Raw genomic sequence first — 243,793 nt, forward strand, 5'->3', positions numbered from 1 at the left:
CATCCTATTTATTGGTGTCTCACCAAGACAGGCAAACCACAAAAGAAGACAAGGGAAAAGCAGAAAACCAGCTCTTCCCATGAAGGGCAAGGGATCAGGGAAGCCCCTGCAATTGTGATAGCAGGAACTGTGTGTCCAAGCTCCTGGTCTGTCCCACTTCATAGTGTAGAAAACCAAAATCCCTCAATCCAATATACAAACAAGGAAGTCTCCGACACAAAGTCACCCATCCAAGGCATAATTGGATTCCTCATGAGAGTGCACCACCCAGATAATACAATCATTCAAGGGTGTGGGGAAAAGCTTAGTCCCAAAACCAAACCCCAGGCTACAACGACCTGGCCTGCTCACAGCCTGTCCCCCACACCCAATATAAGTCACAAGCGAGCAAACATATATATCACATTTACAAACTTATTTGACCAACAATGTCCCTTTTTCCGCTAGTGATCTTTATAACTGGAAGAATCAGAACTCATCTTTCTCTCAGAACCCACATGGTCTAATTTCTCTCTTGGAGTCTATTTTCTCTACCCACCAGCCCACTTGGGATGATTGTCAGCAACTCCTCCAGACCCTCTTTACGTCAGAGGAACGGGAGCGCATGCGTGGACATGGGCGAAGGCTGGTCTTAGGAGCGGACGGCAGGCCTTCCCATGACCCTGAGCGCCTCGAGGCCGTGTTCCCGTTGACTTGCCCAAAGTGGGACCCCAACACTGATCAAGGTCAGGAGGCTCTCGACCGGTATTGCCAGACTCTTATGGGGGCGCTCCGCGCGGCCACACGGAACCCACCAATATATCTAAGGTAACTGAGTTAACGCAGGGACCAAACGAGTCCCCAGCGGTGTTTCTAGGACGCCTCCAGGGGGCCTATAGGCTGTACACTCCTATAGACCCAGAGACAATTGAGAACAGACCAGCAATTAACATTGCTTTCATCTCTCAGTCGCCCGATATTAGAAAGAAGTTACAGAAATTCGAAGGCTTTGAGGGAAAAATTTTGCTGACAGAACTGGTAGAGGTTGCACAGAAAGTGTTCAACAACAGGAAGGATCCAAGAGATCTGAACAGAAAAATGGCCCAAGTCCTCCTAGCTACGAACAAAGGGAAGGGGGGCCAATGCCAGCAAGGACGATTCAAAGGAAAGAGACCTTACAAAGGCAAACCACGGCATAGAAGGCCACCATTAGGAAATGATCAGTGTGCATACTGCAAGAAGGAAGGTCATTGGAAAAAGGCTTGCCCCAAATTAAAGAATCCAGATACGGTATTAGCAGCTAAAACAGACTGAAGAGGCCAGGGCTCCATTTTGGGCCCCCAGGAGCCCAGGGTTACTCTGCAAGTCGGGGGCAAACCTATAGATCTTTTAGTGGACACTGGGGCCACTTTCTCAGTTCTTAAACAAGCAGAAGGACCAACTTCAAAAGAGAAGATCCCAATTCAAGGGACAACTGGAAAAACTAAATCCAATCCCTGGACCCAGGCTTGGATTACAAATCTCGCTGCTGGGACTGTAACTCACTCCTTCTTAGTAATGTCTGAATGCCCATACTCTCTGTTAGGCAGAGATCTGCTCAGCAAATTACAGGCTACAATTTCATTTGAAAGAGAAATGCCAAAAGTAGACTTTGCCACAAGACCCCCCACTGTTCTAGTGACTTGCCCACTCAGTGAAGAATATCTGTTAACTGAGGACAATAGAGAAGAGAATCATCAAGAAAAGTCAGATTTCCTGGCCACGTTACAAAAAGAGATCCCAGGGGTTTGGGCCAAAAATAATCCCCCTGGGTTAGCCTCATACCGAGCCCCCTCTTAATACAGCTTCTTAGCACAGCCACACCGATCAGGGTAAAACAATACCCTATGAGTCAGAAAGTCAGGGGAGGCATTGCTGTTCACATCAAAAGACTAAGAGAGGCCGGTATTTTAGTCCCATTCCACTCTCTGTGGAATACTCCCTTGCTCCCTGTGCAGAAGCCGGGAACTGAGGACTTTAGGCAGTTAATAAGAGGGTAGAGACCATCCATCCAACGGGCCCGAATCCATACACCCTCTTGAGCTTACTGCCACCAGACCGACAAGTTTATACTGTCCTTGATCTAAAGGATACATTCTTCTCCCTGCCCCTGGAGTTAGCCTATATTTGCTTTTGAATGGACAGACCCAGAGAAAGGGGAGTCAGGACATTTAACTTGGACTCGGTTGCCACAGGGGTTCAAAAATTCTCCTACCTTATTTGATGGAGCCCTAAGCCAAGATTTAGCCAGTTCTGAGGAGAACACCCTGAGGTCACCTTGCTCCAATACGGAGATGATCTCATAGCTGCAGAGACACAGGAAGAATGTCAAGTGGCCACCTAGGACTTCCTAGAAACCCTAGACAAGTTCAGCTACTGAGTCTCTGCTAAGAAGGCTCAGCTCTGCACTCCTAAGGCCACTTACCTAGGTTATGAACTGAACAGGGGGAAAAGGACTCTTTCTAATAGCTGTATCCAGGCTATATTGAAAATCCCGCTTCCTCAGACAGAGGATAGTAAGGGAGTTTTTAGAGGCAGTAGGGTACTGCCGGCTGTGGATTCTCAGGTTTGCAGAAATAGCAAAACCCCTGCACTCCTGTATCAGAGGAAAAGGAGAGACTTTAAATTGGACTGAAACTGAAACTAAGGTGTTTGAGAAGCTAAAAGCGGCCCTAGTCAATGCCCCCGCACTCGCCCTCCCTGATCTCACCAAACCATTTCAACTGCATGTGACTGAGACTAGGGGCATTGCAGAGGGTACTAACTCAATTTCTAGGACCATGCAAGAGACCTGTAGCCTATCTCTCCAAAAGACTTGATCCAGTAGCTGCGGGGTGGCCAAACTGCTTGAAGGCCATAGCTGCCACTGCTGTGGTAATTAAAGAAGCCTCTAAGCTGACTCTAGGGCAAGGTTTACAGGTAATCACCCCACATCAAGTAGAAACCCTCCTGCAGAGTCCTCCAGAGCAATGACTCTCCAACGCCCGGGTCATCCAGTACCAGGTGCTTCTACTGGACCCTCTTAGAGTAAGCTTCTCAAAAACGATGGCGCTAAATCCAGCTACCCTGCTCCTGGATGATGATCCTGAGCAACCGCTACATGACTGCACCAAAACCCTGTCTGCACTCACGAACCTTCGAGGGGACCTGACAGACTAGCCGCTCCCAGATCCGGACAAAACGCTGTACACGGATGGCAGCAGCTTCACGATCGACAGAGTATGGTACGCAGGAGCGGGGGTTTGACTCCTGACAAGGTAATATGGGCCCAGGCGTTAGGGCATGGGACATCGGCTCAGAAAGCAGAACTTATTGCGCTTACCCAGGCTCTCCGGTGGGCAAAAGGAAAAACTGTGAACATTTACACTGATAGTAGGTATGCCTTTGCTACTGTCCATGTGCATGGGGCTATCTACCAGGAGCGGGGACTTTAAACCTCGGGAGGATAAGAAATTAAAAACACACAGGAGATACTTTCTCTTCTCTCTGCCCTTTGACTGCCAAAAGCAGTTGCTGTCATTCATTGTAAGGGCCATCAATCTGCCACCACCCCAGAGGCCCAAGGAAATAAGTTTGCCAATACCATGGCAAAAGATCAAAAACCAGTGGGGCCCTTACAGATTCTACCAGTTCTCCCAGCTCGAGTTTTAGGCTCGTCACCAATATATACAGAAGAGGAAATTACATTAGGACAAAAGCTTAGAGCTCTAGAAATCCAACAGGGCTGGGAAGAACTATTGGCCTCTAGACTGTTCCTCCCCGAGGCAATAGGGAGGGAACTTGTTGAACAGATTCATCAGACTACACATCTCAGGGGAACAAAATTAGCCCAGTTGCTTAAAAAGGATTACTATGTTCCTAAGCTTTTTCAGGTAGCAAGGAATGTAGCAAGAAGATGCCAATCATGCGCTCAAGTGAATCCGGGAAAGAGTGATGCAACTGTCCAAGGATCCAGGTTAAGAGGCCAAAACCCCGGAGAACATTGGGAAAAAGATTTTACAGAATTACCTCCTGGACCAGGAGGATACCGATATCTACTTGTCTACATTGACACAGTCTCCAGATGGGCTGAGGCACACCCTACCACAGGGGTTCCCAAACCATGGCCCACAGGCCGCATGCAGCCCCCTGAGGCCATTTATCCGGCCCCGCCGCACTTCCGGAAGGGGCACCTCTTTCATTGGTGGTCAGTGAGAGCAGCATAATTCCCATTGAAATACTGGTCGGTTTGTTGATTTAAATTTACTTGTTCTTTATTTTAAATATTGTATTTGTTCCCATTTTGTTTTTTTACTTTAAAATAAGATCTGTGCAGTGTGCATAGGGATTTATTCATATTTTTTTTTATAGTCCGGCCCTCCAATGGTCTGAGGGACAGTGAACTGGCCCCCTGTGTAAAAAGTTTGGGAACCTCTGCCCTACCAGATCTGAGACAGCACTAGTTGTAGTCAAAAAGTTAGTCTCTGAAATTGTCCCTAGGTTTGGCCTACCTATTACCATGGGGGTCCGATAATGGCCCGGCATTCATTGCCCAAGTAACCCAAGGTTTAGCTAAAGCCCTGGAAATCAATTGTAAACTCCACTGTGCATATAGACCTCAGAGTTCAGGACAGGTAGAAAGAATGAATAGAACTTTAAAGGAAACTTTGACTAAACTGAAATTAGAGACTGGCGAAAATTGAGTAAGTCTCCTTCCATTTGCCCTTCTCAGAGCCCGATGTCCTCCCTATGTTAAAGGCTTAACTCCATTTGAAATAATGTTTGGCCGACCTTCGCCTCTACACCCCAAGCTCGGAGAAGAGGCTCTTACTTCTGTTACTAAAGTCCCTTTGGGCACTACAATTGAGCTCCAGGCTTAACCACCAACTGGTTCGAGAAGCCCATCACTCCCCATCCAAACAAGAAGTTGGTCAACCTCTATTTGATCCAGGGGACCTAGTATGGATCAAGAAGCATGACCTGCCTCTTTAGAGGCCAAGTGGATGGGACCTTTCACTGTTGTCCTCAGCACTCCCAGGGCCGTAAAGGTAGCGGGTAAATGTTTTTGGATCCACCACACGCAGGTCAAGCGAGCTGATCCAGTTGAAGAAGAGGAAAAAATGGATGATCCAAAGCACTGAGGACCCTCTAAAGCTCAAATTGTTCAAGCAAGTTCCCTGATCTTCACTTGGTTCCTAATAACTGTAAATGGAAACCTTCATACACCTGCCAACTTCACTTGGCAACTCACTAGGACTCTAGATGGAGAAATCATTGGTCAAATAAGTACCCCTGGGCCTCCGAAATTTGAGGTCGACCTCTGCCATCTATTGGGAAAAGACAGGCTTAACGTTAACATTGATGATATTGCCAAACCAGAAGGGATTAATCCCCAAAAAACACAGTACGGGGTATGGGGAATTATTGGTTGTGGTAAATTAAAATTAGAACAACAATTATGGAGATCTCAACATTATGCTTGTCCATCTTCTTCCCCACCCCACTGTGGCACAGCTAAGCAAGATTATTTTTGCAAATCATGGGGATGTGAGATTTTAACCCCATGGAAGAACACAGATCCCCTACTTAAATTTGAAAAAGTTATTGGTGCAAATGCCCCTACTCAGAATTGTCAAATTGGGGATTGCAACCCAGCAATACTCACACCTAAGAATTACAAAAGTGACCTCTGGGAAGGAGGAAAAACATGGGGCCTTAGATGGTAAATTCACGGACCTGACCCTGGAATCCTGTTCACTATTCATAAGAGACTTCTCCCCCGGGTTAGAAACCCAGTTGGGCCATCATCACATGATCTAGAGTATAAACTGCCCCTCAAGCCAAAACCTGAGGCCCCAACTAGGAGCTCCATCCAGGAAAAGGATCCTACTCCTTCTTCCCAGGGAAGATCTTCAACACCAATCCCCAGAGATCAATCAGGCAACCCCATAGGAGAGACTTTGCCCTATTGGCAAATTTTTAATGCCTTACAGATAATGTTCACTTTCTTTTTTTTTTTTTTTTTTTTTTTTTTCATTTTTCTGAAGCTGGAAACAGGGAGAGACAGTCAGACAGACTCCCGCATGCGCCCGACCGGGATCCACCCGGCACGCCCACCAGGGGGCGATGCTCTGCCCACCAGGGGGCGATGCTCTACCCATCCTGGGCGTCGCCATATTGCGACCAGAGCCACTCTAGCGCCTGAGGCAGAGGCCACAGAGCCATCCCCAGCGCCCGGGCCATCTTTGCTCCAATGGAGCCTTGGCTGCGGGAGGGGAAGAGAGAGACAGAGAGGAAAGCGCGGCGGAGGGGTGGAGAAGCAAATGGGCGCTTCTCCTGTGTGCCCTGGCCGGGAATCGAACCCGGGTCCTCCGCACGCTAGGCCGACGCTCTACCGCTGAGCCAACCGGCTGTTCACTTTCTTAAATCATACTGCCCCCAACCTTACTGAAGATTGTTGGCTGTGCTTAAACCCAGAGCCACCAATTATATAGGAATAGGTGCTAACCGAATTGTTGGAAGAAGGAAAGAGGAAATTTAAAATACCAGTTCTACAGACCTACAAGGAGCCTGCACATGGGGCCATACCCCCAGGTTAACTCTTGGAGACCTTCAAAGACAAGGAAGTTGTTTTATGTCTGACACCTTTTTGTTGCAAGACTCTCCTTACTGGGATTTATGCACCTTCATAATCAAAGTAAAGGGAATACAAGGAAATGATGAGTCCACTAAAAATGACTATTTCCTAATAGCACCTAAAGGAACTTGGTTTGCTTGTACTATAGGAATTACCACTTGTTTGTCCCTTTCTGCCTTTGACCTTGAATCTCAATTGTGTATACTAACTCACGTTTTCCCACAGTTATACTACTATTCTGGGGAAGGGAAAGGGAGAACCTAGGACTAGAAGAATTAGGGCGAGTCAAACAAGCACCCATATTAGTTCCTGTGCTTATTGGTCTTGGAATAGCAGGAGCGGCTGCCACTGGAACGGCGGCCCTAAAATAGGGCACCAAAGTTACAGAGAATTAAATGCTCAGATAGACCTACATTAAAGGATATAGAAGACAATATTGGAAGACTTGAAGATTCTTTAAGCTCCTTAGCTGAAGTAGCTCTGCAAAACAGAAGGGGGTTAGACCTTTTATTCCTTAAACAAGGACTATGTCTAGCCTTAGGGGAAACTTGTTGTTTTTATACCGACCACTCTGGAGTAATCAGAGAAAGTCTCAGCCAGCTTCAAAAGAGGCTCCAAGATAGGGAAGCTAAAAGAAGAAAGAAATTGGTATGAAAACTTACTCTCTTCTACCCCATGGTTAACCACCTTATTAACAGCCCTAGAGGGACCTTCAGTTTTACTTTTAATTGAGTTCACTATAGGACCTTGCTTAATCAACTGCATCACCAAATATATACAGCAGCAAGTACAAGCTGTTAAGCTTTTAGTCCTTAGAAGCCAGTATCAACCCATCTACAATGAGGAAACAATGATTTGATTCCCCAAATAAAACCAGTGGGGAATGTGATAGGGGCCTAGTGTTGTGTATGAGACCTCAGTATTGTGTATAGAGAGTTAGACATAAAAAGGAATTTTATGCATGCTTTTGGTAGCTTAGAGTAGAAAGTCCCCAATAGTCTGTACAAGGAAGTTAACATTGAATGGAGCTTGCCTGTGGCAATAGCTTAGAGTAGAAAAATTTTATAAGCCCAACTAGTTAGATATCTTGACTTAAATCTTGCCTACAGAAGCAAGATGTAGTTTTATGCTTTTAGCCTTGTAGCAATTATAGGAAGAACTGTAATCAGCTTGAGAACAAAGAATGCTTTCTACCGAAATGTCAAGAATGTGCATACCTGTTGTAATAGCTATGACTTTGTGGTTTATCCCCTTAAATACTGCTCTCCCTAGGCTCGGGGCTGTTAGCTGTTTTCCTGTGTGGATTCTCAGCTAGCACTCCCCAGCAGGCTAATAAAGGCTTTTTAAATTTATAATCAATTTGGGCTCCAATCAATAATTACTTGCATTTGGTCCATAACATTGAAGACAATGATTCGTCATCAGACACAGATGACAAGTTAATGGCTAGGAATTTTGACAGTGATAAGGAGTTATATGAATTTTATGATGAATAAAACTTGAATTCGGCCTTGGCCGGTTGGCTCAGTGGTAGAGCATCGGCCTGGCGTGCGGAAGTCCCGGGTTCGATTCCCAGCCAGGGCACACAGGAGAAGCGCCCATCTGCTTCTCCACCCCTCCCCCTCTCCTTCCTCTCTGTCTCTCTCTTCCCCTCCCGCAGCAAGGCTCCATTGGAGCAAAGATGGCCCGGGCGCTGGGGAGGCTCCTCGGCCTCTGCCTCAGGAGCTAGAGCGGCTCTGGTCGCGACAGAGCGACGCCCCGGAGGGGCAGAGCATCACCCTCTGGTGGGCAGAGCGTCGCCCCCTGGTGGGCGTGCCGGGTGGATCCCGGTCGGGCGCATGCGGGAGTCTGTCTGACTGTCTCTCCCCGTTTCCAGCTTCAGAAAAATACAAAACAAACAAACAAACAAAACTTGAATTCAATAACTTTATGCAATACATTTTTTTTCAAATTTCAGGCCCCAAAATTAAGGTGCATCTTATGTATGGGAGTGTCTTATACACGAGAAATACAGTACTTAACACCAGCAATCAGTTCACCTTAAGTAAAGGAGATTGCTCTTAACAACCTGGGTGGGCCTGAGCTAATCAGTCAAATGCCTTAAGAGGAAAAACAGGTTTTCTGGAGAAGAAATTCTGTCTCAAGATTGCAATATCAACTCCTGGTTAGTTTCCAGCCCGCAGGTCTGCTCTACAGATTTCAGACTTGCTATTCTTCATAAATGCATGAGTCAATTTCTTAGAAACAAAAATCTTCCAGAAGTAAGTTTTGAGGACAGACTGTGGAGAAAAGTCTCTGTACTAATGGTGTATTGGGAAAGGATAGGCTTCCTGGTCTAGATGGAAAAAACATCAAGAAGCCCTTTGAATATTTTCAGATTTTAATGTCCAAAGGAATGCTTTAAGAAGCCCTTTGAATATTTTCAAAATATTGTATCTCTTGTGAGATATACAAGAATATATCTCATAACAGAAAAATACTTTTTACCAAATATGACATAGGCAATGAGAATATAATAGGAACCCAGATGGTTTGCTCCAAAACCCTGGATCTGAAAATCCCTTACAGGGCTGACTGGAGTCACCAAATCTCATTCAGAAGACAGACTTACCCTGGCCAGGTGGCTCAGTGGATAAAGTGTCATCCTTGTGCGCCAAAGTTGCCTGTTCAATTCCTGGTTAGGGCACATACAAGAGTCAATTGATGGGTGCACAGCTGAAAGAAACAACTAAGGTGGAATGAGTTGATGCTTCTCTCTCTCTCTCCCCCTGATTCAAATCAATGGAAGAAAAAAAAGCCCACATAGGAGAATGGACAAACTATACAACAAAATACTAATCAGTTATGAAAAGGAACAAACCAGCAATACATGCAACAGCATGGGTGAATCTCAGATTGAGTAAAATAAGCAGACCAAAAGAGTACACCTTGTGATTCTATTCATATGAAGTTCAGGAATGGGAAAAAAAATCTATGAGGAAAACCCCCAGAATGGTTGTTTTTGGGAATTGGGGATTTACTGGGAAGGGTATGAAGGTTTCTGAATAGACGGAGCTTTGGATCACAAAAGCATAGAATAATACACTTAAGACCTGCATTCACTATGCAAACTTTACCAAAGAAGCAAACAAATATTGCCCTCTGTGTTTGAAATAGTCTATAATAAAATGTGGGGGTGAATCTGAGTTGAAATTTTGCTAATTCAACTATCAAAGAGGACTTGCAGTGCAAAACCAACCTGCAAGCAAACTTTGGCCCTTTGAAGGGGGCTGTGACCAGGAGCTGAAATAGGGGCTGTCTCATTCAAGTCCCAGTCCTAAACGACTTGAGCTGGTAAGTGCAGAAAATCTCGTTTTCCTGAGTTCCAGTACCTTCAGATCTCCTCTTCCTTGCAGGCATCCTTAAGGGTTGGCCTTGTTGTGTGCTAGGGCCGAGGGGTAAAGGAGAAACCACCTAAAATGCATCTTCTAATAAGAAAGTTTCATATTTCCTTTAGTGACAGCAGTTATTTGAAATATTGCACAACATGTTCTCTTGTTCCAAGAATAAAGAGGTTTAACAGAAATGAAATGTAACAACAGAAACACTTTTTGGTCCTCATGAGGTCTTCTGGGCAACAGAAAGGAAAGGGGCAGATAATTAGAAATGGTCACTAATGCAAGTTCACCTTTGTCACAGGAATAGCACTTCATGTTGACTTTTAGGGTTTCTTTCTTCTGTCTTTGGCCAGTTTCCACCCACTTCATGAGCAGTATCTTTTCATTGAGAATTTATAATTCTGTCTCAGGTATTCATTCAATTATGTATTTCTTTTTTTCTCCCAAATGGAACATCCTTCATTACAAAGTTCAATCTTCTAAAGATCATTACTTTTCTGAACCCTTTCAGCAGCTGGCCAGCAAATCTTCCCCTTACAGTCATGCTGCTTATAACTAGGTCATTCGCTATAGTTTTTAGTTTATGAACTACTGTATAAAAAAATCTTGTAATGGGACACCTGTTAACGAGTTTGCTTACTACATCTCTGAACTACTGATATTACTTTCAATGAATTTTATTACTTTTTTTTTTTTTTTTTTTTTTTTTAGTGCAGGCATGTATGCCACAAAAGAACAAGAGAAGCATCAACTTGCAGTTGGGTCACTTTAGTTGTTCATTGATTGTTTCTCGGACATGCCTTGATTTGAGTTGGGGGGGCCTCAAGCCAGCAACCATGGAATCATGTCATCCCACGCTCAAGCCGGTGACCCAATGTCCCAGGCCAATGTTCTATCAGCTGCGCCACCACTGGTCAGGCATATAACATATGTATTTAATAAGTCTTTAGTTCTTAAAATAGAACAGTATCACGTAGATCTAATCTTTTTTTTTAAGGGAGAGACAAGATGAGAAACATCAACTCATAGTTGCATCACTTTAGTTGTTCATGGATTGCTTTCTCATAGGTGCCTTGACTGGGGGGCTCCTGCTGAGCCAGTGACCTTTGGGCTCAAACTGGCGACCCTGTACTCAAGCTGACCTTGTAGTTTCAAACCTGGGTCCTCAGGGTCCCAGGTCGACCCTCTCTCTATCCACTATGCCACCGCTTGGTCAGGCAGATCTAATCTATAACTTTATTTTCTTTAACCTCATACACATTGATTTCTTATAATTTGCTTGTTTTTGTTTTGCTTCATTTAGCCTGGAGATAGGAAATAAACTGTTATTTTTCTTCCTTACAAGCACCCTAACTCAGTGTATTTACCTTAGTAGCTTTGGGATCATCTGGAATGCTCGTTGAAAAGGTCTTATACAGGTACTGATGACATTCTGAGAAACAAGCCTGTTAGGACATGGGTATGTTATGTAATTTCAATCTCAGAGAAATGTAAAATGTGCTAACCTGAATATTTAGAACACATGTCCATGTTTTATTTACATGTTTGCTTCAAATTATCTTCAATTTATAGTCAATTTGACTGTTTCATAAGTCAATCTAGAAAAAGGGAGAATTTGACTCTGTCTTGAATGAACAAACTAGGCATCATGAGAGAAAGGCTGATGGCTTCTCGACAGTGGTCTTTGAAATTTCGTAATTCTTGGCTCATTTTGTTTTTCTTTCTACATTTTTAAAGTTGACTGTGGAGATATATTGCCATAAGTCTGAAATTTTATGTGAGGTGTTGAAAGAATAACACGAGGCCAGCACTTATGAACTAGTGTAACTTATTAAAAATAATTCCATTTATTAAATACATGAAAAGTTAAATAAAATCAAATGGTTTCAAAGTCTAAGTCAAAACTAAAAAGTCCCTTGCTCTGTCTCTCCCTAACCTTGCACTTGATCATTTGGTTGAGTATATATTTATCAGTTGAAAATAACTTTCTTTTCAGAATTTAAGGCATGATTTTATTCCCTCTCTTCTTCCAGGCATCTCAAATTTGGTGGGTCCAAAATCAAACCCCATCAGAAAACCCCATTACCTCCAACTTCAAAATATATCCTGAATTGTAATTTTTTCACTATACTCAACCCTCTGGTTTGTTACCATCATCCCTCACCTGAACTTCTAATTCAGGGGTCTCAAACTCGCGGCCCGCCCACCAATTTTGTGCGGCCGCTGACTGGCCCGCAGACTAATCCACGAAGTTTGATTAGTCTGCGGGCCGCACAAAATTGGTGGGCGGGCCGCGAGTTTGAGACCCCTGTTTGGTCTGCCTCTGAATTTTTTTAAATTGCAAAATACTCAACAAACCATGTATAGCTTTATACTTTCTACTCCATAAAAAGTATGAAGATCTTACATACATAAACACATGGGATTGCTTTAGGTGTTGAGAACTCACTGGTCCTCTGCAGGCCAGTAGCTTCTTACTGCAAACACCCAGGGCTCTATCAAGCAGCTTAAGTATGCTCACCCTACATACCACGGCGCAGGGAATTGACGACCCTGGGAATAACTCCAAACAGTAAGTCAGGATAAACACTTGTTTTCTTCCGCTTCATTTCCCAGATATCTCAGCAGTGTTGAGCTTATGACCCAACGGGTACCTGCTCACTGACCTTGAATTGGCTTTCCTTCCCCACTTCACTTTTCCACACACCAATTGGTGCTTTCATTTAAATTCTAGTCCTGGGATCTGCTTTTGTAATCTACGACAGTAATGTGTGCATTTTCCTATCTCTGGCCTTCCAGGTTGTTTTTAGTTTTTCATTACAAACAGGCTGCAACACATTTCTAAAAATCTCTTGGTATAAATGTACAAGTTTTTTTCTTGATATTTATCCATAAGTGGAACTGATCGGTCAAAGGGTATGTGCATCTTCGTTTCTAATTAATACTGTATTTAAAAGGCTAGGTGTCAAGTATTGGTGAAATGTTAAATCTGGTGCGTGTGGATGGAATGGTGCCTTTCTCGTTTTAATTCCCGTTCGGAACCCAGTTACCAATGGAATGTGTGTCCGTGCATGCATCTATGTACAGCATTTGCATTTCCTTCTTCAAATGGCTGCTTTCTTCTTATCTGAGTTCTAAAAATTTTGGATATAATAGTTTTCTGATTATATTCCTTACAGTGAGCTCCTTTGGTTTCTTGTGATTTGTAAGTCTTATGAATTTCTGTCATGTGATGTTTTTTTCTCTATGGAAGATTTTTAGGAAATTTGTTTTTACTCCTGATATTCTGTATCCTAATTTTACTACTGAACATAACGGGCTCAGCTTATTGCCTTAATTTTTCATGAAAAAAAAAGCACACAATATTTCAAAAAATCTATCACAATAGACATGCCTAGTGTATAAGATAACACACCCAACTGTGATACTGTCAAGAGTTTATAGTATAATTCTCCCTAAATTAAAATGGTGCAACAAATACTCTTGGGTCCATCTCTTTCTTCAGAATTTCTGGGAAGTGAAAGTTTTGGGTCCAAACCCAGGTTATTTTGAATTTTAATCGATATTTCTAACTTATACCCTAAAAAGGTTGTACTCATTTACAAGGCAGAAATTGCTATTTCTTTCGATACCTAAAAATCCAAATATTTGCTAACATGATGGGCAAAACACGTTAAATTTTCATTTTTTAATTATATAAAGTTTATTTTCTAACTTACTAATCCTGTTTTCCAGCAATGTCCGTTCTCTTTAAATTTGTCATATGCTTGTTATTAGACTTTTTTTTTTTTTTTAAAGAGCAGCCTATTCTTGCAACATCCCATGAAATCTCACCCAATATGAGAACAGTTTTTACAGGTCTTGAACCTCTTTTCATCATCAAAAAAGTAGTCTCCTATCTGCCTCTTTACCATCCCACTGGGATATACTGCAATTCTCAACTTACTGATTCCTTGAGTGAACAGAACTTTTTCAGAATTGTGATACGCAGAGTGATTCAGCGTCCTTTCCCTATTTTGATCTTTCTTTTAGTATCTGCATTCTGACTTTTCTGTTTATTATCCCTTTCTGAAATATGGACAAATTTCTCTAGTTCCTATCTCTACAGGTCTGGGTTTCAATTCATCCTATCAGGGGACTCTCCCCTGTGGTATCTGGGTAGTATGTTGCCAACCCTAGGCAGGTGCTGGGGACCTCATCCTGGCCCTCGGACAGTTATAGCAAGAAATGTTTCGGCCCTGGCTGGTTGGCTCAGTGGTAGAGTGTCGGCCTGGCGTGCAGAAGTCCTGGGTTCGATTTCAGGCCAGGGCACACAGGAGAAGCGCCCATCTGCTTCTCCACCCCTCCCCCTCTCCTTCCTCTCCCGCAGCCGAGGCTCCACTGGAGCAAAGATGGCCCGGGAGCTGGGGATGGCTCCTCGGCCTCTGCCCCAAGTGCTACAGTGGCTCTGGTCGCGACAGAGCGACGCCCCGGAGGGGCAGAGCATCGCCCCCTGGTGGGCGTGCTGGGTGGATCCCGGTCTGGCGCATGCGGAGTCTGTCTGACTGTCTTTCCCGTTTCTGGCTTCAGAAAAAGTACAGAAAAAAAAAAGAAAGAAAGAAATGTTTCACAAATGGCATCTGATACACAGCAGAGTTAAGATTAATCTTAACCAATCTATTTAAGATTAAGACTAATTAATAAAAATACATTGGTTGAAATAATTATCTATAGATGTAGAATCAACAGAAGTCTCTTTTCTTTCTAATCTTTTATTTTTTACAGATTTTATTTATTCATTTTAGAGAAAGAAGGGGGAGAAAGAGAGAGAGAAAGAGAGAGAGAGGGAAAGTGGGGAGTAGTAGAAAGCATCAACTCCCACATGTGCCTTGACCAGGCAAGCCCAGGGCTTTGAACCTGCGACCTCAGCATTCCAGGTTGACGCTTTATCCACTGCGCTTCCACAGGTCAGGCTTTTTCCCCCCTAATCTTAAATACCTAATTGGTGGGATGGGAAACAACTTGAAATGAACCAGAAAATGTCTTCACATTACTCCTTCTTTTCATATACTTCAAATTTGTACTTAATGCCTTTCTCCTCCTGAACATCAGAAGGAACCCCCGGGTATCTGTAAAAGAAATACATATGTAACCAAATAATGTATCAATTAAAAAGAAAGCATCCCTGACTCTCATCCAAAACATGTAAGTCACTGTTAAGTTGGGCGATGATGCAAATACATAACATATGCAAATGAAACACAAATTTCAAATTGTATATAAAGTTAGAAAACAAAGTGTTATTTCTCTTCTCTCTTTCCTTCTAATGTCTAATTCTTTTCCCCAACGCTAACTGCTGCCAGCAGTTTCTTTTATTTTCCCATTCAATCACCTAGATCAGTGGTCCCCAACCTTTTTTGGGCCACGGACCAGTTTAGTGTCAGAAAATATTTTCACGGACCAGCCTTAAGGGTGGGATGGATAAATGTATCACGTGACCAAGACAAGCGTCAAGAGTGAGTCTTAGACGGATGTAACAGAGGGAATCTGGTCATTTAAAAAAAATAAAACATCGTTCAGACTTAAATATAAATAAAACGGAAATAATGTAAGTTATTTATTCTTTCTCCCTCAGACTGGTACCAAACGGCCCACGGACTGGTACTGGTCCGTGGCCCGGGGGTTGGGGACCACTGACCTAGATAATGCAACATTTCTTGAGAATATTCTTCAAGTCTTTCACGTGGTATCAAATTTCTAGTGTGAGCAAAAGAAAAACAAAATGCAACCTTTAGCTTTTTACAGTAGAACTGAAGTTATGTGCCCTTAATGGGATATTATTCAGCCTTAAAAAAGAAAAGAAATCCTATAGTATGCAACATGGATGAACTTGGAGACATCATGCTAAGTGAAATAAGCCAGTCATAGAAGGACAAATACCGCATGGTTCTACTTATATGAGGAATCTAAAATAGTCAAAGTCAGAAACAGCAGAAGGATGGCTGACAGGGGTTGGGGGAAAGGGGAAACCGAGTTGATGTACCAAGAGTAGAAAGTTTCAGTTCTAGATGACTAAGCTCTAGAAATCGTGCAACATTGTGCCTATAGTTAACAATACTGTATTGTAGACTGTAAAATTTGTTGAAAGTAGGTATGATGTTGTGTCTTTACAATACAAGTGTTTTTTCACTGGAAAAAACTCAATCACCAACAGAAAAACAAAACCCAGGTCTTTTACTGAAGCCCGATCTGACCCACATCTTGGTGCACTTCCCCAATATTGTGTGGGCTGCACCCCACCATGTCCAGGTGGGGGCCAGAAACACCTGCTAATAGGACTCCTATTAGACTTTAGTTCTGCTGTATGACACCTATCAGTAAAGTCTTCATCCTTATAAAGAAGTTAGCACTATGAGCACATACATTAATGTGCTCTACAAATGTTATCCATTAATATTAGTTTATTTTGTTCCCCTTGTAGGCAGGGGTAATACAATATAAAATTGAAATCTCTTATGACATCAAACACAATATTGAGTAATAAGAGATATTATTTTTTGACTAATTATAATATTCTGTAAAAAATTACATATATGAAATAATAGCATAATGTGCAAGGAAAAGGGTATTTTTTCTTGAATAATTTATATTTCAGAGGAAGAAGCTATGTTTCTATTTACTAACCATTTTCTGAGTGTTTGTTTTAGCAGTATAGAAATTACTTTAGTAGAACAACTTTTAACCATAAATTTGAGAAACAGGAAGGGAGAGAAAGAAGGAGAAGAAGAGGGAAGAGGGGGGGGGGAGAGACAGACAGAGAGAGAAAGAGAGAGAGAGAGAGAGAGAGAGAGAGAGAGAGAGAAGCATCAACTCGTTCCACTTAGTTCTGTACCCATGAACTGCTTCTCATATGTGCCCTGACTGGGGCTTGAACCACTGGCCCTGAGATTGAGCCTCTGACCTTGGTGCTACAAGCCACTGGCCAGAAATAACCCATGATTTTAATATATTTGGAATAAGTTCCCAAAAGCAACATGTACATCTTTTTGTGTGTAAAATTCTCAAGACTATCAAGACCATCAGTTAATAAGATAAAAGCAAAGTATCAAAGTTATATTGTATCTTAAACAATAAATAATAACTTAAAAATTACTACTGGATATGGTCACTAGTCATGGTATTAATTGCAATCTTCTCTGTAAAACTAAAATTTAATTATGTTTAAGATTTTACTTTCTACAATATTCATATATTCAGTCTGTTTTCATGATCACATAATCACAATTCCATTTTTTTTGAAGAGCAAATTGCCTAAGAGCCACGTTTGAACTCTGAATTTAAGTCTAATAGATTTGCCTGACTTGTGGTGGCGCAGTGGATAAAGCGTCGACCTGGAAATGCTGAGGTTGCCGGTTCGAAACCCTGGGCTTGCCTGGTCAAGGCATATATGGGAGTTGATGCTTCCAGCTCCTCCCCCTCTTCTCTCTCTCTGTCTCTCTTCTCTCTCTCTCTCTCTCTCTCTCTCTCTGTCTTTCCCTCTCCTCTCTAAAAATGAATAAAAAAAAACTGAATAGAGAGGAAAAGAAAAAAAAAAAAAAAAAAAAAATAAGTCTAATAGATTTGAAGGAAAAACTTACTTGTTATGAACCACCCAGATAGAGACTCCCCTTAAGAATCTTCAAGCATTTCAGAAGTCAATGAATAAAAGAAACATTAAGATCTGAATTGACAAAGTATCATGAGAATAATCCTGAGGTGATGGAAAGTCTAAGGAAGAGGTAAATACAGTTCTTGAAACAATTACTGATAAGAGACAAAGCATAGCTAAAGTAAAATGAAGACTCTCTAGGAACCATTAGCTCAGAAGGAGAAAGATGTACAAATGAGTAGACAAATGAGGGTCCTGCTGGACAGTCAGGAAGTAATGAGAACTGAAGAGGAAACATCAGCCCATCTAAAACATACTTCAAGTAGCCCACTGATAAGGTCCCAGCTCTGGAGCCAACTACTGCCGCAAAGGCCTGCTCTGCCTGACCTGTGCTGGTGCAGTTGATAAAGTGTTGACCTGGAGTGCTGAGGTCGCGGGTTTGAAACCCAGGCTTGCTAGGTGAAGGCACCTGAGAAGCAAGTACTACCAGGTGATGCGTCCCGCTGCACTCGCCCTCCCCCTGCCTTTCTCTCCTCTTTCTAAAAGCAATAAACAAAATCTTAAAAAAAAAAAAAAAAAAGCCCATTTCTAGAATTTATTTTCTTTGCATGATTACACGAAAAGTGAATAACTAGAGAAAGAAGCCTCTTTGGGGTTCATTAAACAGAAAACTATTGGCATAAAATATCTGGGACTGCTGGTTTTGTTGGAGCCTAGTGTGAACTAGTCTGAGAGAGGAAGGTTTCCTCCAGGAAAGATGAAAGAGGGCAGAACTTTAGAGAACAGGCCAGCATGGTGCTGTCAAAAGAATGTATAATCGCCCACAGTGGTAATGGTGGTGGAGGTGGGCAGGCAGGCACAAAGTAAAACCATGTTACTTTGTTAAAATTAACTTCTGCTTTTGAGTTTCCACCATTTGTGGCTTCATCTGCGGTCTAAATTTCTTCTCTTCATTCTTCACAATAGTCCTCTTTCATCTTTATTTCATTATACTAGTGCTTTTATTACCAGAAAGTATGGTGTTAATAAAAGACGTGTTTGAACTGAAACCTAGGAAAGCACAGGAGGCCTACTGATGGGGATGACGGGGTTAAGCTAAGTGGTAGCTGTGGGGAAGAGAGAGGAGGCAGAGAAGGATCCGAGTTCATTTCTGGACAGCAGGGAACAACTCTAAGTTCCCCGATGCACAGCTATTTGGAGAGAAAACAGCTTAAGAATTGAGCAATGTTACAGACCTCCAGGGAGAAGTATATTCTCTTTGTCTTCAGGTTTCCTTTTTCTCTACTTCATGAAAGATGACCTACTTAGATCTGTTCCTTACACTATACATAAACTATAATGGACCCCAGACTTACAGAGTTAAAACTAAACATAGCAAATCTGTGAGCTCGGCTTAGGCAATGGTGTTTTTTTTTTAGATTTTTATAAAAAATTTATTTTAGAGAGAAAAGATAGAGAAAGAGTAAAGGGGGAGGAGCAGGAAGCATCAACTCCAATATGTGCCTTGACTGGGCAAGCCCAGGGTTTTGAACCAGAGACCTCAGTGTTCCAGGTCGACACTTTATCCACTGTGCCACCACAGGCCAGGCAGGCAATGGTTTCTTAGATACCGTACCACAAGGACAAGTGACCAAAGAATAAATAGAAAATTCAGACATCAAAATGAAAAACCTTTGTGCTACAAATGATACCATTAAGAAAGTGAAAGAAAATGTAGATTAAAAATATATATATATATAACAAAGACAATTCAAATAATGGGAGAAAATTTGTGAATCAAGTACTGATATATACAGAGGTAGGCAAAAGTAAGTATATAGTTGTTCATATGGAAAATAATACAATAAACTGTTTCACATACAACGATAAACCTACTTTTGCCCACCCTTATATTACAACATGGATGAACATGAAAATGGTATGCTAAGTGAAACTAGCCAATTCCATAGGCATCTCTATAGAGACAGAAAATAGATATATGGTTCCAAGGGCTAGAAGGGCAGGGGAATAATAAATGATGCTAATGAGTACATGGTTTGTTTTTTGGTGGGGCGGTGATAAAAATGTTCTGAATTTAGGTTGTGGTGATGGTTGCACAACTGTGAATATACTACAACCTTTGAATTATATACTTTCCATGGGTAATTGTTATGATGTGTGAATCATTTCTCACTAAAGAAGTTGACATTTTTATTTCTAAGAGTCAGAGAGCCAGAATGGTGTTTATGTTTTCAAGGGTCCTAAAGGGCACAGCTTTGAAAGAGGGGTTTCGTTGAGAACAATAGGACTTGGAAAGGTATTTAATATGAAGCTGATTTCTGATTCACACAGTACTCTATTCTTTTGTTAGTAGCAATGAGAAAGAAAGGAGAGACAACAGAGATCAATATTCACCTAATGTGACAATCAGCAACCTAAGCAGTATAAGAAAATATATAAGGTATAGCAAAGAAACACATATTTTTATATAAATATATATGAAATCAGTAAGTCTAAGTTTTCTAACTAGTCTTCTTTGGAAACTATAAGCAAAAGCCTGAACTTGAGCTATTTAGAGCTAGTTAGAGATCACACATTTGATTTGATTCAAGACTACTACCTATTTATAAATTATTATTCTAAAGCCATCCACTTATTCAGACCTGGCTCTGAATGTTTTTTTTTTAGGAGGTATTTACAAAAACACAGAAAATAATGACTGGATCCAACTGAGAATATTTGCAAGAATGTGTTAAAAACTAGTCAAAAGTGTTGATATAATTAATCTTAAAGCTGAAAAGTACTTTTAAACTAAAATGCTGTGAGTTTTCAAAGCCAGGCAGTTCCATGCTAAAATCAAATCTACATAGAACAGCAAGTGTAACCTCTTCCTCCTTCTCCACCACTGCTAAGCCCCTTCACCTTTCACCTGAACTACTGCAGCTAACTGGCTTCCCAGCTTCACTCCTGTCCGCCCCCGCCCCCCCCCCCCCCCCCCCCCAGTACATCCTCCATAAACAGCTAGAACAACACCACTCAATTCAGAACCCTCTAAGCCTGCATTTGGCTTGATCCCTTTGGGTCTTTGCACTGCTCCCAATGCCCTTAGTGGCTCCGAAGGTTCAGGGAACACACCAAGCTTGTTCCCATCGGGTCTCTGCACTGGCTACTTCTGGTTCCTGGAATGCTCTTCTCTGCCCTTTGCAGGGCTGGCTTGTCCTTTAGACACCAGTGTAGACACCACTCTTCAGACTATACAGTCTGTACCACGTCAAAGGATTTTAATTCTCCACAGCAACTCTTCCGACGTTTGCCTGTTGTTTGCCACCCCCCCCCCCCCCCCACCCATAAAAATGTAGTATCCTAGAGAGGAGTGAACAGCATTTATTTTGGTAAACACTCTTTCCCCAACGCCAAGTCAGTGTTTGATGCTAAACACAGATCTCACAGAATGAACTAAGGACTACTCTAGATTTTAGTAAAATCATTAAAACTCAAACATTCCCAAGTCTGTTAAAGCAGACTTCCAAAAATGTCTATAGTATTTGTCTATAAAACATAGTAGCACTCCAAATTCAATCTGTAGAGACATATTCTTTCCTATAATTCTTTAGCTGGAAATCCAAAAGTGCTTTAGACTAATTAGTAACATTTTACTTACTCTGGGAGAAGTTTATATTTCTTCAAATCAATTTCTGGAAAAAAAGTGTCACTTTCAAATTCCTGCATGATCCTTGTCACAAATAATCTATGGTGGCCTGGCTTGTTCATGGCTTCCTTTGAAGTAAAACAAAGTCATCATCAGTTTCCTTATTTATGTATGTCAAAAGAAAGGGAAAATCAAGATTTTTGTTTAAATATATAGTCAAGTTTGTGCTAGGTATTAATGACACGCTATATAACTTGTTACACCTCTAAAGAATGTTATTTAAATATCCTATTCTTTACTTTGGTGCCCGGCAAAGTATGACTTATTGATGTTGTGAACAGGACTAATCATTATCAAGAACTCTGAGAGTGAGTTAAAATATGTTCTGGCCTCTAGTTTGCTTATATGAACTCTTTAATTTAAACATTCAGTTTTATCTTTTTTATTTGGTGGTTGCTTAGGAACTAAGAACCCTGAGTTATCCAGCCTGACTTGTGGTGGCACAGTGGATGAGGGTCCGACCTGGAATGCTCAGATGGCCTGTCCAAGGCCTGGGGCTTGCCTGCTCAAAGCTCATAGGAGAAGCACTAGGAGTTGATGCTTCCTGCTTAAAGTTCTGGTATTAGGGGTTGTGGTATGCCCCTAGAAAGAGGGTTGGGGTAGGAATGTTTGTTACGATGATGTTGGCGTACTCTGCTAGGAGAAACAGTGCACATGGGCCTCCTGCATGCTCAGTGTTGACGCCAGACACCAGATCTGATTCTCCTTCTGTTAAGTCGAAGGATGCACGGCTGGTCTCGTCTCGGCTAGGGCTGAAATAAATCAATCACCTGCTTCCACCTTTCTCTTTCTCTCTCTTCTCTCTAGAATCAATAAATAAAACCTTAGGAAAAAAACCCCCTGAATTATCTAGTAACTGGCTATATAAAACTTTATATATGTATATGTCCATACATAAGATAGTATAATTTTATGACATTTTGACTAATGAAAACCTTATGGGCATACTTAAGTACATTTACACAAAATTTAATAATAATGCTTCCATTTCCCAGGAGTTAGTTACAATGCTAGCAGATAATTTATTCTGCTTCTTGTTGCTAATGATTGTACCTGACCTCATATGGTTGATGACTTTTCTAACTATTGCCTATAAAACTGATAAAAAAACATAAGCCCTAGCTGCAGCTCCAAGAAAGCAGTAACTCTTGATTGAAAAAGAAAAAACCCACACACACATGCATACATATAATTTCAAGTGTTTGTTAGCTTTAAAATTCCAAATAAGGGCACAGAACAAATTTTACTTTTTATTTCCAATATTACAGCTTATAGTATTACATCATTTATTCTCTTGCCCCATACATAAGAATATTCTACCAATTCTTGCTGCACTAACAATTAGGAAAAATGAATAGAACCACAGCAGCATCTGAAAGTCTGCATCAAAGTTAATGCTGTGTTGCAAATCTTTTCTGTAAAGGGTCAGACAGTAAATATTTTAGGCTTTGTGGGCCATATGGTTTCTCTAAACTTTTAGACAAAAGCAGCCACAGACAATACGAAACCATGGCTGTGGCTGTGTCGCAGTGAAACTGTATTTACAAAAACAGGCTGGGAAGCCCTGTCTGGCCCATGAGGAGAGAAGCCTAAAAGTTCTACAAGCTATTGTGATGTGAAGTAGGTGGATAATGCAAAATCATAACCTGGAGGTCCACTGATTATTTACAACCTATAGATATATCCAATTACGTAAATGAATTTAATTTTAAGTATTTATATTGTTTAAAAGGTTAAAGAAACAGGAATTTAAAAAATATAATTTTTGTAATCCCACCTAAGACTCTGGTATATTTCTTCTTTCTCAAGTAATTTTAGTGTACAGATGTTACCACAAGCCCCTAAATGGTAGGGGCTGATATTTTTTCCTCCCCATAAATGTTTATCTTTCATGAGGATTTTAGAAGAATAAGGAAATTCCTTTTATTATCCTCAAAGTGTTTGAAAGCTGGAAGTCATTTGGTGTCAAAAATAAGGAATATTTTCTTTTACCTACTGTTTTCCTTTATGCTATAAAATAATACAATACTTTCCCCACACCCTCTTGTTGAGGCCAAGTTTTCTGCTTTAGCCAATTCACACACATCTGGTTAGTGCACACCACCAGAGAGCCCCACCACTTTCTCAGTGAGAGGGTTACCACTCCTGGAAGACAAGGGGATGACTCAGTGTAGCAGAGCACATTGGGAAAGGAAAAACAGTGCAGTCCACTTTCTCAGTGAGAGGGTTACCACTCCTGGAAGACAAGGGGATGACTCAGTGTAGCAGAGCACATTGGGAAAGGAAAACAGTGCAGTCCACTTTCTCAGTGAGAAGGTTACCACTCCTGGAAGACAAGGGGATGACTCAGTGTAGCAGAGCACATTGGGAAAGGAAAACAGTGCAGTCCAAATACGATTCTAATGGAAGGAGTAGGATGTTTTTAAATTGAAAACATCAACTATTTTGAATTGGAAATAAAATGGTAGAGTTAAAACTTATTTTTACATAATTATTTAGTTTGCATGAACTATCAAAAAACAAAGAATTCAAATTAACAATAAGTCTAACATCCAGTAGGAATAATGTGCTTCCTTCGCTCATGACTTAAAAGGTGCAGATGGCAGGGAAGCTCAGAGAAAGTAGAGGAGCGCACCTCCGAGTTTACAGATAACTTTACTCACCTTGTAAACAGAATTGCCTCCCACTATCCAAACCATGTCCACTTTATTTGTTAATTCTGATTCCTCAATAAGTTTCAGAGCATCGTCCAGACTTCTGGCAAGAAAATGAGCTCCTTTTGGAAGTTCCCTGAGGTTAAGAGAAAGAATTACATATAATTTCTATGTAAGCCATTCACATTAGTCAAATAATCTGTATTGAAATCAATAATTATAAACCATTATCATCATAAATATGAATCCTTTCAACAAGAAAAAATGTAACCTCAGTATGGCCTATGACCAATAATTTAACCTACATTTGTATATGGTCCCACAATGAATCAAATAAAAGTACTCTGATGATATCTCGAGATATTTACTGGGAAAATGTCAGAACAGTAGTTGTGTCGGGAGGGATGGAGTGAAGGTGCACTAGCAAAGGGCCAAAGGAAACTTTCTGAGGGTTATGGTAATGTTCTATATACTTAGCAAATGCATACTTAAGATCTGTATATTTCATTGTATGTAATATTTCTCCAAAAGGAAAAAACTTCAAAGAAATACTGAACTCTAGTTAACAATGTATATACTTAAGTATTTAGGAGAAAACATATTAATGCCTGCAACTTACTTTGAAATGCATAAAAAGAATAAGATGGATGGATGATAAAACAAGCCTAGTAAAATGTTAATGGCAGAATCTGTGTGGTGGGTATACAAGTATTTACTGTAAAGTTTTTTACATTTGAAAGTTTCATAATAAAATGTTGGAAAATATGCTTGAATGACTAGTTTGAAGATATTCAAACTGTTAATATGTGGTGAGTGAGGAAAGGAATTTCATGTTTCAAATATAGAAATGGATAAAGTATTAAAAAAGGAGCATGTTGCCTGACCTGTGGTGGCGCAGTGAATAAAGTGTTGACCTGGAAATGCTTAGGTCGCCGGTTCAAAACCCTGGGCTTGCCTGGTCAAGGCACATATGGGAGTTGATGCTTCCAGCTCCTCCCCCCTTCTCTCTCTCTGTCTCTCCTCTCTAAAATGAATAAAAAAAATTTTTTTAAAAAGGAGCATGTTATTACTTTTGTAATTAAAAATCCAAAAAGGGAAAAGCTAATAATTCATTTCAGGGTGTTCATTTAGTAGCTGTCTCTTTCAAGCTCCACAACTGTTTTTTTGGGGGGAACGGAGGATTACAATTCCCTTTATAAATGAAAGGTATGCAGAATTGGCTTCAGTCTTTTGGCTGTTTCCTCCCTCACCTCCTTGATATACATTGTACTTCTCTGTCATCTCTAATGGAGTTAAGATAGCACAAAGACTATATACTTTGACTAAGGCTGGTAAAAGATGTGGAGGCCAGGGTGAGGTTAAATGAGCCAGGGGACCCTCAAAGAAACCAGGGCAGCTGCAGTGACTGGGCTGGACTAGGGAGGACTGAATCCAGAAGAAACAGATTGGGAGCTGGGGGAGAAGACAGACTAGTTAATGAACAGTGTCTAAAATAACTGACACAGAATCAGGTGGTTTTAGTCACTGAGGGTGTTGAAGTCAGGACTGATGACAGGAGATAGGGCAGAATGGAAAATGGTGATTTGGGAACACATGAAAACTGGAAGAGGTATCCTAGAATCACAGCAAAATGACTTACAAGGTGGTAAAAAGGTTGGTGTGGACTTCAAAGAAAGGGGCAATCAGTTCCAAAAGATGGCAGTGGCAAACACAGAAATGTGAAAAGAACACGAAGTAAAAAAGACCATGTAGTAGAGACGTGTGGAGGATGCTAGATGGGAAAGAGGTGTTGCATCATTTGGGCAGGGTGCTGAGGTGAAGACTCCTTGGAGTAGGATCCCTTAGCCGAGTCCTGAAGGAGAAAAACGTGCAAAACACAGAAGTGACAGATATTATTGAGGCTTATGCTAAAGTTACTAAGCTTATTTAATACAAGAAAGCTCCAAGGAGCCTGACTAGGCGGTGGTGTGGTGGATAGAGTGTCAACCTAGGACGCAGAAGACTCTGAGGTCGCCGGCTTGAGCAAGGGGTCATTGGCTCAGCTGGAGCCCCTGAGTCAAGGCACATGTGAGAAAGCAATCAATGAAGACCTAAGGTGCCGCAATGAAGAATTGATGCTTCTCATCTCCCTTCCTGTCTGTCCCTCTCTTGCTAAAAAAAAAAAAAAAAAAAAAAGACAAAAACAAACAAAAAACAGGCTCCAAGGAAATTAAGGATAGAAGAAAAATAATCTGTGGTAAGATTTGAAATAGTAAAGGGTAAGACAACAGAGCAAGGTCCCAAAGACAGAAAAAAATGAAATTGAGAATAAAGCAGTGGGATCGGAGATAGAGGACTGATTTAGATGGAATGGGTTTTGTCTGAAGATTGAGGGAAAGAAGAACAAAATGATTTGTAAAGGAGAAAATGATGACATCATGAATTCATTCACAGTGCTCTCATCAATATTGACATTTTCTTAGAAGCTAAAAGTAAGGTAATGTTTGCGTAAGTAGTGAGGGAACTTCAGTATTTGGCTGAAGTATTTGGGGGAGTAGGACCTGGTATCTGTAGGTGCCTTCTGTGCACCAGAAATTTATACCATAAAATTCAATCAACAGTCAAAATCATCCTAAAACATCATTAACCCCATTTAGTAGCCTAAAGCCAAAGCTGACAGGAGCCAGAGCAGAAGCCAGGGCTGTAACCAAGCCTTGGGTGGTGGGGAGGGGACTGTGGCTTTGAGACAAGGACATTTTTTTTTAATTTTTTATTTTTTTTGTATTTTTCTGAAGGTGGAAACGGGGAGAAACAGTCAGACAGACTCCTGCATGCGCCCGACCGGGACGCCCACCAGGGGGCGATGCTCTGCCCCTCCGGGGCATCGCTTTGCTGCGACCAGAGCCATTCTAGCGCCTGGGGCAGAGGCCAAGGAGCCATCCCCAGCGCCCGGGCCATCTTTGCTCCAATGGAGCCTTGCTGCGGGAGGGGAAGAGAGAGACAGAGAGGAAGGAGAGGGGGAGGGATGGAGAAGCAGATGGGCACTTCTCCTGTGTGCCCTGGCCGGGAATCGAACCCAGGACCTCTGCACGCCAGGCCGACGCTCTACCACTGAGCCAACCGGCCAGGGTCTTTTTAATTTTTTTAAATTAATTTTATTTATTCATTTTTAGAGGGGAGAGAGAGAGGGAAAGGGAGAGAAACAGAGAGAAGGAGGAGCTGGAAGCATCAACTCCCACATGCGCCTTGACCAGGCAAGCCCAGGGTTTCGAACCGGCGACCTCAGCATTTCCAGGTCGACGCTTTATCCACTGCGCCACCACAGGTCAGGCTGAGACAAGGACATTTTTAAACACAGGGGAAATATGATAATGAGACCACAGAAGTTATTACACCATGAAGTGTTAGATAATTTCTGGAGTGAAGACAATTTATAACATCTTATTTCATGGAGGAAATTTTGGGTTTTCTGAAGATGCTGGAAAGCTACAGCATTGCACTAGTTCCTTAATTTAATTTTTGGTTCCAAAAACCTTAAAAAGATATAGAAATCACATACTATACAATTTGCCCTTGGAATATGTACAACTGTGCAACTATCATTACCATCTACTTTTGGAACATGGCCATCACCCCGAACCCTGCGCCCATTCTGTTATTCCCCACTCCCACCTGTCTCTGCGGATTTGCCTATTGTGACATTTCATATAAATGGAATCATGTGATGTGTCTGGCTTTTTTCAATTAGCGTACAGTTTTCTCTTTTGTTTTTTGGATTTCTTTTTATTTATTCATTTTAGAGAGAGGGAGAGAAGGGGCGGAGCAGGAATCATCCACTCCCATAAGTGCCTTGACGAGATGAGCCTGGGGTTTCAATCTGGCGACCTGTGCCACCATAAGTCAGACTTAGCGTACTGTTTTCCAAGCTCATCTATGTTGTAGCATATATTGGTACTTCATTCCCTTTTATTATGGAATAAATATTCTGTTGTATGGTATAGCATGCTTTGTTCGGCAGCTGACAAACACGTGGGATGCCTCCAATTTTTAGATGTTATGAACGATGCTGCTATAAACATTTGTGTACAAGTTTTTGTGTGGTCTGATGTTTTCATTTCTCTTGGGTATATACCAAAGAGTAGAATTGCTGTTTAACCTTTTGAGAAAGTGCCAATCTGTATTGTAAACCTGGCTATATAGCATTTCTTTCTTTAGTATATGTGCTGCTGAAGTGAGCACTATAGCATTTCTTTTCAAGCTACAACTTGATAGTCTAGAAAGCCATGGGAAACCATTTTCTCCTATAATTTATTAAGGAAATAGTTACCCAAGATAACTTGTAAGGGGCAGAAAATTTTGGGATTATCTTGAGGACTCAGTTTCTTCTCACATGAGGAGAGGGTGGTAGTGAAAGATTGTCTCTGAAGACTTGCAGAAGAAGCAACAGTGACTTACATGTGTAAGTCTCTTCCCTTTTTTTTCAGGACCTAGCAGTGCCTGGTACACAGCAGGTGCTCAGGCTCTGTGTGGAACTGACCAGTTACTGATCAGGGAAGCAGAGGAAGGCTAAGAAATAAACTCTAAAGTTTCCCCCTGATAACCCTATTTCCTTGGCATGATTGATAATAAAGATATTAAATTTTCTCTCTACTTATAAATAAAAAGTGAATTACACCAACAAATGTTACATACAAATATATAATTATCAACCAAACTGAATTACAATACTTCACAGAAAGGTCATAAAGAAGAAATTGGACTCATCATTTGAGGGGATTTGCTGGCTCAACTGAGTATCTCTCCCACCGAGATTTCTTTATGTCTGCTTTAGCTCAAGCTAGCCATAAACTTGAGTAGTATTCAAGAATGTTATTAGAGTTTCTGGAAATGGCAATACAGTCTGAATTTGGATTCCACCAAATAATGTGATAATAAGAATATCTTAGCAACCAGGAGAAATAGAACAGTATAAAGATTGAGGCAGAAGGCAAGATGCATATCAACATATTTCCTATCACCCAAAGACAATCAATGCAAATATTCTGCTACATTTTCCTCCAGACTTCCACCTATACCCCTGATGGCGAACCTTTCTACAAAAACTGCAAAAGTGGGCGATTTTTATAAAAAGGTTCGTCATCATGGATCTAGACTATTCCAGGAGGGATCTGGGGAAAATCTATAAAGCCTGAATCCCTTTAGCCTATAGTTGTGTAATGTTTTTTCCTTCCTATATTATGATGTTTGATGTGTTCACTTGGCTAGGCTATAGTCCTCAGTTATGCAGACACTAATTGAGGTATTGCTGTGAAGGTGGTTTATTATGATTAAAGTTGATAACCGGATGACTTTAATCTGGTGGGCCAGATTACATCAGTTGAAAGGCCTCAAAAACAGATGAGGCTTCCCTGAAGAAATTTCACCTGCAGACATCAGCTTCAGTCCTTGAGTTCCAGCCCCTCTTTCTGATGGCGTGCCCTACAAATTTCGGACTTGCCAAGCCAGTCCTCACAATTGTGTAATCCATTCCTTGTAAGATATTTTTCATGATCACGTTTTTTTTTTTTAACATTAGCAGTCTAAGAAACAGTCTAAGAAACATGCTAATCCCACACTTCTCCTTAATGTCTAATTCAAGCCAACCACCCCCCAAACCTGTGAGGTTCAGAAAATTATTTTAGTGGGTTAGGACTGATGTAAACAAAAAATATAGAAATCAGTATGTCACATGTCGAGTATATAGAAGCTATGGTGAAGGTAAAAGCACTTAAGTTGACTTCATGGGTAGTTTTAATGCTATTAACTCCACCTCTTTCCTGTCCCTTCCACCCTCCTCCTAGTTCATTTCTAGGCACCAGGAATTATGTTAGCTTGGAGGATGGAAACATCCCTAGCAGAGGCCAACTGGACATACACTCTTCTCCTAGGAGCTGTAGGATCATTTCAGTACTGTGAAACTTTTTATCTGCAGACAGAGTAAAGAACAGAAGTACAAAATACTATTAGAGTGTTGTAGTAAACTAGGAATAATAGGGTAAAAGATTATGACCAGTTTTTTGTCCATCTTAGAATTTACTTAAGAATTTAGGGTTGGGACCAGAGATATGATAGCAACCTAATTTTGGCAAGTCTCAAAACATAAGTATTTTGATTTTATGTGCAATTGAGAAGTTATTAATTTACATCATATAACTGATATTTTTTTTCTTTATTCATTTTTAGAGAGGAGAGAGAGAGAGACAAGAGAGAGAAGGGGGGAGGAGCTGGAAGCATCAACTCCCATATGTGCCTTGACCAGGCAAGCCCAGGGTTTTGAACCGGCGACCTCAGCATTTCCAGGTCGACGCGTTATCCACTGCGCCACCACAGGTCCATATAACTGATATTTGACCCTACTGAATTGAATTGAATACTGATTCAAGGAAACCTGCAATTGTCACTATAGTGAGATTTAATGTAACCTTTTAAGGTGATGAAATCACTCACTTAAGTAGCAGAATAAGTTATTGTCATGTGGCATAAATAATTGCTATTCATTTTCTACCATCACTTATGTGATATTAAGCAGCTTCATCAATAGCTGCATGCATAGTATTTTATTTTGTCATATGCTGACATCCAACATAAGAAACGGGGCATAATTTTCTTGTGGAAAATTCATGTCACAGTACAATACTCACTTGAGTTCTCTACTGAGAACTAAATTAATCCTGTCCTTTAAAGGTCGACTCTTCTCGGGAATAGAGAACCAGGTCTTCCGACCCATAATCACCAAGTTCTGTTTACCTATAAAGTCACATGGGAAGAATAGATATATTTGTGAATATATATATATTTATATATTTGTATGCATATATAATTATCAAATTGACATCAAATGGATGTCCTTTAAAAAAATTAAAAATTTTAATGGCTTTACCAAAATTTCCCACTTATGATCGATTACCCAAATATAGTTAATTATTTTTTCTCTTGACTTCATCCAACTTATATGCAATAATAGTTTTAATTAACTGCAGTCATGTATAATATAGTAGTGAAAAGCAAAGATCCTGAGTCAAAGCGCTCAAGTTGAATATATCATTATTTACTAAGCAAGTCATGTTAATCTGTGCCTTACCCTTAGCTATAGAAAGAAATAACATACAAGGTGGTGCAAAAGGAGGTTTACAGTTGTTTGTATGGAAAAATAATACAATACAATAATTCAAGAATAAACTGTAAACCTACTTTTGCCTTATGCTGTTGTCCCCTCTCTTGTGGGGACTTGGAACAATGTTTGACATCTAAAAAGTAGTTGTAAATTTATCATCCAGGCTCATACTGTGATAAGGTGCCAAAGAATTGCAAAAATTGTTAACATTAGTATTTTATAAGGAAGAGTCAGGCTCTCTTCCCCTTCCTCTCTGAAAAGAAAAAAAAACACCCAGAAAAGAGATTAAAGGGGCAAAAGTTAGTAACTAATTATAGTTCTCTGTAAGGACTGAGGCCACTATTTGCTAGACAACAAAGAAGATAAAACTTATCTGAAACTTTCCTCTTCCCCATCCTAAGATCCTTTAGGAGACAATGTTTACATACCTTAATTAAAATTCCTATATTGATTCTAACTCTTCCTCCCCTCCTGGAGTCCTGAGTGAGGTCTACTAGACAAAGGGATCACGAGCCCTCTTCCCTTGCTTGAAAAACCTGCATTCTGTAACATTTTATATGCTTTCTAATAATCATCCTTTTGAAATTCTTTATATGTATAAAACTTGCAAACTAAAGCAAGCAGGGACTACTAAACTAGCCTCAACAATTTTAGCAAAGGTAATTTCATTTAGCTTTTCTCCTTATCCTAAGCTAAACATTTTGTAGCAACAGGGATGGGGGTAGACAGTAGAAGATTTGGGAATGTCTTTGCTGGGTATGTAAAATAATTATCACTACTGTGTTATCTTGTGGTCTTGATGTGTAAGAATGCTTTTTCCTTTTAATAGATCCTATGATAGATGTTGTAAGCCTGTTAGTAATTGACTATTGTACCATGCTCCCTCCTTACCCACCCCAACCAGTACTTGATTTTGTATAAAAGAAGGTTCAGAACTGTAAGAGAGTCTACATGATTTGGGACCGTGCCCCATGTAGTTAGCTAGCGGACTAATTAATAAACTCAAATTTCTTCTGTAACCTGCCTGGTGTCTCTATGTAACCCATGGACTGCAGTACTTTATAAACTGAAGTCCTGAGAGTTCATCCTTGATGCTTTCCTGGCATCACCTTTAACTTCTTGTTCTCCAAATTGATTACCTATCTTCGAACCTTTCTTTGGACTTTTATCCTCTCCGTTGCCATTCAGGCCTTATCGTTTCCAGAGCCAGCCTATACCTAGCTGCCAATTCTGCCCAGTACCTTAATTCTGTACGCGCACCCCCATACAATTTCAAAGAACGTTAAAAAAAAAAGTTTAGTAACCACTGGGAACTGCATACAGATCAATGGTAAGATAGCCGGACCCTGTTTACCATGGAAAACTACATTTAAGTAAAATTTGCACTGGTAAGCTTACTCAAGCAAGAGCCTTTGGGACACTCAATCACTCAAAAATCCCCATTACCTTCTGCTGAAGAGGTTGTGGTCATTCTTTGGAAATACTTGAATTCATTCCTACAGGTTAGAGAGACACAGCGTTACTCAGAACACTTTCCCGTGGGCTCAAGCTCTACCGCACCTGACACGCGGTGCGCGGGGATAATGCCTGCGGGTCTGCAGGAGCGGGACGGAGATCAGTAGTAACTTGGCCTCCCAGGTCCCGAAGCGGAAGAACGAACAGGCCCAGCTCCTGGCACCTTAGGTCGAAAGTCCAACCCCAGTGCCCCCGGGTCGCGGTGCCTCGATCCAGGGTAGCTTGCGCTAGCCTCGGTCCCCGCACACCAACCCGTCCCAGCCCCGCAGATACCTGAGCGGGGGCCAAGGCAGGTCTCCGTTCTTGCCAATGCCCATGTTCTGGGACACAGCGACGATGCAGTTCAGCGAACGAACCATTCCGGAGACACTGAGCACCTGGAAGCTCGTCAACCACCCCGGAACTCATCGCTGAGCTTGGCGCCAAAGCGTGGCACCCCGCCTCCTCGATTCCATTGGTGAGTGCGAGAGCCCCGCCCCCGCCCAGCCACCCCGCCCCTCGCCTTCATTGGTACGTGCGAGAGCCCCGCCCCCTGCCCCCATTGGTGCGCGCGAGAGCCCCGCCCCCGCCCCAGCCTCCCTGCCCCCTCGCCTCCATTGGTGCGCACGAGAGCCCCGCCCCCGCCCCGGCGTAGCCTCCCTGCCCCCTCGCCTCCATTGGTGCGCACGAGAGTCCCGCCCCCGCCCCGGCGTAGCCACCCTGCCCCCTCGCCGCCATTGGTGCGCGCGAGAGCCCCGCCCCCGCCCCGGCGCACGGCTGGGTCGCGACGGGCTCGCCCTCGCAGGTGCCCGGGAACGCGCGCTCGGCTGGGGTGCTCCTCGGGCTGTCACTCCCCGCCCTGCCATGTCTCTCCGAAAGCCAGCTTCTGGCGGCGGGGCTGGCGCATCCCCTGCAAGGCAAGCGGTTTTGAGCAGATTCTTCCAGTCTGCGGGAAGCCTGAAATCCACCTCCTCCCCCACCGGCGTGGCGGAGAGGCCCGGACCTGACTCCGACTCGGTAGCGCCTCCAGCGTCCACTTTGCAGCCCCAGTTGCCGCAACACGTGGTGGGTTTGGTCTAAGACTGGGCGGGGTCAGCAGGGGGGGCGGGGCAAGACCAGCAGGGGCGGGGCCTGTGGGTGTGGCGGGGTGGAGGCGCGTCAATCAGGGAGATTTCGGTGCGGGAGGAAAAGGGACAGTATTGAGCAGGTATAGGTGGGAAAAGCCGGGCCATCGTTCATCCTAAGTAATACTAGTTCAAGGATTGTAGTTTCATCTTGGGGTCACAACAGACTTGAGGCCGTTGAGGCTTGTTAGTGGCAGATCAGAGACAGTAACTAAGGTCTCTTGACTTCCATTCTGTTGCGGGTAAGGGCCTGTGGGCAAAGGATACATCTTTTTTTTTTTTTTTTTTTTTACAGAGGCAGAGTTAGACAGGGACAGACAGACAGGAACGGAGAGAGATGAGAAGCATCAATCATCAGTTTCTCGTTGCGCGTTGTGACTTCTTAGTTGTTCATTGATTGCTTTCTTACATGTGCCTTGGCCGTGGGCCTTCAGCAGACCGAGTAACCCCCTGCTGGAGCCAGGGACCTTGGGTCCAAGCTGGTGAGCTCTTTGCTCAAGCCAGATGAGCCCGCGCTCAAGCTGGTGAGCTTGGGGTCTCGAACCTGGGTCCTTCTGCATCCCAGTCCGGCACTCTATCCACTGCGCCACCACCTGGTCAGGCAGGATACATCTTTTAGCTTTTCTTTATCCTCTCTTTTTTGGTCCCTGGATTGAAGGTTGAAGAGGAGCTTTATTTATCTTACTTATATGCTTACATGGGTTTTGTTCGGTGCCACCCTTCCACTGAATCAAAGAAGTAGAGTTTGCTTGTTTGTTTTTTACTGGGGGGGGGAGTTGTGGGGGTGGTGGGGGTGCTGCCATAGGGAAAGCCTAAGGGTGAGCCCTTACTGGAGTCCCTGGTAGAGTATTTCTCAGACTGGGATGTTGAAGGGGATTGAGACTGGCTTCCAGCCACCCTCTTAAGTTTTAATGAGGGTGACAGTTGGGCTGCTTCAGAATCTTGTTCCCTTAATTTATTTTTTCCATAGAGTGATTGGACCTCCCCTGTTTTTGTTTTTTGATAAAGGCTACATTTTTATGAATTCACAAGATTTACCCACCATTTAGAAAGTATTTGGCGAAAGAGTTAAGTTTTTGACAGGCTTCCTGCCAACAAATGTCCATCATCTTGTGGCTTCTTCAGCGGTGAACATAAAACATAAATTACAATTCACGTTTTACAAATGATACTGTTCTTTTATTGTCAATCTAATTTCATCTTTTCTAAATAATTTTTTTTTCTCTGAAAGATACTGTATTTAACATATGTAAGTAGAGTAATTCTAGTTACATAATTTGGGATAGGTGAAGGCTGATTGAGTAAAGAAAGGTAGCAAGCAGCCTTGGTTCTATTTATCTGAGGAAGGCTTGAGATGCTGAGACACCATGACCTGTCAGTCTCTTCTTTGTCTTGGATGATGGTGAAAACATTCAGCCAGAGGTGGGATTGAAACCTGTCGCACTGGTTCTGCAGAATTGATACCTGTGTTTGGTTGAGTTGGTGAACCGGTTGTTAAAATGGCACTTGTAATCAGGGTTCTCTCTAAGGTGGGTGCCTGGGCAACCGCCCAATGTGGAAATCACAAATTTACATTCCTTACTCATTCTTTTTTTTTTTTTTTGTATTTTTCTGAAGCTGGAAACAGGGAGAGACAGTCAGACAGACTCCCGCATGCGCCCGACCGGGATCCACCCGGCACGCCCACCAGGGGGCGATGCTCTGCCCATCCTGGGCGTCGCCATATTGCGACCAGAGCCACTCTAGCGCCTGAGGCAGAGGCCAAGGAGCCATCCCCAGCGCCCGGGCCATCCTTGCTCCAATGGAGCCTTGGCTGCGGGAGGGGAAGAGAGAGACAGAGAGGAAAGTGCGGCGGAGGGGTGGAGAAGCAAATGGGCGCTTCTCCTATGTGCCCTGGCCGGGAATCGAACCCTGGTCCTCCGCACGCTAGGCCGACGCTCCACCGCTGAGCCAACCGGCCAGGGCTACTCATTCTTTTTTAACATTCATCTGCGCAACAGCGTATTCTAAGTGCCCATAGTAATGTTCGTTCCATCCATAGGTGAAAAAAATTTGACAGAACTATGCTTGTAATATTTATTCATTTCATAAAACTCTTTGATGAAATACTGCATTTTAATTCCCTCATGTTTGTTACTTCAGTACTTCAGTAAAGAAACGTATAACGTAAAGAGAAAAAGTATCAAACAACCAGGGGGTGACAAGCTGTCATAGGAAATATCTTAAATAACAATTTTATTGTTTTTTGTCAGGTATAATTTAATATTTTTTTCATTAATATTTTAAAACTCTTATAACATAGTCTAGTTTGTATAGCTCTTTTATTGTTCTTATTTAAGTATTAAATGCATAAAATAATAAACCACCTTTCAGTATATTGTTTCTTCATACTTCAAATAGTCGTTAGGACAGAGAACCGGTTGTTAAATTATTTGAATCCCAGCACTGCAGTCACCTCTGAGTCTTTTCAGAGCTCAAAGTAGGTGATTCTGGGAAGGAAGGATGGCAAGGACCTTGCTGTCATTCAGACGTAAAATTATTTCTCATACATCATGTTGTGAGATTAGAGATAACATACCATTTTTTAACTTTCCTGACATAGGTTGCAGAAGTTGACAGAAGTAAAAAAAGAACACTAGAGAATGATGGGCCTGTTAAAAAGAAAGCAAGGATAGTCCAAGAAAAGGAAGTTCAAAGTCATTCAGTATTGTCGGGGAACCCTGGTGAGTTCTGTGCAATGATTTTCATTCTCATCAGTCATGGCTCTGATATTCTTGCATCAACTAGGGCAGTGGTCCCCAGCCTTTTTTGGGCCACGGACCGGTTTAATGTCAGAAAATATTTTCACGGATCGGCCTTTAGAGTGGGATGGATAAATGTATCACGTGACCGAGACAAGTGTTAAAAGTGAGTCTTAGACGGATGTAACAGAGGGAATCTGATCATTTTTTAAAAAATAAAACATCCTTCAGACTTAAATATAAATAAAACAGAAATAATTCTTTCTCTGCGGACCGGTACCGGTCTGTGGCCCGGGGGTTGGGGACCACTGAACGAGAGGGCAGAGGAGACCATTTGGAGAGTTGTGCTATTTTTTTCCTTTATGGAGAAAGGTCTCCATTGTGCTTGAGTAGAGTGGCCTCACCATAAGTGGTGGTGATGTGTGTAGGGAGGTTGGAGGAGTAGAGGTAAGAGCTGGAGTTCTGCAGTTTGGCTGTAGTTCCCTTCAGCTAATTTTTGTTCTGATTATAAAAGTAAAACATGTTGTTAAAAAGATTAACACAGAAATGTAGAAGGTAGACAGTGAAAGCCCCCATAGTATCTCCCTTTCAGTGATGCTTACTGCTAATTTTTAGGGGTGCTGTATTTTCTTTCAGGTTTTTCTATTTATACACATAGACCCACACATTAGTTAATAATATTTTATAAGTTGTTTTACACTCTTTATGCTAATTTGCTGTCTTTTTCCACTTAGCAGAACACGTCAGGACAGGTAGTTCTCCCCTGTCCTTTTTAAAACATAAAGTTGTTTTTTCTATATGTGAAAAGATTTGGCTAAAACTACCGTTCCTGAGGTCCTAGACCAGTGGTTCTCAACCTTTCTAATGCCGTGACCCCGCAATACAGTTCCTCATGTTGTGGTGACCCCAAACCAAAAAATAATTTTGGTGGCTACTTCAGAACTGTAATTTTGCTACAGTTATGATTCGGAATGTAAATACCTGATATGCATTATGTATTTTCCGATGGCTTTAGGCGACCCCGCTGGGGTCGCGACCCACAGGTTGAGAACCGCTGTCCTAGATCTTTCTAGGTGGTGTTGCATAAATAAGTGGTTGAGTAGATTTTTCTCTGGTTTTTGGCTTCAATTTGCAATAAGGGAATACAGAAAAACTTCTTTCTTTATTATCCCCATTCTTGAACTGACATATGCCTTTTTGAAGTGACAACAGCTCAGGAATGAAGCTTTGTGGCAGGCAGACTCATCCTTGGCAGTGGCGGGTGTCGAGTAGTAGGGTAGAGAAGAAGGATAAGGAGGAGGGCATGAAAGTAAGCCATCAGAGGGTCTCACCACACACACACCAAGTCCTTGTCCCTTGGTCCACACCGCTGCAGATCCAGTCAACTGAACTCTCAGCTTGTGGAAATAAGGCCATAAACATGGAAATTTTTGAACAATACATAATGGGGAAAAAAGAGGAACATTTACCAGCCAGAAGAATTGTTGGCTAATTCACCTCAAGTTATTTTTTTTTCAGTTACAGTTGACATTCAATTTTATTTTATATTTTGTGTGTACAGCATAGTGATTAGAAATTTATATAATTTGTGATGTGATCCCCCTGAGAAGTCTAGTATCCCTGGCACTATATATAGTTATTATAATATTTTTTTCCCCCTTCTTTTTCCAAGTGAGAGGAGGGGAGATAGAGAGACAGACTTCTGCATGTGCCCTGGCTAGGATCCATCTGGCAACCCTGTTTGGGGCTGATGCTCTGCCCATCTGGGGCCATGCTACCAGCCAAGCTATTTTTAGCACCTGAGGCAGAGGCTTCATGGAGCCATCTTCTGTGCCTGGGGTTGATGTGCTCAAACCAGTTGAGCAATGGCTGCAGGAGGGAAAGAGAGAGAGTAAAAGAATAGGGGGAGGGAGAGGGGTGGAAAAGCAGATGGTCGCTATTCCTGTGTGCCCTAACCAGGAGTTGAACCCGGGACATCCACATGCTGTACTGACACTCTACCACTAAGCCAACTGGCCAGGGCCAGTTATTACAATATTGTTGACTTTATTCCCTATGCTGTATTCTACATCTCCAGTACCTCGTTTTTTATTTTCTTTTTTCTTTTCTTTTTTTTTGGCAAGTGAGAGAAATAGAGATGAGAAGCATCAGCTTGTAGTTGTGCCACTTTAGTTGTTCATTGATTGCTTCTCATATGTGCCTTGACCAAGTGAGAGTTGGTGTGGGGGGCTCAAGCCAGTGACCTTTGGGCTTAAGCCAGTGACCATGGAACCATGTTGATGGTCCCACACTCAAGCTAGCAACCCTGCACTCAAGCTGGTGAGCCTATGCTCAAGCCTGTGAACTCGAGGTTTCGAACCTGGGACCTCAGTGTCCCAGATTGATGCAGGCTATGCAGCTCTGCCCACTGCACCACCACTGGTCAGGCTCACCTCAGGCTTTCAGTACATTCATTTTAGATATTGTTTTTTTTTTCCAGAATTTGGTCCCCATACCTATCCTGGGAAATATTCTTGTTTCCTTAGGAAGGAACCCTTGTATAATATACAAATATAAACTTTTAAAGAGTGATTCAAGTATGTATTTTGAATTCTAGCTTTAAGATTAATAGGAGGTAAGATTAAGTATATATCTGAGAAGAGGTTTAAATAGAAATATGAAAAGTTTTAAACTTTTAGAAATGAACAAAACACAACACTTGTCCTCAGAGTGTTTTTGCTTAAAATGTAAGGTAAGAGACCCTGGCTGGTTGGCTCAGTGGTAGAGCGTTGGCCTGGTGTGCAGGAGTCCCAGGTTCGATTCCCTGCCAGGGCACACAGGAAAAGCGCCCATCTGCTTTTCCACCCCTCCCCATCTCCTTACTCTCTGTCTCTCTCTTCCCTTCTCGCAGCCAAGGCTCCACTGGAGCAAAGTTGGCCAGGGCGCTGAGGATGGCTCTGTGGCCTCTGCCTCAGGCGCTAGAGTGGCTCTGGTTGCAACAGAGTGACACCCCAGATGGGCAGAGCATCGCCCCCTGGTGGGCATGCCGGGTGGATCCCGGTCGGGTGCATGCGGGAGTCTGTCTGACTGCCTCCCCGTTTCCAGCTTCAGAAAAATACAAAAAAAAAAAAAAAAAAAAAAAGTAAGGTAAGAGCCATCCTACTTTCCTTATATATAATACCTAAATAGTACATACAGGCAGTCCCTGGGTTACAAGGAGGTTATGTAGGTTTGTTCTTATGTTGAATTTATATGTAAATTGGAACAGGTAGATTTACCTATTGAATACATCTTAGACAGATGTTTGTCTTAACATAGTATTTATTTTTACTTTTCTGTGCTATAAATACTTAAACATTTTCAAACCTACAGAACCTATCTTGTTCATAACCCGGGAACTTCCTGTATTACTCTAAAGGGTAAAATACTATTTTCTGGCATAGAGCAGATTAGTAGTAAATGATCATTTGCCTTCTTCTGGGGATTGATTGCATATAGGTAACTGGTAATTGGCAGACTGATAAGTGCTATAGAGCAGTGTTTTTCAACTAGTGTGCCGTGACACACTAGTGTGCCGTGAGACATGGTCAGGTGTGTCGTGGGGAAATTAAACATGGGTCCCCAAATTACGGCCCATGTGCCGGATACGGCCCGTGGAGGCTATTTATCTGGCCTGTCGCCAGCCACCTCCATCCAAATATAAACATTCCCCTCACAATCCCTCCAGCTATCAGCGACAGGAAGAGTGGAGGCACAGGGAATGCTCACTAACCAATCACCTTCTAGGATTCATCCCGACCACTAGAGATGAACCAATAGTAGGCCGCCTCTCATCTACACCCAGAAAGGTCCCCGCGCGGGCTGCCGCACACTTGTCATTGTGTGGCCGCAGCGAGTAGTTGAAGCTGCTACTCCTCCCCATGGTCCCGATTTCTAATCCTGGTCAGGACTGGAGGTAAATGTTGCCACCACTAGATGAAGCCTCAGCCTCAGCTGGTTATGTCTATCCTGATGGTATATATAGATATTTGACCTTTTTCTTTTTAAAAGAGGCCCCCACAGAGGGTGATATACAATGCATCACAATGCATCACAATGTTATCTATATTGTCTATGGCCTCCTGAAGGGTCATCTTCTTAAAGAGCTCAAATCTCTATATACACCATCAAAACAGACAGAACCAAGGCCCCTGCATCCAGCTGACCATGGGATTTGAACCCACAACCTCAGGGAGAACTCTAGTATTTATCAGAATCCTTACCTAGAAAGCAAACTTCTCAATCGGACAGTAGAGATGCTCTGAGGACTTATAATGTTACACAAGTACCCAACATTTTCTAAAATTGATTTTGTCCAGTCTCTATATAGAGAGAGTATTTGCCAAATTGATTTGAACCCACAACCTTGATGAAAGCTCCAGTATCTATTAGCAGGACTGTATATATGAGGTTACATGGGACTGTATATATGAGGGATGTTACATGGGACTGTATATATGAGGAGGTTATCCTTTTTTATTTAACTTTTTTTAAATAAATGTAATTTTTTAAACTTTAAATAAATTCTAACAGAGTGTCATTTTGTGTCATTTTGGTAGGTGGTGTGCCCCAGGATTTTGTAAATGTAAAAAATGTGCCGCGGCTCAAAAAAGGTTGAAAATCACTGCTATAGAGAGATACGATCTTGTGACAGGAACACAGAGAAAGAAAAGATGAGTTTGGTGGGGAATCAGCAGAGCCTTTCGTGGGAAAGGTAGCTTTGAGATGGCCCTTGGTGAATGAGTACAGTTTTGACATGTGTTACCTGGGGGCAAGGCCACACCAGGGAGAAAGAATGGCAGGGGCAAAGCTGTGGAGGCAGGAAAGCAGGTGTGTCTGCAGTAGTGGTCTGTTTTCCTCGGTGCACTCCTGGTGTTAGTATCTTTAGGTCTTCCCAGTTGGGTCTCTCCCGCTTCTGCCTTAGGAGAGAGCTCTGTTCTGAAAAGAAGCTCTCAGCCGAGGCTGTGTTTCTCCCCATGCAGAAAGAACAATAAGATTATTTCCATCTGTATCCTTTTGGCTTAGGCACAGTGCTGCATCTCAACTGTGTCTGTTTTGCCTTTTCCAGAGAAATCTCCAGTCTTCTGCTGATGTGGAGGAAGGACAGCTGCTCTTGAATTTGGAGTAGGATAGAGGATTAGGGATCAAATTACTTAGAACCAATCCTCTACTTTAGAACCTCCCTGTATTCCATTTTTAGTGCTACTGGTGCCCTAATTCCTGAGCCTTTGAAGCATTTTGTGTTGTAAATATAAGACTGGTTCTTGGTTTTCTTCACTCTGATTTAGGATTCAGCTTTCAGGTGTGCTACATTGGTTGTCACTCTTTCATTTTTCCTTCTAGTCTCAGATATTTGCAGTTCGCACATCTTTTCTTTCTGTACTTATGGGCTTATAGCTTTAAAAAAAAAGCAAACCCTGTAGTTTCTAATGGGGGTTTAGGACCAAGTAAAATTGTAAATTAGATGTATGTCTCATATGTCTTAAGTATGGCATCTTTACCCTTAACCCAAGTTTATTTATTTCCTTAACATATTTTAGCTAGAATCATTGTTTTAGTATGAAACTCCTTTTCAAAAATCCTGTGCTGGTTATGAATTGACATAATGAGACAAAATACTACTGTTATATTTGTTTCTGATTTGCTAAGAGCCAAGGAAATGTCTGAGGACCAGGAGTGTTTTAAAGTCTCTGGAAAGACTCAAAGAATTCTGCTGCGATTCCGCTCTTCCTCAAAACAGAGTCCAGAGAGAGCCTCTTCAGGAGAAATTTGCAGTTCTGCCGAAATGTACTGATTTTGATGCTATCAGCCTTTTGCATGCAAAGAATGCAGTTTCTTCCAAAGATTCCAAATCTCAAACTGGTCAAAAGGTATGTATGTAACATTATATAGATGAATACCCGATTACTAGAAGAGTAGGTTCTGAAGTGCCGTTAGGTTTTGTGGGTCCACTTAGGGCATTGTACCCAAACTTGGATGATCATCTGAATTAGTTGAGCTTTTGCTTTTATTTTATTTTATTTTATTTTGAAATCCCTGGAGATTCTGACTTACTATGTATTAAGGAGGGATGAATCAGTTTATATTAAAACAAAGCAAAAGCCTCAGGTGATTCTGATGTATGGCATCAGAATCAGGGGCCATTCATTGACTTGGGGGGATTCTTTGTTGATAGTACAGCACAGTTTCTTATAATCCTCCTTATAGTTTCTGTGATTAGCCTGGATAGTCACAATTGGCAACTTAGATATTTTGAGGTTTTCAGTTGAAGGCGTGGGTGATATAAAGTAAATTTAAAGGTAAAATAACTGAATACAGGTCCATCTACTGTTTTATAATTTATTCATGTTTTTTTGTTTGTTTGTTTGTTTTTTTCTGAAGCTGGAAACGGGGAGAGACAGTCAGACAGACTCCCGCATGCGCCCCACCGGGATCCACCCGGCACGCCCACCAGGGGCAACGCTCTGCCTACCAGGGGGCGATGCTCTGCCCCTCCGGGGCGTCGCTCTGTTGCGACCAGAGCCACTCTAGCCCCTGGGGCAGAGGCCAAGGAGCCATCCCCAGCGCCCGGGCCATCTTTGCTCCAATGGAGCCTTGGCTGCGGGAGGGGAAGAGAGAGACAGAGAGGAAGGAGGGGTGGGGGTGGAGAAGCAAATGGGCACTTCTCCTGTGTGCCCTGGCCGGTAATCGACCCCGGGTCCCCCGCACGCCAGGCCGACGCTCTACCGCTGAGCCAACCAGCCAGGGCCTAATTTATTCATGTTTTTTATCATTGCAAAGTCACGGAATTTAATTCTTACTCCATCTTTGAAATCTACAATTTAGAATAGTAGTATTCAGCCCATTTTGAATTAGAATCACTGGAGAACTTAAAAATATAATGATAGCAAACACTTTTCCTTAGAATTATATAATTGGTTTTCAATAAGAACTGGACATGGATATTGTTTAAAAGCTTTCATTTTAATGTGTAGTCATGGTTGAGAACCACTGAATTAGAGAAGTAGTCTTTATATATCTTTTGAATGATTTAAATCTAATGAAAGCTATAGATTCTTCCCTCAGAAAAATACCAAGCTAAGATCCATTGACTTACCATAGATCATCAGGAAAATAAAAGGTATTTTTGCTCTTATTTTTAATCTCTTTCAATACTTAAAAGCAGTTAATCAGTCTGTAGTGGTCATAAAATATAGAGGTCAAAAAGTTTGTCTATTAAAGCTCATAATTTATTAATTGGAGAATTTACTCTAGGGCCTCACAAGAGCCTGTTTACTATTGCTTTTTGCATAGAATGACCAACTTGGCATTTCCAATTCATAGAAAATTAGGAGTAACCAGTTAAAAGGGATACTGAAAGTAGTATATGGATATTATTATGAGTGATAACTAAATATATGATGGCATGGGAGGACACAGACAAATGGCAAAAAGCTGCTGCGAACCAGCGTGGCTAGTAATTGTTTAGGGCCTGAGTGATAACCGTGCAGTATGAAGAAATAGACTCAAAGAGAAAAAGGATGGGATCAGTAGGTCTCTGCACAGCTCATAGCTTGCAAGAGCAAAAACCAGAACCCCCAGTCTACTTTATTATATAGTGCAGAGCCATATACAAATAAGGAAGTCTGATACAAAGTCACACATCTGAGGCATAAATGGGAATCCTCATAAGAGTGCATCCCCCCCCCCCCCCAGGGTGTGGGGAACATTTTAGTCTTAGAAGGCTGTGGGAAAGATCTTAGTCTTCGAAGGGTGTGGGGAAGAGCTTAGTCTTAAACTAAGCCCTAGGCCAGGGGTCCCCAAACTACAGCCCGCGGCCGCATGTGGCCCCCTGAGGCCATTTATCCGGCCCCGCCACACTTCGGAAGGGGCACCTCTTTCATTGGTGGTCAGCAAGAGGAGCATAGTTCCCATTGAAATACTGGTCAGTTTGTTGATTTAAATTTACTTGTTCTTTATTTTAAATATTGTATTTGTTCCCGTTTTGTTTTTTTACTTTAAAAAAAGATATGTACAGTGTGCATAGGGATTTGTTCATAGTTTTTTTTATAGTCTGGCCCTCCAACGATCTGAGGGACAGTGAACTGGCCCCCTGTGAAAAAAGATTGGGGACCCCTGCCCTAGGCTATAAGGACTTTGTTAGCTTACAGCCTGTCTCCAGGAAAAGCTACGGAATAAATTTTACTGCCCAGTTGTCTGGGATCCGTAGTGTGGGGTTGACAACCCATAGGTTTTCATAGCTCCTGAAATTTTCATTTTATTAATCTGATCATCCTGAGTTGTCAAGACAAAGTTTAATTGAGTTCAGAATGTTTTCTCTGGGACTATGGAAGAGTACAGTATATCTGAGAAATATTTTTCCCCAAGTGGTAAAAAAAAAAGTTTAATACTCAAGTATTCAAATTGACTTATCTATGCATAAAACTTTTTTCCTGGGTGCCTATTCTCATTCCATATATGAATAAGGACTTTATAGTAAGGACTTTTTATTTCTAGGCAATTTATTTTTTGAGGTATTAAGTTTTTCAATATGTAGTATTCCTGGAGTTTACATAAAAGTCAGGGACTGGAATGCTGAGGTCCCCAGTCGGAGGCCCTGTGCTTTCCCGGTCAAGGCTCATGCAACAAGCAACCAATGAATGACTAAAGTCAATCAACCTGAGTTGATAATTCTCACTCCTCCTACCTCTCCTCTCTCTGTAAAATCAATTAAAAAAAAAAGAAAATGAAGTAGAAAATATCCATCAAAATTAAAGGCACATGCTTTGTCTATGACTATGTGATATGTTAACCCACACCTCTCCACACCTAACTGCTGTGTTTTATTTTGTTTTTTAATTTTTAGTGAGAGGAAGGGAGGCAGAGAAACAAACTCTTGTATGTGTCCTGACCGGGATCCACCCAGCATGCGCACTAAGGGGTGGAGCCACTGCTCTGTTGCTCAGCAACGGAGCCATTTTTTTTTTTTTTTTTAAAAGCATCTGAGGTCGAGCCTGACCTGTGGTGGCGCAGTGGATAAAGCATCGACCTGGAAATACTGAGGTCACCAGTTCAAAACCCTGGGCTTGCCTGGTCAAGGCACATATGGGAGTTGATACTTCCAGCTCCTCCCCCCTTCTCTCTCTCTGTCTCTCTCTCCTCTCTCTGCCTCTCTCTCTCCCTCTCTCTCTCCTCTCTAAAAATGAATAAATAAAAAATAAAATTTAAAAGCATCTGAGGTCGAGGCCTCAGGAGCCCTGCTCAGCGCCCGAGGCTAACTTGCTGGAACCAATCCAGCCATGGCTACAGGAGGAGAAGAGAGAGGGTGGGGAAGGGTGGAGAAGCAGATGATCAATTCTCTTATGTACCCTGACCAGGAATCAACCTGGGTCATCCACATACGGGGCAGATGCTCTACTACTGAGCCAACCGGCCAGGGCCTGTTGCTGATCTTTAAAAGTTTGCTAGGCTATACTTTCAGATAAATTGTTTCTCTACCTGCTGTCCCAGCCAAGCTAAAATTTTAAAACATTTAGCAAAAATAAAGTACATGTTTTCTTGGATCGGAGCTCTGTCTCTGGGCTACATAGGGTATTTCTCTGTCTGTTCTTCCTCTGTTGGTCCTTGGTTTTTCAGGCTATATTTTTAATTCCAGGGGTAGCTGGTAAATTTTTTTGGATGTTGGCAGTGACACAATGACAATTAATTAGAACTTGGCTATATTCTACAAATGTGTCTCTTTTTACCTTTTGTATAAATAAGGCTCATAAGCAAGGAATTTGCTCCAAGCTGTGAATTGGAATTAATTATGGTTTTCATACAGGAAAGTAAGGATAGCAGGAATACTAATGTTGAAAACGTAACCTTGCGATTTATGTTTTCCAAAAGTTTCTTTATTTTATTTTATTTATTCCATGAAGTATACTAGTAATTAAAGCCCTAAAATCCCTAAATTACTGTCACCCCAAAAATTTTAATTAAAATTCTTTAAATTTCTTTTATTTTTTATTTTATTTTATTTTTTATTTTTTTGTATTTTTCTGAAGTTGGAAACGGGGAGGCAGTCAGACAGACTCCTGAATGCGCCTGACTGGGATCCACCCGGCATGCCCACCAGGTGGCGATGCTCTGCCCATCTGGGGTGTTGCTCTGTTGCAACCAGAGCCATTCTAGCGCCTGAGGCAGAGGCCACAGAGCCATTCTCAGTGCCCGGGCAAACTTTGCTCCAATGGAGCCTCGGCTGTGGGAGGGGAAGAGAGAGACAAAGAGGAAGGAGAGGGGGAGGGGTGGAGAAACAGATGGGCCCTTTTCCTGTGTGCCCTGGCCGGGAATTGAACCCAGGACTACTGCACGCCAGGCCAACGCTCTACCACTGAGCCAACCGGCCAGGGCCAAAATTCTTTAAATTTCAACACTATTTCTTAAAAAGTTCTAATTGTGGTTCTTTCTTGGGTTACTTATAGAATATACTTTCTTGTAGACTGTTCTTGGAAATGTCAAATATTGCAATTTTAGGGTTCGCATGCTGATTGAAGGGACACCTAGAAGTAGTTTAGGATTCTGCCTTACAGCTAGAGACAGATTTACACCTGCTGACTGTGCCTTACACACCTGGAATAAACAATAAAGAAAAATGTTAATTACAATAGGTTTAATGAAATTAAGTGTAAAAAGTATACAAAACATGATAATGTTTAGACTTTCAAAATTTGCTTTAATAATTACATAGTAGTTTAGTTTGGCTCATAATTTTTTTTTTTCTTACAGGGACAGAGAGAGAGTCAGAGAGAGGGATAGATAGGGCCAGACAGACAGGAACGGAGAGAGATGAGAAGCATCAATCATCAAGTTTCTCGTTGCGACACCTTAGTTGTTCATTGATTGCTTTCTCATATGTGCCTTGACCGTGGCCTTCAGCAGATGGAGTGACCCCTTGCTCAGGGGCCTTAGGTCCGAGCTGGTGAGCTTTTTTTTTTTTTTTGCTCAACCCAGATGGGCTCATGCTCAAGCTGGCGACCTCGGGGTCTTGATCCTGGGTCCTCCGCATCCCAGTCCGATACTCTATCCACTGCGCCACTGCCTGGTCAGGCTCATAATTTTTTTTTGTTTTTTACTTTGAAAAAAATTTAAACTTACAAAAAATTTTGCCTTAATATACTGTGTACTCTTCAGATTCACCAGTTGTTAGTTTCGTATCCAAGTCACATTCTCTGTCTCTGGGAACTAATGTTATGGTGTAAGGCCAGTAGTTATGGCTGATGTGGCCATTCACATGAAGGTTCTCATTGGATTCGGACAGACGGTAAAGAAACAGTGGGGCCAAAAATGGTGGGCCATTCCTTTATTAAAGTCTTGCACTGGCCGTTGAGCAAACACTCAAAACAAACACTTCCCTTTCACTCAGGGCTCCCAAGGCCCTGACACATTATCCGGTTCCACAACTGGGAGAATCTTTTCTGGTTCCTCCTAGAATCAAAGGCTCCACCAGTCTCAGCAGAGCTCACAAAGCCCCTCAGCTCTGAGTCCCCATCTGCACGTCTTCTTTCTCTGCACAAACTGGCTTCTTCTTCAACACTCTGCATTCTCTCTGCTCTCACTCTGCAAACATGGCTTCTTTCTTCTCTCTCCTTTTAAAACTTTCTGGTGCAAAAACCTCTCCAGCAAACATTAGCAAAACAATAGCCCTTCCCAAGCAGGGAGTTAATTTACAATTTCACAGACCACATATACCTGGTGCTGCCCAGCCCCCAATGCAAACTATAAGTGAGCAAACAAAAAAAATCATATTTTACAAACTTACTTGACCAACATATGGTTAGAACTTTTTCAACTATAAAAGTCTCTTGGTTGCCAGGACAAGACACCTCTAATCTTTGCCATTTTGGATCACCACAGGGGAGTTATCAAAACTTACAGAAAATTTCTGATTCTAAACCACCTAACAAAAGGACCAAAAGCGTCTACACGCCACTAGAATTACAGTACATAGAAATGAAGCAGCAGCAGAAAGATGCAATTCTGTGTGTGGAGTGTGGATATAAGTATAGATTTTTTGGGGAAGATGCAGAGGTAAGTTGTTTTTTCCCCACTTTCATGTTTTTCTTGTTCAACTTTAACTATTTTCCATAGTTTTGTTTCATTTTCTGACCTTATGAAGAAGTGAATGTAATTGATTGTCCTATAAAAATGCTGTCATTTAAAGTAAAACATATAAATAAACAAAGACAAACCTGGTGAGAGCTAGACTTGTGGGGAAGGAGGTGAGGGGTTCCTACTGGAATATTGGTGCTTGTCCTCCATGGGGCCAGCTCAGTGCCTTTCATCCACTGAAAGCTGATTGGATGAATCAGATAGTTAGGGAACCATAGTCATGTGAATTATGTTTCCTAATGAAGACTCTAGCCGGAAAAAATTTTGAGTTGTAAATTCCTTTGTTTACCCTTAATTTATGAATTTTACAGCCAGGAACATTATTGAGTCTCAATGGAAAAGCCTGTTAATTCTATCAACCCCTACAGAAGGTGTTTGAAGTCTTACTTTAGTCATTTTGCTATCTCAGTTTGGGTTAGGTTTGTATTTAATTTTGAGTATGTGATTTAGGCCTAAATTAAGATGAGAGTAAATTTGCATTTCAAGGGCAAGCTTAGGGAATTGCTTGGTTGGAGTCCTGGGTGCTTTTGATAATTCCATAGTTTTAGGCCTGGTTGGGTTTTATTTATACCATCAGACAATGACAGGGAGGCACTTCTGCTTACTCCTGGATGGGAAGTGAGGATGTGGCAAACTTTTTCTTCCAGTTTCCTAAATTTTGTTTTGGCAGGAAAGTGAAGTTCCCTAGTTCAGTTGGTATTATGCTGTGTTCTGTGTTGGGAAGTTAGACTTTGAAAAAGTGAACATGTTCCCTGCAGACAGGAACAAATATGTAGTTGTCGTTCTGTAAATGAAGGGGTGAAAGGAAGTAGGTCAAATGATAGGTCTAGCCTGGACCACAGTAAAGGCTGATGTTCCCTACCCTACAGTGATGAACTAGTGCAGTTCAGAAATGGATGGGACAGGGAAATGAGAATGTTGGAATCAGAGTTCCACAGCTCTAGTGGGCAGTCTCTGAGCATGGTGCTTAAGAAAGCTGGGACTCATGTGCTGTTGCCTGGTTCTGCATTTCTATCACTCAAGCATCAATTAGCTAACCAGAGGGGGGTTCTATTCTCACTTCCTCAAAGATGCCAGTGTAGCTTTACAATTTATGTTTACATACCCTTTCATAGTATCTCCTAATGTTCAGTTATTTGCATGTGCTGTGACATCAAATTCGTACTCCATTACAGTTTCCTATTCTAATTCCATTTAAAGCTCAGCACTTGAAAGTTTTTTTTTTCTCTCTCAGAGAGAGTCAGAGAGAGGGATAGACAGGGACAGACAGACAGGAAGGAGAGAGATGAGAAGCATCAATCATCAGTTTTTCGTTGCGACACTTTAGTTGTTCATTGATTGCTTTCTCATATGTGCCTTGACCGTGGGCCTTCAGCAGACCGAGTAACCCCTTGCTCAAGCCAGCAACCTTGGGTCCAATCTGGTGAGCTTTTGCTCAAACCAGATGAGCCCGCGCTCAAGCTGATGACCTTGGAGTCTCAAACCTGGGTCCTCTGCATCCCAGTCCGACGATCTACTCACTGCGCCACCACGTGGTCAGACACTCAGCACTTGAAAGTTTTGATGGAGCTGAAGACGTAGACAAAGACTTGTCATAATCTTCTGAGTCATTTATAGATATAAATGTTGACTCTGAGGTTAGGCCATGGGAACTGCCAAAGCTACTAGATTAAACTGTAGGCTTCTACACGGGGAACAACTTTTAAACTTTTTATTGATATACCACACAGAGAAGGGCACAACTCCTACATGTATACCTTGATAGATTTTTTTTTTTTTTTGACAGAACTGAAGAAGCAGTCAGATAGACTCCCGCATGTGCCTGGCTGGGATCCACCCGGCACGCCCACCAGGGGGCGATGCTCTGCCCATCTGGGCTGTTGCTCTGTTGCGGGCTGGAGCCATTCTAGCACCTAAGGCCGAGGCCGTGGAGCCATCCTCAGTGCCTGGGCCAACTTTGCTCCAATGGAGCCTTGCTGCCAGGGGAAGAGAGAGATAGAGAGAAAGGAGAGGGGGAGGGGTGGAGAAGTAGATGGGTGCCTCCTGTATGCCCTGGCCAGGAATTGAACCCGGGACTTCCGCACACTGGGCCAACACTCTACTGCTGAGCCAACTGGCCAGGTCCACCCTGATGGATTTTTAACAAAGTGAACAAATATCACACAGGGAAACTTGACATATAAAATGATTGATATTCTCTTTTTCAATCTTTTAGATTGCAGCCCAGGAGCTCAATATTTACTGCCATCTAGATCACAACTTCATGACAGCAAGCATACCTACTCACAGGCTGTTTGTTCACTTACGCCGCCTTGTGGCAAAGGGATATAAGGTCAGCTTTGGCTTCAACGTGGGAAAAGGGATCCAATTCTCTTCCAGAGTGAAAATGTGTTTTATAAGGTGGCAGGCTCTCATTCGTTTTGGAATTTGACATTTTGGGTAAATGAAAGTGTGTCATAATTATTAGCATTATATCTTCATAAGTTTTAACATGTTAGATATTTAGAGTAAGTTAAACTGTGGTAAATGTTTCAGAATTAACCTTTTAAAATCTCAAAACCTGTTTTAAAAATTTTTCACCATGTTTGATATTTAATATTCCCTGTTTCTGTTGAAGGTAGGAGTTGTGAAGCAAACCGAAACAGCAGCATTGAAGGCGATTGGGGAGAACAGAAGTTCACTCTTTTCCCGGAAATTGACTGCTCTTTATACAAAATCTACACTCATTGGAGAAGATATCCTTTCTGAAAGAAGGTTTTCTTTTAATTTTAGAGATCTCTGCTTTAAGTAACATTTTTAAAGAAACTTTTCTTTGAAAGGGTATCTTTTTTGGTGAGATTAGGCGGCATGGTTACTTTGACCTTTAATTAGTGTGCTACTGAAGAGCTGTGGGTTGGTCATGATTGGGAAAACAAACATTTTTTTTCAAATATCATAGTAAAAGGAGAGTTTATCGTAGTTTAGGTGCAAGGAAATGGACAACCTGGTAACAGATGATAGCAGGTTAGCAACCGATTTGCAATCACGTTGTTCCTAGACCTGCATGGCAGTGGTCAGGTGCTTAGGCCTGTGAGCTCCTCCAGATCTTCCTGAGGTAAGACCTAAAAAAGAACTTACTGGCTTTTAATTGAGAAAAGAAACTGCAAAGTCAACAGAGTTGCCTGCTTATAAAGCAGAGGCTATCTTCATTAACTGTTAGAGTCATAAAAATTCTATTAGTTTTGACAGTGGATAATAGGTGAAGCCTTCTCTCTTTGTAAGAATCCCTAGTGTGTACAGTGATTGCCCCAAAATTTATGGTGCTTTATAAATTTAATGAGTTGCATGAAGCAAAATGATTTTAACAGCAAAGTCATAAAATTGTCAGTTTTTAAAAACCAAATAATTATGTAAAATACGAGATAAGGCTGTATTTTAAAATGTGTACTATGGGATGGAGTCAGGTCTCAGAATAAAAGAATAGAGGAATAAGGTCTTTTTTTTTAATGTTTTTTTTTTATTTATTCATTTTTAGAGAGGAGAGAGAGCGGGAGAGAAACAGAGAGGGAGAGAGAGGAGAGAGAGAGACAGAGAGAGAGAAGGGGGAGGAGCTGGAAGCATCAACTCCCATATGTGCCTTGACCAGGCAAGCCCAGGGTTTCGAACTGGCGACCTCAGCATTTCCAGGTCAACGCTTTATCCACTGTGCCACCACAGCTCAGGCGAGGAATAAGGTCTTAAATGATACTGTGTAAAGTAATATCTGTTACACTTGATTACAAATCTAGTCATTTAGAGACCTGCTTAGCTTCTACCTAAATTGTGAAGACTGTTTTATAAATGTCATGAATAGGGAATGGTTATCACTCAGAATGGACCCCTAATCATTCCAGTTCTATCTCATTCTAAGCTGATCAGGCTTTAAGACTCTGGTCGTTTTATTGTTTCTTCTACTTGAACTTGAGTCTCGTAAGTGGAGCTTACTCCCCAAGGAGTACCCTTCCCTGCTTCTCTTTTGCTACTGCTGTAGTTCTTACCTGCTGATCCCAAATTGGATGTTCCCAGACTGACATTGTCTAAAATCATCATTTGTCCCTGAGAATTTAATTAATGAGCTCAACACCCCAGGGTGTGTTCACACACAGATGTAGGTTTCTGTTTTCTTTTTTGGTTTTCTTGTCTCTTGTCATTAAAAAATTCTCTTGCTATTTCTGAGAGCTGTTAGGCACTTTAAAGGAGGAAAGTATTTTTTCTCTTTTAGTATTCATGCTTTGGCTTATGGACTTACATCAGGGGATTGTTAGGATTCAAGTCTCAGCATCATCCAGGTAAACAAGAGGGTTAATATTCAGGCTTCTACAAGGTCTGAGGGACGCCTAGGTCCTTTGGAAGTGAAGAAGATAATAGTTGTCTGTCCTCATGAGCTTTATATCATAAGGCATTTAACCAACATCAGAGTAAATCAGAAAAATGAATGCTGTATGGAAGATTTTTACACAGATAAAAATGCCTGGAACACAAACCATTAACTTAAAGGAGAAAACAGTTAATATTAATGGGAATGTAGCATATATTTTTCTTTAATAGTCATTACATGTGAATCCTTTAGCCCAGCTGGATGATGCTATAAATATCGATGAGATAATGACTGATACTTCTACCAGCTTTCTTCTGTGTATCTGTGAAGATAAGGAAAATGTTAAGGACAAAAAAAAGGGGAACATTTTCATTGGCATTGTGGTAAGTACTTTGTAGGTGAAGAAGAAGTGATAGATGTTTATGAGATCTTAAAATAGGAGCAGTCACATATGGTTTATTATGAGGATATCTGACAAAGTTTGCTTTCAAGTAATTGTACTTAAAAAAATGTCTTCCTTATAATTGTATCTGTTAAATCAGTAGTTAGAATTTTCTCATATGGCTACTTGGCACTCTGTGCCAAGGAAGGGTCTAGATGCTTTCTGTTCATGTGTTCTAGGAGTTTAGTGTTGAAGACAGACACAGTCTTAAGCATGGATGTGAACAATAGGCAGATAGCTGAATACAACATGAAACTCACACATGCATGGATAGCAAAGGGTCTTACAGATTTCCTCTGGGGGTTTGAATGAAACACAAATGATACGGGATTGTTGTGTTCATGTTTGGAAGAAGGGATAGATATGGGAGGGGAAATGATAGTTGGCCAATACAAAACTACACATTTAATTAATATTATGAATATTTACAGTCTTCCAGATAAATGTAATCTGTGAATCATAGTTTTATTGATCTTGCCTTCAGGCATTTGTGAGTAAATTTGCCTGTTTATGGACCTACCTGGGCTCTGCTAAAAATCTTAGACTTTTTAGAGCCCTTTGGAACTGTTAGACTTTCTTATTCTGTTGTAGGTTAAGCAAAAGTAGAACTCGTTGCCTAAGTAATAACTAATTCTCTTTTTTAACTTTACAGTTAGCTGCAAAATCAACAAAAATTCGTACAAACCGAATGTCTCCAAAGTAACTTTTAATACCTTATTCTGGCTGCATAATTGTGCTGACTTGACATTTGCTTACCCAATAGCGTTTCTCTAGGGCAGTGGTTCTCAAACTTTTTGAAGTCGGAGAGCATTTAAAATCCTACAAATAATTGTAGGTACACTATATACAGATTTCTGAGAAATATGTTATAATAATTAAGTCAGATATTAAAGAAAAAAATATAAAGTCCAAGCGTGCTTTTATGGTAATTAAACAAAATAAATACGACAAAATTAAATTTATTCTGACATTAAAAAATATTTTTATGTTACATATTTTGAGTTATGCTTTTTAGAATTCATAAAAAAGGGGTTAAGCCTGACCTGTGGTGGCGCAGTGGATAAAGCGTCAACCTGGAAACACTGAGGTCGCTGGTTCAAAACCCTGGGCTTGCCTGGTCAAGGCACATATGGGAGTTGATGCTTTCTGCTCCTCCCCCTCCTCCCCCTCCTCTCTCTCTCTCTCTCTCTCTCCCCCCTCTCTATAATGAATAAATAAAATCTTTTAAAAAAAGGGGTTAAAATAAAAAAACGACAAAAATGTTATCTTTTTATATATATAGATACATTCTTAGTAAGATTTAGTAAATTCGACAGATCCTGGCACAAATGTGTTAAGTTTTTTTCATTCTTGTGTTTATGAGAAACATGAGCCTGATGTGTCCTAGCGATTTCTTCAATGTTTGGGCATATATTTGAAAGACAAACTCTTACTTCCTCGTCAATACATTGAAGAATTCCTCTCTTTTTATTCTTGTGTTGAGGGTAGAAAATTCTAATTCACATAAATAGGATGTTGAGAATTATAGTAAAATGTACAAAGCTTTTTTAGATATTGTCACATATTATTCTTTTATAGAAATCAAAAGGCTTCAAGAGACAATTCCTTATGTTTAATCATCAATCCAAAACCCCCACCATACATATCATCTTAACTTTATACCAAACAAAGGATAGAAGAAACTTGCCTCCAGTCTTTCCGGGGAATATGGGGGGTAGTGTAAACAATCCAGCACCACAGTTTACCAGCCTTTTGCAACCTAATCAGGAAAGTGAGGTGGGGGGTTGGGCAGACTGTCAGCTTACAGCCAATTCCTCACACCTCTGTCCCCTAAAAATCTAAACTCCAAAAACCATGTTGGTTTATTGGTCCCCTACAGGCACATATTTCTCTGGAATGCCATAGGGCAGTGGTCCCCAAACTTTTCTGGGCCACGGACTGGTTTAATGTTAGAAAATATTTTCACGGACTGGCCTTTAGGGTGGGACGGATAAAAGTATCACGTGACCGAGACAAGAGTCAAGAGTGAGTCTTAGAAGAATGTAACAGAGGGAATCTGGTCATTTTTTTAAAATAAAACATCGTTCAGACTTAAATATAAATAAAACGGAAATAATGTAAGTTATTTATTTTTTCTCTGTGGACCGGTACCGAATGGCCCAGGAACTGGTACTGGTCCGCGGCCCGGGGGTTGGGGACCACTGCCATAGGGCACACCTGGACATCTTCTAGGGTACACCAGTGTGCCCTGGCACATACTTTGAGAACCACTGCTCTAGGGAGTTAGCATTATTATTAGGTGACTGACTTATTTTTTATCCTTGAAAAACACTTTTTTTCTTAGCCACAGGCAGTTGGATCTACTTACAAACAGTAAGTTTGCTTTTTGGAATTAACATATATAATGTGCCACTTTATCTTTACCTGAAACTCAGTCTAAAGAACACAATTAATAGTGTACAACTTGGTGCTTTTTGAAATACTCCCTGGTCCACTGCCAAAGCAAACTATAGTGTATAAACTAGGATGCAAGAAAAGTGAGAAATGATAATTTGCCTCTCAAGTGTTTTCTTGGTACCTGTTCTTGACTTCATTGACCCCTTTTGGGTTGATGATACCAGAGCTCTGGATTTAGGCTGCACTTCTTTTCTGAATTTCAGGCTCCTTCATACAAATCTCTATTGGACAAGGCACTCAGAATTTGCCCCAATTTCTCAAACTCAGAGCGGCTGCAATGGAACTCTTCTTCCTTTGCTTGCAATACTGTTGTTGTTGGGTTTGTCCCATTGTAATGAGTGTCACACATTCCCCCATCACTACCTAAGAATTATCTTTTGGTTACTGATAGTCTGAAACAAAAGGATTTGCTATTGTAGGACCACCGCAATCAGGAGCTCCACCTTCAATCTGGGCAATGTAATTGTACACATTCCTCAGTGTCACATATCACAGACTAATAGATACTGCATGTGTTATAGACTATTTCTCTGATTTAAAAAAGCAGGCCTGACCTGTGGTGGCGCAGTGGATAAAGCGTCGACCTGGAACGCTGAGGTCACCTGTTCGAAACCCTGCACTTGTCTGGTCAAGGCTCATATGGGAGTTGATGCTTCCTGCTCCTCCCTTCTTTCTCTCTCTCACTCTCTCTCCTCTCTAAAATGAATAAATAAATTAAAATCTTAAAAAAAAAAGCAAAGGGGTACTTATGTGGCTGATAAATTTGTTACTGAACTTTTATAAATGGCTTTTATAAATGTTTGGTTGTAGATTGGGAGATAAACTTGTATCTGTATACTAATGTACTTGAGCCCAGCATCTAAGCATTGGAGGAAGGCCTTTGAGCTAGAATTAGGGAGGTTGCTTTAACCAATAATGAAGGATTTAAAAAAATATTATTTTTGAGAGAGACCAGAAGAGAGAGGGTGAGAGAAGGTAAGAAGCATCAACTCGTAGTTGCTTTCACTTTAGTTGTACATTGAGCTTCTTGTACTATAGTCTTGACTGGCCATGCCAGTGTCCCCTTGCTCAGGCCAACGACCTTTCATTAGTACAATCACCCCCAACTCTAGCTGAAGCCAGTGACCATGTACTGACGAGCCCAACTCAGAGCCAGCAACCTTGGGGTTCCAGGTTGGCTTTATCTACTGAGCCACCACTGGTCAGGCCCAAAATGAAGAATTTTTAAAAACTATAAAATATTCAAAAGAAAAAAAAATGTATAATACAGAATGCATACTGGCAGTGTGACGTGCAATAACCGCTTAGGCCAGACAAGAGCACACAGCCTACAGAAGGCTCCTTCCCCCAGGGGTAGCTGATATTCAGACTTCTGTGATAATAATTTTGCTTTTAGTTCCAATTTTACCACCTTAAACTATATGTAAGTGTAAACATTTTGTGTGTATTTGGGGGGACTTGCTGCCTTTGTTAAAAGTACTATTTGTATATGAGATTTATTTACTTATGTTACTGTAGTTCTTCCATTGTCAGTTGCTATATTTATTTCATTTTATGATCCACAGTTTATTCATTCTTATGTTGATGTACATGTGGGCTCAGCTCCTTCCAGTTTTTGGTTGTACAAAGAACACTGCTTTAAACCTTTTTATATATATATATATATATATATATATGTGTCTGAGCTTCTCAAGAGTAGATACCTAGGGGAGGGATTGCTGAGTTATGAAGATGGGCTCTTTTTAACTTTCCTAGATAATGCCAGGCTGTTTTCTGAAGAGGCTGTGTAGTTGACTTTCCATCAGCCACATATGAGTGTAGGGATTGATATTTTTCCTCCTGTTGGCTAATACAGTCTGTTAATTATTCCCACACATTTCTTCAGTATCTGTAGTGGATAAGTGTGTGGCCTGTGGAGTCAGACTGTGTGAATTTTGCCACTTTATCACCCTGTGATCTTGGGTAAATTACTTAAAAACTTTCTTTGCCTCTTTTAAACTATGATCTTTCCCAGTTTATCTTTGCTATTATTGGCTTGGGGTGATAGGGGATGGCTTTTAGTTATGATGGTTATTCCCTGGATAGACTGTTACTTGGGGTTCATTCAGAGTGTGTTATATTTGATTTTTGTGCAAAAGTTTTACTTCTTATTTATTAATTTTGTGTGATTGAATAGTAATTTACTACTAGTCTATGGCCAGGTTACTAGGAACATATCACTTAGCTACTTTCAGTGATGACCACTGCTGTTTGTACTGTTCTTTAGAGTTTACGAAGTGTTTGTGTTTGTTGTCTGATTTGAATGTTTCAGTAATCCTAGGAGGGAAGTAGGCTGGTTTAGTTCCATTTAGAGAGGAGGAGACTGCAGGTTTGGTCACTTGTCACAGTCACTCTGTCAGGTTTGTTAGATCAAGGGGGAGTTGGACTCGGCATTGCTCTAAAATCCGTCTAACATAGTTTGGATATTGGTGAATCTGGCTTTTTATTAAGAGTCTTGCAAAGCAGACAAATTTTAAGCACTTTAGAAATAGAGTACATACTAGTGAGTGTGTCCTCTTTGCTATTTCTGTGCTTATTTGTGCAAAAATATGTTTTCTGTGACAATATGTTTTATTTGTTCTCAGGGAGTGCAGCCGGCCACAGGTGAGGTTGTGTTTGATGGTTTCCAGGACTCAGCTGCCCGGGCAGAGCTAGAAACACGGCTACTGAGCTTGCAGCCGGTGGAGCTGCTGCTTCCCTCATGCTTGTCGGAGCAAACCGAGGCGCTTGTCCACAGAGCCACCACTGCTAGGTAAGTGGGCACGTCCCTGGCAGGGTAATGCAGGGTCTTGAACTCCGGCTTCAAGTGGTTAAAAAGTTTTACTTACAAAAGTATTTCAACAGTAGTAGTGGAAATTTCAAAAAAGAAAAACAGAATTACCTGAACTATTAGCTTAATGTAGGACTTTAGAAGTTGATTCCGTTGAAAGAGGTATAATGATATTCTTTGGTAATTGATCTTCAGTTTCTGGTGATAACTTAGAGTTCATTTCTTAGAAAGTTTATATAATTTTGAAAATGCTTTATCTGTGCTATAAGTTTCAATTTGTGGCCATGTCCATGTTCACACCTGTTCTTTCTGAGGCAGTGTGGTAGGCACTGTGGCATACAGAGGAAGAAGGTATGGTTGTGGTCTATGGTACAGTTTATCATGCAACAGAAGTAGCCACACCTAACTAGATTCACAAAGCATGATGTATTACGGGACAAACGTGAAGATTCTGTACTGTCACCAGGAGGGGTGTGGTAGGAGAAGAGCCTGGAAGGGCTGGGGCTCCAGGGCAGAGGACTTGTGTGTTAAAGAATTTGAACTTTAGATTGTGAAGGAGAGTCAATAAAGATTTTTAATTAGTAGGTTGACAAATCAGTTAGAAAATCGAACTACTTGAGTAAGTTGAGTTCCATATACAATATTTCTTTGTTCTTTGTGTTAAGAATGTGTCTTTCTCATTTGACTTGAACATCTTTCAAAGTAGCTTTTATAATATATTTTTCTGATTATAATACTAATCCATGTTTATTTAGGAAAAGTTTGGAGTTAGAAAAAAAAAAGTCAAATACTACAGCCTTGAGATAATTACTCTTAAACATTTTGGAGTATTATTTTTATGTATGTATATTGCCTTTTTTTTGTTTGTTTAGGAACTTGAATTTATGTTTTGAATTAGTTTTGTATCTGGTTATTTTTTTACTTAAAGATTTCCATATAATTTTTACTTTACTATGGAAAATTTCAAACATATACAAAATTATACAGAATAGTGTAGTAAACCCGCATTAATCTATCAACCAGCAGCTTTAACATTTCTCAACTCAGCCAATCCTACTTCATTCATACCTCTACTCCCTCCTTCCTTGAGTTATTTATTTGAATCAAGTTCTAGAGAACATCATTTTATCTGCCAAAATTTTAGTGGATAGGTGTTGTTGTGAGTCGGGGGCGCAGAGAGAAAGATCAGCGGATGAAATCATCAAGGACTAACAGGACCACCGCTCGCTCAGGCAAATGGCCACGAGTTCACACTGTGTCCTACTTTTATTCACAAGACTTCAAAAAGCTTGTTTACTGAGAAATTGGCATAACATCAAGCATAACTTTTACTTAAAGATCCATGGAGTACACCTGCATGATAGCTTAATAACAATATAATACCAAAAGGCATTAATTGCGGCCCTGGCCGGTTGGCTCAGCGGTGGAGCGTCGGCCTGGCGTGCGGGGGACCTGGGTTCGTTTCCCGGCCGGGGCACACGGGAGAGGTGCCCATTTGCTTCTCCACCCCCCCTCCTTCCTCTCTGTCTCTCTCTTCCCCTCCCGCAGCCAAGGCTCCATTGGAGCGGGAATGGCCCGGGCGCTGGGGATGGCTCCTTGGCCTCTGCCCAGGCGCTAGAATGGCTCTGGTCGCAGCGGGGCCATGCCCCGGAGGGGCGGAGCGTCGCCCCCTGGTGGGCGGAGCGTCACCCCTGGTGGGCGTGCCAGGTGGATCCCGGTAGGGCGCATGTGGGAGTCTGTCTGGCTGTCTCTCCCCGTTTCCAGCTTAAAAAAAAAAAAGGGAAAAAAAAATAAAAAAAATAAAAAGGCATTAATTGCTATTGCTTCTATGGTTCCCACAACATTCCTCTCTTTATCTCAAAGGAACACCTTGAAAGGAACAGAAATCTTATGAGAATGTTTTACTGAGAAAAGCCTAGCAACTGCCTTCAGTCACATAGACCTGTTTCAGGGACCCGCCTTCAAGTCACAAAACAATTCTCTTGGCAAAACATTCTTTTCTTGGCTGTGTTCCCATCCAAGGCCATGCAATCGGTTATTCCACCACAGATAGGCATGAAAACCAAATGACTACATAACATTGTTAATATTATAAAATATTATAATTTATCCATTCTGCTTTTGTTACGTTGTATTTATTTTTTTCAGTATTACAAATATTGCTATGATGAATATCCATGCATAGAAATATATATATACATTTCTGATTATTTCCTTAAGCTAAATTCCTAAAAGTGGAATTACTAGGTTAGAGGATATAAATATTTATAAAGCCCCTGATTGCTTGCTAGAATTAGTAACATCAAGTTATACTTCTACCACTGTGGTATAGGAGAGTTGGTTGAACTCTTGCTAACATTGGGGGTGATCATTTAAATAATCTCTGCCAATCTAATAGGTGAAATATTCCACATCAAGTTCCCTTATTTTTGTTCTTAATCCTTTTCTGATTGAGTTCAAACTTAACGATTTATAAGTCAGACAGTAGACTTGTAAGGGATATTGCTTTCAAAAAGCTAGAAAAAATAAAATCTCTAAAAAAATTTTAAAGATAGTCTTCTAGAACTTTATTTCCAGTATTTTATGTCTTTAATTTTGTTCATTTTTCTTTATAACTGAATGTACATTTGATTAACTTAAATATACGGTTGACCCTTGAACAATTTGGGGATTAGGGTCATTGACACCCCCACCACACAGTTGAAAATCTGTGTATCACATTTGACTCCCCCCAAAAGTAACAAGTCAGTTAAGGTTTTGTAATTTAGGGATGGACTCCACAGAGTTGTGAAAAACTCTACATGTTTGAGTCCCTTATATGAAATGGTGCAGAGTAATGCATGTAGTCGGCCCTCTGTATCCTTAGGTTCCAACCTTGGATTGAAAATCTTGTTTTCAGTCCTCAGGTGATTGAATCCATGGATGTGAAACCCGTGGATATGGAGGCCAACTGTATTTTTTGAAAAAAACATCTGCATATATACAGTGTGTCTGTAAAGTCATGGTGCACTTTTGACCGGTCACAGGAAAGCAACAAAAGACGACAGAAATGTGAAATCTGCACCAAATAAAAGGAAAACTCTCCCAGTTTCATACCTATTCAGTGCAGTTCAATGTGGGCTCACGCACAGATTTTTAGGGCTCCTTAGGTAGCTATCCTGTATAGCCTCTACAGACTCGTCACTGACTGATGGCCTACCAGAACTGGGTTTCTCCACCAAACTGCCAGTTTCCTTCAGCTGCTTATCCCACCAAGTAATGTTATTCTTATGTGGTGGCACTTCATTATAAATGCGCCGATATTCATGTTGCACTTTGGTCACGGATTCGAATTTAGCGAGCCACAGAACACACTGAACTTTCCTCTGTACTGTCCACATCTTGACCGGCATGCCGAGGGCTGCTCTGCTGTATACACGGTGTTTCGTCATCATCTGCGCATGAGCACATGCTGCCACATCATCCTACAGAAACTGGGAGGGTTTTCCTTTTATTTGGTGCAGATTTCACATTTCTGTCATCTTTTGTTGCTTTCCTGTGACCGGTCAAAAGTGCACCATGACTTTACGGACACACACTGTATATTGGGAACCTGTGCAGTTCACACCTGTGTTGTAATTGAGACTAAAATCTATCAGTTGAATCAACACTTTCATTTCTAATTTCTACTTATTTTTTATAAAGCCATAATGGCAAAATTTAGTAAAATAACAAAGCATTCCACAAAGACATTGCCAAAACTGAATTATTGTCTGGCAGATAGCATTGCCTGGTGATATTTCTAAATGTTTATTCATCAAATGAGTTTAAAACCCATTTGGCACACCAAAGGCAGTTTGGGTGCCATATGTGGGTTTTCCAAATTCCATGACTGCCTTTGTCTTGTTTTAATCAATGTTTCTCTGGTTATTATTGAGAGTATGTAATTTTTCCTGTGTTTAGTGATATGTAATTTTTATTTTATTTGTATATAAGACAAAAGTTCACCCACATTTCTGTGCATTGTCTAAAGCTAATCTCTATTTATAGACAGAACAGAGCAGTGGAGATTCAAAAGTCGCGTGGTCAAACAGATGGCTCCTGTTACATAGGCTTTGGGCTGGAGAATTGGCTCTTACCCTTAGTGACTTTGGCTGAATTACTCAACTCTGTTGTCCTTCAATTTCCTTTTCTTTAAAATAAAGATAATAAGAGTGCTTTACCTCATAGAATTGTGAGGATTAATTATATTAATACAGGTAAAGTGCCAGTATCGAAAGCTCTCAGTGGTGGAAGCTACTCTTCTTCTCAGCCACTATTTCTTTTAATATTGAGTCTCCCCCATTCTCTTCTGGAACTTCTACCAGAAGTATGTCGAGCCTTCTTATTCTTCTCTTTGTCATAGCCTTTATGGTGTCTTCTCTCATCTTAGCTTTTCTCATATTGTTTTGGCCCTTGGGGATTTTCTTTTTTAAATTTTTTAGTCTCTTTAAAAAACATTTTTGGTTATATTTTAATTCACTATTTCTATGTTGTTTTTAGTAGACTTGGCCCAATTAATTCCTCCATGCATTTGCATTCCATTATTTTTATACTTAGGTCTCTTGGCATTCTGAAAATACTTCAATAATCATCTTTTTTATTTTTATCAATTTATCTTTCCTTTAAATTTTAATTTAATTTTAGCTTCAGCTTTTAATTCACTTTTTCTATTTTGATTTATGGTGTGAGGTGTGGTCCTACCTTAATTATCCCCCTAAATGCAAGTGAGTCCATTTTAGCATCTATAAAATTTAGTCATTATCAACCTGAAATTGCAGCCACTCTTTTTTCCCAGGAGTAATTGGCAATAAACATTTATTTAATATCTTAAAAATATACAGGGTACATGTTCATTTTTTGATTTAGTCTTAAAATATTTTTTAAGAAAACCTATCATGTTAAAGCTACCTACTGTTTTTTTTTTTTTGTTTTGTTTTTTAAAGGGTTGGACCAGATAGTCCTTTTTTTTATTTTTTATTTTTCTGAAGCTGGAAACGGGGAGAGACAGTCAGACAGACACCCGCATGCACCTGACCTGGATCCACCCAGCACGCCCACCAGAGACGACGCTCTGCCCCTCCGGGGCATCGCTCTGTTGCGACCAGAGCCACTCTAGCGCCTGGGGCAGAGGCCAAGGAGCCATCCCCAGCGCCCGGGCCATCTTTGCTCCAATGGAGCCTCGGCTGCGGGAGGGGAAGAGAGAGACAGAGAGGAAGGAGAGGGGTAGGGGTGGAGAAGCAGATGGGCGCTTCTCCTGTGTGCCCTGGCCGGGAATCGAACCCGGGACCCCTGCACGCCAGGCTGACGCTCTACCACTGAGCCAACCGGCCAGGGCTTTTTTGTTTTTTTTTTACAGGGACAGAGAGAGTCAGAGAGAGGGATAGACAGGAACAGACAGACAGGAACAGAGAGAGAGATGAGAAGCATCAATCATCAGTTTTTTGCTGTGACACCTTAGTTGTTCATTGATCACTCTCTCATATGTGCCCTGACCATAGGCTTTCAGCAGACTGAGTAACCCCTTGCTCGAGCCAGCGACCTTGGGTCCAAGCTGATGAGCTTCTGCTCCAAAAGATGAGCCTGCGCTCAAGTTGACGACCTCGAGGTCTCAAACCTGGGTCCTCCGCATCCCAGTCTGACACTCTATCTACTGTGCCACCGCCTGGTCAGGCGCTACCTACTGTTTTGAGTAGATGTACATAGTGAGTAACAGGAAACACCCTCAAATTAATTTTTTTTTTTTTTTTTACAGAGAGAGAGAGTCAGAGAGAGGGATAGATAGGGACAGACAGACAGGAACGGAGAGAGATGAGAAGCATCAATCATCAGTTTTTCATTGTGACACCTTAGTTGTTCATTGATTGCTTTCTCATATGTGCCTTGACCGCGGGGCTACAGCAGACTGAGTGACCTCTTGCTCAAGCCAGCAACCTTGGGTCCAAGCTGGTGAGCTTTGCTCAAACCAGATGAGCCTGTGCTCAAGCTGGTGACCTCGGGGTCTCGAACATGGGTCCTTCACATCCCGGTCCGATGCTCTATCCACTGCGCCACCGCCTGGTCAGGCTCAAATTAATTTCTAGCACTACATTTTTACTATAAAACAAAATGATTTCCAAACCATGAATGATTATTTTTGAGTACTTTCAACACAATGACACATCAGCATGACCAATCCTTTTTTCATTGGATCTGTTAATAGAATATTGTGACTAGTTGTTTTTTTTGAGTAACTGGGGGTTAACCTGAAACCTATTATTTTTCAAAATTTATGGTTGAAAATCTTATAAGTTCAATTTCCTGTCTTAGTGAAGTACAGTTTAGCAAGTTACATTAGTGAACGAAATTTATATGTATATTTGAAGATTGAAGATATTACTAGGTCTTAGAGTCATTTTTCCAACTCTCATTGGCATCAGCCCAGACTAATGATGTGGTTCTAAAAGGCTTACAGAATTGTATTTAACCCATAGTGAATTCACAATACACTAGAAATGCTGTAGCAAAAGAAAAAGAAAGAAAGAAACTAGAACATGGTTCTCTTTTTATACATCTCTTTCCACAAAGATGAAATTCAGAAAAACTTTGGTAAATTAAGGGTCTTAGTTAAAGAAAGTTGCATTAATCATTTGGATACATGTTTGAAGATTACTAGAATATGATTTAAACTACATTAAATAAAATTTTATTTCAAATGATGCTGCAAACTTCTTAAACATTCCAGTAAGCCTTTTTTCTTACCAAAAGACCTTTAAGATTGTTCACTAATTATCATTTTTGTTTTATTGAGCCTAAAATGCAATGATTTTCATATTTCCAAATATGCCTTTAATAAAGTGCTTACAAGATTTGCACAGGAGAAAACTAGTTATTTGGGCAGTGATGTTAACTTTTTTTAAGTTTCCTGATTTTATTATCTGCCCCCATATTGTTCAGAATCAGTCCAATTCTTGCTCTAATTTAAGAGAAGCTGTCATTTGTTAAAGTGATTCTTTTTTGTTTGTTTTTTATTGTTTTAATTTATGTATTTACATGGATTCAAGTGTCCCACTGAATATAATTCCCTCACCCCCCACCCCTGTGTCCCTTTCTATATTCCCTTTGCTCCCCTCCCCATAACTCCCTCCCCCTTCCCTCTAGGATTTACTGTCATATTATCTATATTTCTGTGTTATGTATATATAGTTTCACTAATCCCTTCATCTTCTCTGATCCCATCCCTTCAACCTCCTTCCCTCTGACAGCTGTCCCTCTGTTCCCTGTGACCCTGCCTCTGCCTCTATTCCATTCCTCAGTTCACTGTGTTCATTAGATTCCACATATAAGTGAGATCATACGATATTTCTCTTTCTCTGCCTGCTTATTTCACTTAGCATAATAATCTCCAGGTCCATCCATGCCATCACAAATGGTAAGATTTCCTTCTTTTTCATAGCCTTTTAGTATTCCATTGTGTATATGTACCATGCTTTTTAATCTACTTATCCACTGATGGACACTTGGGCTGTTTTCAGACCTTGGTTATTGTAAACAATGCTGCAATAAACATGGGGGTGCATATCTTCTTTAGAATCATTGATTTGGTATTCATAGGATATATTCCTAAAAGATATATTCATAGGATATATTCATAGGATATATTCCTAAAAAGATGGCTGGGTCAAAAAGCATTTCTATTTTTAATTTTTTGAGGAAACCCCATACAGTTCTCCACAGGGTCTGCACCAGTCTGCATTCCCACCAGCAGTGCAGGAGGGCTCCCTTTTCTCCACACCCTTGCCAGCACTTACTGTGTGTTGATCTGTTAAAAGAGTGCCGTTCTGACTAGTGTGAGGTAGTATTTCATTGTGGTTTTAATTTGCATTTCTCTAATGATTAGTGACGTTGAACATTTTTTTATTTTATTTATTTATTTATTTATTTATTCATTTTTAGAGAGGAGAGAGAGAGGCAGAGAGAGAGACAGAGAGAGAGAGAGAGTAGGGGGGAGGAGCTGGAAGCATCAACTCCCATATGTGCCTTGACAGGCAAGCCCAGGGTTTCAAACTGGCGACCTCAGCATTTCCAGGTCGACACTTTATCCACTGCGCCACCACAGGTCAGGCTGAACATTTTTTTATATGTCTATTGGCCATCTGTATGTTCTCTTTGGGAAAGTGTGTATTCAGTTCTTTAGCCCATTTTTTTTTTTTTTTTTTGTATTTTTCTGAAGCTGGAAACGGGGAGAGACAGTCAGACAGACTCCCGCACGCGCCCTACCGGGATCCACCCGGCACGCCCACCAGGGGGCAATGCTCTGCCCACCAGGGGGGCGACGCTCTGCCCCTCCAGGGTGTCGCTCTGTTGTGACCAGAGCCACTTCACCGCCTGGGGCAGAGGCCAAGGAGCCATCCCCAGCGCCCAGGCCATCTTTGCTCCAATGGAGCCTCCCTGCGGGAGGGGGAGAGAGAGACAGAGAAGAAGGAGAGGGGGGAGGGGTGGAGAAGCAGATGGACGCTTCTCCTGTGTGCCCTGGCTGGGAATTGAACCCCGGACTTCTGCACGCCAGGCCGATGCTCTACACTGAGCCAACCGGCCAGGGCCCTTTAGCCCATTTTTTATTGGATTGTTTACCTTCCTGGTGTTGAGTTTCAGAGTTCTTTATAAATTTTTGTTATTAAACCCTTATCAGATGTATTGACAAATATGTTCTCCCATTGTGTGGTTTGTCTTTTCGTTTTATTCATGGTGTCTTTTGCTTTTGCAAAAGCTTTTTAGTTTGATATAGTCCCATTTATTTATCTTGTCCTTTATTTCACTTGCTCGTGGAGATAAATTGGCAAAAATATTGCTATGAGAGATATCAGAGAGTTTTATGCATAAGTTTTCTTCCAAGATGTTTTAAAAACCAAAAGAAAAAAAAATCAGCAACAGGGATAGGCATGGTTTTAATTAGTAAGTATGAACAACATACCTTGCCAAAATTCTGTTCCATATTTACTACCAGTGAACAATATAGCATCGAATTTTTGAGGAGAAATGTTGTTTTGTTTTGGGTAGTATCTTATTGTCCATTTTATTTTTATTTTTTTTTATTTTATTTTTTTATTTTTTATTTTATTTTTTTTCATTTTTCTGAAGCTGGAAACAGGGAGAGACAGTCAGACAGACTCCCGCATGCGCCCGACGGGGATCCACCCGGCACGCCCACCAGGGGCGATGCTCTGCCCACCAGGGGGCGATGCTCTGCCCATCCTGGGCGTCGCCATGTTGCAACCAGAGCCACTCTAGCGCCTGGGGCAGAGGCCATAGAGCCATCCCCAGCGCCCGGGCCATCTTTGCTCCAATGGAGCCTTGGCTGCGGGAGGGGAAGAGAGAGACAGAGAGGGAAAGCGCGGCGGAGGGGTGGAGAAGCAAATGGGCGCTTCTCCTGTGTGCCCTGGCCGGGAATCGAACCCGGGTCCTCCGCACGCTAGGCCGACACTCTACCGCTGAGCCAACCGGCCAGGGCTTTATTGTCCATTTTAAATAGTGATAGGTAGATGCTTATGTCTCAGATTTAGAATCCCTTTTTTTTTTTTTTGTAAACCTGAAGGTACAAATAGTACTTTTTGTTATTGGTTGATAATTTATTGATATTGAAGAGCTAATTAAACTGTGTGAAAAAAAGACAGAAGAGTGGCTTGGATTTTTAAAATATACATTTTAAAATACATATTTACTGTATTTCCTTATGTATAAGACACACCTTAATTTTGGGGCCTGAAATTTGAAAAAAATGTATTACATAAAGTTATTGAATTCAAGTTTTATTTATCATAAAATTCATACAGCTCCTCATCTGCATGAAAAAGTGGAATTGCTGCAAGTAAAAAATATCTACAACCACTGTATCAGATGAACCCAGTCTTTAGACCCCAAATTTTTCGAAAAAGGATGTGTCTTATACATGGGGAAATAGAGTATATTTTTTGGTATTAAAATTTTTTTATTGATTTTAGTGCAGAAGGTAGGGAGATAGAAACATGGATCTGTTTCTATATGTGGTATTTTTTTTTGTGACAGAGACAGAGAGAGTCAGAGGGACAGATAAGTGATAGCCAGGCTTAGGAAGGGAGAGAGATGAGAAACATCAATTCTTCGTGTGGCATGAAGTTGTTCATTGATTGCTTTCTAATATGTGCCTTGACTGGGGGGCCACAGCAGAGTGAGTGACCCCTTGCTCAAGCCAGTGACCTTGGACTCAAGCCAGTGACCTTGGGCTTCCAGCCAGCAACCACAGGGTCATGTCTATGACCCCACGCTCAAGCCAGTGACTCCACGCTCAAGCTGGTGAATCCACAGTCAAGCCAGATGAGCCTGTGCTCAAGCCGGTGACCTTGGGGTTTCGAACCTGGGTTCTCTGCTTCCCAGTCCGATGCTCTATCCACTGTACCACTGCCTGGTCAGGCCTGTATGTGGTATTCTTAACTTTGGCCACAAGAGGTCTTCAAAGGATCTTGTATGTGTATTCTGTGGATTACAATTTAAAGGCTACTGAAACCTAACATTTACTTTTATTTCTTAAAGTGCAGACTTATTCACTTTGTGTCATATGGTAATTTAGAATAACTATTACCAAAGGTTGTACTTTATTAAAATTTTTATTTCTAATTAATGGTATACTATCAATTTTTCTTAGGTTATCTTTATTTAAATCCATTTGTAAGATTTCAGCTTGAATCTTAGGAAATCAATCTTTAATTTTAGCTTCCAGCTTTTAATTCACCTTTGTGAATTAAAATGGAGAGTGACCCATCTTCACGCCATTTCCAGGCCTCAGATTCATCACCTGTACTGTTGTTACCCTTTCTGTTTTGAGAAGATATATAGAGAAACATACAGAGGAAATGTGGTCCGATCCCCGACCCATGCTAGCAGAGACCCCTTTAAAAAGATCATTAAGGTGATGTTATGGATAATTCTGCTTTTCTTTTCTGAAGTTTCCACTACTACTTTTAAAATATTTTTGTAAGTAAAAACCTTTTAACAACTTTAATAAGTAGTTTTGGAATTAAATCTTAAGTTTCAGAATGCTGTCATGATGATTAAGTCATACTACCTCTTTGTGAGGTTTCTTCTTCCTTGCTTATTACAAAGAAAAATTAAATTAAGTATTAAAGTTAAAAGTCAAAATTACTTGAAAGAAACTTGATACCAAGTGAACTTCAGAGAGCCCAGGGAAGGGCATGCATCACTTGCAAATCCTGTTTTGAAAGAGGAGTGGCCCAGGCGCAGGGTGGTTTGTCAGTGGGTTGTACAGGTAGAGTGAGTTACACTTGATTTATTGCCCTGATAGAATTCTAGGTGCTTCACAGATAAACATTTTTTTCTTTCATAGTTAAATATACTTCTCACAAAAATTAGGGGTATTTCAAAATGAATATGAAGTGATAAAAAAGAAGCATTTGATTTTTTTTTATTAAACAAGAACATCAGAAAAGCACATGACAAGTCAAGAAAGTTCAATTATGCAAATGAGATTAAAAACCAACTTTTAGTTCATTGATGAAAATGCACTGTACAAAAGGCTGAAAGTACTGGAGTATCTGCACGTCCTTTGATCCCCTAGTTTTTGTGAGCAGTGTATTTACTTAAGGTGTACTAAATACATGCAACTAGTGACTCAAACCTGTGATTTCATCAATTTGTATGCCATACAAAGAACCTTAGGTTGATATTTGAGTTAAAAAATATGGGTTAATTTGACAAAAACTAGCAGGGTAATAATGTGCTTGTGGATGTGGCGACAGTTTGAAGGTGGCAGCAATGACCTACGTTAGGGAAATGTGTTGGAATGCATGGTAGAGGCAATATATGTCACATTTATCTTTTTGTCATTTTGATTCTCTATGTGCATTTGAGATAAGTTCAGTATAAATAGGACCATTATTTAAATGAAAAAAAAAAACACAAACAAACCTAGACCAGAGTTTTAGAGAAATACAAGTGATGAGTTTGAGGCCTGGAAATGGCTGGAAGATGGGTCACTTTCTGTTTTTCATAATAGCTCACATTTCTAATTAAGGTATTTTATGCTTCCTTCAAGTTTATTTTATTAATTTAGATTTCTAGCAGTAAATTTTAATTGATTATTCTTTTCTTATCCTTTAAAATATCTGTATTAATGGATGCTTCCAGTAGATTCTCAACTTATTGGTATAGCCTCTTGAGTTGCACATCATTATGCATTCATTCATTCATTCTTAAAACAGTTATGGGGTGCTTACAGTATGCCAATTTCATTAGTAGATGATGGAGATATAAAAATGAATAAGATCCCTGCCTTCCAGGTTCTTACCGCCTAAAGCAGGCGTCCCCAAACTACTGCCTGCGGGCCTCATGCGGCCCCCTGAGGCCATTTATCCGGCCCCCGCCACACTTCCAGAAGGGGTACCTCTTTCATTGGTGGCCAGTGAGAGGAGCACTGTATGTAGCAGCCCTCCAACGGTCTGAGGGACAGTGAACTGGCCCCCGGTGTAAAACGTTTGAGGACCCCTGGAAGGGATGGTAGTCCTGGAAATAAGCCATTACAAGGGAAGTGCCAGTGGTTAAGGTCTTATGGAATAACCGGTAGCATTAGAACATCAACCTTTGCCTGGACGAGTTATGCCAGGCTTCCAGGAAGAGAATGCCAGAACTGAGGCTTGAAGAATAACAGCTAGGCAGGTGGAGGTGAGAGTATGGTTTTCCTAGGAAGTAGAAACTAGTTTGGTGGGCTGTTCTGCCAGAGTAAGTGTGGTTGCCTGAGGGAGGACAGGTGTGGGGTTTGGAGAGAAAAGCGATGTAAAGTGAAAGTGAAGGAGAATCAAAGGAAAAACAGAGGATAGAAAGCTATATTAAGGAACGGTTGAATAAAAAGTTTCCTGTGAAAAAGACTGAGAAAGAATGGCTGGTGGTGGAAGCCATCTTACAATGATCTTTCGTGTCCTCAGTGCCTGTCATAGTAGCTCACATATAGTAAGCACTTGGTAAATGCTTGATGAATGAATGACTAAACGAGTGACTTTTGGAATAAGGAGAATAATGGTATTTCCTATTTGTTTTTCTTCATAAAAAGTGATTTGGGTTTTATAAACATAGAGATTGTTATAGTAGCTGGAAAGTCATACATATAACATATATGATGATAATGTATATTTAAATGGTATGGGCATAGCCAACTCAGACTTCTTTTGGGAAGACCATATTAATTTCTATAATTTTTTCCTCATTGTTTTTATTCTTTAAAAAAAATAATGCTTCTTTAAAATTAGTTTGTTTAAACATCCTAACATTTCAACGGACATTTCTTTACAGTGAAAATTAATGGAATCTGCACTGTTAAGTTATCCTGGACAAGGAGTTAGGTAACTATTTTAAGGATTGGTATTGATGGTAACAAGTTCCCAGCCCCATCTCTGGCACTGCACTTCACACCTTTTCTGGTGTAGTGCTCACTAGGAAATCTTTTTTTCTTTCCAGTCTGTCTTTCTCATCTTCCTCATTCCTTATTTTTAGAGTAGAAAATACAGTTTACTGCTGTATCATTCTATTTCATTATGTCTTTTGCACAATACTTTTATTTTACCATTCAGAAAATTTAGAATTAAAAAAATAGATTGTGGTAATAGAAATGGCAGCACATTAAGTAGTAGAGATAAATCGCAACATTGTAGGAAAATATCTCTAGGAAAACGTTTAAAGAAAAGGTCATCTTAATAATAAAAATCTGTTTCATATGATTTCCTTTTAAATAAGTACAGTGTGTCCGTAAAGTCATGGTGCACTTTTGACTGGTCACAGGAAAGCAACAAAAGATGATAGAAACGTGAAATCTGCATCAAATAAAAGGAAAACTCTCCCAGTTTCATACCTATTCAGTGCAGTTCAATGTGGGCTCATGCACAGATGTTTTAGGGCTCCTTAGGTAGCTATCCCGTATAGCCTCTACAGACTCATCACTGACTGATGGCCTACCAGAACGGGGTTTCTCCACCAAACTGCCGGTTTCCTTCAACTGCTTATCCCACCGAGTAATGTTATTCCTATGTGGTGGTGCTTCGTTATAAACGTGCCAATATTCACGTTGCACTTTGGTCACGGATTCGAAATTAGCGAGCCACAGAACACACTGAACTTTCCTCTGTACTGTCCACATCTCGACTGGCATGGCCGTGGGCTGCTCCGCTGTATACACGGTGTTATGTCATCATCTGCGCATGCGCACATGCTGCCACATCATCCTACAGAAACTGGGAGGGTTTTCCTTTTATTTGGTGCAGATTTCACATTTTTGTCGTCTTTTGTTGCTTTCCTGTGACCGGTCAAAAGTGCATCATGACTTTACGGACACACTGTACTTATTTAAAAGGATATGAAGATTATCCAGGTGAGCCTAACTAATCATGAGTCTTTTCAATGTGGAAGAGGAGTAAGAGGAGGCCAGAATGATGCAGTGATGCAGTTTCTGACCCATCAGCACTGGCTGTGATGATGGAGGAAGAAGCATGAGCCAAGAAATGTAGACTGCCTTTAGAAACTGAAAGGCAAGGGACCAGATTCCCCATAAGAGCCTCTAGAAAGGAACACAGTCTTGCTGACATCTTGAGTTTAGCCTGGTGAGATCAGTGTTGGAATTCTGATCTAAAGAACTATAAGATAATAAAGGTGTGTTGTTTTAAGCCACTAAGTTTATAGTAATTTGTGACAGACGCAAAGAAAGGGATACACTATCAATATGTGTGAGTATTGGGGCATGGTGTAAAATGTTTTATCTTAAGGTGGATTGTGGCTTTAAAGAACTTTTTGTTAATCAGTAGCTGTTTACTGGAATTAGGTCAGACCACTGCCTCTCTCCCTTGGATGCCCAGGTTCTTCTGCCTCATTTTTCACAGTAGCTGAAAATTGACAGGTGTTTAATACTATTTAAGTAGACATTACTTACTTTGCAAATAGGAATGTACATACTAGTTGTGGTTCTAACTGAAATATTGGGGTTTGGACGTACTTGATAAAGTGATTACTGCCCCTTTTAAGTCTGAGCAATTTCCAGTTGCCAAGTCAGGGTATCATTTACGTACGAATTACCTTATAGGCAAGTATACTTTGTAGTCTTTTTATGTAACTCTTAAACCCCGCATATCACAAAGTTTACTTGTGGGTGATTAAATTGAGTAAGACAAGAGATTGCCCACCCATACAGAATAAAATCCCATTTCTTCTCTTGCCAGAGAACAGTGGGAACAGCCTGGCCTGCAGGGTGATTGTCTGATTCTGCCTCCTTCCCACCTTATTGCTGCAGAGAGACACAGGCTTAGCCTCTCATCACATGCTGTCATTTTCCTGGGGCTGCAGAGGAAAGGGCTTCCTTGGAGTACTAAGGCTCTGTGCTTCAAGGAGAGAAGCTTCCATCTTGCTTCCTGCTTTCATATTTCCTCCCACTTGATCTTTTATTCCTTACTAACAATGCATAAGTTTTACTTCAGGGACATGTGTGTTTTATTCACTCATGCCATTATCTTATATACTTAAATATTACCTATGTCAAAGTGCTGATATATTACAATGCTCTGTAAACACATAGATACAATGATTTTTAAAAATATATTTTTTCTGTCCTTTCCCAATATCTTAGTCTTTTTTTTAAAATTATTTTTATTTATTCATTTTAGAGAAGAGAGACAGAGAGAGAGATAGATAGAGAGAGAAGGGGGGGCAGAAAGCATCAACTCCCATATGTGCCTTGACCGGCAAGCCCAGGGTTTCGAACTGGTTACCCCCGCGTTCCAGGTCGATGCTTGATCCACTACGCCACCACAGGTCAGGCTATAATGATTTTTTTTTTTAAAGTACAATTCTAAGTTAAATATTGGCTCCATGTAGAAAATAGTGCTGAAATTCAGTAGTTCAAAGATGTGAAACATGGTTTATGTTGCGTGTTCTCCAGGTGCTTAGTGAGCATGGCGTTGCTTTCTAGAACTCTTCTTTGTGGCTTAGGGAATCTATATGATTTTGCCACTTTTGGTCTTAGAGGTTCTAGGCATGCTGGTTGCTCTTAAGTGGTCACAGGTACTTTTTGTCTGATAAGCTATTCTTGCCATATAAAAATCAGACTTTTGACACAAGATAAGGATGTGGCAATTTTGTTTTGCAGGGAGATTTTTACTTGTGGACTTTTTGGTATTTTCAATTCTAATTTGATTTGATGTATTCAAATACAAGTTATGCAAAAGGTTTAAAATGACCTATTTCACAAAAGGTTGACTTGCAAGCCTGCCCCTGTGTAAAGTGTCATACCCAAGGCCACAGGGACGGCCCAGTGTCTCCCACCTGGTTTCTTGTCCTTCGCTTTGGGCTCCAGCTGAACCAGACCAGTTGCCATGCTCTGCAGATGCCATGCACAGGAGAGAGGGCACAGCCATGGACTAAACACGGAGTCTGGGGCCAGATAGCCTGTGTAGAACCTCCGCTTCCTCGCTTATTAGCTGCGGCTAATTAGCCACCTCTCGGGGGCTCAGTTTGCTTACTCAAAAAGAGGTGTATCACAATAGAACTATCTCATAGCGTTATACTGAGGATTAAATTAACTAATACATGTAATAGGCTGAGAGCAGTGCCTGGAACATAATAAGTGTCCAGTAAACGTTAGGTCTTGTTTTTTATTCACCATTTATTTTCCCACAATTCTTAAGCTGTTTTTATATTGTGTGGTGTGTTTTCCTCACATCTAACTATTAAGATATTCTATACTTAACAACCTTATTCTATTATGAAGCTGCCCTGCAGGTCTTAGCTGTGGCTCTAATGTCTGTATGTTGGAATCACCTGTGGATATTAAATACTGATGCCTGCATTTTTGTTCTGTGCTAGAGCTGACTTGTAGTGGCTTATGAGGATGGAATTTTCTGTCAGGTTACTAAAGCATTAGTTGTTTAAAATCAGCCTTGACGAGTGGCGCGGTGGATGGAGCATCATCTCGGAGTGCCCAGGTCACTGTTTTCATCCCAAGGTTGCTGCCTTGACCCCCAGGGCACTGATTTGAGCTCTGGTCAGGGCATGTATGAGAAGTAATCAGTGGGTGCACAACTAAGTGGAACAATGAGTTTATGCTTCTCCCCCACATTTCTCTCTTTCAAAATAAAATAAAATAAAATAAAATAATCAGCCATGATCAGAGTCTTTACACCCTTGACATTGGCAGATACTACCTCAGCATTTTTCACAATCCTCCTGGTATTCTGCTGATTTGTTTATAAGCACCTCCAAATATTTGCTGAGACTTAGTATATAGTATATTAGTATGCTATGACTGCTGTAACAAAGTAGCATAGATGAGGTGGCTTAAAAAACAGGTATTTAATGTTTCACAGTTCTGGAGACTACAAGTCCAAAGTTACGGTGTCGGTAGCGTTGGTTTCTTTTAAAGGCAGTGTGGGAAATATCTGTTCCAGGCCTTTCTCCGTGACTCATAGATAGCTGTTATCTTCCTATGTCTCTTCATATCGTTTTTCTTCTATGTGTATCTCTGTGTCCAAATTTCAACTATGTATAAGGGCAGTAGTTGTTCAGGAATGGGGCTCACCCTTATCACCTCACTTTAATTTGATTACATCTGTAAAGACCATATCATCAAATATGGTCACATTCTAATGTACTAGGGGTTAGGACTTCCACATATGAATTTTTGGAGGACATAATTCAACCCATTTCAACACAATGAAATTTTTTTTTATTTGTCACTATAGTACTTGGGCAGTGAAAATTTGTTGAATTGAGAAGGAGCACCAGTTAGCTAGTGTGTTGTGTATTTTTAAAAAATTCATTGTACTGTGAATTTCAGATAGTTTTTAAAAATTTTTATTTAATTAATTGTGTTTACGTAGATTCTAGGGTCACCCCAAGTGCATCCTCCCTCCCCCATATTTCCCTCAACACCTCCCTTGCCCCCCTTCCTAAAGCACCCTCTCCCCTCCCTTTAGGTTTATCCCATCCTGTCATCCCCTTTCCCTCTGTCCTCTTTTCCTCTAGTCCCTTTGATCCCTCCTCTGTCTCCATTCCGTTCCTCAGTTCTTATTGTTCCTTGGATTCCTCAGATAAGTGAGATCATATGATATTTTTCTTTCTCTACTTGGTTTATTTCACTTAACATAATAGTTTCCATGTCCACCCATGTTGTAACAAAAGGTAAGATTTCCTTCTTTTTTATGGCCTCATAGTATTCCATTGTATGTATCTACCATAGCTTTTTTTTTTTTTTTTAAAGTTTTTTTTTAAAGACTTTATTTATTCATTTTAGACAGGAGAGAGAGAGAGAGAGAGAGAGAGAGAGAGAGAGAGAGAGAAGGGAGGAGCAGGAAGCATCAATTCCCATATGTGCCTTGACGAGGCAAGCCCAGGGTTTTGAACCGGCAACCTCAGCATTCCAGGTCGATGCTTTATCCACTGCGCCACCACAGGTCAGGCTACCATAGCTTTTTAATCCACTTGTCCACTGACAAACACTTGGATTGTTTCCAGATCTTCGCTATTGTGAACAATGCTGCCATAAACGTGGGGGTGCATTTCTTTTTTTCAGTCCGTGATATGGTGTTCTTGGGATATATTCCTAAAAGTGGGATGGCTGGGTCAAAAGGCAGATCCATTTTTAATTCTCTGAGGAATCTCCATACTGTTTTCCACAGTGGCTGCAGAAGTCTGCATTCCCACCAGCAGTGCAGGAGGGTTCACCTTTCTCCACATCCTGCCAGCACCTATTGTGTGTTCTTTTGTTAATGAGCGCCATTCTGACTGGTGTGACGTGGTATCTCATTGTGGTTTTAATTTGCATTTCTCTAATGGTTAGTGATGTTGAATATTTTTTTATCTGTCTATTGGCCATATGTATGTCCTCTTTGGAGAAGTGTCTATCCATTTCTTTTGCCCATTTTTTGATTGGATTGTTTGTCTTCCTGGTGTTGAGTTTTACAAGTTCTTTGTAAATTTTGGTTTTTAACCCTTTATCAGACATATTGTCGAATATGTTCTCCCATTGTGTGGTTTGTCTTTTTTATTCTGTTCATATTGTCTTTAGCTGTACAAAAGCTTTTTAGTTTGATATAGTCCCATTTGTTTATCCTGTCTTTTATTTCACTTGCCTGTGGAGACAAATTGGCAAATATATTGCTGCGAGAGATGTCGGTGAGCTTACTGCCTGTGTTTTCTTCTAAGATGCTTATGGTTTCAACGACTTACATTTAAGTCTTTTATCCATTTTGAGTTTATTTTTGTGAATGGTGTAAGTTGGTGGTCTAAGTTTCATTTTTTTGCAGGTAGCTGTCCAGTTTTGCCAACACCATTTGTTGAAGAGGCTGTCTTTACTCCAATATATGCTCTTACCTCCTTTGTCAAATATCAATTTTCTATAAAGGTGTGGATTTATTTCTGGGTTCTCTGTTCTGTTCCATTGACTATATGCCTGTTCTTTTGCCAGTACCAGGCTGTTTTGAGTACAGTGGCCCTGTAGTATTACTTGATATTAGGAAGTGTGATACCTCCCATTTTGTTCTTCTTTTTCAAGATTGCTGAAGCTATTCATGTTCTTTTTTGGTTTCATATAAATTTTTGGAATATGTGTTCTACATCTTTGAAGTATGTCATTGGTATTTTAATTGGTATTGCATTGAATTTATAAATTGCTTTGGGTAATATAGACATTTTAATGATAATTATTCTTCCTAACCATGAACACGATATATGCTTCCACTTGTTTGTATCTTCCTTGATTTCTTTTATTAATGTTTTATAATTTTCTGAGTACAAGTCTTTAACCTCCTTGGTTAAATTTACTCCTAGGTATTTTATTTATTTATTTATTTGCAATAGTGAAGGGGATTGATTCCTTAATTTCTCTTTCTGACAGTTCATTGTTGGTGTATAAAAATGCCTCTGATTTCTGTGTATTAATTTTATACCCTGCCACTTTGCTGATTTCATTTATTAGGTCGAGTAGTTTATTAACTGAGACTTTAGGATTTTCTATATACAGTATCATATCATTTGCAAATAATGATAGTTTTATTTCTTCTTTTTTAGTCTGGATACCTTTTATTTCTTCTTCTTGTTTGATCGCTGTAGCTAGGACTTCCAATACTATGTTGAATAAGAGTGGTGAAAGGGGGCACTCTGTGTTGTTCCTGATCTTAAGGGGATTGCTTTTAATTTTTGCCCATTGATTAAGATATTGGCAATGGGTTTGTCATAGATGGCTTTTATCATGTTGAGGTATGTTTCCTGTATTTCCACTTTGCTGAGAGTTTTGATCATAAATGGGTGCTGGATTTTATCAAATGCTTTTTCTGCATCTATTGAAATTATCATGTGGCTTTTCTTCTTCTTTTTGTTTATGTGATGAATCACCTTGATTGATTTACGAATATTGTACCATCCTTGCCTCCCCAGAATGAATCCCACTTGATCATGGTATATGATTTTTTTCATGTATTGCTGGATTCGGTTTGCTAATATTTTGTTGAGGATTTTAGCAACTAAGTTCATCAGGGATATTGGCCTATAAGAATTCTTTGTGTTGTCTTTGCCTGGTTTTGGAATCAGAATTATGCTCGCTTCATAAAAGGGACTTGGAAGTCTTCCTTCTTCTTGAATTTTTTGAAATAGCTTGAGAAGGATAGGAGTTAGTTCTTCTTTGAATATTTGGTAGAATTCCCCTATGAAGCCATTCAGCCCAGGCCTTTTGTTTTTTTGGATTTTTTTTCTTTCTTTTTTTACAGAGACACAGAGAGCAGAGAAAGGGATAGATAGGGACAGGCAGACAGGAACAGAGAGAGATGAAAAATATCAATCATCAGTTTTTTATTGCGGCACCTTAGGTGTTCATTGATTGCTTTCTCATATGTGCCTTGACTGTGGGCTTCAGCAGACTGAGTAAGCCCTTGCTCAAGCCAGAGACCTTGGGTCCAAGCTGGCGAGCATTGCTTAAACCAGATGAGCCTGTGCTCAAGCTGGTGACCTTGGGGTCTTGAACCTGGGTCCTCCACATCCCAGTCCATCGCTCTCTCCACTACACCACCACCTGGTCAGGCTTAGGAGTGTTTTTATAACTGTTTCGTTCTCATTTGTTATAATTGGTCTGTTTAGGTTTTCTGATTCTTCCAGATTGACTTTTGAAAGATTTTTTTTTTTTTTTCAGAGAGAGAGAGGGATAGACAGGGACAGACAGACAGGAACGGAGAGAGATGAGAAGCATCAATCATTAGTTTTTCATTGCACGTTGCAACACCTTAGTTGTTCATTGATTGCTTTCTCACATGTTCCTTCAGCAGACCGAGTAACCCCTTGCTGGAGCCAGCAACCTTGGGTTCAAGCTGGTGGGCTTTTTGCTCAAACCAGATGAGCTTGTGCTCAATCTGATGACCTCGGGGTCTCGAACCTGGGTCCTCTGCATCCCAGTCCAATGCTCTATCCACTGCGCCACCACCTGGTCAGGCATATCTTCCTGTTGGATTGCTCCCATTGTCATTATTTAGTGGCCTTCTTTATCTCTAACTATGGTCTTTGTTTTAAAGTCAATTTTGTCTGATATAAGTATTGCTACCCCACCTTTTTTTTCATTTCCGTTTGCATGAAATATTTTTTTCCATCCTTTTACCTTCAGTCTATGTGCATCTTTTGTTTTAAGGTGTGTCTCTTATAGACAGCAGATGTATGGGTCCTGTTTTCTTTTCTTTTTTTTTTATTGAACTCAAGTTTTATTCATCATAAAATTCAATGACTCATCACTGTCAAAACTCTTATCTATTAGTTTGTCCTCATCTGTGTCTAATGATGAATCACTGTCGTCATATATTGCCTCATCCTTAGTTCCATCTATGGCATTTGAAATGCCACACTTCTTAAATGACTTGACAACAATCTGAATCTTGATATTATCCCAGGATCTTTTCACCCAGGTACAAACTTCTATAGTTGGTTTCTTCACTCTTCCTCCTGGTGTCAAATTATCCCCAGAAGGCTTCATCCATTGGTTCCATTTGTCTCTCATGGCAGCTTTGAAGGGTTTGTTAATGCTGATATCAAGTGGGAGGAGCTGGTATGTTAAGCCTCCAGATATGATGGCAAATTTTGTTTTTTTCTCTGCAGCAATCTTCTTTGTGTTTTTCGTTGTGTGTGCCCTGAACTGATCAAGCACCAATAGAGCAGGTTTGCATAAGAGCCAACCTGGTCTCCTCCAAACTTTCTCAAACCAGATCTTCATTCCACCCTGATCCATCCAACCCTTGTCATGAATGTGGACAATCACTCCTCGAGGAATGTCTTCTTTTGTGGGTCCTGTTTTCTTATTCATGCAGCTACCCTATGGATCATTTAATCCATTTACATTAAAGGTTATTAAGATGTAGTTGTTTATTGCCATTTTATTCTTTTAAGCTGTATTCCTCTTTTGCTCTATTCTTTCTTCCTTTGTTCTGTTTACAACAGGCCCTTTAACATTTCCTGCACCATTGGTTTGGTTGTAATGAATTCCTTGAGTTTTTTTTTTTTTTTTTTTTTTTTTTGTCTAGGAAGCTTTTAATTTCTCCTTCAATTTTAAATAATAGCCTTGCTGGATAAAGTAGTCTTGGTTGTAGGCTCTTGTTCTGCATTACTTTGAATATTTTTTGCCATTCCCTTCTGGCCTCAAGTGTTTCTTTTGAGAAGTCAGATGTCATCCTTATGGGGGCTCCTTTGTAGGTGATAGCCTTTTTTTCTTTAGCAGCTTTTAATATTTTCTCTTTATCACTTAGCTTTGGTATTTTAATTATGATGTATTTTGGTGTAGGTTTCTTTGGGTTTCTCTTTAATGGAGTTCTCTATGCTTCTTGAACTTGTGAGACCCTTCCTTGCATCAATTTAGGGAAGTTTTCAGATATTTGATTGAATAAAGTTTTTATCCCTTGTTTTTTCTCTTCTTCTTCAGAAACCCATATAATGCAGATGTTGTTTTTCTTCATGTTGTCAGAGAGCTCTCGTAGAATTTCCTTAGAATTTTTGAGTCTTTTCTTTTTTCTGCTTTGCTTCCATGCTATTGTTTATCTTGTCCTCTAACTCACTGACTTGATCCTCAGCTTCATCCATCCTGCTTTAATTTCTTCCAGTGTGGTCTTCATTTCTGATGTTGTATTTGTCATCTCTGACTGATATTATTTTAATATTTTAGTATCCTTTTTTATACTTACTATCTCTTTATTTAGGTGTTTGTAATGACCATTTATTGTTGTTCTAAGATCCCTAAGCATCCTAACAATCATTATTTTAAACTCTGCATCCGGTAGTTTGGTTATTACCATATCACTTAGTTCATTTTCTGGAGATTTCTCTTTTGGTTTCATTTGAATTGCACTTCTCTGTCTTATCATTATGTCTGTGTGTTTGGTGTGTTGTTTGTAGAGCTGGTTGAGTCTAGGCTTGGTGTTTTTTGCCTCCAATTTTAAGTTGTGTTATTTCTAGGTCTTCCTTGGTTGGCATAAGCTGTTCTTTGTAATCCACTGTCAGATTTGGCTTTTCTAGTAGAGCCTCTATCTATTTGAATTCCTATGTCCTGATTTTGAGGCAGATTTTTTTATCTCTTGCCGAATTGTCCAAATTGTTGAATTTTGCAACTGGGAGGTGTCTGCCAGAGAACTGTTCAGACCTCACAGGAAGACCTAGAGCCCTGAAATGTCACCAGTGGCGCCTCTCCTCGATATTCAAGTGAGGCCAGGCAGCTCAGCAGAGAGTCCATCCGATTCAGGGTGTCTCTATCTGGTGACACAAGATACTGGATCCCGGATGAGCCCCCAAATGTTATAAAGTACTGCACCCCAGATTCTGAAAGGCATCATGTTCATCGAGTCCACGTAGAGACACCCAGTCCAGATAAATTTTGAAGAGTTTTATTAAAGGAGGAAATTTTAATATGCCAGCCGCAAATGGCTGATATGGGGTATCTGCAGACCCAAATCGTGCCCAGATAGTCAGTTTTTGTTTTTTCTTGTTGAAGCAGTTTTTTCTTGGGATAATATTAAGGTTTGTATTTATCGAAAAAAATATGAAGAATATGAAGAAGAGTGATTTTTTTAGGTTGTGTGAGGCAGGCATGAATTTGTAAATGAACTCAAAAGGCATACATGATCTGAGTGCCTTGATTTAGTGTCTGTTACTTAGAAAATGCTTTTAATCATGCATGAGAAGATGTTTGAGATGTATTTCTACTGACCTGAGAATATTTTAATGCTGACTGTCACCTTCATGACTACATAAGTTTTTGGCATTCTCAGAAAATTAGTGTTTATTCTGTTTTTTTCTCAAAGGCAAATATAGTATTCGGTAATAATTTTGTGATTGTGCAATGGGAAAAAAATTTTTACAGAAAGCATAAATTATTTTTTACAATTTACCTTGTATTAGGATGATTGTAACATATGAAATATAATTTTAACTATTTAAGCTATGGTAATCTCAAATCATGTAAGTATGTAATGTACTTTTTTAGCGGGAAGAGAGAGAGAGAGAGAGACAGGAAGGAAGAGAGAAGAGAAGCAACAACTAATAGTCGTGTCACTTTAGTTGTTCATTGATTGCTTCTCATATGTGCCTTGATGGGGGGGAGGCTCCAGTCAAGCCAGTGACCCCTTGCTCAAGCTAGTGACCTTGGGCTTCAAGCCAGTGACCTTTGGGCTCAAGCCAGTGACCATGGGGTCATGTTAATGATCCCACGCTTAAGCCAGTGACCTTGAGCTCAAGCTGATAAGCCCATGCTCAAGCTGCTGACCTAGGGGTTTCAAACCTGGGACGGATGCTCTATTCACTGTGCCACTACCAGTCAGGCGCAATGTACTTTTCTAAAAATTTTTTTATTTTTAAATTTTTTTAGATGATTAATTTTAATGGGTGACATTGATCAATTAGAGTACATAGATTCAAAGAGAACATCTCCAGATCATTTTGACATTCGATTATGTTGTATACCCATCACCTAAAGTCAAATTGTCTTCTGTCACCTTTTATTTGGTTTTCTTTATGCCACCCCCCTCCCCCCACCCCTTCTTTCACCTCCCTTCCCCTCTCCCTGGTAACCACCACACTCTTGTCCATGTCCCTGAGTCTCAATTTTGTGTCCCACATATGTATGGAATCATACAGTTCTTAGTTTTTTCTGATTTATTTATTTCACTCAGTATAATGTTATCAAGGTCCATCCATGTTGTCATATATGATCCTATGTTATCATTTCTTATGGCTGAGTAGTATTCCATAGTATATATGTATCACATCTTCTTTATCCAATCATCTATTGAAGGGCTTTTTGGTTGTTTCCATGTCTTGGCCACTGTGAACAGTGCTGCGATGAACATGGTGCTGCGTGTGTCTTTATGTACCAATATTTTTGTTTGGGGAGTATATACCCAGTAGAGGAATTGCTGCATCATATGTTAGATCTAGTCTTAATTTTTTGAGGAGCCACCATACTTTCTTCCATAATGATTATACTACTTTACATTCCCACCAACAGTGAATGAGGTTTCCTTTTTCTCCACAGCCTCTCCAACACTTGTTATTACCTGTCTTGATGATAATAGCTAATCTAACAGGTATGAGGTGGTATCTCATTGTAGTTTTGATTTGCATTTCTTTAGTAGCTAGTGAAGATGAGCATCTTTTCATATATCTGTTGGCCATTTGTATTTCTTCCCGGGAGAAGTGTCTGTTCATGTCCTCTTCCCATTTTTTTATTGGATTGTTTGCTTGTTTGTTGTTGAGTTTTGTGAGTTCTTTGTATATTTTGGATATTAGGCCCTTATCTGAGCTGTTTATCTTTGCTTTCACTTCCCTTGCCTTTGGAGTCAAATTCATAAAATGTTCTTTATGGCCAAGGTTTATGAGTTTAGTACTTATATTTTCTTCTATGTAATTAATTGTTTCAGGTCTTATATTTAGGTCTTTGATCCATTTTGAATTAATTTTGGTACATGGAGAGAAACTTAGTCGAGTTTCATTCTTTTGCATGTAGCTTTCCAGTTTTCCCAGCACCATTTATTGAAGAGGCTCTCTTTTCTTCATTGTGTGTTTCTGGCTCCTTTATCAAAGATGATTTGAACATATATATGTGGTTTTATTTCTGGGCTCTCTATTCTGTTCCATTGGTCTGAGTGTCTATTTTTCTGCCAGTACCAAGCTCTTTTGATTATTGTGGCTCTTTAATACATTTTGAAGTCAGGTATTGTAATGCCCCCAGCTTCATTCTTTTTCCTTAGATTACTTTGGCTATTCAGGGTTTTTGTAGTTCCATATAAACCTGATGATTTTTTGTTTCATTTCTTTAAAAAATGACCTTGGAATTTTGATGAGAATTGCATTAAATTTGTATATTGCTTTGGGTTATATGGTCATTTGATTATATTTGTTCTTTCTATGCAAGAACAAGGAATATTTTTCCATTTTATTGTATTTTTTTCGATTTCTCTTAACAATGCTTTGTAGTTTTCATTATATAGGTCCTTACATTCTTTATGTTTATTCCTAGGTATTTTATTTTTTTTTGTTGCAGCCGTAAAAGGGATTATTTTTTTTAGTTCATTTTTGAAGTTTTATTGTTGGTGTATAGGAAGGCAATAGACTTCTTTATATTAATTTTGTATCCTGCGATCTTACTGTATTGGTTTATTGTTTCTAATAGTCTTTTTGTGGAGTCTTTAGGGTTTTCGATATACAGGATTATATCATCTGCAAAAAGTGAAACCTTTACTTCTTCTTTCCCAATATAAATACCTTTTATTTCTTTCTCTTGTCTGATTGCTCTGGCTAGAACTTCTAGCACTACATTGAATAAGAGTGGAGAGAGTGGGCAGCCTTATCTTATTCCTAATTTTAGAGGAAAAATTTTCAGTTTTTTGCCATTTAATATGATATTAGCTGATGGTTTGTGATAAATGGCCTTTATTATTTTGAGATATTTTCATTTTGTACCCATTTTGTTGAGTGTTTTAAACATAAAATGATGTTGCATTTTATGGAATGCCTTTTCTGCATCTATTGATAGGATCTATGGTTTTTGTTCTTTGTTTTTTTGATGTGGTGTATTGCATTGACTGTTTTATGTATGTTGAACCATCCTTGTGTTTCTGGGATGAATCCTACTTGATCATGATAAATTATTTTTTTTAATATGTTGTTGTATTGATTTGCTAGTATTTTGTTTAGTATTTTAGCATCTGTATTCATTAGAAATATTGTTCTGTAGTTTTCTTTTTTTTTTTTGTCCTTACCAGGTTTTGGTATGAGGGTTATGTTGGCCTCGTAAAATGTGTTTGACAGTATTGCTACTTCTTCAATTTTTTGGAAGGCTTTGAGTAGAATAGGAACCAAATCTTTTACTGTTTGGTAAAATTTACTAATATAGCCATTTGGCCCTGGACTTCTATTTTTTGGGAGGTTTTGGTAGTTGTTTCTATTTCCTCCCTGCTTATGGGTCTATTTAGGCTTTCTGCTTCTTTGTCACTCAGTCTAGGAAGATTGAATTGTTCAAGAATTTATCCATTTCTCCTAGATTGTTAAATTTGGTGGCATATAGTTTTTTATAGTATTTTGTGATAATTCTTTGTATATCTATGATATCTGTGGTGATTTCTTCTCTTTCATTTTGGATATTGTTAATATGAGTCCTTTCTCTTTTTTCCTTAGTGAGTGTTGTGTTGCCAAGGGTTTGTCAATTTTGTTGATCTTTCCAAAGAACCAGCTCCTTGTCTTATTGATTTTTTTCTATAGTTTTTCTGTTATCTATTTCATTTATTTCTTCTCTGATTTTTATTATTTCCTTTCTTCTGCTGTTTTTGGGTTCTCATCGATTATTTGTTTGAATATGTTCTTCATTCCATTTTCTCTCTCTTCTCCTTCTGATATACCCATTATTCTTATGTTGCTCTTTCTGATGGAGTCAGACAATTCCTGTAGGGCTTTCTCATTTTTTCAAATTTGTGAGTCTCTCTTCTCTTCTCTTTGTAGTATCTCTAGTTGCCTGTCTTCTATGTCACTAATTCTCTACTCTGTCTGGTCTGTTCTATTAGGTAAGCTTGTTACCTCGTTTTTCAGTTCATGTATTGTGTTTTTCATCTCTGTTTGGTTCCTTTTTATAGTTTCAATTTTCTTGGTGAGCTATTCTTTTTGTTCATTAAATTGTTTTTTGAGCTCTCTGAATTGCCTTTTAATGCTTTCTTGTATTTCTCTGAGTATTTTTAGGACTTCAATTTTTAATTCTGTCATTTAACTCCAAGGATTCCAAGCAATTGAAATTTTTTTTAGAGATTTTTTATCATCTGTCTGAACTACACCTCTGTGTTTTGTATCCATGATATTTGATTTTTTTCCCTTAATGACATATGTGAGTAGTATTGTTAATAACACTAATAAAAGATAATTTAAAAAATAAAATTAAAATTAAAAAAAATGAAAATTCTATGAGAACGAAAACTACAGAGTACAAGGAGCAGGAACTGAGGAAAAATGACAAAAGAGATAAAAAATGAAGTAAAAAACATGCAAAATGCCACAAAAAATATGAATTTAAAATATAATACTTTGTTGATAAATGACAATCAAATGAGAGAAAAAGAAAAGAAAAAAAGAGAAAAACAACAGTAAAGATTTTTGAAATGAAACCCTCATAAAAAAACAAGAATTAAAAATTTAACAAGTGTGGATAATGAAGTTTATAAGGAAAAGGAAAGAATAAAAAGGAAAGAAGATAAAATGACCGAAGTGGAAAGAAAGTAGTTATAAAAATGTAATTCTTTTTGGTTTTTGGTTTTTTTTCTTCTTCTTTTTGTGTTTTTCTGAAGCTGGAAACGGGGAGAGACAGTCAGACAGACTCCCGCATGCGCCCGACCGGGATCCACCCGGCACGCCCACCAGGGGGCGACGCTCTGTCCACCAGGGGGTGATACTCTGCTTCTCTGGGGCGTTGCTCTGTTGCGACCAGAGCCTCTCTAGCGCCTGGGGCAGAGGCCAAGGAGCCATCCCCAGTGCCCAGCCCATCCTTGCTCCAATGGAGCCTCGCTGTGGGAGGGGAAGAGAGAGACAGAGAGGAAGGAGAGGGAGAGGAGTGGAGAAGCAGATGGGCGCTCTTCCTATGTGCCCTGGCCGGGAATCGAACCCGGGACTGGTGCACGCTAGGCCGACCCTCTACCACTGAGCCAACTGGCCAGGGCCTTTTTTTTGGTTTTGAGATATAGCTTCTTGCTTTTTTTCAGCTGGTGGTGCTGTACTACAGGTTTTGCCCCTGTGGGGCCCTTGAATAGAGATTTACTGTTGTGTTGCTATGGCCATGATGTAGGCTGGGCCTCAGTCCTGTTGGTAGGTGGGGCTTATTAGGGTTTGCAGGCTCTGACAATGGGAGTCTCAGTTAGTTTTCCAGGTGTCTCTCCCCACATCTCTCCCTCCTGAGCTAGCAGCCTGGGGACTTAGCTGTCAGGTTCCCCCCAGCCACTGCTTGCAGAGCAAGAGGTTCTAAGAGCAATCAGGTCCTTCCTTCAGCACCATTCAAAGCACCATTTTTGAGTAAGGCTGTGCCACCCAGGTCTACCAGCGAGAACATGCGGGGCTGGGAGCTGATTGCAGATTAGGCTTCTTTCTAAGGGTTCCTAGGCATGTCTAGTAAGCCTCAGCACTCCGTGGGTCTAATCTCCACAGGCTTCTCCCTTGTGCCCTGTTTGGTGCCCTGCAGCAAGCCACATGTGCACCCAGCCCCCACGACTTATGGAGTGCACAAGGAGGCTTGCACCTGCCCACGTAGGCACACAGCACCTGTGATCTCAGTCAGAGCCGGGAATACAGGCTTTGAAGCCTGTATTGGCCTCATGGAGGTGCCCGCCCGGACAGGTCAAGGCCTGGGGATCCTGGCCCTTGCATACTTCCTGTGCTGATGGTCGTGAAGCTGGGAATGTACAAAGACGTTGACAACAGCCCACGCAGGTGTTTATTGCTGATAATCTCAGCTAAGTCCTCTAGCCTGTGCACACACGCTCATGCCAGAGGTGCTAGGTGTAGACACTTGCACATCGCCCGCGATCATGGAACCAGCATGGAACCAGGAGCATACAAAGCTTGGTCAGAGCCTGTCGCCGTGCTCGCCCCACGTCGGCAATCTCAGGCAGAGCTAGTGTGGTCTTTCTTCTGCTTGATCATCCGCTCCAGCCCTGCTTCTTCCCTCTGCCTCCGCCCTTCTGCTTTGCTCGGCTCCAGACAAAAGCAGCCCTTGCTCAGATCAGTGAGGAAAGTGAAACACTCCATTCTCCATCTTATGTCCATCAGAGTGGATTATATATTCAGCCACCATTTCGCCCAATCATACCTTTGTCTGGTGTGTGTATACTTCAGGTGTTCCTGAGATTTTTTTCCTCTGTCTTTAATTGTTGAATTTGTTGAAATATCAAGGGGAGATATCGGGAGCACTGCTGATAGCACCATGTCTCTGACATTACTCTGCAATGTACTTTTTGAAGTTAAACATTTTTCTGCAAATGAGATATATTTTCCTGCACCATCGGTTTTTGCTGAAAAAATTTTGGAATAAAATCTTACTTCCCAAAATGTATTTGGAATACTCATTTGCACAGGAATTTTTTAGTCTAATTGTTCAGAAATCTTTTTAATAGAAAATTTTCAGCTGTAAGTTATATGGCAGGTATCAAAAGGTTTACTTTTCATTAACTTTAATCAAGTATTATTTACATGCAATAAAATTTGCACATTTTCTGTGGATAAGTCATTTGATTCTGACAAATATATATTAGTATTGTCACCCCTTGCCAATTAAGAACATGTCCATTTTTCCAGAAAGTTTTCTGTGACTCTATAGTCATTTTAGCCCCACCTCCACTGCCTACACCAAATTCTGATCTGATTATTTACTTTAGGATATTTTAGACTCTTTTAGAATTTCACATAACAGACTCATTACAGTATGTAATCTTTAATGTCCAGCTCCTTTTGGCATGGTGCCTACAAAGTTCACTATGCTGTTGAGTAGTAGGTCAGTAGTCTGCTCCTTTCTATTGTTGAGTAGTATTGCACTGTGTGGGTATACCAAAATTCGTTCATCCATTCACTTATTGAACATTTGGGTTTTTGGCTATTTTTAGTAAAGTTGCTCAGAACATTTGTGTGCTAGTCTTTTTATGGTCATATGTTTTTATTTGGGGAAAATAGGAGTGGATTTCTGGGCTACATGGGTAAGTATATATCTAACTTTGTAAGAATGGACTAAATGAAGTTTCTCTAAAGCAGTGCTTCAATTATACACTCCCACCAGTAGGATAGGAGAGTTGTAGTTGCTCTATGTCTTTGCTAACTCTTGGTATTGTCAGTCTTCAATTTTAGCCATTATAGTGAGTGTGAAGTGGTGTCTTTTTTTGGCTTTAATATACCTTTTCTGATAACCAGTGATATATTTATGTGCTTATTGGTTATTCCTCTATCTTCTTTTGTCCATTTTAAAAAGTTGGGTTGCTTGCGTGATTATTGGGCTGTAAGAATTCTTTCTAGATTCTGAATAAAAATCCACTGTCAGATATATGTATTGTGAATATTTTCTTCCACTCTGTGACTTGACTTTTAATATTCTTTTTATTTTATTTATTGATTTTAGCGAGAAGGGAAGAGAGAGAGAGAGAGACAGGACCATCGAGCTGTTCCTGTGTGTGCCCTGACCAGAGATCAAACAGGCAACCTTTGTGCTTCTAGAAGATGCTCTAACCAACTAAGCTGTCCAGTCAGGGCAACTTTTAATATTACTATTTTTGATGACCCCGAAAGGACAGAGATTTTAATTTTGATGGAAATCAAATTTATCAATTATATTATGGCTAGTGCTTTTTGTGTCCTAAGAAATCTTTGCCTACTTCAAGATCATGAAGATTTTCTCTTATGTTTTACTCTAGAACAGTGGTCAGCAAACTCATTAGTCAACAGAGCAAAATATCAACAGTACAATAATTGGAATTTCTTTTGAGAGCCGAATTTTTAAACTTAAACTATATAGGTAGATACATTCCTTATTGAGGTAGTGCCTGCACATGGTATTTTGTGGAAGAGCCACACTCAAGGGGCCAAAGAGCTGCATGTGGCTCGTGAGCCGCAGTTTGCCGACCAGGGATCTAAAAATTTTATAGTTTTAGCTTTTAGTTTTATCTGTTCAATATTTTGATTTAGTTTGGGGGCATGGTATGAGAGTAGGTGTTGAAGTTTTTTTTTCTTCGTAGTATATAGGACTAACCTTCCTGTATCTTTTGTTTTCTCATATTTGAAGACTATTATTTAAGTGACCTTTGAGTAACTTCCTCTCTTTCTACTTGTGAAATGAAAATGCTTTGTGTCTAATATTTAAGGTCATTTCAAGCATCAGAAGTGGGTGAGGTGGTATTTTTGGGAGGGGCTGTGGTTTCTGAAATCACGCATTAGATTTTCCTCACTTTGCTCTGTTAGAGACACACTTTGGTAACTACTGAGAATATTCATTATTGATATCTTGTTTATTGGTGCTCATCCACCCAGGTACTTTTATTCTAAAGCTCTCTCCCCATTTTCTCTTTTTTCTTGAACACATGACTACTCATATCTTACTCTACAGTAGCAGTAATAATATTAATAATAATAGCAGCAATAGCTAACACTCTGTATTTGGCACTATTCTAAGAGCTTTATATATATTGACTGATTTAATCTTAATAAACACCCTGTGAGGGATCTACTGTGTTTTTGATTCAGATTTTATAGATGAGGAAACTGAGGCAGAGATGTTAAGTCTAGGGTTATACAGCCAGTAAATGGCAGGACTCTGAAGCATGTGCTTGTAACCACCACGTTATACAGCTTCTCAGGAAAAACACACGAAGCAACCATTCCCTTCCTTCTCAGAAGGAGTCATGTTTTATAGCATAGTTGACATTTTGGTTAATATTTCATGAATTTTTTATTTCTTTATAGAGCATATTATAGTTTGTGTTTCTATCTCTGGCAGTCAAGTTTCTGGCAAAAACATATGTGCTAAGATAAAGTGGCTTTATTTCTAAAGGTATTACTTTGCAAACCACAGTCCCATGTGTCCAGGAGAAAGCACAGGCTGTCCTAGCGTGTGGTCTTCCTTCTGGGAAAGCATCTTGGAGGTGAGCCCGGCCCACTTGTTAAATAAAAAGTACACATAGGGCTGGGTAGGTGGGTGGCAACAAGACCCAGGGTTGTGACGGGCTGAAACATTAAGGAAGGATGTAGGTTTAAAAACCTGTTACAAGGGAATACATCTTTAGAGATTTCCAGGATTGAGGAAGAAGAGCTGGGAGGTCATGACTACTGGCCGACATAAATGGCCTCTTTAGGTCCATGGGCTTTCTGCCTCCATTTCCTCTCCAATCATGTTTTCTTTTCCATTTGAGCATTTTTAGTATTCCTAACCTCACTGCAGATGGGAATACTTTTCTTCTAGGTTTGCTAACAGATTAGAATTTAACAAAAATTTTATTTATTGATTTTAGAGAGAGAGGCAGGGAGAGAGAAAGAGACAGAAACATCAGTCTTTGTATGTGCCTTGACTGGGGAACGAACTGGCAACCTCTGTTTATCGGGCTGAAGCTATAACCCACAGTGCTATCCTGCCAGGGCCGGAGTAGATGGAGCTTTACCTTAAAAGAGGAGAAAAAGAATAGTAGCCAAAAGTTTAGGAAAAGCTAGAGAAAGGTTTAGAAAGATATAACTGACCCAGTATAGACTTTTTAATATTAATATAGTAGCTCCCATCTCTGAGTCTTTTGAGCAGCCTTACTGTTATGCATGCTTGATTAAACCCTGGGCCCCAGGACTCTGTCGTAGGCTCCATGGAGTCTACACACCGAGTGAGGATTTCTCAGTCATCCCTCTCTATTCTCAATAGATCTGTCCTCCAGGGGTAGGTCCTTGTGTGTTTAGCTCTTTTTATCTTTTTTTTTTGTGTGTGTGTGTGTGTGTGTGTGTGTGTGTATTTTTCTGAAGCTGGAAACGGGGAGGCAGTCAGACAGACCACCGCATGCGCCCGACCGGGATCCACCTGGCACGCCCACCAGGGGGCGATGCTCTGCCCCTCCGGGGCGTCGCTCTGCCGCGACCAGAGCCACTCTAGCGCCTGGGGCAGAGGCCAAGGAGCCATCCCCAGCGCCCGGGCCATCTTTGCTCCAATGGAGCCTCAGCTGCGGGAGGGGAAGAGAGAGACAGAGAGGAGGGAGGGGGGCGGGTGGAGAAGCAAATGGGCGCTTCTCCTATGTGCCCTGGCCGGGAATTGAACCCGGGTCCCCCGCACGCCAGACCGACGCTCTACCGCTGAGCCAACCGGCCAGGGCCCATTTCTTTCTTTGAACATCAAAAGACCGCCTTTTCTTTTTAAAATTAACATACTTCCTAGTGAGTCCTCATTGAGTATTTTAAAGGTGCAATGAACATGTTGGCTCAGGTAACATAGAATCCAGTATGGCTGGATTTAGGGGCTCTTCTTTGTTTCTCTTCCTTGGATTTGTCTTCCTTTCTTGTTCCACAAGGTGTCAGGATGGCTCCAGGCACTCCGTTCCCTGGACATCTGTCCTCCCCTGTTCAAGTACAGGAAAGTGGATGAATGTCTCCTGGGAGGTCCTGCATAAGTCTTGTCATTCATTCTTTCTTTTTCTTTCTCTTGTTCTTTTTAATGAAGAATTTTAATTTTTGAATAAGTAGTATATTCATATGGTTCAAAAATCTAAAAGTATTTTAAAGGGCATAGGGGAAAGTTTTTACCCATTGTGCCCTTTTTTATCAGAAAGTACCTCTCTTTGTCTTGTTTAATGCTTTTTGTTCTGAATTATTATCTTGTGTGATAATAAAATTTGTCTCATGCTTTCTTTTTATGTATTTGCATTGGCCTAGAATATTCATCTGGGCAATTTTTTTATAAGCCATTCTTTTATTTTTAACTTTTTGGAATTTCTTTTAAGTTGTGTTCTTTTTTGTAGCATAGAGGGGTTTTTCCCTCTTTGTAAACTAATCTGAGATTTTCTTTTTTATTTTTAATTTTAAAATTTTTTATTAAGTGACAAGCAGGAGGCAGAGAGACAGATTCCCACATGCACCCCAACTGGGATCCACCAGGCAAGCTCCCTGTGGGGTGATGCTCTGCCTGTCTGGGGCCATTGCTTGGCAACTGAGCTACTTTAGTGCCTGAGGCGAGGCCATGGAGACATTCTCAGTGCCCAGGGCCAACACAACCGAGCCATGGCTGTGGAAGGGGAAGAGATAGGGGGAGGAGTGGAGAAGCAGACAGTCACTTCTTTTTTTCTTTCTTTCTTTTTTTTTACAGAGACAGAGAGACAGACAGGAACAGAGAGAGATGAGAAGCATCAATCATCATTTTTTCGTTGCGACACCTTAGTTGTTCATTGATTGCTTTCTCATATGTGCCTTGACCGTGGGCCGTCAGCAGACCAAGTGACCTCTTGCTCAAGCCAGCGACCTTGGGTTCAAGCTGGTGAGCTTTGCTCAAACCAGATGAGCCTGTGCTCAAGCTGGCGACCTTGGGGTCTCGAACCTGGGTCCTTTAGCATCCCAGTCTGACGCCCTATCCACTGTGCAACCACCTGGTCAGGCTGGTCACTTCTTCTGTGTGCCCTGAACAAGTATCGAACCCAGGACATCCACACACCAGGCCAACGCTTTATCACTGAGCCAAAAGGCCAGGGCTGACGTTTATTTTCTTTTAATAGGATGTTTGACAAATTTACATTTGTCAATATAGCAGATGTATTTGATACTAGCTTGTCCTTATCATTTTATTTTCTATTTTTATATCTTTTAAAGACTCTTTCACTATGTTGCAGTCAATTTTTCTTGCTGGTTTTTGGAAGTTATTCTGATATCTTTGTTCTAATGGTTGTCTTTATAATTATCATTTCACATAAAGCCTTTTGTCTTCTAAGAAAGTGATGAGCCTGACCAGGCGGTGGCACAGTGGATAGAGTGTTGGACTGGGACACTGAGGACCAGGTTTGAAACCCTGAGGTCACTGGCTTGAGTGCGGGCTCATCTGACTTGAGCACGGGCACAGCATCTTGAGCTTGGGATTGCCGGCTTGATTGTGGGATTATAGACATTACCCCATGGTCTCTGGCTTGAGCCCAAGAGAGTTGAGCCCAAGGGCTTGAGCCCACTTGCTCTGCTGTAGCCCCCCCTCCCAGTCAAGGCACATATGAAAAAGCAATCAATGAACAACTAAGGTGCCGCAACAAAGAATTGATGCTTCTCATCTATTCCCCTTCCTGTCTGTCTGTCCCTATCTGTCCCTCTCTCTCTCTGTCAAAAAAAAAAAAAAGACAAAGTGGTAATAGTTCTTTGCTATAAGCAGTGATAAAATAAATTTCATACTAATTCTAAAATGAGACACTGTAACTATGTTACATAGTCTTTCTTATTTAGTCTAGAATTCGATTGCATTCTGTCCTCAGAGGAGAGAGTTAATCATTCAGCCAAGAAGCTTTGAACTCATTAGTCCTATTATTATCAGTAAGTATGTCAGAGGAGGCCTTGTGAATTTTCCTAGAGTATATTGTCAGCCTTTAAAAAGGCTCTTTTTGTCTATAAAAAGTTATAGTTTCTAAAGTCAGCATAGATCATAAAATTGGGAAGCTGCCATTTGTTTGGTCACAATTGGACATTAGTTTAAAATCTTTGTGGGTGGTCTGTTATTCAACACCAGAGAGTCACCAAGTTGACGTTAAAAGATATTATTGGGTCTGAAGTATCCCCCCTTTTTAGTGTGAGCTTTATTTTTGTTGAGAGTTTTATAACCATTTAATTTTTCAGAAACAATAAATTTGGCAACAGAGAGTCATGTCACATATGAAAAGAATTTTTCAAAATTAGAAAGCTTAGTATAACACAGTCCAGCTTGGCCTACCCCGTGTGGTGACTGACACTCATATCCTGATGCTGGTCTTCTCATCTGTGCAGAAGGGGAGTCACCACCCTGGCCCAGGGAGGAGCAGACAGACTGAGGGTCGGAAGCGGAAGGTGTTTTTATAATATTTTAGACCCAGGTCAATTATATGACCATAGTTGCCTTTTAAATTTTTTTTGGTGAAAAAATATTTACTGCCATTCTCTAATAGAGCAGCTGAAACCTAGATTATCATTGGAGAAGATACACATTTCTACTTTGTATTCTGTCCTAGGATGGCTGCCAATATTATTTGTGTAGATTAGTGTTTTCAGATTGCAGTCTGCAGTCTGCCCCGCAAACCCTGCTAGAAATAAAATTCTCCCTTTCTCTTATCTTTCTGCTGAGTTCAGATTGAATGCAGTTGAAATGGTGCTGGAATTGGTGCTCTGTGTGTTGCATGTGATTCTGATGTAGGTATTCCACAAACTACAGTTTGAGGAAATCAAGATTGACAGTTCCTGGTTTAATGTAGAAATTTACTAAAATCTGGTGTGACATAATTCTAGTTGGATATTACCCATTATGTATACACGTGTTTAAACTTCCCTCAATTTAAGAAATCTAGGAAAACACTTACAGGAGATATATATATATATATATATATATTATTTATTTATTTATTTTGTATTTTTACGAAGCTGGAAACGGGGAGGCAGTCAGACAGACTCCCGCATGCGCCGACCGGGATCCACCCTGCATGCCCACCAGGGGGCGATGCTCTGCCCATCTTGGGGCATCGCTCTGCCGCAATCTGAGCCATTCTAGCGCCTGAGGCAGAGGCCACAGAGCCATCCTCAGCGCCCGGGCAAACTTTGCTCCAGTGGAGCCTCGGCTGCGGGAGGGGAAGAGAGAGACAGAGAGGAAGGAGAGGGGGAGGGGTTGAGAAGCAGATGGGCACTTCTCCTGTATGTCCTGGCCGGGAATCGAACCTGGGACTCCTGCACGCCAGGCCGACACTCTACCACTGAGCCAACGGGCCAGGGCCAAGATATTTTTAACTCCAACTGGTCTGTGAAAAAATTTTGAATGAGGATATTTAGTATACACATTGCAGAAGGATGAATTTAACACTGTTGTAATATTTCCATGAAAGCCTAAAGGATAACTGACAAGTTCATTTTTACCAGATTTAATGGGTTTCTAAATCCTTATCTGCTTATCAAACAAAACGTTAAGTAGAACAGTAATTAAGTTACCAGCTGCCTCTTGTGTTCACTCAGGGAACTTGCACAGAAACACTGTGGAGCTCATGTAAGGTCATTCACTACTCTTTGAGTTGCTAAATAATAACTTTGCTGTAGGCTTCTCAAAATCCAGGTATTAAGGGAGTCTGCAGGAAGATAAAAATTGATTAGAGATTTGCAGTAGTTAGTCTGACACTCTCTCCAGTGGATTAAGGTGGAAAAATCCTTCTTCAGTACCACAGATGGGACAAAATCCTCCCTTTTAGACTTCTTCCTGAACGCGCTTATGCCTGCCTAGTCTCGTCATAGAACAGAAGCAGCCTTTGGAGCTGGGCATGCTGGCACTTGTTTCCTAGAAAACAAGTAAAACACTGAGAAATCAAGTTTGTAACTTTATGTGAGCAACACAGAACATGATGACAAGGATATTATATCCCAGGAAAGCAAGAATCATTCAGCATCAGAAATATGAATAATATATTTAAGAAATTAAGTGAGAGAAACCACATAATAATTTTAACATGTATAGACAGAACATTAGGTAAGATTCAATGATCCTTTATGCTAAAATATTATTTTTTGCCCTAACTGGGAAGCTTACCAAACTTTAGTCCAGGGGTCTCAAACTCAACTCAGTATGTGGGCCGCAGAGCAAGATTACAGCCGTTTGGCGGGCCGCACTAGGTCTACAAAAGGCAACTGTTACGCAACACTTTCAGTTTCACAAAACAACCAGAAACTGTAGTTCGTGGATTAGTCTGTGGGCCGCACAAAATTGTTCGGCGGGCCACATGCGGCCGCGAGTTTGAGACCTCTGCTTTAGTCTAATATAAGTCATTTATTCCAAAACATATAGCAAACGTTATACTTAGCAGTTGTAACTTTAGAAGCATTCCCATGGGTGTTAGTAAGAAGGCAAAGGATGCCTGTTAGCATTATGTTTGTTCAACACAGCCCTGAATGTCTTAGCCAGGAGGGGAATGAGGTAGGAAAAAGAAAGGAAGAATAAAAATGGTAAAGGAGATTTTTCCCGATGATAACAATACATACAGCAATACAAAAAAAAGAAAATCAGTTAGTGTTCAGCATAGTTACTACATATAAAAAATGACAGGCTGGTTGGCTCAGCGGTAGAGCATCGGCCCAGTGTGTGGAAGTCCTGGGTTTGATTCCCAGCCAGGGCACACAGAAGAAGTGCCCACCTGCTTTTCTACCCTTCCCCCTCTATTTTCTCTCTATCCCTCCCACAGCCAAGGCTCCACTGGAGCAAAGTTTCCCGGGCGCTGAGGGTGGCTCCTTGGCCTCCATCTCAGGCGCTAGAATGGCTCCGGCCACAATGGAGCAATGGCCCAGATGGGCAGGGCATTGCCCCCTGGTGGGCATGCCGGGTGGATCCTGGTCAGGCACATGCAGGAGTCTGTCTCTCTGCTTCCCCACTTCTCACTTCAGAACCACCCCCCCAAAAAGAAAAATAATTGACAGGTTAATTGTACACCAATGATAACACCTTAATAAATACAATAGAAGAAAACTGTCCCTTTACATTAGTATTAATCTATAATACAGGAGTTTATAAAAGTAAGTTTACAGTTATGAATATGCAAAACAGTTTATTCTTGTATTACTACTTGTTTATTAATTATTGCATTATTATTATTAACCTATTTTTGCCCACCTCGGTATGTCTGTGAGCACAACCAGTTATATAAAACATGGAGATTATAGAACATTATCACTAGATATAAAAAACATGAATAAAGAAATTATGCTTTCTTTAACAGTGGGATGTTATGCTTCTGTAATGTTTTATTATTTTTAGTTGAAAAATGTTTTATTTATTTATTTATTTATTTTTTATATATATATATTTTTTAATATATTTTTTAAATTTCTTATTTATTCATTTTAGAGAGGAGGGGGGGGAGAGAGAGAGAGAGAGAGAGAGAGAGAGAGAAGGGGAAGGAGCAGGAAACATCAACTCCCATATGTGCCTTGACCAGGCAAGCCAGGGTTTTGAACCGGCAACCTCAGTATTTCCAGGTTGACGCTTTATCCACTGCGCCACCACAGGTCAGACTAGTTGAAAAATGTTTTAAAGAAACGTGACAAGCCTGACCAGGCGGTGGCGCAGTGGATAGAGCGTTGGATGCTGAGGACCCAGGTTCGAGATCCCGAGGTCACCAGCTTGAGTGTGGGCTCATCTGGTTTGAGCAAAAGCTCACCAACTTGGACCCAGGGTCACTGGCTTGAGCAAGGGGTTACTCGGTCTGCTGTAGCCCCACGGTCAAGGCACATATGAGAAAGCAATCAATGACCAACTAAGGTGTCGCAATGCGCAACGAAAACTAATGATTGATGCTTCTCATCTCTCCGTTCCTGTCTGTCTGTCCCTGTCTATCCCTCTCTCTGACTCTCTCTCTGTCTCTGTTAAAAAAAAAAAGAAAAAGACAACAGAAACGTAACAAAATGTTAATGCCAAGTGAATATCCAATAATAAAGAAATATGAAGTAATTTTTAGCTATTAAAGAGGAGTTGTAGTTAGGTTACCTTATGGAGGGATTTTCAAGAGTTATTGCTTAGTGAATAAAACAAGATTTAGAAAAGTTTGTATAAAGTGATTCTATTTTTATAAAACAGTGACCTGTGTGAGTATATATGCATGTATATGATACACTTGAATATGAACATGAGGATTCCTTCTAGGCTGTTAGAATGGGTTGGGAGTGAGGCGGTAACGGAAAGAGAGGAGGAGGAGGAGGGGTGGGTTGCCAAGCAAAACAAAATCAGGAAAGTGCACTGCCCACTCTTGATGATACAGTGTGCCTTTATGCTAACATAGTTATATATGTAGATGTATGTATATGTGTGTATGTATATGTGTGTGTGTGTGTGTATTTGTAAAAGTTTTTTTTTTATTTTTTATTTTTTTAGTTTATTTATTCATTTTTAGAGAGAAGAGAGAGGGAGAGAGAGAGAGAGAGGAGAGAGAGACAGGGGGGAGGAGCTGGAAGCATCAACTCCCATATGTGCCTTGACCAGGCAAGCCCAGGGTTTTGAACCGGCGACCTCAGCATTTCCAGGTTGATGCTTTATCCACTGCGCCACCACAGGTCAGGCCATGTAAAAGTTTAAAAAGACTATGGAACCACTTTAAATAAAGAGTGAGAATTGATTTAAGGGAAATTGCTGTATTTGACTAGAGACTGTGGTAGAGATGGAGTTCGCAGAGTGCCAGCCAGACTTCAGAGAAAGGGACTTGACGCTGTGTCTGTTGCTAGAGGATTCAAACAGATGATGCAATTAAATTATGGTAATGCTTTTCCGTTGTCCTCCCTTTTGTATTTATGAAAGTAATTGATCTTAATTACAGCGAGTTTTTGATAACAACAATATATAAAGTACTCACAATGTGCTAGGTGATATAAAATACCAGTAAGTAGCAAAAGTAATAATTGTATTTTATGAAATGGAACTTTTTGACACAGAAATTTTAGAACTTTCTTTCTTTTTTTTTTTTTTTTCAACTTTAGAGAGAGTAAGGAATAAGTCTTTATTTTTTTTTGGTCAGGCCAAGGCCTGAATACAGCCAGTTCAAGATTAGGGAGAATTATCTTTGAAATTTTTATTTTTTTCTTTCAGTGTGCGGGATGACAGAATTCGAGTAGAAAGAATGGATAACATGTATTTTGAATACAGCCATGCTTTCCAGGTGATTACAGAGTTTTATGCAAAAGATGTAGTTGACACCAAAGGTAAATATTATATACACCTTAGACATATGTCCTAAAATTTAACTGAGTTGAGGTTTGGATAAAGGTGCTAGTTTGACTTTCAACTTAGTAAAAACTAAGTAGTTCCCAGTCCATGACTGGAAGAAGCAGAGGGGAGACTTTATTTTCTTGCACTCATCAGAAACACCACTGTAGTTCTTCTGTGGCAGTTATGATCATTTAGTAATTTGATGTTTTTGACATATTAATTGGAAAGTAAGGAGTTACTTATTGACCAGGTTCAATTAGTTCATTATCTTCCTTGCAATTTTATGGAATGTTTGGATAAATCTCTTGATGAAGGGTAGCATTTCTAAAGGTTGATTACCAGAATTTAAATACCAGAATATAACGACAGGGTCTTAGTATGTCAGGAAACCATTATTTGTCTGATTCTCACTTGTTCAGCCAGGTGTCAGCGCTCGCCTTGGTCTCTACCCCTCATGCCTGGCAGTCCAGCTTGGGTTAAGGTCCATTTTTATCCCTTATCACATGCTGCAGAGCTTTCACCATTAGACCGTAGAGGAACCATTCTTTCCCAGCTCCCACCTAGTCATCATTGTCAGGCTAGCATTTCTCTCCCTATCCTTTTTAATCTCATGGTGCATTGCCAAATTGAATCGAGTGTCTGAATGTGTAACTCACTGAGGACGCCAGTCTGCAATATCAGCAAGGGATCATCATCTCAGCTCAACTAAAGACTAAGTCACAAGAGTACCATAAGCCACTCTTGACATCAGATCACTTGGATGTAGGACAGAAAACTTACTTGCTGGTAGGGCACATGTTATCCTCAGAGGGAGCAGTGCTCCGCGGCCTGTAGCAGTTCACAGAGCCATTGGTGCTTCGGTTTCCCCTCTGCTAGCGATAACTCAGCTACAGGAAAGGAGACTCTCCTTAGACGGGTCAGGGTCTGCCTGGCTCAGAAGCCCCTTGTCCTGCAGGAACCTAGTTCCCTTGCTGGACTTTCTACAAAGGATTCGCCACATTCCGGAAGAGTCATGGTGCTCTCAGGGAAGGCCAGGCTTCTGAAGTCAGGTATTTATATTAATTCCTCTTGGGTCAGGTGTACTGTACTGATGTCAGGTCATTTTTATCATATGCAGTGCTACTTCATAACGCAGACTGGCATGTCATCTTGATCAGGTTTCCTGGGAAACAGTGATAGAAAGTTAAAAGAAGATGAAATTCTCAGAAGAGGTGGAAAGGATTTTAACCCTTTATTTACACCTTATTTTTATACAAAGCTATAGTTGAATTCATAAGATATTTTGTATTACCAATTTGTAGAGGCTATTTTGTAATATTATTTCTAAAAATAATAATGACAATTGCAAAAAAGTCAAAACATAGTTATGCATAAAGAAAAAAGTAAAAGTTCCCCCTCAAATCCTCATGCATCTTTTAATGTATAAATCCACATATATACACATAAACATACATACATAATTGTGTATATTTGTTTAATATAAATTGAATTTATTCTTTCAACTAATTTTTATTGAATGCCGATTATGTGAGGCATGTGCATGTAATAGGATTAAAACAGACCAGAAATTCTTGCCCTTGTGGAGTTTACATTCTAAAGGGAGGGGATATTCAATAAAATGTTAGTGTGTTTGAAGTTGGTAAGTGCTATGAAGAAAGTAAGGCAGGGAAGAGGGTGAACCTTTATTTATTTATTTTTCTAAAAATTACCTTGACATTCAATATTGTATTAGTTTCAGGTGTCAGACATTTATATAACTTATGAAGTGATCGCCCCTCCCCCCATCTCTGTTACCCACCTGACACCATATATGGTCATTACAGTTTTGCTGAGTTTATTCCTTAAGTTGTACTTTACATCCCCATGACTTTTTTTGTCACTGCCCGTGTGTCCCTCTCAATCCCTGAGGGTGAGCCTTTAAACAGGGTGGTGAAGGAAGGCTTCACTGAGGAAATGCCCTCGAACAAAGACGTGAACAGAGATCGAAGGAGTTAGGGGGAGAGCCTGATGGACATGTGGAGGGACAGAGTTGCAGGTGGAGACAGCAGTAAGCACATGTTGTGAGTGCTGGTGTGTCTAAGGGGCAGCGAGGAGCTGGGTGCTGGAACAGAGTGACTAAGGGGAGCTCAGGTGCGAAAGGAGGTGTGAGGCCAGCTGTGCAGGTGTTGATGGACTTCAGGACTTGAGCTTTTCTTATCAGTGAGTTGAGGGATGTTGGACGATTTTAAGCAAAGTAGTCTAATGACTTGATGTGCATTTTTGAAAGGATTCCCTCACCTGTTCTGTTAAGAATGCCCTATAGGCACAGGGAGGAAGCTGAGAGATCAGATGGAAAGCTGTTGCAATATTCCTGTAGAGAGATGAGAATAGTCATACATAATACCTTTATTTTCTCGCTTAGCAGTAAATTGTCAACAGTTTTACCTATCAGTACAGATAATGGTAAGTCATTCCTATAGATAGGTGTATAACATCGGGGCTTACCACAGTTTACTTAACTGTTAGTCTAGTGACATTCAGTCAACTTGTCTCTAGTTTTTTACTATTACAAAAGATTTTTCAGTTCAATTCCGTGTTTTTACGTCTTTGACATGCATTTTGGAGTTCTACTTGTTCAAAGGAGATGGGCATTTATTTTTTTTATTTTTTTATTTTATTATTATTATTTTTTACAGAGACAGAGAGAGAGATTGACAGGGACAGACAGACAGGAACGGAGAGATGAGAAGCATCAATCATTAGTTTTTCATTGCGCATTGCGACACCTTAGTTGTTCATTGATTGCTTTCTCATATGTGCCTTGACTGTGGGGCTACAGCAGACCGAGTAACCCCTTATTTGAGCCAGCGACCTTGGGTCCAAGCTGGTGAACTTTTGCTCAAACCAGATGAGTCTGCGCTCAAGCTGGTGACCTCGGGGTCTCGAACCTGGGTCCTCGCCATCGCAGTCTGACGCCCTATCCACTGCGCTACCACCTGGTCAGGCGGAGATGGGCATTTTATATTATGAAGAAGTTGCTCTCTTGCTTGTTACAAAAAGTTTAATTCCACCATCAGACAATGAACTTTTTCCCATTCCCTGGGAATTTTGGAATCATCTACATTTTTCCAGAGGGCAGTTTTAGGAGATAATGTCACAACTATTCTTTCAATATCCATAAGCTAAATTTTATTTAACTTAAGTTTTGTTTTTAATATTGGTAAATAATAATTCTAATAAAGGTGCATATTTTGTTTTTAGGTCCTCAAAGTTTTTCTGGTGTCATTAACTTGGAGAAGCCTGTGATTTGCTCTTTGGCTGCTATAATAAAATACCTCAGAGAATTTAACTTGGAAAAGGTACTTTCAAAACCCAAGTAAGTGATTTCTCAAAAATGAAAAAGGGATGGGCTTATATTAACAATATCTCTTGAGTTTGCTAAGTATTATAGGCAGACAAGTTTACTTGCTATTGATAGAACACTCCATTCAAGGGCAAGGATGAACTTTGTGGTATTTTTGCTGAAGAATATTAAAAATATTCATTGACATCAAAATATTGATAGAATCTTTAAGAATCCCATCAGTTTGTATTCATTATAGCTGTTTAATGTAGTATAGTTTTGATTACAAAATATTGCTTTATTCTGAAGCATAGTTAATTGGCAAGTAGTAATAAGAAGTGGAATTAAGAAGTGGTATTAAAGCATTCATAAAATTTTACTGCCATTCTTTTTTTTTTGTTTGTTTGTTTGTTTTGTTTTTTTGGGGGGAGGGTTGCATTGAGTCCTTAATTCTTTTTATTTATTTATTTATTTATTTTAGAGAGGAGAGAGAGACAGAGAGGGAGAGAGAGAGGAGAGAGAGACACAGAGAGAAGGTGGGGAGGAGCTGGAAGCATCAACTCCCATATGTGCCTTGACCAGGCAAGCCCAGGGTTTCGAACCGGCGACCTCAGCATTTCCAGGTCGATGCTTTATCCACTGCGCCACCACAGGTCAGGCCTTTACTGCCATTCTTATTCTTGGTTTCAGTTCTTATTCCATAGGTCATAAAGTTGGAGGCTTAAAGGACAGCTTCTAACATAGACAGCTTTTTATTTTGTTAATTTTTATTTTTATTGAATTTAGAGAGAGAGGGAGGGAGAGAGAGAGGAAGAAAGAGAGAGGGAGAGAAAGGGACATCAGTCTGCTCCTGTATGTGCCCTGATCGGGGATTGATCTGACAACCTCTGTGCTTTGGGATGATGCTCTAACTGAGCTATCTGGCCAAGGCGACATAACAACTTTTTAAAGGAAGGATTAACTTTGTAGAGTAGATAGATTTAAAAGCTGGGAAGTAACATTCTAGGAAAATAATAGTTTAAAAACCAGTCGAATAAATAAAATAGGGGGATAATTTTCTAGCCTTTCTATATTCCACCTTCACCAGCCCCTTGTCTTTGGCTCTTAAGGAGTTACCCTCCACCATGTTGACCCGGATGAGTAAACTGCTTTCTGCTCTGCAGGGTTGGCGGGCAGACAGAGCTATTTTCCTTAGTAAAACGGCTGAATATGAATTGAGGAACAGAGAGATGGTGCTGGCTGGAGGGTGTTGAAGAGAGTGGAAGAAAGGCAGGTCCCTTGGGAATCTGTTTGTAATGTCTTTTTTTTTTTTTTTTTGGTTCTAGAATGTGGTGTTTAGGATAGAACAGAATATTTCTCTGCAAGTAGTTTTGTCCTGTTTGAAAGCAGCCTAAATGCCCATCAGTAGGAGAGTGGGTTCATTGTTTTATATTCATGCAGTGTAAGGTTATACAGCAGTGAAAATGAATGGAGTGGAATTACATGTATCAATATTAAAAAAAGTTCATTAGCATTATATTGAGCTGAAAATCAGACTGCTGAAGGACACACAATACATATCATTCTGTGAAGTTAGGAAAATGTGGAACAATAGTGTATATTACTTAAGAATATGTAAATATATTGAGAAGTTATAAAGACATGCGTGGAAATGAGCAACAGTGAATTCAGAGGAGTGGGTGAAGGGTAAACCTCAGAGGTTGGTGGGAAAATGACACAGGGAAGGTTTGCTTTTTTTTTTTTCCCAGAGAGAGAGAGACAGACCGATAGATAGACAGGAAGGGAGAGAGATGGGAAACTTCGACTCAATAGTTGTGGCACTTTAGTTGTTCATTGATTGCTTCTCATACATGCCTTGACCAGGGTGGCTCCAGCTGAGCCAGTGACCCCTTGCTCAAGCCAGCGACCTTGGGCTCGAGCTGGTGACCATGGAGTCATGTCTGTGATCCCATGCTCAAAATGGTGATCCCACGGTCAAGTTGGTGACCTCATACTTAAGTCGAATGAGCTTGTGCTCAAGCTGGTTTTTGAACTTGGGTCCTCTGTGTCCCACTGCACCACCACCTGGTCAGGCTTGATGGCTATTTTTTCACGTGGATACTATATTAATCTGTACATATTTTAATAAGGCTGAAATGTTTTATTAAAAAAGGTAGCAGCCTGGCCTTATACCTCATAATTCCACTCAATATCCAACAATAAGAAACATTGTAGTGATCTCTCTGTATGGTTGATTGTGTTGAATCCCTGTGAAGAAAGGATGACAAGCTATCTACCACTTGACTTGTTCCTGATAGGGGAGCCTCTAATTAAGTGAAGTAGAACTAGTGATTAACAGCTTGCCCATTACCAGTTGGGTACTGAAAATATCATGGGGAACACTTTGTAAAGTATATGATTGTCTAACCACTGTGCTGAACACCTGAAACTAATACAAAATAATATTGAATGTAAACTGTAGTTGAAAATATTCAAAACATTAAAAAATAAATTAAAGCAAAAAAAGAAAAAAGATTTTTTTTTTTGTGGGGGGAGATTTGTTTCTGTCCCTACACCACTCAGCTGTGAAGTATTAACATTAAGATAAGAAAACTGACTTTTTCCAAAATCATGCTCTTATGTGATTAGAAGTAGGTGAATTTGAATCTGAAAACATTATTGTGTTTGCCTTATATGTAATTCAAGGTAAAAATAATACTAAACTCTAAAACATAGAATATTTATTTGTACTGAAATTAGAATAGCTTATTTTAAAATGGCCTAACTTGATAAATTGAGTGTAGTTGAATTTATATTTGGTAGTAGTATGGAGGAGTGGTCAGCGAACTGGGTCTGCTGGTGACTTAGTATGTATCTGATCTGCCTGTTGCGTAACCCCCCTCCTCTCATTTTTGTAGAGCCAGGCAGAAATGATATAAAGAGGTCCAGATGTTAGGCTCTCACATTGTAGATCATCTAACATATGCCCAGCACCTAATAGGCAGTCAGTAAATATAGGATTAATGAAAAAGAGAGAAGGAAGGAAGTTCTTCATCCTGTGTGCATGGAATTGATTAGAAATTGTAAGAATGTCCTTCAGAGTCAAGATTAATGAATAAAGATTGTGATTAAACTGGTATTATTTTTTTCTTGAAAATGATATGTGAGTGATGATGTTTTATGGGTGTCTTGTGATTTGACTCGGAATATAGTTCTGCAAGTGTAATTCCACAGTTCTTATATCTTGGAAAAAGGACATAGCTTCTCAAAGTGATTGCTTTGGAAAACATGAATGTTCTCCTTCTGTATTTAAAATTCAGTTGTATTGCTTTAAAAGTTCAGCAGCATAAGGTATGATTATATGTACTTCAGGGGCTATGTGATAGGGGGAAAATTTAGTTGTGTTGTTTTGCAAATGATTTCATAAAAGTTGCTGCATATTTCATAAAAAACTTGATATATGTTTATCTAAAAGGTCTTTGTGCCTTTACGAAGATTGTTGGAGGAAAACAGACTATTTTAAGAATTGTTCTTAAGGACAAAGTAAGTGAGGTTTTATTAGATAGGGCACGTTTTGCTTTGTATCCTCTCATGGTAATGAATCAGAGCTGAGTGAATATATGCTGAGTCCTGTGAATCCTCCTAGTAAATCCTCCTAGTAAATCACCTGGCAGTCATTGTGGTGACCCATTATATACTTTTCTATTTTCCTCTCTAAGATGCTATTGGAAACATTTAGGAATGCAAAGGTAGTCTTTTTTTTTTCCTTTTAGGTAGAGGAGGGGAGATAGTGAGGCAGACTGCCTCATGTGCCCTGACTTAGAATCCACCTGGCAACTCTATCTAGGGCTGATGCTCGACCACTGAGCTATTTTTAGTGCCTGAGGCAGACCAGTTGAGCTCTGCACAGTACTCGGGGCCATGCTTGAACCAGTGAAGCCACTGGCTGCAGGAGGGGAGGAGGGAGAGAAGGGGGAGAGAGATGAGGAGAGAAGCAGATAATCACTTCTCCTGTGTGCCCTGACCAGAAATCAAACCTGGGGCATCCATATGCCGGGCTGATGATCTGTCCACTGAACCACTGGCCAGGGCTGCAAAGATACTCATTTTTGAAAATGACAAATCAAGTAAAAGTGAATCTAAAATAAAACTAGAGTTTTGTATATAACAATATATAATAATTAAAATTTAAAATAATTTTATAAAATTAAATTTAAAAATTAAATAATAAAATTAAATAATTTTATAAAATTAAATTAACCAACAAAATATTAGGCAAATGGTAAATGACCTCAGAAAACTGTACATAGAAAACTTTCCCACTATTGATTTCATATGTAACATGATAGATTTTTTTTTGTCTTTGTTTCCATTTTTAAATAATATTTGAATAGGATCTTTGAAAGGAGTTGATCTTTCAGATAAGGTCTGTACCTTTACTGCCTCTAATTCAGAGAGATGGTCATTCTTTCTTTTTTGTTTCTTCTTTTTCTTTTTTTAAGTAGTTTAGGAATGATATAGTGTCTTAAATTCCTTTGGCAAGTTAGTAGCAAGTATATTTCCTCCCATTTTAAAACTTGAGGAAACAAAAGCATTGTTTGTAATTTTGTTGTCTTAAATATTAATGAAATATTTTCCCCATAATTCTCATCATATTTCTATCTAGATTCACACAGTGTGAATTCTGTCGAGGCATTGTTTATGCGGTTCATTTTAAAGCACATGAAATTTAGCTTCTTCCAGAAGGATAAGTAATTCAGAATTGTTTGAGTATTTCAGATCAGTGATCATATACTGTTGAATTGCTAAGGGTGCTAGCACATTCACCCTTTAGTTCAAAAATTTATACAATTTCCAGTCTGACCTGTGGTGGCATAGTGGAACATTCGAAACCCTGGGCTTGCCAGGTCAAGGCACATAAGGGAATTGATGCTTACTGCATCAATTTCCCTTCTCTCTCTCTAAAAACAAATAAATAAAATCTGAAAAGAAAAGAATGTATACAATTTCCAATAGGAGTGACAGAAGGAAATGTCTTTTGTATTTGGATGGAAGAGTCCTGTCTACAGAACATATTATCAACCAACTTTTTTTTTTTTTTTTTTTTTTTTTGTATTTTTCTGAAGCTGGAAATGGGGAGAGACAGTCAGACAGACTCCCGCATGCGCCCGACCGGGATCCACCCAGCACGCCCACCAGGGGCGATGCTCTGCCCACCAGGGGGCGATGCTCTGCCCCTCTGGGGCGTCGCTCTGCTGTGACCAGAGCCACTCTAGCGCCTAGGGCAGCGGCCAAGGAGCCATCCCCAGCGCCCGGGCCATCTTTGCTCCAATGGAGCCTTGGCTGCGGGAGGGGAAGAGAGAGACAGAGAAGAAAGGAGGGGGGGAGGTGGAGAAGCAAATGGGCGCTTCTCCTATGTGCCCTGGCCGGGAATCGAACCCGGGTCCCCCGCACGCCAGGCCGACGCTCTACCGCTGAGCCAACCGGCCAGGGCCTCAACCAACTTTTGAGAAACCTAACAGCAAAACTGTTCTTATAATTGCTTGTTAATTACTATTCCATAGGGAAAAGTCTAATTTAATGTTGTCCAATGGTTGATCTTTTATTAAAATCAATGCAGATGTCAGTTTAAAGAAACTCTACACTTCTCCCAGCATATACTTTGTTCAGTAATGGCAAAAACTAAAACTGATACAAATAAAAAAACCATATACGCATCTCATGAGTACTCCTTAATGAGAAAAGAACCTATACAGGAATATCTCTGTAATATTATTGTGAGTTCAATTCCGGACTACTGCAATAAAGTAAGGATCATTATAAAGTGAGCTGTAATCATTTTGCTGGTGGAAAGTCGTGCCATCTATTTGTAATACACTATATGAAAGTCTGAAATGCAGTAAAAGGATTTAACTTAAGCCAATTTGGTTGTTCACAGTTACTGGGTTCTTTTTGGTATTGTAGATAATGGGTACCCCAGTAATTCTATGTAGGTGAGAGCTCTTAGCCTTCTCCCCAACCCTCCCTTTACCAGGTTTTATGATATGTATGTTAGTTCAAACAATGTTCTGTAGCAATACAATGTTTAGACCAGGCACAAAAGCAGTCATGTAAACTCTTTTATAAGCTTCTTGAAATACTAATTCTGGGTTTTCTTTTTTTAATTGATTTTAATTTGTTGTGTTTACATAGTTACAAGTGTACCCCCGAATATATCTCCCTCACCCGTGTTCTCCTTGATACCCTCTTTGCCCCTTCCCTCTATGATTTACTATCCTGTCATCTATCTCTCAGTGTTATGTGTATATACTTTCACTAATGTCTTTCCTTTCTTTTATCCCCTCCACTCATCCCCTTTCCCTCAGCCCGCTTTCCGTCTGGACTCTCTGACCCCTTCTCTGCCTCTCTTCCATTCCTCAGTTTACATTGTTCATTGGATTCCTCATGTGAGTGAGGTCATATGATATTTTTCTTTCTCTGCCTGACTTATTTCACTTAGTATAATAGACTCCAGGTCCATCCATGTTGTTGCAAAGGGTAAGATTTCCTTCTTTTTCACAACTGTGTAGTATTCCATTGTGTATATGAACCACTGCTTTTTAATCCACTCGTCCACTGACAGACACTAGGGCTGTTTCCAGATATTGGCTATTGTAAACAATGCTGCAATAAACGTAGGGGTGCATATCTTCTTTTGAATCAGTGATTTGGTATTCTTAAAATATAATTCTAAAAGTGGGATAGCTGGGTGAAAGGGCAGTTCCATTTTTAATTTTTTGAGGAAACTCCATACTGTTTTCCACAGTGGCTGCACCAGTCTGCATTCCCACCAGCAGTGCAGGAGGGTTCCCTTTTCTCTACACTCTCGCCAAGCACTTATTCTGTGTTGTTTTGTTGATGAGTGCCATTCTGACTGGTGTGAGGTGGTATCTCATTGTGGTTTTAGTTTGCATTTCTCTAATGATTAGTTATTTTGAACATTTTTTCATATGCCCATTGGCCATCTGTATGTCCTCTTTGGAGAAGTGTCTATTCAGTTCTTTTGCCCAATTTTTGATTGGATATTTTACTTTCCTTGTGTTGAGTTTTACAAGTTCTTTGTAGATTTTGGTTATTAACTCCTTATTGGACGTGTTGGTGAATATGTTCTCCCATTGTGTGGTTTGTCTTTTTATTTTGTTCATGTTGTCTTTTGCTGTGCAAAAGCTTTTTAGTTTGATATTTCAAACTATAGTCCCATTAGTTCATCCTGTCCTTTTATTTCACTTGCACATGGAGTTAGATCAGTAAATATATTGCTTCGAGAGATGTCAGAGAGCTTACTGCCTATGTTTTCTTCCAAGATGATCATGGTTTCATGGCTTACATTCAAGTCTTCTATCCATTTTGAATTTATTTTTGTGAATGGTGTAAGTTGGTGGTCTAGTTTCATTATTTTACATGTATTTGTCCAATTTTCCCAACACCATTTGTTAAATAGACTGTCTTTAATCCATTGTATGCTCTTACCTCCTTTGTCAAATATCAATTGTCCATAAAGGTGTGGGTTTATTTCTGGGTTCTCTGTTCTGTTCAGTTGATCTGTCTGCCTGTTCTTATGGCAGTACCAGGCTGTTTTGAGTACAATGGCCTTGTAGTATAACTTGATATCAGGAAGTGTGATACCACCACTTTATTCTTCTTTTTTAAGATTGCTGAGGCTCTTCGTGGTTTTTTTTGTTCCATATAAATATTTTGAATATTTGTTCTATATCTTTGAAGTATGAGATTGATAATTTAATAGGAATTGCATTGAATATTATTTTGGGTAGTATAGACATTTTAATGATATTTATTCTTCCTAACCATGAACACGGACGGTATGTGCTTCCATTTGTTTGTACCTTCCTTGATTTCTTTTATCAGTGTTTTATATAGTTTTTTGAGTTACAGGTCTTTAACTTCCTTGGTTAAATTTACAGAATTCTAGGTACTTTATTTTTGTTGTTGCAGTAGTGAAGGGGATTGTTTCCTTAATTTCTCTTTCTGACAGTTCATTGTTGGTGTATACAAAGGCCACTGATTTCTGAGTATTGATTTTATATCCTGCCACCTTGCTGAATTCATTTATCAGGTCCAGTAGTTTTTTGACTGAGACTTTAGGATTTTCTATGTACAGTATCAGGTCATCAGCAAATAATGAAAGTTTTACTTCTTCTTTTCCAATTTGGATGCCTTTTATTTCTTCTTGTCTGATTGCTGTAGCTAGGACTTCCAGAACTATGTTAAATAAGAGTGGTGAAAGGGGGCACCCCGGTCTTGTTCCTGATCTTAAGCGGATTGCTTATAATTTTTGCCCATTGATTATGATGTTGGCTGTGGGTTTGTCATAGATGGCCTTTATCATGTTGAGGTATGTTCCCTGTATTCCCACTTTGCTGAGAGTTTTAATTATAAATGGGTGCTGTATTTTATCAAATGCTTTTTCTGCATCTATTGAAATTATCATGTGGTTTTTATCCTTTTTGTTTATGTGATGAATCATGTTGTGATTTGCGAATACTGTACCAGCCTTGCCTCCCCGGAATAAATCCCACTTGATCATGTTGTATGATTTTTTCATATATTGTTGGATTCAATTTGCTAATATTTTGTTGAGAAGTTTAGCATCTAAGTTCATCAGGGATTATTGGCCTATAGTTTTCTTTCTTTGTGTAGTGTCTTTGCCTTGTTTTAGAATGAGGATTATGTTTGCCTCATAAACGGAGTTTGGAAGTTTTCCCTCCTCTTGAAGTTTTTGAAATAGCTTGGGAAGGATAGGAGTTAGTTCTTCTTTGAATATTTGGTAGAATTCACTTGTGAAGCCATCAGGCACAGAACTTTGGTTTGTTGGGAGTTTCTTGATAACTGTTTCAGTCTTTTTTGGTGTAATCGGTCTGTTTAGGTTTTCTGATTCTTCCAGATTGATTTTTGAATGATTATATGTTTCAAGGAATTTGTCCATTTCACATAGGTTGTCAAATTTGTTGGTATACACTTCTTCATAATATTTTCTTACAGTACTTTGTATTTCTGCTGTGTCAGTTGTTACTTCTCCACTTTCATTTCTAATTTTATTTGTTTGAGCTCTCTCTCTTTTTTTTCTTGGTGAATTTGGTTAAAGGTTCATCAATTTTGTTTTGGGTTTTTTTTGCCTCTATGTCATTTATTTCCACTCTGAATTTATTTTTTCCTTTCTTCAACTTCCTCTGGGATTTACTTGCTGTTTTTTTCTAGTTCTTTTATGTGAGGTTTTTTTTTTTGTTTGTTTTTAACAGAGACAGAGAGAGAGTCAGAGAGAGGGATAGATAGGGACAGACAGACAGGAACGGAGAGAGATAAGAAGCATCAATCATCAGTTTTTCATTGTGACACCTTGGTTGTTCATTGATTGCTTTCTCATATGTACCTTGACCGCGGGCCTTCAGCAGACCGAGTAACCCTTTGCTCGAGCCAGTGACCTTGGGTCCAAGCTGGTGAGCTTTGCTCAAACCAGATGAGCCCGCGCTCAAGCTGGCAACCTTGGGGTCTCGAACTTGGGTCTTCTGCATCCCAGTTCGACGTTCTATCCACTGCGCCACCGCCTGGTCAGGCTGAAGGGTTAAGTTGTTTATTTGAGCTTTTTCTTGCTTCTTAAGATATACCTGTAATGCTATGAACTTCCCTTTCAGGACTGCTTTTGCTATGTCCCATAAAATTTGAATTGTTGTATATGTTCATTTTCATTTGTTTTAAGGATGTTTTTGATTTCTTCCTTTGTTTCATTATTAACCCATTCATTATTTAATAGCATGCTATTTAGTCTCCAAGTGTTTGAATCTTTTTCAGTTTTTCTATTGTACTTGATTTCTAGTTTTTTGCCCTTGTGATAAGAGAAGATGCTTGGTATGATTTCAATCTTCTTAAATTTATTAAGACTTGTTTTGTGTCCCAACATGTGATCTATCCTAGATAATTTATCATGAGCACTTGAAAAGGATGTATATTCTGCTGCTCTGGGGTGAAAGGTTCTGAAGATATCTATTAAATCCCGTTGATTTAATGTGTAATTTAAGTCCGCTGTTTCTTTGTTAATTTTCTGTCTGGAGGTTCTATCCATTGATGTTAGGATATTAAAATCCCCTACTATTAGAGTATTGCTGTTGATCTTGCCCTTTTTGTCCATCAAAATTAGTTTTATATATTTAGGTGCTCCTATATTAGGTGCATATATATTTATAATAGTTATATTTTTCTGTTGTAATGTCCCTTTTGTCATTATGTAGTATAGTGACCTTCTTTATCTCTTACTATATAGCCTTTGTTTTAAAGTTTATTTTGTCAGATATTAGTATTACTAACCCAGCTGTTTTTTCCTTTCCATTTGCATGAAATATTTTTTCCATCCCTTTACTCTCAGTCTATGTGTATCTATTGTTTTGAGGTGTGTCTCTTGTAAACAGCATATGTACAGGTCCTGTTTTCTTCTTCATGCTGCTACCCTATGTCTTTTGATTGGAGTATGTAATCCATTTACATTTAAGATTATTATTGATATGTAGTTGTTTATTGTTATTTTATTCTTTAAATCTATAATCCTCTTTTTCTCAATTTTTTTTCTTTGCTCTTTTTATAGCAGGCCCCTTAACATTTCGTGCAGTACTGGCTTGATTGTAATGAATTCCTTGAATTTATTATTTTTTTGGAAAGCTTTTTATTTCTCCTTCAATTTTAAACCATAATCTTGCTAGATAAAGAATTATTGGTTGTAGGCTCTTGTTTTGCATTACTTGAAATATTTCTTGCCATTCCCTTCAGGCCTCAGGTGTTTCTGTTGAAAAGTCAGATGTCATCCTTATGGGGACTCCTCTATAGTTAATTTACTTCTTTTCTCTTGCTGCTTTTAGTGTTTTTTCTTTATCTCTTAACTTTGGTATTTTAATTATATGTGTCTTGATGTAGGCCTCATTGGGTTTTTCTTTACCAGGATTCTCTGTGCTTCTTGAACTTGTGTAACTTTTTCCTTCATCAATTTAGGAAAGTTTTCAGCTATGATTCATTCAAACAGGTTCTCTATTCCTTGTTTTTTCTCTTCTACTTCAGGAATCCCTATGATGCAGATGTTATCTCTCTTCATATTGTCACAGAGTTCTCTTACCGTTTCCTCAGACTTTTTGAGCCTCCTTTCTTTTTGCTGCTCTGCTTCTGTGTTTTTATTTATCTTGTCCTCTAATTCGTTGATTTGATTCCCTGCTTCATCCAGTCTGCTGTTGATTCCTTCTAGTGTAGTTTTCATTTCTGATATTGTAATTGTCATTTCTGATTGATTCTTTTTTATGATTTCTGTGTCCTTTTTGATGCTTGCAATTTCTTTATTTAGGAGCTCATTAAGCCCATCCACTGTAGCTCTGAGATCCTTAAGCATTCTAAGAATCATTATTTTAAACTTTGCATCCTATAATTTGATTACTTCCATCTCATTCAATTCTTTTTCTGGGGATTTCTCTTGTTGATTCATATGGTTTACATTCCTCTGTCTTCCCATTCTTTCTGTGTACAATTTGCAAGCTTGTTAGAGTTGTGGATCTGAGGTTGGTTTATGGAATGTGGCTTCTCCTCCAGGACTTTATCCCTTAGCCTCTTATGGTTGCTCAGATTTTAATTCTCCTTAACTAGTAGAGGTGCTTAAAAGTCTTAATTTTTCTGTTTGTTTGCTGAGTACAGCAGGGTACTTCTGTGTTTGCTAAGGCCAGCAGGGAGCTTCTGTGTTTAGGATGGGGGATGTGGGTGCATCTTGGTCTTTGGCCCCAGTTGAAAGTGTATCCAGGAATTTGGTGGCTGTGACCTCTGAGAACCAGAAGGTGTGGTCTGCCCAATGACTCTTTGGGGGCGGGGCACGTTCTCTGTATTAGAAGGGGGAGGTGTATCTCAGGTCTCCCTGGAAACTTGAGTCACTGCCCCTCCCCTTTACTTCCTCCTTTCTGAATAACCTTTTGCACTGATTGGAGCTGGAGAGCTTTTTGGACATGGGTCAACTGGTTCCACGCTAGGCTTCTGCTGGATGGAGGGAGCGACCACTCCATCAGCTATGGCCACCTTGGCACTGGAGAATGACTCAGCTCAGGTCTTCTTTTCCCCGTCACCATTTGTGTCCCCATGCCTCAAACTCCCCAATCTCCTCATACAAGACCAGTCCTCTTAGCCCTCCTTGCCCCCGGAGCCCCAAGCAAGTGGCTCTGTGAGATATTTTCTGTGCTGGCTGTTTAAGGCTGCAACTTCTTTTGCCAGCCACTTCCCACAGACAGAACTTTTGCTCTTCTCCCCACTCAATGCTGTCAGGCTGTCTCCTCCAGTCCCTCGGTTTCTAGGCTGGGGCTCCGGTCCTGGGACTGAGGACCCCCACCTCTCAGGGTCTCTCTCCTCACAATTAGATACTCACTGGACACTCAGCCTCAGCCTCCCCTCGCTTTTGGGAGCGGGGGAGCCCCCATTGCGCCCCAACACTCCCTACCAGGCTTGGTGTGGATTCTTCTGTGCTCCTTGGTTTTCATATCCTGTTCTTTTAGTCCAAAGTTGATTTTTCTTGATGATATTTCTTAAATTAATTTGTAGCACAGTTTGGTCATGGGATGTGGCAGTCTGTGCATCTGCCTGCTTCGTTGCTACCATCTCTGGGTCTTCTTTATGTTCTGACAGTTCCTTGCTTCAAAGGTTCATTTGAGGCATAGAAGGAACAGGATTTCATTTTTAATTCGTGTTAGGTGACAAAACCCTCAGATAATTGATGGAATGGGATGCTTGCAGAATCCTAAACCTAAAGCACCCTTCTTCAGAGTATGGGCTGTTGGCTTTACACACTCTTGTGAGGGTGAAGCAACTGAGCTGTATTTTTGGGTAGTCTACACATCTTAAATGCCACTTATTTTATTTCACATCTCTGGTGTTCATGAGAGATAAAGGCAGCTTGCTGAGATGTTTTTAGGAAAGGCTGCTGGATTATGGGTTCTTTCATTTTTTTGTGACAGAGACAGAGAGAGAGAGACAGAGAGAGCGACAGATAGCTACAAACAGACAGGAAAGAGAGAGATGAGAAGTATCAATTCTTCATTGTAGCACCTTAGTTCATTGATTGCTTTCTCATGTGTGCCTTGACCAGGGGACTGCGGCAGAGCAAGAGACCCCTTGCTCAAGCCAGCAACCTTGGGCTTAAGCCAGTGACCTTTGGGCTCAAGCCAGCAACCATGGGGTCATGTCTATGATCCCGCGCTCAAGCTGGTGAGCCTGTGCTCAAGCCAGCGACCTCGGGGTTTCGAACCTGGGTCCTCACTACGCCACTGCCTGGTCAGGCTATGGGTTCTTGATTATTCTTTCTCTCATGATAGCTAAGCATCCCTCTAGAATCTATGTCTGATTAAGGTACTCAACTGTTAATTGGGTAGGGTGAACCCAACTTTCATGAACAGGGGAGATAATTGACATATCTAAATACTCATTAAATTTAATTTCTAAATTAAAAAAAAGAGAATACATGAGAACTGGTTAGATACCAGCTCTGAATCTAGGCTCTTCCAGCTTTGATTTTTGACTGTGAGGCTGTGTTAACACCTTCACAGCCAGTCACTGCCTGAGTTTTTCTTCCTGAAAATAATGTTTTACATTTTATTAGTGACCTTGGGTATTCACTGACATTTCTGAGCAAAGGAAGACAAACCCACACTGTGTTCCCTGTAGGAAGATGGCACATATTTGCTGAACATCTGTTTTCTTCAAGGCCCTGCAGGTGCTGCAAAATGTGTGACATTAATAACCTTTGCCACCAAGGAGAGCTAAGAACTATTAATTAAGGCAGCCCAAGAACATGAATCACTGTAATGCCAGGCAAATTAAGTTAATTGCTCTGAGAAGGAGAGAAAGGGCTACATATAACTGGTATCGGCATTGAAGTTGCTTCCCTGTGAAAATCATTAACAAGTTAATCATCCTTTGGAAGCTAGGTCAGATGTTGCAGATAAATTTATACTGCGGAAGGACAGCATTCAGTTACTAGGCAACGTTTCTAATGTGCAGCAACATTCCTAATGTGTAGTAAGTTATTTTTCAGGGCTCTGGAGTCATCTAGAAGTGGAGGCATCTTGCAATGAATGCTGGCTTTGATTTTAGGCTCTAGATTCCAAGATGCTGCTTGTTTCCACAAAAGGCTTGGGAAACTGGGTTTTATTGAAACCTTCTTCCAGCCGTAAGTGTGGTTATGCTCATGGTGCAAACACTCCTGCTTTCGCTCCAGATAGTTAGTGACCTTGCCATTATGTGTCTCGTCTTTCACCGTCAAGTCTGTAAGTGCTATTGATAGAAATATCAAAGGACTAACTGGCTTAGAAAGGAAATTGAATACCTGTATCAGTAATACATTGATTAACATACTTTTTAACATAAATACTAATAAGGACAGAATTGGAATTGTGCATACATTTATTAATCATATTGTAACTCAGTACTCAAGTATTTTTGAAATTTATTGAACTTTTAACCTAGTTTGGACAGTTACAGGGATATAAGGAGAATGTGAATTCTGTGAACTCAGAAAATATTTTCTGCTACTTTTTCAGTTTTATGCTCTACTAAAACAGACACATTAATGGGCATTGTTTATTATAGAGTAAATGACATTTGTTGCACAGCAGAATGTTGATTAAAATATGTTAAAGGGCTTATCAAGATGATCTTATGCTAAAGAATAAGGATGTTTTTGAGTATCTTGACCTTTTCTTAGCTAATTGCATAGTTGTTTCCTGAAGGTGCCCTACTGCCATGTGCTCTGCCAATGATAAAAGACTGTTTGGTTCTATTTCTGGAAATATATTTGTAAAAATTGTTGGTAACACTTTCCTTCCTTATTCTTGTGTTTGGATTGAGAGCAACTGTCTTTGTTTTGCCATCAATCTGTTTAATGAAACCAGCATCAATGGAAGACAATATCCCCATTAATATTCTTTTGTTCCTTTTGGTTTAATTCTTTATCAAAGAGCTAACTTTTGTCATGATGTTACTTGAATATTTCTAGTGCCTAAACTAGTTTTTAAAAGTTCTTCATGCACTTACATCATGGCTCATGTTTCATTTTTTTTACAGGAATTTTAAACAGTTGTCAGGTGAAATGGAATTTATGACAATTAATGGAACAACATTAAGGAATCTTGAAATCCTACAGAATCAGGTCAGGTAAACATAAGGGCTAGTTGATTCAAAATGGTTTTGAAAACAAAATTTGGAATAAGGTAGCAATTTCCTCTTAGTAGTATAGGTGAAAACAACAACATTGTCTTCAACTGATTGCTCTACCTGGTATCTCTTTATTAGTTGATAATTGTAGCATCTCCATTTTGGAGAATCAAATACAGTATAAAAAGACTTCTGTGGGGTTACTTTGGGAACTATAGAACTGTGCTTTTTAATGATTGGAGTGATATGCTCATCCAGATAATTTCTTTATCAAATAGTTCTTTGAAGAGCAACATTTTTAAAAATTAATATGACACTGATTTTTTTGTCTGTTCGATTATATTTTTCTACATACTTTAACATTTTCTTGAAATCTCTGCAGTCTTATTTCATTATGCAAATATAAAACAAGTTATTGTGATAGTCAATTAGATTGTAAGATGTGTGTTGACTTTCATCATTGTTTATGTGCGCTTTATTAATTGATTAGGAAGATAATCGAGTCACTGAAATTATTGCTTTCATTTATTAAATTGTCACTTGGTAATGTGAAATATTATAAAATTAATGTTATTGTTACAAATTCATAGAAATTAAAAGTAGTTTCAAGTCATTTGAGTAAGTGGTAGAGAAACTGAGCCATCTGAGTCAAATAGTTTAGACACCACTTATTACTGTTGTGAACTATATATAGTAAATGCTGAATTTATTCTCCTGACCCCTGGATTTGTATTATTACTAACTAGTTTCTCCCTCCATATGCTGTCCTTGTATACTAGAGGCCACCTTACTTTCAGTCTATAACATTTCTGTCTTGTCATTCCATTATCCAGAAATGAGCGTCCTTCCCACAAGTGTTTCTCATCAACTCTACATACATCCCTGTGATAGGAATTAAGTAGTAGGAATAAAAGGACATTTCTTGGATGAAGAAGAGCTCACAGTCAGAGCTGCAGGCACAAGCTTTCCAAGCTTTCTTTACTTTACCACATCCTCCCTTTTCAAATCCCACTACTGTGGAGTCAGTTCTGAAATTACATTCCTAAGGCAAAAGTCATCAGTAATCAAAATACCCTTTAAACATCCTTTCATTACCCAGACTTATGCCCTTGTAGAAACAGAAGCTGTGAATGAACATCTGCGTGTGTTTGCACATTTCAGTTTGGCCTCCCTTACAGATGAGCAATAATGAGGAGGAGCAGGGTGTCAGGGAGAGCAGAGTACAACAGGACATGTGTCTCCTCCACCTCTCTCTCTGTCTGTCTCTCTCATGTCTGAGACTGCCTCTGCAGTGATGCCAGGTCATTGCAATCCAATTCCCTTCACTGTCTTATTCAGACCCTTTAGTGCAGGCCAGTCGAGCTCTTGTCTCTGAAAGGGAGGTGCTGTGTCACTGACCAGCCTCATAGGTCAGTGCTGCCTGTCCAGCTCCATCAGGGGAGCCTCCGTGACCACTGTAGCTGCCGGTGTGCTCTGCTTTAAACTCCTAAGGCCTGTAGAGTGTCTGCCATCGCTTGTATAGTTTCCTTCTGTCAGTGGCATTGTGTCCTCGTACTGAGTCTTTTCTCCCAAAGTTGGATGTAAGTGCCCTGAGGGAGGGAGCATGTCCTAACACTCCTTTGCCAACCACACAGCTGGGTACCTGGTGAGGCATTCTCTCAGTGTCTGCTTGATGACTGGAAAGGAAAAGGAAACAGTTTAATTAAAAAACCAACCAACCAAACAAAAAACCACTCAGGTGAAAACTTCAATTTTATATTCCAAACAAGACAATCTATTAATAGACTTTTTGTAATACCGTGAAACCTTGGTTAAAATATACCATCATCTGTAGTTAATTGTAAATTTTTTAATAACTCAACTTTCAAATAGCAAAATATAGATAGATGAACTTTTACTAAAGATTTAATAAAATAAACTAAAAACCCTTCCAGGATAAATTCCCCAAGGGCAATGCAAGTTCATGTCTGTCTCCAATATCTTCTACTTATTCAGCGTTGTCATGAGAGCATTGGTCTTTAGAACAGGAATTCTGAGGCAGTAGGAGACCCTGAATTGCCAAGGAAAATTAAATTATCTTCACTATATTGCCCAAGGTAGGAAAGCATGTAATTATATTTTTCAAGATGCTTAGGAAAAATGTATATTTCAGGAGATTAATGGGTAATTTATTCTTAGTTAACCAAAAAATACATGTAGTCTGTCGCTTTTCTGTGCAAAATATCAATATATTTTATAGATATTGTGTGTGTGCATATTATGTTATATCTATATACACATATTTATTCATCAAACATTAAATAAACACTTATTATGAGCCCTACTTTGTGCTAGGTGTTTGTAACATTGGAAATTGTGACACACCTGACCAGGCGGTAGCTCAGTGGGAAGAGTGTTGGACTGGGATGCAGAGGACTCTGCTTCGAAACCTTGAGGTCACCGGCTTGAGTGCGGGCTCATCCAGCCTGAGCGTGGGCTCACTAGCTTGAGTGCAGGGTTGCTGGCTTGAGTGACCCCATGGTTGCTGGCTTGAGCCCAAAGGTCGCTAGCTTGAAGCCCAGGTCGCTGGCTTGAGCTCAAGGTCGCTGGCTTGAGCAAGGGATCACTCGCTCTGCTGTAGCCCCTCTGCGCCCGATACCTCTGTCCCTGCCATCAATGCACATATGAGAAAGCAATCAATGAACAACTAAGGAGACTAAGGTGCCACAACGAAGAACTGATGCTTCTCATCTCTCTCTCTTCCTGTCTGTCTGTCCCTGTCTGTCCCTCTCTGTCTCTCTCTCTGTCTCTGTCATGAGAAAAAAGAAAATTGTGACACATGGAATAATTAGGCACATTATCAACTAACAATTTTGGTTCAAGTGCAATTGTCTAGTTAATAAAACTTGTTTTCTGTCCTTTCTTAGACGGATATGAAAACCAAAGGGAGTTTATTCTGGGTTCTAGACCACACTAAAACTTCATTTGGGAGACGGAAGTTAAAGAAGTGGGTGACTCAGCCGCTCCTTAAATCAAGGTAAAGGGAATTTTTGTGTGTGTGTGTTTAATCAGAAATTGTATAAAGTTATGAAATTAAAGGTATGTTGGCTTCCTTAAAACCAGAGTTACCATGACTTATAAGAAAACAGTTTTAAATTGGGGAAGATTTTATGTTGTATCTGGTAAGAGACTGTTTGATATTGTGAGGATTTTTTTCTTGTCCCCCAAAAAGAGCCTGCTTGCAGACTGGAACACATGGTGTGTGTTGGGGAAAGTGAGGTAGGCCGTTCTGGTCTTCAGTAACACACAGGGGTGGGGAGGCGGGGCTGGAGAGACGGGGCTGCCTTGTGTGGAGAGCTTGGAAGGTTGTGCTGAGGAGTTGATTGCCAGAGGAAGTTAATCCAGTATTTCTGAGTATGGGAGCTGTAGGATCAGAGCCGGGCTTGTGCGTAGGAGGGGACAAAGTGTTGGGGGGGGCAAGTTACCACGATTATGGAGAGGTTCTTAGGACCTGAGCTGAGTCAGCACCAGTAGGACTCTGAAGGAGAGGTCCGGCGGAGGCCGTTTAGGGTAGGGAAACGAGTAACTCCGTGTGCCTTTCTTACATCCCACACACTCTCGAGGGGCTTCCTGTGCACTTCTGTTTTAAACTGCACAGTAGCCTCACTGTTGACTGCATTTTATCCTGCACATAGTAAATTGTCATCTTCAAGAAAGGATAGCATCTACTGTGATTAGTGTTAGTAATAAACTTTAAGAAATTACTTTGATGATGATAATTACCAGATCACTTCAGCTTTTAGTGGGGCATTTCAGTTTCCTTTCTTGACTATAAAGACCTTTGAACAAGGGAAGCTGAGTAGGTAAAGAAGAAATTCTGAAAACAGAAGTGTCTATTTTGGTTCAGTATTCAAATGAAATGAGGATAGCTTATGGAGCACCAGCACAGGAGATGGCTTTCTGCAGATCGTTTCTGGACAGCAAGCAGCCTGTGGAGTGCTGTGTTCTGCATGGTGGGAAGACATCTGCCTGAGCACCCACAGCAGTTCTCTGTGTTTTATTTTTGCTTTGTTAACATATTCATCAGAAACAGACTCATGGCAGACGTTTTCATGCAAATTAAAATTTTATTTCTATTGTTAAATTTCTTTTCTATAACCAAAATTGATTTGAGATAAATTCAGTAGACCTAGTGGTATGCTCTTTAGAGACTCAATCGCGTATCCCTTGTAACCCTCCCCTCCCAGGAAGACTGCCATGCGTTGAACACTGATGCTTTCAAGTGTAAACTTTCAACCAGCCTAAACATGGACAGAGCTGCAAAAAAACAAAACTTTTTCCCTTTCTATTTTAGATCATACAATAGTTTTAAAACTTTCATCTTTCTAATCCATTAAAATCCACTTCAAAAGAATTCCAGTTAAATCTTTTTTTTTTTTTAAAGGCTAAGTTGTTTTTTTTTTGTTGTTGTTGTTGTTTTTTAATTTTTATTTATTCATTTTAGAGAGGAGAGAGAGAGAGACAGAGAGAGAGGAGAGAGAGACAGGGGGGAGGAGCTGGAAGCATCAACTCCCATCCATATGTGCCTTGACCAGGCAAGCCCAGGGTTTCGAACCGGCGACCTCAGCATTTCCAGGTCGACGCTTTATCCACTGCGCCACCACAGGTCAGGCTCCAGTTAAATCTTAATGGCACTTGCAACCTAATCGAAACAAATTCATTGAGAAAACCTTCAGCTGATTAGTCAGTGTGTCAGTTATATATTTATTATTGTTTTTTTCCCTAAAACAACATAGGTGCCATGCAGATCGCATCAGTGGTTTGGTTCGGCCAGGCAGATGCTCTCTCTGACACTGGCAGCCAGATGTTAGTTCAGGACCAGGTTCTCTTCTGTAGTGAGATCAGAGAACAAATGATTGGTGACAAGGGAATTCAGCACTAAAGCAGCTCCTCCAAAGTTCTGCAAGAGCCCATTATTTGTCAGCCATCCAAAAATTCTCTTAAATGTCTTAAGATCTTCTTTATATGATTATCTTATTTTAGTTCCCAGGGAAATCCTGTAGTTCATAAATCCAGGACCAAAAGTTTCAAGTTTCAGAGGATTTTCACTCCCACCTTTTATTCCATAAAATGAGCACCTTGGTGAAGAATTTACTAATGACTTTGGAAAGTAGAAATGGCTTTTGTCCTATACTTTCTGACTGATTCAAGGAATTCACTTAGATTATTGAGACCAAATTTTATTTTACTGAAGCCACATTAAGGTTTTATAAATGAGTCAGGCTTTTTTATGTGTTATGATTGATCAGTTCTGTTAATTTTAGGCAAGATTATTCTCCAGCATAGTTCTCATAAATGGTTGTCACATTGGCAAACCATTCATCCTAAAGACTTCTAAAATTAAGTAAATTATATTGAATTCTTTTTGAGTTTCTATCTTTGAATTTCTTCTGTTTCATTGAGTTGTTCTGGTCTTGCCAATCTTTTATATACACATCCTATGTATTAAGTAGTTTTGTAAAAATCCTGAAAATTCAAATTCTGCTTGTAAATATTGATTGGGGGGGAAGAAACTTTGAAAAGTCTGGAGAGAGTCTATAAAATGATGCTGTAGGCAAAATATTAATTTCTAGGGCAGATTTGGTCATCTTAGATGTATTCAAGATTCAGTAACTTACTCTATATATTAAAATATTAAACACAGTTAAATTGTGCATTTCCTCAATGGGTACCCTCTTCTTCACCCTGCACCTTAAATGATGATGTTACCCCGGGTTCTCTTCTGGGCCACTTCTCACTTTCAGCACTACTGAAGGTCTCGCCTGTGGCCACGCTTCTCTTGTAACTTACGTGCCACTGCTGACTTTGTCACCTTTATTTCCAGCAGCTCCAGACCCATATTTGCTGGGGCATTATCTCTGCCTCAGGAAATTTTCAGTTTGAGTGAGCAAAACGTATTGGGGAGAAAACCATTTCCTGCAGTAGGAGAGTGATTTCTTGGAAACACAGCTATCTCTGTGTGCATGTGAGCGTGTGCACGTATGCACATGCGCATGGGGCCGCAGACTGTTAACCAGGAAGCAGACTCAGAGATGTTCCTCCCCTTTGATGGATGAATGATTTTTATCAACAATGAGAATGTTGAATCTTTGGCAAGACGTAGTAGTATATCATCTTGATTTTTGTAATATTATCACTTTATGAGAGGCAGTAGGAGTCAAGTCTTTTCATGAAAAGTTTTTTGTTTATTGAGGAAGCTAAGCATCTTCATGCCTCTGGGCTTGCCCTTTTCTATATCCACTCTGCACTACCTGTAGATTATTTTTTTTAATGTATATTTGATTATATTGCTCTTTTACATGTTACAGTTTTTACTACACACTGAGGTGTGCTTTATTTCTGGACCTTTGTATAGTCTAATCTTTTTTTGCCAAAGTGGAGACTTCTGCTCATTTTTGTTTCCTTCCTGGTTTGCTGGCTTCTTTCTTCTTCAGTTTCCTTTGCTAGCTTCTCGTTCTGTCTGCATCCTTTCAGTGTTGGAGTTCCTGAGACCTGAGACTTAGGAGCTAGAGATGTCCTTCCTGACAGCCGCATCTAATCTAATGCTCAATCCTGTTGCTTCCACCTCTAAAATATATCCAGAATCTGTGCATACACGGCCATCTTGACTGTTGTCACGCCAGTCATAACTACCATCAACTCGTACTTGGACAGACTGCTGCAATAACCCCTAATGGACCCCTTTTTTCAAAATAAAGACTAGAACATGTTTTTTTTCCCTGTATTTTTCTGAAGCCGGAAATGAGGAGAGACAGTCAGACAGACTCCCGCATGCGCCTGACCAGGATCCACCCGGCACGCCCACCAGGGGGAGATGCTCTGCCCACCAAGGGGCGATGCTCTGCCCCTCTGGGGCGTCGCTCTGTTGCGACCAGAGCCACTCTAGCGCCTGGGGCAGAGGCCGAGGAGCCATCCCCAGCGCCCGGGCCATCTTTGCTTCAGTGGAGCCTCGGCTGCAGGAGGGGAAGAGAGAGACAGAGAGGAAGGAGAGGGGGAGGGGTGGAGAAGCAGATGGGCGCCTCTCCTGTGTGCCCTGGCCAGGAATCGAACCTGGGACTTCTGCACGCCAGGCTGATGCTCTACCCCTGAGCCAACCGGCCAGGGCGCCTTAAACTCTTAATTGACATTTCTTTGTGCTTCAAATAAAATAAAAATTCTTCAACAGGGCTCTTCTATCTGACTCTTCCCTGCATTCATGCATTCACTGTCTTCTGATCACTCTGGCCCTTCTTTCCTGAGCATCCCAAAGCCTTTTCTTAACTTGTCTCTCTGCCTAGAAAGTGCTACCCTTCTCTTTGATTTTTACATGGCTAACTCCTTATCCTTTAGGTCTCAACTTCAAAGTCTTACGTCATCAGAGAGGTTTTCTCTGACCTTCTAATCTTAGTAATGTTTCTGTATCATTCTTCAATAGCATATGAGACTTAAATTGATATTTGCTTATCTATATTTAATGTCTTTCACTAAACTGTTTCATTTATAACAAGCATTTGATAAGTATTGAATGAATTATTATTTTATTTTTGTGTGACAGAGACAGAGAGAGGAACAGATAGAGACAGACAGGAAGAGAGAAAGATGAGAAGCACCAATTCTTCATTGCAGCACTTTAGTTGTTCATTGATTGCTTTCTCATATGTGCTTTGACTGTGGGGCTACAGCAGACCGAGTAACCCCTTGCTCAAGCCAGCGGCCTTGGGTTCAAACTGGTGAGCTGTGCTCAAACCAGATGAGCCTGCACTTAAGCCAGCAAATTCGGGGTTTGGAACCTGGGTCCTCTGCCTCCTAGTCCGAAGCTCTATCCACGGTGCCACTGCCTGGTCAGGCTATTGAATGAATTATTAAAGGTGAATCATTCAAGACCTCACTCAGATATGTCTTTTGATTAGTTCTCCTTTTTCTTCTTTCTTCCTTTGTAGAAAGTTAATTCCTCTTAATTCTGCTCAGCTTTTTACTCCCCTCACCTCCAACATACAGTAAATGAATTGATGGCTCATACTGAATACCATAGATGATTATTTGAATATAATAGATGATCAAGAAACTCTGAACAAAGGATACATTTGAAAATCTTAGGGTTTTAAGTAGGTTTTGATAAAGGCACTCATTTGATAAAGGCACTTATTTTTCTAAGAAAAACTTGATTTTAAAGAACCTTTGAAGTAATTTTCCTTTACATGATTTCTTGTTTTAGTTTCTCAGGAATGGTTCTGAGAACTCATTTCTTCCCTTCTAGTGGTGTGAAAACAAAATTTGTCAACATCTTGTATTCTTGTCAAACCCCTAGTGGAATTAGAATAGGTGGATGTTATTCAGAGAAAATCATGTGACTTAGAAAGTCAGTCTGGATGATAGGAAGGAGTCATCTTCTACCTTAGGAATAGCTAGTTTTAAATCTTATGTAAAAGTTCTAACTCGTAATTCTAAACACAGCTGAGTCAGATGTATTCGATTAGAAATCTTTGGGCATATTGTGATTTTCCTATGGCTCTTTAGGGCCATACCTGTAGAATTTGAATTCTATAATGGGTGATTTAGATAGTATCTTAGTTTGCTAGGGGTAACAAAGTACCACAAACTGGATGGTTTAAACTACATAAATTTGTCCCATAGTTCTGGGGGTTCTAAGTCTAAAATCAAAGTGTCAGTAGAATTGATCCTTTAGCCTTGGGAGAATCCATTCCATAGCTTCTAGTGGTTTGAGGAAGTGTTTGGTGTTACTCAGCTTGTAGATGCCTCTCTTTTATCTCTGCCTTCACAGTCGTGTGGTGTCCTCCCGTGTACGTATCTCCACACATGGCGTTCTTTCCACCGGATGTAGTCATATTGGATTAGGTGCCTACCCTATTGCAGTATGATGTCATCTTAACTAATAGCTTCTACAATAACCCTATTTCCAAGTAAGATCATATCCTGAGAGGGTTAGGTCTTCAACATGTGTTTTTTGGGAGGGAACACGATTCAAACCCTAAAAGGGCTCAATTATGTCATAACTTTCCTTCTTTTGGCACAAGTAGATGGGAGGTACTCATCTCTTGAATGGAAACAAGTGCTTTAATTATCATAAAACTAGAGCAGCCTAGTTATGAGTAGGGCAATGGAAAAAGTAACTGTTACCTAATCATACATTAGACTATTATACAGTAATTAAAATGAAGATAGTTATTCGGTAACTCAGCTTGAGGCTTCCAGTGATGACAGGGAGGAGGCTGAGTGCCTCTGTTTCAGTTGTCTGGAATCTTTCCTGACCAGTTCTTCTGAACATTGTACTTGCCTGTGTTTTACCTTTACTCTGTACCTGCAGTCAGCATTGTGAGGGGAATTTGCAAGGATTTCTAATTTACCCATCTATTCTGTGCTTCATTTGCTTTTTTTTTTTTTTTGAGTATTTTTATTCATTCAGCCCCCTGACCCCCAAGCTTGGTAGTTTTTTTATTTTTTATTTTTTTATTTATTTTATTTTTTATTTTTGTGACAGAGAGAGAGAGAGAGTCAGAGAGAGGGACAGATAGGGACAAATAGACAGGAAGGGAGAGATTAGAAGCATCAATTCTTCGTTGCAGCACCTTAGTTGTTCATTGATTGCTTTCTCATATGTGCCTTGACCGTGGGCCTTCAGCAGACTGAGTAACCCCTTGCTCAAGCCAGCAACCCTGGGTCCAAGCTGGTGAGCTTTGCTCAAACCAGATGAGCCTGCGCTCATGCTGGCGACCTCGTGGTCTCGAATCCAGTTCCTTGGCATCCCAGTCCCACTTTCTATCCACTGCACCACTGCCTGGTCAGGCCAAGCTTGGTAGTTTGTATGTCTTGTATGGCCAGCAGCCACGACCACCATCACAGCTGCCTGGCCCGTGCAGGTTCACATTTGATTTGGATAGATCGGAATGAAACAATGGAGCCAAGAACAGATGGGCCGTCCTTTATTCTAGCTCGCAACTGGTGGGCAAGAAAATACACAGCGGGAAAACATTTCCATTTGCATTCAGGGTTCCCAAAGCCACTGACTTTCTCTGATTTTTCCTAGAATCAAAGGCCCCACCTCTGTTCCCCTTCAACTCCCCGCCATCTTGCTTTCTGCCTCCTCTCCAACCACATGGCCTCTCTGCCCTGCAACAACGTAGCCTACTCCCAAAATGGCCTCCTAGCTCCTCCTTTTAAAACTTTTGGCATGACAATCCCTCCTCCAACACATTAGCATAACCAAGCCCCCTCCCAAGCAGGAAGGTAGTAATTAGCCATATCACCTGTGCCACGGCCATTCACTTGGGCAGTGCCATTTTTAACAATAAAAGTGAGCAAAACCAGAAAATACAGATTTTACAAACTCATTTGCCCAATTCTATTTTTATTATTTTTTCTTTTTATTGATTCTTTCCTGGTTTCTTTTTGTGCTTGATTATCTTTATAAACTGGTTATATATATTTTAAGATTTTATTGATTGATTTTTACAGGGTGGGGGCAGCGAGGAGTATCAGCTCATAGTTGCTTCACTTTAGTTGTTGACTGCTTGCTTGTTGCTTGTTGTCTGTGCCTTGACCAGGCAAGCTCTAGGTTTCAAAACAGCAACCTCAGGTTCCAGGTCGACACTCTACCCACTGTGCCATCACAGGCCAGGCATAAACTGGTTATATTATTAGGGAATATATTTTTAAGGATAATGTGAGGGCAAAAATGAAGGTGCTGTTTCCTAGAGATGATGGTTATTTGCTTCTGCCAGATTCCTGGTGGTACCACTACCAGTCTGGGACCATCTTAATTCAAGTTCAATGTTTGACATGTTTTAGTGCATTCAAACAATGCCAGTTCAGACTGCAATGTCATCCTTACCCTGAGGCCAGCTCACTTTTATAGCAGTTTTCCTCCGACGTACCTCTGTTGCGCAAAAGTGGCTTTGACTATTAGATTACTCCTCTGGGCTCTTGCTTTCTTTTAGATTTTGGTATAGCTATTCCTTACCATATCATATTTGATGCTTTTATGAACATGTTTTTATGTTTTATTTGGCTTTTTGAAATTGTCCTCATTAGGAGGGATGTTCTGAAAGTACTCATTCCCACTATTAGCAAAAACAGAATTCATATAATGCTCTTTTGAAAGACTTATGATTGTGACCTAAACTGATAATGAAGAGTAACTGTCAAAAAATTATTGTTTAATATTCTGAAATGGGTAGATTGTTGATTGGTAAAAATGGCTCATTAGAACATGAGTAATAAAAGTTCTTAAAAGCTTGTTGGGTGGTTGATTTATAGTTCGCAACAGGATAAATATTCATAATAGCTCTCGAGAATGTAATTTCATACATAAAATAAAACCCTTCTTTCATAATCTGTAAAGTTTTGAGCATATTTGTGGGTGTCATCACAGTGCATCTCTTTACCCAGGTTACTCCTTTACTCCCTCCCTCCCTCCGTTACCATACACAACTCCTCTTAATTTTACATTCTTAATAGCTCTTGAAACTATGGCATGTTTCAGTCCTGTATTCTCTACCCAAATTCAAATCTTAACATCACCCCCCCTAGAGCAGTGGTACCCAACCTTTTTTGGGCCACGGACGGTAAAATGTCAGAAAATATTTTCACGGACCGGCCTCTATGGTGGGACGGATAAATGTATCACGTGACCGAGACAAGCGTCAAGAGTGAGTCTTAGACGGATGTAACAGAGGGAATCTGGTCATTTAAAAAAATTAAACATCGTTCAGACTTAAGTATAAATAAAACGGAAATAATGTAAGTTATTTATTCTTTCTCTGCGGACCAGTACCAAATGGCCCACGGACTGGTATCAGTCCGCGGCCCTGGGGGTTGGAGACCACTGCCCTAGATTACTGAAACAGCCTCATAACCAGTCTTCCTGCTCTGCTGGTTTCTCTTTTCAAATGCTGGCCATCAGCTCCCATGGCTCTCAGGATAGAGTCAGAGCTCTTATGTGGTCTGCATTACTCACATGACCAGGGCCCTGCTTACCTTTCTAGCATCTGTTGCCAACCTTTCACCCTCCATTTTCTACTTTGTCAGCACATAGGAATGGTTCATTGAATGAGTGGTATGTGAAATGTAAAGCTAGCTAGATTCAAATAGTGATGCCTCGGCCCTAGGAGGGGGCTTTTGATCACCTTCTACTAGGAAACTGTTTAGGTTGTTCGTTTAGCCAAAATGCATGACCAGTGCATTGTTTGAATTTATTCATTTTACGTGAACTATTTTTAGAGCAAATTTTTCAGAAGAAATTAGAACAATAAAAATGGCACTCTTAGCAGTTTGTATTTTAACTTTCCCCTCTAAATAACCTTATGTTAGAATTATAGAGGCATCTTCATGAAGAGCAACCAAGAGGGACAGACTCTGTCACATGGCCTTGCAACAGCAGTAGTTGTGTGTCAGGCACTGAATTTCTGAGTGACAGCACACACAACAGATTCTGATGTTATCACCCAGTTCATCTGCAAATGTAAAGAACTCCAGTAACACCCACACTTATTGCATGGGGTTTTGGTGGTTAAAAAAAGAATCTTTGTCATCCCCAGAACCTGAAGTCCATTGTTTTTTGTCATATGAAATGAAATGATCAGGTGTCTTGTCTTCTTTTCATTCATTTAGAATGTATCATGAGTTTTTTGTTTTTTTAGCAAGCGAGCAAGACTCGATAGACCGATAGACGGGCAGGCAGACAGGAAGGGAGAGAAATGAGAAGCATCAACTTGTAGTTGCAACACTTTAGTTGTTCATTACTTCTCACATGTGCTTTAACCCCGAGGGGCTCCATCTGAGCCACTGATCCAGGGACCTTGGGCTCAAGCCAGTGACCATGGAGTCATGTCTGTGATCCCACACTGAAGCAGGTGACTCTGGGGTGAACCTGGGTCCTCAGTGTCCCAAGTCTACGCTCTATCCACTGTGCCACCCACCTGGTCAGGCTGTATCATGGTTTTATTTTTATTTTATTTATTCATTTTTAGACAGGAGAGAGAGGAGAGATAGAGAGAGAGAAGGGGGGAGGAGCTGGAAGCATCAACTCCCGTATGTGCCTTGACCAGGCAAGCCCAGGGTTTTGAACCGGCGACCTCAGCATTTACAGGTTGACGCTTTATCCACTGCACCGCCACAGGTCAGGCTGTATCATGGTTTTTAAAAATAAATAAATTTATTGTGGTGACATTGGTTAATAACGTTACATAAATTTTGTATGTACAGTCTGTAATACATGATCTGTATGTTGTATTGTAGGCTCACTACCCAAAGTCTAGTCTCCTTTGTCACCATGTATTTGACCCCTTTTACCTTCTTCATGCTCTCCTCACCTGCCTTTACCTCTGGTGACCACCATACTGTTATCTGTGTTTGTTTGTGAGTTTGTTTGATTTGTTTGTTCCTTTGTTTCTTTCCATTTTACATTCTACATATGAGTGAAATTATAGGGTTCTTGTCCTTTTCTGTCTGATTTATTTCACTTACCATGACATACTCATTATCCGTCCATGTTGTCACAAATGGCAATATTTCATTCTTTCTTATGGCTGAGTAGTATTCCACAGTAGACCATATTTCCTCATGTATGAGACGCACTCTTTTTCAAAAAATTTGGGGTCTTTAAAAACTGGGTGCTTCTTATACAGTGGTTGTAGATTTTTTTACTTGCATTTCCCACTTTTTTGCGCAGAGGAGGAGTTATATGAATTTTATGATGAACAAAACTTAAGTTCAATAACTTTATGTAATACATTTTTTTTTCAAATTTTAGGCCCCAAAATTAAGGTGCCTCTTATATATGTGAGCATCTTATTCATGGAGGGGATATGATATATATACCATAACTTCTTTATCTAATCCTCTTTTGATTGACATTTTGGTTGTCTCCGTGTCTTGGCCACAGTGAATAATGCTGCAGTAAACATAGGGGTGCATATATCTTTGTGAATAAATGTTTTTGAGTTTTTTGGGTAGATACCCAGAAGATTTAATTAAAAATTAAATTCTTAATTTTTTGAGAAACTGCCATACTGTTTTCCATATGGCTGTTCCAGTTCACATTCCCACTGGCAGTGAATAAGGGTTTCTTTTTCTCCATAATCTCTCCAATGCTTGTTATTACCTGTCTTATTGATAATAGCCATTCTAATAGGTGTGAGGTGCTATCTCATTGAGGTTTTGATGTGCATTTTCCTTATAGCTAGTGCAGTTGAGCATCTTTTTATATATCTATTGGCCATTTGTATTTCTTCTTGGGAAAAGAGTCTTCTGCCCATTTTTAAATTGTGTTGTTTATTTTTTGTTGTTGTTAAATTAGTTCCTTACTATTTTAGTTACTAGCCTCTTATTGCAGTATCATTTGCAGATATCTTCTCCCAGTTGGTTGATTTTCCTTTTGTTTTGTTGGTAATTTCTTTTGCTGTGCAGAAGCTTGTTAGTTTGATGTAGTGTCATTCACTTAGTTTTCTTTTACTTCCCCTGGCTGTGGTGTCAATTTCATAAAAACCTCTCTGAGACCAAAGCCCATAATTTAGTACCTGTGTTTTTTTCTGTGTATTTTATTGTTTTAGGTCTTATATTTAAGTCTGTAATCCATTTTTAATTAATTTTTGTGTATGATGTCAAATAGTTTAGTTTTACCTTTGCATGCTGCTATCCAATTTTTCCAACACCATTTATTGAGGAAGCTTTAGAGTGTATCATGTTTTAAGATCAGCTGGTGAATACTGGGCATTTTGGAATAATATCTTTACCATCATCTAATGCAGGGGTCCCCAGACTACAGCCCGCGGGCCACATGCGGCCCCCTGAGGCCATTTATCCGGCCCCCGCTGCACTTCCGGAAGGGGCACCTCTTTCATTGGTGGTCAATGAAAGGAGCACATTGACCATCTCATTAGCCAAAAGCAGGCCCATAGTTCCCATTGAAATACTGGTCAGTTTCTTGATTTAAATTTACTTGTTTTTTATTTTAAATATTGTATTTGTTCCCGTTTTGTTTTTTTACTTTAAAATAAGATATGTGCAGTGTGCATAGGGATTTGTTCATAGTTTTTTTTATAGTCCGGCCCTCCAACGGTCTGAGGGACAGTGAACTGGCCCCCTGTGTAAAAAGTTTGGGGACCCCTGATCTAATGGATAGTGCTACTTCCTGTTTTGTTGACTGTCACCAAATCTGTCTCATTGATTGCACCAAAGAAATTTTTCTCTATTCTAGTGGTCTGACATATTGTTTTAAATTATTGGGAAAGTCGTCTTACTCCTGCTAATTAGAACAGTTCTAAGGTATGCAAACTGTTTTATTTTAAAAGCTTGATTAGGAGTCATTTTTATTTCTTTGTTCTGATATGCTTATAGGCGATAAAGTGGAATTATGGCTGCTTCAATGATGAGAAATTAATATAACACCCTTTAGCCTTCTCCCTGTCTATGTTAGACATCTGTAACTGGTTATGGCATTCTTTCTCAATGCTGCCTACCAACAAGTCTCAACATAGTACTTCAAGTCACTGCTACCAGTCAGATTTAGTACTTAGATCCATCCCTGTTCACTTTATACAAAATACCTTTTTGCATATCAGTGTCTTACATTTTGTCTACACATAGTTATTTCCATGCTTCTATTTTGGGTGCTATTTTTTCCCTTTTCTTGCTGTTCTTTGTGTAATCTACCAACCATATTTTGTAAGGCAATAAAGATCATCATAAAAATGATGATGGTAACAGTTAACTTGTTTTGAATAGTCACTATGTACCAGGCACTGTGCTAAGTGCTTAACAAGTATTATTTCATTGAATTCTTTTTTTTAAATTAATTTTAATGGGGTGAGATTGATAAATCAGGGTACATATGTTCAGAGAAAACATCTCTAGGTTATTTTGACATTTGATTATGCTGCATTCCCATCACCCAAAGTCCAATTGTCTCTGTCACCTTCTATCTGGTTTTCTTTGTGCCCCTCCACTCCCCCAACCCCCTCCTTCTCTTCCCCCCACCCCATAACCCCCTACTCTTGTTCATGTCTCTCAGTCTCATTTTTATGTCCCACCTATGTATGGAATCATATAGTTCTTAGTTTTTTCTGATTTACTTATTTTGCTCAGTATAATGTTATCAAGGTTCATCCATGTTGTTGTAAATGATCCAATATCATCATTTCTTATGGCTGAGTAGTGTTCCATAATATATATGTACCAAAGCTTTTTAATCCACTCATCCACTGACGGACACTTGGGCTGTTTCCAGATCTTCGCTATTGTGAACAATGCTGCCATAAACATGGGGGTGCATTTCTTCTTTTCAAACAGTGCTATGGTGTTCTTGGGGTATATTCCTAACAGTGGGATAGCTGGGTCAAAAGGCAGTTCGATTTTTAATTTTTTGAGGAATCTCCATACTGTTTTCCACAGTGGCTGCACCAGTTTGCGTTCCCACCAGCAGTGCAGGAGGGTTCCCTTTTCTCCACATCCTCGCCAGCACTTAATTCTGTGTTGTTTTATTGATGAGCGCCATTCTGGCTGGTGTGAGGTGATATCTCATTGTGGTTTTAATTTGCATTTCTCTAATGATTAGTGATGTTGAACATTTTTTTCATATGCCTATTGGCCATCTGTGTGTCCTCTTTGGAGAAGTGTCTATTCATTTCTTTTTCCCATTTTTTGATTGGTCTGTTTGTCTTCCTGGTATTGAGTTTTACAAGTTCTTTATAAATTTTGGTTATTAACCCCTTATCAGACGTATTGTCAAATATATACTCCCATTGTGTAGTTTGTCTTTTTATTCTGTTCTTATTGTCTTTAGCTGTGCAAAAGCTTTTTAGTTTGATATAGTCCCATTTGTTTATCCTGTCTTTTATTTCACTTGCCCGTGGAGATAAATCAGCAAAAATATTGCTGCGAGAGATGTCAGAGAGCTTACTGCCTATGTTTTCTGCTAAGATGTTTATGGTTTTACAGCTTACATTTAAGTTTTTTATCCCTTTTGAGTTTATTTTTGTGAATGGTGTAAGTTGGTGGTCTAGTTTTATTTTTTTGCAGGTAGCTGTCCAATTTTGCCAACACCATTTGTTGAAGAGGCTGTCTTTACTCCAATGTATGCTCTTACCTCCTTTGTCAAATATCAGTTGTCCATAAAAGTGTGGGTATATTTCTGGGTTCTCCATTCTGTTCCATTGATCTATGTGCCTGTTCTTATGCCAGTACCAGGCTGTTTTGAGTACAGTGGCCTTGTAGTATAACTTGATATCCGGAAGTGTGATACCTCCCACTTTATTCTTTCTTTTCAAGATTGCTGAGGCTATTCGTGTTCTCTTTTGGTTCCATATAAATTTTTGGAATATGTGTTCTATATCTTTGAAGTAAGTCATTGATATTTTAATCGGTATTGCATTGAATTTATAAATTGCTTTGGGTAAAATAGACATTTTAATGATGTTTATTCTTCCTAACCATGAGCACGGGACATGCTGCCACTTGTTTGTATCTTCCCTGATTTCTTTTATCAGTGTTTTATAATTTTCCAAGTACAAGTCTTTAATCTTTCTGGTTAAATTTACTCCTAGGTACTTTATTTTTTTGGTTGCAATAGTGAGGGGGATTGTTTCCTTAATTTTTCTTTCTGACAGTTCATTGTTGGTATATAAAAATGCCTCTGATTTCTAAGTATTAATTTTATATCCTGCCACCTTGCTGAATTCATTTATCAGGTCCAGTAGCTTTTTGACTGAGACTTTAGGGTTTTCTATATACAATATCATATCATGTGCAAATAATGATAGTTTTACTTCTTCTTTTCCTATTTGGATGCCTTTTATTTCTTTTTCCTGTCTGATTGCTGTGGCTAGGACTTCCAGAACTATGTTGAATAAGAGTGGTAAAAGGGGGCACCCCTGCCTTGTTCCTGATCTTAAGGGGATTGCTTTGAATTTTTTCCCATTGAGTATGATATTGCCTGTGGGTTTGTCATAGATGGCCTTTATCATGTTGAGGTATGTTCCCTGTATTCCCACTTGGCTGAGAGTTTTGATCATGAATGGGTGCTGGATTTTATCAAATGTTTTTTTTGCATCTATTGAAATTATCATGTGGTTTTTCTCCTTCCTTTTGTTTATGTGATGAATCACATTGATTGATTTGTGAATATTGTACCAGCTTTGCCTCCCAAGAATAAATCCAACTTGATCATGGTGTATGATTTTTTTCATATATTGCTGGATCCGGTTTGCTAATGTTTTGTTGAGTATTTTAGCATTTAAATTCATTAGGGATAGTGGCCTATAATTTTCTTTCTTTGTGTTGTCTTTGCCTGGTTTTGGAATCAGAATTATACTCACCTCATAAAAGGAGCTTGGAAGTCTTCCTTCCTCTTGAATTTTTTGAAATAGCTTGAGAAGGATAGGAGTTAGTTCTTTGAATATTTGGTAGAATTCACTTGTGAAGCCATCAGGCCCAGGACATTTCTTTTTTGGGAGTTTTTTGATAACTGTTTCAATCTCATTTGTTGTAATTGGTCTGTTTAGGTTTTCTGATTCTTCCAGATTAATTTTTGGAAGATTATATGTTTCAAGAAATTTGTCCATTTCATCTACGTTGTCTACATTTTGGGGTACTGTTCTTCATAGTATTTTCTTACAATATTTTGTATTTCTGTTGTGTCAGTTGTTATTTCTCCACTCTCATTTCTAATTTTATTTGAGTCCTCTCTCTTTTTTTCTTGGTGAGTCTTGTTAAAGGTTCATTGATCTTGTTTACCTTTTCAAAGAACCAGCTCCTGATTTCATTGATCCTCTGTATTGTTTCTTTAGCCTCTATGTCATTTATTTCTGCTCAGATCCTTATCATATCCTTCCTTCTACTAGCTCTGGGCTTTACTTGCTGTTCTTTTTCTAGTTCTTTTAGATGCAGGGTCAAGTTGTTTATTTGAGCTTTTTCTAACTTCTTGAGGTATGCCTGTAATGCTATGAACTTCCCTCTTAGGACTGCTTTTGATGTGTCACAAATTTTGAGTTGATGTATGCTCGTTATCGTTCGTTTCTAGGAATTTTTTAATTTCTTATTAGATCTCATTGAATTCTTCTTCCCTCTTAGGACTGCTTTTGATGTGTCACAAATTTTGAGTTGATGTATGCTCGTTATCGTTCGTTTCTAGGAATTTTTAAATTTCTTATTTGACCTCATTGAATTCTTATAACAGCTCTGTGTGGAGGCATTGTTCTCATTAAAGTTGGAGAAACTAGAGCAAGGCTAAATAACTGGAAAACAGTAGAGCCGGGGTTTGAACTGCGGTCACTTCTCTTCTCAGCCCCAGTTGTTAACCACTGAGCTATTACCTGTCTATAACAAATGAAGGCTGGATGAAGGCCAGAATTATTCGTTGTGAACACACTTTTGCCTGTAGTGTCACCAGGCTAAAAGAAAAGCCAGTACCTTTGTATTTTCCCAGATTGCAAACCAATTTAGCATGACCTTTCAGTCTCTTTCTAAGAAATTTATAGTTTTATGTCTATTTAAAAAAATGTTCTGGTGGACTTGATAAATATGATTTGGGTTTTTAGTAACCTCTTTTGCTTTTATCTTGTCATATGTCAGACAGCCTTTATAAATTTTGAGAGCATAGCTATCTTTGTAGGCTGTTTTATATGTTCACAGATGGCATTATTTTATCTGTCCTCATACCATCTGTAATATCATCTTAATCTACTGCAATTGGTGTCATCTTTTATTTATTCAGGAGTGAGTTATTAAAATAAAACTATTTGTATAGCATTTTGGGTAAATGTTTGGGTAAAGCATTGATTTATTTTATCACAACAATCCTATGTGAAGAAAATTTAATTAATTAATTAAAAAATTTTTTTTACCTCATCTTGCTTTACCCTTTATGTAGTATTTGGAATTGCATTGAATTGAGTTCAACCACTATGTAATGAGCATAGTGTGATTCCAAAACTGTGGGAATGAAGATATGATTCATGTTCTCGCTGAGTTTCTGGTCAGTAGAGAACACAGTGAGGAAGTAAATACTATAATTTTCAACATGGACCAAAAATAGAGGGTGGTATGGAAAAGGATGGCAGAGGGGGAAATTTGGTCTAATGCATCTGGAAAGCCCTTTCAGAGGAAGGGTGGTCAGGATGTTGCCAAATGAAGTGGGGCTTGTGGGTTGTAGCAAAGAGGAAGAGCGTCCTCAGGTAAAGTGAGTAGTAAACTTGAAAGCTTGGATGTTAGAGAATTTAGAGTGACCCAGATATTGGAAGAAGTTTAGTCTGACTGAAGCTTAGAGCGAGAGCAAAACAGTGACAGGTGTTCTGAAGTGATACTTGAGAGGTAATCAGGGATCAGTTGTCTTTTTTTTTTTTTTGCATTTTTCTGAAGCTGGAAACAGGGAGAGACAGTCAGACAGACTCCCGCATGCGCCCGACCGGGATCCACCCGGCACGCCCACCAGGGGGCGACGCTCTGCCCACCAGGGGGCGATGCTCTGCCCATCCTGGGCGTCGCCATGTTGGGACCAGAGCCACTCTAGCGCCTGGGGCAGAGGCCACAGAGCCATCCCCAGCGCCCGGGCCATCTTTGCTCCAATGGAGCCTTGGCTGCGGGAGGGGAAGAGAGAGACGGAGAGGAAAGCGCGGCGGAGGGGTGGAGAAGCAAATGGGCGCTTCTCCTGTGTGCCCTGGCCGGGAATCGAACCCGGGTCCTCCGCACGCTAGGCCGACGCTCTACCGCTGAGCCAACCGGCCAGGGCCGGGATCAGTTGTCTTATAGGTCAGTTAAGGATTCTGGATTTGAACCTAAAGTTAATGGCAGGTTGTTGATGATCTTAAAGTAGAAGTATGACGTGAACAGATTTGGGCTCTAGGAAGATGTCTCAGGGTACACTGTGGAGTACGGCCTGGAAAAAGTGACAGAAGTGGGGAGGAGAGTTAGGAGGCTATGTTAGTAGTCTTTCTGTGAAGTGATCTTTTACTTAGGCTAGTTTGTGGCAGCAGAGAGGGAGGGAATTGGATGGATTTGAGGGACCACCCCAGTGGGGATGGAAGTGCCAGGCTGCGTGTCTGCCAAGCTCTGGCTTGTTCTGTGTCATGGTAAACCAAATGCCTGTGCCATAGCCAGAGAAAAATGCTACAGAAATGAAACCTGAAATCAGTTTTGTATCATGAATAGGCATGGCCTCACAGGATAGTTATAAAGATAATAAAGATAAAAGCATGCAATTAATTGCAACATTCTCAATTTAACAGTCATCTAGGTGGGATTCTGATATAAGGTTTGCTCTTTCACATGAATGTATATAATATCAATGGAACTTTGATGAACAAAAGTGTATTTAGGAGCTGATGTCTTCCTTTCCTCCCAAATGTCAGTTCATTCTTTCATTTGCTTGCTTGTTCATTCATTCACTCATTCATTAATTCATTCATTCAAATCATTTACTAAGGGCCTGCTGTATACTGGATAAGTTTACTTATCTCAGTCTTTAATACCATGTATGGCCTTTTTACCTATTGTAGGCCTTAGTTGTTTGTAAGAACTTGGGCCACATGGTACAGGACATAGTCAATCAGGTTTCCATTGTAAGTTGACAGAGCCTCACTGTTTCTTCCCAGTGACCTGTCACTTAGGGTGTAGGCATCCTGCAACCCTGGTCTCCAGGTCTCCGATGTGTCCCAGGCCCTGCTCAGCCTCCTCTTGCCTAACCCCATTTCACTCGAACAGTTGATCATCCACCCACCACCACCACGTCTTCATTGAAACAGTTGGACAACTGAATGAGTAGTTTTTTGACTGACAATGAAATGGTCAGTCATTTCAGACAGAGAGGAAAATCTAGTTGCCCATTGTAGACCTGTTATGGTAGCCAAGGTGAGGCAAGCTGTTGTAACTCATAAATCCTCAGTCTGGTTAAAATACAATAAAAGTTTATTTCTTGCTATTTCAAGTCCATTGGGTAGTGCATGTGGGATTGGAGGTTTTTTTTGCTCCATTCATGGACTCAGGCTGATGGAGTCAACAAGATTGCTTTGCGCTCAGCGTCCATCTGGCAAAGGGGGAGACCGAACAAGAGGTTTTTATGGGCTAGGGCTAGGAGCGGCTTCATCATTCCTCCCCACATTTCATTGGCTAGAACTTGGGTACATGGGGGAGACTGAAAAATGTAGTGTCTGTCTGCTTAGATGAAAAGGAAAATTCAATGAGCTGGTCTCTGCCCCGCCTAATGACTCTCCTTGTGTGGTACCCACTTTCTGATTCAAGTGGTGAGGGGAAGCAAAGAACCAGAGGTATGGAGAAGTCTCCTTTGTGCTTCTCTAAGTGGTTCATCACAATGCTGAGCTTTAGAGTGGGAAATGTCTGTATTCAGAATTGCTAATATAGCTTATAATTGCTGTTTCTCTATTCTCACAGGGAAATAAATGCTCGGCTGGATGCTGTATCTGAAGTTCTCCATTCAGAATCTAGTGTGTTTGGTCAGATAGAAAATCATCTATGTAAATTGCCTGACATAGAGAGAGGACTCTGTAGCATTTATCACAAAAAAGTAAGTGTGATAGAAATTATATCTATTAAAACTGATACAATTCCTCAGCACGAGGACACCAGATATGAAAGGAAAGCATCTTAGAGCTTTATTGTAATTGTATGAGAGGATCCTCAAAAATTTGAATTGCACAAATTAAGGTTATTCCAGTTTTTGCTTGTAAAAAGCAAAGTTCGCCCACTTCTGTTAACTACAGCTACACATAGAGCCCCTTCTGTTATAATACAGAATATTCTTATATTTCAGCATCAAAGAGTAGACCATCATCAAAGTAGGAAATTTACTTAGACTAGCTACTTTTTTAAAAAGGTGCCTGATTATTTTGACCTCAAAATAGCTTCTTACTTTACTTAAAGGAAATATCTGCTTGTATAATATTTGCGATGGTTTCAATATGCCAGCAATACTTTACTTTATTTCAAAATATGCCTAAATTTTTTTAAAATTTTTTATTTATTTATTCATTTTTAGAGAGGACAGAGAGAGGGAGAGAGAGAGAGACAGAGAGAGAGAGAAGGGGGGAGGAGCTGGAAGCATCAACTCCCATATGTGCCTTGACCAGGCAAGCCCAGGGTTTCGAACCGGCGACCTCAGCATTTCCAGGTCGACGTTTTATCCACTGCACCACCACAGGTCAGGCCAAATATGCCTAAATTTTAAAAAATGATCAATTTATTATATTTATAATTGTTGATAAACTTTTGTTACACCTATTGCAGAAGTCATTCACCTACATTATTAGACCCTCTGTTCCTTATAAAAAACTGTAAGAGATTGGGAAGATGCCATGCTTATCACCTTCTTACTGATGGGAAATTATGCATACTGCTATCTGTATATATAATGCTAGCACAGCTGGCATTACCTTGGCTAAAATGATGTGCTGTTGGCCCTGGCCGGTTGGCTCAGCAGTAGAGTGTCGGCCTAGCGTGCGGAGGACCCGGGTTCGATTCCCGGCCAGGGTACATAGGAGAAGCGCCCATTTGCTTCTCCACCCCTCCGCCGCGCTTTCCTCTCTGTCTCTCTCTTCCCCTCCCACAGCCAAGGCTCCATTGGAGCAAAGATGGCCCGGGCGCTGGGCATGGCTCTGTGTCCTCTGCCTCAGGCGCTAGAGTGGCTCTGGTCGCAACATGGCGACGCCCAGGATGGGCAGAGCATCACCCCCTGGTGGGCAGAGCGTCGCCCCCTGGTGGGCGTGCCGGGTGGATCCCGATCGGGCGCATGCGGGAGTCTGTCTGACTGTCTCCCTGTTTCCAGCTTCAGAAATAAATAAATAAATAAATAAATAAATAAATAAATAAATAAATAAATAAATAAATAAATAAATAAATAAAATGATGTGCTGCAAGAGGGTTAGAAACTTGCTAGTAAGTAACAATTAGTATTTAACCCAGGGTCTTTAACTGGGTTCTTGGTCGCTACACTTTTGGACATTGTAGTAAGTGGTTTGTCTGCCTTTACATTTTTTTGTCTCTACATCAGCAAATTATATTTTTTTGCCCAAATATAAATGCTTGCCAATTTAATAATGTTATTGTAGAATAATTTTTACACACCCGAATTTTAGGTGTGACTAGTTTTCTCATCAGTCCTTACTTTTTAAAGGCCTTTTCCCCTACAAAATTTTATTAGAAACATAAGTAATGCTTCTGAGGATACTTGCAATGCCAAAAAAGACTTATGTAACTGTTTCATATGCTCCAGCTGAATTTGAAAACGAAGATCAAGCCAGAGTTGGGAATACCAATCTCTAGGAAAAATGCACGAGTTGGTTATAGAGTTGATTGTAAGATAACTTGGTGTGCTAGGTGGTTGCTTTGCTGGCATTAACGGAGACTGTTTGGATAGTTGAAAGTTTTATGATTGATTTTTTTTGTGGATACAGAGAAGATGTCAAACCATTTGTTATTTTGTATCCTTGGCCCAGTGCCTGACAGCACATTATATTACCCTTCATCAGGCAACAGATCTCCAAGCACCTTGCCTTCACTACTTGAAAGGATTCACTGGCAGATGTCAGAGATGTTTGTTTTTCTCAAAAGAAAATAGGAGCAAAGCTGGAAAAGGTATCCGCTGCGAATCAAAAGAGCTAGTCAGAGTATCCATGGTGTGGAGATGGCAGCAGCATCCTGTGCTGCTGTGGTTTCTGTTAGACTCTCTTTAGACTTGACTTTGATGCTTGCATTTCATAGGTTTGTGTATTTATAAAGTTTAAAAATTCTGGTTAAAGGTCAGAATCTAATTCTTTTTTATTGACATATAGTTGACATATAACATTTTATTAGTTTCAGGTGTACAGCATAATGATTTGATAAGTATATATTGTGAAATGATTGCCATAGTAAGTCTAGTTAACATCTATCATGACACATTGTTACTAAGTTTTTTCCCTTATGTGAGAACTTAAAAAAAAGTTTATATTAAAGTATAGTTGGCATACAATAGTATATTAGTGTCAGGTGTATGATACAGTAAATTAACGTTTATATACCTTATTATGTAATCATCACACTGAATCTGGTAACCGTCTGTTACCAGGCATAGTTACTGCAGTATTATTGATTCTATTCCCTGTGCTGTACTTTCCATTTCCATGGCTTATTTTATAACTGGAAGTTTGTACCTCTTATTCCACTTCACCCTTTTTACCCATTTTCCCACCACCCACTACTCTGGCAACGATCAATTTGCTCTTTTTTTCTGAGTCTAAAAATATTTTGTTTTGTTTGTTTATTTGTGGGTTGTTTTTTGTAGCTTCTACATATAAATGAAATCACATGGTATTTATTTTTCTCTGTCTGACTTATTTTATTTAGCACCATGACCTGTAGGGCCATCCATGTTGTAAATGGCAAGATTTCATTCTTTTTTACTGCTAATATTTTATTGTATGCATGTGTCACATCTATTTAATTCATTCATCTATCTATGGACCTCTAGCTTGCTTCCATATCTTGGCAATTGTAAATAAAGCTGCAGTGAATATAAGGGGGCATATATCTTTTCAAATTAGTATTTTCATTTTCTTCAGATAAATACCCAGAAAGTGGAATTTTTATAGGGTTAGATGGTAGAAATTTAGATTTCACATATAACTGAGATTATATGGTATGGAACCTCACTCATTTTAAAAGTATTCAATGTGTTGGAAAAAGAGTGACTTTTGTTTTTAGAGTTTCAAAATATACTTTACAGAAATAACCTATTACTCATTCAGAAGCTGTTCCTTGTTCCTGTTTACTGTTTGATGTTTATTAAAGTATTCTTTTAAGTCTTTATTTTTTATTTATTTATTTATCTATCTATTTATTTATTTATTTATTACAGAGACAGAGAGTGAGTCAGAGCGAGGGATAGACAGGGACAGACAGACAGGAACGGAGAGAGATGAGAAGCATCAATCATTAGTTTTTCATTGCATGTTGCAACACCTTAGTTGTTCATTGACTGCTTTCACATATGTGCCTTGACCGCGGGCCTTCAGCAGACCGAGTAACCCCTTGTTGGACCCAGCGACCTTGGGTTCAAGCTGGTAGGCTTTTGCTCAAACCAAATGAGCCCATGCTCAAGCTGGCGACCTCGGGGTCTTGAACCTGGGTCTCCCGCATCCCAGTCGGACGCTCTATCCACTGCACCACCGCCTGGTCAGGCTGTTTGATGTTTAATATGCCTAAAGATTGGTTTGAAAAGTGAAGATTAGAAATGATAGGATAACAAACAAATCATTAGGAAGTCTAAATGTGTTAAGCCAAATTTTTATAGATAGTTAGTTGGCTCTTAGAACTCACCATCAAAAACCTGTCTGTGCTTCATCGTTAGATTACTCTAAGTAATCTTCCACCACATGTACCACATGGTGAGTGGTATCCTGGTTACAGACTATCAATATATGAAATTCATAAAATGGCAAGGAACGCTGTTTGGATGTTGTGAAAATGGTAAACCTAGGCCATCTGGCTGTGTGGAAAGTGCCATAGAATAGCCATAAATAAGTGCCTATTTTATTATAATAGTAATGGAGGATCTCAAGTGGGCTAACCCTGAAATAAAATAAACATTTATTTTAATAGAATTTAAAATTCAAATGTTAGAAAATAGCGATAGTCACAAGAACCAATTAACTTTACTCAAGAACTTTTTTTAATACAAAAGCGGCACATAACTGCTAAGGTTGGTGAATACACTTAAAAGGATAATAGCACTTAATAAATGTTGAAGGGACAGTGACTCTAGAATTTTTTATAGGTGGGAATAGTTTCATAGCCAGATTGGTGGGAGCCTTAGTCAGATTTTCAGTATGCAGCTTAGGCTGGGGAGCTTCCAGTCCCACGATGCTCTGCTGGTGCACTGGCAGCTCTGGTCTAGAGCTCTTCCACAGAGAAGCTTGCTGCTGGAAAGGGGGCTGAACAGTAGTGAATCCAGGAGCTTTCTCCTTATCCTCAGCCTTCTTGCAGGTCCATTGAAAGAAACTTGAAAACAACTTTCCTTGCACTTAGGACTTGATTGGAAAGCACTTCTGTGTTTTTTTGTTTGTTTGTTTTTAAGAGAGAGAGGGGAGATAGAGAGACAGTCTCTCACATGTCCTCAAGTGGGATCCACCCGGCAAATCCAGTCTAGGGCCAATGCTCAAATCAACCAAGCTGTCCTCCATACCCAGGCTGATGCTCAAACCAATTGAGCCACTAGGCTGCAGGAGGGGGAGAGGGAGAGAAGGGAGAGAGGGAGGGGAAGAAAAGCAGACAGTCACTTCTCTGTGTGCCCTGATTGGGAATCAAACTCAGGATGTCCATACGGTGGGCTGGGCCCCACTTCTAGTTTTTAATCTGTTTCTGTTGCTGACTTAAACTTTACATCATATTTGAGCATAAAAAATTAACTCCTTTCTCACTTCTTAAATTATAAAAATCTCATGTAGATTATTATTCAGAAATTATATTGAAAATGTTTATTTTTAGTTCTTTGATTTTGTTAGAATGTATCACTAAGTGACTATTGGCCAAAATGCTTCTAGGTTCCATGTTTATGCAAGCAATCCAGCTCCCTATAAGGTCTTTCTGGAGAAGCAGCTATAGGTGCTTTATGATACACTTTTTTTTTTAAAATAAATTTTTATTAATGTTAATGGGGTGACATCAATAAATCAGGGTACATATATTCAAAGAAAACATGTCCAGGTTATCTTGTCATTCAATTATGTTGCATACCCATCACCCAAAGTCAGATTGTCCTCCGTCACCCTCTATCTAGTTTTCTTTGTGCCCCTCCATTTCCCCCTTCCCCTCTCCCTGCTCCCTTCCCATGCCCCCCTTCCCCCCCACCCCCGGTAACCACCACACTCTTGTCCATGTCTCTCAGTCTCATTTTTATGTCCCACCAATGTATGGAATCATGTAGTTCTTGGTTTTTTCTGATTTACTTATTTCACTCCGTATAATGTTATCAAGATCCCACCATTTGTTGTAAATGATCCCATGTCATCATTTCTGATGGCTGAGTAGTATTCCATAGTGTATATGTGCCACATCTTCTTTATCCAGTCTTCCATTGAAGGGCTTTTTGGTTGTTTCCATGTCTTGGTCACTGTGAACAATGCTGCAATGAACATGGGGCTACATGTGTCTTTACGTATCAATGTTTTTGAGTGTTTGGGGTATATACCCAGTAGAGGGATTGCTGGGTCATAAGGTAGTTCTATTTTCAGTTTCTTGAGGAACCACCATACTTTCTTCCATAATGGTTGTACTACTTTACATTCCCACCAACAGTGAATGAGGGTTCATTTTTCTCCACAGCCTCTCCAACATTTGCTATTACCTGGCTTGATAATAGCTAATCTAACAGGTGTGAGGTGGTATCTCATTGTAGTTTTGATTTGCATTTCTTCAATAACTAATGAAGATGAGCATCTTTTCATATAGCTGTTGGCCATTTGTATTTCTTCCTGGGAGAAGTGTCTGTTCATGTCCTCTTCCCATTTTTTTATTGGATTGTTTGGTTGTTTGTTGTTGAGTTTTATGAGTTCTTTGTATATTTTGGACATTAAACCCTTATCTGAGCTGTTGTTTGAAAATATCATTTCCCATTTAGTTGGCTGTTTGTTTATTTTGATATCAGTTTCTCTTGCTGAGCAAAAACTTCTTAGTCTGATGTAGTCCCATTCATTTATCTTTGCCTTCACTTGTCTTGCCTTTGGAGACAAATTCATAAAATGCTCTTTAAAACCCAGGTCCTTGAGTTTAGTACCTATGTCTTCTTCTATGTACTTTATTGTTTCAGGTCTTATATTTAGGTCTTTGATCCATTTTGAATTACTTTTAGTACAAGGGGACAAGCTGTAGTCGAGTTTCATTCTTTTGCATGGGGCTTTCCAGTTTTCCCAACACCATTTGTTGAAGAGGCTTTCTTTTCTCCATGGTGTGTTGTTGGCCCCTTTATCGAAAATTATTTGACCATATATATGTGGTTTTATTTCTGGACTTTCTATTCTGTTCCATTGGTCTGAGTGTCTATTTTTCTGCCAATACCATGCTGTTTTGATTGTCATGGCTCTATAATATAGTTTGAAGTCAGGTATTGTAATGCCCCCAGCTTCGTTCTTTTTCTTTAGGATTGCTTTGGCTATTTGGGGTTTTTTATAGTTCCATATAAATCTGATGATTTTTTGTTCCATTTCTTTAAAAATGTCTTTGGAATTTTGATGGGAATTGCATTAAATTTATAAATTGCTTTGGGTAATATGGCCATCTTTATGATATTTATTCTTCTTATCCAAGAACAAGGAATATTTTTCCATCTCATTGTATCTTTTTCAATTTCCCTTAATAATGCTTTGTAGTTTTTGTTATATAGCTCCTTTACATTCTTTGTTATGTTTATTACTAGGTATTTTTTTGTTGTTGCAATCGTTAAGGGGATTATTTTTTTCAGTTCGTTTTCTAATATTTTATTGTTGGCGTATAGAAAGGCTATGGACTTTTGTATGTTAATTTTGTATCCTGCGACCTTACTGTATTGGTTTATTGTTTCTAGTAATCTTTTTGTGGAGTTTGGGGTTTTCGATATATAGGATCATATCATCTGCAAAAAGGGATAGTTTTTCATAGTATTCTACAATAATTCTTTGTATATCTATGATATCTGTGGTGAATTCTCCTCTTTCATAGATACCTTTACTTCTTCTTTTCCGATATGGATGCCTTTTATTTCTTTCTCTAGTCTGATTGCTCTGGCCAGAACTTTTAGCACCAAGTTAAATAAGAGTGGAGAGAGTGGACAACCCTGTCTTGTTCCTGATTTAAGGTGGAAAGTCCTCAGTTTTATGCCATTTAATATGATGTTGGCTGATGGTTTATCATATATGGCCTTTATCATGTTGAGATATTTTCCTTCTATACCCATTTTGTTGAGTGTCTTAACCATAAAGTTGCAATGTATTTTATCGAATGCCTTTTCTGCATCTATTGGTAAGATCATGTGGTTTTTGTTCTTTGTTTTGTTGATATGGTGTATTACATTATCCGTTTTACATATGTTGAATCATCCTTGAGATTCTGGGATGAATCCCACTTGATCATGATGTATTATTTTTTTAATATGTTGTTGTATTCAATTTGCCAGTATTTTGTTTAGTATTTTAGCATCTGTATTCATTAGAGATATTGGTCTGTAGTTTTCTTTTTTTGTGCTGTCCTTACCAGGTTTTGGTATGAGGGTTATGTTGGCCTCATAAAATGTGTTTGGAAGTATTGTTTCTTCTTCAATTTTTTGGAAGACTTTGAGTACAATAGGAACCAAGTCTTCTTTGAATGTTTGATGTAATTCACTAGTATAACCGTCAGGGCCTGGACTTTTATTTTTGGGGATGTTTTTAATAGTTTTTTCTATTTCCTTCCTGCTAATTGGTCTGTTTAGACTTTCTGCTTCTTCATGACTCAGTCTAGGAAGGTTGTATTGTTCTAGGAATTTATCCATTTCTTCGAGATTGTTGAATTTGGTGGCGTATAGTTTTTCGTAGTATTCTACAATAATTCTTTGTATATCTATGATATCTGTGGTGATTTCTCCTCTTTCATTTTGGATTTTGTTTATATGAGTCCTTTCTCTTTTTTCCTCGGTGAGCCTTGCCAAGGGTTTGTCAATTTTGTTGATCTTTCCAAAGAACCAGCTCCTTGTTTTATTAATTTTTTCTATAGTTTTTCTGTTCTCTATTTCATTTATTTCTGCTCTTGATTTTTATTATTTCTTTTCTTCGTCTGGTTTTGGGTTGTCTTTGTTCTTCTTTTTCTAGTTCCTTAAGGTGTGAAGTTAAGTGGTTCACTTGGGCTCTCTCTTGTTTGTTCATATAGGCTTGAACTGATATGAACTTCCCTTCTTACTGCTTTTGCTTCATCCCAGAGATTCTGGTATGTCGTATTGTCATTTTCATTTGTCTGTATATATCTTTTGATCTCTGCGCTTATTTCTTCTTTGACCCATTCATTTTTTTTAAAAGTATGTTGTTTAGTTTCCACAGTTTTGTGGGGTGTTTTCCCTCTTTTTTTGCAGTTGAATTCTAGTTTCAAGGCTTTATGATCAGAAAATATGCTTGGTACAATTTCAATTTTTCTGAATTTGCTGATGTTATTTTTGTGGCCCAACATATGGTCAGTTCTTGAGAATGTTCCATGTACACTGGAGAAAAATGTATACTCTGTCGCTTTGGGATAAAGTGTCCTGTAGATGTCTATCATATCCAGGTGCTCTAGTGTTTCATTTAAGGCCATTATATCTTTATTGATTCTCTGTTTGGATGACCGATCTAGAGCCATCAGCGGTGTATTGAGGTCTCCAAGTATGATTGTATTTTTGTCAGTTTTTGTTTTTAGGTCAATAAGTAGCTTATATATTTTGGTGCTGTTTGGTTTGGTGCATATATATTAAGGATTGTTATGTCTTCTTGATTCAGCATCCCCTTACTCATTATGAAATGACCATTTTTGTCTCTGAGTACTTTTTCTGTCTTGTAGTCAGCATTATTAGATATGAGTATTGCTACACCTTCCTTTTTTTGGATGTTATTTGCTTGGAGTATTGTTTTCCAGCCTTACACTTTGAATTTGTATTTATCCTTGTTGCTTAGATGTGTTTCTTGTAGGCAGCATACAGTTGGATTTTCTTTTTTAATCCATTCTGCTACTCTGTGTCTTTTTATTAGTAAGTTTAATCCATTTACATTTAGTATAATTATTGACACTAGTGGGTTCCCTATTGCCATTTTATAAATTGCTTTCTGTTAGTTTTGTATCTTGTTTGATTCTTCTCTTTTGTTTTTCTATCATTTGTTTTTGTTTGTTTGTATTCCATACTTCTTTCCTCTGTTGCTACCTTTTTTAAGTCATGTGCTTCTGTGGTGGTTTTTTCAGGGGTGGTTACCATTAAGTAATGAAAAGGGTACCTACCATATTCATTGTAGTACCCTTTCTTAGGAGTGTTTCTGCACTTCATTGTCCTTTGGTACTGTAAATCTCTGTCCTCTCCCCTTTTTTTTGCTTTTGTTGTCACAGTTTAAATTTGTTTTTATTGTGTTCTTGGTGGAGCTTTTACTTGTGGTTTTGTTTTGTTCTGTTCTTTGAATCTGGTTGGAAAACCCCCTTTAGTATTTCCTGGAGTGGTGTTTTTCTGATGATAAATTCCCTCATCTTTTCTGTATCTGTGAATGTTTTTATTTCTCCTTCGTATTTGAAGGATAGCTTTGGTGGGTATAGTATTCTTGGCTGAAAGTTCCTCTCTTTCAGGGCTTTAAATATTCGGGTCCACTCTCTTCTAGCTTGTAGAGTTTTGCTGAGAATCTGATGATAATCTAATAGGCCTTCCTTTATATGTTGTATTCTTCTTTTCCCTGGCTGCCTTGAGAATTTTTTCTTTGTCGTTGGTTTGTGCCATTTTCATTATGATGTACCTTGGAGTAGGTTTGTTTTGGTTAAGAAAATACGGTGTTCTGTTTGTTTCTTGAATTTGAGGCTTTAGTTCTTTCCACAGGCTTGGAAAGTTCTCATCTATTATTTGTTTGAATATATTCTCCATTCCATTTTCTCTCTCTTCTCCCTCTGATATATCTATTATTCTTATGTTATCCTTTTTGATGGAGTTAGACAATTCCTGTAGGGCTTTCTCATTTTTTTAAATTTTTGAGTCTCTCTCTTCTCTCTGTTGTGCCTGAAGTTGCTTGTCTTCTATGTCACTAATCCTCTCTTCTATCTGGCCTGTTCTATAGGCTAAGCTTGTTACCTCGTTTTTCAGTTCATGAATTGAGTTTTTCATCTCTGTTTGATTTGTTTTTATAATTTCAGTTTCCTTGGTAATATTTCTTTGTGTTCTTTGAATTGTTTTCTGAGCTCCCAAAATTGCCTTTCTGTGTTTTATTGTATATCTCTGAGTTTTTTTAGGATTTCTATTTTAAATTCTCTGTCATTTAGCTCCAAGGTTTCCAATATATTGAATTTTTTCTCCATAGATTTTTCCACATCTATCTGTGCTACTTCTCTATCTTTTGTATCCATGATATTCGATTTTCTTTTTCTTAATGGCATCTGATGGTGGTCTTGTTGATAGCACTAATGAGAATTAATAAAGAATAAAAAGTAAAAAAAAAATGGAGAAAAAAAATTTGGAAAAAAACACATAAAAAACCCCCAATAATTTATTATTCACTCCCCTTTTCTTTCTTTTCTTCCTCTCCTCTCCCCTCCTCCTTAGGAAAATATCATGATGAACTGTGAATTGTATTATGCTAAATGGAACAAAAACTGCCTATAACGGAGAGCCTGAGTTTGGGGGAAGTGTTCAAGGGGCAAAAAAGGAATTAGGGACCCACAAAATGCAAAAAAGGAAAAAATTTGGGTTAAGTATAAAATGATTTGCTTGTAAGTGATGGTCGACTAAGAGATATAATGAGAGGGATTAAGAGGGAAACAGGAAAAAGGAAAAAAAACTATTGTATTAAGTGGAGCAAAAACTACATAGAATGGAGATCCTGGTTTGGGAGGAATGCTAATGAGTTAAAAAGCGAGGTAAAAAGCACCCAAAATGCCACAAAAAAAAAACCCTTGAGTCCCAAATTAAATAATTTGTTCGTGATTGAGGATTGAATGAGAAGAAAAGTAAAAGGAGAAAAGAAGAAACTAATAGAGAGGGAGAAATAAGAAAAAGGGGAAAAGGAAAAGAAGAAAAAAGAAAAAAAAAACAGAGAGAGAGTTAAGGGTTTTGGAGTGTAACCCTCATGGAGAGTAAGGAAGAAGAAAAGAAATAAAAGTTAACACTTATGGGTAGTGTAGTTCTAGAAGAGGAAAGAATAAGACGGGTAGAGAATAAAAGGACCAAGGTGGAGGAAATAGAAATAATAATAATAAAGGCAAGAAGATGAAAGAAACAAAAAAATAGTGTAACAAGCTATAAAGTCTGTGGATTTTTCTTGATTTTGAGAGGTTAACTTCTTCTTCCTTTTTCTTTCCTCTCTCTATTTCTGGTCAATGTCTCTGTACCCCAGGCTCTGCCCCTGTGTCATGCTTAGGTAGGGATTTGCAGTTGATAAGTCTCTTTGGTGATGTCATATATTAGGCTTCAGTCTCTTTGGTAGTCAAGGCTTGTTAGCGTTTGCAGGCTCCGACAATGAGAGAGTCGGTTTTTCCAGGGCCTCTCTCCTAGTCTCTCCTTCCTGAATTAGCAGCCTGATGATCCAGCTATGAGGCTGCCGCTGCCTCTGCCTTTGCCTTCAGTGTGTGGAACTGCCGGACGCTCCAAGGATAGATTTTTCTGTCTCTGGTTGATGAGCTTGTTGAAATTTTGGGGAGATTTGTCGGTCGCGCTCCTCATGGCGCCATTTCTCTGACGTCACTCTTCTGATACACTTTTAACTAAAGTTTTGTTAAGTTGGATCTAACTTCTTATTTTTCTGCATAATTTACTTCATCCTTTTAGTTAATAGCTGTCTTTTTAAATAATTATTCTTAGTATTAATCCATTTTATATATACCACTTATTATGTAAACTCAACCCTAAATCTCTTTTACCTTAAGGTATTTATTTTATCAAATATTTTATTCATTTCATTTTCTTGAGCCTTCTGACCTGATCCAACCTGGACTGGTTGCCCTATGTACCTGTTATACAACTACCTTCTTTGATTCCCTTTATTTCCCTTGAATTTAATCTTCTGTTTTCTGTATTTCATGTCTGCCTCTTGGTTTCTTCCTTCTTTTTGGTGGAACACTTACTCTAGAAGCATTCTGAGAAAGGGTATTGAAAGCAAAGGTTTTGAAACCTTGATGTCTGGTAATGTGTTTTTTTCTACTTTCACAAATTTTTGGTAGTTTGGGTATAAAATTCTAGGCTACAAATTATTTTCCTTTGGAGGCAAAAACATACGATGGGGTAAAGATGGTGTATTTAATACATGGTGTTGGGAAAATTGGACAGATATGTGCAAAAAAGTGAAACTAGACCACCTTCTTACACCATACATAAGAATAAACTCAAAATGGATTAAAGATTTAAATGTTAGACTTGAAACCATTAAAATCCTAGAAGCAACCATAGGCAGTAAAATATCAGACATTTTCCACAGCAATATTTTTTTCTGATGTATTTTCTTAGGCAAGGAAAATAAAAGAAAAATAAACAAATTGGATCACATTCAGCTAAAAATTTTTGTACAGCAAAGGAAACCAGCAACAGAAGGAAAAAGCAACCCATTGAATTGGAGAACATATTTGCCAATGATACATCCAGTAAGGAGTTAATATCCAAAATGTATAAAATCCTTATAAGACTCAACACCAAAAAAACAAACAATCTAATTAAAAACTAGACAAAGGACCTAGATAACCACTTCCAAATAGGACATAAAGATAGACAAATGAAGAGATTCTCAATGTCACTGATCATCAGAGAAATACAAATTTATACCACAGTGAGATACTACCTCACACCTATCAGAATGGGTATCATCAATAAATCAACAAAACAGGAAGTGTTGGTGAGGATGTAGAGAAAAGGGAACCCTCGGGCACTGCTGGTGTGGCAGATTGGTTCAGCCACTGTGGAGAGCAGTATGGAGTTACCTTAAAAAATTAAAAATGGATTAGCCATTTGACCCAGCAGTTTCACTTCTAGGAATATATCCAAACAAACCAGAAACACTAATTTGAAGAATATTTGCACCCCTATGTTCATTGCAATGTTATTTACAATAGCCAAGATTTGGAAGCAGCCAAAGTGTCCCTCAGTTGATGAGTGGATAAAAAAACAGTGGTACATTTATACAATGGAAACATTTACACAATGGAATACTACTTGGCCATAAAAAGGAAGGAAATCTTACCTTTTGCAACAGCATGGATGGACCTGGTGGGCATTATATTAAGTGAAGTAAGCCAGTGGGAGAAAGACAGGTACTGTGTGATTTCACTCATATGTAGAATCTAATGAACAAATAAATGACAAAATAGAAATACGCTCATAGATAGAAAAGAGACTGACACCTTTTGGAATAGAAGGGGGTTGGGGAGCTGGGTAAAAATGATGAAGGAATTATGTAAAAAAGAATCTCATAGACACAGACAACATTATAGTGGTCACCAGAGTGAAAGGCGGGGGAGGTAAAAGAGAGTGTAGGGGGATAAATGGTGAGGGAGGGAGATTTTGACTTGATGTATTATAGAACTGTACCTCTGAATCCTATATTTTATGAACCAATGTCACCCCAATAAATTCAATAAAAGTAAAAAGATAAAAATAAAATAAAAATAATATTTTTGTTACTTCATTGCTTTCTAGCTTCTGTTATTTTTGTTGCACAATATGAAGTCATTCTGATTCTGGCTTTTTTGTGTGACTTTTTTTTCTTTTCTAACTTTTTCTATCCCTCTGGAATTTGGAAGGTTTTTCTTTTTGTTCCCAGTATTCTAAATTTCCATGATGATTTGCCATGACTTGGCATTATTTCTATTCATTGTATTGAGCCCTTTCAGTTTGGCAACTTAAATCCTGCAGTTCTGGGAAATTTTCCTGAATTATTTATTTTGATGATTTCTTTCTTTTTGGATTCCATTATTTGAGTTGATTGAATCTCCTTAATTATATATCTAACTTCAGTATTTTCCATCTTTATACTTTTGCAAGTATTTTCTTGAGCATTTCATTACTTTTATCTTCTACCTCTTCTGTTGAATTTTTTATTACTACTATCATAGTTTAGTTTTTAAGACTGTTTTTGTTTTCTGTTCTCTTAATGTTTTTTTTCATAGCATCCCATTTGTGTTTCATGCTTGAAATATTCTGTTTAACTGAGAATATTATTATTATTATTTAGAGGTTTTCTTCTATCAGTATAGGCTTTATTTAGTCCCTTCAGGTTTTATTTATTTATTAATTTTTTAAAAATTGATTTTAGAGATTGAGGAAGGGAGAGAGAGGAACATCAATTTCTTGTTCCACTTATTGATGCATTCATTGATTGATTCTTGTAAGTCCCCTGACTGGAAATCAAACCCATAACTTTGGTGTATTGGGACCATACTCTAACTAACCGAGTTACCCAGCCAGAGATCCCTACAGGTTTTATTTGTTGATTGATTGTTTTGGTCTTTGCATTTCGTATTATAATTTTTTATCTGACGTCTGATCATTTTTTAATAGTAAAGGATGAAAATGCCTATAGGAAAGTCTGTAGTTGAATGCGACTTGTGAAGTATTAAGTGAATTTTAAAGTGAATTAGCTGGCCCATTTATTGGGAAAACAGCTATAGTATCTTCAGAATTTTCCTCTTGGGTTTGTGAGATTCCCCAGAGACTCTTTTAGCCTCCTGACAAGCTAACAATCTTAGGAGCTAGATGGGATAACTCAGAGTCTCAGTGTTCAGTTTGCAGCTGTTCTTTTCTTGCTGTGGGCGGTAGCCTTATCCTTCACAGTGCCTGCAGCTGGGTCAGGATAACCTTTACCTTCTCCAGAAACTAAAACTCATCTTCTGTAGGATAGGAGAATGGTGGTTGCTCAGTGGCATGAAGAAGAATAGGAGATTGAGTGATTTAATTAACTTAAATTACTTTCAACCAGTACTTCCTACCCACCCTGCCCAGCTTTCACTTCCAAAGGTGATGTGTGATACCAGTTCCTGAGTGTTCTAGGGTTCTCGTGTAAGTCAAGGTGGGTCCTAGTTTTCCTCAGGGCCAGTTTAAGATTAAAATATTTTGAGTCTTACAAGTCAATTAATTACTACTTATTTACTTTAGAACTTCTAAGGTGTTGCTGTTGTGGTTTCTAGTTATTCTTGTGTTGTCATGCCTTTTTAAACATCTTTGACTATAGTTTTAAGGTAGAGTGAAATTAGATGCACATGTTTAGCCCATTCTCTTTTTCAGAAGCTCCAGTGTACAAAGTATTAATGTTCATGTAAAAGACTACAACAGTGCACACAGGTATGAAGCAGAGTGACGAGTCTTCCTCTACCATCCCCACATACTTACTGCCCAGAGCACATTACATGTGTACCCTTCTAGAAATTGTTTATGGATATTTTTATTTCTGTAGAATAATGTATATAACTTAAAGACTCCCAAATGAAATATTACTGTGTAAATATATATGGTGTATATTTACTATGTGTATTTAATATATGTTGAAATTATGGAGTTGCTTATCAATTTGTTTATCAGCATATACACATGTCTAAATTTTTAAAACTGTTTCATTACATGAGTTTTTTCTGATATCTCAGTTGATGGACATTGGTTTCTTATTCATCCTTTTAATATTATTACAAACAACTTATAAGTATGTAGATACACGTATTTTTGCTACTTGTTATAACATATTTTTTAGTCTTAAAGGTATAATTACACAGTTAAAGGATATATGTACTTTTTTATTATGGTATGCCAGATTGTCCTTCAAAAAGGTTATCCATGGCCTGACCAGGCAGTGGCACAGTGGATCGAGTGTCGGACTGGAATGCAGAGGACCCAGGTTCAAGACCCCGAGGTCGCCAGCTTGAGCGTGGGCTCATCTGGTTTGAGCAAAACTCACCAGCTTGGACCCAAGGTTGCTGGCTCGAGCAAAGGGTTACTCGGTCTGCTGAAGGCCCGCGGTCAAGGCACATATGAGAAAACAATCAATGAACAACTAAGGTGTCGCAACGCGCAACGAAAAACTTAATGATTGATGCTTCTCATCTCTCTGTTCCTGTCTGTCTGTCCCTGACTATCTCTCTCTGTTAAAAAAAAAAAAAGTTATCTATGAATAGTATATAAAAGTGTCTTTCTTAGGCTCTGGCTGGTTAGCTCAGCGGTAGAGTGTCGGCCCGGCATGTGAAAGTCCCAGGTTCGATTCCCGGCCAGGGCACACAGGAGAAGCGCCCATCTCCTTCTCCACCCCTCCCCCTCTCCTTCCTCTCTTTCTCTCTCTTTCCCTGTCGCAGCCAAGGCTTCATTGGAGCAAAGTTGGCCTGGACACTGAGGATGGCTCCATGGCCTCTGCCTCAGGCACTAGAATGGCTCTCATTGCAGTGTAGCAACGCCCCAGAGGGGCTGAGCATTGCCTGTTGGTGGGCATGCCGGGTGGATCCGGTTGAGTGCTTGCGGAAGTCTGTCTGACTGCCTCACCATTTCTAACTTCAGGAAAATATAAAAAAACCCACCACAAGAACAATAAAAGTGTCTTTTTTAAATACCCTGTGTGGCTTGGTTATTATCAAGTTAAAATTTTTGACATTCTGATAAGTGAAAAATACTATCCTATATTTTTAATTTGCTTGCCTTAATTATATGTGAGGTTAATCATGTGCTTATTAAACATTTGTTTTTTACAAGCTGCGTATTCAGTTCATTTAGCCATTATTCTTTGGATTATTCATCTTTTCTATATATGATTTGTAAGAGCTCAGTATTTGGGAGAATTTTGTTCTTTATATCTCATATGTTTTACAGATATTTCCCCAGAATTGTCCTTAATATTTTTAACATTGTTTACTGTATTTTACCTATGCAGTGTACTTGAAAATGAAAAAAATATTGAGCAAGTATTCGCTTTACTATCCCTGTCTCAAATTATTTTCCTTATAGCTTTTAAAAAGTATTTTATAAAATGTTTATTGATTAAACATTTAGAACATAGCAACAGTATTTTACTTTAATTAAAATATTCTTTTATTCTAATTCTAACTTTAAATAGATCATTAATTAAATTTTATTTTCATGTATTATATATGCTATTTAGTTAAAAAAAATTTCTATTTTCAGTGTTCTACCAAAGAGTTCTTTTTGATTCTCAAAACCCTTTACCACCTGAAGTCAGAATTTCAAGCATTAATACCTGCTGTTAATTCCCACGTTCAGTCAAAGTGGCTTCAGTCATTTATTTTAGAAGTTCCTGAACTCCTCAGTCCAGTGGAACATTACTTAAAGATACTCAACGAACAAGCTGCCAAGTAAGTAGCATTCTCTTCACTCTTCCTTTCCAGCACTGGAAGTTTTAACTTGCTTGTCCTAATGCATTTGCAATTTGATGTGTGGATTCTTAAGCTTCACTAAAAGTAATGGTAGAAGTTGCATGTGAAATTGTGATTGGACACTAAAGGCTCTATTATTACAGCTAGAAGTAACACTTGACTGTCTAAAATTTAGGCAGTCCACCATCTAGGACAGGTATACTTACTCAAGTATCAGATGATGAAAATATAAAGTCCAAACAGAGCAAGCAATAGCAGTTTATTAATCCAAAAGCGAGTGTCAGATGACGTCTTGTCCTCATTTGCTAGAAATCCAGGGCTGGTCCACCTTGTATTAGAAACTGCAGAGGTGAAGTTATCCTTTAATAAGTAGTCATTTTATAATTCATTCCACAAAGAACTATATAAAAGAAAGATAATGTGACAGTATTTATGTTTGTATTTATTTTGAATAGGCAAAAATAAGTATTAATTTTATCTCTTGGTTTTACTATTGAAATCATGACTTTACAAAGATAAAATGTTAAGGTAATTGTCTATCTTCAACAAAATTAGGAAACTTACCCATAAATATTTAGTGACAGTTTTCTGGACTTCGAACCCTTTGAGTTTTCATCATGCTGTGAAAAATAATTGATAACTGGTATAAGTTATTTGCTTCAATATATGTATGCACTTTGTTTTATTTTTTAGAATCGGGGATAAAACTGAATTATTCAAAGACCTTTTTGACTTCCCTTTAATAAAAAAGAGAAAGGATGAAATTCAAGGAGTTACTGACAAGATCCAAACACATTTGCAAGAAATACGAAAAATACTGAAAAATCCTTCTGCACAATATGTGACAGTATCAGGGCAAGAGGTAATTAATATCAAAATACATTTATTTGCATTAGTTTTCCTTAGTAAAAAAGCTGTTTTAAAATGTAAATAAAAATGTGAGGATAAGATGAAGATATTTTCTGTTTTGTTCCTTAGAAATATGTTGTAATACCTTGTTTTGTTAAGGATTATTTTAATAAGTATTTTCATGCAACTTAATATGACATCTGCTTTAATATTATCTATTGAAATTATAAAACGGAAAACCTTGACTATTGTAAATAGTAACATATAGAATTCATTTACCTTAAATCCAGGAGGGAGAAGTTAGCCTTTGGTCCCTTGCTTGCAGATAATGAAATGATACAAAGTGAACCACCTGTGTAGATTGGGTCACAGTTATCAAATGGCAGGACTTTCTTCTGAAGTTAGGGGTACAGGTGCTAAAAAGAAAAAGAAAAAAAAACTAGTGAAAACCTATATTAGTGAGTCTTCCATGGGATTATGGTACTGTTTAGAATGTGGTTTTGGTATGTGTAACTTCTGCTTAAAGTTTGGTAATACTCTGAATGAGAACCAGGAAAAACTATCCTTTTTTAAGTTCAGTCATACTTTCTGGTCATGTTCGATCTTGAGGCATGTGTCTTCTAGATCTTCTGTTTAATAAAACACAAAGATTCTGATGGAGGGATTTGAGAAATTCTGCTTGATAAAATAGCAAGTTAGGATATTTCTGAATAATTTCTATAAAATGAACATTCTATTCAGGATTTTAACAATAGATTTTTTTCTAGGGGTAAGCTTAATTTCAAAACTTTTAGATATTTATGTTGCTTTATATATTTAGTCAAAAGATTGTTGATTTATATGATTATTTGAAATAAACTCTATCTATAGTAAATGATAGTCTTTTTCTTTTTTAAGTAAGAGGCCGGGAGGCAGAGAGACAGATTCCTACATGTGCCCCAACTGGGATACACCCGGCAAGCGCCCCACCAGGCGATGCTCTGCCCATCTGGGGCCATTGCTCCTTTGTTCTGCAACCGACCTATTTTGGCGTCTGAGGAGAGGCCATGGAGACATGCTCAGCACCAGGGCCAACTTGCTTGAACCAATCAAGTCATGGCTGTGGGAGGAAAAGAGAGAGAGAGAGAGAGAGAGAGAGAGAGAGAGAGAGAAGGGGATGGTGAGGGGTGGAAAAGCAGATGGTCATTTCTCCTGTGTGCCCTGACTGGGAATTGAACCCGGGACTTCCACTTGCCTGGCCAACCCTGTACCACTGAGCCAGCCTGCCAGGGACAGTAAATGATAGTGTTTATTAATCTTATGCCATTTAATAGACCATTCATTGATTAAGTCAGTTTGTCTTCTGAACTAAAATTAAGACGTTATACTCAGGCAGACATTTTACAAGGCCTTCCACATGGAGCTCTATAAAAACGGAAGAATTATTCAACAGTATTTATAGTTTGTTTTTTCCCCCTTGAGCAGGCAAATACTGTGTATTTAATTGTATGTGTTGTCTTCACCAAGCAGTCATGACCTTGCAAAGTGATTAGGGATCTTATCTATTCTGGCTATTTATTGAAATGAGACAATCAAAACTGCTTAGTAACATTAATAAAAGATATGTAGTGGAAAAGTGATGACCTGGTGTTATAGTAGAGAAAGCTGAGTTTAAGTGCTAGTTCTTGTATTCACATGCTATGTGATCACAGAAGGGTCACCTTTGTTGTGAGACTACCATGACAACTTTGTGTTAAGATACATGAATGTGCTTTCTAATCATAAAGCAGCACAGAAATATTACTCAAATGATAATATAATAATAATAATAATATAGTTACCATTTATCAAGCACTTGTTAAAGCCTAGAACAGTTCTGAGCATTTTGCTTATATTATCTAATTTAATCTTTATAACAACAAAAATGGAGTTATTCTAGTTTTGCTGGGAAGAAAACTGGAGTAGGGTAGGTGAGTGCCAATCAGAAGCCCATTCCATCCCAGTTCTGCCTGACTCCAGTCTTTCTATAATGTCATTATTTCACTCTACTCACAATTATTAACACAAGAGATTATCACATTGTGGATTTTATCTGATAAAATCCAGACATTTTAGAGCTCATACTGTTTAAACTAAAAGCATAGGAAGGCAGTCCTAGATTTGATTGGCAGTTTTTAAGTAAAAATGATCAGGAATTCATAAAGGATCCTAAATTAGTTACTCTTTATCAGTGGAGCATTGGTGTTTAAGAAAAAGCACTGCTTGGAAATTAAGTAATTGGGTTATAGATGATTAGGGAGGGAGATATATGATCTTATTCTTTAGTTACCCTTTACTGGGTTAAAGCGATGTATTTGAGGCAAGAAATTTCTTAGTTATTAACAGTAGGATGGAGTCCTGTTTTTTAAAAACCTTATGTATACTCTTAATAGTACAAATTAATGCAGCATCACTTTTACAGCATTTTTGAGAATTAGTGATTTTTTCATTTAAACACCAAATGAATTCTAAATATTCGGCATTGTTATCATCAAATTCTGTTAAAAATTTCTACTAAAGGTATCAGCAAATTACTTTGAGACACTTAAAGGACTAAGGGCAAACTTCATAAAATATGATTACCTCTGAGAGTGAGGGAGGAAAACCCTTATTTTATATACATGTGTTTCTATTTTATATCCTTTTCTTTCTGAACATTTACTTTTTTTTTTGGTGACAGAGAGACAGAGAGAGGGACAGATAAGGACAGACAGACAGGAAGGGAGAGATAAGAAGAATCAATTCTTCATTGTGGCTCCTTAGTTGTTCATTGATTGCTCTCTCATGTGGGGCTACAGCAGAATGAGTGACCCCTTACTCAAGCCAGTGACCTTGAGCTCAAGCCAGCAACCCTAGGGTTATGTCTGATCCCGTGCTCAAGCCAGCCACCCCGCGCTCAAGCCAGATGAGCCCGTGCTCAAGCCAGTGATCTTGGAGTTTTGATCCTGGGTCGTCTGCATTCTATTCTGTGCTCTGTCCACTGTGCCATTGCCTGGTCAGCTTGAACTTTACTTATACACAGTAACTTTTGTAATCTTTCTCTGTTTCCAAATTCTCCTTTTTAAATTGAATTTATTACGGTGACACTAGTTAACAGAATTAAGCAGGTTTTAGGGGCCTGATTCTACAGCACAACTCTGTACACTGTATTCTGTGTTCACCTCTCTGTCCCACATTGTACACGGATCTTGTTATTGTCTCTTAAAATAGAAAAGTAGAGAGACTGTCAAGTCAGAGTTATTTTTGACAACACTCATTTTCACCTCTGTTCCCGGTTTGTAGTGTTGTAAAGTAACCAGTGAGTTCCACAGAGACACCAAGGTAGGTTACAGAAGAAATTTTAGAAGGAGCTTTATTGCTGGTGACATGCATGGGGCATATCAAACCCAAATCGTGCAGCCATGAACACAGTTCTGAGGCTGCTTTTAAAGACAAAATCACATTCTGGTTGGGGGCAAAAGGTGGGGGAGCATAGTACAAAAGTCATTAATCTTACTAACAAGCTCATTGAATTTTACTGTGTTATAATGTTTACCCATAGGGTCTATCAAAGGGAAAAACATTTTTACACACTAAGAGCATAAGATAACACAGTAGTGATAAATTTTTTACATACCTGGCAAAGACATTCCCAAACATTCTAGAATTTACAACCTATCCGTGTAGGGAAATGTTTAATTTAGGATAAGGAGAGAAGCTAAATGAAGTTACTTTTGCTCAGAGTGTTGGGGTTAGCTTATTAGGAAGTCTAAAGCTAGTCCCTGCTTGCTTAGTTTACAAGTTTTGCACATACAAAGAATTTCAAAATGATGATTATTAGAAAGCATATATCATGTTACAGAATACAGGTTTTCATGCAAAAAGGTGGGGCTTGTGATCCCTTGGTCTAGAGATGTAGGTCATTCTCATGACTCCAGGATGAGAGGGTGAGTCAAGATTAGTATGGGAATTTTTAATTAAGGTACGTAAACATTCTTTCCTAATGGCCTCTAAGAAAGGAGAAGAGGAAGAAGTTTTCAGATAGGTTCTATCTTCTTCTCTCTGTCTAGCAGGTGGTGTCAGTCCTTCCAAAGAACTATAGGAAATGGTTAAACTATGACTAGCTGACTTTTGCCCCTGCAAGCTCTTCTTGCATTCTTCTTGTTTTTTCTTCCTCAGAAAGGAGGGGTAAGGGGCCTGACTCTTTGTTTTAAAATACTAATGTTAACAGTTTTGCAGTTCCTTGGCACCGTATCACAGTAGATACTCATTAGAATACTAAGCCTTATTGATCATGGTGCCTTATTGTCTTTGAAAGTATTTGTTTATAAGGAAATAACAAGAGCAGAAACATACATAGCTTTACATAGTTCACTACTTCTGTGATAGTTTTTGTCATATTTTATGTATATAGAGAATTCTCTCTTAACTTTGAATTAAATGTGGAATGGATATGGGGTGATACTTAGATTTGGGACAGTATTGATAAGTATACTCTTTTTAAAAAAAATTTTCTATTGATTTGTGAGAGGGGGAAAGGAGCAGAGAGAGAGAGAGAGAGAGAGAGAGAGAGAGAGGAGCATCAACTTGCCAGTCTACTTAGTTTCATTTAGTTGTGTTCTCATCGATTGCTTCTCATATGTGCCCTGACTGGGTATCAAACCCAGGACCTCGGCATGCCCCAGAATGATGCTTTATTCATTGAGCCACCCTGCCAGGGCCAAGTATTATTCTTAAGGAAAAGGAAAGAAATTTGAGAGAAAGTCTTTAGAAAAATTGTATTAATTTGCAGCATGCAGCATATGCAGATATCTGCTTACTGCATTTAAGATGTGGAAAGCGCTCTCTGTTAAATCTTCTACAGAGAAAAATAGTTGAAAATTCTTAAGAGGGAGTGAGAAAGAAAAGGAGGAGCTTCAGGAAGGTAAGTGTGGTGTTTCGGAAGACAAAGCAGTTTATGGTGTGAGTTAAGCATTTCAGCCGACTTAGCAGTGATGCCAGCCCGATGATAGCTGTCCAGGTTAGAGCTGAGTAACAACAGCTGACATTTAGCCAAGATAGGATTGGGTCCAGTGGAAGCACACGAAAGCTTGCTAGGGTGGGTCAAGGCAGCTTCTCACATCAGCACCCAAGAAACCAAGTCAGGAACTAAGTTACTAAGATTTCCAATTTTAGTTCGTTTTCTTCTCTTTCGCAGTAAAATCTTTAAACAAAAGACCTCTCTCCCCATTCTTAGAATGTTCATAAAAGGCAATAGAGAATTTCCTTTTTCATAACCATTGTCAAAGAGGAAAAAAACCTGATTGTCGATGACAATTCTGAGGAGAAACGCAGGCTGAAAACCTAGGACCACAGAAAGAAAAAAGAAGGAAACCCAGGATGAGCACCAGCCTGAGGAGGTGACGGGGTTTAACAAGGTGGAGCACCAAGTGGCTTCCCGGACTCTGGCACTCTACCTCCAGTAGTATTGTTCTGCCTGTGGCTTGCCTGAGGGGCTGTGCTCCTTAGGGTAGACATTTGATACTTACAGATTAAAGCATTATGTTCCAAACTACTCATAAGCCATTCCAAACGGCTGTGACCAGTAGCAGTCTGTAATGTGTGTAAGGCACAGATTTGATGCCACACTGTCATGGTAAATTACTTCAAATTTCTTAAGTAAACTAGTCTTGCTGGCTGCCCAGTGACCTCCCTGAGGCAGTTTGGGCTTCTTTTCAAAATTCCCACCACCCTTGAGTCACTACCATGGAGCTTTGTGTTAGTCATTTTGATATAGATGTGTCCTTCCCAAATGTTAGTGATCCAATATTTTCTGAAAATTTTCAGTTTACTTTTGGTATAGATAGCTCTTTCCAGAATTATTGTATCAAAAGACCAATTATTTTTAAATGTTCCCAAAGAACATTTAAAAATAATTTTAAGCATATATTTTTAGCATAATTTTAAAGTGATATTATCTTTCCTATCCATGATATTTTATTTTTTCCCCTCACTTTTTGTAGGCAAAGTGGACTTTTGACTCTTCACTCTTAATTGTTTAATGGAATGTGGCAGATTTGAAATTGTTAATTCCTCTTTATACAAGAGGGCATCTCTAGTTACAAAATTTTTGCTAAGAATGAAAATTCTTAAAACTAATGATTAATTCTTATTATAATTAATGTAAAAACTACAGTGGTTCTATTAATAGAAAAGTAATCTCAAGAGCCTAATACTATTGGCTAATACTATTAATAATAAGCATATTATAAATACCTGAAATGTTATAAAACTGATTAGTGTAAAAAAAGTTCCTATAGCCATCTCAAAAGTAGTGCTGGCCACAGAACTTCTATTTATTTGACTAAGACATTGAATTTCATTGCAATAATATATGAATGTGAGCAGGAAGACACAATGATATGTAACAAATGCTAAAAATGAAAGATGTGCGAGAAGAACTTGATTTTGTTTGCTTCCTGGCTGATTTCAAAAAAGCTGTCTTAGAGAGCATAGTTGGATCTATAAAGATATGGTTCATGTAAGTGAAAACTAAAACATTCATGGGAAGAAATATCTTCCTTAATAGTTGGGGAAGCCAATGCTTTCTTCATAAGGATATTTTTAGAGGACTTAATTTTCTTGGTAAAAACTATTATAATAACTCCTCTTTAGTTCAGAATAGGGGAGGGACCATATCTCACACATGTATGACATCTAATAATTGAATATCTAAAAATTTTATGTACTTAAGAAATTCAGTCTTATTACTGAGTAGTGGGTACTAATAAATGAAATAGGTCATTAAGGCCCTGGCCGGTTGGCTCAGTGGTAGAGCGTCGGCCTGGCGTGCAGGAGTCCCGGGTTTGATTCCCGGCCAGGGCACACAGGAGAAGCGCCCATCTACTTCTCCACCCCTCCCCCTCTCCTTCCTCTCTGTCTCTCTCTTCTCCTCCCGCAGCCGAGGCTCCATTGGAGCAAAGATGGCCCGGGCACTGAGGATGGCTCTGTGGCCTCTGCCTCAGGTGCTAGGATGGCTCTGGATGCAACAGAGTGGCGCCCCAGAAGGGCAGAGCATCGCCTCCTGGTGGGCATGACGGGTGGATCCTGGTTGGGCGCATGCGGGAGTCTGTCTGACTGCCTCCCAGTTTCCAGCTTCGGAAAAATGCAAAAAAAAAAAAAAAAAAAAAAAAAAAAAAAGGTCATTAATAAAAATATCACCATTCATAGTACATACAAAACTATGTCAAAAACATTAAAATGTCAAATTGTCTACTTTATTACAAACTTATTACACAATATAAATTGTACTTTATTCCAAGTATTTGAACCTTAATTAATAGTGTTTGATTGTATGGACATATATAAACTCTCTCAAGACCAATACTGGATTTATTTTGACGTTTTAGGATAATATTTACTATTTATAATTAATATTTAGTATAATTTTGAGGACGCTTTAAAATATAATGGTCAGTCATTTAAATATCTAATTTTTATTTATTTTTATTTTAGTTTATGATTGAAATAAAGAACTCGGCTGTAACTTATATTCCAACTGATTGGATTAAGGTTGGAAGGTAGGTTTAGAAACATTTTTAAATTAACATGAATTATAATTCCATTTGTATATCTTTGTGCTACTGACTGATAATAACCACATCCTTGACATAAAGAACAATTCTTACCCTTCTTTTTTTTTTAATGGAACTTGAACCAAAAAAATATATATTTTTCATTCTTTTTATTATTGACTTTAAAACATTTTTTAAAGGTCATTTTATTTGTAAACACTTGGTTTCTTGTCTGGTTTCTTGTCTTTTAAATTATTGCTTTGTATTTATACCCCAGAGTACACTTTAAACACATGGGGAAAACAAGTTGAGGTTCCTTCAATTATATGATTAATTTGGTTGCTTGAACTTCTTGATGAATGCATTTCTGACATTTCTTTTACGAAGCTGAAATTTCATTTTCTACTTCACTGAGCTCTGCATTTCTTTATTCTCAGTGCTTTCCATGGTACGTAGTTATAATAGTTTATTATATTTTTTGTGTGATTTATATCATGAATTAATGAAAATAAATTAATCAAAAACAAAATTAGAGAACTACATTGAGACTCTGCCTTTTTTCCTTGGTTAGGCATTAATCCCCAAGAGGGGACTCATTTAAGGAAGTAGTATTAGAGAAGTATATCCTCTTGTGAGTAGTACTTTTTGTGGAATATTTATTGCTACTGTTATTAACATGTTTGCCTGAATTTGAGGTGAAAATGTTACAATTGCCTTAGACAATAGAAAAGTGACTATAACTGGTGATAATATGAAGGAACTCTGTTAAGAATGGAAGAAAATCTTGACATAATTTGTGAATGGTTATTAATTGTTTTAATTAAAAAAAACTTATCTTTTGCCATTATCAAAGGATGCTGAAGACATGGGTTTCTTTAGTTCTAAGTACCATCCTTTCCTTTTCTTCCTCCTCCCCTCCCTTCCTCTCCCTCCTCCTCCCCTCCCCTCCCCTCCCCCCTCCTCCCCTCCCCCTCCTCCCCTCCCCCTCCTCCCATCCCCCCTCCTCCCCTCCCCCTCTCCTCCCCTCCCCCTCCCCTCCCCCTCCCCTCCTCCCCTCCCCTCCCCCCTCCTCTGCTCCTCTTCCTCTCCTCTCCCTCCTCCCCTCCCCTCCCCCCTCCTCTGCTCCTCTCCCTCCTCCTCTCCCCCTCCTCCCCCCCTCTCCTCCTCTCCCTTCTCCCCTCCCCCTCTCCTCCCCTCCCCCTCCCCTCCCCCTCCCCTCCCCTCCCCTCCCCCCTCCTCCCCTCCCCCTCCTCCCCTCCCCCCTCCTCCCCTCCCCTCCCCCCTCCTCCCCTCCCCTCCCCTCCCCTCCCCCTCCTCCCCTCCCCCTCCCCTCCCCCCTCCTCCCCTCCCCTCTTCCCTTCCCTCTCCTGTCCCCTCCCCTCCCCTTCTCTCCCCTCCCTTCATTTTTTCCTTTCTTTTTTTTTTTATATACATTTTTATTTTTTTTTATTTTTTTATTTTTTTTAATAATTTTATTTTTTTAATGGGGTGACATGAATAAATCAGGATACATATATTCAAAGATAACAAGTCCAGGTTATCTTGTCGTTCAATTATGTTGCATACCCACCACCCAAAGTCAGATTGTCCTCTGTCACCTTCTATCTTGTTTTCTTTGTGCCCCTCCCCCTCCCCCTTTCCCTCTCCCATTCCTCCCTCCCCCCCCGTAACCACCACACTCTTATCAATGTCTCTTAGTTTCACTATTATGTCCCACCTACTTATGGAATAATACAGTTCCTGGTTTTTTCTGATTTACTTATTTCGCTTCATATCATGTTATCAAGATCCCACCATTTTGCTGTAAATGTTCCGATGTCATCATTTCTTATGGCTGAGTAGTATTCCATAGTGTATATGTGCCACATCTTCTTTATCCAGTCATCTATTGATGGGCTTTTTGGTTGTTTCCATGTCCTGGCCACTGTGAACAATGCTGCAATAAACATGGGGCTGCATGTGTCTTTACGTATCAATGTTTCTGAGTTTTTGGGATATATACCCAGTAGAGGGATTGCTGGGTCATAAGGTAGTTCTATTTTCAGTTTTTTGAGGAACCACCATACTTTCTTCCATAATGGTTGTACTACTTTACATTCCCACCAACAGTGTATGAGGGTTCCTTTTTCTCCACAGCCTCTCCAACATTTGCTATTACCTGTCTTGCTAATCACAGCTAATCGAACAGGTGTGAGGTGGTATCTCATTGCCGTTTTGATTTGCATTTCTCTAATAGCTAAAGAAGATGAGCATCTTTTCATATATCTGTTGGCCATTTGTATTTCTTCCTGGGAGAAGTGTCTATTCATATCCTCTTCCCATTTTTTTATTGGATTGTTTGTTTGTTTGTTGTTGAGTTTTATGAGTTCTTTGTATATTTTGGATATTAGGCCCTTATCTGAGCTGTTGTTTGAAAATATCATTTCCCATTTAGTTGGCTTTCTGTTTATTTTGTTATCAGTTTCTCTTGCTGAGCAAAAATTTCTTAGTCTGATGTAGTCCCATTCATTTATTTTTGCCTTCACTTCTCTTGCCTGTGGAGTCAAATTCATAAAATGCTCTTTAAAACCCAGGTCCATGAGTTGAGTACCTATGTCTTCTTCTATGTACTTAATTGTTTCAGGTCTTATGTTTAGATCTTTGATCCATTTTGAGTTAATTTTAGTACAGGGGGACAAACTGTAGTCCAGTTTCATTCTTTTGCATGTGGCTTTCCAGTTTTCCCAGCACCATTTATTGAAGAGGCTTTCTTTTCTCCATTGTGTGTTGTTGGCCCCTTTATCAAGAATTATTTGACTATATATATGTGGTTTTATTTCTGGACTTTCTATTCTGTTCCATTGGTCTGAGTGTCTATTTTTCTGCCAATACCATGCTGTTTTGATTGTCGTGGCCCTATAATATAGTTTGAAGTCAGGTATTGTAATGTCCCCAGCTTCATTCTTTTTCTTTAGGATTGCTTTGGCTATTCGGGGTTTTTTATAGTTCCATATAAATCTAATGATTTTTTGCTCTATTTCTTTAAAAAACGTCATTGGAAGTTTGATGGGAATTGCATTAAATTTGTATATTGCTTTGGGTAATATAGTCATCTTGATTATATTTATTCTTCCTAGCCAAGAACAAGGTATATTCTTCCATCTCATTATATCTTTTTCGATTTCCCTTAACAATGGTTTATAGTTTTCATTATATAAGTCCTTTACATTCTTTGTTATGTTTATTCCTAAGTATTTTATTTTTTTTGTTGCAATCGTGAAGGGGATTATTCTTTTGAGTTCGTTCTCAATTGTTTCATTGTTGGCATATAGAAAGGCTATTGACTTCTGTATGTTAATTTTGTATCCTGCGACCTTACTGTATTGGCTTATTGTTTCTAATAGTCTTTTTGTGGATTCTTTGGGGTTTTTGATGTATAGGATCATATCATCTGCAAAAAGTGATACCTTTACTTCTTCTTTTCCGATATGGATGCCTTTTATTTCTTTGTCTTGTCTGATTGCTCTGGCTAGAACCTCTAGTACCACATTAAATAAGAGTGGAGAGAGTGGACAACCCTGTCTTGTTCCTGATTTAAGGGGGAAAGCCTTCAGTTTAGTGCCATTTAATATGATGTTAGCTGATGGTTTATCATATATGGCCTTTATCATGTTGAGATATTTTCCTTCTATACCCATTTTGTTGAGAGTCTTAAACATAAAATTGTGTTGTATTTTATCGAAAGCCTTTTCTGCGTCTATTGATAAGATCATGTGGTTTTTGTTCTTTGTTTTGTTGATATGGTGTATTACGTTAACCGTTTTACGTATGTTGAACCATCCTTGAGATTCTGGGATGAATCCCACTTGATCATGATGTATTATTTTTTTAATATGTTGTTGTATTCGATTTGCTAGTATTTTGTTTAGTATTTTAGCATCTGTATTCATTAGAGATATTGGTCTGTAGTTTTCTTTTTTTGTGCCATCCTTGCCTGGTTTTGGTATGAGGGTTATGTTGGCTTCATAAAATGTGTTTGGAAGTATTGCTTCTTCTTCAATTTTTTGGAAGACTTTGAGTAGAATAGGAACCAAGTCTTCTTTGAATGTTTGATAAAATTCGCTGGTATAGCCGTCAGGGCCTGGACTTTTATTTTTGGGGAGGTTCTTAATGGTTTTTTCTATTTCTTCTCTACTGATAGGTCTGTTTAGGCTTTCTGCTTCTTCTTGACTCAGTCTAGGAAGGTTGTATTGTTCTAGGAATTTATCCATTTCTTCTAGGTTGTTGAATTTAGTGGCATAAAGTTTTTCATAGTATTCTACAATAATTCTTTGTATATCTACGGTGTCCGTGGTGATTTCTCCTCTTTCATTTTGGATTTTCTTTATATGAGTTCTTTCTCTTTTTTCCTTGGTAAGTCTTGCCAAGGGTTTGTCAATTTTGTTGATCTTTTCAAAGAACCAACTCCTTGTTCTATTAATTTTTTCTATAGTTTTTCTGTTCTCTAATTCATTTATTTCTGCTCTGATTTTTATTATCTCCTTTCTTTGGCTGGTTTTGGGTTGTCTTTGTTCTTCTTTTTCTAGTTCCTTAAGGTGTGAAGTTAAATGGTTCACTTGGGCTCTCTCTTGTTTGTTCATATAGGCCTGAAGTGATATGAACTTCCCTCTTATTACTGCTTTTGCTGCATCCCATAGATTCTGATATGTCGTATTGTCATTTTCATTAGTCTGTATATATCTTTTGATCTCTGCACTTATTTCTTCTTTGACCCATTCATTTTTTAAAAATATGTTGTTTAGTTTCCACATTTTTGTGGGATTTTTTTCCTCTTTTTTGCAGTTGAATTCTAGTTTCAAGACTTTATGATCAGAAAATATGCTTGGTACAACTTCAATTTTTCTGAATTTGCTGATGTTGTTTTTGTGGCCCAACATATGGTCAATTCTTGAGAATGATCCATGTACACTGGAGAAAAATGTATACTCAGTCACTTTGGGATGAAATGTCCTGTAGATGTCTATCATATCCAGGTGATCTAGTGTTTTGTTTAAGGCCACTATGTCTTTGTTGATTCTCTGTTTGGATGACCGATCTAGAGCCATCAGCAGTGTATTGAGGTCTCCAAGTATGATTGTGTTTTTGTCAGTTTTTGTTTTAAGATCAATAAGCAGCTGTCTTATATATTTTGGTGCTCCTTGGTTTGGTGCATATATATTAAGAATTGTTATGTCTTCTTGATTCAGTGTCCCCTTAGCCATTATGAAATGGCCATTTTTGTCTCTGAGTACTTTTCCTGTCTTGTAGTCAGCATTATCTGATATGAGTATTGCTACACCTGCTTTTTTTTAGATGTTATTTGCTTGGAGTATTTTTTTCCAGCCTTTCACTTTGAATTTGTTTTTATCCTTGTTACTTAGATGAGTTTCCTGTAGGCAGCATACAGTTGGATTTTCTTTTTTAATCCATTCTGCTACTCTGTGCCTTTTTATTGGTGAGTTTAATCCGTTTACATTTAGTGTAATTATTGACACTTGTGAGTTCCCTATTGCCATTTTATATCTTGCTTTCTGTTAGTTTTGTGTCTTGTTTGATCCTTCTCTTTCGTTTTTCTATCTTTTGTTTTTATTTGGTTGTATTCCATACATCTTTCCTCTGTTGCTATCTTTTTTATCTCATGTGCTTCTGTGGTGGTTTTTTCAATGGTGGTTACCTTTGAGTAATGAAAAGGGTCCCTACCCTGTTCATTGTAGCGAACTATTTTGTGAGTACTTTTGCACTCCATCGTCCTTTGCTACTGTTAATCTCCATCTTCTCCCCCTCTTTCTTTTTGTTGTTGTCACAGTTTAAATTTGGTTTTATTGTGTTCTTCTTGGAGCTTTTACTTGTGGCTCTGTTTTTTTTTTGTTCTTTGTATCTGATTGGAGAACCCCCTTTAGTAATTCCTGGAGTGGGGGTTTTCTGATGACAAATTCCCTCATCTTTTCTGTATCTGTGAATGTTTTTATTTCTCCTTCATATTTGAAGGATAGCTTTGATGGGTATAGTATTCGTGGCTGAAAGTTCCTCTCTTTCAGGACTTTAAATATTGGGGTCCACTCTCTTCTAGCTTGTAGAGTTTCTGCTGAGAAATCTGATGATAATCTAATGGGCCTTCCTTTATATGTTGTATTCTTCTTTTCCCTGGCTGCCTTGAGAATTTTTTCTTTGCTGTTGGTTTGTGTCAATTTCATTATGATATGCCTTGGAGTAGGTTTGTTGGGGTTAAGAAAACTCGGAGTTCTGTTTGCTTCTTGAACTTGAGGCTTTAGTTCTTTCCACAGGCTTGGGAAGTTCTCATCTACTATTTGTTTGAGTATGTTCTCCATTCCATTTTCTCTCTCTTCTCCCTCTGATATACCTATTATTCTTATGTTATTCTTTTTGATGGAGTCAGATAATTCTTGTAGGGCTATCTCATTTTTTTTAATATTTGAGTCTCTTTCTTCTTCTCTCTGTTGTGCCTCAAGTTGCTTGTCTTCTATTTCACTAATCCTTTTTCTATCTGACCTGTTCTATTAGCTAAGCTTGTTACTTCGTTTTTCAGCTCGTGAATTGAGTTTTTCATCTCCGTTTGATTTGTTTTTATAGTTTCAATTTCCTTGGACATATATTCTTTGTGTTCATTGAGTTGTTTTCTGAGCTCCCTAAATTGCCTTTCTGTGTTTTCTTGTATATCTCGGAGGATTTTTAGGATTTCTATCTTGAATTCTCTGTCATTTAGCTCCAAGGTTTCCAATATATTAAATTTTTTCTCCATAGATTTTTCCTCATCTAGCTGTGTTACCTCTCTTTCTTTTGTATCCATGATATTCGATTTTCTCTTCCTTAATGGCATCTGAGGGTGGTTTTGTTGATAGTATTAATGAGATTTAATAAAGAATAAAAAGTTAAAAAAAAATAAAAAAAAATCAAAAAGAGTTGTTTTTTTTTAAAAAAATTAATAATGAAATAAAGAAAAATAAAATAAAATAAAAATTTTTAAAAAAGGAAATTATTCCCCCCCTCCTTTTTTCCTCTCCTCTCCTCTCCCCTCTTTCTTGAGAAAATCTTGTGGTAAACTGTGAATTATAACAAACAATGCCTGTGATGGAGGGCCTGAATTGGGGAAAAGTAATAAAGCGGCAAAAAAAAAAAAAAGAAAAAGAAAAAATAAAAACGAAAACAAAAAAAAAAGAGCGTATGGACCCACAAAAAGCAAATAAGGAAAAAATTTGGGTCAAGAATAAAATGATTTGCTTTTAGGTGTTGGTTGTCTAAGAGTTATAATGAGAGGAATAAGAGGAAAACAAAAAAATGGGGGGACAAATTAAAAAAATACTATTGTATTTAGTGGAACAAGAACTAGATAAAATGGAGAGCCAGGGATGGGAGCACTGCTAGTGAGTTTAAAAGGTGAAGTAAAAACCCCCCAAAATGCCACAAACATAAGTTTGAGTCCCAGATAAGATAATTTGTTTTTATTGAGGTGTGAATGAGAGGAGATGTAAAGGAGAAAGGAAGAAATTAATATAGAGGGAGAAAAGAAAGAGAGAGAGAGAAAAAAAGAGGGAACCACTAAAAGAAGAAAAAAGAAAGGAGAGAGAGAGAGAGAGAGAGTTAAGGGTTTTGGAGTGCAACCCTCATAGAGAGAAAGGAAGAGAAGGGAAAAGATAATGGGAGATGTAACACTTATGGGTAGTGTTGTTCAAGGAGAGGAGAGAATAAGACCGGCAGAGAGTTAATCGGCCAAATTGGAGGAGGAAAAAAAGTATCAAGAATGAAGATAAGAGAAACAAACGAACAAATATAATAAAATGGGATAGGTTATAAAGTCTGCAGATTATTCTTGATTTTGAGAGGTTATCTTCTTGCTTTTTCTTTTCTGTCCCTCTTCCTGGTTGGTGACTCTGTACCCCGGGTTCTGCCCCTTTGGCACGCTCAGGTAGAGGTTTGCAGTTGATAAGTCTCTATGGCAATGTCATGTATTGTGCTTTAGTCTCGTTGGCAGTCGAGGCTCATTAGCATTTATAGGCTCCGACAGTGAGAGAGTCCGTGTTCCTGGAGCCTTTCTCCTAGTCTTTCCTTCCTCAATTAGTAGCCTGATAATCCAGCTATGGGGTTGCTGCTGCCTCTGCCTGGATAGTAAGAGGCTCAAAGAGCTGGCAACTCCCCACTCTATTTCCACTCAGCACAGGGCTCTGGGTAAGGCTCAGTCAGTCAGAACTGCTAGCATAATCAGGCGGGCTTTCCGCCCACTCAAAGACCTCTGGCTCTGTCTGCTACTCTGTCTGGTAACACAGGCGGGCGCCCACTTCCGGGGCGCTTGGAGGAAACCCCTCACTCACTGGCTGTGCGCGCAGACCAGGATATCCGGCCAGCAGTCTCACGCTCTGAGTGAAACCCCCAACCGCAGGGAAAAGTTGCAGCGTTGGAATTGAGTCTCGCTCCGTCCCCGTGCGTGGCTTTTGCAAGGCGCTGGGGCAGCCCGAGATTCTGCTTTGGCCCACACAAAGGCCCCTGACTCTGCCCCTCTGTGCGATAACACGGGCGCGCACTGCCGAGGCACTCGGAGGAATCTCTCATTCACTATCTGCGCGCGCAAACCAGGATATGAGGCCGGCCGCGTTTCCCTCTGAGTGAAACCCCTCCAGCACGGAAAATCTCCACCGTTGGAATTAGTTCTCACTCCCTCCCGTGCGTGGCTTTCCCAGGGCGCTGGGGCTGCCCAGAGACTCTGCCCTCGGCCCACAGAAAGGCCTCTGAACCTGCCTCTCCGTGGGGCAACACGGGCACCCACTCTCGGGGCCTAGGAAGAAATCTCTCGCCCACTAACTGCGCGCACGCCAACCAGGAGACCGGGTAAAATGGCCGCCCCATTTGTCTTTCTTTGTTTGGGTTTGGCGTGAGTGTTAGCTTGTATTGCCCGGGTTGTCACAGGATCAGTTTTTCCTCAGCTTGGATCTCCGTGCCACAGCCTGGTTCAGCCGTTTGTGCCGCGGCCTGGATCTATTCACCCCCTTTGCCTGCCTCAGTTTCTATATTCACAGTTACCAGAGAAAGCCGCCCTGTTTAGGTTATTGAGGAAGGCGGAGCATTTCTTACTCCCTATTTCCTTCGGGGTTTGGTTATATATATTTAGCCAATTTTTCACTCGACCATACCTTTGGGTGTATTGCGAAGCTTCTGGAGGCTCCAAGTATAGGTTTTTCTGTTTCTGGGTGAAGATCTTGTTGAGTTTTGGGGGAGATTTATCGGTATCGCTTCCTACCCCGCCATTACTCTGACGTCATCTCCTCTCCTTTCTTTTTTTAATGTTATCAGAAGCTGTAATTGAGATTTGAGTGTTGTTGATTTTATAGGATGTTTTCTTTTTGCTGGCATTTTTTTCCTTTGGTTACTTTTGTTATCCTAATGAATGAAATATGCTTTATGAAGATAAAAATCATGTTAGTCTATGTAGAACAATAACTGAAATGTCTCACTAAATGAGTTTTGTCAGAAGAGAAAGCTACAATAAATATATTTACATAGAAATCTGGATGACATCATTTAAAAGCAACAACATTCAGTGATATAAATTGAATGAATCAATAAGATGGTTTGGGGAATGTTCAGTATAATGTTTTATCTGTTTTTTGGCTATCGGAGTCCTGACAGGGAGAGACTAGCATATCATTAATCAGAGTTTGAATGTGAAAGGGTTATCTCTAGCCCAGTAACTTGCCAAATTAAAGATAACTGTGATAGTGTAGAAGCAGGACCAAAGATCATAGTACAGTCTGTCATCATCTGCTTATCACTCATCCGTGACCTTTTCTTGTTGAAGGCCTCATCATAGTAATAACGTCAACAGCAGTACCAATCTTCATGACCACCACAGAACAAATCCTAGCAATGAGTACTAATGACAGAGGTACTCTGCTAACCACTATCTGTTTGATCCTCTCAACAGTACCTATGAGGTAGATGCTATTATTCCCATTTTATACATGAATAAAGTGATGTTTAGGGGTCAGTAATATTGGCCCAAAGTCATATAGCTAGCAAGTAAGTGGCAGAGTTGGAAACTTGACCCAGATTCTCTGACTGGGGACCTATGGCATCCCCCAGTGTGCTCTACAGCTCCTTGAAGAAGCAGAGATTGTATGCAAGCTCAGAATAGGAGCACCTGGTATTATTTCTTTCCATTCACAGTCACTGTAAATCTATAATGAGATCATAAAGAAGTCCTCTTTGCATCCTGAGTTAATGCATTGCTATTCCTTGTAATGCTTTATATTTTTCTTTTTTCATTGAAATGCTTTAATGACACAAAAGTTTAGAATATAAAGAATATAAAGAATACTATGGCCTTCACCAATGTATCCACTTCTTAGCTTTGTCAGGACTTATTTTGCCGTATTTGCTTTAGATCTTTTTTTTTAAGCAAACATTTTCATTTAGTATAATTTAAAGAAAAAAGCTTTCTGCTTATGAAATGAAAATTCTAAACTTTGACTTTGCCATATGGATATAATTTGAAATGCATTTTAAAAGCTCCTTGAGCAAAGTCCTATGAACTCCAAGTGCTTTATTTATAACAGAGGTCTTTGGAATCAATGGAGGTCAGGGCCATAATTAAAGAATGTTCTCTATTTATAGCTATTTACTTACAAGGTTCGTCAGAAAATAATAAATAACTACTTAAATTTTGTTAAGATGGCATTACTGATTTCTTAGTAACCTTGATTTCCTATTTATGTTTTTTCCCTCTTCTAGCACAAAAGCTGTGAGCCGCTTTCACTCTCCTTTTATTGTGGAGAATTACAGACATCTGAATCAGCTCCGGGAGCAGCTAGTCCTTGACTGCAATGCTGCATGGCTTGATTTTCTAGAGTGAGTTTACAATGAAAAATATAATCTGACTTTTTGCTATGAGAAATAGACCAGAAAATCTATCAAAAAGAAAAGTAGAGATCACTGCTTGTGACCTGCCATAAAATACTTGAGTACAACTGCTCTCTGATTTTACAATATTTTTAATCTATTGAAATCTAAGCTCATTTTCCTCTTTGGTGAGAGACCTGATATACTTGATCATTACTATACTAACATTTTGTTGCTAAGGATGTTTAATAGGGTCTTTCTTTCTTTCATTTCACCTTGGACTTTTTTATATAAAGGCCTAACATTTCCAGTGTTGGATAAGTATGGGTTAGTTGTTTTGTTTTCTCCCTAACTTTTTATTTTGAAAAATATTTATGGGAAAGTTGAAATGAATACCTATGTACCCTTCACCTAGATTTATCAAGTGTTAACATTTTGCTGTATTTGTTTTATATCTCTCATACACTTTTTTCCTGAAACATTTGAAAGTAAGTTTTAGACATCATAACACTTCCTCCTTATGTACTTAAGCATACATTTTCTAAAAATAAGGACATCTCTATAATCTTATCATTATCATACCTAATAAAAATTAATACTAATTTAGGAATATATTGAATTACCTCCCTCAAAAATCTTAAATGAAAGTCTGATCAACTTTATTTTATATACATTGTATTTGGATACTATGTCCTGTAGTCTATTTGAATCTAGAATAGTCCCCCACATTTTTTATTTTTATAATATGGGATTTCTTTTGAAGAATACTTGCCATTGTCTTAAAGAATGTCTTATATTCTGGATTTGTTAACAGTTACGTGTTTATATTGACAAGTTTAAGCTCATGGTGTACTGGTAAATGGTTAACAACCAACTTTCTGGAAGAGATGTAGTGTTTGTGGTGTTTGCTGATTTCTGTAGTGAGAATACTTTCACCATGACTGATTCTAAACTACTATTGGACAGAAGTTGGGAAGAGATGTACACAATTGACTTTCATGAGTTTGTAGGCACTGGCTTAGAACCACCACTCATTTAAGCACTTTTTCTTTTTGACAGAGAGAGAGAGAGAGTCAGAGAGAGGGACAAATAGGGACAAACAGACAGGAAGGGAGAGATGAGAAACATCAATTCTTTGTTGTGACACCTTAGTTGTTCATTGATTGCTTTCTCATTTGTGCCTTCAACCCATTGACCATAGGATCATGTCTATAATCCCACACTCAAGCCAGCGACCCCGTGCTCAAGCTGATGAGCCCGTACTCAAGCCAATGACCTTGGGGCTTCAAACCTGGGTCCTCCAGGTCCCAATCCAATGCTCTATCCACAGCACCACCTCCTGGTCAGGTTCATCTAAGCACTTTAATACATACTGCCTCATTATTCCTAACAAGAGCCCTGTGAATTAAATATTACCACGTCCAACTTATAAATGAGTAAAATGAGATGCAGAAATAAGAAATTGCTCATAGGTTAAGGACTGGAGCCCAGATTTAATCCAGGGTGTCTGATAGCAGAGTCTGTACCGTCAGGCTTTCACATCTGCTCTTGATGGATCTGTGGGCAGTTCTCTAAACAGAAATCTTTCTGTTAGTCTTTCTCTAAAAGCTTGAACAGTAAATATTCAATGAGTTTCTTCAGGGAGCTTTATATATTTAAAGTAACCAACCTGACAAGTAAAAAGCAAAGAACAAGGAAAGATATTATGTGACAATTTTAAAAAAGGTTGATATCATCTCTTTTTGCCCAGAAGAGTCCTTTAGGATCAGAAAGAGCTTCTAATTTACTTATCCTTAGTCTTTTGAGGTTATCTTGACTCAAGGTCTTGAATCCAGGGATGGATGTTTGGTTTATTCAGTTCCTTTCTCAATTTACTTTGAATTTCCCATTTTATTGATTTTTCAGGGCTCTTGGGCCTCTTAGTTCTCCTGGCTTTTCCCTTAGTAGCATCACTGAGAACATGAAAATTAGACTAAAATAATTTCTTTCAAGCTTCAAGGGCCACATTCTAGGGTTCTGGGATTTGGTGAGGTAATTCATAGTCATTCTATTCATAGTATACATGATTTTATAATCTGGATTGTGTTTTCCCTGTCTTTATTCTAGAGTAAGGAAAGTTCAAGTCTCCCAGGCTAAAAACCTGGGCATTCTCCTTGAGTCTTTCTTCCTTGTCCTGTTATCAAATTCCTGTTTGTCTTTTATCCCTTTGAAATATCTCGTTGACTTGCCCCTTCTCTTATTCTCTCCTGTCACCCCACCACTCCCTCATACCTTTCTCACTGTATCAGCCCTCTGCCTGGGCCCTTCTGCCAACTTAACTCAGGGAAATTCCGCTCTCATCATACCACCCATCCGATGTAGTTGAGAGCTACTAAGAGTAGCTAACATTAACTGTGACATAATGGCAGATTATGATACTTCATGGTATATTGTTAAGGGAAGAGAAGGATATAAAATAGTATTAAAATATGATACAATTCTGTGTATGTAAATTCACATATGTGCACAGCATAACACATCTTTATATTTAAAAAATCAAATATAGATGCTTATATTAATATTTTTATTGTCCATTTGCTTATATTATTTGGAGAAATGTTTATTCATATACTTATATATATATCTACATATAGTCTCAAATATTAACTTATTTCTGAATGGAAAGGTTTCTGGAGATTTTAATTTACTTTGCAAACACATGACTTCAGAAGTTCCTGTAATATAAATTTATTACTTTCAAAATAAGAAAAACATATTAAAGTTTTTATTTAAAAAAGAATACTGGCTGAAATTTAGTTAGAGCATTTGCAGTTAGAGCGCCCACTTGAGAACAGCATTGATTGTTATGTACACTATTAATTGAGGTGCCAGATGGTATGAATATAATGTCATTTAAAAATTATTAACCTCTATGAACTTGACATAGAGGATTGAATACCAGGTATACAAGTGTATTTGTCTCTTACCGAGATACTGTTGTGCATTAGTCATATTACTTTTGATCAAAATATAGCAAGAAATCAAGGCTGTAAGAAATTCTATGAATAGAACCTTCTTCCAAAAATGTCTCTTCTTTTGTGTTCTAGAAGATGGGCTATGGTTATTGACAGCAAATTCTTTAAAAATTGAATTATAATATTTTCTATGCAGTAGCTCAAATAAGAAATAAAATATTTTCTATTTTTATTGAGCTCAGATATCATTGAGCAACGTCTGATGTTGAACTGTCATAACAGCTTTAGAAGCCAGAGGTCTTCATCTACTTCCCATGGTCTCAGCATTATCTTTTGACCAGAGATGAAATTATAATGCTTTGGCTTCATCATTAGGTTGGCTGGTAGTTTAGTGATATAGTTGCATGTTGTGATGACATAAACCTTATTAGATTGTTATCTGAATTGCCCAATATTCAGCTTGTCATTTTTCTAGATATGATTGATGTCTTTGAAATTTGGCAAAGTACAGAAAATGGATAATGACCAAGAAGTCAAACAAGCCTTCATAAGAGTTATAGTGATGATGTTTAAGGTTTATGATTATTTTTTAATTTATTCACATCTTAATGTAATTGACATGAGAAAGAATGTGTTGTTCATATAAAAATAATTACCTTATCCCTCCCTGCATTTTTTTTTTCCTGAAGTGAGAAGCAGGGAGGCAGAGAGACAGACTCCTGCATGCGCCCAACCAGGATCCACCCAGCATGCCCACCAGGGGGCGATGCTCTGCCCATCTGGGGTGTTGCTCCGTTGCACCCAGAGCTATTCTAGCGCCTGAGGCGGAGGCCATGGAGTCATCCTCAGCACCCAGGCTAACTTTGCTCCAGTGGAGCCTTGGCTGCAGGAGGGGAAGAGAGAGATAGAGAGAAAGGAGAAGAAGGGTGGAGAAGCAGATGGGTGCTTCTCCTGTGTGCCCTGGCCGGGAATCGAACCCCAGACTTCCACATGCCAGGCTGACGCTCTACCACTGAGCCAAGTGGCCAGTGCTGCATTTTGTTTTTGTTTTTGTTTTTTTAACTGAAATGGTCCCTGTCAAGAACTATGTCACTCATTTAAATTCTGGAAGTTTGGAATATCATCAGGTATAGTTATCCTCAACCTAAGGCTGCTAGGTAGTAACGAATTAGGTTTGTGGTGACAAGACCTGAGAAGCAGAAATAAAAAGTAGACTATTTTTTAGGGACAAAGGTCTTTTGACACTCGTATCCAGAGAGGCCAGAGTAGAAACATCATGTGTGGCTGCTCTCTGGCAGAGAAAATGCCGGGGTAGGAAGACTAGAGGGGCCAGTAATAAGAACAGGGACAGAGTAGGCACTGTCCAAATGGTAAATGAGTTGTCAGCGTGAATGCTGACGTCAGTCCAGGAAGGACAAGGCATAATCATAAGGCAGCCGCTCCAGGAGTGTAAGGTCCATGCAGCATGTGATGTTTTCAAAACTCAGAGGCATTTTTAAGGTAGCAACTGAGTGCTGCCTGTTGGATGCCAGGGGCCAGTCTCCTTTTGTTTGGGATTTTGCAGATTCTTGACACTGTTAGTGAGATTCATGTTGTTTGTTTAGATGAATTTTAATTCAGTGAGAAATAGGTAAGTTATTGAGTTCTGTGCACTCAAAGATGTATAAAATGTACTTTAAATACACTCTAATTCACAAATTGGTAACACAGAAATAAAGCTGGATACTTATGATGTTTTAAGTATCTGAATAAGTCATTTCCATAGAATACTTTTTTCTAATGATAGGAAAAATTACAGATTTTAAGAAATCAGTGTAGTGATAATATAGAAATAAGTTGTCACAAAAAGCTTATTCTGAATATCCTTTTCAAGAGAGGAATCCCAAAGTTTCTGAAACTCACAGTCCAAAAGAGAAATCTATTGTATTTTAAGAGAATCATTCAGCATAATACTGTCTCTTTTGGGAGATTTTTCTTTAAAAGGATGTAAGGGATACTTATTCTATGAGATAATGGGGTAATTTAAGCCAGAGACAGGGGGCAGGAGAAAGAGAGAGAGCCACACCTGTATACATTCCTATATTTTTTTCTGAACAAGTCTTTCAATAAAGACTCTCTTAAGCTTCTAGACCACCAGCTATTTAATTAGCCAAAGATTTGAACCAAAGATTGTATCTTTAAAAACCAATCTGAAAGTAAATTTCTGTGTGCACTATTAATAAGATAACTGCAGATCACTAATAAAAGTACTTTTCTTTGTGCTTATCTTCAAGGTTATGACAGACAAGGTTATGCGCTAGATCATTAGTTCCCAGACTACAGCCCGCCACATGCGGCCCCCTGAGGCCATTATCTGGCCCCCGCCACACTTCCTGAAGGGGCACCTCTCTCATTGGTGGTCAGTGAGAGGAGCACAGGATGCAGATGCTGTGCTCCTGGAGTACTGTATGTGGCGGTGCTGCAAAGTGCAGCGTCGCTCAGGTACAGTACTACTTCCGGTGATGCGGGATGCACACGTCAGGGCTCTGGAAGTGCGTCATATCACTTGTTAGGGCTAGCAGTGACAAATATGGAACCGGACATTGACCATCTCATTAGCCAAAAGCAGGCCCATAGTTCCCATTGAAATACTGGTCAGTTTGTTGATTTAAATTTAGTTGTTCTTTATTTTAAAATTGTTCCCGTTTTGGTTTTTTACTTTAAAATAAGATATGTACAGTGTGCACAGGGATTTGTTCATAGTTTTTTTTATAGTCTGGCCCTCCAACAGTCTGAGGGACAGTGAACTGGCCCCCTGTGTAAAAAGTTTGGGGACCCCTGCACTAGATGTTAGGGCTGTAACAATAGCTAAATAAGATGGATGTGGACTCGACCACAGAGAAGCTTCCAACTCAGAGTGGGAGAAAGACATTGGAATTGTTATTCCTGGTTTGGATGATGTATGAAGAAAGAGCATAAAGGGAAGCTGACCCATCTGGGTAGTTCGTTCATGATGTTATTGAAGCTAAATGAAGATGGTGGACACATTTGTGTTCATTGTATTTAAGTTGAAATGTCATGGGGAGATGAAATGTGCAATATGGTATTAATAGTAGACACCTTTGTATAGAAGTTATTTTAAATATATATATATATATATATAAATTCTATCCAAATGAAACAAAAGGAAACCTCAGTATCAAATTATTGTGAAATGTATATGAAACAGGAGAGTAGTTCCATGTAATTCCCACCTCTCTCAAGGGCTAGTAATGACTGGTTGTTCTAGTTTAGCTTATCTCAGCTAATAAAGTGCTTATTATACCACTTCTATAAGTCTAAGAAATCATTTTGCTCACGTTTTTGTTGTGGCATCTGTAGGAATTTCGGTGAACATTATTACTCCTTGTGTAAAGCAGTACATCACCTAGCAACTGTGGACTGCATCTTCTCTCTGGCCAAGGTCGCCAAGCAAGGCAATTACTGCAGGTAATATGTTTTTATTTTCCTCCTTTTTCAGTGTTTTAGATCAGATGGTATTATTCAATCAATTTTAGTGTTTTTTATTATAACATATAAAATTACTCAAATATGCTAGATACTTGGTAAAGCTGAATGTCGTACACAAATAGCTTGATTTAAAATTAAAGTCCTTTCTTGGTTGCTCTGTCACTAAATACAATGAAAGATGTTCACTATAACTCTAGAGGTGAATATTATATATTCCAATTTTTAAGTTTATATGGGTGACATTTTTATAAAGGTGTAATCCTTTCATTTGTTAACTTTGACTTGAACACTTTATATAATATGTTTAACGTTATAATTATAAAAAGTCTCATTTAAATATCTAAGTCAGATATGGGTGACACTCAAGGTATGAGTCATTCTGAGGCATTTGCTCCCTGTTGCTTTCAAAAATTGCTGTTCTTTTTTTTTTTTTTTTTGTATTTTTCTGAAGCTGGAAACGGGGAGAGACAGTCAGACAGACTCCCGCATGCGCCCGACCGGGATCCACCTGGCACGCCCACCAGGGGCGACGCTCTGCCCACCAGGGGGCGATGTTCTGCCCCTCCGGGGCGTCGCTCTGCCGCGACCAGAGCCACTCTAGCCCCTGGGGCAGAGGCCAAGGAGCCATCCCCAGCGCCCGGGCCATCTTTGCTCCAATGGAGCCTTGGCTGCGGGAGGGGAAGAGAGAGAGAGGAAGGAGGGGTGGGGGTGGAGAAGCAAATGGGCGCTTCTCCTATGTGCCCTGGCTGGGAATTGAACCCGGGTCCCCTGCACGCCAGGCCGACGCTCTACTGCTGAGCCAACCGGCCAGGGCGAAAAATTGCTGTTCTTTAAGTCCCAAACCTTAAGTCTTTTTGCTCAGTTCTCACAAGCCCACTAGGATTGTGGATGTGGGGTTAGTAGGAGGTAGGTTTGGCCTTTTAGAGCACTAGTCCATTTATGAGGGCTCTGCACTTATGATCTCCTAATACCATCACATTAAAAGTTAAATTTCAACATATGAGTTTGGGAGGAAGGTACAAATTATTCAGTTTGTGGCTCAAAGCCTCAGTTTTTTCATATACCTAAGAAACGTTGGAGAGTATTTAACTTGCTGGCTTCATGTGAGGACTGAAAAGAAAACATGAGATTGACCTTGAGTTCGTTAGAGGATGTGTTTGTACCAAATATCTTTTTAACATTTAAATGTCATCTATACCTAGCATAGTGCCCATAGTGGAGTCAAAAAAATAGTTTAATGTAAAGCATTTATTTATTTGTGGGAAGAGAGTTGAAGGAATTGGCCATGCCATGTATAGTCTCAAAGTGTACCCAGACCGCTGTTTTGTTTTGCTGTCTCTTCGTGCATGGAGTGTACTCAGAGAGTCATGCACAGTAGTTTTGTTTAAACTAGGATCTTCGCATCTTTATTTTTGCCCGATTTCTTGTCACATCAGAACAGTCAAACAGATTTGCTTAACTATAGGCATTTAGAGCTGAAACTTTACAGTACAGTAAATGGGGGAAAAGTATATTCAATTAATCATCTATAAAGATGAGATACATAAATTTACTCTATCTCAATCTAGTTCTGAAAGACTGAGGGTCGACCTTCAGCTGACTTGATTACTTATGTATTGCAGTCTGAGTAGGAGTACTTTCTTGGTACACAGGGTTTATGAAGCAAACTTCTTCCTAATGGATTGTTTCTGAATTAAGCAGAGAAGTGGCTATAGCCTGTGCACTTAGTGAGTGTTTAGATAAAGCTTTTCCCATTGAAGAATACTTATGCCTGGTGTATGCCTTCTTATCCTTCTTCAAATGACCTTTCGTTATTTGCTACTACTGCTGCTGCTGTAGGTAGTGGAAAAGGACAGGTATGTGGTTTGCTACAGTACACCAAATTGTAAATTTTGTATCAATATGTGTGTATGTATATTTATTTGTATACCTACACACATATTATTACACACAATATCTATTTTTTAGTGAGACGTAATAATCAGAATCTTGCTTTGTTGTCAAAAGGCCTGGTTCCAGCCCACCCTCTGTCGCTAACTAGTTGTGTACTCTTATTTAAGTCTTATATAGCTACATATAAAGTCATAAGAAGTAAAGTAGAATTAGTAAATGGGATAAATCTTAAAATTGTAGAAATTTTTTTTATTGAGATGTAGTTTTAGTAAAAACTCTTATCTGAAGAGTAAAAATATATTTCTTATTACATCATTATAAAACTATACGATTAATTTTTAAACTCATCAAAGTTAACATTTTTAGAGTATCTACTGTTTGCAAGTTTGGTCCCAGATTTTTCATTTTGATGCTTCTCTCCTTGTTCTTTAGGCATTTTCCAGTATGTATAGCAAGAGATCCCTTCACAGAAGGAAAATTTTAATCTCTGTTTTAGGCATGTCCTTCAGAGTGGAGGCTTTGGATCAGACAGTCGTGGGTTTTTGAATACTAACTTGGTTATTTAACAGCTGTTAGGCAAGTTACCGAACCTCTCTGTTACTCAGTTTCTCCATTGACAAAATAATCCCTGTCTCTCAGAGATGTACAGATTAAACTAGAGTAAGATATATGAAACTTCTAAGCAGGACCCAGCAATTGATAAGCATTTAAGTAAATAATAACTATTATTATTGAAAGATGTTCTATTACTCAAAAACCAGAAAGAATTAAGTATGGTAAAATTCCTTTTGTCTTTAATAAAAATATCTAAACTTAAGAGTTGTTAGTATCTTTCATACCCATTATAATTTATTATTTTTAAAAAATTATTTTTACTTTTCTGTCAATTCTCAAACTTGTTTGTCTCTTAGAACACAATAAGCTTACTTATAGAGTCTGGGTATGATAATTCAAATATCTGGAATCCTTGTGACTGTTGCTATTGTCTTGTCTCGGCTCCTTTTTCACTCATGTATCTCCTTGAAATCTTGATTATTTTGATTAGCTATGGACAATGCATTTGCAGAATCATTTGTAGAAGTAATTTGATGGTATATTTCTTCTGAAAGAGTCATATTTGCTTCTATTAGGCATTTCAGGACACTTATAACAATCTGGCATCATCCATATCTGAGTTTGAGAGGATTCAGAGATCCTCTTTTAAAGGCTGCACTTCTTACTTCAGATGCACTCGTGTGCCCGGTGGGTAGCCCCTGGGTGTCTCAGTCCTTAGTGCCTAGTCTAAGAGGTCCATAGTACTCAGCCTCAGCTCTTCCCTCAGAGATCAGCAGACACCCTCCTGGCCTCTGTGCTGCCCGCGTCCAGCCTGGAACTTCCTTGCTGTCTTGCTTTTACGTAACTGTTTCTGTACCTTACCCAACTTTTTATTCATCCTCAAAAGGATTGTTCCAAATCACCTAATCTATAAATAAGGTGACTTCATGGAATATTTCACATGCTGAAGTACTTTCCAAATTGGATATCATATGTTTAGAAAAATCCACCTGAAAAAAATTTAAATGAAAAACCATGCTATAGCCTGTAAAATAGTGTGATAAATTTTTTCTTTTAGCAATCACGAGATTAACCCTTTGAGCAGTGAGTTTTTTCATGCTTGCTGACCCCCAGGAGTAAGTTCTTTTTTTTTTTTTTTTTTTTTTTACCAAAAAATGAAATTAGTTCAGTTTTATTAACTTAAAATCATGTTTGTTTGATAACCAATTTATGGAAACAAGAAGAACATTGTCTTTTTTTAATGTCGCCTTACACATTTTTAAAATAAAAATTTTTGTACAATCGTACTCTGGATGGTCAGGAGGCATGAGGACGTACATGAACGTTCGTACCACTCAGGTTAACCCTTTGAGTGTAAATAGCCATGGAATAGTAAACTTTTTATCTAAAATGAATTTAATGAGGTAGGATTTTTTCCTCTTCATTTTTTATTTTTTCTTTTCAAACCCAAACTACTATTTTGAAACTGCCATTTTGCGAAAACATGGATAGACCTTGAAAATATTGTGCTAACTGAAATAAAGTCAATCTGAAAAAGCTAAGAACCATATGATTTCACTCATGTAGTATATATAACTGAAACTCGTAGACACAGACAACAGAATGGTGGTCACCAGAGGGAAGGAGAGTGAGGGGTAGTAAGGGGTAGAGGGGCCAGATCTGTGGTGACGGAAGATGATCTGACTTTGGGTGGCAGGCACACAGTACAATATACAGATCATGTATCAAGAAATGTGCCTTGAAACCTTTATGATCTTATTAACCAATGTCATCCCAACAAATTTAATTTCGAAAAGCATTTTAAACTCATATTTAAGTATGTGAAGTTTATACTTTTTTTTCTTAGATTTCCATCCAGCCTGTTTAAAATTTTTAGTACATTTGATCTATTGCAGTTAGTTCAAATTGATTATTTGGCTTCATTAATTGCAGTCTTTCCTTTCCTTTAAGACATTTTGTCCACTTTAGGCAAAAGTTCTTATTCTAGGTCTTCTATTCAATTTCTTTCTAGATATTGTATGAGAATTTTTATTTTCCTAAAATCGAATTTATATTTTTCTAATGTTCTGTTTCTCTGGGCAGTTAATAGAGAAAGGTGCAGTTTTAAAAATATGAAATAAATAAATTCATTTAAGTTCATTGTTTTATTCTTTCTAGGCAGTAGCCAGAGTTCTTCAGTTCTTCAATGCCATAAATTTTACCAGCATGATTTTCATATCTTTTTTGCTGTAACTGCCCTGCCCTAATATATCATCTCAGCTCTGTGAATTATCATTTGTTTCTTACTTTATCAGGAAGTGTTTTGTCATTATATAATTTTGATAGCAACAGAATTTTAGAGCAGAACAAATCACTGCAAATTTTATACTACAGTGAAAACCTTCCTGGGAAATCATATCAATGTCATGAATATGATATATTCATTTCACTTGGCAGAGCACCTCAGATTTTATTTTAAAACTGATATCACTTATAGATGGTTTCATTTTTTCTTTTATAGCAAATTTATAACCAATCTAGATAAAAATTCTATTTTTAGACTATACTCTAAACTACAGAAAAACTGTCCTTTTCCTGTCATTGTAAATTTCTCTTTCCGAAGGATGGTTTCAAATTGTTTATTCAGAAGATACTTTAGTCACTGTCTTTAGAAATATGAGTATATATTCTTAGGGTTTTATTAGATATATTTAAGAAGAATTTAAATATTTAGGAAAGTAGTATTTCTTGGTGATATGAGTGAGTTCAGAAATGTACTTATATGTGAAAGTTCTGTGTCAAAGAACTTGAGATGTCACTGTTGGGCATTATAGTGAAAATGACAAACAAATGGCCAAGAGAGTGATGAAAAGATGTTCTACCTTAGTAGTCAGTGACAGCAAATGAAAATAGTGAGATATGACAATTCACTACCACGTTATTAAAAATTACAAATTGATAACAACTTTAGGTGAAGAAATGAAAAAAAAAAAGTTACTTTCATATCCTGCTGGTGGGAACGTAAATTGATACAGCTACTCTTATCTATTAAAAATTTTTAAAAAATGCATACCCTATGACTTAGAAATTCAACTTCAGGAATTTTCCGTAGCTTACAGAAACACTTGGACATAGGCATATGGGTAAATGTATAGGGTTGTTCATTGCAGCAATGGAAAAATCTGAACAATCTAAATACTCAACAGAGAATAGCTAACTCATCTATGCAGCAGTTTTCCAAAGAATGCTGAAGATATGATAGATAGATAAAGCTATAGATAAAGAAAAAAGCTTACAAAATAAGACTAGCAAAGCAAAAAAAAGTTTTTGTATAACAAAAAAGTACCAAGGGACATCAAAGACCACAGAAAGATGTTTTAATTAAAGAGAATATGAAACTTTTGTGTGTGTATGTGACAGAGAGGGACAGATAGGGACAGACAGATTGGAAGGGAGAGAAATGAGAAGCATCAATTCTTTGTTGCAGCGTCTTAGTTGTTCAGTGATTGCTTTCTTTTTTTTTTTTAGACTTTTTTTTTTTATTCATTTTAGAGAGGAGAGGGAGAGACAGAGAGAGAGAGAGAGGAGAGAGAGAGAGAGGAGAGACAGAGAGAGAGAAGGGGGGAGGAGCTGGAAGCATCAACTCCCATATGTGCCTTGACCAGGCAAGCCCAGGTTTTCGAACCGGCGACCTCAGCATTTCCAGGTTGACGCTTTATCCACTGCGTCACCACAGGTCAGTGATTGCTTTCTCATATGTGCCTTGACTGGGGGGTCACAGCAGAGTGAGTGACCCCTTGCTCAAGCCAGTAACCTTGGGTTCATGCTGGTGAACCTTGCTCAAACCAGATGAGCCAGCACTGAAGCTGACGACCTCAGGGTTTCGAACCTGGCTCCTCTGTGTCCCAGTCCAACGCTCTATCCACTGCACCACCACCTGGTCAGGCTAGAATATGAAACTTTTAAAGCATTCTGTCCCCAAGTCCAACACATAATTTATATTAATATAATAATTAAATCTAGAAATGATTTTACATTGTTTTTTTATTATGCTGATTACTGAAAATGATTAGCAGTAATCTGAACTGTAGTTCTTATTAATGAAACTATCTTGTTGGAGAATAATAGAAATGTAAAAAAATGAAAAGATCTTATAAAGATGGGTCTCTCAGTAGTGGAGCCTTTGTAAGACTCCCAAAGTTTGTGCTTCAGAGAACTAATACTATAATAATTATCTTCCCAATTCTTATTTTATAGTTAAAGTTTAACTTTTACACTCAAAGACTTAATCTGGACATATGTTTCTAAAATTCATGTTTAAGGCATTGTTGTCTGACAGACTGACTACAGAAATTTCCATGTTATCTTAGAAGTTTTTTTAAAAGCTATTTGCCTTGCATAGTAAATTAAAACATACTTCTTTTTACAGACCAACTCTACAAAAAGAAAGGAAAATTATAATAAAAAATGGCCGGCACCCTGTGATTGATGTGTTGCTGAGGGAACAGGGTCAGTATGTTCCCAACAGTACCAATTTATCGGTAAGTATCACCTTATGCTCAAAATAAGTAAAAGGTGATAACATTGCTCATAAACTTTTATTTTTTTTTTTAATTTTTATTTATTTATTTTTACAGAGACAGAGAGTCAGAGAGAGGGACAGATAGGGACAGACAGGAATGGAGAGAGATGAGAAGTTTCTCGTTGCGACACCTTAGTTGCTCATTGATTGCTTTCTCATATGTGCCTTGACCATGGGGCTTCAGCAGACCGAGTAACCCCTTGCTCAAGCCAGCGACCTTGGGTCCAAGCTCGTGAGCTTTGCTCAAACCAGATGAGCCCGCACTCAAGCTGGTGACCTCGGGGTCTCGAACCTGGGTCCTACGCATCCCAGTCCAACGCTCTATCCAATGCGCCACTGCCTGGTCAGGCACTCATAAACTTTTAAATATGAAATAATGTTTTCAAAAATTTATCCAAGTTTTAACTTTAGCTTTAAATGGACTAATCTTTGGCTCTAGTTTTATACTTACCATTAAATGTGGAATTGGTGCTATCTCCAGTGAAAGATGTTCTGTAGAGAGAGAGACTTAGCAACTAGAAGATTAGTCTTAATTAGTTATCCTCGGTAACAATATTTCATATTTATGAATGCCCCATGCTAATGGAGTGGACTCATACCATAGTTTTGCAGATTCCTATCAGTGTATTGTTATAAGCTTTGTCTGGTGACCTACTATATTCAGATGTTCTGTGAAAGAATCAGAGGTGCTCTGGCTGATTTCAGTGATGAGAATTTTTGTCATCTGGGTTAGAGTTCTCTTATAGAACATTAATGATCCTAAATAGCTATTCACTTAACACATACTTACTGAGTGCCTATTTAGCCTTATATAGTGAAGCAAGTATTAGGGCAGAAAGTGGTAAGCAAGACAGAAATACCCCCTGACCTCAGAGAGTATGAGGTGTAGCAGAGAAGGCGGGCTATTACATTATAGTTTGAAATGACCCGTGTCCAGGGCAGGATGGAGCAGGATGGCAAGAGAGTCACTATACTCAGAATGGTACACAATTTAAAACTCAACGAATTACTTATTTCTGGAATTTTCCATTTAATATTTTTGGACCTTGGTTGATCTTAGGTAATTGAAACTATGGAAAGGAAACCATGGATGGGGGGGACTGTGTATTAGCAAGAGAGTGATTGAAGCTAGGGAAAAAGGGAACTTGTGGGAGGGGGTGTGGGGGTATGTGTATGTGTGTGTGTGTGTGTGTGTGTGTGTGTGTGTGTGTGTGTGTGTGTTTTATATAGAGTATGTTGTTAAAGATAAGTAAAACCATATGCTAAATAAGCAGTCAGGGTAGTTTTGTTCAGTAATATTTGCAATAGGGTAAAGAGTCCAGCATGAACTGACCTCATCTTCAATTTGGACAGAATGACTGGGCATTTTAAAGGTAGAATGAGAGATCAAGGAGGGGGAGGGGAGGGAGTGGGGGAGGGGAATGCAGGAGCAGATTTAGGAGGGGTAACTTATAAAAAGCAAGGAAGGGGGTCTGCTAATGTGAAATTTGTCTGGGTTTACTGACTGGCAGCTGGTGCTTATCTGGGAAGAATGTGGGAAGGAAAGTCCTTGAGAACTCAGTTCTAGGTGGGAGAAGATGTACATCTCAAAGGGGCAGAGACGGGATTTGTAATAGCAGTTTGAAGAAACTGCTCTAAGAAGAGGGTCGAGGGCCTGTCTGCCTAGGACCAGGTCCTGGCCGGAACAGACAGGGACTTCTGGCAGTGTTGTGTTTTCTCAGGCAGACACCTTTCAGGGAATCTGGGCTCATCCTAAGCCTGTGGCCTTGAGCTGTTAGTTCTGGCTTCTTGGTGGGAAGGGAAAATGCGAGAATTTGTATAGAATGGTCAAGTTTTTTATAGGCCTGACTAGAGTTTGGTCAAGAAGAGAGTCTTTGTCAACAGAGTAAAATTAATCTGGTGATGAGATCACGGAGTTAATATGTAAGGCATAGTTAAGTGAGAGGTCTTATCAGAAAACAAGATGCGTGGCTGTAAGATTTCAGAGGTCTTGTTCTTCTGGGTCATGGCAAGATTCTAGGGATGGCCATGGAGAGGAGACGATAAAGGCAGGAGTTTGAGAAAGTCACCCATGTGAATATTGAAATCATCTAAGATAACTGTTGGATTTACAGTGGGCAGTGAAGACTGTCCAGGTATCAAATTTCAAGAGAGGGAGACCTGTGTCCTGGAGGGTTGTAGATGTCTGCCCTGAGGACAAGGAAAGATGGTACAGCCCTAAAGATGCAGATCTGGGAGAACCTCATAACCCTGAGATAATTATGGTAGGATGTGGCAGGAAGTTCAGCCTTCAGGTGAGGGGACTGCAGGCGGTGGTAACAGGCAGTGTATGAAGGAGATATTCAGCAGGAGGTTAGAAACGTAGAAGTATTTGGGAATTTTGCAGAGGACAGTGGAAGAATTGAAATGTGGAAGAGGAGCAGTTGGAAATTAGGTCAGAGAAAGAAAGCAGAGAAGCAGGGGGGTTGGGAATACAACAGCCATCTTGGGCTGTGAGCAAGGATAACAGAGGCGGGTGCATGGAGAATATGGCTAGCCCCAAGGGTGGTGAGTGGATGACAATGCTATGAATTGCATCTAGTTTAATGTTACATTTTGATAGTATATAACCTGATCCCCAGTGTCTATAAACTTGCTCATTCTTATTAGGGAATTTATAAATTATGTAATTTATCAAATCAAGTTAATAAGTATTAATGCTTTTATTGTCTTTTAAAAGAAGATTAGGTGACCATAACAATTTTTAATTCCCATAATACCAGTAGGTTATAGGTTTTCTTGAGAAACTAATGTGGCTGTAACATTTGTACCTTTGTTTATATTTTATTTATAAATCACTTAAATATAATTTCCTGTCACTGTTCCATCTCCCAGCATACCAACCAGCTTGATCCCAGGCATGTTACCCTCGACAGTGATTTTTTTGTTTCATTTTTTCCTTTTTTATTTCCCCCTATTCTTCTTTCCTTTAAGTAATATGTTATACTATTTAATAAAGCCAGATTTGAGAAAGTAGAACTCTGCCTAATTACAAGAATGTTTTAAAGAAACATTGAACTCTTAAACAAAATAAATGCAGTGATTTATTTTTATTCTTTTACATATGCTTTTTCTAACTTGAGTAGGAGTTGATATAGAACTGTTGCCATGGTGAAGTGCATTTTATTTTGCAGGGTATAAAGGGATAGTGTTAAAAAGAACTTACTATATAAAAATCTATTTAAAATATTTTTTAGGTGTTAATTATAAAATATATCCTGAAAATAATTTTCTGAAAGTCAAATGACATTGTTGCTTTTGATCATCATGTAATTTTAGGCAATGGTCTTTCTTTTTTTTTTTTTTCTTTTTTTTTTTTTTTAAGATTTTATTTATTCATTTTAGAGTAGGAGGGAGAGAGAGGAGAGGGAGGAGCAAGAAGCATCAACTCCCATATGTGCCTTGATTGGGCAAGCCCAGGGTTTTAAACCGGCAACCTCAGCGTTCCAGGTCAACGCTTTATCCACTGTACCACCACAAGTCAGGCGGCAATGGTCTTTCGTACATATAATTATAAGTATACTTTTCTGGATTTTGTATTACATTAACTTCTTATAGTGCTTCTGAACAAGCCAACTTTCTGCCCACTGGATCTCTCCTACTTTTAGGAGTACTGGGGTTTATTTTTCACATTTCACAATTTTGCATTTACTTATGAGTTTTATTAGCATAGTTTTATGAGTATTTTGTTCTTATGGTTATTGGAATTATGTTTGATGTCAGGTTTACAAAGAAGAAAGTGACGTAATATACCTCCCTAATGTGGGGAGACGTACCCATCTAAACTAACACCCTTAGAGTACTTACAACACTATGAAGGAGTTAAAAGGTTTTCTAGTAGAGAAACTGGAATTTCAAAATAAAGACTATCTAAATGGTCAGTAAACAAACTAGCTTTATTTTGGACCTGCTATAATAAATTTCTTGGCAGGAATGTAGCAATGAAGCACATAGAAAGGAGCAGTGACTTTGAGGTACTTGTGGGACATCAGATGACTATCCTAATGTACAGGTGGCTGTGACAGCCAGGAGAGGGGTCTGAGCTGGAGTCAGGGTTTAGAGTGATCGCAGCATATGGAAGGGCATTTAGGCTCTGGATCTGTCTTAGTGACACGGGTAAAGAAGACTGTTAAAAAGTCCTCTCAGGCACGGCCAACTAAAGGATAGTTTCACTGAAAGTAGGTTTAAATAGACCTTTTCAAGAATCTTATACACATATTTTCCCTATGTTATTTTTAGAATTTAGAGTTACAGTTTGATCTGAACACCAAAAAGATAGAAATAAAAATACACTGGTAACAAGATGCTAGTGCGTATCCCTTCCTGTCCTTTAAAACCTAGCTCTGCCTCAGCTTCTCAGAAGAAGCCTTGTTTGATCTCTCCACGTAGAGTGAAAAGAATACTCTTTAAACCCTGCATTTCCCCCACTTACCTGATTCTTCCCATATAATCTGAGTATTTGTAGATTTAGCAACCACTGGCTTTGTTCACCTCCAGTTCCTTCTGTATTCTGCATTAACAGGGCTTTTCCTAATGCATACCATCACTCTCCCATTTGAATTGATGCTTAACATTCCAACCATATAGTCCCAAGTTATTGTACCTCTGGGTCTTGGCAGATGGTATTCCCTCTGCCTAGAATGCTGTCTTTTCCCACAACATCCACTCCTGCCTCACACACACCCACACTCCACCCAGCTCGCTAGCTCCTGCTTGTTCTCTAAGTCCTGTCTGGGATGTCACCTCTTGCACTAAGCTTTCCCTAACCAGAGCTGAGATGGCTTTCTCTATCACGTAGCTACACACTCTGTTTTTCCTCTTTTGAGTAGTTATCCAACTGAAGTATGATGCCTTTTTGTGTGTGAACGTGGGCTTGAAGAGAGCAGGGAATATGCTTCCCTGGTTTAGTCATAATCCCACGTCATCACAGTTCTCTGGCACATCGCAGGGCCTCAGTCAGATTTGTTAACCAAGGATTAGCTGGAAGCCTTGAGCTGTCTCCAAATCTCACTTTAAATTTTTGTCCTTTTTTCTTTTTAAAATATAATTTTTCTGGATGTTACATGGGCATTTTACAATATACAGAATAATTATACTGTACAACTAAGAGGGAAATTAGGGATCATTTAGTGTAACCATTTCTTCTTACTTGTGAATTAACTAAGGGGCAGAAGGGGGACTGACCTGTCAGCAATTACCAAGTTGAGGAGTCTTGACTGTCTCCTGTCCCTTCTCACTTAGCACACACAGGAATTGGTCTCAGTTAGATGGTATACTGGAACAAAAGGAGGAGGAAAAGGTTGCTCAGAGAAAAAAAAAGTTGGCCCAGCTGCCCGCTGGAGGGTCAGAAGGTCCGCATCTTGGCATATCTGTACCCTGTGACACGCCTGGGAGCTGCCACTGTCATCCACTGCAGTCTCGGGATTGCTGGTTAAACCAAATGACTCTCTAGTGGATGGATTTTTTTATAGCAATTAAAGTTGGGATTTTTACTTTGTATATATTTTTGGTTTTTAATATAATTAATATAAATTTACCTTATTGGGAAGGGGAAAGGGAAAAGTGTGCTTAACACTGTCTCAGTTGTGGAAGGGAAGAAAATGAGTCAAATGTGCAAAGCAGGAAGATTCCCAGAAAATGCTGGAACCTGTGGGTTTCTCTGGCCCAAGGTAAATATCCACAGCCAGCTGTTCTAGAGTGGGACTGGGTGGACGTGGGAACCCTGCTCACAATCCCTTCTCCTGAGGTCAAGAAAGCACTTCAGGTGCCTCAGTCCCTAGCACTGTGTGTGGCACATATAGGTACTCATGTATTTATTGAAATGAATGCTACACGAAACCGGAAAGGATGAGGGAGTATGGGAGGGGACCAAGGACCACAAACTTCTCATGTCATCCATTTTCCCAGGATAAATACTTCTAGCCTCCCTAAAAATGCTTCCTTTGGCTATGTAAAAATTAGAGACTAATTACAGTAATATTCGTAAGCTGTGGACTCATGCCTAATTACCAAACGGAACAAGAATAATACGTGCCATTAAAATGTCCAAGTTTTAAGCTTAATTTGATTTGATGGCTGGATTTTTCTCATAGATTTTGTTATAAATGTGATTTGTTATAAATGTGTTATAAATGTGCAATGATAGTATGATCATTGCATCATATTGTTAAAAATTAAAGGAAATATTAATGGCATTTGGACATTGTATTGTGTCACTTTTGTCCTCTGGTGACCCTTTCTTCCTACTTCTGAAGCAGTGAAGAAAAGAAAGGCATTTGAATGATACTTTTTAAAGTGTTCTGACCTGTGTGTCTCTTCCCACAGTGTTACTCTTCTCTCTTCCTGGCCCTTACTCATCTCCATTGGTTGAACTCTTACTTACCCTTCAAGACCCCACATGTCCAACTGCCCCTTTAGAGTCTTCACCATCACTCTGGCCAGAAATAATCTCTTTCTATTCTAGCACTTTCGTGTTCTGTTTTTTAAATTTTTGTCATGTACCACTCTTTGGTACTCAGGTGTAGTAGTCAAGACAGTGCCTAATGATAATATTTAATTTAAATTCAACTCCTGGTCCACACGTGTTTCACTGTCTTCTTGGGTTGGCCACCATACTCGACAGGCCTTGGTTTCTTCATCGATAAAATGAGGGAGTTGGGCCAAGTAACAGCTAGCTCTCGGTGGGTTGGAAATTGGGCAGCATCATGGCGGAGAAGTACTTGAATCCTTACCTCCACATTTCCGCATACAGCCTCACTCTCCCCCTAGTGTTTGAAGTTCGCCTCAGTTAAAAGTATAGGATTTGGCTGAGAGTTTGTCTGGAGGAGGCTTTCACTAGAGTGTCTCTTACTGTAACCTGCCATTGATTGACACTTCAGGGAATAACATACTTGAAACTGCCAAACTTTTTCAATAGTCTGCAGTTACTATAAAAATAGTTTTGCCATGAATCTTTTTTAAAGAGAGATGTCAATATCTGCATCTGTCAAGGGAGAAAGTATTTTTTTCAGAAAATTAGCTGGCCCCCTGGTGTTGGAAATTAACGTGTAACAATTTGTTTTTCTTTACTATGCGTCTCCTGACTTCAGGGATCTGACCACTGTCATTCTAGTGTACCCAGTGTTGGACCTGGGGTGGACTGTGAACTAGGGCAGCTCTTCTCTTATTTAGCAATGGCTATAATTCCACATCACTGAGCAGGGATCCTCTTTGAAACATCTGTCAGAGAATGATCTTCGCTTATCATCCCAGTTCTGCTACTGAATAGCTCTGCGTTACTAAGCAAGGGACTTAGCTTCTCCAAGCCGTGTCTCCCCTGCGGGATGGGAAGACAGTAACACTAGTAATACAGTAGCACTGGCATTACCCTGTGAGACTGTTGTGAGTACTAAATGGTGTGCATAAAGTCATTAGCACAATACCTGGCCCTTGTTTTCTGTGGTTTTTCTTATGACACATAAAATTTTACCTTTTATGTTTGCATTTCCGCTTTTTTTTTCTCCCACAGAAGGTGACATTGAATATAGAAGTTGATTAGTTATCTCAAAACTTACTGGATTAAATGCAGTGTTTTGACTCTTGATATACAATAAATACTAAGATCTTACTGACTAATGCTATTCAGACAGACATTCCCAATACTAAGGTAAAAACTTTAAAGAGAGAACTTTCTAGCCTCTCCAAAGGTTCTTCAAGGCAGTGAGTGCCATCTGGAAACAGTCCCCTTAGCACAGTGCTTCAGATTTTCTTTACTGTCTTTTATCCAGGCATTTGTGGTTCCTGAGAACTCGCTCTGTGCGCCTCCCTGCACTGTGCCTAGCTCAGTCTTGGGCACAGCCTAGGTCAGGCCGTTCCCAGTGACCTCAGTAGGCTCAGTCAGAGTGGGTCGAGAGGCTGTTTTGTTGTCTTGTTTGTTTGCCAACTTTCATTTTCAGGCTATTTTGTTGGAACACTTACTCATCTTAACTGGTCTTACATATAAATTTAATGTCATTTTTAAAATATCTGAGATGTTTTGATGTGTGGTGCCTCAAATACGTTATTACTTTTGCTAAAAGATAGATAAACATTAGATATGTGAACTTTAATTGATCATTTCTTTCCTTACTGTGTCATCTTGGAAACTGTAGGGCAGGGGTCCCCAAACTTTTTATACAGGGGGCCAGTTCACTGTCCCTCAGACCGTTAAAGGGCCGGACTATAAAAAAAAAAAACTATGACCAAATCCCTATGCACACTGCACATACCTTATTTTAAAGTAAAAAAACAAAACAGGAACAAATACAATATTTAAAATAAAGAACAAGTAAATTTAAATCAACAAACTGACCAGTATTTCAATGGGAACTATGCTCCTCTCATTGACCACCAATGAAAGAGGTGCCCCTTCCTGAAGTGGGGCGGGGCCAGATAAATGGCCTCAGGGGGCCGCATGCGGCCCGCCGGTGGTAGTTTGGGGACCCCTGCTGTAGGGGAAAGGAGTCAGGTATTCCTGACTAGTTTCTACTGAGATGCAAATGACTTTCGGAATGTAAGTTCTGGTTGATGGAGGCAAGCCTGCACTCATGGGCATTTACATTCTACCAGTGAGGTTGGTAATAAACAAGTAGGCAAGAAAATTAAGGACATTTCAGAGAGGGATTGAAAAGTATAAAGGAAATAAAAGGCTGATGTGATAGGGACTGCCAGGGCAGAGAGGTTTAAGTAGAGTCGGTGGTCAGGAAAGTCTCTCCTTGAGTTGATATTTGGTTGTTCATGATGGTTCGCCATGAAATAATGAAATCTTAAGGTAATTCAGATAAGTAATTTTAAACTACCTAATGTTTCACACAAATGAAAAAGTATAGAAAACAGTATAACAAATATCTATTTACCCTTCACTCAAATATTATAGAGATTGACATTTTGTCATATTAACTAGGTTTTTTAAAAGTAAATAAAATATTACAGATATATTTGAAGTTATTTAATTAACTGCCATAGCTTTTCTTCCCTCTTCAGCTCCTATCCTCATTGGTAGTCATTATCCTGACATTATTTATTATGGTTATGAATGGTTTTTAAAAAAAAATTTTCCATTGATATGAAAGAGAGAGAGAGAGAGATAGGAAAGGAGAGAAGCATCAACTTGTTGTTTCATTTAGTTGTTCCATTTAGTTTACTCATTGATTACTTCTCCTGTGTGCCCTGACTGGGGATCAAACCCATGACCTTGATGCATTGGAGACGATCCTTTATTCAGTGAGCCACTGGCCAGGGCCATTATCAATGGTTTTTATTTTATTTGATATATAGTATATATGTATCTTAACAATGTATAATTTTTGTGTCTTTTTAAAAGGTACATCAATATGTCACACTGAACCTATTTTATGGTATTCTGCATTGTAAATAATTTGTAATTGGACAAAGTAGATCTATTTATTTTCCTAATGATAGTTAGATTTTTTTGTCTGTTATGAATACAAACAGTACTAGAGTGATCAATTGTATAAATACCTTTTGAGCACTTGTATATTTTTCTAGGGTAGTTTCCTAAAAGGGGACTTACTGGATGTTATGGACCAGTGTATGGAATCATTAACTTTACTAGACCTTTTCAAAATGCTCTCTCCATATTCTTGCCAACATGCTGCATAAACCGACTGTTAAACATTTTGATTATTGAATGTGCCTTCAAAATATTTTACTTCGTTCTTTCAAATGAATATTAGGAATCGCTTGTAGGTTCTTTGAAAAACACTACTGATTTCAATTTTTCCCCCATTAGTATTTTTTTTTTGGCCTTTTGTGTTTCTTTCTCTATAACTATCTTATCTATGTCCTTTGTCCATTTTTCCACTGTTTTGGTAATGAATATGTAGGAATACGCTTTCGTTTTATGCCTTTTAATTTTGTGCTTGGTGGCTTATTTTAGCAGAGTTATTAGAAGAGTATTAATCAAATATGTTTACATGCTCTTTTTGGTATACATCCTAAATATTTCTGTTGGAAATATACCTGGGAGCAGAATTGTTCAGCTCTGTTTATTTTCAGCTTTAGTAGATTCTGCCAGTTTTCTAAAATAGTGTACAATGTACTTCCCCAGTAACATTATATAAGAGTACCAGTTGTTCTATCTTTGCCAAAGCTTCATATTGATGGGGTTTTCAACTTTACCTGTTTTTTACCTGTGAAGTAATATATGTCTCTTTATGATTTGATTGGTGTTTTCTTAAAGATCTGAATTCGAACATCTTTTTATATGATTATTGGTTATTTATGTATTTTCTTTAATCATGTTCTTTAAATTTTTTTGACCATTTTCTAGGGTTTTATGGGAGTTCTTTGTATATACTGGGTTCAGTGTAGAAAAGTATAATAACCAGGTCTTGTGCATTTCAGCTTTTCTTTTTTTTTTTTTTTTTTTTTTCCAGCTTTTCATTTTTTAATGGCAGCATTTATGAATGGGTGTTTTAAATTTTAATATACTCTAATTTGGCAATTTTTTTCTTTATAGTTAATTGTGATTTATGATCTGTTTAGGAAATCTTTGCCTACCTCATGCTCATTTGTTATTTGTCTAATAACCTCATTATTTTTTTCTTGTCTTTCAAACGTATAATCCACCTGGAATTGACTTTTCTTTAGAGTATAAGTTACAAAACCAAGATTATTTTATTTATCTGTATGGATATCTTTTTTACCTAGCACCAGTTATTGAAAATACTATCTTTTATCCACTGTGCTGCAGTGTCATCTTTGTCATAAATTTAAAACATTTTTTTTAAGAGAGGAGAGGGAGAGACAGAGAGAGAGAGAGAGAGAGAGAGGAGAGACAGAGAGAGAGAAGGGGGGAGGGGCTGGAAGCATCAACTCCCATATGTGCCTTGACCAGGCAGCCCAGGGTTTCGAACCAGCGACCTCAGCATTTCCAGGTCGACGCTTTATCCACTGCGCCACCACAGGTCAGGCATCTTTGTCATAAATTTAAAAACTGTATACACATTAGTCTGTTTCTGGACCCTGCTCTGTTTTTATCTTTGTGCCGGAGGTACACAAAATTATTATAACATTGCAGTAGTGAACCTTCTAGTCTATGAACATGGTATATTCTTTTGTGTTTAATTCAGTCTTTTTAAAATTTCTTTCAATAATGTTTTGTAGTTTTCTATATAAAGTTTTGATTATTTTGTTAGATTTATTTCTAAGTATTTGATTTCTTTTGATATTGTGGTAACCCATATAATTAACATTTAAAATTTTTCAGTTGTAGCTAAAATGTAGACATAAAGTTGACTTTTTGTTTTTACTTCCCAGCTTAAATATTTTTAACTGAATTTATTGGAGTGACATTGGTTAATAAAAAGATACAGGTTTCAGGTGCACAGTTCACCAACACACCATCTATATATTGAATTCTGTGTTCCCCACCCTAAGTCAAGTCTCCCTTCATCACACCTGTCCCTCGTACCCTCTTCTGATGCCCTGCACTCCCCTTTCTCTCCCGTGGTCCGCACACTGTTATCTTTGTCTGTGACCCAGAAATTCCATTTCTTGGAATATATTCAAAGAATCCCAGAATACTAATTCGAAAGAATATATGCACATCCATGTTTGTTGTAGCATTATTAACAATAGCCAAGATTTAGAAGCAGCCCAAATGGCCATCAGTAGATAAGTGGATAAAAAAGATATGGTACATTTATATTATGGAATACTACTCAGTCATAAAAAAGAAGGAAATCTTACTTTTTGTGACAGCATGGATGGACCTGGATGTTGTTATGCTAAGTGGGATAAGCCAGTCAGAAGAAGACAAATACCTTATGATTTCACTTATATGTGGAATCCGATGAACAAATTAAACAAACAAGGAATGTAGAAGCAGACTCATAGATACAGAGAAGAGACTGACAGCTCAGAGGGAAGGGGTTGAAGGCTGGGTGAAAAAGGTGAAGGGATTAAGCAAAAAAATTAAGTTGACTTTTATACCAAAAGATCTTGCTAAATTTATTTATTGAGTCTAATTTTTTTTTTTTTTTTTTTTTTTTTTTTTTTACAGAGACAGAGTCGGAGGGATAGACAGGGACAGACAGACAGGAACGGAGAGATGAGAAGCATCAATCATTAGTTTTTTGTTGCGCCTTGCAATACCTTAGTTGTTCATTGATTGCTTTCTCAAGGGCCTTCAGCAGACCAAGTAACTCCTTGCTTGAGCCAGCGACCTTGGGCTTAAGCTGGTGAGCTTTTGCTCAAACCAGATGAGCCTATGCTCAAGCTGGCAACATCGGGTTCTCGAACCTGGGTCCTCAGCATCCCAGTCCGACGCTTTATCCACTGCGCCACCGCCTGGTCAGGCGAGCCTAATAAATTTTATAGGTTTCTTTAGATCTTCTGGGAACTCAATCATGACATATAGGAATAATGATAGTTTCATTACTTTTTTCCTGTATTTTTTTTTTTAATTTATTTTATTTTGTATTTTTCTGAAGCTGGAAACGGGGAGAGACAGTCAGACAGACTCCCGCATGCGCCCGACCGGGATCCACCCGGCACGCCCACCAGGGGCGACGCTCTGCCACCAGGGGGCAATGCTCTGCCCCTCCGCTGCGTCGCTCTGCCGCAACCAGAGCCACTCTAGCACCTGGGGCAGAGGCCAAGGAGCCATCCCCAGCGCCTGGGCCATCCTTGCTCCAGTGGAGCCTTGGCTGCGGGAGGGGAAGAGAGAGACAGAGAGGAAAGAGGGGGAGGGGATGGAGAAGCAAATGGGCGCTTCTCCTATGTGCCCTGGCCGGGAATCGAACCTGGGTCCCCCCGCACACCAGGCCGACGCTCTACCGCTGAGCTAACCGGCCAGGGCCTTTTCCTGTATTTTTTAATGAATGAAAATGGAATTTTATCAGATGCTTTCTCTGTACCATTAGGGATCATTATATAATTTCCTTATTCTAGTAATGTGGTGAATTATTGATTGGCTATTGAATAGTAAACCAACCTTATAGATCTTAAAAACTCTAAGTGGTTTATATATCCTTAGATTGGTTTACTGATATTTTATTAAGAAGTTTCACATACATACTTATGGATAAAATGGGCCTGTAATTTTTCTTCCTTGTAGTGTACATCAAGATGATGTTGGCCTTCTGCAATGATTTGGGAAAAGTTCCCTAGAAGAGTTTTTGTAAGATTGGTGCTATTTCATTCTTATGTGTTCGGAAGAATTCAGTTGGGAAGGTATCTGGATTTAGAGTTTATCTTGTGGAAGGGCTTTTAATTACAGATTTCATTTTATTAATAGATATAGGATTATTCATATTTTTTATTTCTTGTGTCATTTTGGCCAATTTAAATAAATTATTTCACTTTATTTAAATGTTCAAAATATATACTTAGTTATGTCAATCCAAATTAGGGCTTTGGGCAGATGGACATATAATACCTGTAGTTTTAAGGTAGACAAATAGAGCTTCATAGGTTTTAAATGTAGGCAATATAAAAAAACACACATAGAAGCCAATTAATGAATATTTAATGAGAAAGCCATAGTAGTTATCTGCTTTAGGTTATTTCTTGTTCTTCCCTTTTTATGCCTAGAAACAACAATGTGTGCTGCTAAGAATTCACTTTTCTGCACTAGCACAGGTCAGGTTGAAGACAAAGAGGCCCTCTTTCCCTTTCTGATGCTTAATTGGTGAATATTTAAATAACACAGAGCAATCTTTTGCCTAATGCTTTCCCTTTTGTGGAATCAATTGTAAATATTACATAAGAGCCCCTCTGGTACAATAGTGAAATTACTTTTTAATTTTCTAGGGGGACTCAGAGAGAGTGATGATAATTACTGGACCGAACATGGGTGGAAAGAGCTCCTACATGAAACAAGTTGCACTGATAACCATCATGGCTCAGGTGGGCTCCTTCGTTCCTGCAGAGGAGGCGACGGTTGGAATTGTGGATGGCATTTTCACAAGGTAAAAGCACTTCTTCTATTTAAATACATTTCTGAAATAAGTCAAGCCCACATTGCTACACGAATTTTCTTTTTATGTACATATTTAGATGAGTAGATATGCTCTTAAAATAGTTGGAACTGAGGAACTTGAAGAAGTTATTTCATCATGGATCTTAATACTAGGAGACATGTAGGAGATCGTTTTGTCCAGTAGTTTTCACATTATTTTTAGTTACTGAGTTCTTACTTTAAAGAAATCTCATGTAGCAGATTGGCATTTAAACAGATGAAAGCAGATCTGCTCCGCCTGAAGCAGAGGTGGAGATTGGAGACTTGGCTGCCAGGTTCTTTGCAGCCAAGAACAGTCTGGAAGCTGCCTTCTTCCTGCTTTGTAGGTGGGAGCTGAGCACAGACTGAAACAGGTTCTGGCCCAAGATAACTTCTCATATTCTTTTTACACTAAGAACATTGCATACCCTTACTATATAAACCTGTATTCATGGCTTATTAGGAATATGGGTGAAATATCCTGGTCTCACTAACTAGAATTCATAGTTTAATCTATTTCTGTAGATTTATCAGGGCTTTTTTGCTTAAAATAAAAAAAAATTAAGTATAGTTGGTATACAATATTATATTAATTATACTTCTTTCAGGTGTACAATATAGTTATTTGACATTTTTATCCTCTACAATATTATCACCCTACTAATTCTAGTAATCTGCCACTTCAAACTTAACACAGTATTATTATTTAAAATTTATTTTTCAATTACAGTTGACATTCAATACTATTTTAATTTCAGGTATATAGCATAGTGGTTTGACATTTGGTTATTCTTAAAATATTATTTATACTTCTTACATTACGGTTTTATAAAGTAGTGAATATAGTCCATAGTGTATAGTTAAGAGAGGAACAAAGCAAAGCAGCCTAAGTTTCTTGATGCTGTATCACCAAACAAATGCTATTTTGATCTCCATATATTTGTAAATTAATTCTACATGAGAAATTTAAAGACTCTCTTAGTCTTTCTTTCTCTCTCTCTCTTTCTCTCTCTCTCCTTTTTCAGAGAGAGGAAGGGAGAGAGCGAGAGGTGGAGGAGAGAGAGAGAAGCATCAACGTGTTCCACATAGTTGTGCACCCATTGGTTGCTTCTCATACATGCCTCAGTGGGGGTTGTACCGGTGACTTTGGGCTTCAGCCAGTGGCTATGGGATTGAGCCCTGATCAAGGCTCAAATTTATGACCTCAGCCCCCTGGGATGATGCCCTTTCCACTGCGCCACCAACCAGGGCTTTTCTATTTTGTAAGAAAAAAACACTAGGTACAGTACTTTATTTTGGTTCCATTATTAGGACAAGTAACAGAAATTTAATGAAGAGAAAAATAGAAAATAAAGATTAAAAACAATCTTGGGTAATGTAAGTCAAAAGAGAATCTTCTTAGTGAGATTACCAGTTAGAAAACTTTTTAGGTACAACTAATAGGAAAGAAAATGAAGGTTAACTTTTCTCTTAAACAAGAAGGTTTGAGGTAGGCGGCTGCTTGTGTTGTTTTCAGTGAGTGCAGTTTCCTTGGCCTTTCCTCCCTGAAATGCCCTCTGCTGGGTTTTGTTTTTTTTCCTGTTAAAATATCACCTATTGTTCAAGATTTCACTCAGATGCCTCCTTCTTCATGAAGTCTTCCTTGAGTCCCATAGCCACAATTAATTTCTCTCCTCTCTGTACTTCCATCTTACATGTGTTTTTCCTCTTTTAACACTCTTACCACCATTAGTTTTATAGTTATTTGTGTACATGTTACTTCTGCTATTGTGTGTCTGTTCCCAGAAGATGAGTTTCCTGCTTTGTACATTTCTCTTCCTTCTTTTAACCTAAAGCTTTGCTTTGTCTACACATAACAGACACTCAAGGACAGGGCTATTGAATGAATTGACCCTTCAGTCAAGATTGGGCAAGTAGATGTTAATCCCATAGACAGTGGAGAGTCCTTAAAGTCTTGTGAGTGGGAAAGTGATGTGATCAGAGTATAGTTTAGGTTTCAGGAGAATTAATCTGCCAGCATTGTGAAAGATAGACTCTAAGAAGGGGGGATGTAATGTAGTCACTCCTGGGGAGATCATGAACATCTTTATTAGTTTGATGGAAATGGAAGTGGATGATGGACAGACGAGAGAGGTTATAGGGCGAGAATTGACCAGCATTGCAACTTCAATGAATGAGACAAGATAGATGAAGAACTAGAGATGAAGATTAAGGCATTAGATTTAGGTGATCACTGCGAAATTTGGCAGGAGGATCTGATTTCAGAAGTAATCTTAATTTGTAACATGTGGCACAGCAATAAGGCTGTTACATGATAAGATGGCCATTATATTTCCTCATCACAGTAGAAACCACAATGGTATTAAGTGACTTGAGCATTGCTGGTACCATTCCTCTTGTTACTAAGTAAGTGGCTGATAAGGAATGTGCTCACATAAAACATGAGTTTTTTCCTCTCTGCTGATGGCATGATGACATACCTTTATCTCATGCACCAGGAACATCCTTAAGGAGCTAGACTGGTTACTAATCACTATGGAAAAGAAGAACTAAGCTTTAAACCTTGCCAACAGCAAATCCATTGTTTCACTATAGTAGTATTCATTCTGAATTAACTCTTTCTAACACATCAGTTTATTCAACTCCTTGGGAATACATTCAGTTACTGGTGGGCCCATCTAGAGATAGTGAAAGAATGTTCTTGTTACAGTGCATGAAAAAGATCTGGTTACAAAGCCTGGCATTCTGTATGATTTCACTTTTGTATTAAAATTACATATGTAAATATATACAGAGAAAACATCTAAATAGAAGGCTGTATTCCAAAGTATCATGAAGAATATCAGATTATGGTGACTTTTCTTTTCCCTATGAATATTATTTAAGTCTGAAATAAATATATTACAAAAATACAATCTCCCCTTCTACCCATCACCCAAACTTATTAAGGGCAGTATCAGTTAAAATGAGAGGATTAAATAAGAGCCTAGTGATATGCTTATATGGTCACTATCTCAGAGTACTTTTTTTTCCAGGGCAAATTTCTCTTTCTTACACAGTAGCATAGAATTTGGGGTTCTAAGTTTTAAACCTTTCCAAGTACTTCAGCATATCAGACTTTGCTATTCCAAGAAGTTTTAAATTCAGCCTAATTCTCTCTCCTTTAGGAATTGATAGCTTTCTCTCTAGACCATTTTACAAGATGGTTGTTTTCAATTTTTAAGACAAAAACATTGCCATTTGCATATGTGAGACAACGATTCTTAACCTTTAATGAACATTGAACTTTTTCTTATAGCACTTTTAAAAAATATTGATGCCTGAATTCTATGTATCAATAAGTTCTAAGTTACCCTGGGGCAGTCCCTGGAAGTTGAGTTTTACAAGTGTTCACTGTAGGCAAGGTTCAGAAGCATTTCCCTTAGCCCTTGCTGCAGAGCTCAGTTGTTTAATTATAAAAGTAATAGCTGCTTATTATGAAAACCACTTAACAGAATAGTGGGGTAGAAAGTGAAATGTTCACCTTCTCCCCAGTTCAACAACTTTTTTTTTTTATTAATTTTAATGGGGTGACATTGATAAAATTGTCTTCCGTCACCTTCTAACTGGTTTTCTTTGTGCCCCTCCCCTCCCCCAACGCCCTCCCTCTCCTCCCCCCACCCTGTAAGCCCAACACTGTTGTCCATGTCTCTGAGTCTCATTTTTATGTTCCACCTATGTATGAAATCATATAGTTCTTAGTTTTTTCTGATTTACTTATTTCACTCAGTATAATGTTATCAAGGTCCATCCATGTTGTTGTAAAAGATCCGACGTCATCATTTCTTATGGCTGAGTAGTATTCCATAGTATATATGTACCAAAGCTTTTTAATCCACTCATCCTCTGACGGACACTTGGGCTGTTTCCAGATCTTCGCTATTGTGAACAATTCTTCCATAAACATGGGGGTGCATTTCTCCTTTTGAAACAGTGCTATAGTGTTCTAGGGGTACATTCCTAACAGTGGGATAGCTGGGTCAAAAGGCAGTTTGATTTTTAATTTCTTGAGGAATCTTCATACTGTTTTCCACAGAGGCTGCACCAGTCTGCATTCCCACCAGCAGTGCAGGAGGGTTCCCTTTTCTCCACATCCTCGCCAGCACTTATTCTGTGTTGTTTTGTTGATGAGCGCCATTCTGACTGGTGTGAGGTGATATCTCATTGTGGATTTAATTTGCGTTTCTCTAATGATTAGTGATGTTGAGCATTTATTCATATGCCTATTACCATCTGTGTGTCCTCTTTGGAGAAGTGTCTATTCATTTCTTTTGCCCATTTTTGGATTGGATTGTTGGTCTTCCTGGTATTAAGTTTTACAAGTTCTTTATAAATTTTGGTTATTAACCCCTTATCAGATGCATTGTCAAATATGTTCTCCCATTGTGTAGTTTGTCTTTTTATTCTGTTCTTATTGTCTTTAGCTGTGCAGAAGCTTTTTAGTTTGATAAAGTCCCATTTGTTTATCCTGTCTTTTATTTCACTTGCCTATGGAGACAAATCGGCAAATATATTGCTGCGAGAGATGTCAGAGAGTTTACTGCCTATGTTTTCTTCTAAGATGCTTATGGTTTTACGGCTTACATTTAAGTCTTTTATCCCTTTTGAGTTTATTTTTGTGAATGGTGTAAGTTGGTGGTCTAGTTTCATTTTTTTGCAGGTAGCTGTCCAATTTTGCCAACACCATTTGTTGAAGAGGCTGTCTTTACTCCAATGTATGCTCTTACCTCCTTTGTCAAATATCAGTTGTCCATAAAAATGTGGGTTTATTTCTGAGTTCTCAGTTCTGTACCATTGATCTGTATGCCTGTTCGTATGCCAGTACCAGGCTGTTTTGAGTACAATGGCCTTATAATATAACTTGATATCCGGAAGTGTAATACCTCCTGCTTTATTCTTCCTTTTCAAGATTCCTGAGGCTATTAGTGTTCTGTTTTGGTTCCGTATAAATTTTTGGAATATGTGTTCTATATCTTTGAAGTAAGTCATTGATATTTTAATCGGTATTGCATTGAATTTATGAATTGCTTTGGGTAAAATAGACATTTTAATGATGTTTATTCTTCCTAACCATGAGCACGGTATATGCTGCCACTTGTTTGTATCTTCCCTGATTTCTTTTATCAATGTTTTATAATTTTCTGAGTACAAGTCTTTAATCTCCCTGTTAAATTTATTCATAGGTACTTTATTTTTTTGGTTGCAATGGTAAAGGGGATTGATTCCTTAATTTCTCTTTCTGACGGTTCATTGTTAGTGTATAAAAATGCCTCTGATTTCTGAGTATTGATTTTATATCCTGCCACCTTGCTGAATTCATTTATCAGGTCTAGTAGTTTTTTGACTGTGACTTTAGGGTTTTCTATATACAATATCATATCATCTGCAAATAATGATAGTTTTACTTCTTCTTTTCCAATTTAGATGCCTTTTATTTCTTTTTCCTGTCTGATTGCTGTGGCTAGGACTTCCAGAACTATGTTGAATAAGAGTGGTGAAAGGGGGCACCTCTGCCTTGTTCCTGATCTTAAGGGGATTGCTTTTAATTTTTGCCCATTGAGTATGATTTGGCTGTGGGTTTGTCATAGATGGCCTTTATCATGTTGAGGTATGTTCCCTGTATTCCCACTTGGCTGAGAGTTTTGCTCATGAATAGGCGCTGGATTTGATCAAATGCTTTTTCTGCATCTATTGAAATTATCATGTGGTTTTTCTCCTTCCTTTTGTTTATGTGATGAATCACATTGATTGATTTGCGAATATTGAACCAGCCTTGCCTCCCAAGAATAAATCCCACTTGATCATGGTGTATGATTTTTTTTCATATATTGCTGGATCCGGTTTGCTAATATTTTGTTGAGGATTTTTGCATCTAAATTTATCAGGGATATTGGCCTATAATTTTCTTTTTTTAGGTTGTCTTTGCCTGGTTTTGGAATCAGAATTATGCTTGCCTCATAAAAGGAGCTTGGAAGTCTTCCTTCCTCTTGAATTTTTTGAAACAGCTTGAGAAGGATAGGAGTTAGTTCTTCTTTGAATATTTGGTAGAATTCATTTGTGAAGCCATCAGGCCCAGGACTTTTATTTTTTGGGAGTTTTTTGATAACTGTTTCAATCTCATGAGTTGTAATTGGTCTGTTTAGGTTTTCTGATTCTTCCAGATTAATTTTTGGAAGATTATATGTTTCAAGGAATTTGTCCATTTCATCTAGATTGTCTACTTTTTGGGGGTACAGTTCTTCATAGTATTTTCTTACAATATTTTGTATTTCTGTTGTGTCAGTTGTTACTTCTCCACTCTCATTTCTACTTTTATTTATTTGAGTCCTCTCTCTTTTTTTCTTGGTGAGTCTGGTTAAAGGGTCATCAATCTTGTTTACCTTTTCAAAGAACCAGCTCCTGGTTTCATTGATCCTCTGTATTGTTTCTTTAGCCTCTATGTCATTTATTTCTGCTCTGATCTTTATTATTTACTTCCTTCTACTAGCTCTGGCTTTACTTGCTGTTCTTTTTCTAGTTCTTTTAGATGTAGGGTCAAGTTGTTTATTTGAGCTTTTTCTAACTTCTTGAGATATGCCTGTAATGCTATAAACTTCCCTCTCAGGACTGCTTTTGCTGTGTCCCATAAATTTTGAATTGATGTATGCTCGTTATCGTTTGTTTCTAGGGATTTTTTAATTTCTTCTTTGATCTCATTGTTTACCCATTCGTTATTTAATAACATGCTATTTAGTTTCCAAGTGTTTGAGCATTTTTCAGTTTTTCTGTTGTGGTTGATTTCTAGTTTCATGCCATTGTGATCAGAGAAAGTGCTTGATATGATTTCAATCTTCTTAAATTTGTTGAGACCACTTTTGTGCCCTAACATGTGGTCTATTCTAGAGAATATACCATGAGCACTTGAAAAGAATGTATATTCTGCTGCTTTCGGGTGAAAGGTTCTGAAGATATCTATTAAATCGAGTTGATCTAGTATGTCTTTTAAGTCTGCTGTTTCTTTGTTTTTTTTAATTTTTAAAAAATTTATTTTATTTTATTTATTCATTTTAGAAAGGAGAGAGAGAGAGGGAGAGAGAGAGACAGAGAGAAAGAGAGAGACAGAGAGAGAGAGACAGAAGGGAGGAGCTGGAAGCATCAACTCCCATATGTGCCTTTACCAGGCAAGCCCAGGGTTTGGAACCGATAACCTCAGCATTTCCAGGTCCACGCTTTATCCACCACGCCACCACAGGTCAGGCAGCTGTTTCTTTGTTAATTTTCTTTCTTGAGGATCTATCTAATGATGTTAGTGGGGTATTGAAATCCCCTACTATTATAGTATTGCTGTTGATCTCGCCCTTTAAATCCATCAAAGTCTGCTTTATATATTTGGGTGCTCCTATATTAGGTGCATAGATATTTATAATGGTTATATCTTCCTTTTGGATTCCTCCCTTTATCATTATGTAGTGACCTTCTTTATCTCTAACTATAGTCTTTGTTTAAAGTCCATTTTGTCTGATATAAGTATTGCTATCCCAGCTTTTTCTTCATTTCCATTTGTGTGAAATATTTTTTTCCATCCATTTATCTTCAGTCTATGTGCATCTTTTGATTTACAGTGTGTCTCTTGTAGACTGCATATGTATGGGTCCTGTTTTCTTAACCATGCAGCTACCATATGTCTTTTGATTGGATCATTTAATCCATTTACATTTAAGGTTATTATTGATATGTAATTGTTTATTGCCATTTTATTCTTTAAAACTGTATTCCTCTTTTGCTATATTCTTTTTCTCCTTTGATCTGTTTACAAAAGGTCTCATAGCATTTCTTGCAGCCTTGTTTTGGTTATAGTGAATTCCTTGAGGTTTTTTTGTCTGTAAAGCTTTTTATTTGTGAGCCTCAGTGGCGACCAGCCGGCTTCCACCCCTGCATACAGAACCACGCCGGCAAGCCCTCAGCCATGTGGGTGGGGGCGCTGCAGCTCAGACCCTAACACTCACTACTGTAGACCCGATAGCTCCCTCCTTCTAAGGAACTCTGCTCTGAGCGCCGCGGGAGAGCTTGTTTGGCTGGTGTCTTGCTTCCCTTTGCTGGTATTGCTGTTTCTGGGGGAAATATTCACTTCAGGTTTGGCGAGTGACTTGTCCCAGGGGTTAGGGTGGCTGTCTCCCTAAATGTTTCTCCCTGTGCCTCCTAGATTACACTCTCTTCCTGCTGCTCTGGTCCTCTCCTCTCTCCCCGTTCCCCGAAGCCCCGAGTGAGTGGTTGTGAGAGAGGTGTTCTGTGCGGTCCCTTTAAGAAGAATCCTGGGTCTGAGAAATCAGACTCTTTCTCACAAACAGTATCCTGACATGTTTCCAGCTAGATACTGTCCTTACGCCTCTTCTAGGCTCTGGGGCTGCAGGCTGGGGCTTTGTTCCTGGGACTCAGGACCCTCCCCTCTCTGCTAAACTCACTTCCCACCACGCGAGCCTCTCCCGGCTGCCGTTTGCTCCGGGGAGCTGGGAAGCCCTCTCCACGTTTCCACTTTTCCTACCAGTCTCGGTGTGGCTTCTTCATTGTTCCTTGGTTGAAGAGCCCTCTTAGTTTAGTCCAAAGTTGGTTTTTCCAGATGATAGTTCCTGAAATTATTTTGTAATCCACTTTGCTTCTGGGAGGTGGATGTTGCTACGTCCGCCTACTCCAGCGCCATCTTGTCTTCAGTTCAACAACTTTTAATGATTCTTTGTATTACTTTTTATTAATTTTCAGGTATACATAAACTTTCTCTTTTTAAAATGGTATTATACTAAGCATTAGTATTACGTTGCTTGATTTTATTTCCTAATATTTGTGGGACATTTCTCTGTTAGTTCATACAGATTCATCTTGCACTTTTCAATGGCTGCCATGTCTCTGATATGCATAGATTCCTTGGTCTCTGAGAGCTCCATCTGGGATGCACTGCTCTATAAGGGCCCTGTTCCCTGTCCATTCCCTCACCCTCATCCTCTCTTCCTGTTATCATTGGAAAGGAGGCTATGCGGACCACATTCAGTTATAGCCCTGGGATCTTTACTAGGGTATGGTTTAATATTATGCCCTCATTTTTTCATTTATTTATTATGAAATATTTCAGACATAACAATCTCCCATCCATTTAGTTGCCACCCTACTAAAGAAATTAAGTATTGCCAATACAATTGAACCTTCAATCCTCCTTAATCCTGTTCCTCTCCATCCCATTGTAACTGCCCTTTTTGACTCTGTTTTCATCCCATGAATTTCTCTATATTTTTACTATGTAGGTATGTTTTTGAAACAGTACATGAAACTATTTGGTATGTTAACTTTATGTACCATATTACACTGTATCCCTCTACAAGTTCTACAAGTGACTTTTTTCCCTGCAGTGTTATATTTATGACAGTCATCTATATGGATACGTATAATTCTAGCCCATTCATTTTTCTCTAATGATGATATTTCATTGTATGCATATACCATTGTTTATTTTCCTTGATTGATATTTAAAATGATTCATATTTGTTGCAAGTACAGTCTTGATACTTGTCTTATACACATCTGCTAGTGCATATAAATGAGTGTTCTTGATCTAGGCTTTATCTAGGCACAGGACTATGAAGTATAAGAAATGTACATCTTTCATGCTCTTCAAAGAGACTGGACCAATTTAGAATCCCACCAGCAATGTGTAAAAGTTTGTCCTTATGTTTTAAAATTAGAGTAAGAAATACCCATTTGATGATGTTTTTATATTTTCTCCAAAATTTCTTATAGTGACATTTTTATTTTATTTTTTACATGAAGTGTCATCTGATACTCACTTTTTGCTAATGCTAAGGCAGGGGTCGGGAACCTATGGCTTGCGAGCCAGATGTGGCTCTTTTGATGGCTGCATCTGGCTCGCAGACAAATCTTTAATTAAAAAAATAATAATGTTAAAAATATAAAACATTCTCATGTATTACAATCCATTCATTTCCTACCACTCATGTTCATGGTTGCGGGTGGCTGGAGCCAATCACAGCTGTCCTCCGGGACAACACCAAATTTTTATTGGATAATGCCTAACGTACAATACATGGGTTGTTGTATGGCTCTCACGGAATTACATTTTAAAATATGTGGCATTCATGGCTCTCTCAGCCAAAAAGATTCCCGACCCCTGTGCTAAGCAATATTTTTCTCTACATGTGTATGCTGTGTCTGTTTACAGAGAGATTTAGAATAGTTTATTGGCCTTCCCTGACAAACCACCAGGCCTCCTGTTATCACCAAGGACTGCTTGCACTTAATTTCTTTTTGTCTTGACTGCCAAGAAGGCAAAAGCTAAATTCAAGGCTCAGATGTAGAAGTAAATTTGTGGTAGTTTTTCCCTTCTCTTCTTAAATGGGAATATGTGTCTAGCATGATTCTTAGAACAGCTGTATCACAAGCAGAGATGCTTGTTAAAATGCTACTTTGTAAGTCCCATCACAGACCCATTGAATTCAGATCTCCAGCATGAAACCCCAAAATTAGCATTTTAAAAGTTCATGCTAAAATTGCTGTCTTAAAATTGAGAATCTACTGTGTGGTTTGAAATCCTAGTTTTGTATTATAATTCTTCCATTATAAACATATTGTTGTTCTAAATCACTTCAAATCCTTTTGTGCCCCATGGAAAAAAATTAAAAGACATTTTATATGCTTAAAAATTGGCTCCAAACGTTATTTTTAAATTGATTATTTTTGTATTATTAATTGGACATTTACAACACTAGGTTTAAATTCACATATTCATATGTATTCATTGAATGCCTACTATGTGCTGTGCATTGTGCTGTAAGAAGCCTAAATAAATGTGTGAAAAATTGTAAACAGAGAACTTTAGGAATCTTTTCCCCCCTGAATGTTGTAACCTCATATGAACCTTTTCGTAAATAAGAAACATTTTTTTAAGAGTAGAATTTTGGCAGACATGCCCATTTGGCTGTAATTGACATATTTAGATCAGTGTATTATGATATATGTACTCAATAGTGAAGTGTTTCTAGATACGTTTCTAAGCATCATTAGCATCTTTGAATATATCACTGGAAAAAGATCTATTTTTTATTGTCCTGATAAATGCAAACTTAAACCTCATTTCACTTTTTAGACTCAGTAATTAAGTTTTAGAAAAGCAATGAGTTATTAAGTCTGGTTTTTAAAAAAAGCAAAACAATTGGCTTCTCCCAGCATAATTTATTTCTATTTGTGTCAGTTGAATTTTGGTTAAAAGGGGTTTTTACATTAAGTGGTCTCTGGTTAATAATTTTCATGCCAAGCTACGCATCTAAACTCTGTGGCACTAGCTTCAGAAATATTGTGTACTTAAATGGCACCAGTCTGTTTATTTGGAGAGAAAATTGGAAGGTAACAGGCATTCAAATACTTAAATTATTTTAAATGTTTGCTTCTCTGTGTGCAACAGGTATGTTTGCCCAATTTAGTTTAATTCAGCAAATATTGATTGAGGCACCTAGTATGGAATATTTGTATTCTGTTAAAAACACATATACTGGCCCTGGCCGGTTGGCTCATCAGTAGAGTGTTGGCCTAGCGTGTGGAAGTCCTGGGTTCGATTCCTGGTCAGGGCACATAGGAGAAGTGCCCATCTGCTTCTCCACCCTTCCCCCTCTCCTTTCTCTCTGTCTCTCTCTTCCTCTTCCGCAGCCAAGGCTCCACTGGAGCAAAGTTGGCCCGGGCACTGAGGATGGCCCCATGGCCTCCTCCTCCGCCTCAGGTGCTGGAATGGCTTCAGCCACAACAGAGCAATGCCCCAGATGGCAGAGCATCACTCCCTAGTGGGCATGCTGCGTGGATCCTGGTTTGGCACATGCGGGAGTCTGACTGCCTCCCCACTTCTAACTTCGGAAAAATACAATAAAAAACAAGCAAATAAACAAAAACACGTATCCTTCTGGACAGAAAGAAAACATCTCGAATTAGTGTGTATCTCTACTTGGAAGTATATACCAGCACTAAAAACTCAATGAATTTTATTGTCATCAGAAATGTTACCTTATGAATTGTCTCTGTGGTTTACTTAGCTCCTGTGGCCAGGTCATAGCCAGCAGGAAATATCTCACTCCATTTTTTTTTATGGGAAGTGGTTGTATGAATTTAATGCCTCCTACTCATCTAAAGGTTTGGTCTGGTTGGGTTTTAAGCGCAGATCCCAGGCAGGTCCCCTGAGTGCAGATTCTCTGGAGCAGGGGTCCCCAAACTTTTCACACAGGGGGCCAGTTCACTGTCCCTCAGACCATTGGAGGGCCGCCACATACAGTTCTCCTCTCACTGACCACCAGTGAAAGAGGTGCCCCTTCCAGAAGTGCGGCGGGGGGGCGGATAAGTGGCCCCAGGGGCCGCAGTTGGAGACACCTGCTCTGGAGGTTCTGTCATAATTGGTATGATGAGATGGACCCTTGGACTCTATATTTAGAACTCTAAATCTGAAACATATCCAATTTAGAAAACATTGCTCAATTTCAATTCTTGACATTTGACAGAAGGAAAAACAGAATCAGGGAGATTGTGATTTGTTTGAGCTCGTTATGTGAGTTCAGTTATAAGGATGCATCATCCTCAAGTTCTGTTGTGTCCCTGTATTGATTACATTAATTAATTGGATTAATCTTATCCTCCCTTTAATGGCCTTAATTATTTGTGGTTTTCACAGATACAGTTAAAGTTGGTAAAGAGCATTTACTGTGTTAGTTATTTTCCTTTGAAATTCTTAGAGCTTTCCCCCAGAATGGACTAGTTAGAGAATGACTTGCCAGGTAGGGATATAGTGGGTTTCCTTTGATAGGAAAACACCTGTGTCCTTCATAAGTGGTTTTACATGTGCTTTGTAGATGGTTCAGGTGAACAGGGGTTCTTGTGAGTGAATACATTTGTCATTTTCATGTGTTACTCTTGATTCTCAGTAATGTTTCGATGAAATTGAAAGATTGATACACTGGTTCTTGCTTGGTTATATTTTCAGTTCAGTGTTGTAACTTTTGTGAATTGACTTTACTTACTGTAGAGTGATCTGATTGTAACTGTTACCGGAAACAGTTATACTAGAGAAAGAAAGCTTTTCCTGTCTATTATAATAATTTTATTAGTGCTAATAAAGTATTTTTGATATTGGTGAAAAAAAAGTAGTTATTTAACCTGGTAATTACTTTGTTTTAATGTAATGATACAATAGACTATAAAGTGTTCTTAAATATTTGATTTTAAAAAAAAGAACATTTGTTTTCCTAATGCTAACATTTGGACAATGTTATTCATTGTCCAAAATTTAAAACTATAGAAAAGCTCAAAATGAAAAATAATTTTAATTATCTAAATTTCACCACCTGAAAATCATTGTTGTTTAGGTATGTGGCCTTCCAGGCTTTTTTTTTTAATTAGGGTGACATTAGTTAAAAAAATTCTATAGGTTTTAGATGCACAATTCTTGTGTATGTTATATTGTGTGTTCACCATCCCAAGTCAAGTCTCTTTCCATCAACACTTCCAGACTTTTAAAATTGTACACATGTAGTGATAAATCATTTGTGATTTCATTCCACTTCTGGAATAATAGTTATATTTCATAAAATACAAATCAGACCTACTACTTCATATTTTTCTACCTTTTAAATTCCATGTAATATCTCCTCTTTTAATATTTTTTTTTCTCTTCTTGAACTTTAAATTTTGTGGGTTTTTTCCTTCCATACTTAAACTATCTTTAAGACTACTTTGTTATTCAGGAGATTATTTTCCTTCTGTAAAATATACTTAATATACAAAAACTCCCCAAGAAATCTAGATACCAGTACTGGACAGAATTCTGCAAAAGTGAAGTAAATAGAACATCTTCAATTTCAAAAAGAAGATAAAATAAGCTAACATGAAAGCTCTCCTATACACAGCACTTAGAGGACAAATGGGGTATGATTCCACTTATACGAGGAACCTGGAATGCACACATTGATAGAGACACAAAGGAGAATGAGGCCACGGGGGCTGGGGTGGGAGTGGGTAGTTATATTTCTAATGGGTACGGCGGAGATTCTGTCTTGGGGTGATGAAAAATTTCTACAAGTGGATAGTGGTTATGGCTTCACATCATTGCGAATGTGCTTAATACCACTGAATTAGACATCCAAAATGGTAAATTGTATTTATTTACTTATTTATATAGAACCCCACAGTTATTTTAAAGATACTTTAAGTATGTCAAGCTGACGTTGATACGAATAACCATTGTCTCTAACAATTGCCAAGATCATTCAGTCTGAAAATACCTTCTCCATTAATTGCAGTGTTTCCCCCTCATGTTAGCACTTTCTTGCATGTGGCCAGGAGATTGTGATCTGAAGGGGCAGAGAGGCCCACCCGACTCGCTATAATTTAGCAACGTGTCGATCGTTATGTCAAAATATCAAGATCTCATAAAATCAAACTCTTGTTCAAATTTTTATGAAAATGTTCTTGATATTTGAAGCTGATTCAAGATAGTAAATATTTATTTCCTCCATTAATGCTTTGTTAAGCCTTGTTGACCTATATAATGGCTATAGGCAAGGAGGGAATGGTGGGATTAGAAAGATTAGTCAGCTGCCTCTCCTAAAAATATCAGAGTAATTTTTTTTTCTTAATCACATAACTTTAACCTGTCTACTCAGAGCAAACTAACTCTAAGATAAAACTTAATGCATTTTATGTTACATTTGAATATAAATATGGACAAAATGATAACATGTTCTGGAATTCTTTAAATCTCTAAAACATTTCAACATTCAAAAATTTCAGAATCATTGTTCAGTAATATGTCTTGCAAATACTCATTGAATTAACTCATTTAATTATAAAAAAATATACTATTGTTAATTTCTATCCTACTTTACTCCAAAAACTTATTTTAGGCAGTTTATTGGAGTATATACAATAGAGAAAGATACTATAAGAGTAATATGGTATTCAGAGACATTGAATCAAAGAGAAATAGAAACATAAGATAAAGTCAAGGTTGCTACTTGGTAATATAAAATATTATACAATTGTTTCCTAGTAACAAAGATGAAAAGGAAAATGTGTTTAGTGATAAAATTCTGTGTCCATCGGAATCATATATAGTCATTATATTGTTGAAATTTATTGAAAAAATAAACATACCATATAGTTCTTAAGAGAAGTTACCAGAAAATATTTTTTCAGCAACAGTTCACCCACTACAAATGTGGACTCCCCCTCCAAACGCGAACTTCCCCTGGGGTCTCGTTCTGGTTAACGAGCCCTCTTTTCTTCAGCATCTCATCAGTGTCTCTACTTTATGATCAGGTGCAGTGGAAAAACAGAACTGTAAGAGAAAATGTGTTGGTTGCAAATGCAGTGTCTTTCCAGCTGTCCTACAGGTTTTTTTTTGTTTGTTTGTTTGTTTGTATTTTTCTGAAGCTGGAAACGGGGAGAGACAGTCAGACAGACTCCCGCATGCGCCCAACCGGGATCCACCCGGCACGCCCACCAGGGGGCGATGCTCTGCCCACCAGGGGGTGATGCTCTGCCCCTCCGGGGCGTCGCTCTGTTGCGACCAGAGCCACTCTAGCACCTGGGGCAGAGGCCAAGGAGCCATCCCCAGCGCCCGGGCCATCTTTGCTCCAATGGAGCCTCACTGTGGGAGGGGAAGAGAGACAGGAAGGAGGGGGGAGGGGTGGAGAAGCAGATGGGCGCTTCTCCTATGTGCCCTGGCCGGGAATCGAACCTGGGACTTCTGCACGCCAGGCTGACGCTCTACCACTGAGCCAACCGGCCAGGGCCTGTCCTACAGGTTTTGATGAGTCTCGCAAAGCCCTGGAGAGGGAAGGGGGCCAAATAGCGCTGGGGTTCTAACCAAGTCAGCATTCTTTTGATCTCATCTGCAGAGTGAATTTCTTTGTAAAATATCATTTGACAAAGGATTTAAGAGCTAATAAGATATTTGAAAACCACAAGTAGAGTTGGGACCATTGCTTAATAAAAGTACACTTAAGATCCTCTGAACTCTGGGCTGGCCCCTGCAGGACAGAAACTCTGAGACACTGCAGGCCCCTGACCCCAGGAGGCTGCTAGACTCGGGTATTGGTGCTGTGTGCATAGAGCCAGCCGTCCACACCTGTCTACAGATTAAATTTTATTTATACTGCTTGATGTGTTTATGGTTTCTATTTTATGTTAAACTTTTAAATCCATATAAATTTATTTGGGAAATTCAGTTTGAGTAGGGGCACATCTTTGTTTTTTTCTGAAATTACCAATTAGCTAGCATCTTTTTTTTTAATTATTATTAATTGAGCATTTATCTTTTCTCTCTGATTTGAAGCTCACTTTTGAGTATCTTTCCCAAGAGCATTCTCCAATTCCTGAAATTGTCAAGGAGACCACTCTGTTACTAGGGTTTCTAGAAATCAGTTAACTATAATACTTAAACTATCGCATTGAATTGTTTCTTGAGAATCATAGGCCCCCCCCCCCCAAATATTTGCCTTACCCGAGCTACTTTATTATCAGCTAAAAATTTATTCTTTATGTCAGCTCACAACCTGTCCGGAGTAAAACCAGTCGATGTTAAATGGGGATCAAAGATGATTCTAATGAATTTAGCATAGTTACAAAAGTGGTAAAGTTTAATTTTCTTGCTTTGTCGTAGAGGATATATTAGTAAACCTTGAAAATTGAGGTGTAACAGTATTTGAGCTTTGAAAAAGTAGCCAGAATGCTCCTAAGCTAACAACATTCCATAAAATTATGTTGTGTAGTTAGTTGATTTTAAAATGGATGAGTTTGACAGCAATGTTAGTTAAACCGTATCAAGTTCGTCATAGATGCTGTAATTCATTACTAGCTGCTCTAGTGATCAGTGGTTCTAAATGCCACTGATCACTAGAGCAGCTCTCTGAAGGCTTCATAATCTGTGGGGAAAACATTGTACTTGGTCTCTCCTGCCCTGTGCTGGGCTCCAGCCACACAATGACTAAGGCTCGATTTCTCCAGAAATTAAAGACGCATTATTCTTCTGTAGGTCACATGTCAACTGTTATAACAAAACTACATTGATGAGGGTATTTCACTGAGAAAATAGTTACCAGAATTCACAAAGCTGGCTAGCATATTGAAAATCTGAATTGAGTGAGTGTTGCCTAATTATTTTTTCCTCAGGTTCTTTTTGTACTAAATAGGTGTTTTTCCAAATGTGATCTAGAAATCAAAGGTGTTTTGTTGTCACGGGGTGCTCCAGGAGAAGTTGTAGGGATTCATGGTTAAATGTTAGAGAAATGCTGTGCACAGATCCTTCTCTAGGAAATGCACAGTGTGTAGCAGGATCTTAAAGGGTCTAAGAAGTCTTACAGGAAAGAAACCTTTATATTTTTTGGACCCATTTCTTTATATCTCCAGGAATTGTGTCCCATGAAATTATAGGAGCTTATATTATGTACCTAGAGGTTAATAAACCTCTATAGTTCTAGTTTTTGTGAAAAAGTTTTATCTTGTTATTTCAACATGGTGCTTTAATTTGTAGTATCAGTTAAGGAAATACTGGAAAAAGCCTTTAATTATACACTATCCTAGTACTTAGGGATTTTAAACACAGTGATGTAGAGAAGCACTGTTTTCCCCTGTGAGTGAGTTTTGTCCCAGCACTTTGCTTTCAAATGAATGGTCAGCCCTGGCTGGTTGGCTCAGTGGTAGAGCGTCGGCCTGGCGTGCAGGAGTCCCAGGTTCGATTCCCGGCCAGGGCACACAGGAGAAGCGCCCATCTGCTTCTCCACCCCTCCCCCTCTCCTTCCTCTCTGTCTCTCTCTTCCCCTCCTGCAGCCAAGGCTCCGTTGAAGCAAAAGTTTGCCCGGGTGCTGAGGATGGCTCTGTGGCCTCTGCCTCAGGCACTAGAATGGCTCTGATTGCGGCAGAGCAACGCCCCAAGATGGGCAGAGCATCGCCCCCTGGTGGGCATGCTGGGTGGATCCCGGTCGGGCGCATGCAGGAGTCTGTCTGACTGCCTCCCCGTTTCCAGCTTCGGAAAAATACAAATGAATGGTCAGAAGAAGGTAGAGTCTGAAGTTTCTTTTCCTTTCAGGAGCTCTGTCCAGTACTCAGATTCTTCTATCCAGAACATTTCTACAAGGTGCAGTTTGATATCAGGCACTCTTTATATCAAATACATGTTTTCTTTTGTTTAATGTAATTTCAGCTGTGATTGCCTCAAAGTGTATAGACCCTTAAGGATCTTTCATATTTGTTATTCAGAAAATAATGCCTAGTTGCCTAATAATGAAGCTCAGAGGAAAATTGGTCTTCATCTCATTTGTAGGATGGGTGCTGCAGATAATATATATAAAGGACAGAGTACATTTATGGAAGAACTGACTGACACAGCAGAAATAATAAGAAAAGCAACATCACAGTCCTTGGTTATCGTGGATGAATTGGGGAGAGGGACGAGCACCCACGATGGCATCGCTATTGCTTATGCTACACTTGAGCATTTTATTAGAGATGTAAGTATCATGCATATTTTTTGTTCATATTGGTACATACTGTACAAATTGTTTTCCTGACTTCAGTTTCTAAATATTCAAAATTATCTTTAATTGTTACAGTTGACACTATTCCTGCAATTTATTATTCGAATGCCATACATTGATCACATTGATGTAGTATAGATCGGCCCTAAATAATGTTTGAAATTTTTTGATGTGCCCCCCTGCCAATAATTCCATGCAGAATTGTACCTTAATTTTCATGGCAACCTCTGTGTCAAGCGCAGGGATCACCCACCTGCAACCCAATCCTTGAGGTGAGAACAGAAAGAAGATAGTGCCATTTTTACCCTATCACATTCTTTTTGCAACAATATCCTTAAAGATCTTGATATAAGGTCTTTGATCTCATGTTTTGTGCCTTCTGTGTTTCAGTAACATCCCTGCTACATGCATATCTGTTTTCAGAGTGTATTTCTAAGCATCTCAGTGTGAAATGTTAATAATGTCAAACCTTCAATCTCTGTCATCTCCCATCAAACTCTCACCTTTTATCTACTTTCCCTGCCTTGTTCATTTTAGTCTCTCCCATTTTTTCCCTCCTGTTCTATCACCTTCCCCAGAACCTGTGTCCTCTTCAGTTTTTCTTTTTCTATCTTGTTTTCCACTTTCTTACTCTTTTGTCTCTGTGTCTTCCCCTCTTCCTTAAATATTTTTACTGATATTTTTTTGCAAAAAAATGTAATGTAAAAGTAAAAACCTTTTTTCTTTAAACTTTGGTGGCCTTCAATTTTTTGTTTAAACAGATTACATATGTAATTATTGGTGATATGTTTTCTACTTTGAAATAAATACTTTATCTTTAAAAAGAAATTCTTTATTTACAAAAAGATATAGCTCAGAAATTTTCCTTTAATTATTATAGAAGGCATATATCATAAGTTTAGAAAAAGTCCTATCAAACACATTTTAAACATTCACTTAACCTTCAGGAACGAAGTGTGACAGAACTGAATTTGCTACCTTTGAGTTTGATTTTACTATTTCTGCTCTGCATCATTTCCTATGACTGAATAACATATTACTCCAAAGCTTAGTGGCTTAAAACAACAATAATCATTTATTACCTCTCACAGCGTCTGGAGGTGAGGAATTAGGGGCCAGCTTAGCTGGGTGGTACAGTGGTACCTTGAGATACAAGTTTAATCATTCTGTAATCGAGTTCGTAAGTCAGTCAACTCGTATATCAAATTTCTACCATTTAAACTACAGTGGTACCTTGAGATATGAGTTTAATTCGTTCTGTAATTCAGCTAGTAAGTCAGTCAACTCGAATATCAAACAAATTTCTCCCATTTAAAATAACTGAAATAGATTTAATCTGTTCCAGCCCTGTGAAACATCCCCAAACCATCCTCAATTATGAAAAAAGACGTGCTTTTAATTAAGAAACACACATGTAGGCCCTGGCCGGTTGGCTCAGTGGTAGAGCGTCAGCTTGGTGTGCAGGTGTACTGGGTTCAATTCCCGGTCAGGGCACACAGGAGAAGCGCCCATCTGCTTCTCCACCCCTCCCCCTCTCCTTCATCTCTGTCTCTCTCTTCCCCTCCCGCAGCCAAGGCTCCACTGGAGCAAAGTTGGCCCGGGTGCTGAGGATGGCTCCATGGCCTCTGCCTCAGGCACTAGAATGACTCTGGTTGCAACAGAGCGACGCCCCAGATGGGCAGAGCATCGCCCTCTGGTGGGCATGCCGGGTGGATCTCGGTCGGGCGCATGCGGGAGTCTGTCTCACTGCCTCCCCGTTTCCAACTTCAGAAAAATACAAAAAAAAAAAAAGAAGAAGAAACACACCTGTGTACTTTACCAATGCATAACAAAATACATGAAATAAAAGAAAAAAGTGTTATTTAGTACTGTATTCTTACCTTGGAGACAGACGAGTGCGGCTAATGGAGGTGAATGGCGGAGGAGGAGGGAGTAGAAGGGATGAAGGCACTGTAGACACGTAAACTAAAACTGCACTTTCTTAACACTAAATATAAACTAAAACTACATTTTATTTTTTTTTTAGATTTTTTTTTATTCATTTTAGAGAGGGGGGAGAGAGAGAGAGAGAGAGAGAGAGAAGGGGGAGGAGCAGAAAGCATCAACTCCCATATGTGCCTAGACCAGGCAAACCCAGGGTTTTGAACCGGCAACCTCAGCGTTTCCAGGTTGACGCTTTATCCATTGCGCCACCACAGGTCAGGCCGCATTTTCTTTACTTTAAACAAAACTAAAATTGCACTTTCTTTACTTAAAATGAAACCACAAAAACTTAATTGTAAAAAAATGCACTTTCTTAACTTTAAACTTAACCTAAGCTTAACAGTACGTATTTTTCATTTAATCATCACCTGTTTTTGCCTTTTTGGCTGCACTTTTGGCACTTTCACTTACTTGCAGGACTTTTGAATAAAAATCTATCCAAAGAGGTTTGCTTTTGCCTGCCTTTTAAAATGTTACAGAAATGTGACAAACAAGTGTCATTCAGAAATGCTGAAGCATGACCAGCTGAAACTTTTTCTGGGTGTTTCTTTTCAGTGAAACTTGAAAGTTCCTCCCACATTGCCAGCATGTCTTTAATTTCACTTGTAGAAATCATTTCCTCTGACTCTACCTCCTCCTCACTACTAATCTCTAGCAGAAGCTCTGTATGTTGCATCATCTGTAGCTCCTTCAACTCCTCAGTTGAGAGTTCCTCCTCATGTTCCTCCATGAGCTCGTTTACATCACCCTCATCTACCTCCAGACCCATCGACTTTCTGAGGGACACAATCTCCTCCAATGCTTCTACCTCGGTCTTGGTCTCTGGTTCGAATCCTTCGAAGTCCCTGTCTGCAACAATATCAGGCCATGACTTTTTCCATGCCGAGTTCAAAGTTCTTCTTGTAACCTCTTGCCATGCCAAGTCAATAATGCGTAAACATATCACGATGTTGTAGTGATCTTTCCAAAACTCTCGAAGGGTTAGATTTGTATTCTCAGTCACCTCAAAGCAGCGGTGGAACAAGTGCTTTGTGTAAAGCTTTTTAAAGTTGGAAATGACCTGCTGAACCATAGATTGGAAGATTGAAGTCGTGTTGGGTGGGAGGTAGAGGACTTTCATGAATTTGAACTCATCAAGAATGTCATCGTCAAGACCAGGTGGGTGGGCTGGAGCATTTTCAAGGATTAGTAGTGCTTTCACCAGGAGTTTATTTTCTTGAAGATATTTCTTCACTGCAGAACCAAAGCGAGATTTATCTATTCAATAGAAAACTGCCGCGTAACCCATGCCCTAGCCTTGGCACGCCACATAACCTGCAGTTTTTCTTTAAGAATCTTGTGAATCTTAAAGGTTCGAGGATTTTTGGAATGATACACTAGCAGTGGCTTTACTTTACAGTCACCGCTGGCATTTGCACACAATGCAAGGGTCAGATGATCCTTCATTGGTTTATGACCTGGCAGCTTCTTCTCCTCTGCGGTGATGAAAGTCCTCAGGGGCATTTTTTTCCAAAACAATCCTGTTTCGTCAATTGAACACTTGTTGGGGATGTAGCCTTCCTTTGCGATAAGCTCAGCAAAACGTGCGATGTACTCCTCAGATGCCTTAACGTCAGCACTCGCAGCTTCACCATGCCTCACCACCGAGTGGATGCCAGACCTCTTCTTGAAATTTTCAAACCTACTGTGACTTGCCTTAAATGTATCTTCTGCTGCCTCTTTTGAGGTTGATGGTTCTTTCTTCTTCAAGTTGCCATAAATAATACATGTTTTTTCGCATATTACAGTCTCCGTCACTGTATCTCCTGCCAGCTCTTTCTCTTTCACCCACACCAGCAGAAGCTTCTCCATTTCTTCATGGATATTTGTTCTTAACTGAGACAGAATTGTAGTTCCTTTTGCTGTATTTGTGCTTTTGATGGCATCCTTTTGTTTAAGGATGGTACAAATTGTAGATGTATTGCGGTCGTACAGCCTTGCCAGTTCAATCACTTATATACCACGCTCATATTTTTCTATTATTTCTTGCTTTACTTCTATCGACATCATTCTCTTCTTCTCACCACTGTCCTTTACGCTCACTTTCTTTGGCCCCATGATAGCACACAAAAAAAGTTAGTAAAAAATGCAAAAATGATGCAAGAACGAGTAGAGCGCACAAGATTCGACTTGATTCTGCAGGTAACATGTGAAAAAGAATGAGATGCTGGTGTTGTGCTGCTGATACTGAACCCGTGTGCCAATGTGCCAACTAGCGGCAGCTTCCCGAATCACGACTAGTATCTCAGAATTTTGCTATGATCTGAAACAAAAATACAGACCGAGTGGCAGCTCGTATCTTAAAAAAATTGTTGGTCTGCTCGTATCTCAAGGCACCACTGCATTATCTCATGGTGTCTCCTTAGATGGCTGTCAAGTAGCCACCAGGGCTGGAGTTATCCAAAGGCCTGCCTGGGGCTGGAGGTTTCTCTTGCAATGTAGCTCACTGACAAGGCCAGCAGGTTGGTGCTGGTGGTGTCCAGGGCCCTCAGCTCCTTCCCACAGGGCTGCTTCAGTGTCCCTACAGTGTGCGCCCGCGTCCCCCTGAGGAAGCAGTCCAGGAGATCAAGGCAGAAGGAGCAGTGCTTATGTCCCAGCTGCAGGAGCCGCACACTGCCACTGCCGCTACAGTGTGTAGATATACAGGCCAGCTCTGATTCACGTGGGAAGAGACCATGAGAAAGCATGAACACTGAGAGGTAAAGCTGTGGGGGGCCACGTTGGCGGCCTGCTATCAAAAGCAATTTGGTGACATTTAGAGATTCACTTAAGAACCTTCAGGAACAGCCTGACCTGTGGTGGTGCAGTGGATAAAGTGTCAACCTGGAATGCTGATGTCGCTGCTTCAAAACCCCGGGCTTGCCTGGTCAAGGCACATATAGGAGTTAATGCTTTCTGCTCCTCCCCCCCCTTCTCTCTCTCTCTCTCTTTCTCTCTCCTCTCTAAAATGAATAAAGTCTTTAATAAATAAATAAGAACTGTCAGGAACAAACTATGACAGAATTGACTGTGTCACTTCTCCTTTTGGATATTTTAAATGTTAATGAAGAAACTTATTTTTAGATAAAATTTACCTTACAGGTAACTCATTAAAGAGAATTCTTTTAACAACATTCTCCCACCTTTTTACAAATGAAAATACTTGTTTTCCTGGTGTCTTTTGGTTGCTGAGACGGGGAAGAGCAGTCAGGGAAGAGCAACGAGGAGGCTGTGTGGCTGCTGGGTAGCGCTGTGCACGGCCTTGGTCCTCTGGCTGGGAGTGCGGTCTGCTCTGGGAAGGGGTGCCTTGCGGAGATGCTCCAGGGGAGATATTAACAGCCGCTTGTCAAAGAAACCCTGCCTTAACAGGGTTAATTTGTAATTATTTTAAGAGGGAAGGCCCACCGTCTGACTTTTTATAAAGTGAATGGCAGGTAAATCAAAATTAGAGTTCTTCAATTTAATTACCCTCTTCTACCAAGTTTTAGACCATAATTTGGTATTAAGTTCCCTTGAATAGGGATTTCTATAATGCCTAATAATGTGTGATTTAAAATAATGCTTATTAAAGAATCCATAGAATCCATACTGATATCAAGAAAAAAACAAAATTTAAAATAGTGGGGGTATGGTGGGAGAAGGGAAAGCACTATTTATAGAATGCCAACTAATAACTATGTTTACTAGACACCATAATGATACTTGATTGAGGCACCGATAACGAACAGGCAGTAAAAACTTTGGATGAAAGGTGGTTGGAGAGTCCAACCATCATCCACAAGATGTTTATTAATTACAAAGGAGAAAGGTATCAGTACAATAAAGGACTCTTCTGGGCACCCACTTAAAACAAATAATCAAATTTAGTACCCCAATAATGGGTCAGATTGCCCAATGTGATGTACTGAAAATAGTACATCACCTACATAGACGTGATATTTTTGGCAATAAGGTTTAATCTGAATTTAATCAGGAGGAAACAATCAGTCAAGTCTAAATTGAGGGACATTGTGCAAAACAGCTCTCTTGGATATCTCAAAAATATTAATGTCATAAAAGACAAAAAAGAAAGGCTGGGGAACTCTTCGGGATTAATGGAAATTAAAGAGACATGACTCAGTGCACTAAATGATCCTTGATTAAGAAAAGAACATTTATAAAGAATATTAATGGGGCAGTTGAGGGGAATTTATAGGCTGTGTGTTAGGATAGTAATATATCTTTTAAATTTCTTGAATGTAATAAATTTTATTCTGCTTATGTAGGAGATATTTTTCTTAAAATATAGAATCTTAAAAGTATTTAAGGATGAAGTGTCATGATATATGCAATCAATTTTCAAATGGTTTTGGAAAAGGGTGTGTGTGAGAGTATGCAGAGTGGGAAGGGAGGGAGGAGGGGAAAATACGGCAAAATATTGATGGTTGTCTAGATGAAAGGTGTATGAATGTTCATTTTACTTTTCTTGCAACATTAGTGGAAGATTTAAAAATTTAAAAACAAAATTAGAGAAAATGTTCAATTAAATAAAATTTTAAAATAACGTTTATTATGTGTCTTATTACTTTAGGTGAAATCCTTAACACTGTTTGTCACCCATTATCCGCCAGTTTGTGAATTAGAGAAAAGTTACTCACAGCAGGTGGGGAATTATCACATGGGATTCTTGGTCAGCGAGGATGAAAGCAAACAAGACCCAGGTATGGAACATTTCCTGTAATAGGTACGACTAGAATGTTGTTGGTTTTCATGTTTGATAAATTCAAGTATATAGGAACATGAACTTACTGCCTTCTTCTTTTTTTTTTTTTTTTAAGTTAGTGAGACAGAGACAAGGACAGACAGGGACAGACAGACAGGAAGGGAGAGAGATGAGAAGCATCAGTTCTTTGTTGAGGCACCTTAGTTGTTCATTGATTGCTTTCTCATATGTGCCTTGATGGGTCAGGGGGTGGTGGTGCTTCAGCTGAGCCAGTGACCCTTTGCTCAAGCCAGCAGCCTTGGGCTCAAGCCAGTGCCCATGGGATCATGTCTGTAATCCCACACTCAAGCCGGTGACCCTCCACTCATCTGGTGAGCCCACGCTTAAGCCAGCAACCTTGGGGTTTTGAACCTGGGTCCTCTGCATCCCAGGCCGACACTCTATCCACTGCGCCACCGCCTGGTCAGGTGAACTTATTGCTTATTGATAATAAAAGCATGAATGTTGATTGTTTATGACATGTATATAAATTAGTTTTTGCTAAGCTTTAGGTCAAATAGAATTCACTTTTATCCTTGCCATCTCTGAGTTTTCCCTGATATTTCGTATCTCATTTTTCATAAGAAGAGTGTGGGGTTAGGGGGATATTTCGGTTTTCCTCTTAGCTTCATCTTAGGAAAGATGCCCTAACACTGAAGTGCAGAATATGATCAGTTGTCTCTTAAAATGCCCAATATTTTCCCCAAAACATTATTTAACATTAATTACTAAGAGCCGTGTTCTATATTGGACATGCTTTGTCTTAATTTGACAAGGAAACTGAACTTCAGATATGTGCATTGGCTTGCCCATACCTACCACGTGAACTGAGCCTAGGATCCATGTCCTCTGTGGCAGGCTCTCTTCTGCTCTGCTAGAGCTGCTACGTGGGATCTACCAGATTCTCCTCAGCCTTTCCACTCACTGTTAGTGTCACAGAAATGAAGCATTTTATGAAAAAGAATACCATTTGCTGATAGAAACAAGTTCAGGTTGCTGTGTGTAATGAAGTAGGTTTTAGCATCCTTTTTTTCCCTGTGGTAGTAATTTTTTAAAGCTACCAATTGTAGATCAGTGGTGGTCTACACAGTTGATGTGCTACAGTGGATAATCCATTATCCAAGACACTCTGAAGTCCAGATTTCATTTTGGAAGAGCAATAAGGATGGGCCTGAAAAGGAAATCAGGCAATTAACCTAAATAAAACAAAGCTCTGGATCTCAGATAAAGTAATGTTAGGCAATTCTTGTCTTTCAGCACCATGCAGTCTTGAAAAACACATTGTAAAGTCTGTTGTGGAAGCAGTTTCATATATATTAATCTGCATCCAAAGTGACAGGAGGAGCTTACAAGCTAAAGCCGGGTGATAAAACAGAGGTCACCAATGGGGAAGGGTCAGTGGTAAGCATTTAATGTGAACTGACAGCTAACCCAGAGCCTTACTTCTGTGTTTTGGCATTTTATTTTACTGATTTGAAATGTAATTCATGAACATAATTTTAAAAATTAAATGATGCTTACAGGCTCACATTACCAGGCAGCAGTCCCCTGCTTCCTCCATGCGGTCTTCCCATCCCAGTCTGAAAGCAACTGCTTTTAACTCGTTCCTTCATTTCTTCTATATTTCTAAAAGATGTGTATATATTTCTCTCTCTTGGTTTATCAGTTCGACTTAATATTGAGTAACTTCTCATCATGTTAGATGGAGGTCTTCAGCTTTCTCTTCCTCTCATCCCAGTGAGGTTGTTCCACGTTTTTTTTTTGTTTTATTCATATTCCTTGTTTTCACTATTATTGCCAGTAAGTATTGTGTAAAGCCAGAAGCCACGGCCACTATCACAGCAGCCTTCTGGCCTATGCAGGTTCGCATTGGATTCGGACAGTCGGTAAAGAAACAACGGAGCCAAGAACTGATGGGCCTTCATCTTTAATCCTAGCTTGCACCCAGCGGGCAAGTAAAAACACACACTGGGCTCCAAAACCCAATCACATTCAGTGCTCACAAAGCTACTGATTTATCCGAGTTTCCTAGAATCAAAGGTTTCTAGCTCACCAGCCTTATTCTCCTCAGTTCCCCATCTCCTTCCTTATCCCAGATACAAACTACACAAACTGGCATCTCACTCAGCACTCCGCCATCTTGGCTGCTTCTCCTGGCCTCCTCCATGTGGCCTCCTTCCGCTGCTGGCTCTACTCTCTCTGCTCTCTCATGCTAACCTCAGGAACAAAGAGCGCAAACTCTCATTATACCCCTATTTTATAGTGTAGAAATCCAAACCCTTAATCCAATATACAAAATAGGGAAGTCTCTAATACAAAGTCACTTCTCTGAGGCATGATTGGATTGTACCGCCCCACATCAAAAAAGGGTGGGAAAGGCTTAATCCCAAAACCAAGCCCCAGGCTACAAGGATTCTGCCTGCCCAGAGTCACACATTAATATCACCTGGGCAACAGCCTCTTTAACAAAGTGAGCATAATACATTTTATCTGCCCAACATATTGTATATGGCCAGTCGCTGTCACGGCCATGCACATGCAGGTTCACATTGGATTCTGGCAGATGGTAAAGAAACAGTGGAGCCAGAAGATGGTGGGCCATTCCTTTATTAAAGCCTGACACCAGCCGACGAGCAACACACAGGGAAACACTTCCCTCTAATTTCACAACCAGGAGAATCTTTTCCGGTTCCTCCTAGAACCAAAGGCCTCATCAGTCTCAGCAGAGCTCACATAAGCCCCTCATCTCTGGTTCCCCATCTGCCAACATAGCTTCTTCCTCAGCACCCTGCATTCTCTCTGTTCTACTTGCAAAACATGGCTTCCCCTTCTCCTCTTCCTTTTCTCTTTTCAAAGCTTTCTGGTTCGCTAGTTCGGAAACCTCTGCTCCAGGAAATATTAGCAAAACAATGGCCCTTCCCAAACAGGAAAGTAATTTGCAATTTCACAGACCTACACCTTGTGTTGCCCAACCCCCAATGCAAACCATGAGCAAGCAAACATAAAAGTCACATTTTACAAACTTATTTGACCAACATATTGCTTACTCATGAACCAAGTATGAAGACAAGTGCATTTTCTTTCACGGCCTTTTCTGTTTTCTTGAAGGTAATAATTGCCTTGTTTTTATTTTTTCATTTCATTGTCTTATTTGCGTGTGTGGTTAAATCTCCTGATATCTTCTGATAGCTCTACAAAACGCCTCTCTAGACATTTTTCTACATGATTTAATCTACTGGTTCCACTTTTGTCCATTGAGAGCATTCCTTCTGGAGTCCTTTGTTCTCCTGCTCATCTAATCTGATCGCTCCCTAGGCATGCCCAGCTTTTGTCCTGGGACCTGCCTTTACCATCATCGGTAGAAATTTTCTTGCCTTTGCTACTTTGCATTTGATTGCAAGTAACAGAACTCTTGAATTTACACTTGCTCAAACAATAAGGATGTATATAATCTCCCACTACAGAAACCTGCAAGGGAGAGTAGGCTTTAGCTCCAGGCTCTGATTTCCTGCCCTGCTAGCTTCATCATCAGGCTAGTGGCAAGAAGCCTTCAGCCCTTTCTGGCGTTACAACCAGACTTGATGTTGTCCAAAGGAAGAGAAGGGATCAGCATTTCTCATGACTCTGTCTTAGGAGCAATGGAACTCTTCTCAGATGCTCACTAGATCTCATCATTGTCCCATTTCATTTTTAGAGTTGAATCACAAGCTCAATTTTAAACCAGTTTTTAGAAATGGGAATGGCAGGGGTGACTTTGAACTACCTAGATTATAATCAGGATCAACTTTTGGAGCTGAGTGTGAGAACACAGTTCCCTGAGTTACATGGTCAGGATGTTGACGCCTTTATGAATCAGGGTTTTCTTATGGGTGGAATAGATAGATGCTAATCATATCCACTAAAGGAGGTAAAATTTTGTAGACTTTGCCTGAATGACCATGTCTCCATTATATCTTCATACTTAATTTATAATTTCACAAGGGCTAGACTTTTTGGTTGAAAATCATTTCCACTTAAATATTTGAAGCATTGTTTCATTGCCTGCTCACTTTCAATATTATTCCTGGCTATCTCTATGCTCCATCCATTACTGCTGACCTAACTCCTTTTCTGTTAAATTAGAGGCAATTACATAGCTCATTTGTACAATGCTCCAGATGCGCTCTTTGGTGGCTTCCAAGATGCTATATTTGTCTGTGTCCCATGATATGGTACATAAAGCAGTGGACCTAAAAGAAACCAGTGTTTTAGGCTATTCCAGTCAATAAAATCTTGGACAAGTCACCTAACCTTACCCACCTCTAAATCTTAATGGCTTGATCCTGAAAGTGACTTCAGAATCTATTTGGTCAGGACATGTATATTTTAAAACTGCCTGTATAAGTTTGGCTTTAAACCAGATTTTTCTGTTTCCCTGTAACAAATGGCAACATGAATTATGATATTCGCTGACTCTAAGCAGTGTCAGACAAGCTTTTCAATAGTATCCATTTAGGAAATGGTCATAACTTACCAAGAATTATTATTATTTTTTTACCCCCTCAAAGTGAGAAGCAGGGAGACAGAGAGACAGACTCTTGCATGCATCCAACTGGGATCCACCTGGCACGCCCACCAGGGGGCGATGCTCTGCTGTAATTGGAGCCATTCTAGTGCCTGAGGCAGAGGCCATGGAGCCATCCTCGGCACCCAGGCTAACATTGCTCCAGTGGAGCCTTGGCTGCGGGAGGGGAAGAGAGAGAGAGAGAGCGAGGAAGGAGAGGGGGAGAGGTGGAAAAGCAGATGGGCGCTTCTCCTGTGTGCCCTGGCCAGGAATCAAACCCAGAACTTCCACACGCCGGGCTGATGCTCTACCACTGAGCCAACTAGCCAGGGCCTATCAACAATTTTTATTGTGAGGTTGTTAAGAAATAAGTCATTTTTACCATCTTCTGTTCCACCTGCTTCTCTCAGTCTCTGTATTTCCATTACACACATACTCTTCCTCCCCCATTAAAGAGGAGTGAGGGATGAGGGCAAACGACAGCCTTCAGGTCGAATATAACTATATAAAGAGTCCCCCCAGTTGATTACGGAATAGTGGTCACTTTAGTTACTTTGATGGTGTGGAAACTACCATAATTAGCACTGAGGTATGTTAATAAGTTATTCAGAACACTATAATATTTTCTATAATTTAGCTCTATTTCATAGGTATAGTAAATGTAAAAAGCATTTTATAACTATGTATTATATATGCTGTATATTATATAGAAAGCAAAATAACATCAAATAAATATTTAAGTAAAGGGATTCTGTGGCATATAGGCTTTCAGGAAAGGATGATGGACAGACAGATGGATGGATGGATTATAATGGACAGTTGGACAGAAAGATGAATGAATCCTTTTTTAAAAAGACCAGCATGCACCTAGATGATAGAGGTGATACCAGAGATAGGGAGATCAGTTAAAACTAACCCATTTGAAGTGATAAAGAAAACATTTGTCTTGATGAGGAGAGTTTGCTTTTTTGACTCCCTGCAGCTGCCCCTCCGCCTTTGGCTGTGAGCATTGCAGACAGCGCGAGCCCGGCTGGCGGGTACAGGTGTCGCCTTGCTGCCTTTCCTTGTCTGTTCGCACCCACTTCCTCACCTGTTCTTTGTGTTCCTTTAGTTTTATTTGGACTCATAATGTAAGGTTTAGTCTCTGATTCCCTGAGAGTGTCAGCATTGTTTTCTCCTCCCACTTCTAGCACCCCCTTTGGAAAGGTATAATTTGCCTGTTGTGAATTCCTAGAGGAGGTTTAGGAAAATTCCATTATCCTGTTTCTCTGTTGTGCTCCCTTTTTTGATGTTTTAATTTTTAGCCAATAAAAGAGTAATGCATACACATTTATCAAATGAAGTAATCTATGAGAAAAGTCTCTCAGTAAACTTATAATCAGTATGCTAGGTTATCAAACATTATTAAAAGTCTTGTTCATTGTGGGCCCTGGCCGGTTGGCTCAGCGGTAGAGCGTCGGCCTAGCGTGTGGAGGACCCGGGTTTGATTCCCGGCCAGGGCACACAGGAGAAGCGCCCATTTGCTTCTCCACCCCTCCGCTGCACTTTCCTCTCTGTCTCTCTCTTCTCCTCCCACAGCCAAGGCTCCATTGGAGCAAAAATGGCCCAGGCGCTGGGGATGGCTCTGTGGCCTCTGCCTCAGGTGCTAGAGTGGCTCTGGTCGCAACATGGCGACGCCCAGGATGGGCAGATTATCGCCCCCTGGTGGGCAGAGCGTCGCCCCATGTTGGGCGTGCCGGGTGGATCCCGGTGAGGCGCATGCGGGAGTCTGTCTGACTGTCTCTCCCTGTTTCCAGCTTCAGAAAAATGAAAAAAAAAAAAAAAAGTCTTGTTCATTGTGGACATTTTTGCAACATGATGCAACTGTATTGAATTTTCTAATAAAAGCTGCATAATCCTGAAGTGCTTTTGATTTATCAAGGATTAAACTGTGTGCAATATTGGGTTCATATTATATTTCATTATATCCCAATTCTTTAAAAGTTTTTAATTTATATGGATGCATATCTGTGTGTTGGGCAAATAAGTTTGTGTAATTTGTGTTGTTTGGTTTTGTTCACTGTTATTAGAAATGGTGCTTCCCACGTGGGGCAGCTGATTGCCTTTATGCTTGGGAAGGGGCTTGGTTATGCTAATATGTGCTGGGGGAGGGGTTGTCCCAGGGAAAAGTTTTAAAAGGAGGAGCTAGGAGGCCATTTTTAGGAGAAGGGAGGAGACCACGTTGTTGAGAGGCGATAGAGGCCAGGTGGTTGCAGGGGAGGAGGCAGCCAAAATGGAGGTGTGCAGAGGGACTGAGACTGTTGGGCCTTTGATTCTAGGGAAAGAACCCAGAGAAAGTCAGTGGCTTTGGGAGCACTGAATGGAAAGGGAAGTGTTTTCCCACTGTGTGTATTTTCTTGCCCATCAGTTGCGAGCTAGAATAAAGGATGGCCCACCAGGTTCTTGGCTCCATTGTTTCATTACCGTCTGTCCAAATTAAAAGGGAACCTGCACAGGCCAGGCAGCCGTGATGGTGGCTGTGGCTACTGGCTTTACGCTGTGGTAGCCTGTTCCCCAGAAAGCGAATCCGAGACTTGCACGTGCAGGTTTGTTGAGGAGTGCAGGTGTGGTCAATGCCGAAGGGCGGGACTGGGTGGGGTGGGCTCTGAAGAGCTCTGAGGCTCAGTTGGCCTTCAGAGTTAACTCAACTTGGGGTCAGACCTTATACCCTTTATTAGTTATCTATTGTAGCATAACAAATTACCCCAAAACAGAGCAGCTTAAAAGTGCAAACACATAATTTCTGTGGGTCAGGACTCCATGGATAGCTGAGCTGAACACCTCTCCTGCACCGTCTCCCACAAGGCTCCAGGCAAGGTATTGATCAGGGCAGGAGTCATTTCATGGCTTGACTGGTGAGATCCATGTCCCAGCCCACTCCCGTGGCTGTTGGCCGGCCTCTGAGCCCTCACTGACTGTTGGCCGGAGATATCGATTTCTTCCCATAGAGCAGCCCACAGCGTGTCGTCTGCCTTCCCTCAGAGCAAGCAAGCAAGAGTGCCCAACACAGAGGCTACTGTCTTTCGTAATCTAATTTCAGAAGTGACGTCCCATCATTTTTTCCATATTCCTTTCATGGGAAGCAGGTCACTGGGTGTGGCCTGCACTCAAGGAGAGGGAATGACTCAGGCATGAACACTAGGAGGCAGGGATCTGTGATGGTCATCTTAGAGGCTGCCTACCAACGTGCATAGCAACCAGTCCCTGGATACAGGCTGCTTAGGGCAATCAACTGTGACCTTGGTGAAGCAGCTCTCTTCAGCTAAGCCGTCCCTGAGGAGGGCATCTAGGGAGGACTGCGGGCTGACAACCTTCCTGACCGCGGGGCAGTGCCTGTCCCTCAGAAGCAGGGTCTGGGCTGGTTCTGGACAGCAGCCACTTCCATACATCTTACTCTTGCTTACTGGGATATTTAATAAGCCAGAATTTCTCAATCGTGTTGAAACTGCAGTGTATAATATTTCCTTCTCTGTTTTTGTTTTGTTTCTGGTGCTTTTAGAGACAGCTTTTCTATACGTTACTAGACAGACTGCATACCTACAAGACTGTTTGAGCACATTCTTTCGCTGGAGTAACACTTCTTTTAAAGGAGAACTTATAGAGCAGCATGCATAAGATCACTCTCTTTTTGATATAGATATTCACTTCAAATTGTATAGTGAGCAGTATAAAACTTAGTATATCTTAGCTTGCAGTGGATTATTTTTTAAAACCATTTTAAGTGAGCTGAAAGAGCTTGAATGCAAAAGCATTTTCAGAACGGTCTTTATCCTTTTCTGGAGATAGATGTGAAATTGATCGAAACAGCTAACAAAGTGATAACGTTTCTTTTTCAGATTGTAAATTTTAATGAAGTTATAAGAATTTATATATCTTCTTTAATCCTCTAATTTCTTTAAAATTGCAGGTCTGTCTTGTTTTTCATTTCCTTTTCTGTTTTTGTTTCATTTTGTAGGTGAAGAAGCTCCTGATTTTGTCACTTTTCTTTATCAAATAACCAGAGGAATTGTTGCAAGGAGTTATGGGCTGAATGTAGCCAAACTAGCAGATATTCCTGGAGAAATTTTAAAGAAAGCAGCTAGCAAGTCAAAAGAGCTGGAAGGATTAGTAAATATGAAAAGGTCAGAATGATTGTTTTGCATTTTATTTATTTATAATGAAACCTTCCAAGTTGTCCATGAAGGAGGATTGTCCTGTGAATGAACGAATATCACATCTACCTTTAAGCACTTCTACAGATACTCTGAAACACTAAGTTACAATTAAATGAAAACAACTCTCCCAAAGCTCATGTGATTTAGCCTGCTTCTCTAGGCCGATCTTTCTCTATTAAGTTGCTAAATTGGTTTTTCTGTCATTTTTTTCTAAAGAATTAAGTTAACTTCTTAATGTATGCCAACACATTAGTTGCTTAAAACATTCATTTATACAAAAAAAATTAAAACTCAATGTATAAAACCTTTGAGGTACCTCTTTTTTCATATATTACATTTAAATATGCAGTGGTTGCATTTAGGAATTAAGAATTCTGTCAGGACATGAATGGAAATGATAGTATTATGTAAGTACGTAACTGTAGTCAGTGTCTGCATGTCACTTTGTGGGTTTGTTTTTGACAAATTTTTCATTCCAAACTTGATTTTTCTCAGTCCCCTATAATACCTGTATGAATGCATTCTACCTCTTACCCTTGATATCAAGCCTGTATGTAGTCAGCATATAAACCCGAGACATACTTTGGAAGGATGTTACTAGGAAAATAATCACATTAATAAATAAATTACAGCCTTTTGTTTTTCAAATTATCAAACAACATAAGCTCCTTACATGCCTCCTGCCCCACTCCTGCTCTGCCTGGGGACTCGAACTGGCCTGGAATAGGACGCTACTGCCTTGGTCGATAACAATGACCATGAATGGACGGACTGTAGGTCAAACTGGAAATCTTGGCTGGCCACCGTACTATAATAATACTTTTTCAATCTGGAAATCATGACCAAATTTAAATATTGATACCTAGTATTAGTTAAAGAAACAATTGAAACTTGTACCCTGAAGTACAGTTGTACAACCAACTTCTCTCTCTCCTCTTCCTGCCTCTGTGGTTCTGCCTTGCTCTGCGCACCTTACCATGGTAAGCGCCGTGGACCAGGTGCAGGGGGCCGGGGCCCTGCACGTGGTAACCGCCGTGGACCAGGTGCAGGGGGCCGGGGCCCTGCACGTGGTAACCGCCATGGACCAGGTCCAAGGGGCTGGGGTCCTGCACATGACATGTTGCTTTCTCTGCTGACATTCTCTTCTGAATCATTTCTGCATTGCCAAGCAGAAGCAAATTGTAACCAATGGTTGACTATTTCCAATTATGTATTACAAAATTGATTTGTATAACATTTTCCATAGAGAAAAGTAATCATCTGTGAGTTTAAAAATAAGCTTGGCCCTAGCTCTATGCAAAGTCCAAAGACTACTTTAATTCCTCTTGTTTCCTATGATTTTTCTTTTTCCCCTAAAAAAAAAACTAGAATAAAAGTTTACTACAAAAGATATATTGCAAGGTATCAATGAAATAGGAGTTTATACTTGTTACTATATATCCCTTAAAGCAGGAGCGATAATATTTACTGATAAATTTATAAAACATTTAACTCTTCCAACTACTATTTGACATTCTGAAATCTAGAAAGTTATCTTGACAAGACAGAATTGTATGAAGAGGCAGCGTTGGAATGCCATCTGATGATTTATCAGGACACTATATTTAATTATTTTACTTTTTCACTAAAAGTGCTTATCTCATGAATTCTGTTGGCCAGATCAAAGAAACAAAACCAAATCTTGTGCATTGGTGTGGGTTTGTTGTAAGAGCTAATATTTATTGAATGCTTACTATGCACAGAAACAAGTCACAACAGTGCTTTGCAGCAGCCTAGACACTATCCAAGTTATTGTTCTTATTGCTTTACGTATATGAACTCATTTAATCCTTATGGCAACCTTGTGAGATATGTATACTGTTGTAATCAGTAACCTTGTGAGAGATGTACTGTTGGGGAAAATGAGGCCAAGCAGGGCAGGGTACTGACCAAGAAACCAGAGTCACACATGTAGTTAGGGGTGAAGCAGTAACTGGAACTCGGATACCCTGGCTTCATACCTTAAACATATAACTAGGTTGTTTTTTGCAGAAGAAAAGCAGGTTTGTGTTATGTTGATATTTTACTCTTTCATTAGCTAGCTTTATTTTATTAAATCACTTTTACTTTTCATCCTATGAGTATCCACAGCCTTGGCTGAGTTAGAAAAGGGAGGAAGCTGGGCTCTCCCTTCCTGGAGGCAGTAGGGATAGTGACGGACAGCCTTGGTCTCTATCGCAGTGACACTGAAAACGCCTTTCACTAGAAGGCTCGCTGAGACAGCTTCCTAATCACAGAGCCCTGTTGGGTATTCTGATGTTATAGACTTTTCATAGCTTTCAATGAAATATATTGTTCCCCAACAATTTCATTTATAAAATAAGTACTACTTTTATTTTCTCCCCAGGAAAAGGCTAAAGTGTTTTACAAAATTATGGAAGATAAATGATGCACAAGACCTGCAAAAGTGGACAGACAAGTTCAATATGGAAGAAATTATGGACTTCTCTTCCTGATTGACATGAAGACTATGTTTTGAACAAAAACTAGAGAATTAAAAACACCCGCTGCACAAAACAGCACTCCAGTAACAGCCCATCCTTGTGTGAGCATGAAACATGCTCATGGACTATTCCTAGTGGAGACAGAGCTTTGTGTAGACAGTCTGTTTCAGGTTCCTGTCTTCCTGATTGAGAATATAAATACTTCTGAATACTAAGACATGTGTTATGTAATTAGAAAATCTGAGGGATGGTAAGCTTCAACTAAAATCAAAACCTAAATAAAGCCTAAAGTGGTAGGATATAATAGTTCATGAGTTTTTAGAGAGTGATATAAAAATTTAACTTATACTTTTGTTTCAGTTTGGATAATTTGCAGCTGGGTGAAATGTCTGGCAAGAATTTACATTTAATTTGAACTAAAATAATTTTATAATGCCATCAGTTTGTTCATTGAGCGTAAGGATTTTTTATAAGAAAGACTCATCAAGCTTTTAGAAACTAGAACACTGAAGGAATAAGATCATATGAAATTTGAAAAATTAAATATTGTTAGTTTTAAGAGATTGTTGGATGAAATTGTCATTCAAGTAATAAACATTTAATGAATACTTGCTGTAAATTATAATTTTTTGTTGAATTTGGGGTTTTCAACTTTCTGGCAATTGTTACTTTTAAGGTTTAATTATAAAATCAGGATCGCAGCGCCTACAAAACACACAGAGTGACGATTGTTCGTTTTGGACTTTTCTGTTGACCAGCAGAGCAATGTATGACATCTGCTGTGAACTCCCAGCTTTGCTGAGTGATAACAGCACCCGCCCTATGTGTTCAGCATGATACCTGCTCGCCTGTGTCCCTGAGGTTTTTAAAGCACGTACAGTCTGGCCTCTCACATCTATGTACTTTGTGTTTCTAAATGTATGATCTTTCACAAAGGCTTTTCATCCTGTTTCCCATGCATTTATTATTCCTGCTCAGTTAAATGTCTTTCACACATTTGTTGGGCGTATTTTGATTCCTTTTTTAGATTATTTCCGACATTGGCCCTAGCGGTGGCCCCTGGACACGAGAGTTGACAGGGCTACCCACGTTGATGAAGAGCAGTTGGTTGCTACACTTTTCAGTCACTCACACTTTGAGCCCCCTGATTTCCCACCATTTTGGAGTTAGAATGTGAGAATTTGATTGATTCTAGCATTCCTTCAGAAATATTAACTTGTAGTGAAAATCTCAAAATGTTTCAAAATAGAATTAGTTGGAATTTATCTTTAAATTTTAAAAAAGGACAATATTTACTAAATAATGTTTCTGTACTCTATATGACTGTAAAAATTTTATATT

General features: G+C 39.2%; 2 protein-coding genes across 4 annotated transcripts; one reads left to right on the forward strand and one right to left on the reverse strand.

The window, feature by feature from the left end:
* Positions 1-14,585: 14,585 nt before the first annotated feature.
* On the reverse strand, positions 14,586-33,079 carry DHFR (dihydrofolate reductase). Its single transcript, XM_066383768.1, has 6 exons — positions 32,901-33,079; positions 32,559-32,608; positions 30,640-30,745; positions 23,990-24,116; positions 21,279-21,394; positions 14,586-15,119 (listed from the first exon to the last, which is right to left on the reverse strand). Exons 1-6 carry the CDS (start codon positions 32,984-32,986, stop codon positions 15,041-15,043), a joined length of 564 nt encoding a protein of 187 aa, XP_066239865.1. The 5' UTR covers positions 32,987-33,079; the 3' UTR covers positions 14,586-15,040.
* A 289-nt stretch (positions 33,080-33,368) lies between these two features.
* MSH3 (mutS homolog 3) lies at positions 33,369-243,339 on the forward strand. 3 transcript variants are annotated; one of them, XM_066381757.1, is made up of 24 exons: positions 33,369-33,671; positions 36,333-36,453; positions 42,139-42,359; positions 48,364-48,537; positions 50,834-50,950; positions 51,236-51,353; positions 53,192-53,337; positions 58,478-58,644; positions 100,499-100,611; positions 103,859-103,973; positions 119,046-119,130; positions 122,042-122,151; positions 141,552-141,684; positions 158,956-159,143; positions 159,858-160,026; positions 167,505-167,569; positions 178,322-178,438; positions 184,744-184,851; positions 191,729-191,840; positions 205,715-205,872; positions 224,278-224,464; positions 231,063-231,192; positions 239,771-239,936; positions 242,356-243,339. In XM_066381757.1, the coding sequence occupies exons 1-24, from the start codon at positions 33,471-33,473 to the stop codon at positions 242,462-242,464; spliced, it is 3,330 nt and encodes a 1,109-aa protein (XP_066237854.1). In that variant the 5' UTR covers positions 33,369-33,470; the 3' UTR covers positions 242,465-243,339. The 3 variants fall into 3 exon arrangements, with proteins under 3 accessions (XP_066237854.1, XP_066237855.1, XP_066237856.1); XM_066381758.1 differs by lacking the exons at positions 100,499-100,611; positions 103,859-103,973; XM_066381759.1 differs by lacking the exons at positions 224,278-224,464; positions 239,771-239,936; positions 242,356-243,339 and having other exon boundaries at positions 231,063-231,178.
* Positions 243,340-243,793: the final 454 nt, after the last annotated feature.

This window comes from Saccopteryx leptura, chromosome 4 (genome assembly GCF_036850995.1).
Source record: "Saccopteryx leptura isolate mSacLep1 chromosome 4, mSacLep1_pri_phased_curated, whole genome shotgun sequence".
NCBI classification, from domain to species: domain Eukaryota; kingdom Metazoa; phylum Chordata; class Mammalia; order Chiroptera; family Emballonuridae; genus Saccopteryx; species Saccopteryx leptura.

Coding starts and splice junctions, on each gene's coding strand:
- MSH3 (XM_066381757.1), top strand. CDS start 33,471: ATGTCTCTCCGAAAGCCAGCTTCTGGCGGCGGGGCTGGCGCATCCCCT. Junction 53,338..58,477: donor ACATTTTCATTGGCATTGTG/GTAAGTACTTTG, acceptor ATTTGTTCTCAG/GGAGTGCAGCCGGCCACAGG. Junction 224,465..231,062: donor TTGAGCATTTTATTAGAGAT/GTAAGTATCATG, acceptor TTATTACTTTAG/GTGAAATCCTTAACACTGTT.
- DHFR (XM_066383768.1), bottom strand. CDS start 32,986: ATGGTTCGTTCGCTGAACTGCATCGTCGCTGTGTCCCAGAACATGGGC. Junction 30,746..32,558: donor CACAACCTCTTCAGCAGAAG/GTAATGGGGATT, acceptor GTGACTTTATAG/GTAAACAGAACTTGGTGATT. Junction 24,117..30,639: donor GTTCTCAGTAGAGAACTCAA/GTGAGTATTGTA, acceptor TCTTAACCTCAG/GGAACTTCCAAAAGGAGCTC.